The sequence below is a fragment of the Bos mutus genome, chromosome 16 (assembly GCF_027580195.1).
Source record: "Bos mutus isolate GX-2022 chromosome 16, NWIPB_WYAK_1.1, whole genome shotgun sequence".
NCBI classification, from domain to species: Eukaryota; Metazoa; Chordata; class Mammalia; order Artiodactyla; family Bovidae; genus Bos; species Bos mutus.
This window is the reverse complement of record NC_091632.1, coordinates 9683675-9949889: the sequence shown is the minus strand read 5'-3', so window position 1 is coordinate 9949889 and position 266215 is coordinate 9683675. Positions and strand designations below refer to the sequence as shown.

At 42.4% G+C, this 266215-nt stretch overlaps 1 protein-coding gene across 1 annotated transcript; it reads left to right on the top strand.

Annotated features, from left to right (window-relative positions):
- The first annotated feature begins 100216 nt into the window (after positions 1 to 100216).
- Positions 100217 to 261399, top strand: CRB1 (crumbs cell polarity complex component 1). The gene is made up of 12 exons (XM_070384375.1): positions 100217 to 100268; positions 107033 to 107614; positions 126228 to 126423; positions 129250 to 129389; positions 136010 to 136192; positions 198141 to 199100; positions 205510 to 206057; positions 207284 to 207449; positions 214907 to 215816; positions 218259 to 218387; positions 222570 to 222696; positions 260637 to 261399. The coding sequence occupies exons 1-12, from the start codon at positions 100217 to 100219 to the stop codon at positions 260850 to 260852; spliced, it is 4209 nt and encodes a 1402-aa protein (XP_070240476.1). The 3' UTR covers positions 260853 to 261399.
- The last annotated feature ends 4816 nt before the right edge of the window (positions 261400 to 266215 follow it).

The following is a 266215-nucleotide window of genomic DNA, read 5'->3' as shown; positions in this document are numbered from 1 at the left end:
TTCTTGCCTGGGAAATCCCATGGACAGAAGACTGTGACTGGCTGCAGTCCATGGGGTCACAAAAGAATCGGACACAACTTAGCGCCTACACAACAACAACAACAAGCATAGAGTCAATAGCCTAAAGAAAGCTGAGCACCCAAGAATTGATGCTTTTGAGCTGTGGTGTTGGAGAAGACTCTTGAGAGTCTCTTGGACTGCCAGGAGATCAAACCAGGTAATCCTAAAGGAAATGAGTCCTGAATATTCATTGGAAGGACTGATGCTGAAGCTGAAGCTCCATTACTTTGGCCACCTGATGTGAAGAGCCAGCTCATTGGAAAAGACCCTGATGCTGAGAAATATTGAAGGCAGGAGAAGGGAATGACAGAGGATGAGATGGTTGGATAACATCACCAACTGTATGGACATGAGTTTGAGCAAGTTCTGGGAGTTGGTGATGGACAGGGAGGCCTGGCGTGCTGCAGTCCATGGGCTTGCAAAGAATCAGACATGACTGAGCGACTGAACTGAACTGAAACAGCCTAAAGAAAATAATCACAATATAATTTACAACTTATTTCGAACTGGATAATAATAAAAATATATCAAAACAAATGTGATATAGCTAAAATCATATTTAGAAGGCAACTTTAAATGCTCACACTAGAAGAAAAACTGAAAATTCTTGATCTACGCATTAATTCCAAGTATTAGCACCTGCCCCCCACCTCAAAAAAATTTCCAGAGATTATAAGATTGGAAACAACCAAAACCAGATATCAGTAAAATGGAAAGTTATTTTTTTATATTTACTTATTTAGTAGTTGACTGCATTGGGTCTTAGTTGTGGTGTGTGGGAGCTTTCCTCATGGCACGTGGGCTCATCATCATGGCACAGAGCCTTCCCTCTAGTTGGGGCACACAGGCTTTAGAGCGCCTAGGCTCAGTAGTTGGGGCCTAGTTGCCTGGTGGCATGTGGGATCTTAGTTTCCCAACCAGGGATTGAACCCATGTCCCTTGCATTGGAAGATGGATTCTTAACCCCTGGACCATACCACTTATTTTTTTTTTAAACCCTAAAGTTATTTTTGTTGTTGTTAAAAAAAAAAAGCAGTATACAGTTGATAAGGAACTCTTACCTTCCTGTGTGCCATTTGTTAAGTTATTGTGTATTAACTTCAAGTCTCCCCTTCAAAATTCTGCATGTGATGCTGGGCTGGCACTCAGATTTGCAGGCTGGCTCCCTGTTAGTTTCTGAAGGGAAAAATAGAGATTTTTAAAAAGTAAGAAAACCATGGTTGGAAAGTGACAAGCTCTCTGTCTTGTAAAAGTACCAGAAAGAAAGTACTAGAAAGAAAGGACACTATCAGGAAAGTGAAAAGACAACCTAAGGATGGGAGAAAATACTTGCACATGATAAATCTGGTGATCTAGTATCTAGATTCTATTTAAAAATTTTATGAATCAAAAAATAATCCAGTTTTTAAAATGGACATTGGATTTGAATAGACATTTTTCCAAAGAAGATATATAAAGGCCAATAAACACATGAAAAGTTGTTCAATGTCACAGTCTGTATAGAAATGTAAATTGAAACCACAGTTACATACCTACCGCATTCACACCAACTAGGATGGTCATTATTAAAAAGATAGATAACAAACACTGGCAAGGCTGTGGAGAAGTTGAAACCCTCATACACTGCTGGTGGGAACATGAAATGCACCTGCTTTGGAAAATGTTTTGTCAGTTTCTCAAAAAGAGAAACAAGAGTTACAATACAAGAGTTACCATGCTGCTGCTGCTGCTGCTAAGTCGCTTCAGTCGTGTCCGACTCTGTGCGACCCAAGAGACGGCAGCCCACCAGGCTCCCCTGTCCCTGGGATTCTCCAGGCAAGAACACTGGAGTGGGTTGCCATTTTCTTCTCCAATGCATGAAAGTGAAAAGTGAAAGTGAAGCCGCTCAGTCGTGTCCGACTCCTAGTGACCCTATGGACTGCAGCCTACCAGGCTCTTCCATCCATGGGATTTGCCAGGCATGAGTACTGGAGTGGGGTACCATCGCCTTCTCCGAGAGTTACCATGTGACCTAGCAATTCCACTCCTAGGTTTATTCCTGTTCATTCTCAACGTTGTGTCTGACTCTGCAACCCCTTGGACAGCAACATGCCAGGCTTCCCTGTCCTTCCTTCACTGTCTCCTGGAGTTTGCTCAAATTCATGTCCATTGAGTCAGTGATGCTATCTAACCATACTTAAGAAAACTAAAAACCCATTTTCACGCAAAAACTTGTACACAAATGTTTATGGCAGTATTATTCATAATCACCAAAAGGTGGAAGCAACCCAGATGTCCATGCTGATATTAAAATTTGGCTTATTGATAGAATTTAATGTTCTATCAGGAAAGGTATTAAAGTACTGATACATGCTACAACATAGATGAGTCTTGAAAAATTTCTAAGTGAAAAAATGTGAAATGTAAATGACCACGTAGTGTATGATTCTGTTTATATAAAATTAATAGTGAAACTCACAAAAACAAAGTAGATTAGTAGTTGTAAGGGTCTAGGGAAAAGGGGAGTGGAGGAATGACTGCTGATGGGTACAGATTTTCTTTGGGCTAATGAAATTGTTCTAATATTAGATTGTAATTTTACTTGTGCAACTTTGTGAATACGCTAAGTGAAAGTGAAAGTCGCTCAGTTGTGTCCGACTCTTTGCAACCGCTTGGAATTCTCCAGGCCAGAATACTGAGTGGGTAGCCTTGGGTCGCTGAGAGTCGGAGATGACAGAGTGACTTCACTTTCACTTTTCACTCTTATGCATTGGAGAAGAAAATGGCAACCCACTCCAGTGTTCTTGCCTTGAGAATCCCAGGGACAGGGGAGCCTGGTGGGCTGCCGTCTCTGGGGTCGCACAGAGTTGGACACGACTGAAGCGACTTAGCAGCAGCAGCAGCAGCCTTTCCCTTCTCCAGGGGATTTTCCCAACCCAGGGATCAAACCCAGGTCTCCCGCATTGCAGGCAGATTCTTTACCAGCTGAGCCACAAGGGAAGCCCAAGAATACTGGAGTGGGTAACCTATTCCTTCTCCAGTGGATCTTTCCAACCCAGGAATTGAAAAACCACTGAATTGTATGGTTTAAAAGGTTAAATTTTATTTTATATGAATTACATTCAATAAAAATCGTATATTCATTTTGTAATTGTAACAGCATAGAAAATGCTTACATAATTTTTATGTGTAAAAGAGTGCTTTTTGTTCACTTGTAAAAGTTATACTGAGTGAAGTTTGGAAAGCATTGCATCAAAACATTAATAGAAATTTTCTCCAGGTTGTGGGGTGATATAAGATTTTTTTTCTTCAATTAAAACAAAAATTTCAATTCTTGTATTATAAACATGTATTTTTGGCATCATTGACTCAATGGACATGAGTTGGAGCAAACTCTGGGAGACAGGGAAGCCTGGTGTGCTGCCATCCATGGGGTCACAAAGAGTTGGACATGACTGAGCAACTGAACAACAACAACACTTTTTAATAAGGAAAATAAGTTTTTAAAAAAGTACCATAAATAAAATGTGTCAGATAATGTCATAGTGCTTACAGGCTCTTAGACTTCAGACTCCAAAGTTGAAGAGTGTCACATATGCTGAGCAAGGAATAAGAAAGCTTTGTCATTGTCACCTTATGAAAACACAAGGACTATAAAAACTTAACATAGTCTTGGGGACTTCTCTGCTACCTAGAAAAATTTTTTTTCAACTTTATTAAGGTATAATTGACAATAATATTGTAATATATTTAAAGTGTACAATGTGATGACTTGACATACATACACATTATAAGTTAATACACCATCAAGTTAAATAACACATCCATCATGTCACATATTTTTAACACATCCATCACCTCACATTACATTTTTTAGTGAAAACATTTAAGTTCTACTCTTTGAGCAAATTTCAGTCATCTATGTTGTTATCATCACCATGCTGTGTATTAGAGCATCAGACCTTATTAACCTGATAACTGAAAGTCTGTGCCCTTTGTCAGTCTCTCCCTACTTCCCCTACCTCCCAGGCCCTGGCAACTGCTTTTGTACTCTCCATTTCTATGAGTTTGACCTTTTTTTTTTTTTTTTTTCCACACGTAAATGGTAATATATATTGATAGTATTCATATTTGTCTTTGTATATGTGTCTGGCTTATTTCACTTAGCATGATGCCTTTAGGTTGCAAAAGGCAGAATTTCCTTCTTTTACTTAAGGCTGAATAGTATATATAAAGAAATATAAAATTTTCTTTACGCATTCATCTGTTTACAGATACTGAGGTTGTTTCCATAATTTGGCTATTTTGAATATTGCAGTGAACACAGGAGTGCATATATCACTTTGAGATAATGGTTTCACTTTCTATGGATATATTCTCAAAAGTGGGGTTGTTATATCATATGGCACTTCTGTTTTTAATTTCTCGAGGGACCTCCAAGCTGTTTTTGACAGTGGTTGTATCAGTTTATATTTCCGCTAACAGTGTACAAAGATTTCCTTTCCTCCACATCCTCACCAACATTGTTATCTTTTGTCTTTTTGATGATGAGCGTCCTAGTGGATGAGAAGTGACATCTCCTTGTGGTTTTGATTTGCATTTCCCTGAGGATTAGTGATGTTGAGCAACCTTCCATGTACTTGTTGGCCATTTGTATGTCTTTGAAAAACTGTCTGTATAGGTCCTTTGCCTGTTTTTTCCATTGGGTTATTTGTTGTTGAATCGTATGAGTTACTTGTATATTTTGGATATTAACCCCTTATTAGGTAAGTGGTTTGCAAATATTTTCTCCCATCCTGAAGGTTGACTATTCAGTTTCCTGATGGTTTCTTTTGCTATGTAGAAGCTTTTAATTTGATATAGTTCCACATGTTAATTTTTGCTTTTATTAAATCCAAAAAATCATTGCTGATAGCAATGCCAAGGAGTTTGCCAGCTGTTTTCTTCTAAATGTTTTATGGTCTCAGGTCTTACATTTAAGTTTTTAATCTATTTTTGAGTTGATTTTTGTGCATGGTGTAAGAAAAGGGGTCCAGTCTCATTCTTTGGCATGGCGCTGTCCAGCTTTCCCAACACGTTTACTGAAAAGATGTCTTTCCCCCATTGTATATCTTGCTCATTTGTCAGTTAATTGACTATATATGCACAGGATTACTTTGGGCACTTGATTCTATTCCATTGATCAGTGTCATGCCAATACTATGTTGCTTTGAAATCAGGAAGTATGATGCCTCCAGCTTTGTTCTTTTTCAAGATTGCTTTAGGTTTCCTTTAAATGGAAAAGAAGCAAAAATCTATAGGAAAAGGAAAATCCCAACAGAAAGGCAAATACATAGAAGGATTGAAGATCATTTAAATAATCCAGTATGTAGATTTAAAAAAAGAAAACAAAGTTGTGAAAGCAACTATAACTACAATGAACAGTAAAGTGATAAGCTTGAAGATGCAAAATGACATCAAAAACACAAAATGTGGGAGAGGGAAGTAAAAAATAAGAATCTCTTTGGACATTCTCTCACATAATATACAAACATAAACTCAAAATAGTTTAAAGACCTAAATGTAAAACATGAAGCCATGAAACTCTTAGAAGAAAACATAGGGGAAACACTCTGACATAAATCACGGCAATATTTTCCTCTTCATCAGTCTCCTAAGGCAAAAGAAATAAAAAATAAACAAGTGGGACCTATAATGATCGACTTCACAGCTTTTGCACAGCAAAGAAAGAAAACCATCAACGAGGAACAGGAAAAAATATTTGCAAATGATTCAACTCACTGGGGTTAATTTCCACATATACAAACAACTCATACAATTCAGAATCAAAAAACAAATGATCCAATTGAGAAATGGACAGAAGACTTGAATAGACATTTTTCCACAGAAGACATACAGGTGGTTCACAGGCACATGTAAAATGCTCAGCTTCACTAATTATTAGAGAAATGAAAATCAAAACCATAATGAGGTATCATCTCACACCTATCAGATGGCTGTCATCAAAAAGTCTGCAAATAACAAATGTTGGATAGGATACAGAGGAAATGAAATGTTTGTAAATTGTTGTGTGATAGTTGCTCAGTTGTATCCAATTCTTTGCGACCCCATGGACTGTAGCCCACCAGGCTCCTCTGTCCATGGAATTCTCTAGGCAAGAATACTGGAGTGGTTATGGAAATGGTACAGCTACTATGTGAAATAGTATGGAGGTACCCTAATAAACTAAAAATAGAACTACTGTATTATCCAGTGATGGATATATATATATATATCCAGAAAAAAATGAAAACAATAATTGGATAAGATTCATGAACCCCAGTGTTCACAGCAGCACTGTTTATAATAGCCAAAACACGGAAGCAACCCAAATGCTCATCAACAGATGACTGGATTCAGGAGAGGAAGTACACATACAGAATGGAATATTATTCAGCCGTAAAAGGATGAAATACGGCCATTTGCAGCAACGTGAATGGACCTGGAGAATATTATACTTGGTAAAATGTCAGAAAAAAACAACTATTGTATGATACCAGTTATATATGGAATCTGAAAACTCATACAAAACAGAAGCAGCCTCACAGATATAGAAAACAAATCTGTGCTTACTAAAGGGTAAAGGGTGAAAGGAAGGAGAAAAGTGTTAATGGCTCTGCTGCTGCTGCTGCTGCTGCTAAGTTGCTTCAGTCGTGTCCGACTCTGTGCAACCCCATAGACGGCAGCCCATCAGGCTCCCCCGTCCTTGGGATTCTCCAGGCAAGAACACTGGAGTGGGTTGCCATTTCCTTCTCCAATGCATGAAAGTGAAGAGTGAAAGTGAAGTCGCTCAGTCATGTCCGACTTTTATCGACCCCATGGACTGCAGCCTACCAGGCTCCTCCGTCCATGGGATTTTCCAGGCGAGAGTACTGGAGTGGGTCACAATACCCTTCTCCAGGGGATCTCCCCAATGCAGGGATGAACCAGGGTCTTTTGCATTGCAGGAAGATTCTTACAGTCTGAGCCACCAGGAAAGCATCCCGTTTTTCCCCTAAAAGTTTATTTATTTGGCTGAATGGGGTCTTAGTTGCAACAGAGGGATCTTCGCTGTGGTGTGAGAGCTTCTCTAGTTGCCCTGAGGCATATGAGATCTTAGCTTACCAGCCAGGGATCCAACCTGCATTTCCTACACAGGACGGCAGATTCTTCACCCCTGAAGGGACAAATTAGTGGTATGGAATTAACAGATACAAGATACTCTATATAAAGTAGGTAAGCAACAAGGATACACTGTATAGCGCAGAGAATTCTACCCATTATCTTCTAGTGACCTATAAAGGAATATAATATGTAAAAACACTGAATCACTATTCTTTACACCTGAAACTAGCACAGTGTTGTAAATCAACCACCTTTAAGTGAAAAAAAAGTTGAGGGAATGGGGGTTACGTTTTTAAAGGATGAAAGTAAGAACTGAGTAAAATAAAGTAGAAATATTTGTAATAAGTAAAACAAGTGGATTAAACAAAACACTTTGAAGAAGTAGAAATTAAACCTGGAACCTGCAACACACTGAATTAGGTTGAGGAAGGTATTCAAGAGGGGTGAGAACAAAGCATACTTGACAGCTCAGTGCCTACGCTGGTTCTAGAAGGGTTTCTGATATGAGACAAGATGAAAGAAGCAGGGAGGAGATGGAGGGTGTCAGAATTAGGCCCTGTGCTGTAAGAGCCTCAGGTAACAGAGATCGGGTTTGCTTTCTTCTGCCAGAAAGCTTTAAGTTGATTTGTCAAGGACATCAGATGTTTGTTTGGCAAAGTAGTAACGTGGAGTGAAAATTTTATTGCTTAGCATGGCCATCTGCAAGGAAGAGACTTGTAAATCCTCTAGAGTGTGCTGGGATGGAAGGTGGTCAAGTTGGGTTATCAGGCTTTCATTTTGCCTACTGTGTACGGTGTGTAAGGCAAGGCTAGAGAAGGATCGGGAAAATAAAGGAGATTTTTAGAGGTCACATTGCAGCAGAGAGAAGAAAGCAAAGGAGGGAGGCATTTCAAGGAGAGATGACGGTTAAGAAAAAGACCTCAGTTTTAGGTGATCCCTGCTCCTGGTTTTGATAGTGTGCTGTTGATTCATGAGAAGCAAGGGGTCGGTAATCGTGGGAGTGGCATAGAATATCGTGGGATGAGTTCAGTTTTGGAGTCAAAGCATACCTCTTACATCCTGTTGGTGTCAGCTTGTATGCTTTTCAGACTATAGTGAAAATCATAGAGAGTGCTCAGCCTTTCAGTTCTTTCTGAAAAATAATAATTTTATAATCAGTGATTCACATTTTTTCCCATTGAAAAAATCATACATGTTTTGAATAAGAATGAAACATTTGTCTGGTGATGTGGTATAGTATATTTAAATTATTTCTACATTAAATACGGAGTAAGTTCTTGCCTGGAGAATCCCAGGGACGGGGGAGCCTGGTGGGCTGCCGTCTATGGGGTCGCACAGAGTCAGACACGACTGAAGGGTCGCAGAGCAGCAACCACAGAGTAAAGGATATTCTTCTAGAAAACAACCAATATATGAGTGTGTGTGTCCAATTTTATCTTTTACTTTTCTTTTTTTTTATTTTTTAATTTAATTTTATTTTTAAACTTTACATAATTGTATTTTTGCTTTGAAAGTGTTTTACTTTCCCAGAATTTAATGGCCTATTTATGTAATAGATTCTGAAACTCAGAGCAACTTCCTTGGAACCCAGAGGAAATGAATAGATGCTGATATACATTAGTGAAGGTCATAAAACACAGTTACATTAAATTTTTTAGGTGAAAATTCTTTTGAATATATTAAACCTGCACTGCAGAAGCACACTAAATTTTTATGGATAAACATTTTTTTTCCCACTGGAGGGTGCAATTCATCAGTGTATCAATATTTCCACAGTTCCTTTAATGAGTATACTTTATAAAAAATATTAGAGAAATGATTATTTCCATGTGGAATGCAGATTAGATTTTATGAAACTTTAAATAAATGAAATTTCACTAATAGGAATCTGGGCTTTATTCTATAGTATACTTTTGATTTAATTAGGATCAAGTGATTTTTAAGCTAAGTGTATTTTTTTATTCTCTTTTTTGGATACTGCCTATGACTTTCTTGGTTTTTAATACTGCAAAAATGTATGCTAACAATTCATAATAAAGAGAAATACAGCCCTACTTATTGTGAAGTTTTTGCAGTGGTTTTCTTTAGCAGTCTGTATTCATTTAAAATTCTCTATGAAATACAGATTATTAGACTATGTGCAGTAATAATGTGGAGAAGGCAATGGCACCCCACTCCAGTACTTTTGCTAGAAAATCCTATGGACAGAGGAGCCTGGTAGGCTGCAGTCCATGGGGTCGCTAAGAGTCGGACACGACTGAGCGACTTCACTTTCACTTTTCACTTCCATGCATTGGAAAAGGAAATGGCAACGCACTCCAGTGTTCTTGCCTGGAGAATCCCAGGGACAGGGAAGCCTGGTGGGCTGCCGTCTATGAGGTCGCACAGAGTCGGACACGACTGAAGCGACTTAGCAGCAGCAGCAGCAGCAGTAATAATAATGTGTGCTCTAAAATTAAATGTTTATTTAATAAGCATAAAACTAATATGTTCATTTAGTTGAATTTTTTGTTTTCATTATATGCCTTCATGTAGTATGAAGGCTTTTAATGTGTGTCTTAGATATAACATTGGGCTTCCCTGGTGGGTCAGAGGTTAAAGCATCTGCCTGCAATGTGGGAGACCTGGGTTCAATCCCTGGGTCAGGAAGATCCCCTGGAGAAGAAAATGGAAACCCACTCCAGTATTCTTGCCTGGAGAATCCCATGGATGGAGGAGCTTGGTGGGCTACAGTCCACGGGGTCACAGAGTTGGACACAACTGAGCTACTTCACTTCACTTTAGATATAACATTAATAAAATATAGATTTTTAATAACAGCCATATTTATTGATTACCAATCAGTTGTGTCTCAGCAGAATTTTTTACTGATTAACTTTCTGTTTTTAACAGAAAAAACAGAAAGTTATTTAGTTCTCACAGCAACCTCAATAAATAGGTACCATTTTTCCTCACTTCAGAGAAGAGGAATCTGAATTGTCTTGTGACTTACCCAAGTTTATACTTACCACCGTTCAGGCTGGGTGGCCTGACTGCATGGCCCAGACATGATCATTGTTTAATATCTATGTTAGACTTATCTTTGTCAACTCCTGTTACCCAAATAGCAATGTCTTGATTTTTATTTTAGACACTTGAAGGCAGGCAAGTTGCATTGCAGCTAATGTCTCAAATATGTCCATCAACTATTATGGTTTTTCCTTGGCCCAAACTGATAGAACTCCCTTAATCGTGACTTAGAGAAATGGTGACTCAGACTCTTAATTGCCTATCCCAGCAGCTCTTCTCTCCTCCCCTGCCCGTAGCAGAACACCAAGATTGCCACTCAGAGGAAAAGACCACATCGTCTCAGCTCATGTGGCCTCAGAGATGCATGACTTGTCAACAGGTGGGCAAGGAAATGTTAAGTGTAACTGTTGGGTAGGACTTCCAGGGGGACTTCTTAAGATATAAGATCTGTGGTCTGCGACACTTACTCCTGCTTACTCTCTCCTACTGCCTCCAGTGCCTGCATGAAGAGCAGCAAGAGATTAAGCAGCCATTGTAGACCTTCAGGCAAGATGCTGGGATGAAGAGCAAGAGAGGCTCGAGCAAGAGAGGCTTCTAGCTCCTGTAAGCCTCTATTTTGAGGTTTTCTGCTATAGGCCGCTATCTTTGATCATATTAACAATTATGGATTTTTGCAAGGTTTAAAAACCCATGTTGTCAATCCTCAGTCAATACCCAACCACAGCCTTTCTCAGTATGTGTGACCCTGCCATGAGGCCATCAAACTTCCTTTCAGACTATTATATTGATTTTGAATATGTTATTGGGCTAGTGATACACATTTGCTTAATTCTACACCATCATTTCTTTAAAGATTGCTTCTTCCCATAGTTTAAATTAATTGCAAAGCTTGTTCCACTCAGGGTAATAATTTGCAACTTGCTTTTTACCATTGTCAATTTAAAATATTTTAATTCATGCCAAGTGTTACTTCTCTTTCTGTAGCCAGGAAGAGTACTATGGTGTACTCTTCTTGAGATCAAAGAAGTTAAAAGTATTTTTATAAGATTAGCGACATGATTTGTCAGTAAAGAATAATATGACACAGTCATTTTGTATAAAGAAATTCACTAACTTCCTGGATTCCCAGCATTTCCTCTTTGCTCAGACACAAGCCTTGATTTTGCCAACTTCTCTTTAAACTTGCCACCAGCCTCTTATTTTAAGGAAAAGAATAAATGAAGTTTGCTTTAAGGCCCTTTCCTTCAGGTTTAATCAATGTTTGGGAAAAATTACATGAAACTTCCTAGGTGAGAAGATGACCAAAGGTCTGTGGGAATAGACTGTAGAATATCATAAGGTTTTAAGATTCTGCCAACAAAGGTCTGTCTAGTCAAGGCTATAGTTTTTCCAGTAGTCATGTATGGATGTGAGAGCTGGACTCTAAAGAAAGCTGAGTGCCAATGAATTGATGCTTTTGAACTGTGGTGTTGGAGAAGACTCTTGAGAGTCCCTTGGACTGCAAGGAGATCAAACCAGTCAATCCTAAAGGAAATCAGTCCTGAATATTCATTGGAAGGACTGATGCTGAAGCTGAAGCTCCAATACTTGGACCACCTGATGCAAAGAACTGACTCATTGGAAAAGATCCTGATGCTAGGAAAGACTGAAGGCAGCAGGAGAAGGGGATGACAGAGGATAAGATGGTTGGATGGCATCCCTGACTGAGGTTGAGCGATGCTAGGCTTCCCTGTCTACCACCAACTCCTGGAGCTTGCTCAAACTTATGTCCATTGTGTCGGTGATGCCATCCAACCATCCCATCCTCTGTTGTCCCCTTCTCCCCCTGCCCTCAATCTTTCCCAGCATCAGGGTCTTTTCCAATGAGTCAGCTCTTTACATCAGGTGGCCAAAGTATTGGAGTTTCAGATTCAGCGTCAATCCTTCTAGTGAATATTAAGGACTGATTTCCAGTTCTTCCGGGCCAGGGCAGCCAGCCTCACGTCAAAGGGAAGGTGAGCTCAGAGCCTGGGTTTCTGTTTCTAATGCCCTCCCTCACTTCTCCTCTTACAGTCAGAGTCCAGCTCATTCGCAGTCTTGCTTCTACGAGGGAAGAACAAAAGGAAAACCCTCCAGTCGGCTCTTCTGCTTTCTCTCCCACCTTCTCAGATTAACTCCTTTCAGAATGGCTTAAAACTATGTTCTGGGAGAGCACAGAAGTATTGAAAAGACTTAAGTAAAGACATACTGGGAGTGAAAAAATGTTTGAGTGAAATAAAGGTAGGAAGGATGACTTGTATCCTCCTGAGCATTTGCCCTTTCCTTCTTGTTCCTCAGCAACTTCTATCTGATGGTGAGTCCATGTCACCTAAAATCCAGGACTTAAATAAATTAGAGCAACAAGACACTAGGTTTCAGTATATCAATATCTAAAATGAGATGAATTTGATAAGATAATTTTCAGAGAAGAGCTAAGACTAAAGGTGAGGAGGGGAATGGATGGAGCGTTTCATATGGAAAGTAGAACACTGTATGATGATTAAAGACACCTCGGATTCAGGAGAACTGTCGGTTAGGTTTCTTTACAGCATTTAATAAAGTTTACACATACAAACATAAAGTATTACATAAGACACAAGGTTTGCTTCATGTACTCCATCTGCAGTCTTACCTGAATGATAGCACAGGTGGGTAGGATTTAACAAACCCTCAATAATTAGAGTAAAATTTAAGACACTCAGTCCTGTAGTGACAGGATCCTAAGGCTGAGAGCAGATTCACTGAGTTGTCTGTGTTACCTCTAAATCTGTACTCATGAGACAGGGCGGAATGCCCTTGAGGGCTTTATGTGAAGGAAAAAACGCCTTTGCCCAATGCAAGTAGGACAGGACTGTCTCCTCCCCATCTAATTACCAATGCTTTCACAATTTGCATTTAAAATTTGAAGAGTGTCCTCCACCTTGTCTGCTGCCGGACTTGTCTCATACGGTTTTTACCTGCCTATTCAGGAGAATAAGCCTGGAACCGGATTCTGAGGGTGGTGGAACCAAAGAGAGGTGTATCGTAAAGTGGATCAAGTACAATACGGAAACACTCTGAGGATACAGGGTATCACAGCTGAGCAAGGACCCTGGGAAACAGTGCGTCCATACCGAAAGGTCGGCATTAGTACCAGGGAGAAGGCAAGCAGCCATGCAGCCATGACAAGCAAGGTGGAAATGCCAGAACTGACATGGCAGATGGCAAACGGCTAGGCAAAGTGGGCCTGCTAGACTGGACACACCGCTAGGGAAGCCCACTAGGGGCTGGCTCCATGGGGGCCTGAAAGATTCTTGGTCCACAGTGGGGAATGAGTTGGTGAGAGGGGCACCAACCGTGGAAAGAATCTCAGGAGTAGTTCTCCTCCACAGGCCAGAGTAAGAGGCTGTTTGTGGTATGCAGGATAGCATGCGTGTGTGCACGCTCAGTCGTGTCCGACCCCTTTGCGAACCCATGGACTGCAGCCCGCCAGGCTCCTCTGTCCATGGGATTCTCCAGGCAAGAATATGGGGGTGCATTGCCATTCCCTTCTCCAGGGCATCTTCCCAACCCAAGGATCAAACCTGCAGCTCCTGTGTCTCCTGCATTGTGAGGCAGATTCTTTACCACATCTCCACCTGGGAAACCCAGGTAAGCATGATAATGGCCTCCCAAAGATGTTCAGCACCTACTTCCCAGAACCTGTGAAGATGTGACCTTCATGGAAAAATGGACCTTGTAGATTTGATTAAGGATTTTGATATGAGGAGCTGATCCTGTATTAATCGGGTGGGCCTACTCTAGTCACAGGAGTCTTTATGAGAGAGAGAGGGTTGGGGAATGAGGTATGACTTGGGATCAGAGGTTGGAATGAAGTGGTCATGAGCCAAGGATGCAGGTAGCCTGTGGCAGCTGGAGAAGGCAAGTGATTGTGCCCTAGAGCCTTCTGAAGGAATGTAGCTAAGCGAACCCTGATTTTAGCCCAGTGAGACTCGTTTTGGATTTTGACCTCCAGATCTGCAAGAGAATAACTTTGTGTAGCTTTTAGCCACTGTTTTTGGTACTGTTACAATAGCAATAGGAAAAGACTCCACTTTTAAAGAACTGGACTAAGGGATATAACCCCCTAAAACAGTGGAGACCAAATGGCCATGCTTAGCAGTTAGGAATCAGGTGGGTGAAGTTATGGTAAAGAGGAGCAAGGTTTGAGTGGCAGTCAGAACTGACCCACAGAGAGGCTGTGGCTCCCGATATGTGGGGCCCCAAAGAAGCAAGAGAAATGGACAGCCCACATGGACACCACTAAGTCTACATAATGAGGAGAAATCAAGAATGGATGACCAGGAGGCTGAAGCCAGATACTTCAAAAAATACTCATGATTCCTTTTCCAGTTTTTGTATTTGAACCATTTTTCAAACCCATTGAGCCAAGAAGAGTCAGGTTTCCAATGGGAAGGATTCTCAAAATGTATATATGGTAATGATTTATCTAATGCTACCGCAATAGACCCTGTTGTTGCTAAGGGTTAGTCACTAAGTTGTATGTGACTCTTTGTGACCCCATGCCCTGCAGCACACCAGGCTTCCCTATCATTTACTATCTCCCAGAGTTTGCTCAAACTCATGTCTGTTGAGTCAGTGATGTTATCCAACCATCTAATCCTCTGTCATCCCCTTTTTCTCTTGCCTTCAATCTTTCCAAGCATCAAGGTCTTTTCCAGTGAGTCAGTTCTTCGCATCAGGTGGCCAAAGTATTAGAACTTCAGCTTCAGCATCAGTCCTTCCAATGAATATTCAGGATTGATTTCCTTTAGGATTGACTAATTTGATCTCTTAAGAGTCCAAGAGACTCTCGAGAGTGTTCTTCAGCACCACGGTTCAAAAGCATCAGTTCTTCAGTGCTCAGCCATGAAGTTAAAAGACAGCTCCTTGGAAGAAAAGCTATGACAAACCTAGACAACTTATTAAAAAGCAGAGACACACTAACTTTTCTGACAAAGGTCTGTATAGTCAAAGCTATGGTTTTTCCAGTAGTCATGTATCTATTTGAGAGTGGACCATAAAGAAGGCTGAGAGCTGAAAAATTGATGCTTTTGAACTGTGGTGTTGGAGAAACTCTTGAGAGTCCCTTGGACAGCAAGGATATCAAATCAGTCAATCATAAAGGAAAGCAATCCTAAATATTCATTGTAAAGACTGATGGTGACGCTGAAGCTCCAATACTTTGGCCACCTGATGTAAAGAGGTGATACCACTCATTAGTGATACGACCTAAATCCTAGTCTGTGAGAAGTCTGAGCCCTTAGCTCACCAGGCCTTTCTTGGGGGATAGCCATTATACTTGACTATTTGTCATCAACATTGGTCAAGAATGCATGAAGCTGGGAATCAAATTTCTCCTGATGTTAGTACCATATGGTTGGCTGACAACCTGTTTTCTTATTCAATACCTGCCTAACTTTTGCACCAAGTTCATGGTCCTCTCAAGGAAGCCAGTGAGTAAGATGGGGATACATGGGCCTAGCCATTTCTGCCCAGTGTGAGATCTCTCTTATGGACTCTTCTAATGATCTCTGTTGCAGAACTCCCCTTGAGCTCACAGACAGCTTGTCCATCCTGCATCATGATCTGATCAATCCCCTGCCAAGTTCTGTTCCTCCATTTGTCTTTACCTTGTGTTACCTGCCTCCTCCAACAAATAAGTATTTCTCTAACTCCATCTCTGTGTCTGCTTCTTAGAGAACCTGAATGACTTGCACAAAGAAGTGGGATGGGGTATAGACATGTGGATGGCCTATGGGAGTGGACACACTGTCTAAAGATCTTTGTACCACTTGTGGTAATGGTTTTAAGTGTCCCCAAATTCTCTGATACTCTTCTTCAAGAGTTAGATTCTAGTTTTCCTCTTTTTGACTTTGGGATAGGCTTCTTTCTAATGAATAGAATAAAGGGAAAGTAATGATGAGCAGCTTTGGAGACTAGTTGGCAGAAGGCACCATAGCTTCCTGCTCCTCCCTTGTATCCCTTCTTCTGAAGGAAGCCAGGCGCCACATCATGAGGAACAGGGGACCGGAGAGCTCCCTGAGACGGAGAACAGAGGCCTCCCACCAACAGAGGTGAGCAAGCCTGGAAGTGGTTCTGTTAGTCCCCAGACTGCAACCCTGGATGGCAAATTGACTGCAGCCTCTTCAGGACCGGAACCAGAAGCAGCTGTTTCTGAACTCCTGTGTGTGAGCTAATGCAGACAAATGTGTGTTGTTTCAAGCTGCCAGTGTTGGAGGACTTTGTTATGCAACAATAAAGAACCACATATATGTAAAAGACTGTCTGAAAGTATCCACTATTGCAGAAACACTAAACAGATAGAATGCCTCACCCAGCTGTCATCAGTCAGCCTGTTACATTAGCAAAATGGTTTCAAAGGTGGAGAAACCATGGGGACAAGGATGAAAGCTATTTGTGATCCTAACAACTTGGGCTCACATTCATCAAGGCCTATTTAACTACTTAAGTGGCTCCTGGAAGCCTGAACTGATGGCAGTGGTGGATAGCACTGAAACACATGTGAGGACATTCACTTGCCCAGTGTTGGCCACATAGCTTCTTTCTGTGGGGCAGGGGAGGGCATGTGCCCTTGGAATCCACAGGTCATATTAGTTATAATCTCACTGAGCAGCTGCTGGCCGGACAGAAAGATGGGAACGTCTGGCAAAAGCTCCAAAATCACTGCAGATGGTGACTGCAGTCATGAAGCTAGACACTTGCTCCTTGGAAGAAAAGCTATGACCAACCTAGACAGCATATTAAAAAGCAGAGACTTTACTTTGCCAACAAAGGTCCGTCTACTCAAAGCTGTGGTTTTTCCAGTAGTCATGTTTGGATGTGAGAGGGACCATAAAGAAAGCTGAGTGCAGAAGAATTGATGCTTTTGAACTATGGTATTGGGAGAAGACTCTTGAGAGTCCCTTGGACTGCAAGGAGATCCAACCAGTCCATCCTAAAGGAAATCAGTCATGAATACTCATTGGAAGGACTGATGCTAAAGCTGAAGTTCCAATACTTTGACCACCTGATACGAGGAACTGACTTATTGGAAAAGACCCTGATGGTGGGAAAGATTGAAGGCGGGAGGGGAAGGGGACGACAGAGGATGAGATGGCTGGATGGCATCACCGACTCAATGGACATGAGCTTGAGCAAGCTCCGGGAGTTGGTGATGGACAGGGAAGCCTGGTGTGCTACAGTCCATGGAGCAAACAGTCGGACACGACTGAGCGATTGAACTGGACTGAAGAAGTCAGCTCATAAACAATTCAAACGTCATCCTGCAGGAAGTAGCGCTTGTTGCAAATCAGTGAGCACATGTGGCTCTGTGTCCCCATTGGCAAGTATGTGGGAACCGAGAGTGGAAGCAGGAGTGACCCAGCCTGCCCACCTTATGGGGGCCCCGTTGGTGGACTTGTACCTTCTGTCCCTGTAACTTTGAGACACTGAAACATGTTATAGGACCTCATTTCAAAGGGGAAATAATTGCATTTGGGTCCCACTATGGGCTTGCGAAGTGGCTCAGTGATAAAGAATCCACCAGCCGATGCAGGAGATGTAAGAAACGTGGGTTTGATTTCCTTGGTTCGGAAGTTCCCCTGGAGAACGGAGTGGCAACCCACCCTGGTATTACTGACTTAAAATTTTCCATGAATACAGGAGCCTGGTGGGCTACAGTCTGTGAAGTCACGAAGAGGTGGACATGACTGAGCACTCATGCAACTCTCCACTACAGTTGCCACCCAGGCACGTTGGGTTCCTCATGCTGAGGGGCAAGCAGGCGGGAGAGGCATCAGCATCTGGTGGAGGTAATAAGAGCTGATCGCCCAGCAAAGGCAGCTCTTCAGAGGCTTGAAGTATGGAGCGCTCTGTGGCAGGCTCTCCTGCTGCTCCTGGAATCCTGTGAGCACCCTGTGGTTCAGCCTGTGCTAACCTGCTGTGATGACAGACACTAGGCCGGCCCGGGACCTGTGCTGCTCCCATGGGTAATATGCCAAATACTGGTCATATGACTAAGGCTCTCTTAATCACCTACCCACCAGCCAAACCACCAGCCGAGTGCAGTGGGGGCATGAGCAAGCCAGAAGAGACAGCTGAGTGGTTCAGACCTCAGACTCACAACTAGATAAGTGGTCGGCTTTCTAAGTACCTAAGTTCTAGAGTAGTTTGTTACAGAGCCAGAGGGTAGAAACAAGAAATATCTCGCAAGGAGAAGGATTTTAGGAACCAGGATACTGGATCATTTATTCTTCTCAAACACTGCACAGTCCAAAGAGAAAAATGAACATTTATCAATGACTAGACTTCCTGAATTAAATCATTTTCTGGTGACTTGACTGGGGGCCATGAGTGAAACTTGGGGATGTTCTTTCTATTTTGTGTTAGGCTTATCCTGAAGCCATGCCCTTGTGGCTTATCCTCCGGTTCTAGTTTTGGTTCAGGTTGGAATTCTTGACCTTATCACATAGTTCTGCTCCTATGAGCTCTAGTGCAAACGTGTTACAGACAGAAGTAAGGTGGTGTGATTATAGCCTTATGTTTTATGGTATTTACTTGAGAAGTAGCTCTGTACCCATTGTGTAAGTATGATCTGTATGGCTTTTATTTTCTTTTATTGCTTTATTGCACTGACTAGCACTTTCAGCACTATGTTGAAAAGAGAAGTAAGGGTGGACATCCTTGATTTGTTCCTGAGCTTCTGGTGAAAGCATTCCATGTTCCATTATTAGGGGTTAGCTGTGGGGTTTTGGGTAGACGTACTCTATCAAGTTAAAGATGTTTCCCTCAATCTCTGTTTTTCTAAGTGTTTATATCATGCGTGGGAGTTAAATTTTGTCAATAGCCTTTTCTGCATCTAATGATATGCTATATGATTTTTTCTTTAAGCCTTTTAATGTGGCAGATTACATTGATTTTCAAATGTTGAACCAGTCTTGCATGTGTGGAATCAATCCCATTTGGTTATGGTATATAATTCTTTTTACATATTTTTTTGATTCAATTTGTGAGTATTTTACTGAGGATTTTTTGCATCTGTGTTCATGGGATATATTGATCTATAGTTTTCCTTTCTTCTAATACCATTACCTGTTTTAGGCATTAGTTTAATGTTGGCCTCATAGAGTGAATTAGGAAGTAGTCTCTGTTTTCTAGCAGAGGCTGTGGAGAGTTGGTATCATTTTTTCCTTGAATGTTTGGTAGAATTTACCAGTAAAACAGCCTGGGTGTAGCACTTTTATATTTTGAAGATTATTGTGTGAAGATTATTAATTTAATTTCTTTAATAGATATAGGCCTATTCAGATAATTTACTATTTTCTGTGTAGATTTTGTATATTCTGTCTCTAAAGGAAATATTCCATTTTATCTAAGTTACCAAATGGGTGGGCACAGAGTTGTTCATAGTACTTTCTTTAATTGTTCATCTGGTTAGTAGTGACTTGTCTGTCTTACTATGTTGCCTCTTTTCTAATCTTTGGTTAAAGAGAGCAGGCTTTTGCTCAACTTTTATTTGTCTACATCCATCAGCATTTTTGAGTTTGTAACTTCTTCAGATTCAGGTCTGGGATATACAGGGCCAAACCCCCCAGCCCCCCTGCAAAACCTAAAGAGCTTATCATAGTCCCATTTGTAGAGCCTGAAGTCCAGTAGCCAGGCTGGTTTCTTCTGTCTTTCAGAGTCTCCTTATGTTTGCTTTGTATGTATAATGTACACGTTTCTTAGTTGTAATTAGCAGAAGGAATAGGAAAAAATGTCTACTCCATTTTCCTGAAAGAGGTCCCAAGAACATTTTTACATTGTTAAGTGATTGAAAAAAGAGCAAAAGAAGAATAAAATTTAATGACACATGAGAACCATATGAAAGTCCAGCTTTCAGTGTCTGTAAATAAAGTTTTAATTCTACACAGCTGCTTTTGTGCTACAATGACTGGGGGTTAGTAGTTACATCAGAGACTGTTACAGTTCAAAACCCTAAAATATTTATTATCCCATCCTTTATAAAAGCTTGCTGACCCCCGGATCACATAACAGAATGAGTTATTAGAACTTTAGCAACAGAGCTGAGTAGAACACCTGCTCAATCAACATGAAAATAATTAAGGCTGTGTAAATTCAGGTAGGCTTCTTCAGGTTTAGGCCCTGGTTAATGCAGCTTTGGTCGAAATGTTGGTTAGGAAAGAAGATACTTTGACAGAAGGCTATCTGCACTCCTGCTCTTAGTATCCGTATCTTTCATATACTTATCATTGTATGATATTTATTTCAACGGTTCTAAGAAGTATTTTCCTCTATATTTTAACATCTCCGATGTGACTTGCAATCAATACCTTGTCGTAGTTTAATTGGCAGCATTTTTCCTTCTTAGTGATATTTGAAAGAATGATTGTTTACTCGCCAAGTCATGTCTGACACTTGGGACTCTATGGACTGTAGCCTGCCAGGCTCCTCTGTCCATGGAATTCTCCAGGCAAGAATACCAGAGTGGGTAGCCATTCCCTTCTCCAGAGTATCTTTCTGATCCAGGGATCAAACCCACCCATGTCCTCTGCATCAGCAGGTGGATTCTTTAACCACTGAGCCACCAAAAGAAGGATGCACCTTACAAATGATGATGTCTTGGTTTTAATGAGATACATAACTAATCAGGAGCAATCATAAATACAACTTTGTGCAGTTAAGAATGTATACATTTTTGAGGTTAAGTCAAAAGCCACCCAGGTTATATTAACTTTTCCTTAAACATTGACCTCAGGGTCACCCCCTTTTTAAAAAAAAGTTTCTTTTTAGTTAAGTCAAATGGGCCTTAGAAAGCATCACTACGAACAAAGCTAGTGGAGGTGATGGAATTCAGTTGAGCTATTCCAAATCCTGAAAGATGATGCTGTGAAAGTGCTGCACTCAATATCCCAGCAAATTTGGAAAACTCAGCAGTGGACACAGGACTGGAAAAGGTCAGTTTTCATTCCAATCCCAAAGAAAGGCAATGCCAAAGAATGCTCAAACTACCGCACAATTGCACTCATCTCACACGCTAGTAAAGTAATGCTCAAAATTCTCCAAGCCAGGCTTCAGCAATATGTGAACCATGAACTTCCTGATGTTCAAGCTGGTTTTAGAAAAGGCAGAGGAACCAGAGATCAAATTGCCAACATCCACTGGATCATGGAAAAAGCAAGAGAGTTCCAGAAAAACGTCTATTTCTGCTTTATTGACTATGCCAAAGCCTTTGACTATGTGGATCACAATAAACTGTGGAAAATTCTTCAAGAGATGGGAATACCAGACCATCTGATCTGCCTCTTGAGAAATTTGTATGCAGGTAAGGAAGCAACAGTTAGAACTGGACATGGAACAACAGACTGGCTCCAAATAGGAAAAGGAGTATGTCAAGGCTTCATATTGTCACCCTGCTTATTTAACTTCTATGCAGAGTACATCATGAGAAATGCTGGGCTGGGAGAAGCACAAGCTGGAATCAAGATTGCGGGGAGAAATATCAATAACCTCAGATATGCAGATGACACCACCCTTATGGCAGAAAGTGAAGAGGAACTCAAAAGCCTCTTGATGAAAGTGAAAGTGGAGAGTGAAAAAGTTGGCTTAAAGCTCAATATTCAGAAAATGAAGATCATGGCATCCGGTCCCACCACTTCATGGGAAATAGATGGGGAAACAGTGGAAACAGTGTCAGACTTTATTTTTCTGGGCTCCAAAATCACTACAGATGGTGACTGCAGCCATGAAATTAAAAGACGCTTACTCCTTGGAAGGAAAGTTATGACCAACCTAGACAGCATAATGAAAAGCAGAGACATTATTTTGCCAACAAAGGTTCGTCTAGTCCAGGCTATGGTTTTTCCTGTGGTCATGTATGGATGTGAGAGTTGGACTGTGAAGAAGGCTGAGCACCAAAGAATTGATGCTTTTGAACTGTGGTGTTGGAGAAGACTCTTGAGAGTCCCTTGGACTGCAAGGAGATCCAACCAGTCCATTCTGAAGGAGATCAGCCCTGGGATTTCTTTGGAAGGAATGATGCTAAAGCTGAAACTCCAGTACTTTGGCCACCTCATGCGAAGAGTTGACTCATTGGAAAAGACCCTGATGCTGGGAGGGATTGGGGGCAGGAGGAGAAGGGGATGACAGAGGATGAGATGGCTGGATGGCATCACTGACTCGATGGACGTGAGTCTGAGTGAACTCCAGGAGTTGGTCATGGCCAGGGAGGCCTGGTGTGCTGCGATTCATGGGGTCTCAAAGAGTCGGACATGACTGAGCGACTGATCTGATCTGATCTGATCTTTTTAGTGCCAAACCTTTTTCACTCATAATGTTTCCAACTAAATGTTTTTCTAGCAAAGTCTGGTACAAATAGTCTTAAATACTTCTTCTACTGTCAGAATAGTCCCCTCAAAACTTGAATGTTTCCAAAATATTTTCTAGTGATGCTTATAGACAACTGTTGTGTATTGGTAACTTCCATTTGCATATTGGAATTGTATAACCAAGGTTGACACTGTTGAAATGTTGATTGATCCATTCTAATCCTGAGAGTCCTAAACAGCGAGCACCAAATTAATTTTGAAAGGCATATTGCAAGAAGGAAAAAAAAAAACCAAACCCCAAACCAATGTTACTATTTCCCACTTATCTAACCTTTCAAGGGCACTTAGCGGTTAGAAGATGATGATAAGTACAGACAGATTTCCTGATTAGAAGGTTCATTAGTAAGAAGGAACAGAATACTAATCACGAGACTTTCATTTGCACTGACAAGGTCTGACCTAGCTAGCATTCATCAGCGACAGTGGAATTGCTCCCTGGTGGTATCAACCCCAGGCAAAGCAGAGAAAACATGTTCTTCATGGAGGAATTCATCAAAAGTAAGCAGAGCTGTGCCACACACCATTGCTTTCAGGGGCTCCCCAGAGGGTAGCCAGCATCTTCTCTGAATCAGTTTGCTTGGTCTGTAAAATGCAGAATGCTCAGGGGAAGTGTGCGTGTTAAAGAAAAACAGCTTAAACTTTGGAACCTGAGAACAACAATCATCACACAAATCTGCACCTTAAATACTAATAATCTAGTTGACCACGATAGGTGCTTTGGTCAATGCTAAGCCTATAAGCCCAGGAGAATATGCTGCTGCTAACTCCGTGGTAGTTGTAAACGTTATACGTTCTTGTGAGTGTTGCCATTTTTAAATCTTGTGACATGACACCAAAAGGTTACCATCTTAGTAGAAATAAAAAATTGCATGTTTTAAGCCTGGAAAGATATTTGCACATTTTAATTATAAATTTATATTAAAATGCTCTTTTTCCAAACATCACAATTTTCAATAAAATATGCCCTCATCATGTAAAAGCATTTTATGAAGAATAATTAAGTTCCCAGGTTTGGTCTGTGAAGTATAAAACCAAGTACCACCAATTTTCCCATCTGCAGAAAGCTTACTGCTACTTTGTTACAAAATGAGCAAATGAAATAATTAGAAACTAGACAAAATATACCTGAGTGGAAAGCATCCAGGCTCTGGAGTCAGACAAACCTGATTTTGAATTTCGTAAATTAATGACTCTGGGCCTTAGTTTCCTTATCTATAAAGTAGGGCAATACTACTTAACATACATGGTCAGGATAAGTGTTAGATAATTGGTGCTTATTGTAACCAACTCTAAATTGTGTAGTAAATATTTTAAGTAAAAAAAAAAAAAAAAGCCTACCAAAAGAAAAGAGCTGAATGAAACAGGTGAGAGCCTCCTGGAGGTGAGACTTGGGCTAAGCCTTAAAAATTCTCTCTCATAATAGTAACATTTTTATTACATTACATTTTAATGTTTCTGAAGTTGATGTTAAAGTAAATGGTGAAAAACAGCAGGTAAAGGATTAAATTCTGGTATAGTTAGCATTGCCTATGTCTTTGCCAAGTCATGAGATCCCACAGCTAGGTACATTTTAATGTTCATTTGTATCTTTATTATTGATTGAAATGCCTTCATTAAAGACAATTATTAATTAAACAACAAACACAGGATCAAAACAAAATGTTATTTTTTTTAAAGCAAAATGTGATTAAAGGCCACAGATAAAGCTGGTTTCTCAGAATAGATCATGAAATTTTTCGTTAACCTAATTTTTAAATAGGTACTATAATTACAAATTTCAGAATTAAGAAAGATAAGATATACCCTGCTGTATTTAAAATGGATAACCAACAAGGACCTCCTGTACAGCACATGGAACTCTGCTCAATGTCATGCCTAGATGGGAGGAGAATTTGAGAGAGAATGGATACATGTATATGCATGGCTGAGTTATTTATTTTGTGAATGGTGCCTGTACAGAGTTTTGAACATTCCAGAGTGAAGGAGAGCAAGAAATATGATCAGAGAGCAGAGCGATGTAAACTACCAGTTTACATGGACTGATAATTAACAATGTGGTAGAAAATAGTGCTGTTAAAAAAACTGTTAAAAGTAATGAGTAGTATTTATGAAGGTCAACGTTCTGAGTACGAGATCATTTCCTGCACTCTGGAGTGTTGGGAGCTTTCAGAAAGGGCATCACAAGATTTTTCAGATAGAATAAAGCTAGTGATGTGATAGATGTAGGCAGTCGAAACGGTGAGGTCAGAGAAGACCGGTATTTTGGGGAACAGGTAGAAAGCCAGGATCTAAATTCAGGGAGATCAATCAAGGTGAGAAAAGCAGACTCAATGCTCTGGCATTCTAAACAGCAAAGTCCAGACTGGAAGAGCCCATCAAGGGTGGAGCTGGTAAAAGTAGCTGGTGAATGTTAATCCCAGCGAATGAGCTATGAGCTATGAGCTTGTGTGTGTGTACCCTGTACTGAGTTTTTGGAGGCACTGGAAATATTTATGGCTAAGATGTCAAGTTGTGATCAGTATCTACAAGTATAATACTTTGTACTTCCATCTCTGGAGACAAACAAATACCCACTTCTGGGTTTCTTCTCAGCTTGGTACATTTCTAGCATGCTGGTTTTCATAGTCCTTGGAGCAAAGATTTTTAGATAGAGGTTTCTGTGCTCTTAACCACAGTGAACAGGAAATCTCAAGCAGAAAATAAAAGAAAATTAGGAATCTGGTGGAAAAGCAGCCCAGAGGATTGGCTCTAATATTAGTTAATGTTTCATGATTCCTTATTAGAGATCATATAAATACAATGAATACTTTTACATAATTAATATTTACTAATTATAGTAATCATAAATGTGTGTTCACTATTTAAAGATAGTGCAAAACTCCTTCCTTTTTTCTTTCTTTATTCATCCTTTTTTATTTTCCAGGTTTAAAAAAATAGATTTTATCTTTAGGGCAATTTTCGGTTTACAGAAAAGTTGAGCAGATAATACAGGTATATCCCAGCCCTCCCACTTATATACACACCAACACAGTTTCTCCCGTATTAGGTGTTTGTTACAGTTGTTGAGCCAGTATTGCTGTATTAATGACTAAAGTCAATAGTTTGCACCAGAGTTCACTCTTTGTGTTGCAGTTTTGAGAAATGCATATCATGTAGCATTACAGTGCCTGTGTGTGTGTGTGTTCAGTCGCTTCAGCCGTGTCCAACTCTTTGCTGTCTATAAACTGTAGCCCACCAGCCTCCTCAGTCCATGGGAGTATGGACTCCCAGTTCAGTAGGAGTGGGTTGCTGGGCCTTCCTCCAGGGGATCTTCCCAGCCCGAAGATCGAACTCTTGCATTGTCGGCAGATTCTTTACCACTGACGCTCTGGGGAAGCCCCAGAGTGTTACAGTATCACAGAAAATTTCACTGACTTGAAAATCCTTTACTGCACCTATTCATCCCTCTTCTCTGGAAACTACTGATGCTTTTAATATCTTTATAGTTTTTGCCCCTTCTAGAATGTCATATGGTTGGAAACGCCAACCATAGCCTTTTCAGCTATGCCTTTTCAGACTGCCTATGTTCACTAAATGTTTGTTCACTAATATGCATTTAAGGTTCCTCTGTTTTTTCATGACTTGATAGCTCATTTCTTTTTAATTTATTTTTTATTGAAGGATAATTGCTTTACAGATTTTTGTTGTTTTCTGTCAAACCTCAACATGAATCAGCCATAGGTATACATATATCCCCTCCCTTTTGAACCTCCCTCCCACCTCCTTCCCCATACCACCTCTCTAAGTTGATACAGAGCCCCTGTTTGAGTTTCCTGAGCCATACAGCAAATTCCCATTGGCTGTCTATTTTGCATATGGTAATGTAAGTTTCCACGTTACTCTCTCCATGCATCTCCCCTTCTCTTCCCCTCTCCCCATGTCCATATGTCTATTCCTTATGTCTGTTTCTCCATTAGTTCAGTTCAGTTCAGTTGCTCAGTCGTGTCCAACTCCTTGCGACCCCATGAATCACATCACACCAGGCCTCGCTGTCCATCACCAACTCCCGGAATTCACTCAAACTCACATCCGTCAAATCGGTGACGCCATCCAGCCATCTCATCCTCTGTCATGCCCTTCTCCTCCTGCCCCCAATCCCTCCCAGCATCAGAGTCTTTTCCAATGAGTCAACTCTTCGCATGACGTGGCCAAAGTACTGGAGTTTCAGCTTTAGCATCATTCCTTCCAAAGAACACCCAGGGCTGATCTCCTTTAGAATGGACTGGTTGGATCTCCTTGCAGTCCAAGGGACTCTCAAGTCTTCTCCAACACCACAGTTCAAAAGCATCTATTCTTTGGCACTCAGCTTTCTTCACAGTCCAACTGTCACATCCATACATGACCACAGGAAAAACCATAGCCTTGACTAGACAAACCTTTGTTGGCAAAGTAATGTCTCTGCTTTTGAATATGCTATCTAGGTTGGTCATAACTTTCCTTCCAAGGAGTAAGCGTCTTTTAATTTCATGGCTGCAGTCACCATCTGCAGTGATTTTGGAGCCCCCAAAATAAAGTCTGACACTGTTTCCACTGTTTCCCCATCTATTTCCCATGAAGTGATGGGACCAGATGCCATGGTCTTCGTTTTCCAAATGTTGAGCTTTAAGCCAACTTTTTCACTCTCCTCTTTCACTTTCATCAAAAGGCTTTTTAGTTCCTCTTCACTTTTTGCCATGAGGGCTGTGTCATCTGCATATCTGAGGTTATTGATATTTCTCCTGGCAATCTTGATTCCAGCTTGTGCTTCATCCAGCCCAGCATTTCTCATGATGTACTCTGCATATTTTCCATTGCTGCCCTGTAAATAAATTCTTTAGTACCATTTTTTTAGATTCTATATATATGTATTAGAATACTATATTTATCTTTTTCTTCTGACTTACTTCACTCTGTATAATAGGTTCTACGTTCATCCACCTCATTAGAACTGACTCAAATGCATTCCTTTTTATGGCTGAGTAATATTCTGTTGTGTATTTGTACTACAACTTCTTTATCCATTCATCTGTCTGTGGACATCTAGGTTGCTTCCATGTGCTCTCTATTGTAAATAGTGCTGCAGTGCACAAGGGGATACATGTGTCTTTTTCAATTTTGGTTTCCTGAGAGTGTTTGCCTAGGAGTGGGATTGCTGGGTCATATGGTGTTTTTATTCCAAGTTTTTAAGGAGTCTCCATACCACCTTCCATAGTGGCTGTATCAACTTACATTCCCACCAACAGTGCAAGAGCGTTCCCTTTTCTCCACACCCTCTCCAGCATTTATTGTTTGTAGACTTTTTGATGATGGCCATTCTGACCAGTGTGAGAAAAAAAATCATCATAGTTTTGATTTGCATTTCTCTAATAATGAGCGATGTTCAGCATCTTTTCATGTGTTTGTTAGCCATCTGTATGTCTTCTTTGAAGAAATGTCTGTTTAGGTCTTTTCCCCACTTTCTGATAGGGCAAAACTCCTTCCTTTTTTCTTTATTAATCTTTTAATATGAGAAGAGAAACTAGTATTTTCCATAAAACTCCCTGACTTGATGCTTTGTGAACATTCCGTTACTGTCCCCTTTCAGATCTTATTTTGGAGGGTTGGTCAATGTAAGTTATACCAGTTCAGCAATATTAGGGGCATAGAGACAGGGCTGTGTGGTTCTGGCAGAGAAAGATTTTCTCTGTTCATTCCTGTGTTTGGTGATGTTCCATTACTGGACGCTAGCTTTCCTTAGTTGAACGGACTTTTTAAGTTAGTTATGTGTTTTTGGCTGTGCTGGGTCTTCATTGGTTGTGCTTCTCAGGCTTCTCGCGATGGCTTCTCTTGCTGCCCAGCACAGACTCTAGGTGTGCGGGCTTCAGCAGTTGAGGTGCGTGGGCTCAGTGGTTGTGGTTCCTGGGCTCTAGAGCAGAGGCCCGATGGTTGTGACTCATGGGCTTAGTTATTCCATGGCATGTGGAATGTTCCAGGACCGGGGATCGAACCCGTGTCTCCTGAATTGCAGGTGGATTCTTTACCACCAAGCCACTAGGGAAAGCCCCAAACTGACTTTTGTACCAACCTCTGTTAGGGGCACCTCCTTTGTGTGAGGGCAGCTTTTCGCATCAGGGAAGAGCCCCCACTTAGTAAGAAGTGCTTCCTGCCATGTTATTTTCTGTGTGATCAGGTTTTTCTTTCCCTTGATTCTCCTGATTAGCTTCTCTAAGTGCCCCTGATAGAAAGGTCTTCAAGCAGAGTGATTTCCATCTATCCTCCAATCTGTCCGCTTGGTAGCCCTCACCTCTGCACCAGTGATTAAAGAAATTCATAAAATATGTAAATAACCACATTTACTGAACAATCGAAACAGACATTGTGCTGCTCTTCATACTTTATTTGAGCTCTGAAGAAACAGTCCAGTGTTGAGAACACAGACCTTGTGTACAGACTATCTGGTTTCCAGTCACAGCTCTGCACTCACAGCTGTGGAACCTCATATAATTTATTTAACTTCGCTCCCTGTGGTTTCCTTATCTGCAAAATGCTGTTGTGAGGACTTAAATACATGAATATATCAGGTGCTTAGAACAATGCTGAGCACATAGGAAACACTACAGACGTGTTTGTTGTCGTCCTTGTTGCAGAGGGCTGGGACTGGCTGTTATTTGATTTTCACAGCAGATCTGTAAGTATCTGTTTAAAAAGAAACAGGTTCAGAGATGTTAAGCTTGCACAATGTCACGTAATTGCCTGGAACACAGTACTCATTAAATACACATTTAGTAAATGAAGTTATAGAGAACGGAGTTAGAGACAGGACTGGCTGTGCTTTTAATCTCTGTTCCTCAAAATATCTCTTTTAATTATTTCCTGCCAATTAAGATTACTTTCTCCGGAATGGAAGTTGTGTGTTCGAGTCTCCCTGGCTTCTTTTAACATTGTCTTAAAAACATTCTGCTAAAAATTCCTTGTAATTTTTCTCTTAGACCTAGCTTCCTTCCTAAGTCTTCAGTGTAATATGGAGGTTTCCAGTATTTTAACGGTTGTTGTTTTTTTTTTTAAATCATTTTCAATTGGTATTGTGGTGTTAAGAAGAAGGAGGGTTTTAGATTATCTGCTTATTGCCAGTTTACCTGGTTTTCACTCGTGGTGATCTTTTTCTCTATTCTGGATTCTTATCAGTCCCCAGAACTTGAGCTAGGTTAATATCTAGAAACAGAAATATTTTTCAGTGATGATGATTTACTGCTGGTTGAAGAATCTTTCTGAATATAACTCATACTGGACCTAGCCATCCAGTTTGTTCATACCTGAGTTCAGACATTAGCAAACTTTTTTCGGTAAAAAGCTAGGTCATAAATAGTTTCGGTTTTGTGGACCATACAGTCTGTGTTGTAAATGCTCAGTTCTGCATGGTGCTGTGAACGCAATCAGCCATAGACAGCATGTATGTGCCCCAATAAAACTTTTATTTATGGACACAGAAATTTGAAGTTTATATACTTTTTACATTTTATATGTTAGATATTATTCTGTTAAAAATGTTCAACTATTTGAAAATGTAAAAATCCCATGTTAGCTTGTAGGTGACATAAACATAGGCAGCTGTTGAGAATTGCTCTACAGACCATAATTTGTCCCCTTGCCCCTTTTCCTGCTTCAAATTCCCACAGTCCCTTTTATCCAGATGATTCCACTTTATTCATCATGCCACAGCTGGAATTATCATTCTTAAATTTAAACTGCTCATCTGATTATATTTCTCCCTTATGATCCTTCATTGGCCCTCCAGACTCCTTGGCACCATATTCCAGGTCACAGAATCTGCAGCATCTTCTCTTCCAGACATACCTTTCAGTACCCCTTCTGAGCTTAAAACGGCACCTCTTTCTAGGAAGTTGTCTCTGAATTTTCAGGCTGAATTAATCACTTTTGCATTCCTACTTTCACAGTTCTTTGGATATGTTTTAAAATATTTATCTCATTATGTTATAATTCATTGTATTCGTGGTTGTATACACTCGTCTTAATACAGGGTCTTAACGTAAGTAACTGGATGAATTTCTTTGTTTTTCCAAAACCTGGTTTATGCTTGGGACTGACAAATAATTTTGAATGATACAACCAAAGAATTTAGATTTGAGTGCTCACATCTGCCGTATATCACATGAAATGTGTTTTATAAGGAAGGGAAAAAACCTAACAGTTTTGGAAGGAAAATAGTATATGGGGTGTATCTTTTTGCAAAGCAGAGATTCACTTGGTAAAGTAAAACCACTTGGTAAAGTAAAACTTTAACTTAATTTGTTTTGGATTTTTTCTTAGTGGATTTGAATTTTAAAGGCTATAACTACATTTTCTAAAACTATCAAGTTTTAAGAGAATTAACAACTCTTTGTGTTGAGAGCTTCTATTACCACTTGTAGATAAGCCCAGTGAGGTTGCAACTATAAATCTGAGATTTGGGGAATTTTTTTCAGTCCTAAGCACTTGGGTGCAGAAATAATCTTAGAGCTCATTCCAAATGTCCTAGGGATGCAAACGGTGAAAAAGGTTTGGGCAGCTATGGATCCAAACTATGGGCCAGTTCTGGATCTGAACTTCCAGTCTGTTCTCTTCCGCCTCCCCATTCACATATCCCTTCTCTTCTCCATAGAGAAGCATTGGATTGGCCAAAAAGTTCATTTGGGTTTTTCCATGAGATGTTACAGAAAAACCTGAATGAACTTTTTGGCCAACCCAATAAATACATGTATTTATAGATATAAAAATAATTATTGGGAAGAAAGCTGCAGCACATATATTTGATTTAAAAAAAAAAGCTTCCTGGAGACTCTGCAGGCTCAGGAACCTTACAGTTATTCACCTGGGATGGTACCCAGGCCCCTTGAAGACCAGGCTTAGTGAGTGACTCCCTCTGTACGACTTTTCCCTCTCTTCTGAGCAATGCACACAAAAGTCTGTGGAATCACTATTTATAGCAGGATAGAAGAAAGAAATGCTGTAGGGTGCTGAAAGGTTTAGTCCACTAAGGATTTTGGAAATTAATATTGATGTCAGTGGTGAGCGTGTCAGAATCGCTCATGTTCTTTTCTTAGTAGTGTCACAATGATTCATGATGTGAATAGAATTTTTTTTTTTTCATACTGTCTCTTCTACTCAATTCCCAGGCTCTGTTGCTATTTCTGCTTTTCTATGGTGGTGATAATTGAATGAAGACAGGGAGCAAAAGGGCCTCATCTGTTTTAATTTCTGAGTAGGAACTTGGATTAACTAGAATCAGGACTGCAACCTGAACTCAGGAAATCATTTAAAAAATATATATTGAATCATATATTCCAGTATAATCAAAATACACTGAATCACTTGGCTGCACACCAGAAACTAATAATATTATAAATCAATTACAATAAAAAGATGTCTTTATATATCATTATAAAATAATTTCTAAAGGCAATTATAGAATTTTAATAAGGTAAGTTCATATATGCCAATAAATTAAATAATTGCCCTTATCTTATTGTGTGACTTCACAAGTTTATGTTTGTGTTTTCTCCACAGTTCTAGAAAATATCTCTCAATTAAGCTTTGCAGAACTCAGTAACACAAATTTTAATATATCCAGCAATTTCGTGATGGGCCTTCTCTTCAATGGGGAGTAATTTTTTTACATGTGTGACTAGGTACTGGATTTATTCGTTGGATTTTGTGGTAGTTTAAATTTAAAAGCTCTTGAGGATACTCATGAGATGGCTGGATGGCATCACTGACTCGATGGACATGAGTCTGAGTGAACTCCAGGAGTTGGTGATGGACAGGGAGGCCTGGTGTGCTGCGATTCATGGGGTCGCAAAGAGTCGGACACGACTGAGCAACTGAAATGAACTGAAGGATACTCAGCCTTGTCCTGGCTTCTTGATTACTATTTCTCTTTAGGTTTATAATGGGCATCTGCTTCTTTTGGTGGCCTGCATCCATTTCCCCTTCATTTGACAGCAGCATCCTCATCCTGAATTCCTCTGGAGAAGTTGTCAATTTTCCATTTGGGGTAGCTTGGTAGTGCCACATGGCAAATCCAGGTGCACTGCCCAGCTTCAGTTTGGTAGAGCACCTGGTTCTGTCTTCCTTGACTTTGACAGAATGGGGAAATTATTAGAATTCATTTGTGTGAGAGGTATTATCCTGATGAACTTAAGCTGTTCTTATTGTCATGACAAGGCATCACCATGGTTTTACTCAGGTTATTCCAACCTGTTCTCCTAAATTTTCATCTGTCCTTTGAGGGATTAAGTATTCTGCCAATAATTTCCTCTAGGTTACCTGTTACTTATAACATATGTATTCTAAGCTCTTAGATGAGGATCTAGCCAAGGAAAATATTTACCAACTCATTACCCATCACGGTTCAGAGCCTGGTTGTAAATGAGCAATGTAATTGTAAGGAATTGCCCACGTCAAATGGGCCTGGATTCGCAAAGAATTGGACACGACTGAGCAACTGAACTGAACTGAACTGAAGGATCCTTTCACCTGTCAGTCAGTTGCTTTGCTCTGGCCATCTCAGCTATTCACTGGGGAACTTGAAAGTACAGACTCAGGCCCAAGGAGCTGCAGACATTTCTGCCAAAGCATTACAAGTTGGGAACAAGAGTTAGTCTTGTTGCCTTAGAGCGTTTTCTCATATGACTGTGAAGCTTATTCTTTCAGCTTAATTCCTCTCTTTTTAGCACATTTGAGCTTCTGCCTGGTCTTGCTGATTTGTCTCCCTTTTCCGCTTTGTGCCTGAGTCCCTGTTTTGAACAGAGTCCATGGGTTTGGGGCCCTGAATACCCTAAGTAGTTCAGTACAATTACTCAATTGTGTCCGACTCTTTGTGACCCCATGGACTGCAGCATGCCAGGCTTCCCTGTCCATCACCAGCTCCCAGAGCTTGCTCAAACTCATGTCCATTGAGTCGGTAATGCCATCCAACCATCTCATCCTCTGTCATCCCCTTCTCCTCCTGCCTTCAATCTTTCCTAGCATCAGGGTCTTTTCTAATTAGTTCTTTGCATCAGGTGGCCAAAGTATTGGAGTTTCAGCTTCAGTATCAGTCCTTCCAATGAATATTCTGGACTGATTTCTTTTAGGATGGACTGGTTGGATCTCCCTGCAGTCCATGGGACTTTCAAGAGTCTTCTCCAACACCACAGTCCAAAAGCATCAATTCTTTGGTGTTCAGCTTTCTTTATAGCCCAACTCTCACATCCATACATGACTACTGGAAAGACCATAGCTTTGACAAGATGGATCTTTGTTGGCAATGTAATGTCTCTGCTTTTTACCTAAGTAGATCATGTCAGAATTCTCCCCATTGTGGTCTAGTCCAGTGCCTCATGGCTGCTGGCTGAATTTCTGTTCTGAACAGAGCGACTTGGAACATCCTAACTCTGGGCATGAGCCCTTACTTAGCTCCTCTGTTGCACCAGACAATCTGCCATGTAAGCTTGTGAAAGCATAGGTTCTGCTGTGTGCTTTATTTATATCCTATCTGTTTCCTACTGTGTGTATGTGTGTGTGTGCACATATATGTGTGCCCTTGTGTGCTTTTCCTAGCAAGAGTTTTATATGTAAATTTAAAAATTTTTTGGTATTCTTTTAAATTTCAACATTGCCTGCCCTTTAAACTAAAAAATAATTTTACGTTTCTTTGACTCCACTGTCTTCATTAAACATCCGAGTTTGCAAGGCCAGAAACCTGAATCATTCTTCATGCCTCCCTCTCCCACAATCTTCACTCTCAGTCAGTAACTAAGTCCTGCTAGTGTTTCTTTTCTCCCACTTATTCTTTGAAATGTATTCCAACACTTTAAACTACAACACTCCTGCATAGTGAGAGAAAGATTAATACTCATTGTAGATGTACAGACTTCTTAAGATTTGAAAATAAATGACAGGGATTTTTTACTTTGTATTGTTTAATCTCTCTTTTCTCAACCATAAAATGGTGCAATAATATTTTCTAATCTGAGTTGTTATGAAGTTGAGAGTATAAAATGCTTCATATATTGGAAAATAGCTTATAAAATATAATTGTTACCTGGAAATTACGTGGATATACTTAAAAGTCTTCAGCCCCCTGGTTTGGACCCTGTATCCCTTATGGGAAGCTTCTGCTCACCTCCAACTTTGAACTGTCCCCTTGCAAAGCCTTCCTCCTCCCAGAGTTGTTCTCATTTTGTGTGTCATGTTTATATACCACCTGAAATGTATTACTACATATTTATTACCTCAAAGAAAAATAACACCACCAGAACTTAATATCCACTGAGATTTTTTTCTCTCTAAAATTACCCTCATTTCTACCCACTATAGCTAAATTAAGGTTAATTTGTTTGCAAAATAAGTCCAGTTTCAATAAACTTGGTCTGATTATTTAGATAAGTATAATTAATCATATAGATTCTTTTTTTTTTATTCTGCAGTGAGTTTTATTAAATTCAAAGGAGGCACTTCTTTATGAAAAGATAAAAAACCCAGGGTACACAAGCATGCATTGTGAGACAAACCAGAGTTGAGGCCTGCTCAGAGCAGACCCCAGTTCATACAACAGCCTACATGAAGGTGTTTTTATTCAGTACAAACCAACAGCAACAGTAAGTAGCAAAAGAATGAGGCCATAAACACCCTGAAACATGTGCGAGTTCTGGACAGGCTCTGACCTGTATATATCTATACATATATCTATATGATATAATCATACAGATTCTTTTAAATTGAATGCCCTGAACTTCTCATCAGGAACCTGAGATTAAACTTTGAGAGGCCTGTAAAGGCCAGGAAAGCAATGCCAAGGACTTGCCATCAAATTCACCTGTAGTACCTATAGATTTGGGTGAATTCCTCTCTTCTCAATGTCCCCAAAGTATTTTGACATTCCTGTACCTACCAGGAGTGGCCTTCCTTATTTACCTGGTAAGGCTGCTGGGAACCTTGTAGGCAAGGTAGCAGGGTGTTTTTCCAGGGGAATTTATGGCTCCGTATAAAGTCCACTTTAGTTCTTTAAAACTGTCTGGTCATATATGATTCTATGCATAGTCTCAAACATGACATTCCAGTCAAAGTCAGTGTTTCCAGGTGTGTCCTGTTACAAGAAGAACAGATTCTTATGCAAACTTATGCAAATAGTTTGATTGCTATAAAAATAAGAGTACTCACTAAGAGTTTCCAAATTCTGGGAGGATCAGGTAGAAAGAAAAGATCAGTTATTCACTTTGCTTACAAAGGTGTAATTTATCAAATTGCTGTTAAGTCAGAATTAGCTTAAACGAAACGATTAAAGTCAATAATATTTCAGACAAAAAGTCATAAATATTTTTATCTAGCCATGTGACTAATCCTTGTTGATCTTGATCTTTTGTTAACAGTTTGTGAAGCCAGCAGGTTTTTCTTTAGGATTCATTTGTTTGTTACCAAGTTCGTGCATGTGTGAGTGCTAAGTGGTTTCAATTGTGTCCGACTCTTTGCAACCCTATGGACTGTAGCCCACTAGGCTTCTCTATCCCTGGGATTCTCCAGGCAAAAATACTGGAGTGGGTTGCCATGCCCTACTCCAGGTGATCTCCCTGACCCAGGGACTGAACCGGAGTCATATGTGTCTCCTGCGTCAGCAGGCAGGTTCTCTACCACTGTAAAGGTGTGTGTTGTTGTTCAGTCGCCCAGTCGTGTCCAGCTGTTCGTGACACCGTGGACTGCAGCATGCTGACAGTACCAGATTCCAAACTTACTTTAACTCAGTTCATTGGCAAAGAAATACACATAAGGATAGTGAAACAAAACAAGTTCATGTGCAGATGGGAATTTTATACATGATTTCAAATTTGAAATACAAAGGAAATTATTTTGACTATTGGCGATCCATTTAGAAATAAAGTTAGATTTACAAGTTCCACATTCATAAAATTGGATTTTATATAAATACATAAAAAAAGCATTTAATAAATATTTTTAAAATTTAAAATAAATATTGGAATAAGATACCAGTAACATCCTATGTCAGTAATCTTGTAGCCTTTTCTTCTATAAGATAAAAACAAAAGGACATAAAAATAAGATTAATAAATGTATGTAAGGCAGATAAACTTTTAAATAAAAATGTAAAAGTTCATAAAGAAAAAACTATAAACAAACCTAAAAGGAGGAAATACTTTCAATATACAGCAGACTAAGAATTAACATTCAACTTTATAAAGAAATCAACAAAATATATAAAAATTTAAGAAAGTTAATAGAAAACAAGCAAGATGTGGGTTGGCAAATCACTGAAGAGAAAACACAAATGTTCAAAAGATGCTCAGTTTTTTTAAGTACGAAGGATATGAAAATTAAAATTTCAAGTTTTGATTATGAATTTTAAAAATCTATACAAAATTAGAATACATGATATGATGAAACTCCATATACTTAATAACCACTTTCAAAATTTATCAAAAAATATCCAATCTTATTTCATATAGCCACTCCCCTCCCCACTGAGATTTAGATATATGTTTTATCATTTGATGTTGTCAGTGTTGGGGAAATATAAAGAAATAAGTTTCTTCACATACAGCTGAGAAAAGTTGAAGTTGGTCACCTCATTTTGTGAAGCATCTATTGAATTTAAAAATGAAGATACTCTGAAATCTAAAATCACTGCTTTTAAGCCTTTGCCCTAGAGAAACTCTTGTGCATTTGCACAAAAAGTGTGTAAAATGATTATTATTAAATTATTGTTTGCATAGAGAAAATTGGGAACAACATTGATGCCTGGAAAATGAAAAAATTAAACTATGGTACGTCTATCCTGTGGACTGCCTTATGGCATTAAAAAGTGTGAGTCAGAGAGCTGAATGCCGCCTTCTCCTTGCCGCCACCCTCCCTGGCCGGGTCCTGGTCCTTTGTGGACCCTGGCTGCCTTAGGCTGGTGGTGGAGCCGCTGCTCCTGGTCTTGAGCTAGTTGAGATGCAGGAGATTCCAGGTCTGCGTGGATCTGTGCACACAGATGCTGGAGAAGTCCCTTGTATCTAGGCACCAGCTGGATCCTGTAAGCCCTGTGGTTCCTGGTGATAAGGCTGAGGGCTCTGGGGGTGTCCAGAGAGGAGAGCCTGGGGTGGGATTGAGTGTGTGGTCAGCACAGGCACCCAAGACTGAGACCCTCTGCAGACCAAAAAAAAAAAAGTATGAATGAGACAGATTTAATAATGTGCAAAAATATCCAGGACATATTGTTGAATGAGAGGAGGAAGTTGCATAATAATATACATGCTATAATATCATTATTTAAACAAAAAAAAATGAAAAGAAGCCAAATAACTTTTCTATCAATCAATCAATAATCTATATATCTGTCAACCTGTGGCTTAGAATGGTATAAAACAATCTTCACAAACAACAACAATGGTTATTTCTGGAGAAGAGTGTGAGATGGGTACTCATGAAAGATTCTTTAGAGTGTTTTTGTAAGTACATTTATAATTTACTTACATAATTACATACTGTTATAACAAGAATTAAGAACAGTAGGTTAATAGAACTAGGTTTGGATCTGAGCTTAATCACTTATTACATGTTTGACCTGGATCACTCACTTGTCAAATTGGTATAACTTCATATACTTTGTGGAGATTCTGTGAGTTTTAAACAAGCTAGTGTCCAGGAGGGCTTCTCAGGTAGATCAGAAGTAAAGAATCCACCAGTCAATGTAGGAGATGCAGGTTTGATCCCTGGGTGGGGAAGATCCCCTGGGGAAGGAAATGGCAACTCACTCCAGTATTCTTGCCTGGAGAATCCCACGGACGAGGAGCTTGGCAGCTACAGTCCACGGGGTTGCAAAGAGTCGGGCACAACTGAGCAACCGAGCACACAAGCACACAGTGTCCAGGAAAGAATCTGCAATCCGGAGCAGGCAATCAGCTGAAGATAACCAGCGCTGTTTGCACGCTATTAACTCAACTTTAAACCTCAAGTAACTGAGTGATGAAGTATTTTTTCTCACTAGATTGCATCTGTTCCCTAGATTCATAAGGGCAGTGACCCTGATGTTGATTCTGGTGTTTGGTATACAATAGGCACTCAATGATGTTTGTACGTTAATATGGTACCTGTCCTTTCCACCAAAAAGAACCGCTGTCCTGAGTTCCAGAGTTGTATTTCCAGATCCTACCACATATCCTCTTCTTGGTTCTGAATAGGCACCTCAAACTGAACATATTTTAAAACCATACTTATTATGTCTATCTACGCACCTTCATCTTCTCTTATATTCCTTTGATTATGACATCTAGTTTATTGATGAAAAGTCTTCAGTACTTCTTACTGTCATTCCACTGTAGACTTTTTAACTTTGAAGACAAATATTGACCTTTAAGATTTTATTTTCTTCACTTTGTTTCATTTTGCTCATTTTTTATACACTTTAAATACAGTATCTTGTAGGGAATCAGTGGGCTTTTCTAAATTCAAGGAGCCATATTTTTTTCTCATATTTGAAAAATATATACCATGAGTTCTCAGAAATTATATCCTCTCCATTTCATTTTCTTCCTTCTTTCTCCCGGAATAGAACTTTCCACATCTCTTCAGTGTTCACTCCTCGGGACCATCTCTTTATCTCACACTGCTCTATTACGGCTGAGTTCTTCAGGACCATCTATTTAGCTGAGCATAGTGTCATTCTACCATTTAAGCTGTGAGTTGAATTTTTATTTCAAAGACTTTTTCAGTTTTAGAATTTATATTTGACTCACTTTCTAATATGTCTAATTATTTTTTTATGATGTCTTGTTTTTTGAAACTCACACATTCTTTTTCTCTAAAAACTTTTAAATAGACATTTTACAGTGTTATTTTAAAGTCTCTTCTGATAGCTCGCTTCCCTTTTCTTTGAGTCTTCTGAGTGTGAATGTTCCCATTTGTCTTGTCTGCTGTCTCTCATGGCAGCAGGCTTCTAGTTTGATCTGTGGTTTCAGACTGTGAGGTCATCTTCAGTAGAGGCTGCCTTCCATGGCTCAGTGTGAACTGTGAGTTTCAGCTTTCCCACATAATGATTCCTATTCGGCTCTGCTCACGGTGCCATTTTCCTATTTACAAACCAGTACTTCTCTCTTTCCCTTTTATTTTTAATAAGATTTTTGGCTTAAAACGTTGCACCACATGTTCAGTTTCAGCTGAGACCTCCCCCTGGTATAGGTTCACCCCTGGGGCAGGCCTGGGTTCTGTCTCTCACCAGGAGCTCTCTATCCACATTCAAGAGCAGGAGTCCTGCTGCCAGTTTGCATCCCATAGCCAATGGTGGGGGGGGGTGGAATCAGGCCCCCACATGAAGCCAAGAGATTTCTGTCCCAAATGGACATTCCCCTTCCTTTTTAGAGCTCACCTGTATATTTTTACAAAAGCTACTGTTTGTCCAAATGCATATATTTCAGTGTGTTTGACTTGGAAGAGAGTGTTTGCTGCTTATTTGGAAGCCTTGTTTATATTCTTCATTTCTATGGGTGCATTACTATTATCCCAATGCCCAAGCTGGGAAATTTATAGCTTTTCTGGGGCCATAGTCTCTAACACTGGCACTTTAGATCTGTCTGTTTTACCTGGAAAATTTATAGCTTTTCTGTAGCCATAGTCTCTAGACTGGCTCTTTAGATTTGTCTGGTTATCTGTCTGATTTTATTCTTTTTCTTTTATTTGCTATCTCCACTGTCTGATGCAGTTTGGGCCCCCTCAGCTCTCTTGTGTGCTATGACAATGTCCTTTTCACTGGTTTCCATGCTTCTCACCTGCCCTCTTCCAGTCATTGCTACATGACCACTGGAGTTATCTTTCCAAATGCAAATCTCATTATGCTGATTCTATGTTTAAACCTATTGTTTCTTTTCTTCATATTAGAAGTTAAACTACCTTGATTTTACTGAGTTTTATGCACTGACGTTGCCATGTTCACACTCATATTTCTGCAAAGTCAGAATATATTCAGTTTCTAGATCTTCCCATACACTATATGCCCCTATTCCCATGCTGCTGCTGCTGCTGCTAAGTCACTTCAGTCGTGTCTGACTCTGTGCGACTCCATAGACGGCAGCCCAACAGGCTCCCCCATCCCTGGGATTCTCCAGGCAAGAACACTGGAGTGGGTTGCCATTTCCTTCTCCAATGCATGAAAGTGAAAAGTGAAAGGGAAGTCGCTCAGTCGCGTCTGACTCTTCGAGACCCCATGGACTGCAGCCTACCAGGCTCCTCTATCCATGGGATTTTCCAGGCAAGAGTACTGGAGTGGGGTGCCATTGCCTTCTCCCTCTATTCCCATACATATGCCCTTTCCCTGAAATGCCCTTAAAATACTACTTTCCCTCTGTTTATTTGTTGTAATCATACTTGAAAATTCAGCTTAAATATTACTTATTTTGTGAAGATTTCCTAACTAGCCCCAAATCTGATGCATAGTCAGACATCCTTTATGTAATTGTTTCAGATCAGATCAGTTGCTCAGTCATGTCCGACTCTTTGCAACCCCATAAATTGCAGCATGCCAGGCCTCCCTGTCCATCACCAACTCCCAGAGTTCACTCAGACTCACGTCCATCGAGTCAGTGATGCCATCCAGCCATCTCATCCTCTGTTGTCCCCTTATCCTCCTGCCCCCAATCCCTCCCAGCATCAGAGTCTTTTCCAATGAGTCAACTCTTCGCATGAGGTGGCCAAAGTACTGGAGTTTCAGCTTTAGCATCATTCCTTCCAAAGAAATCCCAGGGCTGATCTCCTTCAGAATGGACTGGTTTGATCTCCCTGCAGTCCAAGGGACTCTCAAGAGTCTTCTCCAACACCACAGTTCAAAAGCATCAATTCTTCGGCACTCAGCCTTCTTCACAGTCCAACTCTCACATCCATACATGACCACAGGAAAAACCATAGCCTTGACTAGACGAACCTTTGTTGGCAAAGTAATGTCTCTGCTTTTGAATATGCTATCTAGGTTGGTCATAACTTTCCTTCCAAGGAGTAAGCGTCTTTTACTTTCATGGCTGCAGTCACCATCTGTAGTTATCTTTAATAGTTTTGTCTTTTGAAAAACCCTAATTTTCTCTTTAGTTGTAACACTCATAACACAACTTTATGGAATATTTTCTAGTACTATCAGATTCTATGCCTGGAGCCCTTCACTTCCTCTCCAGTCTATCAGGTGGTCTTATACATTGTCACTCACTTAGCCTTGAGGTCCGTGATATCCATGGTGGAGCCCTTTTTAGAAATGATTGCATTTGTTAGAACAGTTTTAGGCTTACCGTAGAATGGAGAGCAAGGCACAGGGACTTCCTGTATATACCCTGCGTCCCCACATACAGTCTCCCCATTTCAGCATAACTCACTAGATGGTACATTTTTTACCAAAATAAACCTGTATCAACAAATCAGAATCACCCACAGTCTATTAGCTTAGGGCTCACTCCTGGTATTGTACAGGCTATAGGTACAGGCTATGGGTTTGGACAGGAGTATAATGGCATGTATCCATCACTGTACTATCACACAGAGCATCTTTACTGCCCCCAGATGCTCTGTGCTCAGCCTGTTCACCTCTCCCTGGAGGCCATTTGAGGACAGATGGAAGATTTCCCAGAGTCCACATTGCAAAAAGCATAAAGGAGTGCATAAGAATAAAGATGGAAATGGAACCCACAGGGCTTATTGAAGGAATAATGTTCTAGAAATCAGTGGGGAGACTGTAGTCCTAACTGCCATATCTCACTAGATGACTCTGGGCAGACAGTATAATTGCTCTGCATTTTTGTTCTCTACCTAATAAAATACAGGGATTAGAACAGAGGATTAATATTGCCTCTTTAATCTGTAATTACTTTGTTAAATTGCCTAAACTAAATTATTTGCATTGTAGGGGGAATTTTTAAAAAAATAATAACTATCATGAGCTCTGTAAGAAAGAAATAGCTAAAATGGATAAGCCCCACTAGAAAAAGTAAAATCCACTGGGAGTGGGTCAACGTATAATATTAGTAGAAACCATTAAGCTATCAAGATACTATTCCCTGTTTAGATACACAAGCAGGAAATATAGAGGCTTCAAAATATGTAAGCTTTTGACAGAGCCCTCAAGTTTTACACAAAATTTTTCTAATGTAACTTGCATTTTAAGTGTAACAAGTAGACAGTTTTAACAATGGACTGAAACCATGTACTAGTACTGACCTTAGAGAGGAAGGAATCTGACCATGTACTAGTACTGACCTTAGAGAGGAAGGACTCTGACCATGTACTAGTACTGACCTTAGAGAGGAAGGACTCTGACCATGTACTAGTACTGACCTTAGAGAGGAAGGACTCTGACCATGTACTAGTACTGACCTTAGAGAGGAAGGACTCTGACCATGTACTAGTACTGACCTTAGAGAGGAAGGACTCTGACCATGTACTAGTACTGACCTTAGAGAGGAAGGACTCTGACCATGTACTAGTACTGACCTTAGAGAGGAAGGACTCTGACCATGTACTAGTACTGACCTTAGAGAGGAAGGACTCTGACCATGTACTAGTACTGACCTTAGAGAGGAAGGACTCTGACCATGTACTAGTACTGACCTTAGAGAGGAAGGAATCTGACCATGTACTAGTACTGACCTTAGAGAGGAAGGACTCTGACCATGTACTAGTACTGACCTTAGAGAGGAAGGAATCTGACCATGTACTAGTACTGACCTTAGAGAGGAAGGAATCTGACCATGTACTAGTACTGACCGTAGAGGGTAGGGAATCTGACCATGTACTAGTACTAACCTTAGAGAGTAAGGAATCTGACTTAAACTAGCAGACGTCTCCATCAAGTGTCCAAGGATAACGCAGTCTTAAGAACTTGAACGATTTAACCTAAAGGAAAATATTGCAATATTTAGCGTAAGTATATGGGCTTCCCAGATGTCTCGATGGTAGAGAATCCGCCTGCCAATGCAGGAGAGGCACATTCCGTCCTGGGTCAGGACGATTCCCTGGAGAAGGAAATGGCAACCCACTCTGGTATTCTTGCTTGGAGAATCCCATGGACAGAGGAGCCTGGTGGGCTACAGTCCACAGAGTTGCATGTGACTGGACACGAGTCACAAGAAATAGCATCAGTTCAGTTCAGTTGCTCAGTCGTGTCCGACTCTTTGCGACCCTATGAATTGCAGCGCGCCAGGCCTCCCTGTCCATCACCAACTCCCAGAATTCACTCAAACTCATGTCCATCGAGTCGGTGATGCCATCCAGCCATCTCATCCTCTGTCATCCCCTTCTCCTCCTGTCCCCCAATCCCTCCCAGCATCAGAGTCTTTTCCAATGAGTCAACTCTTCGCATGAGGTGGCCAAAGTACTGGAGTTTCAGCTTTAGCATCATTCCTTCCAAAGAACACCCAGGGCTGATCTTCTTTAGAATGGACTGGTTGGATCTCCTTGCAGTCCAAATAGCATAAGTGTATATAAAAAGTAAGTAAACATATTTGCATTTAACCATTATGATAAAGCAAAAGTTCAAGAAATCCCAGCAGATATAAATAGCATGAACAGGATTAGAAGTGGGCCCTAAGTTTATTGTAGAAAGTGATTGAGTGAAAGTTGCTCAGTCATGTCCAACTGTTTGTGACCCCATGGACTATACAGCCCATGGAATTCTCCAGGTCAGAATACTGGAGTGGGTAATCTTCCCTTCTCCAGGGGATCTTCCTAACCCAGGATCGAACCCAGGTCTCCTGCATTGCAGGCAGATTCTTTACCAGCTGAGCCACAAGAGAAGCCCAAGAATAGTGGAGTGGATAGCCTATCCCTTCTCTAGTGGATCTTCCCGACCCAGGAATCGGGGTCTCCTGCATTGCAGGCAGATTCTTTACTAACTGAGATAAAACTGCTCCTAAATAATCTCTAGGACTCTGCCCATTTTATCAGTGATAATAATCTGAGTTGTGAGAGTATGTTTATGAAAAGCTGATGTGTCTGTGAATTGTGTTCTAAAGATGAAGGTAAATATACAGCAATATAAGGTGATCCTTTAACAGTTGCCAGATCATAACGACTGTGTGCCAAGACAGTCATCAGAAACTAAACCCTCTGCTAAGAATGGTTTAGGACACCATTCAACAGGCCCTTGGGAGGCAGAGTTGTTCATGGAAGGAAACTAGCACACACGGTTTGAGGGGGATGACTCCAGTCCAGCATGAAAAAAATCTGCACCAGGTTTGAAAAATCACCCCATCCCCCTGTGCAAGTAAGATGCTAAGAAGTACAACTGCTCTTGGAATCTGAGTCCTTGTGGTGAGGGAGCTGTTGGAGGGGAAGGGGCAGAGATAACATTCAGGTGAGACTCTGAGACGCTGGCTACCCCCTGAGTCAGGCAGGGCTGGGAGCTGGAGCTGGACAGGGACCAGCCCACCAGTAGCAGGTCGGGGCATGTCCTCCAGGACACCATGGCGCTACAGACAGTTAACCACCGTCTTCTCCTCTGCCTCAGTCTCTCACTGCTCATCTCCATAAAAAGTAAGTCTTTTCCATTTATTGAACTTTTGGCACTTTTCCTGACTGACAAATGTTTCATGGGAATAGTGTGTAGTGTTGCACGTTCTGCAAAATACAAGGCTTTTTTAAAAAGTAAAAAGGATTTGGTGTTAGCAAGCATCTCGTGTTGAATCAGTGGGACCAGCCAGTGTGAACAGTTTTCAGATTCTATGATTTCCAATACGTATTTAGATATAGATAATGTTCTTTTTCACCCCTTCGAATGGTGAGCACGAGATTGAAATGGGCACATAGAGAGGTTATTTTGTTGTGTTTATACTTTTATAGAATAAATTTGGCACTTTGATATAGTCTAAAAGGAACTTAATCATAAGCTATACAGCATTTTATCCCCAATGCTGTGTATCTCCACTTTTAAAGAACTTTGTGTTCCAACAGTTTCTCTTATGATGAAGGGGATAGAACCTCAATTTTCCCCAAAGGATAATGGTTCAAAGCATCTATTTTACCAGAGAGGAATGGGCTTCCTTTCTATCATATGTGCTTCTGTTTTATCTATCATAGTCCATCAACTTCCCCAAATGAAAATAAGAGTAATGTTTTCTGGGATAGTCTTGTCAGATATATGGCAGTCTGGAAAATCAGAGGAGACCAACGGCCTCAGCTGTGTGTTTATGCAGGATGGTAGCTATTGAACATTCAAAAGGAAGCAAGCAGAGTGCATGCTCCTCAAAGGGGCCATGTGATTTGTGTCTGCTGAATCTGAATATCAATAAGGCAAAGCATAGAGCAGCTGCTGCTAAACAAGACAGCTTGGCATTAGCACAGTGTTCTGTAATCTGGGTCACCTGCTGTGGCTGTACCAGCGAGATTGTTACTTACATGGCTTACAGCTGAGATTGTTACTTGTATGGCTTATAGCGAGATTGTTACCTGTATGGTTTACATCTGAGATTGTTACTGGTGTGGCTTACAGCAAGGTTGTTACTTTGGTTTACAGCTGAGATTGTTACTTGTATGACTTACAGTGAGATTGTTACTGGTATGGCTTAAAGTGAGATTGTTACTTATATGGCTTACAGTGAGATTGTTACTTGTTTGGCTTACAGTTGAGAATTTTACTTGTATGGCTTACAGTGAGATTGTTACTTGTATGGCTTACAGCTGAGATTGTTACTTGTATGGCTTACAGTTGAGAATTTTACTTGTATGGTTTACAGTGAGATTGTTACTTATATGCCTTACAGCTGAGTGTGTAGCAAAGGCTGGGTGGAAAAACAACTCTCTTCAATAAGTGCTGCTGCTGCTGCTGCGGTCGTGTCCGACTCTGTGCGACCCCATAGACGGCAGCCCACTATGCTATAGCTGAGGCAGCCAAAGGGAGTGGAGAAAAACCAAATGAACAGGAAAGTTGCAACACATACACACACACTCAGGGTTGTTTTTTGCCCAGAGGTGTACTTTCATGCATTGGAGAAGGAAATGGCAACCCACTCCAGTGTCCTTGCCTGGAGAATCCCAGGGATGGCGGAGCCTGGTGGGCTGCCGTCTATGGGGTCACACAGAGTCGGACACGACTGAAGCGACTCAGCAGCAGCAGCAGCAGTACTTATTGAAAAGAGTTGTTTAGTTATTCATCCTCCTTGAAACTTCGAGTGGGCCCCATGCACTGGGAAACGAGACACAGAAGCTTTATGTTGAGAAGTGGGGGGCGGGGGGAGAAATGGAGCAAAAGAAATGCGAAGACAGGTAAAACGTAAAATGAGGTGACCTTATAGTACATTTTATGGCAAAGAACTTTTAATTCCAGTTAGGTATAGTTCCTAGTGTTTGCTGCACGTAGCTTTTAAGGAGATGAGTGTCGACCTTTTACTGTGCCATCTCTGTTTTCAGGGGTGTCACAGCTGTGTAGCTGTAATGACATGCACAGAATTTGTTTTCTGTCTCTGAATTGGCCATTTTATTGATAGACTCTAAATAAATACTTTGGAATTACTTGATACATTCTCTAAAACAACATCTTTTATTAGTTAAAAAAACTTGAAGTCTCACTTTAATTTTTAAGCAGGCAAACTCTCAAAGTCTGTGTTAATATATCTGCTTTCAAGAGGAGATGACACTGCCTTCTTGGTCCTAATGCTTAGTTTAGGCATTTTCTTCCCCCGACTTGAAAACTTTCACAACCTCAGCCTTCTTTTCCACTCTGACTGCTTATGTGACAAATCCTACATTCCATCCATATTAATAAATAATAGTACATTTGCTGACCTTGCTAAATATTTTATATGTGCTATACTTCATTTAATTCTTCCCAGCTCCCCCATAAGATAGCTATGATTATAACCATCCCTATTGTATAGAGTCAGAAGGCTACACCGGGTGTCTCAGCCTTTGGTAGACAACAGAGACCTGGAATGTTTAAGATGCCACCTCTCAAGTGCAGCCCCTGATAATTCATATGTCTGGGTGGGTCCCCATGAATGTATTGTCAACAAGCTCTCTGTTTCAAACACAGGCGATCACAAGTTCTGCAGTATGCAATACATCTTCCTGAGAACTTTAATCAGAGTTGTAAGACATAAGTGTCTCTTTCTCTCCTCGAAGAGATTGTTTAGGAGAAAAAATATAAGTACAATGAGCTTTACGAGCATTTTTTCCTTATGACACACATGACCACATTATCAAGTAGAACCTTTTATTAATTGTCTTACAGCTGAAGCAACCGTGGCACACACAGAGGTTATTTGCTTTTCTGAGGCCACACTGCTGGGAATGCCGGGCCTGGGACTAGGGCCGAGAGGTCTGACTCTGGCTGCTGTGCTCCTAGCTTGTGTACTGACTCTCTTGAAGGATAATGCAGCAGCAGTGTGGGGAGCTGGGGACGGTGCTGGGGGGAAGGTAGGTTAGCACGCTGCTCAGAACATCATAAAAACATAGAGAAAATTTTGGTTATTTGGATCATATGAATTTATTGAATCAATGTTTTTTTCCTCTTGAACTTTAACAAAAAGTTTTTGAAATGAAAAATGAAGTACATTCTTTTAAATGAAGAGGGAAGAGTCACCCTTGGTTCCATACTGTAATTTTTTCATGAAAGTGGTGCCTCCCTCTCCTTCCAGAGTGTGCTGTTTCTGTTGACCATGCACCGTCCTACAATTCCATTTCCTTCTGGATGAGGACATGGACATGTGGAGTCTCAGAGCGGAGTTCAGGAAGGGACATTCCCTTCCTCTTCTGTGCAGAGAGACACTCCCCTTTACTCAGAGCTGTGATGAATTTGCGGTTACACGCTGCCAATTGTTTTCCTATCTGTTCCGTAGTTTTACAAAACTGGTTATTGTACATAACCTACATTGAATTTTAATAATTCAAGAAGAACTATTGTTTTCTGCTTTGATGTGTTAAGAGAGAATTTTAATGTGAAAGTGAAAGTCGCTCAGTCGTGTCTGACTGTGACCAGGCCAGAATACTGGAGCAGGCAGCCTTTGCCTTCTCCAGGGGATCTTCCCAACCCAGGGATCGAACCCAGGTATTCCGCAACCCACAGTGAGCCATCAGGAAGTTTTCTGCTTGTGATGTATTAAGAGTTTTATTTATTTATTTGTTGGCTGCGCTGGTCTCTGTTGCTGTGCAGGCTTTTTCTCTGGTTGTGGTGAGTGGGAAGTTGAGTGATGTGAAAGTCCCTCAGTAGTGTCCAACTCTTTGTGTGTTACCCCTTGGGTACAGTCCATGAAATTCTGCAGACCAGAATACTGGAGTGGATAGCCTTTCCCTTCTCCAGGGCATCTTCCTACCCAAGGATCGAACCTAGGTCTCCCGCATGGCAGGCGGGTTCTTTACCAGCTGAGCCACGAGGGAAGCCCAGTTGCGGTGTGAAGATTTCTCATTGCGGTGGCTTCTTTTGTTGTGGAGCACAGGCTTTCGGGTGCTCCTGGGACCAGTAGTTGCAACTCGGGGGCTCTAGAGTGCAGACTCAGTAGTCGTGGCAGAAGGGCTTAGTTGCCCTGTGGCGTGTGGGACGTCCCTGGACTGGGGATCGAACCCGTGTCTCTATCATTGGCAGGCAGATGGTTTTCCACTGAGCCACCAGGGAAACCCAAGGGAGAACTTTATTGGCATGAGATTTTCATATGGTTCACAGTGTCCATGGGGCTCTTTTAAATAATGACAGCACCTTATAAATGACTCTCTTTGTGACCTTGACACATGAAAGGAAACTACCATATTAGAGCTACTGTGCTTTAGGAAAGTAATTTATAGCTATCTTTCTTGAGTCTTTCATGCATTTGGATCTAAATTGAATATTGTCAATGTAGATTCAACATCTAGTTTAATTTAAAATTGTTTTAACCAGTATTCAAAGTGTGGTCATATTTAACAGTGTATAAGAGAAATGTGCTTTGACAAAACTATTATTAAATTTATTTGAATAACTTCAAAGACTTTGGGATGCCATCCTATCTTCTAGAACCCATCAGGAATGATTAAGTAGATGAATTTGAATTTTTATTTTAAAGAAGTAGCTCAGTTGGTAAAGAATCTGCCTGCAATGTTGGAGACCTGGGTTTGATCCCTGGGTGGGGAAGATCCCCTGGAGAAGGGAAAAAGCATTTTAAAGAATGCTTTCTTTTCAATCTACCTGAAGTATACAGAGCAAATAGAATCTATAAAGATAAAATATGATCAGATGTATTCAATCGTAATAACCCTGGTGGCTGTTATCAAGAAATAATTGAGTTTGCTCAATTGCCTCCTAATGTGGGAGACCCAGGTTTGATCCCTGGGTCAGGAAGATCCCCTGGAGAAGGAAACGGCAACCCACTCCAGTATTCTTGCCTGGAGAATCCCATGCCCAGAGTAGCCTGCTGGGTTAATAGTCCATGGGGTCACAAAGAGTTGGACACGACTGAGGGACACACTACCAATGTCAAAGTTTCAACCCACAATCCTGTTGAAATATCTTTATCAATTTGCATGTACTATTTATGTGACTTTCCTTTTGTTTTTATTCTTTTTTAAAAAACATGTTAATTGGAGGATAATTGCTTTAAAATGAGTTGGTTTCTGTTTGTATTTTGACGCTTGTTTCCCTGTGTGCGTGCTCAGTAGTGTCCAACTCTTTGTAATAATAGACTATAGCCCACCAGGCTCCTCTGTCCATCGGATTTTCCAGGAAAGAATACTGGAGTGAGTTGGCATTTCCTACTCCAGGAGCTCTTCCCAACCCGGGGATCGAACCTGCAGTCACATTCGGCCCCTGCATTGAGAGGCAAATTCTTTCTAACGGAGCCATCAGGGAAGCCCTGCGTGTTTCCTTTGGATAGCACCTTTCCCCCCAGCACCTTCTGTGTGATTGTTTTCTGCATTTCTTTGCTGTCCTGATCAACTTTCCTTCCTGGGATCTTTGTATACAATAGAGTTCTCTCTTCTTTCTCTACAGTTCTCTAGGTTTTTAAAATGCTCTATTACAACATAATACCGAACAGTTTCCCTACTCTGTAAGTCCCCTTTCTAACCCTCTCTTTCTGCTCTCACCCTCTGGACAGTCTCTGATCATTTTATTGTTCCTGTGTGCGTGGCTGCTAAGTTGCTTCAGTCATGTCCTATTCTTTGTGACCCCGTGGACTGTAGCCTGCCAGGCTCCTCTGTCCATGGGATTCTCTAGGCAAGAATACAGGAGTGGGTTGCCATTCCCTTCTCCAGGGGATCTTACTGTCTCTATAGTTTTGTCTTTTACAGGATGGTATATAATTGGAAGCATAAAATGTGTAACCTTTTCAGACTAGTTTCTTTCAAGTAGCTGTATTCATTGAAGGCTTCTCCATGATGTTCTGTGACTTGAATACCTCATTTCTTTTTATCCCTGGATAATATCCCATTATGTTGATGTACCACATTTTGTTTATTCACCTATTAGAGGTCATCTTGGCTGCTTCCAATCTTGGGCTATGGTCTTAGTTTCCTATGTAAGCTGTAGCCAAATGCCAGAAACGGTGCGGGTCACCAGAAATCCATTCTCTCCTGGTTCTAGAGGCTGGAAGTCTCAAGTCAGGGCGTCAGCAGGGCCTCTGCTCCCTCCGAGACTCTGGGTCAAATCCTTCCGTGCCTCTTCCCAGCGTCTGGTGGTGGTGATCTTCAAGCCCTGGCGTTCCTTGTTCCGCAGCTGCATCACTCCACGCTCCGCCTCTGTGATTACACGGTGTGCGCCCTGTGTCTGTCTGTGTCTCTTCTGTCCCTCTTACAAGAACATCAGGCACATTGGGTTCGGGCCCATCCTAATGACCACATCTTAACACGTGTGCATTCCCAAAGACCTTGTAAAGTGCACAGGGCACAAGCACCAGGGGTTAGGACTTCATGATTTTGCTGTAACAGTGAAATCTGAGGAAGGAATGGACTCAGTCATCTAGAACCAGGTCCTATTTGCTGATACTGTTAACACCCTTTATGAGTCTTGTAGAGTTTTCTTCCCAATTTAATAAAAAGCAGTGATTCCTCCAGAGTTTTCCAGCAGTGTGTTAGGCGTGTTGTCATATATTCCCTAGCCTTCTCTTTGTTCTCAGAAAAGTTCTACTGCACGGAGAACGCAAACCAGTGTACTTAGAATAATAACAGGATGGGACCAAAAATAAGAAAAGACATAGCGGTAGAAATGAGCTTGCCTACCCAGAGCTGAAATGTTTTAGCTGAAGCAAAAAGCGTATTAGCTCTATAGGGAAATGAAGGTAAGACTAGTTATCCCTAGCCTGGAGAGGTGTGTGTTAGTCATTCAGTCGTGTCTGACTCTTTGTGACCCCACTGGGCTCCTCAGTCCATGGAATTCTCCAGGCAAGAATACTGGAGTTGGTAACCATTCCCTTCTGCAGGGGATCTTTCCAATCCAGAAATTGAACCTAGGTCTGCTGCATTGCAGGCGGATTCTTTACCGTCTGGGACACCAGAGAACAGGATGATTCAGTTGAGTTCAGTTCAGTTCAGTTGCTCAGTCGTGTCCCACTCCTTGCGACCCCATGGACTGCAGCACGCCAGGCTTCCCTGTCCATCACCAACTCCCAGAGCTTGCTCAAACTCATGTCCATTGAGTTGGTGATGCCATCCAACCATCTCATCCTCTGTCACCCCCTTATCCTCCTGCCCCCAATCCCTCCCAGCATCAGGGTCTTTTCCAATGAGTCAGTTCTTCCCCTTAGGTGGCCAAAGTATTGAAGTTTCAGCTTCAGCATCAGTCCTTCTAATGAATATTCAGGACTGATTTCCTTTAGGATGGACTGGTTGGATCAGTTCTTTGGTGCTCAGCTTTCTTTATGTTCCAACTCTCACATCCATACTGGAAAAACCATAGTTTTGTCTAGCCAGACCGTGGTTGGTTAGGATGATAAATATTTAAATGTTCACTATTCAATCATTTCTTCATTGACTCCTTTATTCAACAGGTATTTAATGTCTATATGTTTGCTACTCCTCATTTTATAGTTGTGAACAAGAAGACCACAATCCTTGCTAATGTGTTTATATTTAAATGGGTTGAGACAGAAAAAACACAAGTACAATATGTAACTTTAAGCTGGCAATAGTGCTTTGGAGAAAAGCAACAGAGCAAGTGAGCCATGAAGCTATGTGGGTGGAAACCATTTTGGCAAATAAAACAGCAGCTCTTAGTCCCACGGGAGGGGCGTGCCCAGAGTTTTTGAGGCATCATGAGGCGAGCTGTGTTGCTGGAGCAGATTAAGCAAGACGAGAGCCAAGTAGAAGAAGTATCATGGGTTTGTTATCCATACCTCAAGTCCTAAAAAGTAGCTATCGTTAAGACACCTGAGATCATGATAGCTTATGTGATATACTTAAAAGGCAACTACAAAGTGACAACTGAGATTTAATCCCAGGTCTGTCAGATTCCAAGCCTCCTACCAACTCACGAAAGCCAAGAGGCAAACACTCAGGGATTTTGCAAGAGAGTTATTAAACTGTTGGCTCCAATGAGCAATGGTGGCAGTAACTGGCATCAGAGAAATTGGCAAACACTACAAATCAGGGTTGTGTTATTTTTTAATGAGTGCTAGATAACTGAGTATCCATTTCGCCTTTAAAAGTTTTCCAAATTAAAACTGTTTATAGTTTCAACTGCTATCCACCCCCATGACTAATATCTGCAGAAATGAGACTCACTCATATGTAACCTAGATTAACCTTCCTGTGGTCTTTTTGGTTCTTCACGTAATTATCCTGATAATTGCCAAATGAATGATTCTTTTCTCTGAATCCAAAATTCTTTGATTCTTAAAATTAGGCAACTTGGTGAGAGCAGAGTGCTAATGAGGATGGGTTTGTGGTCCGATCTGTATGATTCTGTCTGCTTCCCACGGAGACCAAGTGGATACAAGTACTGGTCAGTCTAATCAGCTGGCCTCAAATTTGTTGCTTTGAACACAAAGAGAGAAAACAGAAATAGCACTTAGCAGATAAAGCAGCGCTATTGGAAAACCAGTTGTGAGTTAGCAGCAATAACTTTTTTATACAAGGAATTCATTATTCTGATTTCGTACCTGTCTATAATTTTAGTGATCCTTCCTTTTAATGTAGTTGAAGAACAAATATTTATATATTCAGCATCAATTTTTAAATAAGTAGAGTCAGGATGTTCAAATTTGGGCCCTGGCCAACGTTGGTTAATTGTACATCCGTAAATGCACCATTTACACTCTCTGATTTCTCATTTGTAGAATGAGGGGGCTGGTTATATAATTACCAGATTCCTGTGAGATCTACATTTTTTGATTCCATGATTATTCTAAGTAATGGAATCATAGGCTTGGATCAATAGTGTTTTTATTTTTTTTATTATTATTTTTTATTGGAGTACAGATGATTTACAATGTTGTTAGTTTCTGCTGTACAGCAATGGGAATCAGTTATACCTATACATTATCCACTCTTTTTTAGATTCTGTTCCCACATAGGTAATTACAGAGTATTGAATAAAATTCCCTGTGCTATGTAGTATGTTCTTATTAGTTATCTTTCATATATAGTAGTATGTATATGTCAACCCCAACCCCAAATTTATCTCTCCCCGTCTTTCTCCCCTTGGCATCCATAAGATTTTTTTTTCTACATTTGTGACTCAATTTCTATTTTATGTAAATAGGTTCATTTGTAGCATTCTTTAAATATTCCACCTATAAGCAATATCATTGATATGTGTCTTTCTCTGTCAGACTTACTTCACTCAGTATGACAATCTCTAGGTCTATTCATGTTGCTATAAATGGCATTATTACACTTTTTGTTGTGGCTGAGTAATATTCCACTGTATATATGTACCACATCTTCTTTATCCATTCATCTGTCAATGGATATTTAGGTTGCTTCCATGTCTTGGCTATTGTAAATAGTTCTAAAATGAACACCGGGGTCCACGTGTCCTTTTGAATCATGGTTTTCTGTGGACATGCCCAGGAATGGGATTCCTATATCAAAGGGTAGCTCTGTTTTTAGTTTTTAAAGGAATGTCCATACTGTTCTCCATCATGGCTGTGCCAATTAACATTCCCACTTAGAGTGTAGGAGGGTTCTCTTCTCTCCACACCCTCTCCAGCATTTATTGTTTATAAATTTGTTTGATGATGGCCATTTGATGTGAAGTGACACCTCATTGTAGTTTTGATTTGTGTGTTTTTAGTCGCTCAGTCGTGCCCCACTCTTTGTGACCCCATGGACTGCAGCCCACCAGGCTTGTCTGTCCATGGGATTCTCCAGGCAAGAATCCTGGAGTGATTGCCTTGTCCTCCTCCAGGTAATCTTCCCAAACTGGGGATCGAACCCAGGTCTCTCATGGAGTCAGTAAAGAATCTGCCTGCAATTCGGAAGTTTTAACTTACATTTATACCAGTGAAGTTTTGATTTACATTTCTCTAATAATTAGTGATTTTGAGCATCTTTTAATGTGCTTCTTGGCCAACTATATGTCTTCTTCAGAGAAATGTCTGTTTAGATATTCTGCCAATTGATTGATTGGGCTGTTTGGAGGTTTTTTTTTTTTTTTTTTTAATATGGGGCTGCATAAATTGTTTCTGTATTTGGGGGATTAATGCTATGTCAGTCACCTCATTTGCAAATATTTTCTCCCATTCTATGAGTTGTTCCTTTTGTTAATGATTTCCTTTGCTGTGGGAAAGCTTTTAAGTTTCATTAGGTCCCGTTTGTTTATTTTTGTTTTTATTTTAATTGCTCTTGGAGATAGATCAAAAAAGATCTTGTGATTTGTCAGTATTCTGCCTATGTTTTCCTCTGAGAATTTTTTAGTATCCAGTCGTATGTTTAGGCCTTTAATCCATTTTGAGTTTGTTTTTGTGTTTGGTGTTAGAGAATGTAGTGATTTCACTCTTTTCATGCAGCTGTCCAGTTTTCCCAGCACCACTTATTGAAGAGACTGTCTTTGCTTTGTCGTCGGTTAGGTGACCATAGGTGTGTGGGTTTCTCCCTGAACTTTCTATCCTGTTTTGTAGCATTTTCCACAGAATTTGAACAAAAAATTTTACAATTTGTACAGAAACACAAATTGGGGTCTTTGGAAAAGAGCTGGAGGAATCAGATTCCCTGACTTGAGACGATAATCAAAACAGTATGATACTGGCACAAACACAGAAATATATACCAAGTGTTTTTAGTAGCCTCACCCTATATGAGGCAGCTTTCGTTAGACTATATGGTAACGGTCAAACTCAACATCAGTTTACAACCACGAAAGCTTCTATTTTGTTCCTCATCACGTCTTGGGGCAGGCTCACTGAAGCTCTGCTTCATGTGTCCTCATCTGGGCACAGGCCAGGAAGGGAGTCCCTTTTTAGAACTGGTGTTTTTGCAGCAGAGGGAAAGAGTCGGGCTAGAACCACGTCACAGCTTAAGCACATACATGACCTGTCACTCTGGGTCATATTTAATTCATCAAGCAGGTCATATGACTAAGCCTGATGTTATTGGACTCAGGATATATTAAAGCAGAGAATATTTAAAACAAATAGTGTGGTCTGTTTCACTTTTCCTTTGTTTCCAACTTCCAGAGGGCAATCTCTAAACAAATTTATTTTAATAACTATTGTTGTTGTTTAGCTGCTAAATCATGTCTGACTCTTTTGCAACCCCATGACTGTAGCCCACCAGGCTTTTCTGTTCTTGGGATTTTCCAACCAAGAATACTGGAATAGATAACCATTTCCTTCCCTGGGGGATCTTCCTGACACAGGGATTGAACCCATGTCTCCTGCATTGCAGGCAGATTCTTTATCACCGAGCCACCATTAAGGATGAATATTAAAAATTTGCTGACATTGACAAACATTTCAACAAATATTTATTAAGTAGTTAATACGAGCAAGATATTGACCATGGAAAAGATCATTGTTCTCTAGGCATATCTACATTAATGGTGTAGATATATATATATAGACTGTTTACACATTGTTCTAAGAATCCTTTAGAAGAAATGGAGTAGCCCTCATAGTCAACAAAAGAGTCTAAAATGCAGTGCTTGGGTGCAATCTCAAAAATGACAGAATGATCTCTGTTGGTTTCCAAGACAAGCCATTCATATCACAGTAATCCAAGTTTATGCCCCAATCACTAATGCCAGAGAAGCTGAAGTTGAACCATTCTATGAAGACCTACAAGAACTTCTAGAACAAACACCAAAAAAAGATGTCCTTTTCATCATAGGGGACTGTAATGCAAAAGTAGGAAGTCAAGAGATACCTGGAGTAACAGGCAAATTTGGCCTTGGAGTACAGAATGAAGCAGGGCAAAGGCTAACAGAGTTTTGCCAAGTGAATGCACTGGTCATAACAAACACCGTCTTCCAACAACATAAGAGAAGACTCTACAAGTGGACATCACCAGATGGTCAATATCGAAATCAAGTTGATTTATTCTTTGCAGCCAAAAATGGAGAAGCTCTATACAGTCAGAAAAAACAAGACTGGAAGCTGACTGTGGCTCAGATCATGAACTCCTTATTGCCAAATTCAGACGTAAATTGAAGAAAGTAGGGGAAACCCTGGACCTTTCAGGTATGACCTAAATCAAATCCCTTACAATTATACAGTGGAAGTGAGAAATAAATTCAAGGGATTAGATCTGATAGACAGAGTGCCTGAAGAACTACGGAGGTTCGTGATATCGTACAGGAGGCAGGGATCAAGACCATCCCCAAGAAAAAGAAATGCAAAAAGACAAAAAGGTTGTCTGAGGAGGCCTTACAAATAGCTGAGAAAAGAAGAGATGCTAAAGGCAAAGGAGAAAAGGAAAGATATACCCATATAAATGCAAAGTTCCAAAGAATAGGAAGGAGAGATAAGAAAGCATTCCTCAGTAATAAATGCAAAGAAATAGAGGAAAATAATAGAATGGGAAAGACTAGAGATCTCTTCAAGAAAGTTAGAATTACTAAGGGAATATGTCATGCAAAGATGGGCACTATAAAAGACAGAAATGGTATGGGCCTCACAGAAGCAGAAGATATTAAGAGGTGGCAAGAATACACAGAACTATATAAAAAAGATCTTCATGACCCAGATAACCATGATGGTGTGATCATTCAACTAGAGCCAGACATCCTTGAGTGTGAAGTCAGGTAGGCCTTAGGAAGCATCACTACAAGCAAAGTTAGTGGAGGTGATGGAATTCCAGTTGAGCTATTTCAAATCCTAAAAGATGATGCTATGAAAGTGCTGCACTCAATATGCCAGCAAATTTGGAAAACTCAGCAGTGGACACAGAACTGGAAAAGGACAGTTTTCATTCTAATCCCAAAGAAAGGCAATGCCAAAGAATGCTCAAACTACTGCACAGTTGCACTCATCTCAGATGCTAGCAAAGTAATGCTCAAAATTCTGCAAGCCAGGCTTCAACAGTATGTGAACCATGAACTTCCAGATGTTCAAGCTGGATTTAGAAAAGGCAGAGAACCAGAGATCAAATTGTCAACATCAGCTGGATCATCAAGAAAACAAGAGCATTCCAGAAAAATATCTACTTCTGCTTTATTAACTAGGCCAAAGCCTTTGATTGTGTGGGTTACAATAAACTGTGAAAAATTCTTCAAGAGATGGGAATATCAGACCACCTGACCTGCCTCCTGAGAAATCTGTATTCAGATCAGGAAGCAATAGTTAGAACTGCGTGTGGAACAACAGACTGGTTCCAAATCAGGAAAGGAGTATGTCAAAGCTGTGTGTTGTCACCCTGCTTATTTAACCTATATGCGGAGTACATCTTGAGAAATGCTGGGCTTGATGAAGCATAAGCTGGAAACAAGATTGCCAAGAGAAATACCAATAACCTCAGATATGCAGATGACACCACCCTTATGGCAGAAAGTGAAAAAGAACTAAAAAGCCTTTTGATGAAAGTGAAAGAGGAGAGTGAAAATGTTGGGTTAAAAGTCAACATTCAGAAGACTAAGATCATGGCATCTGGCCCCATCACTTCATGACAAAGAGATGGGGAAACAATGGAAACAGTGAGAGACTTTATTTTTGGGGGGTCCACAATCACTGCAGATGTTGACTGCAGCCATGAAATTAAAAGATGCTTACTCCTTGGGGCTTCCCTGGGGGCTCAGATGGTAAAGTGTCTGCCTGCAATGTGGGAGACCTAGGTCCCATCCCTGGGTCGGGAAGATCCCTGGAGAAGGAAATGGCAACCCACTCCAGTACTCTTGCCTGGAAAATTCCATGGATGGAGGAGCCTAATGGGCTACAGTCCATGGGGTCGAACACGACTGAGCGACTTAACTTTACTACTCCTTGGAAGAAAAGCTATGACCAGCCTAGACAGCACACCATAATAAAAAGCAGAGACACTACTTTGCCAACACAGGTCCATCTAGTCAAGACTATGGTTTTTCCAGTAGTCATGTATGGACGTGAGAGTTGGACTATAAAGAAAGCTGAGTGCAGAAGAATTGATGCTTTTGAACTGTGGTGTTGGAGGAGACTCTTGAGAGTCCCTTGGACAGCAAGGAGATCCAACCAGTCCATCCTAAAAGAGATCAGTTCTAATTATTCATTGGAAGGACAGATGCTGAAGCTGAAGCTCCAATACTTTGGCCCCCTGACTCGAAGAACTGACTCATTTGAAAAGACCCTGATGCTGGGAAAGATTGAAGGTGGGAGGATAAGGGGATGGCAGAGGATAAGATGGTTGGATGGCATCACTGACTAAATGGACATGAGTTTGAGTAAACTCCGGGAATTGGTGATGGACAGGGAGGCCTGACATGCTGCAGTTCATGGGGTTTCAAAGAGTCGATCATGACTGAGTGACTGAACTGAACTGGACTGAACTGATGCATGTACTTGGCTGGTCACATCTCCCCTCGTTGACATAAACTGCCCCCATTCTCCAGGACAGCTCTGTTCCATTAGCTCCAAGTTACTCATTAAGCAGCCTTCATGATGAGTGTAAGTGCTCACTCTGGTACACAGAATTCTCAGTTATCTTGCCTCTGAGTTAGGTAAATTTCTAACTATTCATCATTTGCTGCTTTGCAAGACTAAAGGTCGGATCTTCAGGCCTGTCTTACACAGACTCATAGTAAGCATGGAAAAATCTTAGAATCATTGGATATGTCTTTCAAAAGTGGATGAATCAAGTGTTCATTATAATACTCTAGTTGTTTTTAAAAGAGAACAAGGAAACCCACTGCTCGGTTGGAATATCTTTTCTTCCTTGATGGATTTTTGAAATGATCATTGCTGAACTTAGAGGTTCACCCTATGCTCTGTCACAATCCTTTCACTTCTGGTTAAAATTTAAACCTAGTCTGTCTTTGAAAACATGTTGTGCTGCAGGTCAATGATTACCATGTCACTGAACAATTCCATGTAGTGGGAGTGAGGGATGGCGACAAGTTGTGGTCTTGAGAGTTGGTTGCTGAAATAGGTCAGGGGTGCAGGCTTCTTAAGTGTGAGATGGTTGTTAACCTGAGAAGGACGATTCTGATCAGCACGGCAGTCCCTCTGGTTGGGAAGTGACCTGGAAGGTAGTTGGGATAACTGCTTGGCGGGGGTAGAAAGGTGAGGCTCCACCTCCTCCAAGGGCATGGCTTCTTTGAAGATTGTGCAAGGAAATGATAGCTAAACTGCTTTTAATGATAAATGACCATGAGTTTGGGAGTCAGAGAATAAACAAGGTAGAATTCAGAAAGAAATGGAGGATGGGGAGAGAGATCGGTCAACTTGACAGAGGCCACGACCTCCAGAGAAAAAATAGCCAGTGAAACGTTCCTCTCCGTGGGATGTGCAAAGGACTAGGAATAAGAATGTCAGTCTCAAGTTGAGCTCATCTGTGTTACTGCATTTCAAAGCCTCTGTCTCTCCAAACTTTCTAAGCTCGAGGAGTAGAATGGTGAATAATGGTGATAATAGTGGAATTGAGCTAGTAACAGTATATTGTGACTTATATTTTCTTCTTTGCTGAGGCCAAAGTGGTGGAAATAAGGATTGATGATCACAAGCCAGAAGTTTTGAGAAGCAGTGCATGAGACAGGAGACAAAGCTCCTCCCATTTTCACCAGATGAACATGCCCGGGAAATACACCTGCTAATTAAATAATGAAAAGAATCATCTACATAAAATTAAAACTGTCTCAATAAATCTTAACTTTCAGGAATTACTAATTTAATTTTGTTTAGTCTCTGAATTGGGGCTTCCCTGGCAGCTCAGAAAGTAAAGAATCTGTCTGCAGTGCAACAAATCCAGGTTCAATCCCTGGGTTTGGATCTTCTCCTGGAGAATGGAATGGCAACCTAGCCAACTATTCTTGCCTGGGAAATCCCAAGAAGAGAGGAGCCTGTCAGGCTACAGTCCATGGGATCACAAAGAGTCAGACATGAGACTAAGCGACCAGCACTTTCACTTTCAGTGAATTAGGAAAGAATCTCTTTTTGACAAGTTTCCCTGGGCCTGTGTGATTCCCCTGGACGTCTTAGCCAGCACGATAAAGTCACAGTGTTTTGCTAGAATTAGTCTTCAGTGTGATCACAGGTTCTTGGTACCTGAGGACCCCTGGGTGCTGCGAATGCCTTCCTAATGCATCACCCAACCCCGTGATTTTATAAGTCACTCACACAGTTCTCATTTTTTTTTTTGCATTTTATAAAATTTTTGCTTATGTCTGTAATTAAAACCAAAACCATATGGTCATCAGAAAAAATGAATATTTAACTATTTCACAGGCTCATTTTGTCTCTGGTTCATGGGTAAAAAAAAAACTGGAATTCTGTTAATTTTCTACTTTATCGAGTAATGGACGTTCACAAATTAAAGTTCATAAATATCAGAATTCTCAAATTAAACTTGAGTTGATAGATTCATTTATTGTATAATATTTATATGCTTTTGTAATTCTAAGAATTCACATTGTATCACATATTCAGAGGTCACTGAATATGTGATATTTAACAGGTCAAATAGATTTCTAGATCAAAGAATATATAGGAGTTAAGAAAGAAAGGCAGAACTTGACAACAAAGAGGCTGAATTTGGTAAACCCTAAGTTGGGAAAATTTAACAAAGGTCGTCCCAGTCCTTTGACATATAGAGTGACTTTGACCTACTGTCCCGTATTCTTGCCTGGAGAACCCCATGGACAGAGGAGCCTGCTGGGCTACAGTTTATAGGGTCACAAAGAGTCGGACACGACTGAAGTGACTTAGCATGCACGCAACCAAACCAATATCTTCTCCAAATAGCTTGCTGTGGTATCTGACATTCCTCCTCATTGTTTGTTGCTTTTGTTAATTTAGACTCTCCAGAAGGTTAATTTGTGAAAAGATAATGAAAAAATCAACATATATTTACTTTGTTTCTTAGAGACTTGAAGCTGCTGCTGCTGCTGCTAAGTCGCTTCAGTTGTGTCCGATTCTGTGCAACGCCATAGACAGCAGCCCAACCAGGCTCCCCCGTCCCTGGGATTCTCCAGGCAAGAACACTGGAGTGGGTTGCCATTTCCTTCTCCAATGCATGAAAGTGAAGTCACTCAGTCGTGTCCGACTCTTAGCGACCCCATGGACTGTAGCCCACCAGGCTCCTCCATCCATGGGATTTTCCAGGCAAGAGTACTGGAGTGGGTTGCCATTGTCTTCTCTGAGAGACTTGAAGCAGCAAGACCTAAAGCAGATCACCTGTGGAGAGCTTGGGAAAGATTTGCACTATCGTGACCTCTATAGTGGGGACCCTGAATGACCCCAGTGCAGCATGAGGTTACTGACTTTCCACTGTGAGGAAGAGAGATGCTAAAGAAAGATGCTGGAGGCAGTAACAAGGCAAAGTTCACTTATACTCAATTTATCTGTCTTGTCTGGAAATTCTGTTTTTACTCTACTCATGAAGGAGAAAGAAATACAAATGATCCACCAGGAATTGCCTTCCTTTTCAGTTACGCAAACTTGGATAAAAACAAATAAGAGGGGCAGATTAAGAGATACAAACTTCCAGCTATAAATACGCCATGGGGATGTAATATACAACAGGAGAATATAGCCATGGGGATATAATATACAACAGGAGAATATAGTCAATAACATTGTAATAACTTTGTATGGAGACAGATGGTAACTAGATTTATTATGGTGATCATTTCATAATGTATGAAACTGTTGAATCACGATGTTGTACAACTAATATAAAATTGTAAGTCAGTTAAACTTCAGTAAAAAAGTGCAAAGTTCAGAAATTTATTACATTTAAAGATTACATTGCATTTAAAGGTTATATTCTTAACTTTTCGAGGAATCTCCATACTGTTTCCCATAGTGGTTGTACCAACTTACAGTCTCACCAACAGTGTAGGAGGGTTTCCTTTTCTCCACATGCTCATAGTACTTGTTATTTCTTACCCTTTTGATACAGCCATTGTGATGGGTGTGAGGTGGTATTTCATTGTGGTTTTGACTTGCATTTCCCTGACGATTAGTGATGATGAGCATCTTTTCCCGTGCTTGCTGGCCACTGTATGTCTTCTTTGGTAAAGTGTCTCTTAGGTCCTCTACTCATTTTTAAATTGGGTGGTTGGTTTTTCTGATGTTGACTTGGGTGAGTTCTTTGTATATTTTGCATATTAACCCCTTTTCAGATATACGACCATATGAGCCAGCTATTCTAGTTCTGGGTATTTATTTGAAGAATAATAAAACGTGGATTCAAAAAGGTATGTGCACCACTGTGTTAACCACAGCCTTATTTACAATAGCCAAGATACGGAGACAACCCAAGTGCCTAGTGATGAATGGATGAATGGATAAAGAAGATGTGAGATGTACAATATGCACACACACATATTCACAATGGAGTATTCAGTCAGTTCAGTTGCTCAGTCGTGTCCAACTCTTTGTGACCCCATGCGAACCACAGCATGCCAGGCATCCCTGTCCATCACCAACTCCTGGAGTTTACCCAAACTCATGTCCACTGAGTTGATGAAGCCATCCAACCATCTTATACTCTGTCGTCCCCTTCTCCTCCTGCCCTCAATCTTTCCCAGCATCAGGGTCTTTTCAAATGAGTCAGCTCTTCGCATCAGGTGACCAAAGTATTGGAGTTTCAGCTTCAACATCAGTCCTTCCAATGAACACCCAGGACTGATCTCCTTTAGGATGGACTGGTTGGATCTCCTTACAGTCCAAGGGACTCTCAAGAGTCTTCTCCAACACCACAGTTCAAAAGCATCAATTCTTCCACACTCAGCTTTCTTTATAGTCCAACTCTCAAATCCATACATGACCACAGGAAAAACCATAGCCTTGACTAGACAGACCTTTATTGACAAAGTATTGTCTCTGCTTTTTAATATGCTGTCTAGGTTGGTCATAACGTCCCTTCCAAGGAGTAAGCGTCTTTTAATTTCATGGCTGGAGTTACCATCTTCAGTGATTTTGGAGCCCCAAAAAACAAAGTCTGCCACTGTTTCCCCATCTATTTGTCATGCAGTGATGGGACCAGATGCTATGATTTTAGTTTTCTGAATGTTGAGCTTTAAGCCAACTTCTTCACTCTCCTCTTTCACTTTCACCAAGAGGCTTTTTAGTTCTTCTTCACTTTCTGCCATAAGGGTGGTGTCATCTGCATATCTGACGTTATTGATATTTTTCTCTGCAATCTTGATTCCAGCTCATGCTACATCCAGCCCAGTGTTTCTCACGATGTACTCTGCATATAAGTTAAATAAGCAGGGTGACAATATACAGCCTTGATGTACTCCTTTTCCTATTTGGAACCAGTCTGTTGTTCCATGTCCAATTCTAACTGTTTCTTCCTGACCTGCATACAGATTTCTCAAGAGGCAGGTCAGGTGGTCTGGTATTCCCATCTCTTTCAGAATTTTCCACAGTTTATTGTGATCCACACAGTCAAAGGCTTTGGCATAGTCAATAAAGCAGAAATAAATGGTTTTCTGAAACTCTCTTGTTTTTTCAGTGATCCAGCAGATGTTGGAAATTTGATCTCTGGTTCCTCTGCCTTTTCTAAATCTAGCTTCAACATCTGAAAATTCATGTTTCATGTATTGCTGAAGCCTGGCTTGGAGAATTTTGAGCATTACTTTGCTAGCATGTGAAATGAGTGCAATTGTGTGGTAGTTTGAGTGTTCTTTGGCATTGCCTTTCTTTGGGATTGGAATGAAAACTGACCTTTTCCAGTCCTGTGTCCACTGCTGAGTTTTCCAAATTTGCTGGCATATTGAGTGCAGCACTTTCACAGCATCATATTTTAGGATTTGGAATAGCTAAACTGGAATTCTATCACCTCCACTAGCTTTGTTCATAGTGATGCTTCTTAAGACCCACTTGACTTCACATTCCAGGATGTCTGGCTCTAGGTGAGTGATCACATCACTGTGATTATCTGGGTCATGAAGATCTTTTATGTATAGTTCTTCTATGTATTCTTGCCACCTCTTAGTATCTTCTGCTTTTGTTAGGCCCATACCATTTCTGTCCTTTATAGTGCCCATCTTTGCATGAAATGTTTCCTTGGTATCTCTGATTTTCTTGAAGAGATATCTAATGTTTCCCTTTCTGTTGTTTTCCTCTATTTCTTTGCATTGATTGCTGAGGAAGGCTTTCTTATCTCTCCTTGCTGTTCTTTGGAACTCTGCATTCAGATGCTTGTATCTTTCCTTTTCTCCTTTGTTTTTTGCTTATCTTCTTTTCTCAGCTATTTGTAAGGCCTCCTCAGACAGCCATTTTGCTTTTTTGCATTTCTTTTTCTTGTGGGTGGTCTTGATCCCTGTCTCCTGTACAATGTCATGAACCTCTGTCCATAGTTCATCAGGCACTCTGTCTATCAGATCTAGTCCCTTAAATCTATTTCTCACTTCCACTGTATAATCCACAAAAAGATATGCAATCTTGTGACAACATGGATGGACCCCCAACAGTATTATTCTAAGTGAAATAAGTCCTACAGAGAAAGTCAAGTACCATATGATTTCCCACATATGAGGAATAAATAAGTTAACAAATCACATAGATAAAAGAGCAGTAGTTACCAGAGAGGAAGAGGGATGGAGGGAGGGCAAAATGGTTGAAGGAGGTCAACTGTGCAGTGATGGATGGAAACAGTTTTTCCTGATAAGTATACTCTGGTGGCACTAGTGGTAAAGAACTCACCTGCCAATGCAGGAAACACGAGATGTGGGTTTGATCCCTGGGTTGGGAAGATCAACTAGAGGAAGGCATGACAACCCACTCCAGTATTCTTGCCTGGAGAATCCCATGGTCAGAGGAGCCTGGCGAACTACAGTCCATGGTGTTGCTAAAAGTCAAACACGACTGGAGCGACTTAGTACACGTGCATGCATACTGTGGTGTATATAGAAGCCAAAAATATAATGTTCACATGAAACTTATATAGTGTTATAAACCAAAATTACATCAATATAAATAAATACATATTTTAATTTAAAAATAAATAAAAGTTATATTCTGAAGGGCACTCCCACTTCTGTGCAAGATGGAATAACAAGGACAGAATTACCCTTTTGTCTGAAGCAATTAAAAACTTGACAAAATGTATGAAACAAGGGTTTTTACCTGGGCCATCAGGTAACAAAGGACAGTAATCCCTAAGCAGTGAGAAACAAGCAAGATGAGCCCTATGATTTATTGAGCTTATGACCTTGAGAGAATTTCCAGGAAACAGCATTGGGTGGGGAGACCCAAGCTGAGCCCAGTGAATCACTGAACTGAGGGGCAAAGCTGAATGTTTGAGGAGACTCTGCCAGAAAGAATTCTCAGTACAAAGTTCCTGAGAAGAGATTGCTGCCCAGAGACAGAGGACCAGAGACCTGGAGAGGCTTCCTCTTGCATATTCAGGTGAGTTCTAATCCACTTGTGCATGCGAGGAAACTACTTAAGACTCAGGAAAGAATATGACCTGAAATGATGGAAGATAATAGCACCCAGCACTCAGCAAAGGACTACTATGACCTGCCAGACTAGATAACCTCATGATTGATGGGGCATGGAGTAAACAGAAGGATCTTGCAGTGGTAAATAATTAACTCTGGATTCAGCCTACTCTTGTTCTGCACAACAAATCTTAAATGCAAACCGGAAAGGATTAAACTATTTCCAAATAACTGCATCCCAGGACAAAGTCCAAAAATATTTATAAGACGACAAAAATAATCAGCACCTATCAGGGTAAAGTTGACAAATAAAAGAGGCAAGCAAAGAAACAGGAAAGTAAGATCCCAGTCAATCAAAAATGATCATAAACTGACACAGATGACACAGATCTTAGCAGATAAGAACATTAAAATGGTTATTACTAGTGTATTTCAGATGTTCAAGAAGTTAAGTAGAAATATGGGCAATATAAGAAAAGATTTAAGTCAAACTTAGATTAAAACAAGAACATATGAGATACCATGGATATGTCAGGCGAGTGTATGCTCCTCGGTTCTGTCTCATCACAACAAAGATTTGGAGTGATGGACATTAAAGCCCTCAGCGCGTCACAGCTCTCGGGTCTTGGACAGACCGTGTTATAGCTCTCAGGTCACAAACAGACTGTGTTATAGCTCTTAGACAAATCAGTGTTACAGCTCTGTGTTACAGCTCTATTTTATTTAGAAAATAGCAAGAAAATCCATCCTCGAGGCATGAGGGCATGTTGACCCAAAGACACAAAGAGAAGAGCACTCCAGCACACAGGGGAGAGAGAGAGACCTCTGGCCCTTTGGCTCCTCTTTTAATATATTTCCTCTCCCTGGGCCTGCCCTATGTAAATTGGGCTAGCCAGGAGTGCTGTTTGTTCTATTTGAGGTCCTCTTTCAGGTCCTCAGACCTTCCTTTGTTCTATTTTTGCGGGCTTTTCCCTTCCTTGTCTTTTAGCCACTGCCATTCTGGACTCCTGTTTCCTATTCTAACTACCTAACAGGTGGGATTAGTGGCAAATTAGACATTGAAGGAAAAATTAGTGATGAGGCCACAGAAGCTATCCAAAATTAAACACAGAGAAAGAGGATTTAAAAAGAAAACAAAGCAAAACAAGCAAAACCACACCAAAACAGAGCATCAGTGACCTGTGCTACAACATCAAGGGATCTAGATGAGAGAGAAATGACCATCAACTGGCTGGTAGGCATCCTTAAGATGGCCCGCAGCAATCCCCCCAACAGTACTCATTCTTGTGAAATCCCTTCTTCTTGAGCGTGGACTGAACCTATTTCCTAAGGAATAAAAGAACACAAAAGCGATGAGATGTCACTTTGAGATTAGATTACAAAGAACTGTGACTTCTCCCTTGAGTGCTTAAAAAGGGAGAATTTGACTAAATATTGAAAAGGTTTTCAAATATTGTTGTTCAGCAAAACTTATGTAATAATGTGCATGTCTACTGGCCATCAACATGACTCACTGTTCCTTGTCTAAACACCAAAAAATAAAAACCACATGTGTGCTCTGTGCTCAGCCATTCAGTCGTGTCTGACTCTTTGTGACTCCATGGACTGTAGCCAGAGTAGACTGTAGACAGAATCCTCTGTCCATGAAATTTTTCAGGCAAGAATACTGGAGTAGATCGTCATTTCCTTATACTACATACTACACTTGATCTTAGCCAACAGGCTAATAGAATGAAATTTTTCCTCCTTTAAAGAAAACACCAGAACACTCTTCATTCATATTCTCATCATTCATAGCATTTCCAATTCCAGGATCTTTGAATGAGGTGGTTCCCTGTTGTTGCATAACAAATCAACTCCATGACAACAAACATCTATTCATTTATACTTTCTTTGTGTCAGGAATCTAGACAAGCTTAGCTTTTATAGGAGGAACAATTTCTTTCTTTAAGGTGAGAGTATATGTTTCTTTGTTTTTTGAAGTGTAGACATGAAACAGTGATACATGATGATGACCAGTAGGCATGCATAGTATTACATGAGTTTAGCTGAAGGCTCTTTCTTCTGCTTCACTCTGCTCCACCATGCTTTAGATTAATTTCTTGCACACAAACTATAGTTAAATTTTGTGTTCATTTTAATTTGAAACTTTCTATCATCCAAGTGATGATTTGGTTTCATTTATATGTACTGTAATTATTATTATATTTGGGCTTGTTTATGTCATCTTATTTTGTGCTTTCTGTTTACCATGTTTTCTCAGTCTCATTTTTATCCCCCTCCATTTGTGCACTATTTTGGGTTGATGCAGTTTTATTTATTCCTCCCTCATCCCCACCTTCTGATTTGAAAATATTATTTTGTTTCTATTCTTTTAGTGTTGTCCTCACAATTTAAAAAGCACTATCTGATTTTTTTAAAAGTCTGAAGTGAACATTAATCATCTCTTTATATATATATATATATATATATATATATGGCATTCTCACAGGATATTCAAAACTGGGAACTTCTGTAAGTTTGCATTTAGTAGGACCTAAGTAAAAGCAATAAATTCAGGAACCAGAATGACTCACTATCATAAACCTTAATCAGTAATATTTAAATATCCATGCAAAATAATTTCTTGAACAATATACTCTTTAAAAACATTTGAAAGGGATATTCATAATGGAAAAATTGAAATATGTAAGATGGTAGACATATATGTCTTTTCTTTCCATTATAATGATTGAATTTTACTTTCCTTATCACTGTGGGCTACAAGACATTTTCTAAGCAGTTTAGTCTAACTTGTAATTACATTGAGTGTGTGTACAAAGTTACTTCAGTCATGTCTTACTCTTTGCAACCCTATGGACTGTAGCCTGCCAGGCTCCTCTGTCCATGGGATTCTCCAGGCAGGAATACTGGAGTGGGTCAACATTCCCTTCTCCAGGAGTTCAAACGGGCATCTCTTACATCTGCATTGGCAGGTGGGTTCTTTACCACTAGCACCACCTGGGAAGCCTTGTAATTACATTAGGGGATTTAATATCTTGATATTTCCTTAACTTTCCAATATTATTTGGCTGTATATCTTTTCAAATTAATGTACTTGATTATTATAAATATCTCACGTTCAAAATAGCCTCAAATTGCATGATAAAATTTCATTCAATTGACTTTTATATCAATTCAGTCATCAAAAATTTACGACATTATTGGATATTCATGCTATAGTCTTTCTATAGTAAGAGCAGAATTAGAGATTTAATATCTGTATTGGTCTTTTCTGTTCCCAGAGTTTTTGGTTAGCATGCCAATGGCACCCCACTCCAGTACTCTTGCCTGGAAAATCCCATGGATGGAGGAGCCTGGTGGGCTGCAGTCCATGGGGTCGCTAAGTGTCGGACACGACTGAGCGACTTCACTTTCACTTTTCACTTTCATGCATTGGAGAAGGAAATGGCAACCCACTCCAGTGTTCTTGCCTGGAGGATCCCAGGGACGGGAGCCTGTTGGGCTGCCATCTGTGGGGTCGCACAGAGTCGGACACGACTGAAGCGACTTAGCAGTAGTAGTAGTGCTAACAAGAGGACATTTCCAGACAACTTGCCTTATTCATTAACTTTTGTATTACATAAATGTATATATAATGCACAATATTGTATCTATACACATGTTTTATTACATACCAGTCTTTCCTATCTGTCTTCTTCTGGGACATTTGTGTGTAAGTTCTCTTATTTGTGAGAACTAAGATTGTTTTACTGGAATATTTGGGCAGAAAGTGAAAGTGAAGTCGTGTCCAACTCTTTGTGACCCCATGGACTGTAGCCTACCAGACTCCTCCATCTGTGGGATTTTCCAGGCAAGAGTACTGGAGTGGGGTGCCATTTCCCCTCTAGGGGTCCTCTCAACCCAGGGATCAAACCCAGGTTTCTTGCATTGCAGGCAGACGCTTTACCATCCAAAGGAGTAATTTTTTCCAAAATGGCATGAGTGATATACTCTGAATTCTTGCAAAACCACAAACCTCTTTTAACCTACTGGTGGGGTGTAAGAGTGTTGATTTCAGTCCTTTTCTCAGTATCTGTGGATACTGTTTTGGTCTCCAGTGAGCCCAAGACTTGAGTGAAGGTGGCCCTGGATGGTGTCACTTGGGTTCTGAACGTCTGACTCCCACAGGACTGAAGCAGGAAGCCAAGGAAATGTGTTAAGTCCCATGAGGAAGTCAACAGCAAGGATCAGACACAAAGCAGGGAAGACTGAGAGCAGCTTGGGAAAGCCAGAGGCAAGAGTAACTGAAGCTGGGGTCAAGGGAGCACAGGGGAGTATCTTGTTATAGGACAGAAATGTCAGAGGACACGGAATTTTTGAGCTAAATCATGAGACCAGGTGCTCCAGGACTTTGCAGTCTCGCTGAGTTTGTGCTTCATCATGTTAACTGCTGTTCATTGTGTGAAAAGTGGAAGTATTAGTCACTCAGTCGTGTCTAACTCTTTGTGACCCCAGGGACTGTACGTGGAATTATCCAGCCATTCCCTTCTCCAGGGGATCTTCCCGACCCAGGGCTCAAACCTAGGTCTCCAACATTGCAGGTGGACGCTATACTGTCTGAACCACCCAGGACGCCTGCGGTCCATCGTTCTTTACAATGGCTCAGTTCCAAGCCCCCATATCTTGGCCCTGAAAACATGGAATAGCTGCTCTGTATTTCAGCAGCTTTGTTTTAGTCACCCTCCCTTCTTCCATCCCCAGCATTAAGATTTGTTAATGGGAATATCTGTTGGGTAGATCAAAATTGTGAATTAGATTTTCTGTTAAGTGGAACATACGTCTGAGGTCTAATCTTATTTCTGCTTGAGTCTGGATGTACCTAGAATGATCCTAATAAATACTGTGTTTCATAAAGACAAAGCCAGCCTTACTGTGAAGTGTGGCATCGCACAGCTGGACGGGAGTTTCCTTTTGTTTCTGCTGGCTCTAAGAAAGATGGCACTTAAACTCTTGAGATTTTTTATTTTCTCTCAGATAAGATATAGTCCTCCATACATATGTGGGAGAATGGGGTTTTAAGAGTATGAACACCTGACTGGGGAATCTGAGTTCTAGAAATGCTTAAACTACAACATCAGTTCAGTTCAGTTCAGTTCAGTTCTGTCGCTCAGTCATGTCCGACTCTTTGCAACCCCATGAATCACAGCACGCCAGGCCTCCCTGTCCATCACCAACTCCCGGAGTTCATTCAAACTCGTGTCCATAGAGTTGGTGATGCCATCCAGCCATCTCATCCTCTGTCATCCCCTTCTCCTCCTGCCCCCAATCCCTCCCAGCATCAGGGTCTTTTCCAATGAGTCAACTATAACATACAAATTTCTTAATCTTCTTGGATTGTTTCTCCACATGCTAACTGGCAGCATGAATAACATCCATAGCTAGAGTAAAAAGACACACTTTTTTAAAAAAAATTATGTTTAATTTGGAGGATAATTGCTTTACAGTGTTGTGTTGGTTTCTGCTGTACAATAACAGGAATCAGCCAGAAGTATATGTATATCCCTTCCCTCTAGAATCTTCCTCCCACTGCCCCAGCCTTCCCTTAGGTCATCGAAGAGTACCGGTTTGAGCTCCCTGTGTTATACAGCAGCTTCCCACCAGCCGTCTATTTGAAACATGAGAGTGTACATATGTCAGCGCTACTCTCTCAGTTTGTCTTACCCCTCTCCTTCCCCTGCTGTGTCCGCAAGTCTGTTGTCTATGACAAGGCACACTTTTCATAGAAGGTAATTGCAGCAGGTTTTGAGCCAGAATGCTGGGGCTAATCCTTGTCTCCATCCCTTTCCAGGTGTTTAGTTTGAGAAAATTACTTTCCTAAGCCTCAGTTTCTTCATCTGAGAATAACAATGATACTTATATTAAGTTGTTTACTATGTTTATGAAGTTTAATGGCATCATAAGAGGGAATGATTTAGAATGGTGCCAAAAAATGCTTGGCACATAGCCATCAGTAAATTTTAATTTATGCTTTTGTTATCCAATGAGATCGCTGAATTTCTTTTATATTTTATTCTGTCAAAGCTGTCTTGCCACAGATTCTGAAGTCTCCAGATAAGAGGAAAAGATAGACCTCAGGGACTAAGCAAAGTGGTTTAATTTTGAGGCCCCACTTATCTGACCTTTAAGCACTGGATTTCAGGACCAATTTCTCCCAGTAACCAAGTCTCCCCCTTGACTGACTTTCCTTCTTTCCTCTCCATTCCTAACAGCAGAATTTGGTTCTGTCTGAGCTGGTATCCTCAGTATTTGGATTTTCCAATCTTGTTACATCGATTTTCTCTATGATTGGGTCACTGAATCCTGTGGTTTGATTCTCTACTCTGAACACTGGGGCACCTAAAACCTCACTGATTACTTTCCACGGTCTCAGTTCTGTCCTCTCTTTGGACCTTGTCCAACAGTCTTAATATTCAAACTGTACTTATCTCCCTTCAAACAATTTCTTTAATGTTGCTCATAAGGTCCTAACTGTCCCTTTCCAGACTAAGAGAATACCAGGTGTGATATGAGTGAGGGTCTACAAGATCTGTTGAATCATCGAGTGGGTTGAGTAACAGAGAGGAGTCAGTGATGACCAGGATTCTGGTTTGGTCAATTGTGTGCCCAGTTCTTCCACCAACTTTCTGGCCAAGCTGCAGATATGGCGGGAGGAGAAGTGTTGGATGGGGACTGCAGGGGTGAGTAATGACAAGGGGAGTCTCGTGTTTGTGAAGTTGAGTTAGAATGGAGCAGTTGAATGGAAAATAAGACTTATAATCCTCAAGCTGAGGAAAGAGAGCTGCCAGATAATATAGCAGATAATACAGCAAAACTTATTATTATACTACAACTGAGAAAGTGTAAAATCGGCTCAGGGTGTGAATAAATAGAGCAGAGGCTCAGAAAGATCCATATGGAGACGAAAAGCAGTACATGACAGAAGCAGTCTTGCCAGCACTGGGAATAGAATAAACTGTGTTTAAATGGAATTGCCTGATTATTTATTTACATGGAAGGCTTGGATTTGATTTGTGTCTCATTCATACACAAAAAGCAGCTCCAGATACATAATTAAATTTGAAAACCAATATTTTTAGCTCTAAAAAAAAGCGAAAGAATATTTTCTTACCTCAGTGTAGGAATAAATTTTTAAAGACTAAAAGCTATAATTGTAAAGTAAATTAAGGATTAAATTCAACTACATTAAATTAAAAACTATAATTATCAAAAATACAACAAAGAATGTGAAAAGCAATCAGCAAACTAGAATAAACTTGCAGGTTATATAGTCAACCAAAAATTATTATGTAAAGCACTTCTATAAATCAATAAGAAAATGATAGTCAACCCAATAATAAAATGGGTAAAAGATGTGAAGAGTTGTTTGACAGAAGAGGTACCGTGGATGGCTAAAAACAGAAGAAAATACAGTCGATCTCGCTAATACTCAGGGAAATGCAAGTTAAGTTCACAAAAATTACCATTTTGCTTCTAGATGGGTAAGAATTAGTAAATTTTACAAAGACATCTAGGTGGGACTGTGGGATGACACAAGGACAACCCTTACATGTTATGAAGAGAAGTGTACGTTTGCACAGAAACCCTAGAAAGCAGTGTGACATTATTTTACAAATTTGACCACAAATATTCTCTAAGTCCTAGTAATTCCACTCCTGCAAGCTGGAGGAAAAATATTCAATGCATATATGTGATAGGAAATCTGTACAAAAACGTTCATACAGTGTTGTTCCTCATGGTAAAAACCTGGGGGGGAGGGAATCTGTCTTGACAAGATAGTGAATAAGTAAACTATGATATGTTTATGCAACAGATTAGAGAATATTGAAAATGAATGAGCAACTGCTAATGAAACTACATGCATGAATCTTAAAAATCTAATATTGAATGAAAAGAGCCAAACTCCATAGACTAACCCATGATCTAGTTGTTGTTCGGTCACTCAGTCACGCCCAACTCTTTGAGACCCCATGGACTGCAGCACGCCAGGCCTCCCTGTCCTTTGCCATCTCCCGGAGCTTACTCAAACTCATGCCCATTGAGTCGGTGATGCTATCCAACCATCTCATCCTCTGTTGTCCCCTTCTCCTCCTGCCTTCAATCTTTACCAGCATCAGGGTCTTTTCCAATGAGTCAGCTCTTCACATCAGGTTGGCAAAGAATTGGAGCTTCAGCTTCAGAATCAGTCCTTCCAATGAGTATTCATGGTTGATTTCCTTTAGGATTGACTGGTTTGAGAGCTGTCCAAGGGGCTCTCAGGAGTCTTCAACACCACAGTTCAAAAGCATCAATTCTTTGGTGCTCAGCTTTCTTTATGGTCCAACTGTCACATCCATACATACTATTGGAAAAAACCATAGCTTTAACTATATGGACCTTTGTTGACAAAGTAATTTCTCTGCTTTTTAATATGCTGTCTAGGTTATAGTTATAAAGCTCATAATTAACCCAAAAGTAACCAATATAAAGGCCTAAAAAGGGTCTAAAACACATAAAAGGAGGGTAAAAAAGTGACCAAGTGTGTCAAGAGTGAAGGCGAATCTGCTGGTCCCGACTGATTAAGGATGGAAGGAAGAATAGGAAATCCAGGGTGAGATTGGAGGCCAGGCGGAAAGAATGCAAGACATCTCGGGACAGGTGTAGGGGAATATCAACACCGCACACAAGAGCCTCTTTAGTTCATCTTGAACTATAATCTGTTAGGGTTAGAAGCAACAGCAAATTAAAATTAGAAGAACCAAACACTTGTGAAATTAAACAACTCCTTTGGGCTACAGGAGTCAAGTGGGAAGGGGTGTCAAGTTCTTCCTGATGGTTAAAGATCCATTCTCAAGGCTTACTTAAATCATACACACTTCCAAATGTCCCACTTCCCATAAAGTTTCGCTGATTACAAGCATTTTGTGTGTCTTGGTCTCCAGCATCCAATTTTCTCATTATCATTTGTTTGTTGTTGTTAAAACGAAGCCCAAATGCAAATGATTAGGTCATTTATTTTTGGTCAATTTATTTTTCTGTTTATTTTTACTCTGAGGCAAAAGAGTTATTACTCCTAACAGAAAAAAAGAGTCCCAAAATCTTTTCAGTACAGACCTTGAAAGTGGAATTTCATATACCCTTTTGAATTATATTGAATATAATATATCATTTAATAATTCTTAATAATTTAATAATTCTTTAATAATTACTTTAAAATAATTCAAATTCAATTTGATGCCTGCTCTTTTAATTGACCACAATTAAAAAATATATATCAATGCTAATTTTAAGTGACATTAAACATTTAACCACATGGGAGACATTGATTTGTGAATGGCAGTGGGGTATAGTTAAAAAAGAACACTGGATTTAGTCAATAAAAGAAATTGTGTGATTGGCCACACCATGTTCAGGCTTAACCTCTATGATCCTCATATTTATCGTCTGTAATTTGGAGGAATGCACACAGGTGACCTCTGTGTAGATTCTGTGGCCTGACTCACTCGTCCTTCACCCCACTGTCCTTCTCTGTCCTTTCTGCTTTGTGGGTGCTGGAAAGCTGAAATCTACATTTTCTCAGTTTCCTTGCAGGTGAGGAAGGAATTTCTATGCATGAATTAGCTTCCACCAATTAAAAGCACTTGGAAAGCAGAAGTGAGCCCTCTTCCTCTTTGGGGCTGTGTGTACAGGCTTGCCCAGCCACAAGGCCAGGGTAGCATTCCATCGCCCACCACCTTGTCAAGGTGTCAAGGGGCAGTTGTGGCAAAGCCTGTGGCGATAGTGGCAGGCCTGTGGCAGTGACAGCAGGAAGCCCTGACCCCTGGCTCAGAGTTACGGCCCTGTGTTCTGCACTCGGCAGTGCCAGTGGCCGTCTCAGGGTAGTTCTGTAGTGTTCTGGAAGTCGTTTTAAGCCCACCTTAAGCCCACTCTTCAGCCCTTCCAATGGTGGTGTTTGCATCTAATTGCATATATTAAGTCTGTTTATACTTAAAATATTTTGCTTTATATGTTCTATATATCCCAACCCAGTGATCAAACCCGGGTCTCCTGCACTGTAGGCAGATGCTTTTACATTCTGAGCCACCAGGGAAGCCTCATATGCTCTATACTGAACCCTAATACAGTGCCCGTACTTGCTTTCTGCTCTGATGTTCTTTGAGTCTACTGTCTTCACAGGGGTCCACCAGGGAAGCCTCATATGCTCTATGCTATGCTATGCTAAGTCACTTCAGTCGTGTCCGACTCTGTGCAACCCCATAGACGGCAGCCCACCAGATTCCTCCGTCCCTGGGATTCTCCAGGCAAGAACACTGGAGTGGGTTGCCATTTCCTCCTCCAGTGCATGAAAGGGAAAAGTGAAAGTGAAGTTGCTCAGTCGTGTCGTGAGCCCTAATACAGTGCCCGTACTTGCTTTCTGCTCTGATGTTCTTTGAGCCTACTGTCTTCACAGGGGTACTTTCCTCGTGTGGTTTCTGCTGCACAGTCTTTAATTTTTATGGTTATTTTCTTAAATCATTTCAGCTTCTCTCTGTGGCGTCTATATGTGGTGTAATTTAAATACCACCCAATCATTATCTACTCATTGGTTTTGAGTACGAGAGTCAAGTGTGTAAACATGTTTGTTAATGAATCAGTAAGTCAGAGGATAACTGTGGGGTTGCTATTAAAAATGAAGAGTGGATATATGTGTTTAAAAGCTTTGTGTAACAAATACAGTGGATTAAAACATCTGAAGTAGATTTAAAAATATGTGACTAAGTGTGTTTTCTAAAAGGATTTTTGGAGGTTAGGATGTTGACAAGGTATTTTATATAGGTATAGGTATATAAATATTATAATGTGATAGGAATAATAGTTACATGAATGATCTTTATAATCTACAAGTTTTCACTAGAGTCCTTTTATAATTTTTACCTTGGATAAACTATTATAGAACCTGAAGAATTATCTGACTTTTACAGTCAGCTCCTTAGTGTCTTTGATTATCAGTCTTAACTGCACCTGAATACTTCACAGCTTTCTTGAACTGGACATTCAAACACCTGCAATCCTTGTGAATGTTCCTCCCCACCCAAATTGCAATGTTTGTATTTTAAAGAAAAATCTTTCTAATGCAGGTGATGAACTGTTCATTTTGGAAACTGATTTTGGGAATCTAATTAAAAAACCAAACTAATCAACGGAGTGATCCTCCAGCATTTTCAGACTCAATTCTAGGAATATCTTTGTTACTGAATTTTAGGGAGTGAAACCAAAGAGGATTAGAGGCAAAAAAAGGAGTCCAGGAGTCAACCTCAATAGCTGTGAAGAGTGTCTGATAATGAGCAGCCTTGGGGAACATGAGTAGAGAAGCCTCGCTGACTCAGGAAGCAACCAAGATGGGCACCCAGAAGGTCAAGGTTCAGAGGAGGCCTCCTGCCCTGAGTCTCTGGACAGCGCTAAACAAGGAGATGCATGCTGGTGTGAAGTCCAGGATGCAGAACTCCCAGGGGGCTGAAGGAAGTTAAATGGTCAAAGGACGGAAGTTGTGAAAATATTCCAATCAACAATCAGGAGGAACTAGGAGAAAACAAAGGAACACGTTATGAACTATCAAGAATGGCAACTGGGCAGAGATTCCCCGTCTGAGATTTTGGGTTTTTCTAAACCCTAGAGGAGAGCTTCTGGAAAAGGAAATGGCAACCCACTCCAGTGTTCTTGCCTTGAGAATCCCAGGGATGGGGGAGCCTGGTGGGCTGCCATTCATGGGGTTGCACAGAGTCGGACACGACTGAAGCGACTTAGCAGCAGCAGCAGCAGCAGAGGAGAGCTTATCCCACAGTGGATGGTCCAGCCTGGCCAAGAAATTGAAAGTACTGTCCTGAGGGTTGGAGGCGAAGAGCCTGGCACAGGTGGTGGGTGGTGGGTTAGGTTTGGGTGGGTGCTGTGTGGAACAGTGAGACAGTGGGAAGAGACTCTGCCAGGGGCAGGATTTGGGCACAGAAGACTCCGGGGCTGAGGATCAAAGATGAAAGAGAAATCACTTCATTGCTGAAAATGCATTTGTAGCAGAAAGAAAATGGCACAGAAAGTAACGACGTGAACATCCAAAGTCAAGCACAGGGCGGGCTCCCTCTGGGCTTCCTTGGCATCCAGTCATTTTCACTCCTAATGAAAACTCACAGGGCCTTTTTCTAAAGCAGGGCAGACAGAAACAGCCACCGCAACCAGGCAGAACGTTCTGTGTTCCACTCACTTCACGCCGTCAGTCGTGCCCTTAGCAGGATGCTGGAGAAGAAGCTTGATCTGTGTAGCCAGACAGTTCCCCCAGTTGTAACTGTGAAAATAACTCTTAGGTATAAAATGAAAGTCCATTCACTTTTATTTCTTCCATTATAATTTCTTTTGAATGCATGTGCTACCTAGAGGCCGGTACAACATTTATTAAGCGTGTTTTGTTTGCCTTGCACTTCACCTACAGTATTTTACACAAGCATTCAGAGGACTTAGTAAGTGCCTGTAGAGCTGGGAGGCAGTGAGAGCTTTAGAGCCACCATCAGGATTGCCAGGGTCAAGTTTCAGACCTTTTTCTAAAGCGGCAGAAACCTTCAGCAGATGACTTCCCCAGTCACCAGTTTTCACAAGTGTGAATGAAGATAATAAAGGCTGCTTTACAAGATGGACAGGATTAAGGGGCTTTACATAGGCAACTCAGTTAGTTTAATGGATATTTGTTAACAAAATAACGTGTGCCAAACAGCACGCAAGGCCCTGGGGATGCAAAGGAAAAGATGCCATGGTTCCTACCACTGCGGCCCTGAGTCTAAAAGACGAGAGAGAAATGCACATAAATAACATTAACGGCAGGAACTAAAACGGCAGAGAGAAGCCCAGACCACAGCTGGTACTCTGTAAATGCTGATTTTTTTTTTGTTTAATTATTTTAAAATTTGAAAGTGAACAGAAATATCCATACACTGTCGTTGATGGCTAGACAACTCACACTAGTGGAGCAGTGGGCGACTCGTTAACTTCATGGTGACAGAGCTTTGGTTGTGTGGCTTGGTGGTAAAGAACCTGCCTGCCAATGCGGGAGATGTGGCGAGAGGCGCAGGTTCAATCCCTGGGTTGGGAAGATCCCCCGGAGAAGGAAATGACAACCCACTCCAGTGTTCTTGCCTGAAAATCCCATGGACAGAGGAGCCTGGCAGGCTACAGCCCATGGGGTTGCAAAATGAGGAGGACACGACTTTCTGAATAAGCAATACCAACAACGACTAGAGCTCTCAGGTGCAGTTTGCTGGAGTCCCATGGCCTCCTCAGGCTCTGTCTCATCCCAACTTAGCCCAATCACCTGGGGAGCACTCCTGACCCTCTCTCTACCTGGCCTTTCTACTTACTAGCTACATAAGCTTTTGCAAGTTACTTAAAGGCTGTTTTATTATGGCAATAATAATCAGTTCTAAATCGTAAAATTACTGTGAAGCTAATCTAATTAGCTAATGAGCTGATTTATATAAGGTGCTTGGGAAACCTGGCAAACAATTCAGACTCAACCAAAGTTATCTATTGTTGCTCATGTTGTTTTTACTATGATGCTAGCAATAACGCTTGATGTGTTTCTTTGTACAATAGGGAGAAGAATGAGGTTTATCTCTTAACTGTGTTATGGGGTCTAAATTAAAAAATTCCTGATATATCAAATTCTCAGTACATGTTAACTATTGTGATGATAGTGATTAAGAAAAAGAATTCCTCGTGTATGTTTTGCATTTCACAATATACCAAGTGCTTTTATAAAGATGGAAAAAATATAAACCTAAAAATCCAAAAATGTCTGAATATGTAAATGTGTAAAAATATATGTGTGTATATGTGTGTGCAGTGTGCAAATGTATATTCACTGATGAACAAAGAGCAATAGGACAGATAGTTCTGTTCCAGTGTCACTCACACTTCAGAGTTCATTCTTAGAGTAGTTTGGACTTCCATGAAGATCTTTGAACATCCTGTTGTGTCTTCCTGACACACACACGAAATTTCCTAGTTGGTGTCTAGGCTGGCATAAGGTCTTCTGTTTAATGGATTTTGCAATATTTTCTCCTCTGCTTCTGCCATTTGCTTTTCTACCTCCAAAAGAATAGCGCTGGAATCCAAGTATTTAGAGAAATTTATTTCTTCACTGTAAGGATTCAGGAAGTTTAGAACACAGAGCATGATAGAATTAATGTAATACAAGCACACTTGCTTTACTATAGATTCTTGAATATAGTATACAGCACTTCTAGCAACTGGACGTCTGCTGGTCTAACAACGTATTTAAAAAAGGGAAACTGAAAACAATCCACACTTGCTCACTGGGTGATAAAATGAGAGTAGGTTCAATGAGTGGTTTTTTGTACACAGCTTTCATCTTTTAATTTTTTCATTTGGGGCAGGCAGCGTCTGTCCCATGGTATGGTGTTTATATGTATTTGATTGGTACATTTCCCTGCTCACAGAGTTTGCCCCGCAGTATGGGGTTATAATAAGTCATCTCACAGTTGAAAACAAAATAATTGAAATTTCTTTTAATGAGTCATCCCAGTGCACCAGCCCCAAGCACCCTGTATCATGCATCGAACCTGGACTGGTGATTCGTTTCACATATGATAATTTACATGTTTCAATGCCATTCTCCCATATCATCCCACCCTCACCCTCTCCCACAGAGTCCAAAAGACTGTTCTATACATCTGTGTCTCTTTTGCTGTCTCGCATACAGGGTTATCGTTACCATCTTTCTAAATTCCATACATATGCGTTAGTATACTGTATTGGTGTTTTTCTTTCTGGCTTACTTCACTCTATAATAGGCTCCAGTTTCATCCACCTCACTAGAACTGATTCAGATGTATTCTTTTTAATGGCTGAGTAATATTCCATTGTGTATATGTACCACAGCTTTCTTATCCATTTGTCTGCTGATGGACATCTAGGTTGCTTCCATGTCCTGGTGATTGTAAGCAGTGCTGCGATGAACATTGGGGTACATGTGTCTCTTTCAGTTCTGGTTTCCTCGGTGTGTATGCCCAGCAGTGGGATTGCTGGGTCGTATAGCACTGGGATGACTCAGAGGGAGAGGATGGGGAGGGAGGTGGGAGGGGGGTTCAGGATGGGGAACACATGCACACCCATGGTAGATTCATGTCAATGTATGGCAAAACCAATACAATATTGTAAAATAAAAAAAAAAATTAAACTGAAAAAAAAATTAAAATTTTTTCAAGGAAAGAACCTCTCTGGTGACTCTCCTTGTTGCCTCAAGGAATGACCAAAGCCCTGCTGGTTTGGCAATTTTCAGAATAGAAAACATAAAAGAAAACCTGAGCATTTGGGAGTTAAAGAGAAAATATTCTCTTCCCGTTTCCTTCCCCATCACCAGACCTTAGTAGGAGGTGGTGGTACCTAAATCCTCTATCCTTTACTAAGTTGGAGGCTGGGGGTGTCTCCTCCTGGAAGCTGTTGGACCCTGGACTGCTGCTTTGGTGCCAGACCACAGGCCCCAGGGAAAAGGAATTCCCAAGATAACTCGAAGGGAAATCTCAGCCTACCAGCCATATAATTAGCCTGTTGAGCAGCTCATCTAAAAGAGAATGGATTTATAAATTTTTTAAAATGTGTTTTTACCATATTGAGAGGAACTTTAGAGTTCTGCCGCAAAGCTCCTAGATCAGTTAGAGTTAGATATACAGAAAACTCAGTGAATAAAGTGGAAAATATATACTAATGGATACATAGTTAGAGTGCTCTATGTGAACCTTAGAATCACTAGAGCGTTCACCTGAGAACTGTGTTTGCATAATTACACTAATTATATAATGACTCTTGTTTTAACAAAAACTCAGTGCAAATGTATAAGGCCACGTGGGGTGGTAGGAAGTATAATGTGCTTCTGCAATATATTAATATCTGTTGATGCCCCTTTGGTCAAAGCAAGTCATACCACCAAACCCGACATCCGGGGAGTGGGGTAGTATATGTTCCTCGAGGTGAGGAGAGGAATGAATACTTGCGGGACAGCAATCTCATCCAGAGCACTGGCCTTCTTCCACCGTGCCTAGAAATAAATTTCCGAAAATTAAAACTCTAGACCTGAAGAGCTAAGCTAAAAATAGTTTCTTCACTTTAATATTTTTATTTTGACATAATTTCAGATTTCTATTACCAAGAATATTGAAAGCTGTAAAAGATTTGAATGACATATAAGAGACAATTTTTTTTTAATAATCTTGGAAAGAAAAAGGTTTTCTTAAGCAAGGCAAAAATGTCTGAGTCCATAAAAATAAGACACTAATGAAATAGTAGTTAGGATTCTTTTGCTTATAAGTCACTAAAATGCAACTCAAATGTGCTTTAGCAAAGAAAAAAGGTGGGGGAGAAACGTTGCCTGCTTAATACCAGTAATTCATTCCTGAGAATCAAACATTGAGAGTGAAAATGTTTACTATGTAATATTTTAAATGGAAAAAGTTGCATTTCACATCAACCCAAACGTCCCAGCCAGTTTTCTAGAATCCAAGTTAAACTTCATTCCTAGAATGTAAAATGCTTAAACCATCACAATTACTGTGGCTCTTAACCAAGAGTTCCCTGTTACAGCCGACAGCATCTCCGAGGCACAGCCTCCTTGCGGACATACCATGTGCTTTCAAGTATCGATGTATGACTCTCCACCAGTTACAATCGGCACTTCATTTGAGGCTGTTTCTGTACATTGTTGGATTAAAAATATTGTTTAAAATAAGTATTACAGTCTCTAATGAAAGATACACACATTCTATTAGTTTTAGGTATTAAATACTGAGTCTTTCTAGCAGGGAAATCATGAATTGGAGGAACACTCTGCCTGCTCACTTGTTATTTCATTAAGGAATGTACACTTTCCATTTTTTCATCTGCAAACGAGCAGAAGGCTCAGGGATCACACCCAGGACCCTGTGCTGAGGCAGGAGTTCAAATGCAGAGTTAAGGATTTAACACTCTGTACTATCCAACCTTTGATTATTAGTTGTTTAACTTGGTAAATATCTACAAAATGATAGAATCACGTGATACCCAGTGGAGTGCCTTGGCTGATTTCTGACAAGGAACAAATGTGCCTTTCTTTCTTCTCAAACGGTTATGAAACAAACATTCTTGAGGTGGTTTTTTGGTTCTTTGTATGTTTAGGATATATAGTTAGTTGTAAGAGGTCAGCATTGTGTCTGAACACAGTAACTGGATTACCAAAGTATCTTAATCTCTTACATCAGTTTCAGTGACAGATTATGACATCATATAAAAATAAGTACAAATAGTTGTTTAGAGAAAAAAAAAAGGTGAAGTCACTCAGTCAGTCATGTCTGACTCTTTGTGAACACATGGACTGTAGCCCATGAGGCTCCTTCATCCGTGGGATTCTCCAGGCAAGAATACTGGAGTGGGTGGCCATTCCCTTCTCCAGGGGATTTTCCCAACCCAGGGATTGAACTTGGGTGTCCTGCATTGCAGGCAGACTCTTTCCCATCTGAGCCACCAGGCAATCCCAAATCTTTAAACACTTGGTGTTATTTTAGATAAAGTTGCTGTTATGATTGGAAAACTTAAAGAGATTTTGTTGTCAATTCTGCCATAATGGAGCTTCTTTCCCAGTGATATTTTCTTTCTTTCTTTCTTTTTGTTTTAATCTTCACTTATTTGGCTGTGCTGGGTCTTATTGTGACATGCGGGATCTTTATTTGCAACATGTGAATTCTTAGTTGTGGCTTGTGGGATCTAGTTCCCTGACCAGGGAGCGAAGCTAGGTCCCTGTTTAGGGAGCAGAGTCAGGCACTGGACCACTGAAATTCTCTTAAATTAAAAGTCATCAAGTCTGAGTAAAAGATAAGGGTTTTCTCAAATATTCTTCTTTCTTTTCTGTAAATGATGCTAAATTATCATGCCCTAGATTTCTCATAAATAATATAACTTAGGCAAACTGCTCCACACTAAATAAAATGGAAAAAAATTGAACATTCCTGAAAATAGGAAATATTTAAAAATATGAAAATAAACCTTAGAATGGAAGGATAACTATCAATACATACTAACAGTTGCTATTAGTTGTTATTCAATTGCTAAGTCGATTTAGTTGTGTTCGACTCTGCAACCCCATAGACGACAGCCCACCAGGCTCCCCCGTCCCTGGGATTCTCCAGGCAAGAACACTGGAGTGGGTTGTCATTTCCTTCTCCAATGCATGAAAGCGAAAAGTGAAAGTGAAGTCGCTCAGTTAAGTCCAACTTAGCGACCCCATGGACTGCAGCCTACCAGGATCCTCTATCCATGGGATTTTCCAGGCAAGAGTACTGGAGTGGGGTGCCATTGCCTTCTCCCTGTTATTCAGTAAGACACACAAAAAACCACCATTGAAACCAAATAAGCATACTATTTCACTCATAAAACACCATTAGGGCAGGAAAAACAGACCATGGCTACAGAACAGAGGCCATTATCCATTCAAATAAAAGAAAAGAAAGTACTTTTATACTGTTTCTCCAAAAATTACACATGGCAACATTTAATATTATTCATGTATTTTTCACTGTCTCTAATATATCCAGTACATGAACCCTTTTCCACAATATTTTGTCTGGTCCAATTTCAAGAAGGTGATAGATTCATAAAATAACACAGCTAAAATTAGTGAAAGAAAAGAAAATGCAATTATAAGAAATATTGTGTGTGTATATATATATATCAATGGAAAGTTAGGATCCAATATATCTATAAATTCAGATCAAATTTCAAAACTATTAAAAATCTCAGAAAAGAGATCTTGTAAAACAGACGAATTATGTCTATAAGAACAACTTTTGTGCTTTTATAGAATGAAGCCAAATACATTCTTTACTGACAAAATATTGATATAAACTGACACAAATTCTGGGAGGTTTCTTCTGAAGGAATGACATGTTATCATGTCAACAACAGCAGCAACAGTAGTCCTCTAAATAATCATAATTCCAGAATAAGAAAGATGTAAATGTTCCGGGGTTGGAGCAGAAGCAGCTCTGAGGTTGTTGGTGTTGTCCAGCCGCTAAGTCATGTCTGAATGTCTGCATCCCCGTGGACTGCAGCATGCCGTCTTCCCTGTCCTACACCGTTTCCCGGAGTTTGCGCAAATTCACATCCGTTGAGTGGGTGATGCTATCTAGCCATTGCATTCTCTGTTGCCCCCTTCTCCTTTTGCCCTCAATCTTTCCCAGCATCATGGTCATTTCCAGTGAGTTGGCTCTTCATATCAGAGAGCCAAAGTACTGGAGCTTCAGCTTCAGCGTCAGACCTTACAATGAATATTCGGGACTGATTTCCTTTAGGATTGACTGGTGGGATCTGCTTGCAGTCCAAGCAACTCTCAAGAGTCTTCTCCAATACCACAGTTCAAAAGCATCAGTTCTTTGGTAATCAGCATTCTTCATGGTCCAATTCTCACATCCATACATGACTGCAGGAAAAACCATAGCTTTGATTATATAGACCTTTGTTGGCAAAGTAATGTCTCTGCTTTTTAATATGCTTTCTAGGTTTGCTCATAGCTTTTCTTCCAAGGAGCAAGCATCTTTTAATTTCCTAGCTGCAGTCACCATCTGCAGTGATTTTGGAGCCCAAGGAAATAAAGTCTGTCACTGTTTCCATTGTTTCTCCATCTATTTGCCCTGAAGCAATGGGACCGGACGCCTTGATCTTCAGTTTTTGAATGTTGAGTTTTAAGCCAACTTGTTCACTCTCCTCTTTCACTTTCATCAAGAGGCTCTTTAGTTCCTCTTCACTTTATATCATAAAGGTGGTGTCATCTGCATATCTGGGCATCAGTGTTTACAATGAATATTCAGGGTTGATTTCCTTTAGAATTGACTGATTTGATCTCCTTGCAGTCCAAGGGACTCTCAAGAGTCTTCTCCAGCGCCACATTTTGGAAGCATCAATTCTTTGGTCCTCAACTTTCTTTATGGTCCAGCTCTCCTATCCTGTTGGTGCTTTGGCTTTAGGGAGCCCAGCTGTGGAGCCTGCAGGCCCCTGGGTTGGGCTAGTAGGAGGCCTCCAGGAAGGCTCACACCAGTGAGTACTTGCCAGAACTGCTGCTGCCAGTGTCTTTGTTCCCACAGTGAGCCTCAGCCGCCTCCAGCTCTACAGGAGACCCTCAGGACTAGCAAGCAGGTCTGGGCCAGTCTCTTATGAGGTTGCTGATCTTTTCTCTGGGCCCTGGTACACACAAGGTCTGTTTCCTCCAGTCGTGTGGCATACGTGTACTCAAACCTCTCTTGCCTTCAGAGCCGGATTCTCTGGGGACACCTCCCATTGTCTGACTCCCAGTCTGGGAAGCCTGACACAGGGCTCAGGACTTCCACTTCTGTGGGAGAATCTGTGGTACAATGATATTCCTTTCTGTGGGTCACGCACCTGGCAGGTGTGGGATTTGATTTTGTTGTGATTGCACCCCTCCTACCGTCCCATGGCTTCCTCTTTGTCTTTGGATGTGGGGTATCTTTTTTGGTAGGGTCCAGCATTTTTTTGGTCAATGATTGTTCAGCAGTTAGTTTTGACCTAGATGTTTTTGTAAGAAGATGTGAGCTCATGTCCTGCTCTGCTGTCTTGCCAGCAAACTCCTCCAACCCTTGATATCTCTAAGCTCTTCATGGGGGTGACAGTTTTTAAACATTTAAACCATCATCCTTGTGTCAAAAAATCTGATTCTGAGTTATTTCAGTGTCAGGTTTATGTATATGTCTGCTGAAATTTTAAAACTAAAAGCCATAAAGTCCAAGCAAATTTGTTATTTATTAACAGACAAGGCAATTCAGTATGAAAAGATAAAGTCTGAGGTATGATAAAGGAAGTAAAAAAAAAATTCTGTTGTCTGGTTTAATTTATGTAGGCCATTTTTACACAAAACAGTGCCAAAACTTTAAAATCATATGAGAACTTAAAAACTGATTACAACCTTGGGAAGAAGGAAATGAATTAGATTATGGTTATCAAAGCATGAGTTTTTCACTATGACACCATACTAGAACTTAACAATATCTTATATGAAACTATCATAAGAAAATTGCCTTTTCTTTATTTGTTTTACCTGTTTATTTACATATCTGTTTAAGTTTTAAGTATGTTTATACCCCTGGCCGTGCTCTGCAGCTGGCACAATCTCGTTCCCCAGCCAGGGTCTGGGTCTGGGCCATGGCGGTGGAGCACCCAGGTCCTAACCACTGGGCTGCCAGGGAAGGCCTGGAAAATTGCTTTTTATATTTAATCTGAGTTAGATAGGAAAACATCAGACATAGACACACATTCTAGTGTTAATCTGAGTTAAATAGGAAAAAACGTCAGACATAGACACACATTCTACTGGGAAATTCTTGAAAATGCCCAACGATGGCTTTAAAAATATGAGAATAGCACTTTCTTTATTGCTCACTTTTAATCTGAACAGATGGTCATGAGGCGATTCAGTCACCAGTTTAAAGGCTTGTTTGCTTGTCTAATTATCCTTCTTTTCTCTGTAAAGGAAAACTGAAATACCCCGGGTCTCTTTAGTGCTTGTAATGTGCCCTCCTTTCTCTCTCTGTGTCTTTTCTTTCCCACCAAACTTGTTTACCCTTTTTTTCCCTCTGTTTCTAGCAGCTCAGAAGCATTTAGAAGCAAAACCGTCTTGGAGGAGGGTAGGGGAGTGATGGCTAATGGGTGAAAAACTGGCTTCTGGCCGTCTGGTGGTTTCTATAGCAATAATCATAGAGGGAGATTTTCAGCCCGGAGTAGTTTCTATAACAACATGATAGGGTGCTTTAGAAATAGACCCGAGGTAAACAGATTCTTTCAGGGTCTCTTAACCCCTTTTATACCATAGGATTAGCATCCCCTTGGAAGATAAATATTAATTGGCTTATTTGACGGAAGCCTTTTAATTTGTAAATAAACTAAAATTGCTTTTATTTTGTAAAGCTTAAGCATTTTATTGTTCTCTAGAGACCTGGCTTTAGCTGATAGGATCTTAGCCTCCTTCATTTCAGAAAATTATTGATTGTATCCTTATTCTATCTCTCCATCATGAAATTGGAATAGTCTGTAAAGTGGCTTCTTTCATTGTATTGCGGTAGCATCTATCCGCTCTCTCACAGGTCACTAAAAGGCTGTGCTTTGGGGAAGCCTGGGGCACAGCGTGATGATACCTGCCAGGCTCACTGACAGGAGGTCATCCTTCTGCTCCAACTAATGAAGCTGAGTTCTCATCCTTTGCTATGCCCTTCAGTGTGCTTCAAATTAGACATTGTTTCCATTTGACTTACAGTTTACTGCGTGTTATACTAGGTAAGTTTACTGGATTTGTTCTGAATTTATTGTTTTAGCACAGTTAAAGAAAATGATGTAGAAAAGAATGAAGGCACCCATTTGGGCTTCCCTGGTGGCTCAGATGGTAAAGAAACTGCCTGCAATGTGGGAGACCTGGGTTTGATCCCTGGGTCGGGAAAATATCCCCTGGAGAAGGGAATGGCAGCGCACTCCAGTATTCTTGCCTGGAGAATCCATGGACAGAGGAGCCTGGTGGCCTACAGTCCATGAGGTCGCAAGAGTTGGGACACGGCTGAGCAACTAACACGACGAAGGCTCCCATTTCATACACGTGTGTCATTCAAGAGCTCCTTCTAAGTGAAAGATCAGTGGGAGTATAACCGGGTATATGATGCAGGCATAGTAATAGATCGTGGTGGGCTGCAGACAACTTTTCAAGAGAAAAAAAAAATACAGTAATCCTGGTAGTGGTGTTTTAGTTGCTAAGTCACGTCTGACTCTTTGTGACCCCAGGGACCGTAGCCTACCAGGCTTAGAAAAAACAATTAGTTACATTTCGGGACATAGGGATTAAGCTTGCTTGTTTCAGTTCAGTTATGAATTACCAATTATTGAGTCTATGTTGGAAATGGGTGGTATATGCAATGACGAATAATACATGGGATTTACTTAAAAACCTAATTTCTATCAAGTAAAATGTTTTCTATTACTATGCAAAATATTAATTTACTTAATTTATTAGGAATTAATTATTTGCTTGAGTTCATCCTTCTTTTCCTATCCACCCACCCACCTCCACAACACTTTAAGTGCAAAGGTACAGCCATGCCTTCCTACAGTATGGCGTCTTGTGTCTGCTCATGAAGCTCCCTTCTGTGTCATTTCCACAGTAGAGCTAGCCTTAGACTTTCATTATTTTCTATTCAGTTACGCTGCCAATTCAAATACAAGACATTCTCTTTCAACTTGCAGAAGAACGTCAGCAACCACGCGTCTCCCTCTAGTTTTCTCTCATTTTCCCGACGTTCTGTACTCAGCAAGGAAGGCTCAGCCTTCATCCCGTGCACACTCGCCACAACCTTCGGGGGTAGAGTTTGCCAGATGGGTCCTGGGAGATGGAGACCCATGGTCCATGTGTGTTACAGGGTGTGCCGGGGAGCTGGGGCGGGTCTGAGTGCACTGGGGCCTGCTAGAACAGTGGGTGCCAGGGCGCCCTGGGCAGCAGGCCACCAGAATCTTGCCCACACCAAAGGCACAAGGGCATTGTACTCGCTGCACTCGGTGTCACACGGCTTTTAGCTGGATAAAAAGAAAATGAAATGTATTCACCATTGTTTCCAAGTTATCAAGTAACCACAGTAACCTGGGTTTTCCCCAAATCTGGCTAACGACCTGCAGTGACCAGACTAGAAAACCATTCTCTCTGTCCAAGTGCGGTGAGCCTTAAAGTGAGCAGGACAGATTTCCCCTGGGGAAAACCTATCAATCAGCAAAGCCAGCAGCATGTACTTACTGCACCATGCAGGAGCTAGGGTTCCAAGTGGGGTCACTGCTGAATACACAGAGCCTGTGTACAGACAGACTGAGGTGGGGAATGTTGTTTCCTGAACTTAAAGAGTTCCTTTGCTAACTGGGGAGACAAGTCACCATTTGTGAAACAGAACAATTCAGGAACAACATAAATAAGTGTGATGTCTTAACAGTGATCAGTTCTGTGCCGGCTCAGGCCAGGAGATCAACAAGGACGCAAAGATCTGGGAATGATTCATGGGAACATAGGTTTCTAAGGATGTGCACAATTTGAATATACATGGTAATAAATAAGCTCTAAGAAAGTACCTTGAAGCATCTTTATTCATGCCTAGTACTATATCTCGAGGAGGAAAAGGCAACCCACTCCAATGTTATAGCCTGGAAAATTCTGTGGACAGAGGAGCCTGGTGGGCTATATATAGTCCATGGGGTTGCAAAGAATCAACATGACCGAGCACACACACAGTACTATATGATGCCTAGTACTATAATCATGCCATAAAAGAAGACAATTTAAATACTAGAAGATGAATGTCTTACTCATAACCAAATGTAATTTTTCTAGACATTAGTTCTTTGTGCAGAATTATGACAAAACCCGGAGAAGGCAATGGCACCCCACTCCAGTACTCTTGCTTGGAAAATCCCATGGATGGAGGAGCCTGGTAGACTGCAGTCTATGGGGTCGCTAAGAGTCGGGCACGACTGGGCAACTTCACTTTCACTTTTCACTTTCATGCATTGGAGGAGGAAATGGCAACCCACTCCAGTGTTCTTGCCTGGAGAATCCCAGGGATGGTGGGGCCTGGTGGGCTGCTGTCTATGGGGTCGCACAGAGTCGGACATGACTGAAGCGACTTAGCAGCAGCAGCAGCAGCATGAGAAAACCATTGAGATCTCCACTATTCAACCTAGTAGCCCGAGTCACATGTGGCTCTGAGCACTTAAACTGTTGCTAGCTAGGGCTGTGATGCACTCATTGTAGAGTGCATGTAGGATTTCAGCAACTTAGGATGAAAAGAGATGTAAATATCTCATTAATTTTTAACCCTAATTACATATTGGAATGATAGTTTTAGTTATATGTGGTTAAGCATAATATATTATTAAAGTTAATTGTGCCTGCTTATTTTTACCTCTTAGTTATAATTTAAATTATATTTGTCACTAGAAGACTTAACGTTACATATGTGGCCCACCCACTTCATACCTCTGTTAGACAAGGCAGGGAGAGAGGCCTGGTATTTAAAGTGTGGTCTGGACCCTCAGCATCGGCAGCCCTGGGAGCTCACTAGAAATGCTGACTCAGAAAGTCCACAAGTTCATGAGATCCTGTGGTTTAGATGAGTGACGAAGTGTGGGAATGCTGGTCTCGACACTGCTTCAGTACTTCTTTTTTATGATTCACTTTTTATTTGAATTTTTTCAAATAAATGTTTAAAGTCTTTTTGGCATCGTAATCGAACACATATTAGCTGCATAACTTTGGAGAATTTATTGAACATCCTTGAATCTCAATTCCCTCCTTATAAAATAGCTATAATACCTCCAACCCCATATTTTTTGTGTAGGAATTAATGAGATATTTATCCCTAGGAACCCAGGTATTGGAGGCATTTTGGTAATATCAGTAGTAAAACTGAAACACTAGTTTATCCTAATTTTTTTCATTCTTATATTGTCCATACTATTTTGGGTACAGCAGAATGAGCTAAAATTTGAAAGTCTGCTTTCACTTATTTTACCAGTTTTCTTTAACCTTACTTCTGTATAACATAATTACTTTAAAATCTGATAAAAATCTAGTGGAAAATAATAAAACTTTCAGGTATCATTTTAGAACAAGAGTAGCCATGTAGCTAAATGATTCTGCAGGATGGTTTTATAATTAATATTGAGATTATGTCTGTTGACACCACCCTTATGGCAGAAAGTGAAGAGGAACTCAAAAGCCTCATGATGAAAGTGAAAGTGGAGAGTGAAAAAGTTGGCTAAAAGCTCAGCATTCAGAAAACAAAGATCATGGCATCTGGTCCCATCACTTCATGGGAAATAGATGGGGAAACAGTGGAAACAGTGTCAGACTTTATTTTTCTGGGCTCCAAAATCACTACAGATGGTGACTGTAGCCATGAAATTAAGAGACACTTACTCCTTGGAAGGAAAGTTATGACCAACCTAGATAGCATATTCAAAAGCAGAGACATTACTTTGCCAACAAGGCTATGGTTTTTCCTGTGGTCATGTGTGGATGTGAGAGTTGGACTGTGAAGAAGGCTGAGCGCCGAAGAATTGATGCTTTTGAACTGTGGTGTTGGAGAAGACTCTTGAGAGTCCCTTGGACTGCAAGGAGATCCAACCAGTCCATTCTGAAGGAGATCAGCCCTGGGATTTCTTTGGAAGGAATGATGCTAAAGCTGAAACTCCAGTACTTTGGCCACCTCATGCGAAGAGTTGACTCATTGGAAAAGACTCTGATGCTGGGAGGGATTGGGGGCAAGAGGAGAAGGGGACGACAGAGGATGAGATGGCTGGATGGTATCACTGACTCAATGGACATGAGTCTGAGTGAACTCCAGGAGTTGGTGATGGACAGGGAGGCCTGGTGTGCTGCGATTCATGGGGTCGCAAAGAGTCTGACATAACTGAGTGACTGATCTGATCTGATCTGATCTGATGTCTGTTGATCAACAGACACAATAGTGGTAACAGAAAATAACAGAAAATAGTGGTAAGCTGGAACTCCAATACTTTAGCCACCTGATGCGAAGAGCTAACTCATTTGAAAAGACCCTGATGCTGGGAAAGATTGAGGGCAGGAAGAGAAGGGGACAACAGAGGATGAGATGGCTGGATGGCATCACCAACTCGATGGACATGGGTTTGGGTAAACTCCGGGAGTTGGTGATGGACAGAGAGGCCTGGCGTGCTGTGGTTCATGGGGTCACAAAGAGCCGGACACAACTGAGCTACTGAACTGAACTGAAGGAGTGGGGAAAAAATAACTTTTATTTTTCTCTTCAGTTAGAACATTTTTAGCTTTACTGTGGAATTTCAATTCGCTAGAGGCAAGGACCTAGTAAAATGTAAGTATCCCTTTAAATAAAAGGGGTCATTTACAAGCCTATCCTTATTAAAGTGTACATGGATTATAATAAGGTCAGAGTGCCCAGGCCTGATTAGCTTTAGATGATTTTAATGTCAAAGGGACATAATTAGATTCTCATTGCAATCGTCAGTGATTGACACTTAGTAAAAATGACCTTCACAGTTTCATTCTTTAGTTATGTTTAAGGATGACAAAGGGCAGGGCCCCTTCTCTGGGGTTCGCGTGCGTGATCCATTGGCCCCTCACGCTGACCCCATCCAGACCTGTGCTCAGGTGTGTAGGCTGTGTAGATGAGGACCCAGAGGCTTCTGTTCTCACGGGGAAGCTTTGAGAGCAAAAGAAAGCTTTGGAGAAGCAGGCCCCGATCTCACGTGTGCCAATGTTAACGATCGGAAATCATACGTAAAAGGCACCTAGCAAGATGGCACCCATACCCAGGGGATTTAAAATATCTTTGTGGGAAAAGTCCTTGGTGAGTCCACGGACACTCTAGAGCAGGTGAGATGCAGGTGACGCCAGCAAGCTCTAGCGCAGTCTGCTCAGCAGGGAGTCATGCTGCAGAGTTTGCCCGTGAGCTAAGGGCGCTAAATTTGCAGTTGGTGGGTTGGGTCCCTCCTGATCGCAAGGAAAGGTTCTCAGGGATGTGTGATGACAGTACACTTGTACTTCCCAGAACTCAGAAACTAACAACTCTTTCCAGGATAGACATACACTCTCATTTTCCTTGCACTGACTCATTTATTAAGCATGCAAGCACTTACCAGGCACTCGCCATGTGGTGGCACTGTGCTTGTCAGTAGAAGGGGACCAAGGCATCTGTGCTTTGAACTCTGCACTGAAAGGAAAAACAAATAATACTGAGTAGATAATTACTTTATTATAATTTTTATAAAGAACTTTATTTATGTTATCCTTTTTACCTGTCATGATAATAACAACAATATGAATTGGCTGACAACACTCTCGCTCTTACAAGTACTGCTGGGCATTTTATGTGTATTAACTAAATATCACCAATAAAACTGTGGGGTGGGCATCACTTTTATAAAAATGAGAGCTAAGGCACAGAGGTGTTAAGTGTCTTAATACAACTCATACTGTCTGTAAGTGGCAGCGTCAGGGTTTACACCCAGGTTCCAAAGCCCTTGCTCTGCGGGTCTGTCTCCCTCAGAAATGAGGAGGCAGGCTAATGACACGCATTCTAAGACCACAGGTATGGGAAACAGCAGAACCAAAATTTAAACCTCTGTCTGTCTTACCACACAATTGTGCTCTTGCCATTACAGTCAATTTGCCTCAATTTAGAATTTAAAACCTGTCTATAGAGATAGCTAGGTAGGAGAGAGAGAATGCCTAGTTTTTTAGAGGCTACAGGAATGCAGAGAAAAGAAACGTCTTAAAGGGCACATCTACTTCTTGAACTGTCCCGTGTGATCCTCTCATCATGTATATCAAAGTGAGCAATTTACCCTCTGATTTGCTCCACTTGATTTTATCAAAAGAGGTGAGAGTGAGAGCTTCACAGCCAGGCTTAAACGGGAATCCAGGTTTTCTTGCTCATTCATCCATTATTCAAGATTCCTATTGATTACCCACCACGTGTGGGCCATTTTGGCTACTTCCCGAATAAAGATGCATCTCCTGCCACGTCCCTTCCCCACCCCCCACCGTAGTCCCAACCCTGGAATTAAAGTTCAGTCTCTGCAGAAAGCCAGGCTCAAGAAAATTCAACCAGCCCCTTCCCTGATGTGGAATTCTTTGATCTGGAAATTTCTCCTCTGTCTCTAGCATTGTTTATAACCTATTTCATTCTAAAGGCAAGTTATTGTGGATAATTTGAAACCCCCAAATCCCAAATATTTGCTATTTGAAATACAAACTGTTATTAAAATGAGCTCCCCTGGTGGCCCAGCAGTAGAGAACCTGCCTACAATGCAGGAGACAGGGGTTCGATCCCTGGGTGGGGAAGATCCCCTGGGGAAGGAAATGGCAACCCACTCCAGTATTCTTGCCTGGAGAATCCCATGGACAGAGGAACCTGGTGGGCTACAGTCCATGGGGTTGCAAGAGTCAGATAGGACTGAGCAGCTAAACCACAGCAACATGACTGAAATTGTTAGATGGTTCACCAAAATGACAGGGTCCATCCAATTTACCATATTTCTGAATAAGGAAGAGACAATAAAATCTGAATAAAAATGTTTTCTTTTGACAGCTGAGTTCAGTTCAGTTGCTCAGTCATATCTGACTCTTTGCCACCCCATGGACTGCAGCACGCCAGGCTTCCCTGTCCATCACCAACTCCTGGAGCTTGCTCAAACTCATCCCATCCAACCATCTCATCCTCTGTCATACCCTTCTCTTCTTGCCTTCAGTCTTTCCCAGCATCAGCTGAATTAAGTCCTCTTTATCAAGTCAATGGTTGTTCCAATTATAGAAATCAACAGTGGCTTTTGAGATCTGGTTTAATATAGAAATCTATATTAACTTCTAAAAATACCAAGGATATAAGCAAAATGTCTCTATAAAGACAGTAGACTTTGTTGTTATTTTAATAAAAACAAAAGTACAAATGAAAGCAATTCACTAACAAATGTTTACTTATTCTTCTTAAGAAAAGATCTTTGACATGACAGGGTATCAGAAACTATTCAGTAGATGTTGCTGGGAAAATTGAACTTATGTTCACAATTCCTCAATTCATCTTTCATTTTTATTTAGGTGAAATTAGGTTAAACGTACATTAAAAGTAGAAATAATATATCTTTAAAGCCTGTGCCTGTATCTTTAAAGGGAGGCCTGGCGTGCTGCCATCCATGGAGTTGCAAAGGGTCGGACATGACTTGGGGACTGAACAGCAGCAGCGGCGGCAAAGCCTGTCCCTTAGCGTGTTAAAGAAGCGCCTGTCCGCAGCCGGCACGCCCTTACTCCCATCCCAGGCAGCACTTTCCCCGGGCCCCGGCCAGGTCTCAGTGGCTTGAGGAGAAAACGCAGTGAAGTACCTGCTGCAGGGCAGTGAGCAGAGGACACTTGGTGTGTAATTGTGGGAGTGCACGTGAGTGCCCTCCTTAAAGGTGAGGCCTATTTTGGACTGCTAATTTAACCCAGATATGAGTAATAACACTAGTCCCTCCTACCTTCCTTCCTTCCCTTCTGCTAACAGACTCGATTCTTAGAGTAAATGAAAATGAGGACTCACCTCAAAAATGAGAGTGCTAATGGGGGGAGTTCAGTTAGGAAATCCTAGGAAAAGACCAAGAAGAGCTGTAATAAGAGAGCCTTTAAATAAAAAACAGAAACAAGGGTCAGTTGTTACCCCTACAAATAAATGCAGGTGGACTTGTACACATGCCGAGTTTATACAAGAAGGGACATCTTTAAGGTACGATCTTGGCTTTGACTATGAAAACTCACAGAATAGGCACTGGGAACAAAAGCAGATCCTCTGAACAGAAAACCCTCATCACAGCTCTCAATTTGCGAGCATTTCTCTGAGCCCCAAATTTAAATGGCACTCGAAATATACAGTGAGATAGTGAAGATGTTCTTGTGTGAGAGCAGGTTATTTTCTCAGTCTAAACCTCATTTATCTCAGTTTGATCCTGACCGAGTCCAGGTGCTTTGTTTAATTTTTATTGGAGTGTAGTTTTTCACAACGTGTGTTATTTTCTGCTGTATAGTGAGGTAAATCATCTCTCTCTCTCTCTCTCTGAATATATAGATAGATATTCTCTTGTTTGGATTTCCTTCCCATTTAGGCCCCCACAGAGCACTGAGTGTTTGGCCTCATTGGTTACCTCCTTTATACATAATGTTGCATGTATGTCATGTACTTGATGGGAAAGGTGTCTTTGCGTGTTGGATCAGCCCATTGGTAGTCTCGCTGTGTATGTGTGCACTTGGGTCTCTGTTGTGTGTGTATGTTAGTTGCTTAATTGTGTCCGACTCTGTGCAACCCCACCAGGCCCCTCCGTGCATGGGATTGTCCAGGCAAGAACACTGGAGTGGGTTGCCATTTCCTTCTCCAAAAGGAACTATAGAAAGAAAGAAAGTGAAGTCGCTCAGTCATATCCGACTCTTCGCGACCCCATGGACTGCAGCCCGCTAGGCTCCTCCGTCCCTGGGACTTTTCCAGGCAAGAGTATTGGAGTGGGCTGCCATTTCCTTCTCCGGTCTCTGTTGATGCTGCTGCTGCTGCTGCTGTCGTGTCCGACTCTGTGCGACCCCATAGATGGCAGCCTACCAGGCTCCGCTGTCCCTGGGATTCTCCAGGCAAGAGTACTGGAGTGGGTTGCCATTGCTTTCTCCGGGTCTCTGTTAAGTTTCCTCAAATAAAACTCCTGCAGTGACACTGTGTTAGTAAATGACACTTTTTTGGTTATTATTGTTACTGCTCCATTTTCTATTAATCCAGTAACTTTTTCCCAAACAATCTCTAAGCATCTTATATAACAATAAGAGCTAACATTTACTGACCATTTACTGTGTGTCTGCCAAGCATTTAAATCTAGTGACTTTAGTTATCACAAAAACCCTAAGAAGTGGATTCTACTGTTTCTCCTTCTCTGTAGCTGAGGAAACAGAGGCTGTGCATGCCAGAGCCAGGCCCGACAGACGTGTCTCACTTCACAGGCTTTGCTTGTCATCCAACACACACACACACACACACACACAGGCTCATCTACTATGGTCAGCCAGTCTAAATACTGCCAAAAACATTGCTAATAAAAAGTTGATAAAATTTTTAGATTCTTGACTGATGATTTTTAAATCTGAGAATTACATTTCTGTTTCAGAGATAGGTGTATTAAAGCCATCAAGGACAAAGGAATAAATTGGGAAGATCCCATGGAGGAGGGCATGGCAACCCACTTCAGTATTCTTGCCTGGAGAATCCCATGGATAGAGGAGCCTGGCGGGCTACAGTCTAGGGTCGCCGAGTCGGACATGACTAAAGCGACTTAGCATGCACAAATGCTGAGTAATCTTAGAGATGTTAAAATGCTTTTCCCTGAAATCACCTTGTGGTATGTCATTGCCCAAATAAATATATTCTTATAACTAAGCTAAATTACCCATATGGCTGTTTTCCAAATAAAAAATTATTAGAAAATAAAAACACCCACACATAAGTAAATACTAATGTTTGTGTGCTTATAGTCTTTAAAACTGGTCAAGTTACTTTTTATTTCTTAGCAAATATACATATGTTTGCATATATACTTATATAAATGTATATTTGTATTAAAATATATACATTTATTTTAGCCCTAGCAATACCAAAATAGCAAATACAAAAGAATTACAGAAACTCTCCGAAACAGTTCCTTTTCCCCTGAACAGCGATTTCAGATTGCTCTTCAGCCTCCTGGGCTCCCCGCAGGTGTCCCCAGAAAATCTGGGGGCTGAGTGGCTGGACTTGAGGTCTCCTCCCTTCCTCACTCTGAGCTGCTCCTCGCTGCAGTTCTGTGTGTTGGGATTGCTCACGGCATCTTCCTTGGAGTTCTGCCGCACTTAAGAAAAAAGGAAAAGTCCGAACTCCATTATTCTGGAACTTCTTACAATATCCAGTAGATGGCAAACTTTACTGCAAGAAAACAGCTGGGCAGCCTCTAAAGTGGTCTGAGGATAGCCGTGACACTTCACGTGCAGTAAGGTTTTCACACGGTGACCAAGGCTCACATGAAGGTTGGGAACAGCATCCTCCTCCTGCAAAGTTTTCCTGTGTGTGTCCATTTCACTCTTGTTCTAAAGGTATTATCATTATGAGAATTATTTCATTGTTCACTGAGTGTACACACAGTGTACGTGGTACACTGGAGTAATGTATACACGATGGATTCTTTTCCAATTCAGGTGTACAAAAGTAGAACAATCATAACCCTTACATCGTGACACTCCCATCATTTGTCTCTACATATTCCGCTTTCATTTTCTTAGTTGGCTATTTAATTTGTTGTTTTTACTAAGGCAGTAAATTGCAGTTCCTTTCTATGTTTGAAAAAACTTATTTTCTTTTTGACAGGCTACACTCTTTGCTTGTTTAGTACAGTCAGTACAGTCAGTTTAGTATAGTCAATTAATAACGCCTAGGCTAGTGGTTAAGACTTTGCCTTCCAATTAAGGAGGTCCAGTGGTTTAAATTTTGCCTTCCAATACAGGAGGTACGGGTTCAACCACTGGCCAGGGAGCCAAGATCCCACATGCCTTGTGGTCAAAAAACCAAAAACTATAAAACAGAAGCAATATTGTAACAAGTTCAATAAAGACTTTAAAAATGGTCCATATTAAAAAATCTTAAAAAAAAAAAATGCTTAGGTCACAGTCTGTGGGCTTCCCAGGTAGCTCATTGGTAAAGAACCCAGCTGCCAATGCAGGCGATTTGGGTTCGATCCCTGGGTCGGGAAGATCCCGTGGAGGAGGAAGTGGCAACCCACTCCAGTATTCTTGCCTAGAGAATCCCATGGACCAAGGAGCCTGGTGAGCTACAGTCCCTGGGGTCATGGAGAGTCAGACATGACTGAGAGACTGAGCACACACACTTGCACACACACACACACACACACACACACACACAGGCTGCATTTCTAAGAGGGCCTATTTGCATCTCACCTAGGGCAACCCATAAACCCAGGCAGCAAATGGTGCCAATGACAACGTGACCCCCAGAGAAGACCCAGTAAAGGGATGTGCTTGATGGACCATCTGGTCCTGCAGCAGCACGGAAAACAGAACTCAGAGTGCTCAGGTAAGCAGGCCAATGAGTGTGTGTGTGTGTCTGTGTTATAACTGTTCCTGTTTGGCTTTGAAAAATATTTTTATTACATTTATTCAGCCACACTTTAAAAATCACTAAGGGTTATAAGGGGGACAACAATACACTTCTTACCACCTCCCCTTCAATTCCAGCTTCTCATTCTCAGCATGCAACTGGAAGCAACTACTTGAAACTCTTCTAGATATTTCTTGTAGTTTTCATTTGTATATTTTAAAATAATAGGCTAGGCTTTATTCTTCGGTTTTAGCTGCTCGCACGATCACTTGGAATTCTGCATATCCTGACATAACTTTAAGCTCCATCCTCCTCTTCTCCTTGACCCCTCATGTCCTCCACGTTTTCTCTGGTGTCTCATTTTGAAATTCTTCCTTGACTGTTCCTCTAGGTCCCTTTTTCTTCTACCTCCTGTTTCCAGTCTCTTGGTAAAACTCTTTTGTGGGGGTGAGGTGGGGGAGATTCTTCCAACTTTCAATCACTCAGCTGAATTTTTAAATGTCTGAGACTCACATTTTTAATTTCTTGTTTTCTGGAAGTTTATTTTTATAACCCTTCTACTCATTTCACTGCAGCTATATCCTTTCCGACTCTTTGAAAATAGTAATTCTCAAGTTTACATAAATTTTGCTTATCTGCCTACACTGTCTCTGCCTCTTCCAAGTTACATTTCTTTAAAACAATGTGTGTTTTTGTCTTTGTGTTTGATCTTAGTTGGAGATTTTCCTCAAATGTCTGAAAATCTCATGCAATCTGTTCATACATAAGAAGGAAGTACTATTGTTTCTTAAGCTGATTAATAGAATCAAAAACACTCATTTATCATTGTTTTTTAGAGTATAATTGAAGTATAATTTAAAGTATAATTAAAAAATAACTCTCTACTGAGCACGTATGCATGCCCTATATGCTTACGTACATTCCATATAGTGGTTCTTATTAAAGCTGTTTGAAAGATCTTTCTTTATGTGCTAGGGTTTACAGCTTCTTAGGATTTATTCTAGAGTGGTCCAACTGGGTCATTTCAATAGGTAACATTCCGCATCAGTATCTGAAAGTATTTTCACTCAGGCTTGTCAAGAGAAATAATTCCCTTTCCTGCTTGGAATATACATCTGGCTCCTGGCATTGTTAGAAATGAATTGAAAATGAGGCTGGGGGGTGTCTCAGAATTCTGCATAGACACCCACTTAATTCTTCCACAAACCAGACTCAGCCCCACCCACATCACCCATGCCTCTGAATCTGCCTTCGTGGGGGAAACACCTGCAGTTTCCTAGGGTGAGAGAGAGAACAAGAGCATCTAACTGCTCTCAACCAGTTTCCCAAACAGCCTTCCTTTTCTCAGTTCCACTTGCATGATCATTTCAGAAGTGCGTGACACATGTAATTCCTGAACCTGTTGGGGGTTCTGTGGCATCAGCTGGTTCTGGGGCTCTCCCGCTTTTGGCTTGGTGTCAGCTCTCTTTGGCTTCCTAAGTCTAGTACTTCTCACCCCCTGTAGTCCAGCTTCCAGTGTATATGTGTATTTATGGCTGTCTACTCCCTCAACCTCTGTCCTGGCTCTTGGAAGTTTATGGTGATTTATTCCTTTCTGTATTATTTTAGGATTCGGGGTGGGTCTGATTTATTGAGGTATAATTTACATACAGTATGAGAAAACTCACCACTTTTAAGTGGCAAATGCATACGATTAGTAACTAGAAGCACACTCATGATATAGAATATGTCCATGAATATTTCTTTATGATCCTCTGCATTAAGGCCCTTCACCAGTTCCATTCCCCAGTGACCACTGAACTGTGTCCAGTGATATAATTACTCCTTCTCTAGAACATCAGGAAAGTGGAATCATGCAGCATGCAGTCTTTGGTCTGGCTTCTTTCACTTCGCATAATACTCTGGAGATTCCTTCATGTTGTTCTGTGGATCAGTAATTTGCTGAGTAGTGGTCCAATATATGATATATTAAAATTTATTTACCAGTTGATGAACATTTAGCTCTTTCCGGTGTTGGTCATTATGAATAAAATTGTTTTCTTTTTCAAACAATTTTTTGTATGGGCGTTATGATTTCATTTCTCTTGGGGGAAATGCCTAGGTGTGGGATTGCTGGGTCATATGGTAATATGACCATTTTATAAGACACTTCAAATATGTTTTTAAAAGTTCCTACACTATTTTGAATTTCCACCGGCAATGTATGTGATAAGTAACTGATACAGCAAAGTAGTCTTTTAAGTTACGATGCCTTTCTGAAGACAAAAGAGGATTTTTTGAAAATATATTGGGATCAAACCAACAGCACGATGTAACTATTCTGAATTTCTATGAACATAAGAACATTGCTTCAGAATATAAAAGTGAAAATTGTCAGAACGAAAAGGAGAAATAGAGAAAATTTATAGTCACTATGAAAATGGAAAGAAAGTTAAAGTCACTCAGTCGTATCCGACTCTTCGCAACCCCATGGCCTATACAGTCCATGGAATTCTCCAGGCCACAATACTGGAGTGGGTAGCCTTTCCCTTCTCCAAGGGATCTTCCCAACCTAGACATTGAACTCAGGTCTCCTGCGTTGCAGGCGGATTGTTTACCAGCTGAGGCACCAGGGAAGCCCAATATCTAATCACTATGGGAGGTTTTAATGCATCAACCTCAGCAGAGAGAATAAGTGGAAAATAGTGAATAATGCTATAGAAGATCTAAATAACACAGTTAACAAACTTGATCTAATTAATTCTTACAGATTTTTAATATGGCAAAGAATAACTCACAATGGAAATTAGAAAACATTTTAATATAATAAAAAGCAATTGTGAGAAACACAGCAAAGCTGTATTTTTAAAGAAAAAATTATCTTATTAATAAATTAGAAGAAATCCAAAAAAGTAAATAGCAAGTTAAAAAGAAAGTAAAATTAGGGGGGGGGGAAAGGTAAAAGTAGAAATCTGTAGGACAGAAAACCAAGAAACCAAGATAGTATAAACAAACACTACAAAATCAAAGTTCATTATTTGAAAGATGAATACAATTATTAACACATAGACAAGAAAGATCAGTTATAATAAAGGGGGCGTGAAGGAGAGTTTTGTTTTCTCCAGGTGCCCATTAGCACTTGGTATTGTCAATCTTTGTCATTTAGTCATTTGAGTGGGTGAGCAGCAATGCATGTGCTCAGTCCTGTCCAACTCTTTGAGACCCCATGGACTGTAGCCCGCCAGGCTCCTCTGTCCAGGGAAACTTCCAGGCAAGAACACTGGAGTGGGTTGCTATTTCCTTCTCCATTGAGTTGCCATACTGTTTTAAGCCATACAGGCTTTCCTGATGGCCCAGATGGTAAAGAATCTGCATGCAGGGCAGGAAACCTGGGTTCAATCCTTGGGTCGAGAAGATCCCCTGGAGAAGGGAATGGCAACCCACTCCAGTATTCTTGCCTGGAAGTTTCCACAGACAGAGGAGCCTGGCAGGGTCCCCAGGGCTGTGAAGAATCAGACACGGCTGAGCAACTAACACTTTCACTAGGCTTTTCATGGGGTTTAGATGCAGCAGGAGGAAACACAGGTGGATATCACCATGGTTAAGCAGGAAACTCTACCCAGAAGGATCCTAACTTCTAAAATAATGCAGGAAAAAGAAAGGAACTTTGGAATCAGACAAATCAGAGGTTCAAATCCCCCTTCTCTATGACCCTGTAAAAATAGCTCATTCCCTATAAAACTCAGTTTTCCATCTGTAAAATGCTTTGCACAAATGCTATTAGAAGTTTACTTTTAAAATTGCACCGTAAGGGCCTAAGACATAAATGCTAATTCCCTTTTGCTGTGTGTTTTTCCATACAAATGCTTCAATTAATGGCTTAAATGAAAATACTTCATTTTCAGATGTTTTTTTTGATGTGGACCATTTTTAAAGTCTTTATTGAATTTGTTACAATATTGCTTCTGTTTTTCTTTTTTCTTTTTTTTTAATGTTTTTTGGTTGTGAAGCATGTGGGATCTCAGCTCCCTGACCAGGGATTGAACCCACACCCTCTGCATTAGAAGGCTGTTTTAACTGCTGGACTATCAGGGAAGTTCCAAGATACTTGATTTTTTTGTGCTCCAATTAAACTTTATTTATAAGACAGATGGCAGGTCAGATTTGACTCACAGGCTACACTTTGCTAATGCTTGCCCTAGAGTTTACAATATACATCTTTGACTTATCACAGTATGCCTGTAAATAATACTGTACCTCTTCAAAGTATCTCTTAGGAACTATGCTACAGTTCACTTTCACCTTTTTCCTCTCTTACTTTCCACTGTTATTCCAAGATACCTGATTTCTGAAGGAAGGGGAAAACCATCATTATTACCACTAACAAAATGCAACAAAACAAAGCAAGATTGAAAACGTAATTTCCTCATATGCCTAGGACGGTGAGAGTTCAGAGAGCAGAGTTGCGATATTTATTTCTCCTTTTTTTTTAGTTTGGACACAGGAACTCTAAGTACTATACATGTTAGAACTTTTGAATATCTCTTCATTTTCCTCCCTATCCTCTGCCCTCTGCCCCCTTCTCAGACCTCTGCCTTCCCATACTTTCATGCTTTTCATACGATTGGCAGAGCAATGCCCATACCTCTCATGCTTTTTCTTTTTTTCTTCTGAAAATAATGCCATTCCTTCACTTGCATTCATTTAAAAAGACATCTCAGATATATGTATACTTATGGCAACCCACTCCAGTATTCTTGCCTGGAGAATCCCACGGACAGAGGAGTCTGGCAGGCTATAGTCCATGGGGTCTCAAGAGTCAGACACGACTTAGTGACTAAACCACCACCACCACCATGGTTGATTCACATTATTGCACAGCAAAAGCCAACACAGCATTGCAAACCAACTGTCATCCAATTATTAATAAATTAAAAGACATCTCCAGTACCTTTTCTCCAGTGAGGCTTTCCTGATAGGCTTGCCCTGGACCCTGTGATCACACAGCACCCTTCCTCCCATGTTCTGTTGTGACATTTCTCCACTCTATTCCAGTAGGTATGCACTGAGCAGATACTGTATGACAGGTAATGTTACAAACCCAGAAAACACCAGAGACAAGGTCTTCCCCTTTCCTTAGTGGAGCTGGAACTGCAATGAGGAAAACAGAAAACAAACATGTGCACAGAAGAAATAAGCACACTTCACATATATATAAGAAAGTAAAACATGATAAAGGTTTACAAAAGGGGTTCAGAGAAAGCTTTTCTCAGAAAGTGACATTGTGGCTAAGACATGAACAGCTAGAAGCCAGTCATACATTTGACGATGTGATTGGAAAGCCAGTGCTTGAAAAAAAACAACTATGGGAAAAGGATGATTGGTTGAGTTTTTCCACAGGGACTAGAAAAGGTCTGCTCTCAGATCAACCCTCCTGATAACACATAAGCATATGTTAACCTTCTGTGCACAGGCACTGGAGGGGAACTTTCAGCTGCCAGAAAGACTCCAAGCAAGAGAACTGTGAAAACCCTCACTCTTGTGTGATGAACCAGTCAATCGCTAGCTTTCCATCTTCCCATCACACTCTTGATGACCAGACCACATTAAAGAGAACCAATTCTCCTTTTGCAGGAAGAGATTTACCACTTTTACATATTTCTCAAAGTTTTCATGCTACTTTCTTCTGACAGTAGTTGATTTATGTCTCCTAAGAGCAGACTATTCATTTCATAATTTTTAAAATTATAAGCCTAGACCATTACCCACTGTTATATTAGGAATATTGTGAGACTGGAAGTAAAAATAAGAGAATGGTGTACTAGATAAATCCATACACAAAAGATAGTGTTTTGTGATCTGATGTGGTTGAGTTGCCAAATCAAACAGCTTCTCAATATACATAATTAAGAAGATAACAATGCTGTGATCATAATATGTGTAGATTCAGGGGAAAATTATACACATGTAGATATCCAGTGAATTTGGGAAAAAAATCACAGAAGTATTGCTTTCTTGCTGGTCATCATTCCAATGAGAATTTCAAAAATGTTTCCCTAGAACAGAGAAGCTTTCAGAAATTTGGAAGTCCATACACTTTACATCTGCTTCCTTTCGGTGGGACTTAGCCTGTCATCTGTACGATGCACATAATATTTGTTGCTGGGACGATTATGAATAATATATGGAAACACCTGACGTGCTTGGTACACAGAGTAAACCTTCAGCAAATAGTTGGTGTTTAATTTTATATTTTCATTCTTCTATGCTTTTCTTTTTAGACCACACATGATGATTGTAATAAAGCAGTCATAAGCCAAAGTATTGTGTTCATTCAAATATTAGTTTCAGTTAGACAGTATATTCAGAGACAATTTTGTATCTCATCTCCCAGGATACACCCAAATTCCTCCATGAGAGAATGTGAATTTCAAAATTTAGGGATTATGGGGCAATTTAAAATCCACCCCATCCCTCAACAGCACTTCTACCTGAGAAAAGGAAAATGCAAGAGAAGCAAAGAATCTGAAGCCAGTCATTTTTGTTTCTTACTAGCAGCTATATGAAAAAAAATGACAAATCATCATTATGACAGAGCTCGTTATTAGACATAATTTGACAAATTCATCGCTAGAATGCAGTCAAGTTTGCATTCTCTTAATGAGATCATTTGAGGTGCATGAAGAGTGGAAGTAAGGATGTTCTTTAATTTTATCATCCACCATTTGTTTGCATGCTTCATCTGATGTTTTTCCTTGTAGGTTCCTTTTGCAATAAAAATGACACCAAGTGCCTCTCCGATTCTTGCCAAAAGAATTCTACGTGCAAGGATTTCTCAAAAGACAAGAGTTGCCGTTGTTCAGACACAGCCGTTCACGGGGACAAAGACTGTGGGGAGGAGGAGGACCCCTGCCTCTCCAGCCCCTGTCCTGGACACGCCACGTGCGCCCGCGTCCCGGGGGAGAGGCGCTCTCGGTGCAGATGTCCTCCCGGGCACAGCGGGGCCGGCTGCGACACCGCCGCTGGCCCCTGCGGGCCCCGCTCCTGCCTGCACGGGGGCGTCTGCCACCAGGACCCCGGGCCCCCTGTGTGCGTCTGCCCCGCTGGCTACGCGGGAAGGTTCTGCGAGCTGGACCTCGACGAGTGCGCGTCCAGCCCCTGCCTGCACGGCGCCGTGTGCCAGGACAGAGGCGACGGCTACTCCTGCTTCTGTGTCCCGGGCTATCAAGGCCGGCACTGCGACGTGGAAGTGGACGAGTGTGTGTCGGAGCCCTGCCGGAACGCGGCCACGTGCCTCAACGAGATCGGACGGTACACCTGCCTCTGCCCGCGCGGGTTCTCTGGTAAGTGGGGTCCAGTCCGGGGCGGGGAACCTAGCCCTCTGCTTAATGCGATGGAAGCAGAAGAGACCTTGAATGGCCCATCCAACTGCTTCTGAACATGGCCTTGATAGGAGCTCATCAGCAGATAGGGGGCCTCCTAAACTACTCAAAATCCACTTTGTCACTGTTGTTATTGTAGATGCAGTCTAGACTTAAAGGGCGTCTGGGACCTGGGCTTCGGGGTCAAGGCAGTCCAGTCTCCCCATCAGAGCAGACGCCCTTCCTCCCAGGGCCGTGGGGCGGCCTGGTGGGGCTGGCCACGGATGGACACAGGATGTCAGAGTGTGACAAACACACCAAGGATAGCAAGGCTGACTGAGAATGGCCTTTGAGATAAGTCATGATTTTATTATTTTGAAAAGCCACTTCTTGCTGAATCTCATGGAAACAGCAAATAATAAACCCATTTATCTATTCACAAAGTTTCTGCTGATGTTGATTTAGTAACAGAGTAACAAGTAGCTCATTCATTATAAGGCTCCTGCCTGCTCAGTCACTCAATCCTGTCCAACTATTTGTGACCCCGTGGACTGTAGCCCACCAGGTTCCTCTGTCCGTGGGATTCTCCAGGCAAGAATACTGGAGTGGGTTGCCATTTCCTTCTCCAGGAGATCTTCCCCACCCAGGGATTGAACCCAGGTCTCCTGCATTGTAGGCTGATTCTTTTTCATCTGAGACCCTAGGGAAACACAAGAATACTGCAGTCCCCTTCTGCAGGGGGTCTTCCCCACCCGGGGATGCACCCAGGTGTCCACACTGCAGGTGGCTTCTTCACCATCAGAGCCACCAAGTAACTATGATTAGTTATTACTTCCATAGTAGTTTGCGTCTCTATTAAAGAACTCCCTGTATTCTGTCCTCTTCTTCAGATTATCTGTGCTTTTGTCTCCTCCCACTAAAGTGTTAGTTCTGAAAGAACAGAAGTCATGTTTTCTGTTTATTCTTCAATTCATCAATACTTTGGGAGTATTTATTATACTAAGTTAGTGAATTAAAAAGAGGAGTACTCAGCACAGTGAATCATGGTGAAATAATAAACTGTTAGTGAATTGTTCTAATTAATTCTTCCTTGTTTCTGGGTACTCTTCCTAGTAACAAAACTGGTGTAAATAGATATTAAACTAGATTTTACTTTCTCTATTACTTTATGCATACTTTACGATGGTAGAACACGTGTCCCATGGAAAATTATTTTGTTCAGTATCTTTAAATTATCTAATATGCTAAAAATTACAGGCATACTAAAGTAGCTCATAAAACAGTACTACCTCATGAAAAACCCTTTGTTCATATTCCATATTATCATGTCTATTCTTTTGAGTTACAGCAATTGAATTTCAATTATTAAAATTTTTAATTTTTTATTGAGGTAACTGACTTATAACACTACATGTTTCAGGCACACAGCATTATATTTCCACTTTTGTATACACTACAGTGTGCTCACCATCAAAATCAATTCTATTAGTGTTTGAATAAAAATGAGAAGTAAATTTTTATAGGACTGCTTTTGGGATTGCATCCGTTTATAAAGTCACATTGGAAAACCACTATAGCTTATTAAGATACTATCTCCTGTTTCCTGCTCCTAGTACAATATCATGAATGGTGACTGAAAGGAACAGACATAAAGGCAAATGTTTCAGCCATATAAATTAGTTTTCTACAACAGCCTTATAATTGCAAAAACATAGCTTGAAAAATTATGTTTTACAGTGTATGTGGTTTTTTTTTTTTTTTTTTTACTTTTACATTTTAATTGAATTGTAAGGTTTCCTTTAAGTGGTCTAAATTTGGCATAAAAGATGTCAAGGATGTATCCCAAATGTGAAATGCCTCTTGTGGTCTTCCCTCTGTGCACCTCTGTGTCCTCGTCCCTATTCTTACGGGGACACCAGTCTGACTGGAGTAGGGGCCACCTTAACAGCCTCACCTTAGTGACATGCTCTTAGTTCAAGTGTTTGCAGTGGATCATTCTGAAATTGACATCTTCCTTAGAATTAGCCCGGTTGACTAATAAACTTTTTTCATGTTAAAAATGCCTGCAGTATGAGATAAACAGAGCGATGAGAGGGCAGGGGGAATGCCAGTTGGATGCATGATGAAGCGAAGCAGTATAGGAAAATACCTTGGTTCCTCAAGTGAAATAGATCTTTGATATAAAAATAATCTTTGGGGAAATAAGAAAAAGCACTGTAATAAATGTATTTATTGATTGTAAGATGCATCTCATTTCACAAACAAAAATGTATGAAAATTTATTTTTTTATTCAAGAAAATGTCTTAGTATGTGGAGATTAGTTAATACATGGAGACTAGTTAGTACATGGAGACTAGTTAGAAAGCATTGCAATACCAGGTGTAAGACATTAGGACCAGTCTGGATGAGGGACTAAACGCAGGTAAGGGAAGAACAGGTGTTCACATCATTAGGAAGAAGACTTGCTGATATTATCACAGCCAGAATATTTTCAAACTTATTTTACCCACAAAAAACTTGAAATCTCTAATATGAAAATGAGAATGCATTAAATATTCAATTGCCATTTCCAGCTTAATGAATTTGTAATCTGTTTCAGTGGTTCTCAAATCTTAGCATGTAACAGACTCACCTGGAGAGTTTAATAAAATACAGCTTCCAGCTCAATAGATCCGAGGTGAGGTCTAAGAGCATGCATTTATAACAAGCCCCTACGTGGTGCTGCTGCTGCTGGTTTGGGGACCACACTTTGAGAGAACACTGATGTAAACAGTTAAATGGGTTGTCACATGACATCTTTGATTCTTATTTTGCAAAGCCTGTAAGACAAGGATCAACCCAAAGTAGTTATACATGCATTTGTATATATTTATATTTTATTTTTTATATAGGGCTTCCCTAGTGACTCAGACAGTAAAGAATTGGCCTGCAATGTGGGAGACCCGGGTTTGATCCCTGAGTTGGGGAGATCCCCTGGAGAAGGAAATGGCTACCCACTCCAGTATTCTTGCCTGCAGAATCCCATGGACTGAGGAGCCTGGCGGGCTATAGTCCATGGGGTTGCAAAGAGTTGGACACAGCTAACACACACACACTTATATATTTATTTTTATATGTACTGCATATGTATGTGCATGTATATAGTAATTTTTTTTTACTAGAAAAAGTTCCAGATAAATGATATGGGTAAAAATAAATATTTGAGTTCATTCAATCATTAGTGAGTGACTTTGGAGTTTTTTTAATTTGTGTCAAAGTATAATTTACACTATTGTGTTAGTTTCAGGTGTATAGCAAAGTGATCCGTCTTTTGGATGGATCATTTTCCGATTCTTTTCCATTCATTATAGGTGATTAGAAGATAGTGAATATAGTTCCCTGTTGTATATAGTAGGTCTCGGTTGTTTTTCTCTTTTATATGTAGTTTTGAGCATCTGTTAATCCCAAACTTGTTGCAGAGTTTTGAGCAGAGGACTGAAAATGTTCGACTTGCATTTTAACAAAATCACTCTGCTCCTTGTGCTGAGGATACACTGAAGGGAGAGGTTAGGGTAGGATTAGAGTGCCAATGAAGGGTGATATAATAATCCAAGCAAGTGGACTATTATTTAAGAGGAAAGAGTGAAAGAGAAGTATCACATTTTAACACCACCACCTTGTTTCCTTTAAATTTTAGGACAGAAATGAACACTGAAGGGTCATGAATGATGCAAACAAGAGAGAGCACGCGTTCCCTGGCCTGCTCTCTTCTGCCCTCTGGTGGGAAATCCAGATTATTCGGCACGGGTCTGCCCTTCACAATAGTTGTAGCCACAGGGAAGGCCCCCTTAGAGGCTGGCGGATAAACCGTGTTATCATGCAGCTTCTTTCTGCACACCTGAAACTTACTCTACTTCTCCACATCACATGATATAGATGCTACTTACTTAAAATCTATAAGACTATAAGACCTTCTCTCTCTCTCTTTTTTTTTTTTGATAATTCTTCATGTTCTTCTCTAAGCTTTTTCCAATAGTCCTCAAAAGGTAGCCAGCTCTGACACTGCCATTACAGTAGCATTTATCAAAGGCATAATTTGAATTTCAGTCAATGTGGAGATTCTCACCTAGGCTTGATGTTCCATCTGTTCTTAATGTATTTTTGTTCAGGTAAATCACTTTGAAGCTATGGTGAATCAAATGTGTGATTGAATGGTCATGAAAATAATTTGGGGAACATAAAAGTATTATGTAAAATATGATCTTATTTCATGGAAAATATTTTTATTACCATTACTATTGAAAGTTTTTTGTTGAAAGTGTAATCCTATTTGCAAAATTAAGACATGAAACTTAATGAACTTATATCCATTACCAGGAATAATTTTCATAGATAGTCCATATTTATATAAATATATGAGGCACCAGTTTAAAGAACACTTAAGTATTGATTCTGGAGTACCTACCTAGATACCTCAAATTTTACTCACCATATAATACACCCATAAGAATTATCTTTCAAATTCCAAAGGCAAATAATGTGTAACAGCCTAAAGAGAAATTCTGAATTTCACAGCCTATATCTTTATTTTATCAAAGGAAAATGGTAGTTTTCCTATACGCTCTTAATTGTGAAATTGACGAATTTTTGGTGGGGTCATGCAAAGGCAGTTAAATACTGCTCAGGGCTTTGCTCAGGAACAGAACCATTTGAAATAGTTTTCATGAGAAATGCAGTTTCTTGCTGTTGACAAATGTTTGTTGAATGAGAGCACAAAGTAACAAATGCTATTTGCTCAGAAAATATTCATCACAGTTTTGCAAGCACTGGACACTGTGCCAGACCATGGAGACCTAAAGATGGCTAAGACAGAATTTATCCCTGACAAAATGCTCACAGCCTATTCAGGGAGAAAGCGTGTGAACAAAAATTACAGTCTCTCTCTGAACAGAGTGCTGGGGAAGCAGGAAGAAAGATGCCACTCAGAGTCAGGGAACACTCTGGAGAAGAAGTGGTCCGTGAGCAGAGCAGGGTGCACCAGCTCCAGGATGTGGAGCTGAGACTCTTGTACTCTGGCTGCATTTATTATTGTTTTTGTGTGAGTCACAGCGAGCTGAGAACAAGGGGGAGGGCTGCGGCGGCGTTTTGGAAAGAGGTGGTGTCTCTCCCGTCCTGTTTGCTGCTGGTTGGCCTGTGGTCCAGCTGGCAGTGTGGACGGCGTGCTCCGTCCTGAATGCCTGCCCTCTCTGGCTCTCCTCTCAGTGCCTTGCAGCTGTGCACAGGTGCACGGGTCTGAGAGAGGAGGGTGCGGCCATACGGGTGCCAGTGTGCAACGTGGGGAACGGGACACAGGATTCCAGGCCGGGCTTGGACCTTCTCCAGCAGCGTGATGACGGTAAACAATGAGAGTCCTGAGTTTCCATTTCCTCACTTTAACAAATAAGCATCATGTTAACACCTAATGTCAGGGTCTTGGTGAGAATGAAATAATTTAGGGACAGTATTTCCATAAAATATTTAAGGCTGTGTGTGTGGTGGCTTCACTATTTTAACATCTTCAGTATTGCTGCTGCTACCAAAGCTGTTTACACAACCCTGACCAATGCCTTTTGCATTATATTTGAACTGCTTTCATTTTGAATAGATTAGAATCCTACTCAGGAATTGGTTAACTGAGGCGGTAGGCCCAAGACTCTATGAGTTTAAACTGGAATACTATGATGTGTCTAGGCAAGAATTTAATTTCTGAAACTGCTATATCATAAAATAAAGGAATTAAGGATTTGTTAATATTATTTCAATACTCAGGAATAACAATTATCAAGAAAGATAATTGTTACAATTACAAGATTATCATTACAGAAGGCTGAAATGTATAATGTTGGCATCACTGATTACCCATAAAGCCTTTGACTGTGTGGGTCACAAAAAATTCTGGAAAATTCTTGAAGAGGTGGGAATACCAGACCAGCTTACCTGTCTCCTGAGAAACCTGTATGCAGGTCAAGAAGCAACAGTTAGAACCGAACATGGAACAATGGACTGGTTCAAAATTGGGAAAGGAGTATGTCAAGTTTGTATATTCTCACCTGTTTATTTAACTTCTATGTAGAGTACATCATGCAAAATGCTGGGCTGGATGAAGCACAAGCTGGAGTCAAGATTGCCAGGAGAAATATCAGTAACCTCAGATATGCAGATGACACCACCCTAACGGTGGAAAGTGAGGAACTAAAGAGTCTCTTGATGAAAATGAAAGAGTGAAAAAGCTGGCTTGAAACACAACATTCAAAAAGCTAAGATCATGGCAGATCATGGCATCTGGTCCCATCACTTCATGGCAAATAGATGGGGAAACAGTGGAAACAGTGGTAGACTTTATTTTCTTGGACTCCAAAACCACTGTGGACAGTAACTGCAGCCATGAAATTAAAAGATGCTTGCTCCTTGGAAGAAAAGCTGTGACAAGCCTAGGCAGCATATTAAAAAGCAGAGACACCACTTTATTGTTTTTCTGGTAGTTATTTGTATGGATGTGAAAGTTGGATCATTAAGAAAGCTGAGTGCCAAAGAATTGATGCTTTTGAACTGTGGTGCTGGAGAAGACTCTTGAGAGTCCCTTGGACTGCAAGGAGATCCAACCAGTCAATCCTAAAGGAAATCAGCCCTGAATATTCATTAGAAGGACTGATGCTAAAGCTGAAGCTCCAATACTTTGGCCACCTGATGCAAAGAGCCAACTCAGTGGAAAAGACTCTGATGCCAGGAAAGATTGAGGGCAGGAGGAGAAGGGGGTGACTGGATGAGATGGTTGGATGGTGTCATGGACTCAATAGACAAACTCCAGGAGATACGGAAGGACAGGGAAGCCTGGCATGCTGCAGTCCATGGGGTCACAAAGAGTCGGACATGACTTAACAACTGACAACAGCAACAGATAATAATACATAATAATAATATGTAATAAATAAATATGATTAAAATAATAAAAGAATACATCTATTTTCATGTTTTATCAGGGTTAAATTCATTACTGATAATGACTTTGGTTTCATATAAGATAAGAATGAAAACCTCTGCAACTAAAATAATATACAACACCAAGGCACTGCTTATTGTCCGTGGTGGCTTCTAGAAGTTAAAAATGTGAGGTGGCACAGAGCAGTCTCCAAACTGATGAAACTCAATTGTCTTTCAGAGACAAGTCTTAAGCTTGTAAAGTCTACATTAAGCAAATGCTTTTTTAGAAAGTGTGTTAATACATTTTGGTATCCTTAGAAAAGGTGTGTCTAAATGCACAAGCCAGAAATCTTATTGGATAAAAATTCAAAATGCTCCCATTGAAAATAAAAGTCCCAATTCTAATTTCTCACGTTTGTGTGTGTTAAGTTGCTTCAGTTGTGTCTGACTCTTTGCCATCCTATGCACTGTAGCCCACCAGGCTCCTCTGTCCAAGGGATTCTCCAGGCAATAATACTGGAGTGGGTTACCATGCCCTCCTCCAGGGGATCTTCCTGACCCAAGGATTGAACATGTATCTCTTTATGTCTCCTGCATTGGCAGGTGGGCTCTTTACCACTAGCGCCACCTGGGAAGCCCTTAATCTCTCATAATATCTTGTTAACTGTTATTATGGTAGCTTGACACTTTGAATCAGAGCAGGAAGTCACACAGACTTTTCATTGCTTCAGGAGGTTAAAAGATTATAAGTGACACGTAGAAACCCAGGCCTCTATCGTAAACCCATTGTTGTAATGGAAATGTGTGCTCTGTGCCTCTGCCCCGATACTGGCTGCAGATACGCTCTGATGGCTGTTGTAACTGATGTACTGTACATCACTCCTTCAGGAGTGTATGCCAGGAATGGCATACATGATTCTTACTCAAGAGCAAATTGTGCACAGAGCCCTGTTAGTTATTGAGTATATTGGGTGAGCAGCGGGTTTTACAAGGAAGGAGAACAGCTGTGTGCAGTCGAGAGGTGTGAGAGATGGTGGGCTGCGAGACCATCCTTGCAGGTGGCTCCAACAGTGTCCATATCTTTTATCTTTTAGATATCCATATCTTTTAGAAGCTTCTGTGGCATTCCAAGACAACATGCTTTTTCCTGGAAACAAGGAAGAAACTATTTTTAAAAATTAACATGGACAATGGTAAAAGCAGATCTGTCTTTTATAAAGATCACTCCTAGAAAAGAAATGTAGAGAGAGATTTGGAAGAGAGAAGCCAGCAGTCAGACAGGATGAGAGATGGTGAACAGGGTCTGGGCAAGTTTACAGCGATGCGGATGGCACCTTACATCCATTTCTAGGGGAGGAACGACGGGATTTGATGGCTAATTAGGGCATGGGAAATAGCGAGGAAGATCGTGGTAATTCCTGGAAAACTGGCTTGAGTGACCTGGATGATAACCCTATTCTCCGGCAGGGGTGGAAGAGAGGGTGGACGGAGGAGAGAGAGTTGGTATTTGGAACTGCTGAACGATGCCTGTGAGATAGTTGCTGAGACGTCCTGGAGATGGCTGGATTCAGAAGGGCAATCTGGCTCAAGTTACAGATCAAAATCGAAGAGTTTCTGAGAAGATGTTAAAGGGAAAACCTGCTTCCTGGTTTCCCTGAGAATGGTCACGTGCCCCCATAGTCTTTTCTCAAATGCAAATAAGTAAAACATGTTTTATTTTTTTCCAATGCACCTTTAATTTGTTGGCCTTTGCTAGAACTTGGCATTTTTTGGGTGGAAGCACTTTCCACACAGCCCTTATTAAAGGGTTCCTTCCTCTCTCCTTGAGTCTCGGGGCCAAGAGGGAAGTTGACTTTCTCAGCCCACTGCTCCTGGAAGACCATCATTTAGTTCATGACTCTATTGTCTTCCTCTTAAGCTGTTCCTTTCCTAATCCTGACTCTGCCACTTTGTAGCTTTTTGATCTTGTTTAAATTCTTAACTTCTCTGGGCTGCAGTTTCATCCTTAATAAAATGGGCATCATAGTAGTACCTCACGGATAATTTTTTGACAAACAAAATCAGATCATGCGCATGAAAAGCTTAGCACAGTATCTGGTGTGAAATAAACTCAGTGAATGCCAGCTGTTACCATTAATAACAGGCAAGGATCTTTGTCTTCAAAGCAGTTGTGGGATATAAGCAAGTAACAAGTAAAATATAACAGTGGACGGTCTGTGGAACCCAGGAGGCTGGAAAGAGTAAGGAAAATGAGCAAGACTTCACTAAGGATGGGACATTTAACAGAAGCCTTAAAGGATAACTTCATCAGGTAGATAGGCGGGAAAGAATTTTCCAGAAGAGGGAGACAGAGCAGTGTGTCTAAACTTGAGTGAGGGTAGAGGGACCTAATGGGTTTGAGAAAAAGCAAATGGTTTCATAGGACTAGAACGTAGAGGGGTGATATAATTGTCATGGGAAAAGAACTTGGAAATATTACAAAGATGTTTTGGTACCAGAGTAAGTTTTTGGTTTATCTAAATCCATTTAGCAGCTATTGCAGAATTTTATGGACCAGGCTTTTAGACTTTCTTGAGCTTCTTCTTTTCGGTGACCCCTATCTCTATTCCACTATAACCATACAACAACACAACTTCAGGTCAGAGCCTGCCCTTGTTCAAAAGGTTTTACCACCCAAATTCTCACAACGAAATGGCTCCAAAATCACTGTAGATGGTGACTGCAGCCAGGAAATTAAAAAACACTTACTCATTGGAAGGAAAGTTATGACCAACCTAGATAGCATATTCAAAAGCAGAGACATTACTTTGCCAACAAAGGTCCATCTAGTCAAGGCTATGGTTTTTCCAGTGGTCATGTATGGATGTGAGAGTTGGACTGTGAAGAAAGCTGAGCGCCAAAGAATTGATGGTTTTGAACTGTGGTGTTGGAGAAGACTCTTGGGAGTCCCTTGGACTGCAAGGAGATCCAACCAGTCCATTCTAAAGGAGATCAGTCCTGGGTGTTCTTTGGAGGGAATGATGCTAAAGCTGAAACTCCAGTACTTTGGCCACGTCATGCGAAGAGTTGACACACTGGAAAAGACCCTGATGCTGGGAGGGATTGGGGCAGGAGGAGAAGGGGATGACAGAGGATGAGATGGCTGGATGGCATCACCGACTTGATGGACGTGAGTCTGAGTGAACTCTGGGAGTAGGTGATGGACAGGGAGGCCTGGCATGCTGCAATTCATGGGGTCTCAAAGAGTCGGACATGACTGAGTGATTGAATTGAACTGAACTGAAACTTCTGTTTCCTTGCTTCTATTGAAATCTTACTTCAGCTCTAGCAGAATCTCCGTCTCTGGGCCTCTCTGCATTTGTGCCATCTGTCACTCTTTCCTTGTCTTGATGTCTCCCCAACCAGCCTGGGATTTATGCCATGCTGTGCTGTGCAGTGCTCAGTCGCTCAGTCGTGTCTGACTCTTTGTGACCCCCATGGACTGTAGCCCACCAGGCCCCTCTGTCCATGGGATTCTCCAGGCAAGAATACCGGAGTGGGCTTCCATGCCCTCCTCCAGGGGATCTTCCTGACCCAGAGATCGAATCTGTGTCTCTTACATCTCCTGCATTGGCAGGTGGGCATTGGGCATTGGCAGGTGGGCATTGGCAGGTGGGCATTGGCAGGTGGGTTCCTCACCTCTAGGGCCACCGGGGAAGACTGGGCTTCCCGGGGAGCTGTTTTAATGATGAGCCTCTTTCCTTAACTTTCTTGCCCTTGACCTGCAATTAGTATTTTGCAACTTTCCAGACCTGGGAATCCCCATTGCCTGCTTTCTTTTATCCTGACTTAAGGGCTGTTGTGCCACCTCTGATATTAGCTGACTGTAGTTATGCGTTTAGTATTGTTCTTGGTGCACGCACGTGTGCTCAGGTGTGTCTGACTCTCTATAACCCCATGGACGGCAGCCCACCAGGCTTTTCTGTCCATGGGATTTTTCCAGGCAAGAATACTGAAGTAGGTTGCCATTTCCTACTCCAGGGGATCTTCCCAACCCAGGGATCAAACCCATGTCTCCTCCATTGGCAGGTGGTGCCACCTGGGAAGCCCCTAGTATTGTTCAGCAGGTATTTACATGTCACTTGTAGATTTTTAAAATCATATTTAATACAGTGGCTACTTCATGCTTTTCCAGTTTCTAGCTCCTGTTCTCTCAGCATCACATCTGTATTTAACTGAGTTGGAAGCTATCCCAGATTCCCTGGCAAATTTATCTTTGCTTCCAATTACTTTTCAAAATCTTAAAAAATTCTACCTACTGGGAGAAATCAAGGCAGGAACACTGGAAAGAACAAATGACTGGATCGTCCCTGCCCTACCCTGAGCGTTAGCTGTGTGCAGCCTCACTCGGAGGTGGAGAGTGCGTGCAGTCCTGGGCCGTCTGCCCGCAAACCCACGTTCCTCTACTCGCCTGAGATGAGCGGCAGAGGAAAGGGGGAGAGAAGGAAAGAGAGAGCCACAGGGACATTTGTATAATTCTCTCACCCAGTGTTAGAAAGCAGTGATTATTTCGCTTACCAGAAAAAGCATTGGCAGTTTTTCAGGCTTGCACAAGCATTCTCCATAAAATCATTCACCTCCATATATTCAGGTTTCGTGTAGTTTTCTCTGTTTGCGCATTCTGTGGTGTGGCAGCCTGGGAATTACGGTGGCCTCATATGTCTTCAGAGTTCTAAAAGGAAAAACAGGACACTCACAACCTCTTTCCTGGGTCCCAGCATGTGTCTGGGGTCCCATCCAATCCCCAGGTCACCGAGGATGAGGGTGAGAAGTCTGGGGTTCTCCTCAACCTGCATTTCTGCTGTATGTTTGACCCTCAGTTTCTCTCCTTTAATCTGAAGGTTGGACCAAACCCTGAAGACTTCTGCTTGTTTGAATGTGCTCCTCCAATATTTTCTGTCCTAGGTCTGCATATCAATAGGGATTTGGTTAGGAAAAAAATTCATTTGATGTATTTCAGATATGAGGAGTTTCATACAGGAATTAAAGGCTTGTATGCAGAACAGGCAATGCAATTTGTAAGCCCTTAATTCCTAGATGAGGACAGGGATTGTGGTGATGGTTCCATAAACCAAAGGATGTCAGAGACTGGCAGCCAAGCCCCAGAAACAGGGTGGAGGCCTGGAGTAGAGTCTTCCTCACACCCCTGCAAAGAGCCAGCCAGTCCCGACCACATCTCCATCTCAGATTTGGAAACTATGAGACAACAGATTTCTGCTTTTTAAGCCACTTGATTTCCAGTAGTTTGTTGTTGTTCAGCCACTCAGTCGTCTCCGACTCTGCAAGTCCATAGACTGCAGCACATCGGGCTTCCCCGTCCTTCACCATCTCCCAGAGTTTGCTCAAGCTCCTGTCCTTGGAGTGGGTGATGCCATCCGAACCAGGCCAGAATACTGGAGTGGGTTGCTATTCCCTTCTCCAGGGGATCTTCCCAACCCAGAGGTGGAACCCAGGTCTCCTGCACTGCAGGCAGATTCTTTACCGTCTGAGCCTCCCAGGAAGCCCTGGCAAACTCATACAGGGCCCTTCTAGGCGCAAGGCCCTGAGTGACAGCAAAGGTCACATGCCATGAATTCCAGGAGACTGGCCCTGCTTGTCAGATGGCTGGGGCAGGGGGAGTCACAGAAATTCCTGGGAAAGATCTTCACCAAAGCACTGAAGTGGGGGTTCTTGAAAGCTCCCCAGAAGGTGCTGCAGCTCTGAAGGATCTCTGGGAAGTTCCCAGACACTCCATCCTGCAGCCGTAGGAACGAGTGGTCTCCAGGCTCTCCGGGGAGCTGCTGGGAAGCCCACCTGCCCCCGTGAGTCCTGGCTTCTCTCCCACCTCCCGAATCCCTAAGTGCCTCTCGTCAGCAAACTCAAACCGGGAACTGCCTGGAGAAGGGAATCTGAGGGCACGTGTGTCCCAATGTCTCTCTGTTGCAGGGCAGGTGGTCTTGGGAAGGGGTGACCACAGCGCTGCGCAGACAGCAGACTTCCCAGTGCCCTTGGACTGACACTCTCTGCACTTGAAGTTTGGACGTCACTTTCCTTGGGTTCTAACAAGACCGCCTCCCCACCCCCCACCCCCCACAAGGCAAGGATGTCTTTTCACAAGGTATCCGCGAGGTCGGGCAGAGGCAGGAGCAGCGCTGGCCCTTCTGTTGGCCTTAGGGCTATGAAGTGAGATCTCTCTGAAGTGAACTCTCCTCCGTCCAGGGAATATGACTTTTCCATATAAGGAAAAGGGGGAATTGATGTAGCAAGTAAGCAAGAAGAGGGGAGGAGGAGGACTTGAGAAGGAAAGAGACAATCAAGTCCAGAAGCCTTTGAAGAGACTAAAGGAGAACCCACCGAAAGCATCGCCAGAACCAGGAGGAGATGGAGGGCTTTTTTGCTTTAAATTAATTATAGAAGGAGGAAGGGAGCATCTTTAGACTATTTGCCAGGAACGTTGCTTCTCCACCAAAGCCAGTGCGTCAGCATGGAAATCTCTCATCCTTTTCCTTTTCTGTTACCGCGGCGCAGCCGCTCAGTCATGGCCGGCTCTGCGACCCCATGGGTTGCAGCACGCCAGGTCTCCCTGTCCTCCCCTAAATGCATGTGATTTCAGTCCTTCTTTGAATTTATGTCTTTAAAAATATCTGGTTGTGAGAGAATGTCTGAACTGTCTTTGAGAGCTAATGGAAGTCACGCAGTTCAGAGCGGAACTACCCGTGACTGTCAGGAATCCGTGACGTCACCTTAGTCGTCCGCGTACACGTAGCGATGTCGCTGTGTAAGTTACAGTGCGTCCCCGAACCTAATAAAGTCAGAGGGTTTTTTCCTGTCCTGTACATTTTTCTGTTGACGCAGAGTTCCTTTTATTTGTGTTTTTATCCCAACCTTTCTACTTTTCTTTCATACAGAAAAAAAAAAAAAAAAAGTGAAAGTGAAAGGCACTCAGTCGTGTCTGACTCTTTGTGACCCCATGGACTATACCCGTCCATGGAATTCACAGAACTATAAACCAACTCCAACAGATCGGTTCAGCTCCTGGAGGTGTTTTTGTGAAAGAATTTAACGTTACGAATTTTCCTTTTCTTAGACAATTAGCCATAGAAGGGCTACTCAGTAGCTGCAATCAGTTTCTGTCGCTACATAGGGTTACAATGACCCGGCCCCATACTCAGTGACGCTGTTTACGAAGTGAATGCCTCCAGGCAGACTGGACCGCACTGTTCGGGTGTGTTTTTGAAGGTCAATTCACTATCTATACTTGATGGCTGTATGCGTGAGAACAGTAAACATCCAAATGAAAACTGAAGATCATAGTTTTCCAGATGTTTCATCTATGGAGCCAAGCATCTGGAAATACAAAAGCATCTGGATGACTGACTGCGCTCATCACTTTTCATCCAGCTGTTTTGGCATCACTCAGATGTAGATCAAATCACTTTTTCCTTTTTTTCCCATATCAGTACCTCTGAAAAGCTGTGATAAGAATCACATTGTTAAGCAATATTAACAGTGATAAGACATATCAAATAAATCCAAAGCAAAGAGTTGTTTGTACTGAAATTGAATTTAAGCTTTTGAAACACGTTCTTACACATGCATCAGGATCACTTGAGAGCTTAAGTATTTGAATGACATTGTTATAAATGGAGCTGCAGTGTCTACAATAATGGTTTCTAATTTATTTATCTTATTTCTTAAGCAATAGGAAGTAACCTGAGTGTATAACAGATAGGTATATGAATTTTATTCACATCATGAAATAAAGTTTAGGAAAGTGTTAACAAGTTTTAAACCACTTATTTGGCTTTATATGTTAATGGTGTTTAGTAAATATAGATGACTAAAATACCAAAAGATGTAATCCAAAGCTATTAGGATGTGAGAGTTGAACCATAAAGAAGGTTGAGTGCTGAAGAATTATGCTTTTGAATTGTGCTGGAGAAGACTCTTGAGAGTTCCTTCAACAACAAGGAAATCAAATCCTGCTGCTGCTGCTGCTGCTAAGTCACTTCAGTCATGTCCGGCTCTGTGCGACCCCATAGACAGCTGCCCACCAGGCTCCGCCGTCCCTGGAATTCTCCAGGCAAGAACACTGGAGTGGGTTGCCATTTCCCTCTCCAATGCATGAAAGTGAAAAGTGAAAGTGAAGTCACTCAGTTGTTTCCAACTCTTAGCGACCCCATGGACTGCAGCCTACCAGGCTCCTCCATCTATGGGATTTTCCAGGCAAGAGTACTGGAGTGGGGTGCCATTGCCTTCTAAAGGACGTCAATCAATCCTAAAAGACATCAACACTGAATATTCATTGGAAGGACTGATGCTGAAGCTGAAGCTCCAATACTTTGGCTACCTGATTTCAGAAAAGCTGACTTACTGGAAAAGACCCTGATGCTGGGAAGAATGGAGGGCAGGAGGAGAAGGGGACGACAGAGGATGAGATGGTCAGATGGCATCACTAACTAGGTGGACATGAGTTTGAGTGAACTCTGGGAGATGGTGAAGGACAGGGAAGCCAGCATGCTGCAGTCCGTGGGGTCACAAAGAGTCAGACATGACTTAGCAACTGAATAACAAATATTTAAAAAATAATTATATGAAACATTTCTAAAAGAATTGATCATTTATATCTTTCATAGATTCTTTTTTTTTTTTACTTTAGCTTAGATTTTTTTTAATTTAAATTTATTTTAATTGGAGGCTAGTTACTTTACAATATTGTATTGGTTCTGCCACACATCAACATGAATCTGCCACGGGTGTACACGTGTTCCCCATCATGAACCCCCTCCCACCTCCCTCCCCATTCCATCCCTCTGGGTCATCCCAGTGCACCAGCCCCAAGCATCCTGTATCCTGTATTGAACCTGGACTGGCGATTCATTTCTTATATGATATTATACATGTTTTAATGCCATTCCCCCAAATCATCCGACCCTCACCCTCTCCCACAGAGTCCAAAAGACTGTTCTATACATCAGTGTCTCCTTTGCTGTTGCTTTTGCTGCATACCGGGTTATCGTTACAATCTTTCTAAATTCCATATATATGCGTTAGTATATTGTATTGGTGTTTTTCTTTCTGGCTTACTTCACTCTGTATAATAGGCTCCAGTTTCATCCACCTCATATATTCTTAAAAAATAAAAAATGTATCTGTTATTGTATTATTTTACATGGCAGAAATAAAGATACCAAAGCATTGCTGAAAAACTGCTTCAGAGATAGAACGAGAACACCGGTGTCTACTGGTCAGTTCAGGGGTCTTTCCCTTCACCTTGAGTTCAGTTGCTCAGTCCTGTTCAACTCTTTGCGAGCTCTTGGACTGTAACCCATCAGGCTTCTCTGTGCATTGGATTCTCCAGGTAAGAATAATTGAGTGGGTTGTCATTTCCCCCTCTGGGGGATCTCCCCACCCAGGGGTTGAACCTGCATCTCCTGCCTTGGCATGCGAGTTCTTTACCACTGAGCCACCGACCTTACTAATGCCAAATAAAACTGACAGAGAAATTCCTATTTGCAGGCCGGGTGAGAAATAGCCAGACCTCAAATAGGGATACTTAGGGACTTTGGGGGAGAAGGCAATGGCACCCCACTCCAGTACTCTCGCCTGGAAAATCCCATGGATGGAGAAGGCTGGTAGGCTGCAGTCCATGGGGTCGCTAAGAGTCGGACACGACTGAGCAACTTCACTTTCACTTTTCACTTTCATGCATGGAGAAGGAAATGGCAACCCACTCCAGTGTTCTTGCCTGGAGAATCCCAGGGACGGGGGAGCCTGGTGGGCTGCCGTCTATGGGGTCACACAGAGTCGGACACGACTGAAGCGACTTAGCAGCAGCAGCAGCAGCAGGGACTTTGGGAAGGTCATGTCCACACTGCTATATTTAAAATGGATAGCCAACAGGGACCTACTGTGTAGCACAGGGAACTCCGCTCAGTGTCATGTGGTAGCCTGCATGGGAGGGGGCTTTGGGGGAGAATGGATATGTGTATATGTATGGCTGAATCCCTTTGCCGTCCACCTGAAACTTTCACAACAGTGTTAATTGGCTATATTCTGATATAAAATAAAAAGTTTAAAGTGTGAAAAAAATGGCAAGCCACTTACCTACAACAGATACTATTCCACAACTTTCCATTTTTACTGATGTAAAATTTAAATTCTTTTTCTTCTCAAAAACCATTCAAAGTTAACATGCTGGCGTCTCTTTTTGGGTCGGCATTTGTAGAGTCTAGTCACAGCTGTAAATGGCAGGTGGTGCTGGAATAGCCTATTTCATTTTCTGTCAGAAAAGAGGACAGACAATTGAATAACTACTAAAAACCTCTGAGTTCTTGAGAAATTCCTCTATAATTTTAATTCACAATTTGTTATCCTAGGGAATAGGCCCGGGAATAAAGATGAGCAAATATAGATAGCTCCCTTCTGTATCTTTTAAAACCTATATGCACATTTGATTATTGTGTATCAAATACTATTTCAGCTTCCCAGGTGGCACTAACGGTAAGAACCTGCCTGCTAATGCCGAGATGTAAGAGACACAGGTTGAATCCCTGGGTCAGGAAGATCCTCCAGGGTAGGAAATGGCAACCCACTTCAATATTCTTGCCTGGAGAGTTTCATGGACAGAGGAGCCTGGCAAGCTACAGTCTATGGGGTCACAAAGAGTTGGACATGACTAACCATGAATGCATCATCAAATATTATTTAGACAGATTCAGTAGAATACTTTGTAATCTCAGTGTGACTACTTTTGTAAATCTTAAACTTAGCTTGCTTAGGAAATAATCTTCACCTACTATTTGGGGAGGGGGAAAATACAGATTTTTTAAAATGTAATTTTACCTTAAAATGAAGTAGCTTTTAATAATAGCACTAAATACGTTGAGTTTAAGTCACAAATGGATTTTCTATTTAAAAGCAACATTTTACAGTGGTATAGAAAATGTAAATATTTCTATGCAAAAAGGATACTAGGGAAATAATTGCACATTGTACAATAAATAAATATTTGTGGAAAGAGAAAGTACTTTTTCTCTAGCAAATGTGTAGTATACTCCAGGTATTACGTTAGGCACTTTAGAACGCATTGGAATTGTAATAAGTATCCTGTGGGGTAATTACAACTGTTGGTCCCATTTTTCAGGTTAAGAAACTGAGATTAGGAAAGGTCAAGCAACTTTCCCAAGGTCACACAACTAAAAGAGGCTGTGACAAGATTCCAATCCAGGCCATTTGGCTTTGGAGTCTGAGCTTTTATCCACTGAACAATGTGATGCCTAATTAAACTAAGTGTTTAAAAATAATTTAAAGACATTGGCCAGTCCCTTTCAGGCTTCCAACAAAAGTACAGTAAACAATTACTTTGTTCTAAAAATGATTTGTTTCCACGGACTAAAAAGCCACAAGCTGTTGCAGGCGATGGTTTTTTGTAAGTGACAGCTGCTCTGCTTTGTGAACTTCCCGCAAGCCTGCCAGAAAGTTAATATCAATTACAATTAAGGAGGAAAATTATTTTGGGCAACATCACATTTGACAAGAGCTTTGGCAAACAAAGCGTTGCCAAAGAGCGAAAATATTAACACTTCGCTAAAACTTTTCCTTTTTTTTTCTTCCCGTGCCGACTTTTGCATAAAGGTGTAAACTGTGAACTGGAAGTTGATGAGTGTTGGTCCCAGCCCTGCCTCAATGGTGCCACTTGCCGGGACGCTGTGGGGGCCTACTTCTGTGACTGTGCCCCGGGATTCCTGGGCGACCACTGTGAGCTCAACACGGACGAGTGTGCCAGTGCGCCGTGTCTCCATGGCGGGCTGTGCATGGACGGAGCCAACAGGTACGCTTTCTCCCGAGAAAGCACTCACTGGCCAGGAGCTACTGCACCACCTCTGGCGAATCTGGAGATCTCACAACCCCAGCTTAACGTTTTCAGAGTGCTTTTTATGCTTCAAGTGATTCAAGGTTGTAGCAGTCACGCTTTATTAAAAAATGCATCCTTTGGAGGGCCTCTGTCTCAAGAGAGAGCATTTTCCAAGTCATTCTTGTAACAGTTTAGAATTTCTTCTGTTATAGAAAAGTGCCAGTCTTCCACATCGAAGAAACAAAGGGGAATCTACCTTCCCTATCCATGGTAGATGCGAAAACAAAGCTGGAGTTATTCTGTATGTGAATGTAAGATTGTACTTATGAAATGACAAGCATATAAATCAAGTGGTGAAAAAGAAATCCTTTAGGAATTTTATCTAAACAGTGTTGGCAAGGGCAGTGATATTAAATTAATTATGTCTTGAATTTCTAGTTGTTTAGGGAATTAGGTGAGTACTTTTGAGCCAGCAGAGTGATGTTCCAAATTAGAGTCTAACACTGACTTCTCAGCAAAAACAAAACCAAACAATAAATCGCACCTTAATATAAGGCATATAATAAATTTGGATGACGGTAGTTGAATTCATATAAAATATTTTTTGGAAGAACTTTCTAGCAGTTAAAGCACAGGCATTGAGTTATCAAACACTTGAGTTTTAACTGCTTAGCACTTGGCGGTGTGTTCACAGATCCTCCGGCAGCTCAGTGGAAGGCAAGGTGGGCCTTAAAACTCCCCCTCGACAACAAGGAGTCTAAAGTTTGGAGAAGTCAGGGGACCCCCACAGGTTCATACAGTTAATTCTTTGCAAAGGAGGATTAGAATCCAATTTTATTTAATAATAAGATATAATTTATCCCACATCTGAATTTCAAAATGAGTCAGACTCAAAAGGGGGAGCAATAAAAGTCTTATGTGCTTCAAATATATCCAGGAAAACAACAGATTTTAAGCAGAACAAGGTGGTGGAACACCTCTTTGGTAAACTCTGAGCGTGATCCAGGCTTTGCCTGTGATTTTCAGTTACACCCACTTCGTTCTCCAGTGGTGAGAATCTTCACACCTGGAGACTGGTAACTGGGAAACACATGGGCAGACAGATCAGACAGAGCAGCAGTTCCCACACAAGTGCTCCGGGAAAGAGGAGGCTCTTCCAGCCAGGCCTCACTGTTTCCAGGAGGCGTCAGGACAGAAGTCACACAATGCTTTTGATACCTGCCTGTGTGCGTGCTAAGTAGCTTCAGTCATGTCCAACTCTGTGAAACTGTGGACTGTATAGCCTGTCAGGTTCCTCTGTCCATGGGATTCTCCAGGCAAGAATACTGGAGCGAGTTGCCGTGCCCTCCTCCAGGGGATCTTCCTGACCCAGGGACCGAACCCATGTCTCTTTTGTCTGTTGCGTTGGCAGGAGGGTTCTTTCCCACTAGTGCCACCTGGGAAGCCCTTTGATGCCTTTGGAAACAAACAGAACAAGGCTAAACCTGCTTCCTGCTAGCTTTCCTCTTTCACCGGAGTACGTGCTGTGAATACTTTTTCTACTGTATCCAGAGCTCTCTCAAAATACCTAAATATTGAGATCATCTCAAGTTCAGCAAATATGACCTGACTTTGTTTTCCCACCAAAATAATTAACGCATTTGCTATGAGATTTGTGGGAAAGGCAAAAACTATGCCCCCTGGAAGGTTCCTGCAGACAAAGGAAGATGTAAATGAGACTGAGTCTGTGAACTGAGGTGCGCTAGCCAGGCTTGACCTCAGGGCTCTGGTCTTCAAGGTCTCACACATGGTATTGAGATTTGCAGTAGGCATTTTTAAATCAAAGAAATGAAATAGTGAATAGAGGATTTCTAGCTAGGAAAATTATGTATAAAAATTATAGTCACTTATATTTGCTAGTATTTCATTTTCCTTAGTGAAATCTTAATGTCTGCATTGGTGGTAAACAGACATATAGCCAGGGTGAACAGGACTGTTACTCTTTATTAAATCATAGGTGTCCTCCCCCTAGACACTTATTTTATCTAAGCTGGGTGTGTAAGCCCATGATTTTTCAATACTGGATCCTCAAGGAGAGGCCATATAAAGTGACATAGAGTGAACAACTCTCCCGGTCAGATTCGTATTTTAGGTCTGTCAGATAATCCCATTCAATCGACGAATCATTATAAATAACACGACCAAAATATTCTTGTAATCTAGAAATAAGGAAACATAAGTCACAATTTATATAATGAGAAGCTTTCCTTTTTTCCATAATTTATTATTTCACTAGGGACCTTATTACTGGATTCTTTATATAAAAAAGTGCCTTGATGGTATAAATCATTCTCTGCCGCCTCACAAATATTAACTACTCTATTTCATACAATTCAGTAATTTTATTCAGTATTTTCTGCCCTTTGGCATGCTATGCTCATTCTTCATATACACATTTAATTATCCCAACGACTCTGTGACAAAGGTACTATTACCTTCAATTTATGGGCGAGGAAACAAAAGTATAAACAATCATGGTTTTCAAGTAATTTTGACTGAACACTTGCTTGGGGTAAGTCTCCTTAGCTCTCCAGGGGCTCCTTGGCTCTCCTTAAAACATTTGTGTGGGATAAGCAAGTCTCCTTAGCTGTCCTTAACAGACTTGCTTTCACTAAAACCTTGAGGGATCATCTCTCGAAGCCTGCAAGCATATGCTTCTGGTAGGTATTAAGCCCACGCTGATGGACAGGTGGAGAGACAGGACAAGGATACGTCGTCCCCCATGAGCAAGGGGTGATGTCCTGACTTCATTTTGCTCCCCAGGTACAGCTGTACCTGCGCAGGTAGTGGGTTCACGGGGACACGCTGTGAGACCCTGCTGCCCCCGTGTTGGTCAGAGCCCTGTCACAACAACGCCATCTGCGAGGACAGTGCTGACCGCTACACCTGCCGCTGCCGGCCCGGTGAGTGACAGGACTCCTTCCACTGGTTTTTTGTTTTTCTTTTGCGTAGAATAGAAACAAATAGCTTATGGCAAAAGGAAATTGTTGCTGGAGGTTTAAAACCAACTCTTTCTTCTAGTTATCATTGTTTGATTTAATCGTGTTCTTCGGTGCTCAAACATATCTATTGCTACACTACACATTATCTGAACTAGATTACCAAGTGTCCAATCATCAGAATCTTCTAGAAGAAATGCAGAGGAAAAAAATAATCAATGGAAGGGTTGATTTCAGCATGGTTTTTGTGGAGTAAAATTCACTGGAAGATGCTTCCTTGTCCTCCAAGATGTTTTCTTTGGCACCTAGAACATATTAAAACCCATGAAACTCCGTTAAAATCCTAAGTGCTTGTGTTGTAATTCATGGAGTCAATCAGTGTGATGGCTGATTGTCCCCATAGAGAGTATAGAATGATTTTTCAGAAATGTAAGTATTCTGCTCACCTTTTATAATGTAAAAGACAATATAAGTTACACATACATAAACCCTAATTTAAAATAGCACTTTAAAAGATAATTGGACTTGAGCGTAGAGGTGATGGGAAAGAGTATGTGACACTTGAATCAACAAGCCACTCGTAAATATTAATGTTAATTTTGGCAAAAAATAACCTGCTTGACATACTTCAACCTCTTACTAGGATTTTATTGCTAGAAATGAAAGTGCATTTCTCCTCTCTTCTTTCTTGAGCCATTGGAAAACAACCAATAAGCTTGCGATTATTTAAAATCTAAGCTTACTGACCACGTACCCCACCTCCCCACTCATGTCATTATCTAAGGAAAGGGAGGCCCTGTAAGTTGGGGGGAGGCATGAAGACTGGGGTCAGTCCAGTCAATAGCAGCTTCTGATCAAAAGGCATCTCAGTGCCTGAGGAACATTTTACATGCTTTGGTAAAAACCAGATAAACTTAAAAGTATAAAAGGAAGTTGGGGATTCGCCTGTGGCTCAGAGCTCTGTGTACCTCATGTGTCTCCCCACTTCCAGATAATGAAGAGGACGTATTTGTTTTCCTCTGGCCATTGGTCCTTGTCACTAGGAAACGATTTGTAACACTTGAATCAACAAGTCACCTCCAACACTGAATTTTTTTCCAAAACGTGTTATTCCACGTTCTTGTCATCAGCCAACCCTCAACACTCAGTCAACAGTCTGAACAGGACCTCAGTCCAGAAGCAGGGGGTGGAGTGGACAGCTTGGGAGCAGGACGAGTCCACCATTTGTTAACTGAGTAAACTAGGGCGAATCACCCCTTAATTCTTACATTTCTCATCCACAAATAAAGGATACAAAAGCTATTTATAGTATTGTTGTGAGGGGTAAAATTATAAAAATGGAACCTGGCATGTATTAAGTACTCAAAAAAAAAAAAAAAAAGGCAACAATTATTACTACATTCCAGGTTCTACACCAGGAGGTGAAAATTGTATATGACAGATGGTTTCTGTGCTCTAAAATAGGGGCCCCCAACCTCTGGGATCTAATGCCTGATGATTTGAGGTAAGCTGATGTAATAATAATAGAAATAAAGTGTACACTAAATGTAATGTGCTCGAATCATCCCGAAACCACCTCCTCACCCCTGTCCAGTTCACGGAAAAATTGTCTTCCATGAAAGCAGTCTCTGGTTCCAAAAAAGTTGGGTCCTGCTGTTCTGAAGGGTTTGTAATGGAGTCAGGCAGCAAAGGAGAACTGCCTAAAAAAGACCAGTATGAGCCCCAAAGATTTCACTGCCAACTATATATATGAAGGATTGCTGCTGCTGCTGCTAAGTTGCTTCAGTCGTGTCCAACTCTGTGTGACCCCACAGACGGCAGCCCACCAGGCTCCCCATCCCTGGGATTCTCCAGGCAAGAACAGTGGAGTGGGTTGCCATTTCCTTCTCCAATATGAAGGATTAGGGGATCACAAAGACACAGTTCCTCCTTCCAAGGAGCTTAAATTCTAGCAGGAATACAGTGTGAAAAAACTGTGTACAGTACAATTTTGGGTGGCTCAGACAGTAAAGAATTTGCCTACAATGCAGAGACCCGGGTTCGATCCCTGGGTCGAGAAGATCCCCTGGAGAAGGGAATGACAACTCACTCCAGGATTCTTGCCTGGACAATTCCATGGACAGAGGAGCCTAGCAGGCTACAGTCCATGGGGTTGCAAAGAGTTAGACATGACTGAGCAACTAACACTTTCACAAGATTCTCTAATAAATTCTGTAAAAGGGAAGAAGGGGAGAAAATGTTTAGCAACGGCCTGAGGAGGCAGCATTTTAGAAAACTTGAAAGACCACTAAGCACATCCCAGAAATGTACCCACGATCTGTGTGACTTTGGCCACGTCTCTGCTCTGAGCCTCGGTTTCCTCATTGACAGATAAAGCAGAGATGATAATAATATCCACCTCATGGTGTCATTGTGGAGTGAAGTCCAGCTCATTGAGTGGACTTTGTGTCATTGTACTCCACATAGTGTCATTGTGGAGTGAAGGAACTCCCAGCTCAGCCTAGACCACAGCAAGTCGATAAATGTCAACCCGACACCCTGGAATTAGGAGATGGGCCATTCTAGACCCTAAGGCCGGCAGGTGGTAGCTTGTTGCTTGTTTAAAGATAGAAGAGAGGAAAAAAGAAAAGGGAAAGACGAAAGGGCAGCAGGAGCACAGAGAAAAGAGCCCGTCCAACTGTGGGGCCTGGAGGGAAAATGCTGGGCTATGCAGGGCTGGGGGTAGAGGGGTGGGCTGAGGAGCAAGATGAGGCTGAAGCCAAATCATGATGTCCACCCTGCAAACCGTGGGGCAGTCTGACCTGTTAATTTACAAAGAGCTCCCTGGCACTTCAGTGGAAGAATGATGGAGAGAAATAAGGCTAATCGCAGGGAATCCCGTGAGACTTCTGCAGTGATTTAAATAAGAGCTAAGTCACGGACCGGAACAAAGATGCCAGTGGCGAGGGTGGATGTGAGCGTATGGACGGCCACGGGAGCCCTTTAGGAGGTGGAAAGGACGTGGGGATTGGGAAGGGAGCGCCAGTTTAGGACAGTTCTGCTTCTGAGTTTTTCTCTTGGGTCACTGGATGGATGTCGATTTTGCCTAGAGAGAAAACTCACAATGCCTTGTACCCAGTTCTCACAGTTATATGTAAAGAGAAGGTTTAACACCATAAGCTACTCTTATCTAAGAATCGTAGACCATTCCTTTGGATCATGAGATGCCTGCCACTGAGCGCGATGACAAGAATACAGCGCTGTAATTGCCCAGGGTCCTCGTTTCAGGGGTAATTAATCACAAGTGTCAGTTACCTTAAATGCTTATCTTAAAAGTTTTCCTATTACCCAGAGAAGATTCTTGGTTTTTTTTTTTTTAAAACATGTAATTTAAGAACCCTGGGGTCTTGACTCAGCATCATATTGTTTCTTTGTACAGAGTTTTATAGGAAAACTTGTTAGAACTATTGAATGTAGCCTTGACTGAAAGAATCTATTTATACATCTGGTTAAAAGAAACAGCAAACAGAATCCCCACAGGGCCCAGTGGTAGGGACGGGACCCGTAATACCATAAATCAGAACCTTCCTAATGTTCAGGATAAAAATAAAGACAATGCATGAGCCAGAAAGCAAAAAAGGATTTATGAAAGTACTAAATTACTTCCTAACCTGGGTTGTGCATAAGTCTTCAAACTTAGAATGAGAAGATTGAAAATAGAACTTCAGTAAGTCAACTGTAGCACAAGATGTTTATAAAAACCATTATTTAGTGAATATGTGTAGATCCTTAAGTATGAAATAAAAACGCTTAAAAAGTAAACATTCAGGCTTAAGAGACTAAGGGTTCTATGGGTGGGGAGGGTCATGACAAAGCACTGTGGGACCCTCATCTGACATGAGCTTCCAGTTTCCTTTTCAACTCTCAGTTTCTTCTTGAGAAGGTTGATGAAGACCCCAGGAGTCAAACATGACAAAAGTATTATACGGACGAGCAGCAGAGTTTGTATTGCGGTTATGACTTGACATGGGACCCCATATAGGTTTTTATTAAAATTACAAGATGAGCATTCATATCATGTTCTCATTATTTGCTCATTAAGAGTTCATCAACTCTCTAGTTTATTTGCTAAGCAAGGATTATCATCTAAATTGTTGATTAGTTCTGTTTGAATCTCATCCAGGAGTTGACTGAAGGCCTAGTACTCAGGTGTTGCTCAGTCCTAGCGTGGTGAATTAAAAAATACAGTCTCTGCTTTTATGGAGCTCACAGTCTGTTGAGGGAGACAGCTACATAAATAAGTGAATAAGCTATGTCATCTATTCAGTCGCTCAGTCATGTCCGGCCCTTCTGCGACCCCGTGGACTGCAGCCCACCAGGCTCCTCTGTCCGTGGGATTTCCAGGCAAGAATACCAGAGTGGGTTGTCATTCCCTTCTTCAGGGGATCTTCCTGACCCAGGGCTGGAACCCGAGCCTCCTGCATTGCAAGTAGATTCTTTACTGTCTGAGCAATCAAGTGAAAATTATATGCATAAATGAATTTTAAAAGATACCTCTAAAAATAAGCACATAAGACCAATCTTTGTAAGACAATGAAAGGAAAGAATTGGGTATGTGAGAGAAAAAGTTCTTATTTAGATCTGTCCATGAGGAAATGACATTCTGAGAAAGTAATAAAAGATCGAGTCTGAATACATAAGAGTTATGCAGGCACAGTCGTGGAGGAGGGTTTTCTAGGGGAGGGAACAGTATTCTAAAGGCCCTGGGACAGCAAGCATTCTAGGGACAGGAACAGGTTTGGTAATGGGGCCAGATAATAAAGGGCTAGCCAGGTTAAGGATTTTGAACTTTATTATGTGTGAAAAGTGAAGCCTTTGAATGGTTTCAAAGTAAAGAAAGACCATGATTGGATTTATAACCTTTACCACTTTGGATTGCAATTTTACTTTAAGAACATATTTCTCAGCAGTTAAGTGACATTGCAAAGATCCGTAGGTGAAGTCATTTGTATTATAAGTCAGGTTGTGTTCCTATAGGAACTTCGCACATCTCTTTCATCATCTCACAAAACAGCTGGTGTGATCCTGGACACACTCCTCAGCATTATGTTAGCACTTAACTAGCTTTACGTTTTTGGGCTAGCACTACACACAGTATGTAAATAATCGAAATCGGTAAGAAGAACAACCTAATAGAAAAAGATATGAAATGATTAAAAAATTCAAAAATATTAAGATCAATAATATCTGGGGAAAATGTAAAGCAAACAATGATAAGGTATGATTTTTTATCTAGCCAACTGGTAAAAATTTTTGCTTGGTGTGGCAAGTGTTGACAAGGGTCTGGACCACACACACTCTTATCCTGTGCCAGTAGACACGTAACAACCTCTACAGTTTCTCTAGAGGTCGTTACCAGGATCTATTAAAATTTGAAATGCCCGTAACCTATAACCCAGAAATCCCACTCCTAGCATAGACCTCAGTGTTGCGCTCAGACATTTGCACAAGCCGCATATATGATGTTATTCAATGCAATATTGTAATAGCAAAAATGTATATAAACCCGCTAAGGGAATGGAATGGTCAAATTATACACATCTGTGTTATGGACTACTTGGCAATAGTTAAAAATTATGAGTTAGCTCTATATTTCTAACATGGATAGATTGTGCATGGGAGTAAAGACGCCAGGCCATACTGAAGGATGCGCGCGGTCAGTACAGTTCCGGTTACGTTAACACACACAATAAATAGACACATATGTGGTTTTAACAGGTGCATATGTCAGTAAAACCACAGAAAATAGTTCTGGCAGGGACTTTCTTTTATATTTAATATCCAAATATTTTATAAAATACTAAATAATTCATGTTTTATTGTTTTTATTCTTGTCCCTAGTAAAATGACCCAGCTAAATCCATTCAAGAACAAAATAGTTTTTTCTTCTGTCTCACGGTGTGTAAGGAAATCATTTACCTCTGCTTCGAGGTTTAAGAGAAGAATTTAGGCTTGGCTACGTGCTCTCTGCTGAGTGTGTGGTATGTGCTAAGTTGCTTCAGTCCTGTCTGACTCTGAAGTGCTGAGCCTGCCAGGCTCCTCTGCCCCTGGGATTCTCCAGGCAAGGATCCTGGAGTGGGTTGCCATCTCCTCCTCCAGGGGATCTTCCCAACCCAGGGATTGAACCCACTTCTTTTACATCTCCTGTTTTGGCAGGCAAGTTCTTTATCACAAGCACCCACCTGCGGTCTGCTGACTTTACATCTATACTCTGGAAAAATATATCTTTTTTTTTTCTTGCTTAGCATTCAAACAGTTGGAATGTTTGAAGAACTGGAGTTTAGTTAAAACTTCCAGGTTAAGTCAAGATGACCCTGAAGCCCTTTCTTCGTCCATCTTTGCTAAGAGTCTGGCGGTGCTATGGAAGTGACTCCGCTGTTGCTCTTAGCGTTTGCGGAAGCCCCTTATCAGATCCCCTTGCCGGCTCCTCAGGGGGACCCAGCGCCTGTTACCTGGCGCCACGCGGTGGCCAGCCCCCAGTCAGGCGCGTGCTCCGTGGCTGAGGAGCTCTGAGCCCGCAGCCTCTCTGGCCGTTTATCCTGCAGGATACACGGGCGCGCAGTGTGAGACCGACCTCGACGGATGCGGGAGCGGCCCCTGCCAGGCCGGCGGGCGGTGCGTGGAGCTGTCCTCGGAGACGGGGCGTGAGCGCCTGGCCCGGCTGCTGTCTGCATCCCGCCGCCCCGAAGCCTCCCGTTACGTCTGCATCTGTCCACCCGGACTCACAGGTAAGGCCCGGCGGTGGAGAGACACTTCGCCTTTCTAGCGTTTGCCAGCAGGTCATGCATTCACCCAGAGAGCGGTGCTGTGTAACCTCTGTGCCCTGGTGCAAAGGGTCCCCCTTGTGGGCCTGGAAAATACCTCATTTCACCTATGGTAATTCCTCAAATCATGGGGAAAATGTTAAAAACAGGGGTGGAAGAGGCGTACGAAAGGGGAAATGCTTGTATACTTTATCCTGGGGAATTAGAAGCCAACTCAAGCTCTTCACCTTAGAGACGGAAAATTTTAGAATTTTTGTGTCATTAAATTTTATAATGATGTTACATTTTATGTTATTCAAGTTTGCTTAAGAACTTAGCGTATTTATGTTTACACTGAGAACAATGATCTAGTCTCAAGTAATCAACTATTCTATAGCGAAAGTTGTTCCCCGTTATCAAATTTAAAGGACTCTGTCTTATTCTATAATATCCTTACTCTAAACCCAGTGGAGATTTGCATGAACAGGTGTGTTTTTGTCTGTTCCCGTTTCTGAAACTTTTCAGAAGTTTGGAAACAGTCCTGTGTTTGATGATGAGTAGCAATTACCTGGAGAAGGCCATGGGAACCCACTCCAGTGTTCTTGCCTTGAGAATCCCAGGAACGGGGGAGCCTGGTGGGCTGCCATCTATGGGGTTGCACAGAGTCGGACACGACTGAAGCGACTTAGCAGCAGCAGCAGCAGTTACCTACAGTTGCATAGATACCACTGAGAAAACTAATTGCAACCTAGATTTCTACCTTATTTCTCTCTCAATAGATCCAGTGATATCTGAGGGCAATATTTCAGCTGCTGTTGGGGGTTTCTGAGAAAAGTAAATAAGGAATAAGAAAAATAAGGGGATGGGTCTATTTACACTTAGTATTCCCTTTTAATGTCTCAGTTTTTATGTGCAATGACCTTTGATTCTTGGCAGTGTTTGCTATAAAGTTGCTGTAGAGAATGTCCCGATTCACTGTCCCTTCTGTGAAAACATGTAGGATAAAAGTCTCGCCAGTGTCAATGTCAGGAGCAGGATAGTTCTTCCTGAACAGCTTCTAGCTTGCATGCTTTTCCTCTTAGTAAAAGGTGTGCAAATAAATCTTGATAAATGAAAAAAAGCATGAACTAAATCTTGCAATACATCACATTTCCCAACAATATAAGATGCTGGAAATCTTATAGGTAAAAGTGGGTTCTACAAGCATATAGGTTTTTCTACAATACATTTCTGTATTTACCCCACCCCTGGGATTATTTAAATTTCCTGTTCTGTTTCTTACCGAACAACTTCTTGTTCTGTTTCTTTTCTTAGTTACCTTATTTTCTTGTATTTTCTGAATTGTATGATCTTGGTGTAGTGTAAGTGATTTTGTTAACCACTGTAAGTTCCTCTTGAAACAAGGTAAGGGAGTTATAAATGTTTTTTCTTGGGTGTAAGGTTACAAGGAGGTCTATCAAAGTCAGAGGCCTCTGCTAATGTTGCCTCATCAGATGAAAGAACATGGCTGACCAATGTATTTGTGGATCCGAACAAGAGAGGCAATAAAATGCCCCAGGAAAGTGTGTTGGTCTTGATTTTTGAGGAGCAGCTGAGAATGACTTCATGAGTTAAGAAGTCCTGGGCTGCCCCAAGTATGGCTTCATGAAATTGCTCATTTTCCACTCATGTGACTTCCAAAGAGGGTTCTCAGAATCAGTTGTCCTTCAGATGGTGATTCAGGGTCACATGCATGTTTAGTCACTCAGTCCTATCTGATTCTTTGCGACCCCACAGACTATAGCCTGCCAGGCTTCCCTGTCCATGACATTTCCCAGGCAAGAACACTGGAGTGGGTTGCCATTTCCCTTCTCCAGGGGATCTTCCCAACCCAGGGATCAAGCTCTCCTCGCCTGCATTAGCAGGCAGATTCCTTACCACTGAGCCACCTGGGAAGCCCCTTTGTAGGCTGACTCTTATCAGTCTTATACATAATTTGTTAAATGTATCTTATACATATTTTTTTAGATATATACCTAAGTATTTCATTTTTGGAGTGCCCCTATAAATGGTACTGTGTTGTTAATTTCAAGTTCCATGTGTTCACTACTGTTATGTAGGAAAGCAATTGACTTTTGACTTTTATATATTAACCTTGTGCTCAGATACTGTGCTATAATCATTTATTAGTTCTAGGATTTTTTTTTCCAGTTCTTTCATATTTTATACATGAACAATCATGCTCCTGCCTTTTAAAAATATTAATGTTTATACAATATGCCTTTTTCCATCCTTATACTTTCAACTCTTCGTTGTTTAATTTGAAGTGAGTTTCTTTTAAATGTCATAATAAAAAAGCATATTATTGCATCATGCTTTTTAAAAACTGTTTGTCAATCTCTGCTTTTTAGTTGATATATTTAGACTATCTGTACATAATTATTGATGTGGTTGGGGTAAACTCTGCCATTTTATTATTTGTTTTCTCTTTGATTTCTTTGTTTCTCTTTTCTTACCTTTCTATGGGATACTTGACCATTTTTTAAGGTTTTCATCTTGATTTAGTTCTAGTATTTTGGATGTATTGTGTATTTTTTCATATGCACAATATGGTTCTTCTGCCTATTACAATGTACACATGTAATTCATAGCCTATTGGTATTAACATTTTACAATTTTGGGTGAAGCAGAGTAAAGCTCTTTTTCCATTTAGGTCTCTTTATCTTCCCCGCTTTAAAGTATCATTGTCTTGAGGATAAGATGGTATCCTAAATCTTATTTTAGTCATTCCATATAATTTAGAAAGTTTATGAAAAGGAGGGTGTTCTGTTCTGTTTACCTGCCCTCTCCATTGTTCTTTCTTTCTGCCTTTTGCCTCAAGATTCTTATGCTACTGGTTCCATCCTGTTCAAAGAACTTCCTTTAGCTTTTCTTTAAGAGTTGGTGTGTTAGTGACAATTCTTTTAGTTTTTATTTGAGAAAGTCTTTATTGCCCATTTATTCCTGAAAGACAGTTTGTTGAATATAGAAGTCATGGTTGACAATTCTTTTCTTTAAGCATTTGAAAAAATATACATCTCTTCCTTCTGCACTCTATTTTTCAAGTAAGAAATCCACTCTCATTGAAATTCATGGTCCCCTGTAGGTAGCGCATCTTTTCTCTGACTCCTTGCAGAGAAAAAGTATGGAGTGATAACACCTTCAACTCTATCTTTCATTTTCAAAATTTTATTTATGAATGTATCTCTGCATCTATTTTTTTTTCCAATTTGAAATTCACTCAACTTTTCAAATGTGTGGATTTATGTCTTTTGCCAAATTTAGGATGTCTTTAGCCAAGTTTTTCTTTTATTGCTCTTTCAGCCCTAGTCTCTTTTTCTTCTCCTGCAACTCTGATAATGTAAACTTTGTGTCTTTTCCTATTTTTCCACAGATTCCTGAGTTCTGTTAATTTTTCCCTCTTTTTTGTTTAGAATGGGTAAATTTTATTGATCTGTCCTTAAAATTCACAGATTTTATTCTCTTTCATCTCCTCTCCACTATTGTGCCCATCCAGAGAACTGATTGTTTCTCCTATTTTATTTTCCAGTTTTATAATTTCCATATTTTATCATCTAATTCTTTGCTGATATTGTCTATTTTTCCTTTTACTCAAGAGAATTTGTAATTGCTTATTAAATCATTTTATGATGGTACTTTAAATCTTTGTCAGTTTAAAAATATGATTCAGCTCAGATTGAGTTGATGACATCAGTTCACTTTCTTTTCTCACTCAAGTTGTGGTTTTCCTGATTCTTGGTATGATGGGTGATTTCTCAATTGTATCTAGGACATTTTGGACATTATGTTAGGAAACTATTAGTCTTATTTGAATTTTTAAAACTTTATCAGGCAGTCAGCTTTTTCGTTTTGACAAACAGGTCATAGTCTACTTCGGTGGGCTCTGCAAGCCCAATGCCCAGTTAAATTTCAGAGTCATGGCAGTGTTATTTTGGTCTGCTTGGTACATCCAGTGCCACTGGGGCTCCCATTGATCTCTGCTGATGATATATCTGTATGCAGGTCAGGAATCAACAGTTAGAACTGGACATGGAACAACAGACTGGTTCCAAATAGGAAAAGGAGTACGTCAAGGCTGTATATGTATCACCCTGCCTATTTAACTTATATGCAGAATACATCATGAGAAACGCTGGACTGGAAGAAACACAAGCTGAAATCAAGATTGCCGGGAGAAATATCAATAACCTCAGATATGCAGATGACACCACCCTCATGGCAGAAAGTGAAGAGGAACTCAAAAGCCTCTTGATGAAAGTGAAAGTGGAGAGTGAAAAAGTTGGCTTAAAGCTCAACATTCAGAAAATGAAGATCACGGCATCTGGTCCCATCACTTCATGGGAAATAGATGGGGAAACAGTGGAAACAGTGTCAGACTTTATTTTTCTGGGCTCCAAAATCACTGCAGATGGTGACTGCAGCCATGAAATTAAAAGACGCTTACTCCTTGGAAGGAAAGTTATGACCAACCTAGATAGCATATTCAAAAGCAGAGACATTACTTTGCCAACAAAGGCTAGTCAAGGCTATGGTTTTTCCTGTGGTCATGTATGGATGTGAGAGTTGGACTGTGAAGAAGGCTGAGTGCTGAAGAATTGATGCTTTTGAACTGTGGTGTTGGAGAAGACTCTTGAGAGTCCCTTGGACTGCAAGGAGATCCAACCAGTCCATTCTGAAAGAGATCAGCCCTGGGATTTCTTTGGAGAGAATGATGCTGAAGCTGAAACTCCAGTACTTTGGCCACCACATGTGAAGAGTTGACTCACTGGAAAAGACTCTGATGCTGGGAGGGATTGGGGGCAGGAGGAGAAGGGGACGACAGAGGATGAGATGGCTGGATGGCATCACCGACTCGATGGGCGTGAGTCTGAGTGAACTCCAGGAGTTGGTGATGGACAGGGAGGCCTGGCGTGCTGCGATTCATGGGGTCACAAAGAGTCGGACACGACTGAGCGACTGAACTGAACTGAACTGAACTGATGATATAAATGACACAGTTTACTTTTTGCAAGCTATACACGTTTGCAGTTCTATCACTTGTTAGATTAAAATAAATTTCCATCATGATGAAAAGTGTAATTGTGAATAATACGTTTAATGACAGACCTCCATTCAAAGAAACCATCAGAGTTGTTAAATATAGCTACAAGCTTTTTCCGGTTTTACAATTATAATTAAGGATGTATCTCTTGCTGTTTACTCCATGTACAGTTACGTCCCACGTTGAAAATAGTTGTGGTTGCATATTTAATGCAATTTCTAACTTTCTATAATGAAAAAAGTGAAATATATCAGAGTAGAAATTAACTGAGATTCCCAGAGAGATAGAAATAAAGAGAGCTCCAAGCCATGGGAATGGGAAATAGAGAAGGCACAGGCAAAAGGGGCGTGCTTGGCGCTTAGTCGTCAGTCGTGTCTGACTCTGTGCGACCCAATGGACTATAACCCGCCAGGCGCCTCTGTCCCTGGGATTCTCCAGGCAAGCATACTGGAGTAGGTAGCTATCCCCTTCTCCAGGGAATCTTCCCAACCCAGGGATTGAACCTGGATCTCCTGCATTGCAGGCAGAGTCTTTCCTCTTCCCTAATTATCTCAAAACCATTAATCATATTCTTTGGCAAAATTTCCTCACATACCACCGTAGCCATTTAGTGCCTCTAGCGGCAATGCTCAACTTGTAATGAGAATGGTGGATAAAGACTTGATATAAAGTCTGTTTACTTAAACCCACATAGATAATTTTAATGGTAAACTAAATCAATCTATAATTGGGGCAGGCCTGTTGTTGAAAAACACTGTTCAGTTTAGTCCAAAACTATAAATTATCTTTATTTTGTATGACCATCCTTGACCGCTGCTAGAAGGAATGTTGGCTGCTTCTTTCTGTCATGTTTTAACTTTTGACTTTGGGGCACTAGACTCAGTTCTAGGGATATAATGATGAAAATACGTGGTCTCCTCCCAAAAGAAAGTGAAAGAGCAGGAGGAAAAAGAGGCACAAGAATATAAGACAATACAGTAATTGCCACAATGAAGCCATAAAAAGGTGTAGCCAGAGAAATCAGGGAAGAAGACCTATGTCTGCTATTTATGTCAGATAGAAGTTAGTGGAAATTCCAAGAATGCAGATGACTTGGTAGTATTTTAATACAAATGATCGCGTTACTTCTAAACATTAAGAAAGGATGTTGTGACCCCGTGCTTACCCTTGAAGCACCGTGTTCTAAGCTAAATTGGAAACAATTGACTCATGTTTTTAATGTGAACATTTTGTTTCTGTTTATCAAAACGTGGTGATAAAACCTCTAACAAGTTTCCCAACTGCTCATAAGCCAAGTCCAATTTTCAGCTCTAACTTTCACTCGCCACCTCCAATTAGCGTTTCCTCCGTCGCTGGTCTCTGGAATGCTTCCTTGGTGCCTCCGAGGTGGGGCTCTTCTTCTGCCTCACCCATCTGCTCTGTGCATGGGAAGAACTGAGCCGTGCAGCAGGGAATCCTGCAAAGTCCTGGCTTCAAACCTCAGGCAAAAATAGTGGGGTTCTCAACAATGAACACCCCGATGAGAGCCACCTGGCAGAGTGGCTGCACATGGGGCCCCTCGTGATCAGGTTCATCCGCCTCTAACACAGTGTTGCTAAAAATGCAGTGTTCACTTCTCCTTAAAAGTTAAATCCTGTCATCCTACCCAAATCCAACTAAAATAGACACGTAGGGCTGAACATGTAACACAGAAAGCTTCCTATATTCGTGAAGCGATGAAGCAAGCATATGGGGCCATCAGCAGCTCCTGCCCACTGAGAAATCGCCCAGAGTTCGTTCCTTTGTTGTTTCAGGCTCGCTGTTCTTAGAGGTGTACTTCCCCCCTTAATAATTTCAAGTTTGAGACTGTAAGTCCTAAATAACTTGAACAGCTATTAGATGCACATGTAAAGCTGTAACCCTAGAAGAGAAAAGCTTGCTTTTATCCTTATTTACTTAATGAAGTGTTTATTAATATTTTCAATAGATTCATCCAGTTCACTTACCTTTACTTTTACTATGAATTTTAACATCTATAAACAAAGCCCTCCTTAGTACAGGTATGAGCACAGTTCTGCATGTACTGCTCTTGATTTAGCTGTCTCAGCTCTAACAGTTAGGAAAGCTGTGTCACCACTTATATATCCATTGATTTTAAAATCATCTTCATTATGCTTACTACCTACTCTCTACGAAGGTATCTTGTAGGGAAAATTAACGGTCATGATTTAGACGGTCGAATTCAGGCCAGATACAGAGATGGCCGCATCTGTGAGACCCTGAGGACAGAGAGAGATAATAACAGCTTCTCGGGCTGTGGCTTTATTGCTTTACTGTCATCATTGTTTAGTCGTTCAGTTGTGTCCAATTCTTTTGTGACTCCATGGACTTTGTAGCCCACCAGGCTCCTTGTCCATGGGATTTCCATGGCGAGAATACTGGAGTAGATTGCCATTTTCTTCTTCAGATGACCTTCACCACCCAGGGATCGAACCTGCGCCTCCTGCATTTGTCGGTGGATTCTTTACCACCTGGGAAGCCCGTGGCTGCTTTATTAGGTTAGCATTATTTTGTTGACATAACGTGAAACAAGCTAAGGAAAGCTCTCAAATGGATAATCAGCAGATAGATGTCACTTCTCCAAGTATTCTGGCCAACATGTATTAGGAAAAGAAAGCTTTCTAAAACAGAAGAATAAAACCATGGCAAATCCTTCACCTTGAAGTTCATAATTAAATTCTCCATAATCCACATTGTCATGCCACTGGTGCAACTTGGATTCTATTTTTGTGTGAGAGATGTGGGCCATAAGACCTGTAAGGGAAGTAACACTCCCCAATAATAGCCAGGTGTTGTTAGAGCAAGAACTAGAAGTGGATGTTCAGAGACGAGGTCGAAGATACTAGGAGCTGAGCTTATGGGAGTCCGCACTGCACGCCTGCACACGGCCTGGCAGCAGTTGGTTTGCTGCTGGTGAGGACAGCTATTCATTCATTCCCTGCTGCTCAGGTTCCCCCAGCGTTTCTTTAAGCACGCTAATCTTAAGAGGAGAAGGGGATGACAGAGGATGACATGGGTGGCTGGCATCATCGACTCAATGGACATGAGTTTGAACAAACTCCAGGAGGTGGTGAAGGGCAGGGAAGCCTGGCGTGCTGCCTTCCATGGGGTCTCAAAGAGTCAGACGTAACTTAGCAACTGAACAGCAACAACAACAGTGTTAAGAAAGAACAGTATTAGTGACCTCCCCCGACCTCATCAAAGACTGCAGCTCTTTCACCAAAGGCCACTGCTGCGTTCTGTATTGAGAGGCTGTCTCTGGACAGGCACGTGGAAGATACTTCAGAAGCACCTTTTCCTCCGTCAGGCACCCCTCCCTAACCACGTACACACACACACGTTTGTCTGGAGCTTTACTCCAGCCCTGAGCAGCTCAGGTCCCAGGACAGCATTAGAACCTTAGATCAACCAAGTTTACTAAGGAGTTAGGTCTGTTTTTACAGTAAAAGGTTCTATTATACCTGCTCTTGGTGAAAACCAGCCCTCCTTCCGCAGTAGCCCTCTTCCGCCTCTCCCTCCTCAGTCACTGAGCAAATACTCCTGGAAAGGCTGGAGTCAGCGTTGGCTGTAAGTTTGTTTAAAGCTCCGCACATGACTTGCAAGTCCGCTTACCTCGGCACTCACAGGCATCCAGCACCCCGGGTGCTTTCACCCAGGCCAGGCGAGCCCTGGTCTCTGAAGCCAAAACGCTCTGTACTTTGCCTAATTTCACCTGATTCCCACCCTCTTCTGACCTACCTCCTATATGCTAAAGGTCTCAACATTTATTATAAACTCCATTATCGCTCTCCTTACCTCCTTTTTATTTTTCTTTTGTAGTGTAATTGACTTACAGTGTCATGCTAGTTTCAGGTGTACAGTGAAGTGATTCTGGGATGTGTATATACATGTGTGTGTGTGTGTGTATACCTATATACACACGTGTATTTCAGATTATTTTCCATTATAGGTTATTATAAGACATTGAATACAGTTCCCTGTGCTTTATAGTAAATCTGCTGCTTATTTATTTTATGGATAGCAGATTTGTATCTGACAATCCCAAATTTCTAATTTATCTCTTTTTGGATAGATTACCAAATCTATCCCTTTGGTAATCATAAGCTTGATTTCTATGTCTGCTGCTGCTGCTGCTAAGTCACTTCAGTCGTGTCCGACCCTGTGTGACCCCATAGATGGCAGCCCACCAGGCTCCCCCGTCCCTGGGATTCTCCAGGCAAGAACACTGGAGTGGGTTGCCATTTCCTTCTCCAATGCATGAAAATGGAAAGTGGAAAGTGAAAGTCAAGTTGCTCAGTTGTGTCCAACTCTTCGCGACCCCATGGACTTCAGCCTACCAGGCTCCTCTGTCCATGGGATTTTCCAGGCAAGAGTACTGGAGTGGGGTGCCATTGCCTTCTCCGATTTCTATGTCTATGAGTCTGTTTCTTCTTTTTTCTTGTTCATTAAAAATAGTTTTTGTTTTTTTTTAGAATATAGTTGATTTACAATGTTGAATTAGTTTCAGGTATACATCAAAAAGAATAAAATGCTCAGGAATAAACCTGTCCAAGGAGGCAAAAGACCTATACTCAGAAAATTGTAAGGTACTTATGAAAGAAATAAAAGATGACACAAACATATGGAAAGACATACCATGTTCTTGGACTGGAAGAACCAATACTGTGAAAATGACTCTACTACCCAAAGCAATCTATAGATTCAGTGCAATCCCTATCAAATTGCCAATGGCATTTTTCACAGAATGAGAACAAAAAATTTTACAGTTTGTATGGAAACACAGAAGGCCATACATAGACAAAGAGATATTGAGAAAGAAAAATGGAGTTGGAGGAATCAGGCTCTGATTTCAGACTATACTACGGAGCGACAGTAATAAAAACAGTATGATAATGGCACAAAAACGGAAATTTAGATTGATGGAGCAGGATTAAAGTCCAGAGATAAACCCGTGCAACTATGGTCACCTAATCTACTACGAAGGAGGCGGGAGTATACAATGGAGAAAGACAATCTCTTCAATAAGTGGTATTGGGAACTGGACAGCTACATGGAAAAGAGTGAAATTAGAACACTCCCTAATACCATACACAAAGATAAATTAAAAATGGACTAAAGACCTAAATGTAAGGCCAGATACTATGAAACTTTTAGAGGAAAATATAGGCAGAACACTCTTTGACGTAATTTTGAGCTGTCTCTTAGAGTAATGAAAATAAAAACAAGCAAAAGGCACCTAACTAAACTTAAAAGATTTTACACAACAAAGGAAACAATAAACAAAACAAAAGACACTCTCAGAATGGAAGAAAATATTTGCAAATAAAGTAACAGATAAGGGATTAATCTCCAAAATACACAAACTCATGTTGTATATATAATATTGAGTTCTTAAAGCTCAATATTAAAACAAAAATGATTAAAAAATGAGCTGAAGATCTAAATAGAGATTTTTCCAGAGAAGTCATACTGAAAAAGTAAAGCACATGCTAAAAGGCTAAAAAGCACATGAGAAGATGCACAGCTTCACTAATTATTCAGTTCAGTTGAGTTCAGTTCAGTCGCTCAGTCATGTCTGACTCTTTGTGACCCCATGAATCGCAGCACGCCAGGCCTCCCTGTCCATCACCAACTCCTGGAGTCTACCCAAACCCGTATCTATCGAGTTGGTGATGCCATCCAGCTGTCTCATCCTCTGTCGTCCCCTTTTCCTCCTGCCTCCAATCCCTCCCAGCATCAGAGTCTTTTCCAATGAGTCAGCTCTTCACATGAGGTGGCCAAAGTACTGGAGGTTCAGCTTCAGCATTATTCAGTTCAGTTCAGTTCAGTTCAGTTGCTCAGTTGTGTCCTACTCTTTGCGACCCCATGAATCGCAGCACGCCAGGCCTCCCTGTCCATCACCAACTCCCGGAGTTCAATCAGACTCACGTCCATCGAGTCAGTGATGCCATCCAGCCATCTCATCCTCTGTCGTCCCCTTCTACTCCTGCCCCCAATCCCTCCCAGCATCAGAGTCTTTTCCAATGAGTCAATTATTAGAGAAATGCAGATCCAAACTACAGTGAGGTATCACCTCACATGGTCAGAATGGCCATTATCAAAAGTCTACAACCAGTAAATGCTGGAGAGGGTGTGGAGAGGAGAGGACCCTTCTACACTATTGGTGGGGATATAAGCTGGTACTGCCACTGAGGACAACAGTATAGAAGCTCCTTAAAAAACTTGAAATAGAGCTACCCTATGACCCAGCAACCTCCCGCCATAATCTCCTTTTCAAACATTTCTTTCACCTACATGCTTTAGCTACAATCTAGCTATATTCTCAGAATGCTATTTTTCTGCAATCCTTGAAAATGGTGGTGGTTTTTTATTCTTCTCCAAAATCCCATCTTTGACTGGTTCCCAAAGTCAACTCAACATCCTTTCCACTTTATTTCTACCTCTAGGCAATTGTTCCTTCCTTTTCATTCAAAACCCCACTCATTTGAAAGAATGTGTCTTCATATACGGGCTGGTGTCCGATGTCTCAGATGGTGAGGAATCTGCCTGCAATGCAGGATGATGCCACCTACATGCAGCCTCTTCTTATTGTGGTTTTCCTCTCATCCCCTGTACCTTTCCATCAGCCATTGAAAAGTTTACTATCTCACTCCTCTCCTCATTCTTGGAGACACCCGTATAGAATACCCCTGCAAGCATCATTTCCCAGTTGTTCGACCTCCTTATTTCCAAATGACTCTGACTGCTGCCTGGCTACTTCCATCACTTCTGTGGTCATGATCTAGACCTTGTTGTCACCAGTAACTCATGGAAAACCTCACTTTCCATTCTTCTGCTTTCTGACTACAGCCTCCACTCTTCCAGTTCATTTACATGCCAACACTTTTTCACTGCACCTCGTCAATTGTTCCAACCAATTTTCTACTCATTGCCTCACCTTCTGTCTCAGCTAAGACTTCACCGTCTAACCCTACAACTATTTCCTTGCGGGTAACCTCAGCTCCCCTGATCCTGTCTCTCTCCATTGTACTTACCTGGCAAAAGTACACTGGTGATTAAACTTCACACTTCATCTTCTCCACTCCTACAAGCAATTTGAGCTTGGTTGGAGAAAAACTCACAACTCAAACACTTAACTCACGAATATTGCTTTAAATTTATGACCAAAAATTTTGAGGAGACTCCTAGCCCTTAGACAATACTCCTTTCAGAGTTCTACTTCCCAAGATGACCTTTTTATACTTTCTCTTTCTCCAAACTTCGATTAACTCCTCCCTCGTTGTTACCCTCCATTGATTATCAGGTGTCTAATTTCATTCAGAGAAGAACCACCTCATCTTCCCTCAACTAAATCTATTGTTGGATCTGAGATTTGATTTTATCCTACTTGTAAGGTAGCTCATAATTTAGCATGTTACTGCTTCGTGGATGCTGGCAGAAGATATAAGAGTTTTGAGTAAGGGGGAGAAAGGCACACACAGCAGTCGGCATGGACAGTGTTCACACTGTTTTCTCTTGCACTCAGTCCTTGCAGGGTTGACACACTGTGGGCCCAGGTGAGAATTACACAGATGCAAATCAGGAACACGGAGTTGACAACTCACTGTTTCTATAGCAAGCAGTGTGAAGCCTGCTCTTTGTCCTAGAGGGAGATTTTCCGTGACTTTATCCTCAGAGTTGTTTCCTGCCATCAAATCCTGAGAAATGGCCTGGGTGAAGGGAAGTCAGAGCCTTTCATTCTTGGCTTTCCCAGCCAGGGCCTGCAAGGATGCACAAGGTCCAGGAATCCATCCCATGGTCTGATACTTTCAAGGGTGAGTGCAAACTTTTGGCTGAATATGCCACTCCACTAGCCAACTTGATTGATCTGACTGGGGTCAAATCTGATCTAGTTCCCTCATTTAGCATTTGGTTAAGGATATTATCATCAGGACTCTGGGAAACAGGATGAGGTCAATTTGCAGTATTGACTTCAATTCCACTCCTCAAGGTCCAGGACTCAGCAAACTGGGAATAAATCCTAAGGTCATCAATGGGCCTTATTTCAGTCAAGATGTAGTCCAAAGCCAGTCAGTGACCCACACAAAGAGTTTAGACTGACCTGCAGATCTTTGATGTTTTTACAGGGGCAGTAGATGAGTAACACTTGCCCCCAAAGGACAGACATTCTCCCACATACGAATCCATAATATCAAGGACCACAGTTTTCTCTGGTTTGGAATTTGTTGTTAAACTTGTTTTAGATCATTGCTACACTGGTTTAGCTAACTGGTACATTGGAGAGCATCACTGAATAGTTTCAGCCTCGACTACTGTATAGGACAGTCCAGAGCTTCTTGGGCATCAGGAGAGGCATGTGAATTTTTGCCATTAAGATCAAAACAAGATTGTAGGGGTCCTTCCCTGGTGACTCAGTGGTAAAGACCTTACCCACCAATGCAGGAGACATAGGAGATGCAGATTCGATCCTTGAGTCAAGAAGATTCCCTGGAGGAGGAAGTGGCAACCCACTCCAGTATTCCTGCCTGGAGAATTCCATGGACAGAGGAGCCTGGTGGGCTACAGTCTGCAAGGCTTCAAAGAGTTGGCCATGACCAAGCACCTATGCATGCATTCCTTTGTCTATACAGATACAAGGTTGAGAGGGGGTGGGTTCAGGACCTGCCTTTGGTGGTGTCAGGCATGCAGAATAGTTTAGGACCAGCTGGCTGTGTCCAAGGAGCTTTTCTGTTTTTACAGCATGTAGACAGGGATGACGAACCCAGTAGCAAGTTAAATGGTCAGCTGCATCTGCTGCTAGATTCACCTTGACCTGCTAGACTCAACAACCAATCAAACACCTTGATTGTTTGGCCAGCTAGTGGTACTGAGTCCAAGGGACAAGCATAGTGAGCTCAAAGTGCCCATCCCCAAACCTCCTGGGGTCTGAAGTGTTTGGTCCTCAGATGCTGGGGTGGTGGTTCTCCCTCCATGGCCCCAAGACTGGAGTGTATCCCCAGGAGCTGTAACTCTACCTTGTCTCCAACCATCTACATACAACATCTTTCGGGGAGTGGTTCAGTTCAGTTCAGTCAGGTTCAATCACTCAGTCGTGTCCAACTCTTTGTGACCCCATGGACTGCAGCACACCAGAATTGGTGATGGACAGGATAATTCTCTGAGCTTCCTCAAACTCCTGTCCATCAAGTCAGGGATGCCATCCAACCATCTCATCCTCTGCCATCACCTTCTCCTTCTGTCTTCAATCTTTCCCAGCATCAGGGTCTTTTCCAGTGAGTCAGCTCTTCACATCAGGTGGTGAAAGCATCAGCACCAGTCCTTCCAAAGAATATTTAGGGCTGACTTCCTTGAGAATTAACTGGCTTGATTTCCTTGCAGGGAATGGGGTTGGATGTAAATAGGAAAAGGTCATTTAAAAAACCTGCAGAGGCCCACTATACTTGCCAATATGGTCCAAGCAGGCTACTACTACAGGAGGAATCTGTGGCAGTATTTTCAACCAGCATCATTGTCATTATGATCTAGGACAATCTTATTTCAGGAAAAGAATCAGAATTCAGTTTGAGTCCCTTAGCATCTCCTTTGGGGTGGGGGAGCTCCACTCAGAGTGGGTGCAAAACAAGCTGGTCATTAGGGGAAAGAAAGACGCTTCAGGTGCATTAATGGTAAAGGCAGAATCATGAATTTTCAAACTAGGTTTATATAACCCCTCACCTCTTTGATCTTGATCATTACCCAAGAGGTAGCCTACAAGGGGTTAATATTTTCATGCCCAAACTGCCTTAATAAGGTGTGTGGACCAGGAAGAGGTGACGGAGATAAAGTCAGGAATCATTTGGGGTTGGTTTGCAGTTACACTCCTGGGCATGTATCTGAAAAAAAGACAAAAGGTCTAGTTTGAAAAGGTATGTGCACCCCGATGTTTATAGCAGGATTGTTCACAATTTCCAAGATATGGAAGCAACCTAAGTGTCCATCAACACAGACGAATGGCTACACACACACACACACACACACACACACCGGTGGACTACTGCTCAGCTATAACAGAAGAAGGAAATTTTGCCATTTGTAGCAACATGGATGGCCTTAGAGGGTGTGATGCTAAGTGAAATAAGTATGGATTCAATACGTGGGATCCAAAATACAGCAAACTGGATATAACAAAAAAGGATTCAGAGAACAAAGGACAAAGGACTGCTACCAGTGGGGACAAACATTGGGATTCCATACAATACAATACAAAAACTAATGGATATAACAAAAAAGAAACAGACCCACAGATACAGAGAACAAAGGACTGCTTACCAGTGGGGAGACAGAAGGGGAAATACAGGGATAGGGGATAAATAGGTCAAACGATTAGGTATGAAATAAAGTACAAGGATATATTTACAACACAGGGAATGAAGTCAATGTTTTATAACAACTAAAAAGGGAGTATAACCCTTAAATATTGTGAATCGCTATGCTCTATACCTGTAACTTAAATAATGTCGATGAAACTTTTAAAAAGTCTATATCACTTCTCAGTGGTGTAAGCAGCCTTATCAGAGAATGAAGAAGTGTGGAATGTCCATTGTTGATGTTGACTAGCTGTCCCTTATTGGGTGCCTCTACAAAAAAAAAAAAAAAAAGCTTCTGTAAGATTGCAGATGTTCTGGAAAGCTGAAAATAAGAGTCAGCTGACCAGACTGGAACAGCCACAGCGTAACCTGAAAATGTCTAAGTGACAAGGTGCCAACATCAGTCCCCAAGGAGGGTCAGAGAGCCAGTGGTCAGTTTTGTAGGAGGAGACAGGGAAGATGCTCCTCTGTGAAATGTGGTCTCCTTCACTGCAGAACCACTGGACCTATTTTGGCAGGAGTCAGACTCTGCCATGCAGTGGTCCTTCCAGCTCACAATCGTGTCTTCCACGGGGGTTGAACCTATTCTTTCGTCTGGTGTGAGAATGGATCCAGACAGTGGTAACAGTGACCTGAGTGGTTCAGGCTTGATGAGCATTTTGATTCAGTCTCATTAGACATCGTGGGCCCTTCCCTTGGTGATCCGTGTGATTGGACCAAGCTGTCTCATTGGTGGTTGAAATTTCTCTCCATGATTCAAGGCCCTAAATAGGAGCATCTATAACTGGCCAGCCTGTGGTCTTCCAAGTAGCAGATCATTAAGTGTAGCCCAAGAGGTAGTAATGAAAACAAAATGCCTGGTCCTTAGAATATTGATTGTCCAAGGCAAGGAGGACCAGCTCCCATGAGGTCACTGTGCTGACCAGTCCGTACCTCAGTCAGCCTTCTGTAGTTGCTGGGACTGGATGACCGATGCTTTCCCAGAAACACCATCAGCCCCAAGCATCAGAGGATCCTGGTGTCTGTGGGCAGAGGGCCCCACTGAGTAAGCAGTTATAGTCAAGGTAATTGAATGGGAAATAAAGTGTTTTTCGCCCCCAAAGGGATACCTGCCATGTGCATTCATGTGTGCTAAGTCACTTCAGTCGTGTCCGACTCTGCAACCCCATGGACTGTAACCCGCCAGGCTCCTCTGTCCATGGGATTCTCCAGGCAAGAATACTGGGGTGGGTAGCCTTTCCCTTCTCCAGGGGATATTCCCAACTCAGGGATTGAACCCAGGTCTGCACTGCAGGTGGATTCTTTACCAGCTGAGCCACCAGCGAAGCCCAACAACACTGGCCTGGGTAGCCTATCCCTTCTCCAGCGGATCTTCCTGACCCAGGAATTGAACCAGGGTCTCCTGCATTGCAGGCAGATTCTTTACCAGCTGAGCTATCAGGGAAGCCGTGGTGAGTTAGGAATAAAGCCAACAGCCACCAAAAAACCACACAGGTCCCAACTGGAGGGCAGGCGGGCTGGGCAGGGGCAGGTTTGCTCTTGAGGCAGAGCGGGGAGGGTTGCCCGAAACCTGTTCACCCCACTGGGTCCTCACCCCAGAGATGCAGCCCAAGTGTCAGAGTTCCTTCCTCCCCTGGATCTCCTGATGGCTGCTGAGCCCCTGGACCAGGAGGCCCCTCCGTTTCTACCCTCTGCGCTCTGCCCTGTCAAAGGGGTCTCACCAGGCAAGAGCAGCTCCGCCTCTGGGTGAGGTGGTGACTCGAGGTCCTGTGTGGGTGGGCGTGTTTGTCCTTCAAGGCACTGAGGTCATGGGGCAGAGGGAGGGAGGCACCCAGGGCCGTGGAGGGAGACAGCAGGTCCTCACCAGCCAGTGTGGTTTCGAATCATTCGATTTCAGTTTCACGTGACGGTTTGTGACTCACCCGAACCAACCTATAACATTTCATCTATCTGAAACCCTGTGACGAATAGCCAGGTCCTCTCTGTTGACAGAATCTATGTCAGCTTCCAGTTCTTCTTGACTCAGCAGCACAGACACGTTGCCCCTTGGCTGGAGTTGTGCTGCTTGTTGCTCTGTTGCCAGGACGACACCCCTTCCTCCTCCCGCCTGAGAGAGAGCTGGCACCCAGCAGGGCTGTTTATTTCAATGCTACCCCTGCTGCTCAACTTTAGGAAGGATGGTGTGGGCCGGTGAGTGAGACAGGGAAGCAGGAGACCCACACCATCGGCAGTAAGCCAGGCTGATTTTTGTCCTAAAGGGAGATGTCATCTCATTCTTCAAAGCTGCTTGCTGCAACACCCAACCCTAAGTATTGACCCAGGAGAAGAATGCTTGGGTCCTGCATTCTTGGTTTACACATCAAGAACGTGCAGTGGTGCTCAGTCCCCAGGGCAGACTGAATCTCTGCCGCTGACCTGTTTGCCTGTTACTCGCAACTCACCACTTCCCAGCATCTGCCCATGTTTGGCATTCTGCCCCCTGCCCCCATTACAGTGCTCCCACTCAAGGCTCTCCACCTGTATGTTCCATACAGGTGTTCCTGTATGTTCCTTCTCAATGACTCAGGGACTTGCCTTTAGCAATTATTTCTTCCAAATCTTACATCACTGATGTCCTGCTGCTGTTGCTGCTGCTGCTGCTGCAAGTCATTTCAGTCGTGTCCAACTCTGTGCAACCCCATAGACGGCAGCCCACCGGCTCCCCCGTCCCTGGGATTCTCCGGGCAAGAACACTGGAGTGGGTTGCCATTTCCTTCTCCACATTGATGTCCCTTCTATTCTAAGTCATCATCAACTTGACTATCCTCCATCTGGGAAAGACATGGTCTCCAGAATGCCTGACACCCTCCAGGTGTCACCCCACTTCTCTATATCAGCCTTCTCCAAAGAGACGTCTACTCTTAACCTACTCTCTCACTAGCTGTTAACTCTGTCTGATCAGACTGTTCCTACTGCTTCAGAGGAAACTTTCTCATCAACAGTTTTGCCAAATCAACCATTTCACTAAGTCAAAGCTTAGTTTTTTGTCCTCATCTTGCTTGACTTCTCGGTGCCATTTTATAGCTGCTCTCTTTCATTTTCTGGATACAATTTCTTTTTTTGACGTCTGCCGCCTGTTCTTCCTGCTCGCTGTCTTTCTATTGCTAGTGTGTTCTCTATTTTCTAATCTCTAAGGCTGTCCTTAGATATCTTTTTTCTGTTCACACTCACTGTCTAGGAAATTTCACATACTTTCTTGACTTTAAATGTTATATAGATGTATATGTTGTCAAAATTTTATCTCTTGCCCAGACTCATAATCTTCCTTTAACTTTTACACTTAGATAACTAAAATGATTTTTAAAGATAGTATATACCAAATTAAACCTGTTGTTTTCCCCTCTTCATGAATTCCAAAATTAAAAAAAAAAAAAAAAACTAACTAAAGCAAACCCAACAAGCAATGAGCAGCCACCAGAATGATAATAACAAAGATATTCTTCCTTCTCCATCTCAGTGATGTTAATAACATATTCACCTAGTTTGGCCAAAAGGTGAAAAGTCATATTTGATTTTTCTCTTTCTTTAATCTCACATTCAGTTCATCTACAAGTTTCATAGGTTTCTCTTTCAAAATATATCCCAAGCATGACCAAGTCTTATCATCTCTACTGTTCCTATGCTTCTCCAAGACACTTAACGTGACTCACTTTGACCACTGTGACAGTCTTCTAGCTTTTTGGGTGCTTCTTCCTTGAATCCCTAAATCAGATCCCCCTGAAACTTTTAATGTCCACCTAATCATAAAAATCATCCACTCACACATTTTAATGGCTCCTTGACACTTTTTACAACCCCTTACATAACCTGGCCTTGGACTTGCTCTGTAGACTTCTCACTCTTTATTTAGCTACACTGGGTTCTTGATATTGATTAGGCCAAACTTATTCCTGCCTTGAAGGCTCTGCATTTCCTTTACCTTTCCCTGAAAGATTCCAAGTCTTTGCACAGCTCCCCATTTACCTCTTTTAGGTCTTTGTTCAAATGTCACTTCCCCAGAGAGAGATTTCTGGACCTCTCTAAATAAGATGCTCCTCTCTCTCTGTCCCAACACATACATATGAAAGTGAAAAGTGAAAGTCACTCAGGTGTGTCCGACTCTGCGACTCCGTGGACTATACAGTCCATGGAATTCTCTAGGCCAGAATACCAGAGTGGGTAGCCTATTTCTCCAGGGGATCTTCACATACATATACATACTCTATTTCCTTACCTTAATTTCTTCATCTTGTTTATTGCTATCTGATTGTAAGCATGTGTGCACACCCTCTTCTGTTTATTTTTCCCTTTTCCACTCCAGGGATCTTCCAGCTCTTTGACCCCTGTGCACACCAGGCTTCTCTGTCCATGGGTTCTTGGGCCAATGTTTGCTGCTAAGTTTCACATACATACACTTTGAAAAATAAAGTCACGGGCCTTGTTCACCGAAACTTGGTCTCACCATGTCGTTCTTTCTCTTACCTTCTGGCTGAATTCTTCAGCCTCTTTTCTCCACTGAATTTCCTCACTGAGCTATCCTCATTCTATTACTCTTTATATCCTTAATTAACATTTAATTAAGCAGTTGTTTCCTGATCTTCGCCTACGCCGTCTCTCCTTCGAATACCCTGGATCAGCCGGGGCTGGTATTTTAAATGTCCCATCTTTATAGGAAGACATCCCTATCTTTAAGTTTATCAATAATTTAAAGATTTACAGGTGATAGATACATGTACATGTATAACTGGATCACTTTGCTCTACACCTGAACTAAAGCAGTATTGCAGTTGCTTTTTCCAATTTGAGTTTCCTGATTTATCTTCCTAATTGTGGGGGAGGGGGAAGGGGATAGGGTAAAGCTGTGTATTAGGCCCTTTCTGACACATGAAGTCTTCAATCCTTTCCAAGTATCATACAATCATGCATATGATAGCCATTGTTTAAAATTTCTTAAACCTATCCAAGCAAAATTGCTAGCTCGCCACAAAGTCAACTTTTTATTTAAATTGGATTCAAACTTTAGATCAAGATCAACTTATTAATTGAATTTTTCCAGGTAGTTACAATAGCTTTTTAAAAAATCATACCATCTTTTTCTTGAAATATAGTTTATGTACAATATTATCCAGATGTACTGTGATTTGATTTTGCTACATTATATAACTGGTAACCATCTGAAAGTAGTTATTGACCATATTTTTTTACGCTGTGTCTATATCCCTGTGACTTATCTATTATATAACTGGAGATGTGCACCTCTTAATCCCCTTCACATGTTTTGCCCAGCCCTGAGCCACCCCCACACCTTGCCTTTTGATTTTGGCAGTTATCCATTTGTTCTCTGTGTCTATACGTCTGTTTTCATTTTGTTTTGTTTTTTTAGATTCCACTAATAAATGAGATCATGCAGTATTTGTCTTCTCTGTCTAACTTATTCTACTTAGCATAATACCTTTTAGATTTATCCATATTGCCACAAATGTCTTAAAATGCCACTAAAAATGTCATTTTTTGTGGCTGAATAATAGTTCTTTGTATATTACAAATCTTCTTTATCTATTTGTCAGTCGATGGATACTGAGGTTGCTTCCATTTCTTGGCTATTGTAAATAGTGCTGCTATGAACATAGGGGTGCATATATCTTTTTGAAGTTGCGTTCTGAGGGACTTTTTGGGAAAGTTTTGCTGGATAGATTTTTAGAGCAGCCTCCACACCGCGGTGGTTGCAGCAGCATCTCTGGAGAATCCCCTTTTCTCCGCCCTCACCAACACTGGTACTTGCTGTCTTTCGGATGACAGCCACTCTGACAGGTTTGGGTGATAGCTCAGTTTGGGTTTGATTTGCATTTCCTTGACGATTAGTGATGTTGAGCGTCTTTTCTCATGCCTTTAGGCCATCTGTATCTCTTTAGAAAAATGTCTGTTCAGATCTTCTTCCCATTTTTATTTACTTATATTTTGGTGTTCAGTGGTGTGAGTTCTTTGTACATTTTGGGTATCAATGCCTCGTCACATATTATTTGTAAATACCTTTTCCCTATCAGTAGTAGCCTCTGCATTTAGTTGATGGTTTCTTTGCGTGAAAAGTGTTTTATTTAGATGTAGTTCCATTTGTTTATTTTTGCGTTTGTGACCTTTGCTTGAGGAGACATAGCGCCAAAAATATTTTTTAAGGTTGATAAGGCTGATGTCAAGGAATTTACTCCCAGTGTTTTCTTCTAGTTTTATGGTTCCGGGTCTTACGTTTACATTTTTAATCCATTTTACTCTTGTGTATGGTATGAGAAAGTGGTGCAGTTTCATTAGCTGTTCAGTTTTCCCAACACAATTTATGGAAGAGATTGTCTTTTCTCATGGTACATTCTTGCCTCCTTAGATCAATTTACCATAAATGTGCGCATTTATTTCTAGGCTCTCTATTCTGTTCCACTGATGGCTGTGTCTGTTTCTGTGCCAGAACCACTCGTTTTGATGCCTGTAGCTTTGTCGGATGGTTTGAAATCAGGGAGCCTGATGCCTCCAGTTCTGTTCTTCTGTCTCAAGAGCGTTCACAGCTGTTTTACTGTGTAGGGTAGCCTGGTTTACTGCCATCTTTCTTCATTCTTAATCTCTCTCTCTCTCTGTCTTGCTTTTGCTCATCTCTCTCTTTTTCTCTCTTATTTTAATAGTTCTTAATAAATTCATTAAAATTTTGGATTCCCTAATCCAAAACTCTGTCAACCTTTCTTGACAGAAGAGGAACTAGACTCATTTTTAATGGCTCTGAGATGAAGTTGTGTAAGGAAGTTATTTCAGGCTAATTTTCACTTCCTCTCGTGGTGGTCTGACCCTGACAAGGAAAGTCTGAATGAAACATTTCATAGATGTCACAGATACTCTGCTGCTATAGCTGTACACACACACACACACACACACACACACACACACATATAAATTCTCTTCTTCATGGGTTTTCTTTAGAAGCCTCCCTCCCAAAATTATAGTTTACCTTATCCTAAAGAACCACACTAATCCAGATACCATTATTCCTCTTCCTTTTTTTGTTTTTGCATCTTGTAAACATTTTATCAAAGTATAACATACATGCAGAAAAGTGCACATGTCACACATTTATAGCTTCATAAGTTTGTTGTACAGGGAGCATACTCATGTATCCAGAATCCAGGTCAAGATAATGATTAAATATATGCTACTTTCTTTTGAAGGAGGCAGCTAGAATCAGCATAGGTAGCAACAAAGGCAAAATTCAGTTCAATCAAAGGAATGACTTTCAAGCAATTAAAACCCTCTTACAAATGGCACAAGCATCTCAGGAAGAAGAAAGGGTCCACGGGATTGGAGTTGCTCCTGGGTGGGAAGGATGACGTCCTTCACTGAGTGGTTGGTTGAACTGGATGACTTCTTTGATTCTTTCCAACTCTAAAAATGTATGTAAAAATGAACTAATGATCAGCATCATAGCAGTAGCACAAGGCAATTATAAATGTGCACAATGGCATTCCATTTTCTAATAATAAAGATGATATTTCAAATACCCTTTAAAATGACTTTTCAATTTCATAGAATAGTAGGATGAGATTTTTGTTTCCCATATTTATAAAATATTTTATTCTACATTAAGAATTCTATCCACTGACATCTTGCTAGAGGTTAGAATAAGTTTCAAAAGAATAAGTTTCATTTGATAGTTTATATCTAATCCCATTTTTGGCCCAGTTCTGCTGCATAGTGAAATTTTTATATCCATTTTTATTGAAACTATGTGAAGAAAGCTGAGCACCGAAGAACTGATGCTTTTGAACTGTGGTGTTGGAGAAGACTCTTGAGAGTCCCTTGGACTGCAAGGAGATCCAACCAGTCCATTCTGAAGGAGATAAGTCCTGGATGTTCATTGGAAGGACTGATACTGAGGCTGAAACTCCAGTACTTTGGCCATCTCATGTGAAGAGTTGACTCATTGGAAAAGACTCTGATGCTGGGAGGGATTGAGGGCAGGAGGAGAAGGGGACGACAGAGGATGAGATGGCTGGATGGCATCACCGACTTGATAGACGTGAGTTTGAGTGAACTCCGGGAGTTGGTGATGGACAGGGAGGCCTGGCGTGCTGTGATTCAAGGGGTTGCAAAGAATCGGATCTGACTGAGCGACTGAACTGAACTGAACATAATTTTATTTTAACACAAAGACGCTGCCTAGATGATGACTGTAAAACTTTTTCTTTCTATAACTCCACACCCAGTGGTCAGCAGTAGAATTAAGATTTCATTTTTCTGTATCTTTTCATAATGTAGAACTTTGTTTCTTTAACATTCTTCCATATGTGGCTACTTCATTTTGTGATTTAAATGTTTTAGCATGTTACTTCGTCAGGTATTTAGTAAGTAGGAAGAAAAAGACAAATAAAGATAGAAGCTGTCTAATTTTCTACTTCACACCTGGGTTCTGCAGAGCCTAAGGTGATTAAACTGAAGGCAGCATTCCTTTTGAGTTACCTATTAAACAAATATTCTGGAATATCATCAAAAGTTTTGGCAAAGGAGAATCATTTTTTGGATGGGAGGTTAAACAAAGGCCAGGGCCTCAAATTTATCTATTTCTTTGAATGAGTTTTAACACCATTGACCTGGCCAAACTCCAGTACCATTCATTATCTCTTGCCCGTCTCAATTGCCCTTGAAATGTTACTAAGACCCTATATTTCTTCTCTTAACCCACTTTCCTACTATTTCTTGGGGCAGCCATCCAGCTGTGGTCTTTCACTTAAGTAGCTAGATTTATCTGGCAGAAAAGGGCATCCTTGTATCTCTTATTCCCCCACAGAAGCAGGAGGAAGCTCAGAGAATTTGTTCCAGTGAAAAGATTTAAACAGCTTAGACAAATCGGTGAGAGAATCCAAGTAAGATAATCCAATTTCTCGTAGTGCATTCATTAGGAAAAATGATAGAAGCAAGCACCCAGCTGCGCACTTAACTTCAACCACAGTTAAATTCTGCAAAGCCCCAAAGGCAAAACGCTACGAGAAATTAAAACACTGGGAAGCTTTGCACGAAGACACCTTCCAGATCATCTGAGGCCGTCTTTGCCTTTGAATTCTCGCAGTTGGCGCTTGGGCACTTTGATCCATGCCGGCTGAACACGTCACCACCACAGCAGGCTGTGCAAAGCAGCCCAGCGGGATGGAGGGGTCCAGGAGGCAGCACGCTGTGTGCCTGGCACATCTCGTCTTGCTGAACTGTCCTTGTGGGTGAGAGATTTCAGCATCCAATCATGCCTCCCACAGCAGCAGAAAAAAGCAGAGATTCCTCCGTGCCTCCCTGTTTCCACGGAGGATATATGTCTCTTCTCGACCCCATTATCTCATCTGACAGCCATTCCTGTTCAAATTCCTCCTCTTAGATCCTGACAGATGGTTAATTACTATCAGCTTCAAGACTCTTCCTTTAAGCAGTACCTCACCAGCACCTTCAGCCACTTCTGTTACTCGGGTCCCCCATTCTGAGTTTCCTCTCCCCGTAGCCTGTTCAGGCAGTGGTCATTGTGTCATAAGAGAATTTTTCAGTGACTTTAAGGAATATTTTGTAATAGAGACATGAGAGGAAAATGTTGTTGTTGTTGAGTCACTGAGCTGGGTCCAGCTCTTTGCGACCCCGTGGACTGTAGTCTGTCAGGCTCCTCTGTCCGTGGGATTTCCCAGGCAAGAGTACTGGAGTGGGGTGCTATTTCCTACTCCAGCGGATCTTCCCAACCAGGGGTCAGACTTGCATCTCTTGCATTGGTGGGTGGATTCTTTACCACTGAGCCCCCAGGGAAGCCCCGACAGGAGACTAGGTTATGACTCTCCTTGGCTCACTCAGACTGTCTGCTGAATCCCCGTGTACTACATATTTCACAAGCAAATTTGGATCATAGCAAGCATGCTAAGAAAATAAATATATTCTTTCAGATGCACAAAATAATTATTTCTCTAGGGCCTTGCAGTGATATCTTACGAAAGTTTTCTCTGTGGAGAGTTAGGACATCAATTTCATTTGTGTATGTGTGACTAAAAGGGCTCCCTCAATACACATAATTAATTTTGTCCTTTGTAATAAATTCTCTAGCTATAATGTGTATAATTGATTTGGTCAAACCACAGATCTATAGAAAATCGTTAAAGACACAAGAGGTGATGCATATAACCTTCAATTTGTCAGATGACAGCATAACTCATTACAGTAGCAATAATGAGCATCATTCCTGCCTTAAATTAACGTAAGAACTGTCCACAACCTCTTTACTCTCGTGAAAAATTTTGGAAATTTACACAGATTGGCAAAATCAAGTGCATACCAACCAGTGAGATGCTTGAACTCCTTAAAAGTGTTCTGCACTCTTTAATGTGAGGCAGCTGAATAATTTATGGGCTTCGGGGAGTAAACTCTTCACCATGGATGGGTTTGAGGCTTTCCAAATGGCCTCTCCTCCTTTAGGCTGTAAGAAGTTTGGCTCAGTGTGTAATTTTCAAATACATATGACATGCCTGGCCCTGCGCTAGGCGTTTCTTTACCAAGCCGAGTGAAACGAAACTGTGATGGTGATCGGAAGCGTGGACCGTGGGGCCAGACTTCCTCAGCGTGAAGACAAAGTAGTCTACGTGTCTGTCTAGTTGCTCACTTATGAGTTAATATGTGCAGAATGCCTAGAACACTTCCTGGTGCAGAGAAAGCCCAGTGTACCTAGTTTCTATCATCATGTGTCCCCCTTGAGGACAGTGACAGTGAGACCCCCTATTTCCTTTCAAATGCCCAGCACTGCGCCTGATGCAGACTTGATGACTGGTGAAGCATGTGATAGACTCTGGTTGACGAGTGAATGAAATCACTGACAGCGTCACACTGCTTTTAGTGATACATAGACATCGCAAGGGCTTCCCAGGCGGCGTCAGTGGTAAAAAATCTGCCTCCAATGCAGGAGACGAATTTGATCCCTGGGTCAGGAAAATCCCCTGGAGGAGGGCATAGCAACCCACTCCAGTATTCTTGCCTGGAGAATCCCTTGGACAGAGGAGCCTGGTGGGCTACAGTCCATGGGGTGGCAAAGAGTTAGACATGACTGAAGTGACTTAGCTTGCATGAAAGACATTGCAAATTAATTAATTCATTTAATAATTTGCTTATTCACTGGCATAAGAAAGCAAATCTCAGAGAAGATGCTACAATAATCATTCTAAGATGGAAAGGCATTTTCCAGAGGACCATCTGTGTTATAAAGCAGCCTGCTTTAAGTGTCAAAGGAACCTATTTATCAGTTATATCCAGCAGAAGCTGCAAAACAAAAACTAGGCCCAAGCCAGAACTGTCACTGAATAAACTATCACACATGTATGTATCTGGATGTACAACAACAGTTATGATCCTGCACTTGACAAATAGTTATTAAGAGCAGACTCTGCGCCAGCTACTGTTGCACGTCCTGGAAACACGAAACCGACTATAATCTCTGCCTTTGTGCAAATTACCTTCTAAGGAGGGAAGAAGGAAATAAAGGTGCACACAGAACTTATTTCAGGAAACTTTTGTGCTTTTTAAGCTTCCTTGACCTCCCAGGCTGTGGTCCTGCAGGAGTCAGATTTACGTTCTTTCATAGCTGGAGTAGAAAATCGATGACCTCCCTGAAAAATCTCTCAGGCTAAAGTTATTTGTCCACTCTTTTTGGTGCAGAATTCTGGAGCTGTTTCAGAGTCGTTCAAGGACTTGAATGGGCCCCAAGTTACCTTCTGAGAATTCTCGGCCCCCACCCCTGTGTTCTTCTCCCTCTCACTGCTTACCCCTCCCCCAGCCTCACACCTCCTTGGTTTGTGCAGAGTGGACCTGCTTTCAGTCAACACATAAGATACCTATCTCACCATGAGTGTCCATATGAACCGCAACTAAAATTGCTGACATCTGGGAAAGGTAAAATAGAGATCATAGTGACGGTTCTTTCCTTGAGCTTTTCTAAGCCTTGTCTCTGAATTGTCAGATAACCACTGACAGATGCATCTGAATCAGCTACCCTCTTCCTTTTCTGCTTCTTGCAAATACCATTCCAGGACCAGGTGCCTAGGGTTGGCCCTGAGGACCGAGTAATGATCGCAGGCACGTAGAAATTCTACTTTTTCAACAGAACTGCTAGTTAAGTTACTCCTTGCTAAATGGTTGCATGTCTTTGTCAAATTGTCCCTTATACAAAGACACTTCTAAGAAATTTTAGATTTTGAAGTTGAACCTTCTGTGGGACATCGTGACTTCAGAAAGGGACTTCAGATGTCGTGATTTCTCTTTTATCTCAGCTGCTACAAAGCTCAAGTTCATTTTTTTTCTCTTCTCAAAACTCCTATCTTTGTCATCATTCAAATTTCACAAATTAGGAAATTAAGGCCTAGAGAGGTTCAGTAACTCATCTTCCAGGGTCACACGGAAGGCACAGGGCACAGAGGACCCGGGCCCAGACCGCAGGCGCCAAGCACTCCCAGGTGGGCCGTGCTCTGCCCTGCAAGGGGAAATGCAAAGTCCTGGCATCAGGAGCTGGCCCTGGAAACAGCCCTGCCACTGCAGATGGCCACCTGGTGTGAGTGGGCATCTCAGTTTAGGACCCTTGCCTTGATTCCAAGTTCAGAGCATATTGTCTTGAGAGGGGAGTTGCATCTTAAATGTATTTTCCACATTCTGTAGGTGTAGCCTTTTCGTGAAGTCAGTTAACATTCATGAGTCCCCCAGGCCTCCGGAGCTTCCTTGAAGTCCTCAAAACGGAACAATAAAATGGTCAAATGAGCACAGACTACGCTGTGGTACTTGCAGCGCATAAATGCAGTTTTACCTAAATTATCCCCCCAAAGCATTTCACGCTTAATTGTTTAGCATTTGCAGGTAATGGGGATGTGAATGGCCTCATTTGCATATTGATACTGCGCCTCTGCCGTGGGCAGCAGTCTCTGCCTTGGAGAGGTGTGGGCACCACCTGTCTCAGTCAGTTGTCTTTTCTCTCTGGTAAAGATTCTTGGATAGAAAAAAGTAAAAGGAAAGCTAATCTCCTTCATCAAAGGAGGAGAGACTTGTAATAAAACGGGACTTGGTCTGCACTTCAGAGGATCAGCAGAAACCTTTGAAGGATTTTCTGTCTGAGGAGTTTGCAGGGAGGGAGGGCTGTGATTTAGTCAGCTAAGCTCATTAATTCAGGTTTCTAAAATGGGAATTTTCCTCTGAAATGTTGCTATTGCAGACCTTTTTCTTCCCCCCACCCCGTATCACAAATTCTACCCTCTGCGATGAACTGCTGTTGTGAATTTGTTGAATTAGATGTACAGGTTGTACATTATCAGTTATGCGTTATTATTATTAAAGTTGTGTTAATGATTCCCAAATTGTAATTTAAATAAACAAGCAGTGGAGGATTGCTTTTTCCAAAAAAATGTCTTTTTAAAAATGTAAATAGATAAATGAGGGTTTTTTGGAAACTGCGCTCTGTAATTCTCTTTGATATTCTATCAGAAAAGTATATGTATATAATGTGAGACATAAAATTATGAAATAGGAAATAAGTTTTCAGGTTTCTCTTCTTTCTTGAGTCTTTTTTCTCATATCACTCCAACTCTTCAGGGTGCCAGTTTCAACAGGTTATTTTTAATAGTAATAATAAAAGTATATTAGAATACATTATAATAATAATGCATACTCTATATATAATATTAATGTTAATAGAATGTATTAATATGTTGACAGCAATATATATATATAATATTAGTGTTAATAGAATGTATTAATATGTTGACAGCAATATATATGTATTCATTAATATTAACCATGATGTTATGAAATGAAAGAAAATGAAAGTGAAAATCACATCCGGCTCTGTGACCCCGATGGTCTGGAGTGCACCAGGCCCCTCTGTCCCTGGGATTTCCCAGGCAAGAATCCTGGAATGGTTACTGTTATTTCCTTCTACAGGTATCAAACCCACGTTCCCTGCATCAGCAGGCAGATTTTTTTTTACCACTGAGCCACCAGGAAAGACTAAAGTTTTTGGAAGGGTCAATCTTAAAAGTTCTCACCATACCCAAACACACACACGAGTATGAGAGGTGTTAGAAGTGTTAACTAACCTTCTTGTGGTGACCATTCCCCAGTATATACAAAAATCAGGTCATCACTTTGTGCACCTTAGACCTACACAACCTTGTATATCATTTCAGTTCAGTTCAGCTGCTCAGTCATGTCTGACTCTTTGCCACACCATGGACTGCAGCACGCCAGCCTCCCTGTCCATCACCAACTCCCCGACCTTGCTCAAACTCATGTCCACTGAGTCAGTGATGCCATCCAACCATCTCATTCTCTGTCATCCCCTTCTCTCCTACCCTCAACCTTTTCCAGCTTCAGGGTCTTTTCCAATGAGTCAGCTCTTCGCATCAGGTGGCCCAAGTCTTGGAGTTTCAGCTTCAACATCAGTCCTTCCAATGAATATTCAGGACTGATTTCCTTAAGGATGGACTGATTGGATCTCCTTGCACTCCAAGGGATTCTAAAGAGTCTTCTCCAACACCACAGTTCAAAAGCACCAATTCTTCCGCTCTCAGCTTTCTTTATAGTCCAACTCTCACATCCATACATGACTACTAGAAAAACCATAGCCTTGACTAGACAGATCTTTGTTGGCAAAGTAATTGCTTTTTAATATGCTGTCTAGGTTGGTCATAACTTTTCTTCTAAGGAGTAAGTGTCTTTTAATTTCATGGCTGCAGTCACCATCTGCAGTGGTTTTGGAGCCCCCCAAAATAAAGTCTGCCACTGTTTCCACCGTTTCTCCATCTATTTGCCATGAAGTGATGAGGTTGGATGCCATGATATTTGTTTTCTGAATGTTGAGCTTTAAGCCAACTTTTTCACTCTTGCCTTTCACTTTCACCAAGAGGCTTTTTAGTTCCTCTTCACTTTCTGCCATAAGGGTGGTGTCATCTGCATATCTGAGGTTATTGATATTTCTCCCTGCAATCTTGATTCCAGCTTGTGCTTCTCCCAGCCCAGCATTTCTCATGATGTACTCCGCATAGAAGTTAAATAAGCAGGGTGACAATATGAAGCCTTGACATACTCCTTTTCCTATTTGGATCCAGTCTGTTGTTCCATGTCCAGTTCTAACTGTTGCTTCCTGATCTGCATACAAATTTCTCAAGAGGCAGGTCAGGTGGTCTGGTATTTCCATCTCTTTCAGAATTTTCCACAGTTTATTGTGATCCACACAGTCAAAGGCTTTGGCATAGTCAATAAAGCAGAAATAGATGTTTTTCTGGAACTCTCTTGCTTTTTCGATGATCCAGTGGATGTTGGCAATTTGATCTCTGGTTCCTCTGCCTTTTCTAAAACCAGCTTGAACATCTGGAAGTTCACGGTTCACGTATTGCTGAAGCCTGGCTTGGAGAATTTTGGACATTACTTTACTAGCGTGTGAGATGAGTGCAATTGTGTGGTAGTTTGAGCATTCTTTGGCATTGCCTTTCTTTGGGACTGGAATGAAAACTGACCTTTTCCAGTCCTGTGGCCACTGCTGAGTTTTCCAAATTTGCTGGCATATTGAGTGCAGCACTTTCACAGCATCATCTTTCAGGATTTGAAAGAGCTCAACTGGAATTCCATCACCTCCACTAGCTTTGTTCGTAGTGATGCTCCCTAAGGCGCACTTGACTTCACATTCCAGGATGTCTGGTTCTAGGTGAGTGATCACACCATTGTGATTATCTGGGTTGTGAAGATCTTTTTTGTACAGTTCTTCAGTGTATTCTTGCCACCTCTTCTGAATATCTTCTCCTTCTGTTAGGTCCATACCATTTCTGTCCTTTATCGAGCCCATCTTTGCATGAAATGTTCCCTTGGTATCTCTAATTTTCTTGAAGAGATCTCTAGTTTTTCCCATTCTGTTGTTTTCCTCTATTTGCACTGATCACTGAGGAAAGCTTTCTTATTTCTCCTTGTTATTCTTTGGAACTCTGCATTCAAATGGGTATATCTGTCCTTTTCTCCTTTGCTTTTTGCTTCTCTTCTTTTCACAGCTATTTGTAAGGCCTCCCCAGACAGCCATTTTGCTTTTTTGCATTTCCTTTTCTTGGGGATGGTCTTGCTCCCTGTCTCCTGTACAATGTCTTGAATCTCCCTCTGTCCATAGTTCTTCAGGCACTGTGCCTATCAGATCTAGTCCCTTAAATCTATTTCTCACTTCTACTGTATAATCATTAGGGATTTGATTTAGGTCATACCTGAATGGTCTAGTGGTTTTCCCTACTTTCTTCAATTTAAGTCTGAATTTGGCAATAAGGAGTTCATGATTTGAGCCACAGTCAGCTCCCAGGAGCACTGAGTGGTAGAGAGGAGATATCGTTTAAATCTCAATAAATCTGGGGGAAAAAAAACAGCTTAATTAAAATATTTAAATTCCCTTCCTTTCTCACAAAAATAACAACTGAAGAGTCTCTTCTTGATTTTTGGTGTCTTTTCAGATAAAGACACTTCCTATTAAAAGTATTTTCTAGCCCAAGGCCTTTAAGAATATGCTGACAGGACTCAACAATAAGCTTATGCAGGCATAGTTTCTTATCCTTTGCAGATTCATATATACTGGAGCAAAAAAAAATCTTTTTAATTCCTAGGAATTGTCAAAGTACTTTCCCAAGAAACTATTTCCCCAGGCAAGAGTTGAAGGCCGGACTGGTTTCTGAGCAGACAGCAGGAGCGATTACATGCCGATTGCAATTAGAACAAGCAAGAGAATTCACCTAGAGACCAGAAACACAATTCCTTTTATGGCTTATTAGAAGCCTCCCAGTCTCTCTCGATAGTGGTATTCATCAAACAGCTAACATTCTGAAACTCCCTTAGAGGTTGTTGGAGTGAAAACAGATTTGTTTTTAGTGTGGTCTCCTCAGGAAAGAAACCTTATGAAATCATTTGCCTTGTTGGCCTGTCCACCTGCTATGATAACTATTGATCCTGCAGGCCAGGTTCACCCAACTCTGATGGAGGGGCAGAGGGTCTACAGTCGCACAGAGTCTCATAAATTTCTCGTGATTTCTTCTGATCCCTTCAGAAGAGTTGTTTAATGGTATCATTTCGAAGAGTACAGAAAAGCAAACCCAGTTTCTGCTGTGAAGTTGTCACTGTAATGGAAGATGATTGCATTGGAAAGAGTTCAAACGCAAAAGGATGCTTGAAGTTGCTCGTTGTTTTCTGTTGACAAGCAAAGTGAGCTCCACATATAACTCCACAGACCAGCAGGCATCTTTGCTTCTGATAGTTGCGTCCCAAAACTTTATAATTAATTCCACTCTTGGGTTTTGCACAACCAAGCTGCTGACGTTCTTATTCATGGCTGTTGAATGTAACCAGTTCCCAGAAGTGTACTGCCAGGATGTACAGGCTTTCTAAGAGTTGCTAATGGGTCAGATTGTGGGTGCAACAAGCAAGAATTAAGAAAAATGTCAAGAAGGAAGGGAAAGACCTTCCCACAGTAATAAACACCAGGAGGACAAGTCACATTCAATCTTGGATAAAGTCAGTATCTGAGAGGGTCCTGGGCTGAGTGTGATGGGGCATCTGTCTGCTTATAGAATTTGCAGCTGAAACTTGGGGGTCTCCCTGCAAAGACACCTAAAGGCACCTTTTATTCCCAGGGATGTATTCAAGAAGCTACAAGAAACTAGGGGTGAGGCCATGGAGGGCTTTGAAGGCTGATACAGGTGAAAGAGTAGAGTGAAAAAGCTGGCTGAAAACTCATATTCAAAAAACTAAGATCCTTACTTCTGGGCCCATCACTTTATGGCAAGTAGCAGGGGAAAAAGTGGACGCAGTGACAGATTTTATTTTCTTGGGCTTCAAAATCACTGCAGATGGTAACTTCAGCCACACAATTAAAAGATGCTTGCTTCTTGGAGGGAAAGCTATGACAAACTTAGACAGCATGTTAAAAACCAGAGACATCACTTTGCTGACAAAGATCTGTCTAGTCAAAGCTGTGATCTTTCTAGTAGTCCCGTACAGATGGATGTGAGAGATGGACCATAAAGAAGGCTGAACACTGAAGAACTGATGCTTTCAAATTGTGGTGCTAGAGAAGACTCTTGAGAGTCCTTTGAACTGCAAGGAGATCAAACCAGTCAATCCTAAAGGAAATCAGTCCTGAATATTCATTGGAAGGACTGATGCTGAAGCTGAAGCTCCAATCCTTTGGCCACCTGATGCGAAGAGCCGACTCATTGGAAAAGGCCCTGATGCCAGGAAAGATTGAGGGCAGGAGAAGAAGGGGGTGACAGAGGATGAGATGGTTAGGTGGCATCATCAAATCAATGGACATGAATTTGAGCAAACTCTGGGAGATAGTGACGGTCAGGGAAGCCTGGTGTGCCACAGTCCACGGGGTCACAAAGAGTCAGACACGACTGAGCACCTGAACAACAATAGGATCAGCATTCTGTGGGGCCCACATCCCAGGGAGAAGGGAGCTCAGATATCAGAGCAGCTTTGGAAGGGGCAAGGATGGTGTGGCCAACACCTGAGGCCACCTTCTACTCTTGTTCCACACCTGAAGTTCCAATTTTTCTCTCTAATGACAAGGCAAAACAACCAAAATCACTTATGTACAATTATATATTATATATATGTATGTATATATGTATATATATATAATTTGAATATAAAATATATTTTGGTTTTTATATTAAAAAATATATATGTATATCATTTTCCCACTTGCAAGTGAGAAAACTAGCTCCTCTTACTTTATTCTAGCTAAGACCACAGAGACTGCATCACAGGACGAGAAAACCAGCAGGATAACTGGATCATAATTGCAGATGGTTCGGAACTGGTGCTGAGCTTCCCTAGTGCCTCAGATGGTAAAGAACCTGCCTTCAATGCAGGAGACCTGGGATCACTGGGTTGGGAAGATCCCCTGGAGAAAGGAATGGCTACCCACTCCAGTCTTCTTGCCTGGAGAATTCCATGGACAGAGGAGCTTGGCAGGCTACAGTCCATGGCGTCACAAAGAGTTGGACACGACTGAGTGACTAACGCTACACTAGAGGGACTGGAGCTATGATGAAACACAAATAATTTACTTCCATAATTTCCATATTGCCACCCTTTCTACCAGAAAATAAAGAGGGTGCATTAAAAATAACAGAATCATTGCTTAAGCACAATGTGAAAATCAGACCAACTTGGGAGTTGGCTAGATTGGAAAAGGCATATATTAAATTTTGGGGGAAAATAGTCCAAATGGAAATAAATACATTTCCTAGTGACTCTTGGAATGTTAGCTCCTCTTAGTCAGGTATAATAATTATTTCTCCTGGTGCTATTACTGGATGCCCGTTTTCCAGTCTCTGCGGCCATACTGTCGAATGCCAAGAAAGAACCCAAAGACTGAAAAGGAGAAGGGGATGGATTGTTTCTGTGAAACTACTGTTTCATAAAACATGGAACGTAGAACAACAGAGCTCTAAAGCCTCGCTTAAATGAAGCAATATGACTACAGAGAAACTGTAATAAAATATAACTTTAAAAAATACCACGGATCAAATATAAGATGTGCAACTGGATAAAATTTCGACAGATCTCAGTGGACCAGCAAGACTGCCCTCGTGAGGAAATTAAGTCCTGTTGGAAATGAGCAAGTGGAGCTGAAGAGCTGGGAATTTCATTTTCTGAGCTGCCACCCCCGTAACCAAGTAGGGAATCAGGTTACAAATGCAGGTTGTCTTTAAACTTGGAGCCTGGTGAAATGATGGGGGGGAAAGGGGGTGGCGTTGCCTGCTGCCCTGAAAGTGAAAAGTGAAAGTTGCTCAGTCATGTCCGACTCTTTGTTACCCCATGGACTATACAGTCCATGGAATTCTCCAGGCCAGAATGCTGGAGTGGGTAGCCGGTCCCTTCTCCAGGGGATCTTCCCAACCCAGGAATCGAACCGGGGTCTCCTGCATTGCAGGTGGATTCTTTACCAACTGAGCATAAATTTATATACTCTGTAGTTGCTTCCAAACACATACTGGCTGAGTACGTTGAGTGTGTCTCTCACAACATAAATATAATTAAGACTCTAGATCAACTTTTCCCCATAGTGTTAACAACACAGGTTTAAAAGTAGATTGAAATTAAAAAGCACACGCAAAAGAGACACAGGAGTGAACACACAGCGAAAAGTAGAATTGTTTGCTCCATGTTTCATCTGCCTTTCTAGACGCAGTCGTGGGAACTAATACAAACTACCGTTTCTTAGAGCTGGGTTTGCTGCTGCTGAACGACTAGCTTCAGGAGCCCAGCCCTCACGAAGTGCTGGGGAGAGGCCCGCAGGTGAAGATCCAGCAGTAGCAGAGCAGGCGGAGGGGGGCCGCGGTGACTCAGGAGCTAACACGTGCGGTTAAATAGCTGAGCTGGTTTCGATTTCCCCTGGCAGATCTAGATGAATACACCAGGTACTGTCAGCACTCCTGATCGCTTAGAAAGTGGTCATTTTTTCAAAGGAGAAAAATTCATTACTTAAGAGGTAAAACCATTGTGGAGGGGCGGGGGGGGGCGTGGAAAAAACTATTATTTTACTGAAAAGGTCTTAGGCTTTAAAGGATTTAAGTAATCAAACTTTTACAAAAAAATATTACCCAAATGGTTCAAACTTTTACTCCAGATCATGTTTCAGCCAATGAAATCTCAGATGTTTGCGTTATAACATATTATTACAACCCTGGCCCTTTACAAACTCTGTTTCCATTAGTAAGAATGGAATTTTTATGAATATTAAGTCACTTTGGTCTGTTCTTTTACTTTATTTTTTCCAAAATGCTTACCTCTACAAAATGCATTTAAATAAGCATTAGGAAAACAGAATAAAGTGAAGTGAATATATAGTAAGAAAAGGTGCTTTTGAAATAGTTTTTCTTTCTTCGTTTAAAACTACAATAGTCTCAAGACCAATTTTTAAATCTTACTATGTATATAAATAGTATATAGTCAGCCTTTTAAAAAATTCCCATAAAATTTAGGAAGTTTTAGGTATACATACTAGAATTTATATATATAACTGCATTTATATGTATAGATATTATGAAATTACTTATTTTGTACCAATTAATAAAAAGAATTCTACATGAATTTCTATAATTCTTAATTATAACTTAGTTTATTTAAAAAATCCTAATGACTTTAACCTTCAATTTACTTCTTGTGTCAAGGAATCCTGTTGATTCAGTTTTTATTGAAGTCAGTTTCAAGGCACCATTTCTGGTCAGTGACAGGATTAGCTGTCCATCTCTATTTCTCCAAAGGTGGTGATAACATTTTAATTCGGTAGGTTGTCTAAACCATGCACAGAAATCCCATTTTCCATCACAAGAGCATAGGCTGTGCTCCAGTGAGATGGGATTTCTCCAAGTCGTATCTCTGTTTCATGCCTTAGTTAGTTCCTAAGGCAACCAGAGAAATAAACAGCTGACTCACGAGCCGGCCGAGGAGTATTGTTTACACCATTCAGTTTTCATCCTAACCCTGGGGTGCAGTTATTATTATCAGCCTTGTCGAGAGAAGGAGGGTTGGGCCTCAGACCGTAAGTAACTTGCCTGAAGTTACAGTTTCCACATGAAGGTTGAATCTGAACAGAACCACCAGAGGTTGTCTACAGAGCAAATGCAGCACAGACATGACTGAAAAACAAATTACTCTCCCAACTCCAGCAATGAAAATCATCTCATAAACTTGATATGCTTCAACGTTGTTCCAAGTGATAATGAAGTGAAATAACTTTCTAGAGGTGTTTCTTCTGACCCCAAGTAATGTATGTTATATCTGAAACTAGTTGAAACTCTGAAAATTTCTGTAAATGGAGGCAGGAAACACATGTTTCATAAGCCAGAAATATTTTCCCACCTCATGTGCGTACTTTGAGTTGTTTGGGAGATTGCATATTATTACTTGTTGTTGTTTAGTTGCTAAATTATGTTGGATTCCCTTGTGACCCCGTGGACTGTAGCCCACTAGGTTCCGCCATCTATGGGATTTTTCCAAGCAAGAATACTGGAGTAGGTTGCCATGCCCTCCTCCAGGGGATCTTCCTGACCCAGAGATTGAACCCACATCTCCTGAATTGCAGGCAGATTCCTTACCTCTGAGCCACCAGAGAAACCCATATTATTCACCAAAGGAATATAAAAATTAACAGAAGAGATTATCTTGAAATAAAGCCCCACTGGAAGCAGGGCCACAGACCAGAGAGCTGCCTTCTTTCTGGGTTCAGGCTGCAGGAAGAGGTCAGTCTCCACTGCAGGAAAAGGAGGAAAGCTCTACCCTCAGCCTCTCTTATGGACTGAATTCCTGAGCCACAGGGGGAGAGACAGCAAATCTGGTCCTTCCGGGGCACAGCAAAGAGCAGAAGTAAACCTTCTTATCTTAAAGGAGAGGAAGGAGAGAATCCTGTGGCCAGTACCAAACACCAACACCGTGGGAGACCTCCCACCACAGGAAGAGACTGAAACTGTCCTGCACAGGATCAGCGGCGGACACGAGGCGGGATTCAGCTGCTGGGGGGAGGAGGGACAGGAGCCCTAAAAAGCCCCAATCCCAAGATCTAAGACTCAGACTCTACCCAAGACTGAGGCTCCCCCAGGACAACAGAGAAGGCTCCTGCCCCCAGCACCAGTCTAGCCAGCACCTGACAAGCAACAGCTCATCACCAGGAAGGCAGGAGCACACAGAGATGACTTCCGTACTGGAAGAGCAAAAGACCTGAGGGTGACACAGACGCTGGGAGCAGCGGGCAGGGCTTTCGGATGACTTTGGTCAGCGTGTTGAAAGGCCTAATGGAAAATAGGGATAATACACAGATTGCTAATTTCAGCCATGAGGTGGAAATTCCAATAAGCATCGCATATAACTGGAATGCATTTTTTAAAAAATACGACATCAGAAAGGAAGAGTTTTGCCCACAACCTCCTCAGTAAACTCAACACTATTGAGGAAAGAGTCAGTGAACTTGAAGGTAAGTAAAGAGAAATTATTCAAAATAACATAAACAGAAAATAGAGTGAAAATTGAAGGAAAAAAAGACAGTACATATGGGAGCTTTGGGACAATATCAGTTTAACATTCCTATAATTGATGCAAAAGCAAGAAAGGAGATGGAACAAACAAAATATTTTAAAAGAAAGTGGCTAAAAATTCTTTAAAAATAATAATAAAGATACTAAATCCCAAGATTAAAGAATTAAAGAATCTCAGGGAAACCTAGGAAGAAATCACACACACACACACACACACACACACACACAGACTCCTAGATACATCATTTTCAAACTGCTGAAAACTAAACAGAAAGAGAAAATCTTGTGGTCAGGCAAAGAAAAGAGATGTTACCTACAAAGGAGAAAAGAGAGGAATTTTAGTGGACTTTCAGCCTTTCTGTGACATCTTTATAATATTAAAACTTAATCTCAGAAATTGATAGCAAAGTTAGAAAACTGTAGCAATGAAATTCATACCACTGCCTGTTTTTATAAATGAAGTTTTCTTGGAAATCTTCTGTAAATTTATCGTCTTCCACTGCGGAGTTGAGTGGTTGTAAGAAGGGCCTCCCAAGTGGTGCAAATGGTAAGGAATCTGCCTGCCAATGCAGGAGACATGAGAAACACGGGTCTGGAAGAGCTCCTGGAGGAGAAGATGGCAACCCACTCCGGTATTCTTGCCTGGAGAATCCCATGGACAGAGGAGCCTGGCAGGCTATAGTCCAGGGGGTCGCAAAGAGTAGGCCACAACTGAAGCGACTCAGCATGCACGCACAAGAGGGCATATAGATCACAAAGAAAAAGTTTGCCCATTCCTAATTTATATCATTACTTGCTTACAGTAGGAAGTTTGAAAAATCTCAAATAATAATCTAAGCTTCTAAGACACCGGAAAAAGAAGCTAATTAAACCCAAAGCAAAAAGAAAGGACATAAAATAGATAACATAGAATCCAGCAGAAATCAACTGGGATATAATCTACTTCCAACCCACTCATGGAGTTGTCAGCTGGAGTCCTTTCCTTGAGGGAGGTTGGACCGAGGGTCTCAGTTCTCACTGATGGTCTCAGTTCTCACTGATGGTCAGCTTTCTAACAATGGCAATTTGATCAAAGTCATCAACAGAGCAAGTCATCTTGGAAGTCACAGTGTTTTCAACATAATCATGGAAGTGAATCCCATCACCTCTGCCATATTCTAGTATTTAGAAGCAAGTCACCGGTTCCAACTCAGACTCAAGGGAAAGAGATTACATGAGAGTATAGATACCAGGAATGGGGATCTTAGAGGCACGTTAGAAGTCTACCATGTGTGAGAATCAAATCAATGAAAACAAAAGGTTTAGCAAAGTATCTTACACTCAAGCCACCATTTGTATCCTGTGAGTCAGTGAACTAATGAAGGAAATCAATGGTTCTGCAGTTAGCGGGAGGTACCACTAGATGGCGCTGCACCCTTCATAGCTGGTGTCGTCAAAGCGGGTCAGAGATTTTGAACACAGGAGCCGCCAAGAGAAACCGAAAGTATTATGAAAGAGCATTTAAAAGTGATAAAATAAACTAGGGTACATCTTAAAAACAGAAACATTAAGCACCTTACGGGACTCCTGCATCTCTAGTGGCCTTACAAACCCTGTCTTGCTTTTTTCTTCCAGAATAAACCGTAAACCATGCAAACACATAAGAGCACCTTTTAGCCTCACCTTGATGTACGCAGTTTCTCACTCAAATATTCACTCAGCCCTGATTTAAGTTATTTTAAAAAAATTTTGGCTCCCAGAGACTTGGATGCTTTAGCGAAGACGTATTTGCTTTCTGAAATATGTCTGTTATATTTTCTAAATCAAAGCAAAGTAGAATATGATCATTGTAGAAAATGTTGGAAAATACCGAAAAGAATGAGGAAACCTGAAAACAATCCTAACCCCTCTTTCAGGAATGTTTGGTACATTTCTTCTACTTTTCCCTCGTCTTCCTCTCTCCTCACAAGTATTTCCTCAAAACATAATTCAGGTAGACTGAATCTCTGCTCTGGTAAATCAGAGATGCCGGAGTTCACGTCAAACAGGGGAATGAAAGAAGCAAAGTAACTCTGAGGTTTCTGTGGGCAGAGATTCCAGTGAGAACTGTGTGAACTTAACCTTTCTGAGGCTCAGTTTCCCATACGTAAACATTTCCGGTACTTCATGGAGTCACAAAGAATCGGACACGACTGAATGACTAACACTTTCGCTTTTTTTTCCCAAAAGGACGAACCGAGCTAATGCTCAGGGCCCAGTAGAGTGACGCAGTTTTATTTTGTTTGCAAATAACTCTTCTTTTCAATACCTACAGTTTTTCTCGTCTCTTATTAAAATGACCAAATCGATGACAAATCTCAAAAGGTATATTTTAAATGTAATTATGGGTTTACATGAACTAACCTGGTGGACGTGAGTTTGAGCAGCCTCTGGGAGCTGGTGGTGGACAGGGAAGCCTGGAGCGCTGCAATCCATGGGTCGCAAAGAGCTGTATACGACTGAACGACTGAACTGAAGAGTGTGTGGTTGGGCTTCCCAGGTGGCTCTAGTGATGAAGAACACGCCTGCCAATGCAGGAGACACAAGAGGCACAGGCAGATCCCCGGGTCAGGAAGATTCCCTGGAGGAGGGCATAGCAACCCACGGCAGGACTCTTGTCCACGGACAGAGGAGTCTGGGGGGCTACAGCCCATGGAATCGCAAAGAGTCAGACATGACTGAACTCACTTAGCTTGCAAGTACTCGATGTATAATTAATTACAACTGAGTGCTAACTCACGTTGGGCTCCTGATTTTATACCTTAGTCTTACCGTTCCACGCATATCTGGTGAAAGAGAGAGATGCTTACCATGTTGATCTTGGATGCCTCCATCTCACTATTCTGACAGCATCTTATTTTGTAGAAATGGCGTTGGACTTTATTGAACTGATGTTTATCACCTGTTAAAAGAATAATGGTTTTTGTTATTATACCTATTAATGTAAACTATTGGCAGATTTTCTAGTATTGAATTGTATCTGTATTTCAGGAGTGAACAGAAGTTTGAGTTGCATCCTTCAGTAAACTTTTTTAAAAAGTTTCCCTCATTCTTATCTTTTATTACTTTTGTCTTTAATTGTGATAAGATACACATAACAAAACGTATCTTCTTAGCCATTTTTAAGTGTACAGTTCAGTAATATTAAGTACATTCACATTATTGTATACCCAATCTTTGGAACGCTTTTCATCTTGCAAAATTAAAATTATACACCCATTAAGCAACTCCCCTAGGGCCCCCGTCCCCAAGTCCTGGAAACCAGCATTCTACTTTCTGTCTTTATGCATTTGACTAATCTAGAAATCTCACACAATTCAAATTATTCAGTATTTCTCTTGTGACTGGCTTGATTCACTTAGCATAATGCAGACAAGGTTCAAACATCAGCAGGCTGTCAGAGTTCTTTCCCATTTAAAGGTTAAATAGTATTCTGTTGTGTTATATATTAGTACATGTGTCTGTCCAGTTATCCATGGACAGACACTTGCATTCAGTTCAGTGGCTCAGTCGTGTCTGACTCTTTGTGACCCCATGGACGGTAGCAAACCAGGCCTCCCTGTCCATCACCAACTCCCCAATCTTGCTCAAACTCATGTCCATTGAGTCGGTGATTCCATCTAACCATCTCATCTGTTGTCCCCTTCTCTCCTGCCTTCAATCCCTCCCAGCACCAGGGTCTTTTACAATGAGTCAGCTCTTCACATCAGGTGGCCAAAGTGTTGGAGCTTCAGTTTCAGCATCAGTCCTTCTAATGAACATTCAGTCCTTCCAATGATTTCCTTTAGGACTGATTGGTTCGATCTCCTTGCAGTCCATCAATATGGCTAATTATAATGATGTTAGCTTTGATCATATCTTAAAAGTAGTGTTTGAAAAAAAATTCTTTTTAATTAAAAAAAAATTGGGGGTTATCTTATTCACAATAGTACTATTGTATCAATATGCATGAATAAGGTTGGTTTGCATGCTTTTTTGGGGGGGGATAATCTAACAGTTAGATGTTGATTTTATGATAGGAAAATATCGTGCTTTGAACACCTTTCCATCTTTTTGTAGGATATTGTCTAGCATCAGGGTTATTACTACTTTATAAAAACTGTTTAGCGCCTAAGCCTTTTGTGGTAAAAAGCTCTCGAACTATTTCTCCTAGCTGTTATCTCCTTCTATGCTTCCTTTAGTTGTTTGATCATTTTTACTTCCCAGAAAATTATGCCCGCTTGTTTTCAAATGTATTACTGTGTATTATAAATGGTATTCTTTTGTACATCTTTTCTATTTGTTTTACAATATATTTGTATTTGCTGTTAATTTAAAATTTTTTTCTTGAGTAAATCTACTGTGTCATTTATCTTCTTCCCTCTCTGGAGATAAACACCTATGGGTCTCAAATGGTCTTAAATCTTTCACTTCTGCTGTGTATTATGCTTTTTCCTCCCGTATTCACCACTTCTGTTCCTCTATTATTTCCTACTTCCAAAACTTAAAATTTGAACAGCAGTTATTTTTCCTCTATTTTTATGACTCGCTTTTTGTTTTATAAGATTCTATTTTTATCTTTTAGTTATAAATTAAATCAGGAATAAATCATTATGCTCAATGACTTGCTTTTGAACACAGCTTTAGCCATTTTAGATGTCTTCATGTATTTACTATTTACGTTTTTTATTGTAGTAAGAACATTTAACATGAGATCTAACCTCTTAAAATTTTTAAAAATTTTGTTAAAGCATTGAACATAAGATCTGCTATTAGCAGATTTTACATACAAAGTACAGTGTGACTATCGACACTCTGCCGCACAGTAGGTTTCTAGAACTTGTTCCCTTTTCATAACTGAAGCTCTGTCCTGATAACCTTCAATTTCTGCCTCGCTCCTGTCCCTGCCAGCCCCCGCTCTCTGCTCTTTGCTTCCATGAATTTGATTATTCTAGGTTCCACATGTAAGTGAGATTTGCCACATTTGTCTTTCTGTGTGTGCTAAGTCACTCAGGCGTGTCTGACTCTTTGCGACCGCATGGATTGTAGCCCACCAGGCTCCTCTGTCTATGGGATTCTCCAGCAAGAGCACTGGAGGGGGTTACCATGCCCTCCTCCAGGAGATCTTCCTGACTCAGGGCTGGAACCACGCCTCCTCGTACGTCTCCTGCATTGGCAGGTGGGTTCTTTTCCACTGGTGCCACCTGAGAAGCCCCATTGTCTTTCTGCTGCTGGCTTATTTTGCTCAGCATATTGTCCTCCAGGTTCATCCACACTGTCACATGTACTGCTGCTGCTGCTGCTAAGTCGCTTCAGTCGTGTCCGACTCTGTGCGACCCCATAGACAGCAGCCCATCAGGCTCTGCCGTCCCTGGGATTCTCCAGGCAAGAACACTAGAGTGGGTTGCCTTCTCCTTCTCCAATGAATGAAAGTGAAAAGTGAAAGTAAAGTCGCTCAGTCGTGTCCGACCCTTAGTGACCCCATGGACTGCAGCCTACCAGGCTCCTCCGTCCATGGGATTTTCCAGGCAAGAGTACTGGAGGGGGTGCCATTGCCTTCTCCGTGTCACATGTACAGACCCTTTCTGTAGTGGGCAGTGGAAAGGAATGCTGGGCTTGGGGGTGGGGTGGAGGGGACGGTAAATAGAAGCCAGATTGTCGAGGGCCCTGAACGTCAGCTCAGTCATTTCCTCAGCCTCGGACATTACTTGGTGGCCCTGCAGAACCAAATATTGACGAACCTGTGAGAGGACGATTGTCACTCCCAGCGAAAGGAAAGGCGCTTCCCGCCGTGGCAGACAGAAGGCAAACACCACTGGAAAAGCAGCGTGTGGAGCCCAGCACAGGTCAGCTTCCTGTAATTCCCCATAACCGGTGTTTGACCACGCGCTTTTGACAAGAAGCGGGGAGAGGGACTCAGCAAGGGCAGCGTCGTCTCTGATGGTTTACTGATCGGAGCCAATTAGGAGAGCTCCGGTCGAACTGGATTGAGTTTCTCTGAAATTACTTTTCAAAGTAAAGACAACAGGAGTGAACGTGTGCAATGCTCCATTTTCTACTTGGTAATCCATAAAATAACTAAAAATCACTCCCCCCATCCCACCGGGCTTCAAAGTGGGACTTTTGAAGTGCAAAAATCAAGTGCATCATAGGCCTGAAATGCAAAGCTTTTGTGCAGCTATTTCGTCTTCCATTTGAAGATCTCCCCATACTCTTCACACATGGACTGAATCGAATCTTCCTCTGGGCTCAGTATTTTTATCTGAGTGGCTGTACGGTTCTGAACAAATGTCACATCTAGAGAGTGTGTGTATGTATCTCTTGAATCAAACTTTAGTGCAATAATGAAATAGATCAAAGGAAAATGGATGGTGAAGAAACAGCCCTGTGCTCAATGCTGTACACATACACATCTTAATAAAAAAGATAATCACCAGCGATAACATCCAGCTTTTTTGATGTCACTAAGGTTGGGGGTAAAACATTTGTATGATTCTTGTGGGAAAATATGTTTTTTTTCACCATTTTATGTTAAAATATTTCAGAAATATACTACACTCTTTTGCATTTCTGGGTGGAAAAGGTTGCATGCACTTATGCATTCTATTGATGACTTATGTTATTGGTTTATTGAATGTCATTGTCCTATGGAGTGCAGCCTTAAAATAGATATTGATTTTGCTCCTATTTTTAATATTTCCTGACTGGTTTACTTTCACATATTATTTTATGCCATATCATTGCAGTGTTGTCCTTGGAAGCAAGTTGATTTAGAAGAGAAGGAATAGGCTCATCTCAGGAGTCATGCAGACGGGGGCCCCGGTCGCACCCGCCAGGAGTCACTTCCATCATTTCTGAAATGACAGCAGCAGCACACTCTGTCACTGTGGAAACTGTAAACTATCCACATAGCTGGGACCCTTCACAGTTCTTAGAATCCATCTACTCAAGCTCACTGTCCAGCTCTCAAATATTATTTCTTGATGCTGAAAATATATATGGTACAATCCTCTTTTCTCTTTCTGGATACCAGGTAATCCAGGTATTGAAAAAAGTAAAGAAGTTTAACCCAGAGAAAAGCAGGTACTGGGCACATCAGAAGGTGTGTGTATAAAATAATAATTGTGTCTAAAATAATGGCGCTAGTGGTAAAGAACCCACCTGCCAACGCAGGAGACGTAAGAGACACGGGTTTGATCCCTGGGTCGGGTAGACCCCCTGGAGAAGGGCTTGGCAATCTACTCCAGTATTCTTGCCTGGAGAATCCCTCAGACAGAGGAGCCTGGTCGGCTATAGTTCATGTGGCCGCAAAGAGTCAGACATGACTGAGCAACTAACACAAAATAATAATAACTGGTGAACAAGGGTCTGAGGATATAGTTAACTTTGCAATCTCTGTTTTTTAAACATAGACACTTTTAGAATATATCTTCATGATTATGTTCTGGCTGGTTGAGATTGCTTCTGGTGACCTCTGGAAAACTGTAATTTAACTATAATCAACATAGAATAAATTATGGATATATATTTTTAAAATCTTAATTGTTCTCTTAAGCAAGTAAAAATGGAGGTAGGAGGTTTTGGCAAGATAAACAGTGTTGGATAAGCCCCCAGTAGAAGCTGGACCTATAGACTCAGAATAACTATCTCACTGATTCTGGTAGAAACCTTCTAAGGAACCTACTACTCTTTCCTTTTAAACATATTCTAAAAACCGTGACAAGGTTATGAAGATGTTAAGTTTATTGTATTCAGCATGCTCTGCTGATGAAATCTCTTCTTATATTATTTACTTAGCAGTGATGCATACAACACATCTTTTACTTCTAAATGATGATAGAATCTCGGGGCTGGAAGATTATAGGGTCACTGGACTCTATAACCCATCTTTTCTTTAATTTTCTGTGTAGCATTCACCCTGCATGGTGATCCTTTCTAAATGTGCACATCTTCAAGGTCAGGAAACTTCCTGTATTTCAAGACAACTGATTCTATGAACCTCAGCATCGATGTCCATGAGATTCTGCATAGTGAGCATAAATACAGCATCCTAGGGCACCTTACTGTTGGTGCCACTTTTCCGTGGTAGCACCAAACAAAAAAGACAGTTTTACAGGCTGGACTTCCAGCTCCTTGCAGACCTTCTGATGTTCCCTAGTACCTGCTTTTCTCTGGGTTAAACTTCCCTATTTTTTTCAAGAATTTCTCTAACAACATGGTTTCAAAGAATTGATTTATAGATTTCCTTATGAAGTGTACTTCTTATAGCAATTCCTATTAAAGAATTCAAGGGCTTCCCTAGTGGCTCAGCTGGTAAAGAACACATCTGCAATGCGGGAGACCTGGGTTTGATCCCTGAGTTGGGAAGATTCCCTGGAGAAGGGAAAGGCTACCCACTCACCTAGAGCCAGACATCCTGGAATGCAAAGTCAAGTGGGCCTTAGGAAACATCACTACAAACAAAGCTAGTGGAGGTGATGGAATTCCAGTTGAGCTATTTCATATCCTAAAAGATAATGCTTTGAAAGTGCTGCACTTAACATGCCAGCAAATTTGGAAAACTCAGCCATGGCCACAGGACTGGAAAAGGTCAGTTTTCTTTCTAGTCCCAAAGAAAGGCAATGCCGAAGAATGTTCAAACTACTGCACACTTACACTCATCTCACATGCTAGTAAAGTAATGCTCAAAATTCTTCAAGGCTTCAACAGTACATGAACCATGAACTTCCAGATGTTCAAGCTGGATTTAGAAAAGACAGAGGAACCAGAGATCAAATTGCCAACAGTCGCTGGATCATCGAAAAAGCAAGAGAGTTTCAGAAAAACATCTACTTCTGCTTTATTGACTATGCCAAAACCTTTGACTGTGTGGATCACAACAAACTGTGGAAAATTCTGAAAGAGATGGAAATACCAGACCACCTGACCTGCCTCCTGAGAAATGTGTATGCCAGTTAAGAAGCAACAGTTAGAACTGACATGGAACAACAGACTGGTTCCAAATGAGGAAGGGAGTTCGTCAAGGCTGTATATTGTCACCATGCTTATTTAACTTACATGCAGAGTACATCAGCTGAAATGCCGGGCTGTATGAAGCACAAGCTTGAATCAAGTTTGCCGGGAGAAATATCAATCACCTCAGATATACAGATGACACCACCCTTATGGCAGAAAGTGAAGAACTAAAGAGCCTCTTGATGAAAGTGAAAGAGGAGAGTGAAAAAGTTGGCTTAAAGCTCAACATTCAGAAAACTAAGATCATGGCATCTGTTCCCATCACTTCATGCAAATAGATGGGGAGACAATGGAAACAGGGACAGACTTTATATTCTTGGGCTCCCAAATCACTGCAGATGGTGACTGCAGCCATGAAATTAAAAGACACTTGCTCCTTGGAAGAACAGCTATGACCAACCTAGACAGCATATTAAAAAGCAGAGACATTACTTTGTCAACAAAGGTCCATCTATGGTTTTTCCAGTAGTCATGTATGGATGTGAGAGTTGGACTGTGAAGAAAGCTAAGGGCTGAAGAATTGATGCTTTTGAAGTGTGGTGTTGGAGAAGACTCTTGAGAGTCCCTTGGACTGCAAGGAGATCCAACCAGTCCATTCTAAAGGAAATCAGTCTTGAATATTCATTGGAAGGACTGATGTTGAAGCTCAAGCTCCAATACTTTGGCCCCCTGATGCAAAGAAGTGACTCGTTGGAAAAAACCCTGATGCTGGGAAAGATTGAAGGTGGGAAGAGAAAGGGACCACAGAGGATAAGATGGTCGGGATGGCATCCCTGACTCGATGGACATGAGTTTGAGCAAGCTCCAGGAGTTGGTGATGGACAGGGAAGCCTGGGGTGCTGCCGTCCACGGGACTGCAAAGAGTTGGACATGACTGAGTGGCTGAACTGAACTGAAGGGATTAAAAGCATTAGAAATCTGGAGTTTCAGAAGGATTATCATTTCCATTGCCCTAGATAGTATCTTCCACTGTGACAGCCGCAGGACATATCTACAAGACAATATCAGAGGACGGCCGCATATCTTTTCATGTTAGGAAGGAAAGCCCTTTGCAGAGGCCCCCTAGCAGAGCCTCCTCAGGTTCCGTTGCCTGGGACTAGGTCACGTGCCCGTGGCCCAGCTATCAAGGAGGATGTGAGAGTCTGTCATCGGCATCCATTATGGTGGAGGTGTGCTCTGGCCGTAAGGAAGGGGGCGAGACGTGCAGGGGAAACAACTGTTGGGTTGGCCCGTCATTTCTGGTTCAGAGGAGTCCTTATCCTGAACAAGTTCACGTTGCCTGCAGATTTGGTCAGCGTGCCTTCTACATTTTAGTTCTAGTCATTTATATTCAAGTTTACTTATCCATTACACACACACACAAATTATTGAAGTTCTTTTGAAATATTACTATGCCCCAAGCATTTATAGTTCTCATTTTGCTCACACAGAAATAACTGCTTAATAGGCTTTATTATGTCCACTTCATACATTAGTGTTAGCTTAAAAAATAGCTACTCGCCTGAGTTCCCCTGAGCTCCCCTGCGTGCATGCATGTGCATGCTCAGTCGCGTTCAACTCTTTTGCGACCCCGTGGCCTGCAGCCCACCAGGCTCCTCTGTCCACGGGATTCTCCAGGCAACAATGGTGGAGCAGGTTGCCATTTCTTCTCCAGGGGATCTTCCTGAGTCACAGATCAGACCCGTCACTGTGTCTCCTGCATTGGCAGGTGAGTCTTTACCACGGCGCCACCTGGGAAGCCTGCCGAGTTCTCATAGCCTAGAAAATATCAAAGTTGGCTTTTGAAAATCAGTTTTCAAGGCTCCTACTCTTTGTTTATTCTATTTCATTATTCTGGCTCCCTGATGGTCGCTAGAAACTTCTCTCTGAGCTGATCCATTGGTCAGAACTCTGAACATGTTGCTTCTCCCCTGCACCGCACCCTCTCCTCTAGTCCCCACGGGCTGACTTGGTCCTATGGTCCCCGAGACCCCCATCTGCCCAGCCTTCCCCAGGGCTGTAAACCTGGGTAACCCATGTTCCCTCCCGTGAAGCAGAGCCAAGGCTCCTTTTGCTCACATCCTATTTCCAGCACCTGTTAAAAGGATGAGTGAATAATGAGTGATGTTCATTCATCCAGCACAGTTAAAAGGGTGAAGAAATAATCAGTGAGTGGAGGAACATACTATTGCAATGACTTTTTCCTTATCACCTGGTTTCCATCACAGCCTCTCTGACTCAGATCCACGGCAGACTTTTAAAAAATAACTTTTTAAATTTGTTTTTGGCTTTGCCGGGTCTTCGCGGCTCTGCAGGCTTTTCTCTGGCTGTGGCAAGGGGTGGGGCTACCCTCTAGTGGCCTGTGGGCTTCTCATCGCAGCGGCTTCTCTCTTGCGGAGAGCAGACTCCAGGCGCGAGGCCTCGGGGGTAGCGGCTCCCGGGCTCTGGAGCACAGGCTCAGTAGTTGTGGCACGCGGACTTTGTCGCTCCGTGGCACGTGGGAACCTCCCAGAGCAGGCACTGAAGCCCTGTCTCCTGCACTGACGAGTCACCGGAGAAGCCCCCTGGCAGATGTTGAGGCTTATATACTGACCCATGAGAAGGCACTGATCCTGCCTCATGACACAGCTACCACCCTTCTCAGGTAATATTTTCATCTTTTCAAGACTTCTAGGAGACCAGACCTCAGCCTACAGAAATTGCTCCAGTGGTAAGGATTTCAGGCCCCGAGGCAGTTCGGTGCTGCTTGGTGAGGTCTCTGCCTGTTTTGCCCGAGTGAAACCTCTGCAGATCCTCAGGTCTGTTAAAAAAGAGCAAAACAAAACCATCAAGCACCAGCTCCTCAAGTATGTCCCAAACACCTCACCTATTCAAATTGTCCTATTGCACAGCATCAAATGCCATTATATTTAAGACGAACAGAGCATAGTCATTTTTTTTTTTTCACAGAGAAGTGGAATTGAAGCCTGGGAGCATCACACAAATAACTGGCCACAATCTGTGGATGAAAACCCCCGCTGTCTCCTTAGTTTCTCTTTGCCAGTGCCCTACATGGACATTCAATAGATTCAAAGCTGCCATAAATTTCCTAACTGCTGTTCGAAAGCAAAATAGGGGAAAAATTAAAACAGAAACCATTTTCATTGTTGTGAAGAAAAAATAAAATCGATCTCTAATGGTCCATGATAGAAGTTACCAAAAATTCCAGTCTGTCTGTCAAACCCCGCAAACGCCTCCTTCTGGGATAGAGGTGGCCGTGTTCCTGTTAACATTTGCTCTTGGGACTTAGAAGGGGGAGGCGCCAGAACTAAGGAGAGACTAAGGCTGTAACAAGTCTGCTTGGTAAGCAGCGCAAATGGGTCTTACACTAAGCCCCACTGATCCGGCACCCAGACCAAGTCCCACAGCCTCTGCCTGAAGGAAGAAGGTGACACACTTTTGGAAAATGGTAGAAAAGCATCAGAAACTGGTCCTGTCAACCTAGTAGGTGTTTGGATGGATATCCCCTTTTCTACAGGAAAATGTTTGGAGCCAGGACCCAAGGTTTTCACATTTTAATGGCAATGCTCATAGGTAACTCATGCTTTTCTTAATACTTGTATAGGTGATTGGTACCATTGTTACAGTGTTCAAGATGGTTATTTAGCAACTGGTGTTGATGCTATATTAGAGATGACTATCAACTGAAAATGATGAGTTTTGAGTAACAGAAAGTCATGAGTACAGGCAATGTTTAGGCAACGAGTCCTTGGACTTTAATTTTTTCTTGATTTCTATTTATTAAAATAAAGAAAACACCTGAGTCATTTAAAATAAAGAAAGATGAAACTTACTTGTATATAAGTTTTTGTAGAAATAATTTTCTATTAGATATTTCATTAGCTATGATTTTCTAAGTGGGAATATAGCAAAGGGTCATTTAACAGTTCATGATATTTATATTAAACATAAAGTCTATGTCCTTTTTATCCATGAATATAATTTATTCTTATGTAAATATGGGATGGAGAAGGCAATGGCACCCCACTCCAGTACTCTTGCCTGGAAAATCCCATGGATGGAGGAGCCTGGTGGGCTGCAGTCCATGGGGTCGCTAAGAGTCCAGCACGACTGAGCGACTTCACTTTCACTTTTCACTTTCATGCATTGGAGAAGGAAATGGCAACCCACTCCAGTGTTATTGCCTGGAGAATCCCAGGGACAGAGGAGCCTAGTGGGCTGCCCTCTATGGGGTTGCACAGAGTCAGACACGACTGAGGTGACTTAGCAGCAGCAGCAGCAGCAGGAAATATGGGGTTTTCCAGATAATATGAATTTTCCCTATCTTGATTATTTTTTAAATACAATCTTATCATAGAATCAGATCTTCAAATAAAAGAATTTTAGAAAAATAAAAGGAAGTGACCTTTTTGAATTAAATGAATAGACTTCATATAAACAACATAACAGCTTTAAGCAATCCACCTCGTTCTATAAATAGAAGGACCTAAATAACCAACTCATTGTCAACTAAAATACCCATTAAGAAGACTGAATGACACAGATAATCCCACAAATATTCCTTAATCCTTTTATCTTGATTGACAGCAGACATTCTTTGCCAAGCTAGTCAAATAGCCAAGAAAAGAAGCTTCAGTCTCTCTTCCCATTTTAATTTTCTAAGTTCGTGAAATAAATATATCTAACCTTATTTTATGTTGGAGATGTCAATAGAATAGATTTTAAGCAAAGTGAAAGCATAAATTACCTTTCTACTTTTAATATCTAATTCTTCTTACTTTCTTCAGACTATTGACCTAAATATTGACCTTTCTTCAGACCTATTGACCTAGACTAGACTCTCTTTTTTCCCCATGATGGTAGTAAAATCTAAAACTAGTTTTTCTTGTTTATATTTAAAGGAAACACATACTAATAATCAAGTGATTGGTAGTTATTTTGTGAAAGATTAAATCTATAAATTTTAGGAGTTGCAAGATAAAATGCAGTAAGCAACCATAAAGAAATATCACTCTCTGTACTTATTTGCTGACCAAAGATAAATGAAAGGAGACCATAATGATGAAGAAGTAAGTGTCTGATTTCAGGCCCTCCTAACCTTAGGTGTGGATGATCCTCACAGCTGCCTCGCATCTTCCTGTCTCTGGTTTCTTCCCATTTCATCTGGTACAGATCCCGTGGGATGGGTCCTTAGGCGAAAGCAGCTCTGCCTTCCATTCAGCAACTACCAGCTTAATCCCCATTGCCTTCCAAAACTTAATTAATGAATTGAAACAAAACGCCCTCAATGCCAGACCTTCTCCAATCTGGCTACATTTAATCTTTCTAACTTGCTTTTCCTGCATAAATCCTCCATGCCAACTAGATTGCCAAGCGCACTGTCACCTCTAAATGTCTAATGGTTTTCCAGGGAACAGTTTTTGTTGATTCGGCTAAGTGTGCATGTGTCTTTGCCAATCTGATCCATACTTGAAAACCTGTCTTAAATTCTACCTACAAAATCTTCCCAATCCAGCCCATCCTGAAGATCGCTGTCTCTCCAGAGCAGCCGTTGTTCATACGATTCACTTAGAACCCATTATACCCTGTTTAGTGTTATCTCTAATGTTGTCTTAATATACACTTTCATTTAATTTTTCACACATTTGTCTTATTTTTCCATTAAACTAGTGAGGATGGGGGTCAGTTTTTATTCCATGTTATCCACAGTGTTTTTATATGCAGTAGATATGTAGTCAATATTTATTGATTGATTTGATTTAAAATTTTTAGTTTACACAACTAAAGATTTACAACAATCTCTCATTCAATGCTTTTCCTTAAAACCTGGCTTGTTGGTCAGTCACTCAGTCGTGTTCAACTCTTTCCAATCCTGTGGACTACAATACCCCAGGCGTCCCTGACCTTCACTGTCTCCTGGAGTTTGCTTAAATTTATGTTCATTGAGTCGATGATGCCATCCAACCTTCTCATCCTCTGTCGTCCCCCCTTCTCCTCCTGCCCTCAAGCTTTCTCAGCATCTGGGTCTTTTCCAATGAGTTGGCTCTTTGCATCAGGTGGCCAAAGTATTGGAGCTTCAATTTCAGCATCAGTCCTTCCAATGAATATTCAGGGTTGATTTCCTTTAGGACTGACAGGTTTGATCTCCTTGCAGTCCAAGGGACTCTCAAGAATCTTTTCCATCACCACAATTCAAAAGCATCAATTCTTTGGTGTTCAGTCTTCTTTATGGTCCAACTCTCACATCTGCACATGACTCCTGGGAAAACCATAGCTTTGACTATATGGACCTTTGTTAGTAAAGTGATGTCTCTGCTTTTTAATACACTGTCTAGGTTTGTCATAGCTTTTTTCCCAAGGAGGAAGTATCTTTTAATTTTATGGCTGCAGTCACCATCTACAGTGACTTTGGAACCCAAGAAAATAAAGTCTGTCTTGGCTCAGTTCAGTTCAGTCGCTCAGTCGTGTCCAACTCTTTGTGAAGAGTTCCTCTTCACTGTCTGCCATAAGGGTGGTGTCATCTGCATATCTGAGGTTATTGGTATTTCTTCCAGCAAACTTGATTCCAGCTTGTGCTTCTTCCAGCCCAGCGTTTCTCGTGATGTACTCTGCATATAAGTTAAATAAGCAGGGTGACAATATACAGCCTTGATGAACTCCTTTTCCTATTTGGAACCAGTCTGTTGTTCCATGTCCAGTTCTAACTGTTGCTTCCTGACCTGCATATAGATTTCTTAAGAGGCAATTCAGGTGGTCTGGTATTCCCATCTCTTTCAGAATTTTCCACAGTTTATTGTGATCCACACAGTCAAAGGCTTTGGCATAGTCAATAAAGCGGAAATAGATGTTTTTCTGTAACTCTCTTGCTTTTTCCATGATCCAGCAGATGTTGGCAATTTGATCTCTGGTTCTTCTGCCTTTTCTAAAATCAGCTTGAACATCTGGAGGTTCACAGTTCACATATTGCTGAAGCCTGGCTTGGAGAATTTTGAGCATTACTTTAGTAGCGTGTGAGATGAGTGCAATTGTGTGGTAGCTAAATCTTCTCAAGTGTCCCCCTAGTTTGATCCTCACTTATTATCCATACATTCTTTGAGAACCTGCTATACGCAATGCATTTTCTGTATTTGCATAAACACAAGTTTTCTTATTCCATCATGCCCTAAGCATACTGAGGCCTGGCCTGTGTCCTCTGCTTTGTGTCTCTCACAATCCTCTGTGAGGCTCAGAATAGGTATCTTATACATTTAAGAAAACGGTAAATTAAAACTTCAACTAAGGGGTCAAAAAAGACTTCCCAGGTGTCACTAGTGGTAAAGCACCCATCTGCCAATGCAGGAGACATAAGAGACTTGGGTTTGATCCCTGGGTTGGGAAGATCCCCTGGAGGAGGGCATGGAAGCCCACTCCAGTGTTCTTGTCTGAAGAATCCCATGGATGGAGGAGCCTGCTGGGCTACAGTCTTAGCCTTGCAAAGAGTAGGACACAACTTAGCAGCCTGTCACTCCTCAGAGTAGGAGTGACTTAGCCCAGCACATCACAACGGGTCAAAATACGGTTGCTTCAGGAACCAGCGTGAGTTTTGAGAGACTATAGTACAGAATGTCAAAATCAAGACAGATGACAGACTTAGGCTCATTTCAAAGTTCTATGAAAGCTCCCAGGAGGCAGCCTGAAGGAGCGAGTTTGTGCAGAGATTTCTCTGGAGAAACTGGCTGCTATGCCAAGCTGGAGCCCAGCCCTCACGTGCCAGGCTGGGGGTTACATTCTCACTACAACCCACCAGAGTGGCTCCAAGGAGACTGCAGTCTCACATAATTTGTGGGAAGAGCAGGAGCGGCAACTTAGCCTAGATTCTTCACCTACCTGAGGAACCTAGAGGCAAAAGGGCGTGCCTGGGGCCGCAGGAGAAGGAGAGGAGGCTGAGGGGGATGCTGCTGGGCTGGGCTGGGCAGCGACCTGCTTCCCCTCCACTTGTGAAGCAGAGCCCATGGACCTGGGGTTCTTGGGGAATCAAGGGAGGGGTGGCAGCCAGTGGCCAGTGTGAAACGGGTCCTGGTCCCTCTTAGAAGTTTCAGGAATGACAACGGACAGACCGAGTTGGTGAAGTGGAGCAAACCTCAGGAAATCCATGGGGAAGGGGCTGGTGGAGGGGCAACTTGAGAGCAAGGCCTGCTGGCAGCTCTCTGGGGTCTTTACTGGAGCAACGGAGACCAAGGACCCAGAAAAGAGCCCCCAGAATAAGTCCCCCTGAAGCACCCGCCAGTCTCAGGGAGTGTGGAGCATCCACCACCAGCACCCGCAGGGAATACCTTCTGAACCCTTCTGACACTCAAGGCAGAAGTCTAGAAGGGTAGGGGGGCAGAGTGGAGGGAAAAAGAAGGGGGAGCTCCTTAAGTCATTTCCAAGGCAGCCTGAAGTCCACCTGGCAGAGAAAGAAGATTCAATTCTGAAATGTACTAAAACTTGATGGTTCTTATGACTATTTAGCATCGGTGTTTAAAATATGCCCTTAAGACTATTATTACTCAAGGCTCTGCAGAAAAGACTTGAAGTCTGCTGGAGATTTTATCCAAGCTTTTACCCCCTACTCCATTAAACATGTTGAAAAGCACAATGGGTGGGGACAAGGTGTTTCACTTTGATTATAACTCATGAGTTGTTCAGTATTCCTCTTAATTAAATGCTTGCAGATTAATTTTTTCTGTGCTTAAAATCCTATGAAAATCAAATCTAAGTAAAATATCTTCTAACAAAGTTTTAGAAGAACTTGTTGTAAGTTCAATTAGATGAAACTTGCATTAGAACTCTCCTTTAGAATATAGCCTGTAATTCCTATGTCAGCTCTCTATTACCTATAAGGATGATTATTTTTTGATTGTTCAGTCACCAAGTTATGATTGACTCTTTGTGACCCCATGGACTGCAGCATGCCAGGATTCCTTGTCCTTCACTATCTCCAAGAGTTTGTCCAAGATTTTGTCCATCAAATCGATGATGCCATCCAACCATCTCATCCTCTGCCACCCCCTTCTCCTGCCCTCAATCTTTCCCCGCATCAGGGTCCTTTCCAGTGAGCCAGCTCTTTGCATCAGGTGGCCAAAGTATTAGAGCTTCAGCTTCAGCATCAGTCCTTCCAATGAATATTCAGGGTTAATTTCCTTTAGGGTTGGCCTCTTTGATCTCCTTGCTATTGAAAGACTCTCAAGAGTCTTCTCCAGCATCGCAATGCAAAAGCATCAGTTCTTCAGTGTTCTGCTTTCTTTCTGGTCCAGCTCTGACATCCATACATGACTACTGGAAAGACCATGGCCTTGACTATCATGGACCTTTGTTGGCAAAGTGATGTCTTTGTATTTTAATATGCTGTCTAGGCTTGTCATAGTTTTCCTGCCAAGAAGCAATCGCCTTGATTTCATGGCTGCAGTCACCATCTGCAGGGATTTTAGAGCCCAAGAAGAGGAAATCTAGGATGATTCATTATTATAAAGAACAAATCCATTTGATTTCATTTTACTTTGTCTACTCATCCAGTTTCTTTTATAACACATACCTGCTCAGCCCTGTGCAGGGACTGTTGGAGACTCTAAGATTGTGATATGCTCCCTCTTTTCATGGAGCTTGAAGTACTTTTGGATTAACAAACTTGTATGAAAGCAATCCAAGTAGAGTGAGATGTAAGTACAGTAGGGTTCAGTCGAGAGTCTAAACATATGGTGCTTCGGGTAAATTTACCTGAAAATACACACAAAAAGAGCACTTTGGGCTTTGGATTAGATCAGTATAAGTTCAGTATGAACATTTTAGTCAGCTTACAATGGTCATCATTAATCAATTCATTAAAAAATTAATTTCTAAGCGCCAGGCAGGCATCGTGCTGTGGTTTAGACACGCACTGTCGAATAAAACAGTTTCCCTTCTCTCATGAGGAGTAAGACTCCAGCCTAACATGCTGTCCCAGTAAATCTCTCATTACGGAGAGTTGTACAATTTGTCAGTCACTCCATATGCCTACACTTTCTAAGTAATTTCTCTCAATGATGATAGTGCTACTCGATTTTGGCATGAGAGAATAATTCCTTTTGTTACTATGTTTTAATTACAGCCAACACTTATGGAGTAGTTATTTATATATCAAGCAATGTTATGAACATCCGATGTGTCTTAACTCAATCTTTAAAAAGCCCTGTGCTGCAGGTCTGGTATTCCCATCTCTTTCAGAATTTTCCACAGTTTATTGTGATCCACACAGTCAAAGGCTTTGGCATAGTCAATAAAGCAGAAATACATGTTTTTCTGGAACTCTCTTGCTTTTTCCATGATCCAGTGGATGTTGGCAATTTGATCTCTGGTTCTTCTGCCTTTTCTAAAACCAGCTTGAACATCAGGAAGTTCACGGTTCACATATTGCTGAAGCCTGGCTTGGAGAATTTTGAGCTTTTTTTACTAGCTTGTGAGATGAGTGCAATTGTGCAGTAGTTTGAGCATTCTTTGGCATTGCCTTTCTTTGGGATTGGAATGAAAACTGACCTTTTCCAGTCCTATGGCCACTGCTGAGTTTTCCAAATTTGCTGGCATATTGAGTGCAGCACTTTCACAGCATCATCTTTCAGGATTTGGAATAGCTCAACTGGAATTCCATCACCTCCACTAGCTTTGTTCGTAGTGATGCTTTCTAAGGCCCACTTGACTTCACATTCCAGGATGTCTGGCTCTAGGTCAGTGATCACACCATTGTGATTATCTGGGGCATGAAGATCTTCTTTGTATACTTCTTCTGTATATTCTTGCCATCTCTTAATATCTTCTCCTTCTGTTAGGTCCATACCATTTCTGTCCTTTATTGAGCCCATCTTTGCATGAAATGTTCCCTTGGTATCTCTAATTTTCTTGAAGAGATCTCTAGTCTTTCCCATTCTGTTGTTTTCCTCTATTTCTTTGCATTGATTGCTGAAGAAGGCTTTCTTATCTCTTCTTGCTGTTCTTTGGAACTCTGCATTCAGATGCTTATATCTTTCCTTTGCTCCTTTGCTTTTCACTTCTCTTCTTTTCACAGCTATTTGTAAGGCCTCCCCAGACAGCCATTTTGCTTTTTGCATTTCTTTTCCATGGGGATGGTCTTGATCCCTGTCTCCTGTACAATGTCACGAACCTCATTCCATAGTTCATCAGGCACTCTATCTATCAGATCTAGTCCCTTAAATCTATTTCTCACTTCCACTGTATAATCATAAGGGATTTGATTTAGGTCATACCTGTATGGTCTATTGGTTTTCCCTACTTTCTTCAATTTAACTCTGAATTTGACAATAAGGAGTTCATGATCTGAACCACAGTCAACTCCTGGTCTTCTCCTGACTGTATAGAGCTTCTCCATCTTTGGCTGCAAAGAATATAATCAATCTGATTTTGGTGTTGACCATTTGATGATGTCCATGTATAGAGTCTTCTCTTGTGTTGTTGGAAGTGGGTGTTTGTTATGACCAGTGCATTTTCTTGGCAAAACTCTATTAGTCTTTGCCCTGCTTCATTCTGTATTCCAAGGCCAAATTTGCCTGTTACTCCAGGTGTTTCTTGACTTCCTACTTTGGCATTCCAGTCCCCTATAATGAAAAGGACATCTTTTTTGGGTGTTAGTTCTAAAAGGTCTTGTAGGTCTTCATAGAACCGTTCAACTTCAGCTTCTTCAGCGTTACTGGTTGGGGCATAGACTTGGATTACTGTGATGTTGAATGGTTTGCCTTGGAAACGAACAGAGATCATTCTGTCATTTTTGAGATTGCATCCAAGTACTGCATTTCGGACTCTTTTGTTGACCATGATGGCCACTCCATTTCTTCTGAGGGATTCCTGCCCACAGTAGTAGATATAATGGTCATCTGAGTTAATTTCACCCATTCCAGTCCATTTCAGTTCGCTGATTCCTAGAATGTCGACATTCACTCTTGCCATCTCTTGTTTGACCGCTTCCAATTTGCCTTGATTCATGGACCTGACATTTCAGGTTCCTATGCAATATTGCTCTTTACAGCATCGGACCTTGCTTCTATCACCAGTCACATCCACAGCTGGGTATTGTTTTTGCTTTGGCTCCATCCCTTCATTCTTTCTGGAGTTATTTCTCCACTGATCTCCAGTAGCATATTGGGCACCTACTGACCTGGGGAGTTCCTCTTTCAGTATCCTATCATTTTGCCTTTTCGTACTGTTCATGAAATTTGTATGCAGGTTAGGAAGCAACAGTTAGAACTGGACATGGAACAACAGACTGGTTCCAAATAGGAAAAGGAGTACGTCAAGGCTGTATATTGTCACCCTGCTTATTTAACTTATATGTAGAGTACATCATGAGAAACACTGGACTGGAAGAAACACAAGCTGGAATCAAGATTGCCGGAAGAAATATCAATAACCTCAGATATGCAGATGACACCACCCTCATGGCAGAAAGTGAAGAGGAACTCAAAAGCCTCTTGATGAAAGTGAAAGTGGAGAGTGAAAAAGTTGGCTTAAAGCTCAACATTCAGAAAACGAAGATCATGGCATCTGGTTCCATCACTTCATGGCAAATAGATGGGGAAACAGTGGAACCAGTGTCAGACTTTATTTTGGGGGGGCTCCAAAATCACTGCAGATGGTGAATGCAGCCCTGAAGTTAAAAGACACTTACTCCTTGGAAGGAAAGTTATGACCAACCTAGATAGCATATTCAAAAGCAGAGACATTACTTTGCCAACAAAGGTCCTTCTAGTCAAGGCTATGGTTTTTCCAGGGGTCATGTATGGATGTGAGAGTTGGACTGTGAAGAAAGCTGAGTGCTGAAGAATTGATGCTTTTGAACTGTGGTGTTGGAGAAGACTCTTGAGAGTCCCTTGCCTGCAGGGAGATCCAACCAGTCTATTCTGAAGGAGATCAGCCCTGGGATTTCTTTGGAAGGAATGATGCTGAAGCTGAAACTCCAGTACTTTGGCCACCACATGCAGAAGAGTTGACTCATTGGCAAAGACTCTGATGCTGGGAGGGATTGGGGGCAGGAGGAGAAGGGGACGACAGAGGATGAGATGGCTGGATGGCATCACTGACTTGATGGATGTGAGTCTGAGTGAACTCCGGGTGTTGGTGATGGACAGGAGGCCTGGCGTGCTGCGATTCATGGGGTTGCAAAGAGTCGGACACGACTGAGCAACTGAACTGAACTGAACTATGCTGCAGGTACTATTATTAACCCTGTTTTGTAGGTCAGAAGACCTAGACACAAAAAGTAAATGTAACCTGCTCACTACCTCAGCTGGACCTTTCAGTAAGTACAGACGCACAATGTGGGTCACGGTGTTGGCAAAACTGTGTAAGTGCTACACACATGTCAGTTTCTGTTAGCAGCATTTGTGCATTGGAACTTCTGTAAAAAGCCGCAACCATCACTCTCACAAAGTGTTATGTTTCTTTTTGTTACTTGGATTAAATGAATTCTAATAGAATTCATTTAATGAGTTCTCTAATTAGGTATCAAAATTTTTTTTGACTTGAGAGTCAGGAAGAAGAGTAAAAGAAAGTGAAGAAGCTAGAAGCCAGGGCTTGTTGTTGGATAGTTTTCACAGTTTATGTTAGAATCCTGGTGAGCAGGAGAGGGGATCCTCTATTCTCCTCAGAAGCCTCTGCAGAGAGAGGCGTCTGCACTGTCTGTTGGTCTAGGGATTATGTTCTTGTTCTTTAGTTGCTGAGTCGTGTCCAGCTCTTTGCGAGCCTGTGGATTGTAGCTGGCTAGGCTCCTCTGTCCATGGGATTTCCCAGGCAACAATACTGGAGTGGGTTGCCATGCACTCCTCCAGGGCACCTTCCTGACCCAGGGATCAAACTCGCATCTCCTGCATTGGCAGGCAGATTCTTTACCATCTGAGCCACTGGGGAAGCTGCTAGGGATTATGGGGAGTTGCCAAAAATGGAGAAGGCAGATTGCTGTTCCCAAGTAGAACAGAGTGAAATTAGCAGCCCATGGCAGCATAAACCATATCTGGGAATTAAGTCCCCAAACAAATAGTTTGTGTCTAGATTTGATCCCAATAGCAGTCTCTCTCTTTAAAAAAAATTCAGTGTCACATATGTGTCTGTCGGTGATAATTTGAGTCAGCCACTCTACATGGCAAGGAGCCGATTTCTAGAGGAAGAATTCCAGGCTTGCTGTGACGGCACTTCCACGCAACTCACAGGCAGAATGATCATACCCTTGATCATGATTCACACTTCTCTCTGTTACAGCCCTAAAAGTGAGCCCGTCTGCCCCTCCGCAAGATTCCACATGAGGATGATGTGAGGTGTCTGTGTTCGATCTGACTGTATGTAACTCAGGTCTGTTCTCTGTCCTTGAACAGGAGTCCACTGTGAAGAGGACGTGGATGAGTGCTCGTCCAGCCCTTGCCGCAATGGGGGCACTTGTGAGAACTCGCCTGAGGGTTACACTTGCCATTGCCCATTTGATCCCCATTCTGGAGTCTTCTTTGGAGGCAGGGACTGCTCTGATATTCTCCTGGGCTGTGCTGATCATCCGTGTCTAAACAACGGGACGTGCGTCCCCCACGTCCACGACGGCCAGCATGGATTCGACTGCCTGTGCCCCCCTGGCTACACCGGGTCACGGTGTGGAACCGTCACCACGCTGTCCTTTTTGGGCAGTGGCTTCCTGTGGGTCTCAAGTGGCTCAGCTCTGGCCCAGGACTCAGGCTGTACCGTAGCCCTCAGGTTCCAGACCGTCCAGCCGGCGGCCCTGCTGCTCTTCCGGGGTGACTGGGACGCGTTTGTGATGCTGGAGGTGCTGGCTGGCTTTGTCCACTTGACCGTTCAAGTCAGCGATCAGCCGAAGGTGGTCCTGCTCATCCCCCACGACACCAGCGACGGAGGGTGGCATGCGGTGGAGGCGACGTTTGCAGAGGCTGTGACCCTGGCCCTGCGTGACGACTCTTGCATGGGGACATGCGTTGCTAGGGCTCCTTCTCCATTTGAAAGTGATGGGTCATCAGCGTGTGCTCTCCAGAACTCCTTTTTGGGGGGTTTGCCAGAAGGAAGAGCCCACAGTGGTGATGCTCTGCTTAACGTCTATAGGATACCATCCGCACCTTCGCTCGTAGGCTGCCTCCAAGACGTGCACCTGGACTTGAATGCCATCACCGCAGAGAATGTCTCATCTGACCAGTCTCTGAACGTCAAGGCAGGCTGCGCCCGAAAGGACTGGTGTGAGAGCCAGCCTTGTCGCAACAGAGGACGCTGCCTCAACCTGTGGCTCGGTCACCGGTGTGAGTGCTACAGGCCCTACCGCGGCCGCAGCTGTCATGGAGGTGAGGGGGCTGGGGGCTGGGTGGGCCGGGGGCTTAATGGCCAGGCTGCTGCTGGCGGTGATGACCCCAAAGGACGCTGTTGCTGGCTGCCCGCCGACGGGAAACAGAAGAGGCTGGGGTGTGCACTAGTTCCGTCTCAGTGAATGCGTCCCACGCCAGGGTTTCAGCCACGCAGAGAAGCGAAAACTAAGCCCACAGCTCCCATCCAAGCGGGTTTCCTTCTTGGTGTTTACAAAATGCTGCTACAATCTTATCATTTGTGGTATATCAGAAATTTATTGTATATTTTACTTGAAAGGGAAGCAGTCTTTTTGAAGAATAGGCCATGAAACTAGTCAATACCAAGTCCTAGCTCAATGGCTCGTGCGTATAGCTCAGTGGCTCGTGCGTAGTAGGAGTTTCTTTCCTAAGAAACAGTTACTTTCTTGCCCTCCTTTCTATGCAGTTCACACTTGCTCCAAAATCGTGCCTCAGTTTAGCACTTTTATAAACCACCAATTTTATTCAAAGGTGTATTTTTAAGAGTTGCATTGGAGAAAACAGGTATTCTACTTACGTGTCCAAGAAAGAAAATATTTTTAAAAAGTAACAACATGGAAACTGGGTAGATGCCATAAGCTAATTGATGTAATTTCTCCAGCAGATGAGTTTGAAATGCACTTCAAAGGCCTTACTTCCGACATCGTTCCAAAGATCGCTGTTGATAGTGATCAATATATACCTGTTTCTTTTTATTATGATTCTTTTGCACTGAAAATGTCGGAAAGGTAATTGCAACAGACTGCTTTGAAGTGAGCTGTAATTCACCCCAAGATTTGAGAGTTATTTGAAAAGGGACGACATCTGGTAAATAGTCTTCTGTGCTTTATATGAAGTGAAATTGAAACCAGCCTTGGTCTATACCCTACTCCATGTATGAAGGGCTGAGAATTATTAGACACTATTCATGGGTCTCCCCCTGACCACAATATTCATTACAAATCACGGACCTGCTTGACAATGAGGTCTGGCATCTACTAGCTCTAAGTAATATTTTAAATGGAATGGCAAGTTGTTTTGAGATTTTTTTTAAAGGAGAAAGGGAGAAATTATACTGCAGCAATGTTCAGTTTTTGAAGAAAAATCTAATTGACCCAAGGCAATATTTTTCCTACATATACAAAATAACAAACAGATGCTGAGTCATTTTGACCAGCTTCCAAGTGCAGTGACCCACGAGGTTACTACTGACTGCAGTGATGCTAACTGTCCTGGTAAATAGATTCAAGAGATGCCAGTCTCGTGGGTTCTGGTTTGCTTTATTTTTTTCCAACTTGGAAAACTCACAGTCTTGAAACCCAGTTCCTGAGTTGGGTACCTGTCCCCTGTCTTCCTCCAAGTTCCTTCTCCCCCACCCTGCTGCCCCCACCCCTCCACTATTTGAAACTGGTTAATCCTCATGAAAAAACTTCAGAAGATGTCTCCTTAGGGAGTAAATTCTGTAAAGTCTTCTCTTTCTGAAATTCTTGGTATAAGTTTAAGAAAAGTTATATTTCGGATATCACCTCTTAGTCATAAATCCAAAGCATCCTTGTGTGCATTCTGCCGCTCAGTCGTGTCTCACTCTTTGTGACCCCATGGACTGTAGCCCGCAAGGCTCTTCTGTCCATGGGATTCTCCAGGCAAGAACACCAGAGTGGGTTGCCATGCCCTCCTCTAGGGGACCTTCCCGACCCAGGGATCAAACCCGCATCTCTTAAGTCTCCTACATTGGAAAGCAGATTCTTCACTACTAGTGCAACCTGGGAAGCCCCAAAATGCCCTGTATTTGCTGTCATCTTTGAGGAATGTCTGCTGGGGAGTTTATCCCATCACAGAAGATGCTTGCAAGCTATATGGGGCAACCTGGAACCTTTCTGTCATTGTGCACAGACGTTCAGGAGTGGGGAGATGTGCTAAAAAGTACAAGGGGAACTTCACCCAGGTCTTGATCCCAGCTCAGTGTTTCCCAAACATGGTACCCATTGCAAGGAACAGACAGACTGGAGGGAGAATTTAGCTGGCTGAATACACAGGGAAGACAGAGGGGCTTCCTGTATTGTAAAGCTGATCATTTAAAAATAATCAAATGTCTCACAATAAGAGTTCAGAGAAAATTTTCTCAAAACTTGTCTGCAAGTGTCTACGCTTAGACACTTAGAAGCATAGACATGATTCCTTTGGCATCATTTTTTAATGCTCCTTATCAGTGTTATCTTGTCATCCTGGCTGTGTCCAGGAACGGGGAGCTTCCAAGATACTGTTCAGTATAACGTGTCACTGATCTCATTCCTTCTAGAGGATGTTTCATTAACAGAGGCAATTGACATATGTTTTATCTTCAGTTATACACCTAAACTTTGAGACTCTTACCCTCTTGGAATTAGAGCTTCTTAGGCATAGGATGTCCTTCACTCCATGACTGAGTTTCTTACAGCTGTGCGTGCCAAGTGTAGTGGCCCAGAACTCTGCTTATGCACCACCAGGCGTGAGAACCCTTTCATCCTCCATCTTCCCAGAAATCCCCTAAAAGTTGTTTCTTGGTCCTGAAATAATGTAGGATGACCTCCCCTTCCATTCATTGGCTGCATTGTAACTCTTGAAGCCAATGCCAATCTTGCTTACATGTGTTCTCCATGAGAACTCAAATATTTGGAGACAAGTCTTGTACTGTCGAGGCCATCATGCCTATCATGCTGAACACACCCAGGTTCTTCCAATGCTTTCCTCAGGGGCTCGTTTTCAGCCCCTCCGTCGGCTGCTTGCTTGCTTGGGAATAAATGTGCTTATCTGGCTCCTAGATGAGTCGGAGAATGCAGAGTGCCATGGGACTGTGACCTTCTCATTCTGGAGAACGTTCTTCTATTCTGCAGCCTAAGACCACATTGACCTTTGGGCAGCCGCATTCTGTGATTGGCTCACTTTGAGCTGTTCTCACCGATGGTGTTGCAGAGTTCTGCTTCTTCCACCCTAAACCAGTGAAGGGCGTTTAGACCCAAGTGGCTTTTATTTATTCTCAATACATTTCTCCTTGTTGCAGTCCATCAATCATTAAGACTTGAAGTTACTTTTCAGCCGTATTTGTCACCCCTCTCCGGGACACGTCAACAACACATACGAGAATCATTCTTCCCGTGTCCCCAGACGAGTCACGTGTGGCGTCAGGTGCTTCTAAAATCATGTACTGAATCACGTGCTCTGACTATGTGCTTGTGACTTCTGAAGAGAACAGGACTGCTGAAGAGTCAAGCTTCTGAGAGAAAGCAACCGCTCTGTGTTCTGTGCTTTTAATCTGGATCCACAAAGTGATGCCGTAGGCGTCCCAGGATGACCAGCGGGGACCACCCCTGAGCTGAGCGATTCTGTGCATTTTCCCAAACCTCGGGAACTTCAAGAGCCAGCTTTCCTTATTAAACATTTTATCTCACATGAAAGCGCTGCTGTGTGTTCAGAGATGTTAGCCTCTTCAAACGGACTGTTACATCTAACGGCGCGCTTTGAAAGCCACCTGTAGCTCGCTGGAGCGGGTGGTCTCCAAATGCAGATTCCAGCTGTAATGATCCTGTAAGAAATCGAGATGAAATTTTGAAAATGAAGCCTTTTATGCAGGAGGTCTTCAAACACAGTGGTTGCCGGAGCAAGTTTCACTGTAGTTCAGCTAAACTAAAATATGTCTCACCTTTGTTCAAGCTTTAATGGAACCATATGACATCATTTAAATGTGGTAGAATATGCCATTTTTCTGGTAGGATGGGGATGTGAAGACTTGAAGATGGCAATATCTTTAAGGTGATGCCCTTGTCTAGTGCATCAGTGATTTCCAGGTTGCCAAATTCAGCAGTCAATTTTCAGTCCTCACCTGCCTTGACTGCTCAGCAACCATTACCACAGTTGAATACCCCCTCTTCCTGAAAGGCTTCCCTGGTGGCTCAGCTAGTAAAGAATCCACCTGCAATGCAGGAGACCCCCAGTTCAACTCCTGTTATAGGGAGATTGGCTGGAGAAGGGATAGGCTACCCACTCCAGTATTCTTGGGCTTCCCTGGTGGCTCAGCTGAGAAAGAATCCACCTGCAATGTGGGAGACCTGGGTTCAATCCCTGGGTTAGAAAGATCCCCTGGAGATTGGAAAGGCTACCCACTCTAGTATTCTGGCCTGGAGAATTCCTGGACTGTATAGTCCATGGGGTCGCAAAGAGTCAGACATGACTGAGTGGCTTTCACTTTCGCTTTACTTTTCTTTTACTTTCCTCCTGAAAACCCTTCCTTCCCTAGGCTTGGGGGTATCACTCTCTGGGTTTTCTTTCTATCTTATTAATTTATCCAGAGAAGGCAATGGCACCCCACTCCAGTACTCTTGCCTGGAAAATCCCATGGATGGAGGACCCTGGGAGGCTGCAGTCCATGGGGTCACTAAGAGTCGGACATGACTGAGCGATTTCACTTTAACTTTTCACTTTCATGCATTGGAGAAGGAAATGGCAACCCACTCCAGTGTTCTTGCCTGGAGAATCCCAGGGACGGGGGAGCCTGGTGGGCTGCCATCTATGGGGTCGCACGGAGTTGGACACGACTGAAGTGAATTAGCAGCAGTAGCAGCAGTATTCATTTATCGGCTCCTTTACGTCCACATGTCTGATGCTTGAGGGCTCAGTTCTTGGACCTCTTCTCTCTCTAGATTCATGTTCTTGGTGATCACATCTAGTCTCATGGCTTTAAAAGCCATGTGTACACTGGAAAATCCAAAATTACTATGGCTCACGCCAAATGTCTTCCCTGAACCTCTGTATCTAACTGCTGACTAGACACTTCCACCTGGATATCTAATAGGACATCTTAAATTTAATATGGAATCCCATTCCCTCCAACCCAAACCCATTCCTCCTGTTTTCTCCTCCATCTCTGCAAATGGAGATTCAATGCTTCTAGTTACTTAGACCAAACACCTTGGAGATGAACTTGCCCCAGAAGATCCTGTTGGTCCTACCAAAACATTTCCAGAATCTGATCACTTCTCCCCATCTCCACCATGACCACTGATCTAAGCCAGTGTCATTTCTTTCCTGTATTTCTGCAATAATATCTCTCCTTTCTTTGGGGTTTTGCTCAAATAGTACCTTCTCAGAGCTCTTCCCTGACGATTCCATTTAAAATGCTGGCTCCACTCCCACCCCCAGCTCTCTCTAATCCCGTTGTCTGCTTGACTTATTTTATACCGAAGAACCTGTCACCACCTGACATACCGCATCACCTCTACCCAGCTGGAACATAAGCTTTAGGAGTACGAAAACTTTTGTTTCTACTGTATCATCGATGCTTCTGAAGGTCCGCGTCCATTCATTTTCATGCTCCTCAAGGGTTTTCTTGTGGTGAGGCACATCCATAGTGTCGCCACGTCCGTGCATTAGAGACCTCTCTGTCCACAGGAAATGTTGGGTGAGTTCAAAACTCAGCTTTCGGATTGAGTCCAACTTCTGTGAGCTCCACACCTTTCTTTACCCACCAAGGACGACAGGAGGAAGAGTCCTCCTCTTTGTTCAACTGCCTCATCTCCTATTATTGTCAGGGCTATCTTCCCAAGCGAGGATTTGCCAGTCTAATTCTTGATTTCCGTCCTTTGCAAGGAATAATTAGGTTTAATGCCACTTGCTTGAGGATGCTCCCCATATAGCAAAGACAATGATTGCTCAAATAGCCTGCTTACATGTCCTGGAGGAAGAGCTCTTTCCCCCCAGACTTCTCAGAGCCAAGCTGGAGCAGGGTACTGTCTGGTCTCCCTTCTTTTAGTCCCACCTCTTCAGGGCAGTGAGGAGGAGGCGTGGAGATTCATCAGTGCAGAAATCTTCTCTTCCTCCTTGTGATCAGTGGACCTCAACTATAAACTATACACTGAAATCTAATTTTCAGAATAAAGTAAACCCACAAGTTCAGAAAGTCAGGTTAAATTGTCATTCTATTGAATAAATCTGTCATGAACTTTAAAAAATATGGCTGTATTTGTGTGTGTGTGTGTGTGTGTGTGTGTGTGTTTCATTATGGGTGTCCCTGGTGGCTCAGTGGCAAAGAATCCACCAGACAATGCAGGAAATATGGGTTCGATCCCTGTGTCATGAAGATCCCCTGGAGAAAGAAAAGATAACCCACTCCAGTATTCTTGCCTGCCTGAGAAATCCCATGGACAGAGGAACCTGGCGGGCTACAGTCCATGGTGTTGCAAAGGAGTTGAACACGACTGAGTGAAGAAACAACAACATATATGCATTGCAATATATATGTGTGTGTGTGTGTGTGTGTGTGTGTGTGTGTGTGTGTGTATAATCTTTTGCTGCTTTTTTACTTGTGAATCTTAAGATGTTTCTTCTTGGTTTTTCCTCCTCTGTCTTGATATTAAAGAGTATGTGGCAGGCAGATTTGGCCAAGATGACTCTCCTGGATATGCTGTTTTTCATCTCAACAAGGATTACGAAGAGGACCTCACACTCTCCATGTTTGTTCGAACACGCCGTCCGACCGGCTTGCTCCTAGCTCTAGGAAACGGCACTTACCAGTACCTCCGTGTCTGGCTAGAGCATGGCAGGCTAGCGATGCTGACTCCAGGTTCCCCCAAATTACTAGTAACATTTGTTCTCAGCGACGGAAATGTCCGCTTGGTATCTTTGAAAATCAAGCCAAATAAAATTGAACTGTATGAGTCGTCACAAAATCTAGGATTTCTTTCTGCTCCTACGTGGAAACTCCAAAGAGGAGATGTCCTCTACGTTGGTGGACTGCCTGACAGGCGAGAGACTGAGGTTAGTGGTGGATTCTTCAAAGGCTGTATCCAAGATATGAGGCTAAACAACGAGAACCTGGAATTCTTCCCAAATCCAACGAGCAGCGCAGCCCACAGTGCCGTTCTTGTCAATGTGACCGAAGGCTGCCCCGGAGACAACCTGTGTGAGGTAGGATTACTCACACGGACCCTGTCCTCGCTGTGTCCCCTCCCTCCTGAACCCCTTCCCACCCCACCCCTCCCGCCCCTCCAGGCTGTCCCAGAGCACCAGCTTTGGGTTCCCTGCGTCATGCATCCAGCTGTCACTGTTTTACATATGGTGATATGTATGCTTCAGTGCTATTCTCTCAAATCATCCCACCCTCTCCTTAATGTCTCTTAAGATTGTTTTTGACGTGGGCCATTTTTAAAGTCTTTATTGAATTTGTTACAATATTGCTTCTGTTTTATACTCTGGTTTCTTGGCCTCAAGGCATGTGGAATCTTGATCCCCTGACCAGGGATTGAACCCACACCACATGTTTTAGAAGGTGAAGTCTTGACCACTGGACCACCACGGACCAGGGAAGTCCCCAGATGACATGTTAATAGAGTGATGGACATAAGTGCAGATGGAGCTCTCAGAGATTCCTTTGTCAGTGCTTCTGTTTTGATTACTTTGTGAGCAACCTTGTGAGGACTCAGATGATAACAGTATGTTTCTGATTCAGAGGTGGGGCTCCTGGAGGGCAGAGGTGTCGCTCTATGGGGACCCAGAGGATCTAAGTACCAGCTTCACCGTTTGGCTTTTGATAGGATCTTGGAAGGGCTTCCCAGGTGGCTCCCTGGTAAAGAACCCACCTGCCAATGCAGGAGACATAAGAGACCCAGGTTCAATCCCTGGGATGGGAAGATACCCTGGAGGAGGGCATGGCAACCCACTCCAGCATTCTTGCCTGGAGAACCCCATAGACAGAGGAGCATGGTGGGCTCCAGTTCATGGGGTGGCAAAGCGTCAGACACAACTGAAGCAGGCACAAAAGCACACACAGGATCTTGGACAATGAAAGGGACCTCAGTTTCCTCACCAGGAGAAACGAGAGGTAAAGTCTCTAACTCAAAAGATCATTAGTGTCATTGAAAGTGTTTGGTAATTTGTAAATTATAGAGACTATTATTACACCTTTGAAAATCTCCCTTGTGCTACAGGAGATCAACATTATATATTTTTATTTATTTCCCTTTTCCTTTTGATGGTAGCAGTAAGTTTTATTCTACTTACCAGCCAACAGATATAAAAATGTTCGATACGTAAATAAGTAGGAAGTTAACATGAACAGATTCGGGGTCTCGCTTGGCTCCTTTCCGCATTTAGCTGCCAGAGCTCCTTACGCCTGTGATTTACTGTCTACTCAGCCCAACCCCTGTCACCACGGAGGCATCTGCTACCCGCTGTGGGACGACTTCTCCTGCTCCTGCCCTGTGAACACAGCCGGGAAGGCCTGCCAGGAGCTGCGCTGGTGTGAACTCGGCCCGTGTCCTCCCGGCGCCCAGTGCCTGCGGCTGCCTCGAGGCTTCGAATGTAGGTGCAGTTTAACTTCTCACCATCCAGTCCAGTTGGGCGTTTCAGTTGGTCGATGAGTCAGCCCAGAAGAAGAGCATAGATACACCCAGCTCAGCAGAGAAGCTTGTGGTTGCTTCCCCCAGCATGAGGGGTGGTGTAACCAGCCTAACACGAGTGTAGTCAACCAGGGTAACCTCATGACATATCCCGCCCCTGGGTTTCGGGGGGGTGGGGAGATGGTGGCCATAGCAACTCCAGACCTACATCCTGGATCGTGTAAGGCTGATTTCTAGAGAAAGATAAGGCTGATATTTGGCTTTTCTTTCCTCCTTGCTGATTATGCAGAGCAAAAGCACCAGAGTGAGCCTGTTGCCATCGGTTAGCTATGAGGCCTCCAGTGGCTCTCCTGCCTCCATAATCCAAGGCTTCCTCTGTAAAACAAGGATAAAGCGTCTGCTGGAAGAGCAGATAAATCTGTGTGTGTGTGTGTGATCGTTGTACGACCTTGTGTGTAGACAGCCGAACACGTTAAGCACTCAGTTCCTGTGTGCAGTGAGTATTTCCCTCAGTCGGAGCAGTTCTCCTGCCCAAATGCAGCACCACTCAGCAGTTTCCCAAGTGTCAGCAAGCTGAATGCTCTCCTCACAATTCTGACATGTCTACGTGCTGGCGACACAGTGATCATGGTCTGCCTTTTCTTTTACTTGAGACAATGTGCAGTTCAGTCTGTAGCCACCCTTCACGTTTGGACTCAACTCTCGTCTCTTTGCCTCGTTCAGTGATTTTGCTTCTGAAATTTTTCTCTCGCCCGCCAGCAGCATCATCAGTTCTCCCACCAGCATATAAACATACTGTCAAATCCTCGTCACAAACTATTTCCCCTGATTCCCTTGGGGGATGATCCCTGCCCCCCGCCATCCCCACCAGCTGCCTCCCATGTTCCCCCCTTTCCTGGTGGGAGAACCCCTCTGGGAGCTGGCCTCCACGTGCTCCTCACGTCTTACTGTCCAGTGTTCTTGCCTTCACCCCATCAGTCAGGCTCCCCCCACCACCACCTCTACCCTGAACCCTCCCAGCCCACAGCTCCACAGGCTGCCTCTTCTCTTCATCCCCTTTCCTACCCAAACGCCCCCTTCTGCGGCTTCATTTTTCTTCGTGGCTCTTATCATCCTTGGGTGTTTCGTTTTATAGGTATTTGTTCACTTGCTCGTCATCTTTTCCTCAGTGGAATATATGCTTCGAAAGAGAAGGAGGCATTCTCTCTGGTTTCTACTTTACTCCTAGCGTTTAGAATACTGCCAAACACATGGGAGGCTGTCAGCAAATACTTGTTTAATGAATATCTGTTTTCTTCAATTTAAGTCAATAGTTTCACTTAACTGCTCTAGACTTAAAGCACATTGCCTGCATACAAGTTTAAAAATATATAAAATACCTTGTAAAACAATGAACTAAAATAGTAGTCTGGAGCTAGAGGGTAGATGGCCCTCAGGCCTGTTAACAACAACTGAGCCTCAAAGTGACTGAGGACAAGTTTATATTTACTTTTGATGTTTATGTATTTTAAGATGATATATCAACTTATCAGGTGATGTGTGAAATGTATTGCATTGTGTATATAATTGGGGAGCTTTTCTTGAAGAATACACATACCCTCATGTTTCAGATTTAAGAAATAATGTGCTACACGTGGGGCTTTCCAGGGGGCGCTAGTGGGAAAGAACCCATGTGCCAATGAGACATAAGAGGCCCAGGTTCAGTCCCTGGGGTGGAAAGATCCCCGGAGGAGGGCATGGCAACCCACGCCAGTATTCTTGCCTCAAGAACCCCATAGACAGAGGAGCCTGGTGGGCTACAGTCCATGGGGTTGCACAGAGTGGGACACGACTGAAGCGACTTAGCACACACGTACATGAACGCATGCTACACACATGAATAAAGCATGATGAATTTGCATAAAGAATGAGGTCAGGCCTCAGATATGACGCAGAATTTTAATGCCACCTTTTGCCTTGCTCGACACTCTGAATTGCTTGCTTAAAATAGTTTACTACTTATTCATTTCATTATTACTCTTTTGATGGAAGTACTAAAGTTGTTTGTCCCAGTTATGTTCTACAAAAGGGTTTAAATCATTCTGAATGCCTTCATAGGGAAACAAGAAAAGGGTTTCTAAAAACAGTGGCGGTGTGAGAACCACACCCCGGGTGAGTGTTGTTGCCTCTGTCTTCACGTGAAGGACTTGGACGCCTCGGAAAGGCATGGAGGGCTCTTCATTGCTAGGTGTTGCCTCTGCGGAGAGAGGAGAAAGTTTGCCTCTGATCTTTCACAGAGTCTCATAAACATTTTTGACATATGATCTATCTTAATAGAGGAGGGGGGGAGGGAAATCAGTAGGAGGGGGAACTTTTCCTATCCAACAGATATCACCCCTAGATCACTTTCTCTCTGTTGTATGTGATCTCGTGACCATATGGTATGTTTTTTTGAGTGAGATGTGCTGAGAAGATAATTCTGCTAGAGTAACTACCCAAATTTGCCTTTAGTACCTAATTGTTTCTATCTGTGTGTCCTATCAAAAAAGAGAGACTTAAAAATTACAACCCACCTTAGATAGAGACGTGTTTATTATGATAAAGTTCCCTGAAGGAAGGGCAGAGTATAAATAGTACCTGCACGGCGGTTCTAACTCAGACAACAAGGACTGACTTCTGCACGGTCAGCATGTCCGTGAGACAAGTTACGCAGCATGACACGCCACCCTTCCTTCAGGAGCTGGAGGAATAATGAGGTTTGTCATGTTAACCTGTATGTTAACATGTTACATGTTAAAGCATGTAATGAGACACTTCTTGCTCTTTTCCTCCCTAATCGCAACCTGGCTGGGAAAAAAAAAAAAAAAAATCCACCACAGTCAAAAGCAATAAAATCAAGAGCAATGTTAATCCCGTCAAATAATCCACTTGAATTTACTCATGCTGAGGTTTCTAATCATTATCTCACTTTTCGGAATTAAGGACTGAGTTACTTTCATATATTATTCATTTAATAATATTTACTGAGCACCTACTGTATGCCAGGCAGTGTTCCAGGCACAAGGCTTAGTGAGAACCTAGACAGAGAATGTCCAAGATCTCGTAAAAGTTCACGTTCTAGTGAGGAAAGACCAGGAACAAGTAGGAAACTTTTTACTTATTTTATTATTATTATGTATTATATATAAAATATGAGCATTTTATATATTATTATATAAAATGTATATTTTATATATTATATAAAAAGTCTGCCCATAACGCGGAGACCCAGGTTTGATCCCTGGGTTGGGAAGACTCCCTGGAGTAGGGCATGGCAACCCACTCCAGTATTCTGGCCTGGAGAATCCCATGGACAAAGGAGCCTGGTGGGCTACAGTCCAGAGGGTCGCACAGAGTCAGACATGACTGAGCAACTAACACTTTCACTACTATTACATTATTATATTTTTTATTTTGTTTATTTTTAATTGGATTGTTAAAGAAAATTTAACAATTTCAAATAGTTAGAAGATGCTATGGAGAAAATCAAGCAGAATAATTGAAAGGAGAGTGGATTTGGGACGGAAACACTTGGATAGGCTGGGAAACCCTCTCAGAGGAGGTGACATTTGAGCACACATTATGTTGAGAAAGAGGTGGGTGTGGGACCAGCAGGGGCCAATATCCTGTCTAAGTAACAGCAAGGGTAAAAGACACGCTTTGTGAACAAGCGCGTTGTCTTCAAGAAACAGCAGGAAGCTTTTGTGGCTGTAGCACGTGAACGAGGAAGAATGGCCGGAAATGGCACTGGAGAGTCGGTCAGGGGCTGGGCCACAGAAAATTCTGTCCGCCGTGTGTGGGACTTGGGGCATCTTTCTAGACGTGATGGTAAGCAGTGGGGTCTCAGGCTCAGGAATGGTTGGTACGTTGCTCTGCAGAGCAGTAGAAACCAGAACACTGAGGAATAGCTGGAAGAGTCTGTATATGAAGTGTTCGAGGTTGGGTGTGGTGCTGCACGTGTGAGCAAAAGACAGTGCTGTGAGGTTCATTTCTACTGAAAGCTGGAAGACAATGAGCATAGAGAGTTGCCTGTTGGATCGGGTCATGCTGATGCCTCCATGACCTTGACAAGAGTGCTTTCAGTGACAAGACAGGAACCAAAGGCTCAGTGGAAGATGTTAAAAAACAAAATGGGAGATGAGAAAGTGGAGACAAGGTGAATATAAAACTATTCAGAAAAAGCTTTGCCAGAGAAGGAACTAGAGAAATAAAAATGCAAGAGGGTAGGGGGACGTCAGGGTAGGACTCAGGTTTTCGTGTGCAATTGCAGCCTATTTGTGCACTGCTGGGAAATGAAGGAAGGGGAGGGAAAATGATGATGCAGTGCAGGGGGAGGTTCCATGAAGAAGATGGAGATGAAGGGGACCCGAGGCATGGCCGTGAGAGCTGAGCTTGGGTGTGTGCGGGAAAACCTACAGTTTCCCACCCGATTAGGGAAAGCCCAGCAGTCCCCCTCCTGTGTGATTCCCCTTGACTTTGACATTAGGACCCCACTGACAACATTTCTGAAGCCTGATGTGTGCAGGTTCCCCCTGACCAGGCAATTCTGCAGCACCAGCTGGGTGTCCTCAAGTTATCACAGTTCAGTGCAACTCTGACTCTGTCTATCCGGACATAGTGTGAGGTCTCACGGGCCGAGGGCTTGGTCCTGCTAGAAGACCCCCACCCCGTTTCCGATGCCATCCGGACATAATGTGAGGACCCCCATCCCGCTTCTGATCCATCCGGACACATAGGTGAGGTCTCACGGGCCGAGGGCTTGGTCCTGCTAGAAGACCCCCACCCCGTTTCCGATGCCATCCGGACATAGTGTGAGGTCTCACGGGCCGAGGGCTTGGTCCTGCTAGAAGACCCCCACCCCGTTTCCGATGCCATCCGGACATAGTGTGAGGTCTCACGGGCCGAGGGCTTGGTCCTGCTAGAAGACCCCCACCCCGTTTCCGATGCCAACCACAAGTCCAGGTTGTCACTCGTGCTTCTGACCAATCAGCTGTAAATCTGGGATTTCCGCAATCCCCACCTCGGTTCAGTTAATTTGCGAGAGCAGCTCACGGAACTCGGGGAAACACTTACTGGCTTACCAGCTTATTGAAAGATCTGCAAAGGCCCCAGATGGACATCTGGATGAGGAGATACACAGGGCGAGGTCTGGGAGGGTCCCCAGTGTAGGAGCTTCTGTCCCGAGGAGATGGGGTGCGTGGCCGTCCCAGTGTACCTGTGTTGAACAGCTTGGAACCTCTCTGAACGCCATACTTAGGGTTTTGTGGAGGCTTCTTTATGTAGGCATGACTAATTATTAACCCCACTTTCCAACCTCATCCTTCTGTAGAGGATGGGCTGGGGCTGAGAGTTTCAAGCTTCTAGTCATGGCTCGGTCTTCCTGATGACCAGCCTGCAGCCAGGCTCCATTCAGGAACCCAGGCAGAGTTGTCTCATTACAACACACATGCTCCCAGTGCCATGCTCTCATCATTTAGGAATTCACCAGGATTTTTGGAGCCTTGGGTCAGGAGCCAGGGGCAGAGAATAGTAGATGTATTTTCTGTTATTATGCAGATGAGAAGAAGGGCGATGCATCCATTATAACATCCATATACATCCAATGCATCCATACAAGCTCCAGTACTTGGGCCACCTGATAGGAAGAGCTGACTCCTAGGAAAAGCCCCTGATGCTGGGAAAGATTGAGGGCAGGAGGAGAACAGGATGACAGAGGACGAGATGGTTGGATGGCATCACCTACTCAATGGACATGAGTTTGAGCAAGCTCTGGGAGATGGTGAAGGACAGGGAAGCCTGGTGTGCTGCAGTTCATGGGGTCACAAAGAGTTGGACTTAACTGAGCAACTCAACAACAGTCTATTATAACAGAATAGAAAGCAGAGTGGATCCAAATTTGCCAGGTTTACAGGTTAGGTGGAAAGCTGAAGCAGTTCTTCTTTCTCTTGTTTTCTCAAGAATGTATTAAAGGAGATCATAAACTGACTTAAGAGATAAAACACTTCAATAGAAAAACCCAATAAGATTGCTCCAAAGTGCTATGGTCATATGTGATCGTGTATACATGCCATGCAGTGGAGCAGATGGTATGGTTGTATGATTTTGCCCATTTCACAGAATACTACTCTTAGTTAGGCACAGATTGGTAACTGGACACTTAATTGGAGTTTGCAGATAGTGAATTAGTCATTTAGACTGCTACTTTTAAGTGTCTCATGGTCAGCTTCCCAGGTGGTACTAGTGGTAAAGAATCTGCCTGCCAGTACAGGAGACACAAGAGATGTGGGTGAGATCTCTGGGTCAGGAAGATCCCCTGGAGAAGTAAAGGGCAGCCCCTCCAGTATCCTTGCCTGGAAAATTCAAGGGACAGAGGAGCGCAGGGGGCTACAGCCCATAGGGTTGCAAAGAGTCGGACATGACTGAGCACACAGTCGGCTAACTCAGAAGCCAGTCTTCACTGTTAATTTACTGTGTAACCGTAGCTAGACTTGAGACTGCTTTGTGCTTAGTTTCTTGATGTATAAAATGGGTAATCAATGCTTTATTGGTGGGAACCAAAGTAAAATAATATTGGAATGTATTAGCGTTTCAATGGAAAAGAAATATATGATTTGGGTTTTGGTGTCAGACCATCCAGGTTTGACACTGTCTTCATTAACTATTAGCCATTTGACCATGAAAAAATTACTTAGCTTCTATGAATCTCAATTTCTTATTCTATAAAATAGAAATGATATTCGACTGAAGTCGTTCAGTGTGTCCAACTCTTTGTGACCCTATGGACTATAGCCTACTGGGCTCCTCCGTCCATGGGATTTTCCAGGCAAGAATACTGGAGTGGGTTGTCATTTCCTTCTCCAGGGGAACTTCCCGACCCAGGGATCAAATTCGTGTCTACTTATGTCTCCTGCATTGGAGGCAGATGCTTTACCATCTGAGCCACAAGGGAAGTCCCTTTCAATGGAAAAGAAATATATGATTCGGGTTTTGGTGTCAGACCATCCAGGTTTGACACTGTCTTCATTAACTGTTAGCCATTTGACCACTAAAAAATTACTTAACTTCTATGAATCTCAATTTCTTATTCTATAAAATAGAAATGATATTAATAATAAACCTGTATTTAAGAACTTTGTATTAAAAGTAATATAAAGACAACTAACAGAGTGCCTATCCCATATCAATCAATACATGACGGTAATAATGTCTTGATCATTCATGTTAATAAAGGTAATTAAGCAAAAGAGTTTGAGCAAGCTTCAGGAGTTGGTGATAGACAGGGAAGCCTGGCATGCTGCAGTCCATGGGGTCACAAAGAGTCGGACACAGCTGAGCAACTGAACTGAAGCAAATGTTACAGGTTTAGTCAAGTTGCTGACTGACACTGCCTTCTCTCTTTAGGTATCGCAAATGCTGTTTTTAATGGACAAAGCCGTGAGATAATATTCAGGAGCAACGGGAACATCACCAGAGAGCTCACCAATGTCACCTTCGGTTTCAGAACGAGGGATGCCCACGCGATCATACTGCACGCAGAGAAGGAGCCTGAATTCCTTCGTATTCACATTCAGGATTCCCGATTGTTATTTCAACTGCGAAGCGGCAACAGCTTTTACACGCTGAGTCTGACGAGTCTGCAGCCCGTGAGCGACGGCGTGTGGTACCAGGTGACCATCTCCATGACAGACCCGGGGGCCCAGGCCTCCAGGTGGCAGATGGAGGTGGACGGACAAACGCCTCCTGTGACCAGCGCAGTTGCTGCTGGGAGCCTCAGCTTCCTGAAGGATGACACAGACGTCTATGTGGGTGACCGAGCTAGCGACAGCACGCGGGCCCTGCGAGGGTGTCTAAGCACGATAGCAATCAGCGGCCTCTATCTCTCTTACTTTGAAAACGTCCGTGGCTTGATGAACAGACCTCAGGAGGAGCGGTTTCTCAAAGTCTCCGGGCCTCCGGTGGAGACAGGCTGCCTGCAGCTCGACGCCTGCCGCTCCGGGCCCTGCCTGCACGGAGGACGCTGTGAGGACACCTACAGCTCCCACCGCTGCACCTGTCCCGCGGGGCGGTCGGGGCCGCACTGCGAGCTCCACGTGGATGAATGCCTTTCAAGCCCCTGTATCCACGGCAACTGCTCCGCCCCCGGCGGGACAGCCTATCACTGCAGGTGTGAGCCTGGCTTCACCGGTGTGAACTGCGAGTCGGAGGTGGACCACTGCCAGCATCACCAGTGTGCAAACGGGGCTACCTGCGTGAGTGACGCCAACGGCTACTCTTGTCGCTGTCCCGGAAATTTCACGGGAAGGTTCTGCAGGTGAGCATTAAGCGTTAATCGCGTCCAACTCTGCGACCCCGTGAACTGTCGCCCGCTGGGCTCCTCCGTCCATGGGATTTCCCGCGCAAGAATACTGGAGCGGGTTAGTCATTCCCTTCTCCAGGGGGTCTTCCCGACCCAGAGATCGAACCGCGTCTCCTCGTTGCAGGCAGATTCTTTATCTTCTGAGCGGCCAGGTGAGCATTACATCCACATAAAGCGTGTCTGGAGGTGTGCTCACGTGCACAGGTACACTCAGTACGCTGTGCTGAGCAGGGGCTCATGGTCACGGCCATGACAGTTCAGTCCCGTGCAGACAGGATCGCATCTGCCAGCACTTTCTACAGGATTTGGACCACATACTTCAAACAAAATGTCTTCTCAGTCACCTCAGTCAGAGTATGTCTCGGGAACTATAGGCCCCGGAGTCCGAGGCTTAAGGCCGCAGGAAATAAATACAGTGACAACCAATACAAGAGCTGAATTCTGGTTTTGCAGGAGGAAGCATGACTCCTACCCCTGAAAGAATGCCCTGGGTCACTTCAGGCAGGTCAACTTTACAAAATTCTGAAAAGCCTATGTTAAAGTATAGTTTTCAAAATGGGAATTCATGACTCTCAGAATGAGCATGTTTTGATGACTTTGTCATGAATTAATGAGGGAACCAGTAAGATAAAAATCAAAATGTCAAAGGACAATACAATTATATACATAAATATGTACATGTAATATATATGTATATAGGCTTTGGCTCAGTGGTAAAGAATTCGCCTGCCAATGCAGGAGACATGAAAGATGTGGGTTTGATCCCTGGGTTGGGAAGACCCCCTGGAGAAGGGCATGGCAACCCACTCCAGTATTCTTGCCTGGAGAATCCCATAGACAGAGGAGCCTGGAGGGCTACAGTCCACGGGGTCATGAAGAGTCAGACACAACTGAAGTGACTAAGCACGCACGTAGGAACATGAGACTATTATTTCCAGCAAGTAATAGTTTCCAGGATGTTGACAAGAATGCCCGGAGTGGGCTGGCAGCCTGGAGACATTACAGTAGTTCAGAGGTGGTGCCTTCACTGGATAAATCTCCTGGTAGACACACACGTAGTCACAGCTACAAGGAGATGTATTTTTGTCTCCATAATATTGTTGTTCAGAGCCTATGAAGGCAAGACACAAGGTTGACTGCTGAGTACTGACATTCCAATAAAACATGACTTTTCATAAGTTAACCTACTCATTTGTCAACAGGTAAACTGAATGCTTAACAGCAAGAGACATTCAGGATCAAAATTAATAGTACTGCTGTGGTGACTTTGGAAAAGTAAAAGACACATATATGCCTAGGAACCAGTGCTCCAGTGTTTTTTTCTGCCTAATTCATCAAAGCCAAGTTTTCAAAGAGTAAAGTTTTGATTCAAAAGTACTTTTTAACGAGATTCAAAAATTGTTTATTAAACGTTAAGATGTATACAAAGCTTCCTATTTGCATTGCTAATTGACCTCTTCCAAAGCTGGTTGACATTTTTGGCTCTTTTGAAAAATCCTTATGGTATTTTCTTTTTAAAGGCAAATTGATTAGCTCTTGTGGGAAGAGACATACTTACTACATACACTGCTTTCTCCATATTAGCTGCAGTCTGCTGAGCAGAACAAAATAAAACTCATTTTATCTTTCTTGAATATTAACTATTTATCTGATCGAATGCACAACACGCACAGTGTAGTTAAGGACCTAGGCACTTTAAAGTCTTTTTAACCAGCCCCGTCACAGCCCTGGATTTTATCTGGTAGTAAAGTTCTGCTTAGCATCTAACAATTTGTACTGGCTTTTATAGGCATTCCTTAATATATAAAAAGTTGTGCTATTAAACAAAAGAGCCACACTCTGAATTCACATGTACTTTCCACTGAGTGCTGTATATAAACCTCCTGGACAGCATTTGGCTTGCCTTCTGCCAAGTCATGAATTACTGGATGAGGGCAGCAAGTGTTGGCGGGCAACCGGAGTTCGGCTGTGAGAGGCAGCGGAGAAATCACACGAATGCTTGGGTACTACAGTCCTGGCCTTTCTTTCCTGACGATTATAGAGATGCAATTTTCCTATGGCCTGATGTGATTTATTAGCCAAGCAGCAGCTAATCTAGCCATAGCGAGTTTCTACACTAAATTTATTGCCAACCCCCCGGCACAGATCTTATCTCATGAATGAGCACTGGGTAGAAATGGAAGATGGATAGCCACGCTCCTTACAGCGCCCTCCAGCAGGACCTGTGGACCAAAGAGTGATCGGTGTACAAAACAGCACAGTTAAGCATCTGTAGCTCAGTCCGCCTGAGTACCTCATTAGTTTGGCAAGGACAAGATACGCGGACTTTTCTAAAAAAGTGTTCTTGAACGGAATGAACAAGATGAACCGCAGTGACTGTTGCTTTTTTCTCCCTAGATACCTCCGATTACCCTCCACCGTCTGTGGGAATGAGAAGGCCAACCTCACTTGCTACAACGGGGGCAACTGCACGGCGTTCCAGGGAGAAATGAAATGTGCCTGCGGGCCAGGTTTTACGGGGGAACGGTGAGTCGCAGCAGAGCTTTACGGGAGGCCCTTCCGGGCCGGACAACAGTGAGACGATGCGAAGTGTGTTTCTTGTCCGCTTTCTCGTCTCAGTTCCCAGAGGAAAATCTGTGCTTTAGTATAGGTCTGGCCAGAGTCAAAATAAAAAAGAAAAATTACCCTTGAGGTCAAAGTCAAGGACACTTTATGAGCCAAGACTTTAACTAGGGAAATATGTCTCTGAAAAATGTGAAATGTGATATTTTTCTTTCTTAGAAATACTTCTGGATTCATGTTTCTCTCCCACTAACTCTAACACATGATGCAAATGTGGGTGTTGTTGAGGTCAAAAAAAATATACCTTAAAGACTGCCCCGTGGACTTACCTAGAACACAAAAAGTATACATACCTTATCCAGATGACTCCACTGTTCCCAGAGAAACCCTCTGTCTCCTCTGCACCTAATGCTGGGATTGTTGACGTGGAATTGATTACTGCTTTCAATCTACGACTTGCTGAAAATGCAGGCATGTTTGTATATGCATGTGACTTGCTGAGGTGAGTTCAAGGGCAAAGATGTGCAGGTGTGTGTGCTAAGCCACTTCAGTCACGTCTGACTCTGTGCAACCCCACAGACTGTAGCCTGCCAGGCTCCTCCTGTCCATGGGATTCTCCAGGCAAGAATACTGGAGTGGACGGCGATTTCCTACTCAAGGATATGTCCCTGACACGGGGATCCAACCTGCGTTTCTTACGTCTCCTGCCTTGGCGGGCGGGATCTTTACCCACTAGTGCCCCCTGAAAAGTGCACACCCGGTAGCTTTCGTCAGATTCCCGAGGGGTCAGTGTCCCCAGAATGGTGCCAAACCGAGACTCTACAAGACGCACTGTAACAGCAGAGAGCAAACACTTGGCCATTTGTCTAGCGCTCTGCCAGGCACCCTACAAATACTGTCTCTAATTGTCTTTATATCCCTTCTGCATTTGTGTAAACTGAAGCTGAGAGGTTAAGGGAGAGGTCAGCTGTCGATTCAGATTGTCCTGCAGCCAGGTCAGGCCACCTTCAGAGCCTCTGCCCATCTCCAGGGTGTTTCTGGCATAAACATGTGACCAAATCTTTACTTGCAACAACTAAAAGAAAAGGGAAAGAGTCCTCCTCCATCTCTTACACCGTCCAGGGCTAGATAAACTGTTCTCGGATCAGGCTTCCTCCGTTGAACAAAGTAGATCAATCCAACACCTTGGACAAAACGGTTTTGACCGAATTAACTTTCCCCAGAAGAGCAGTTAGTGAAATAATGGGTGCGTTTTTGCCCCGTGACAACTGCAGTTTGGATTAACTGGAATTTCTCTTTTTCAGCTAGTGCTTCGGGCACCACACAGACACAGCTCTTACAGACACAGCTCTTTGGCCATGTTGGCAAACAGCAGGCAGGGTGGCCACGCCTGCATTTCTCCCTCCAGCGTTCAGTGACAAGGCTGGCCCTTGCTTTCTTGGTCTGCTCTCAGTGGCTGGCTCTAAGCGGCACGGGCAGTCAGAGAATCTGTGTGTATGGAGGGGTGTGACCTCAAGCCACATTCTGCTTTTCATGGCACCGGTTTTTTCCACGCATGCACCATAATAATATTATGAACCCAGAGACCATTCGGTTGGCCTCCGATTCCATCTCCAAAATACTGCAAAGATTTTCTTGTCCAGAACTTTGAACAATGCTTGAACTGTGTATTTAAGTGCTGGTTCCTTTCTGCCTCGATGGCGCAGTTTAGTGCTCACTGTTATTATTCCGTTGATTAACTGATGTTTAATGACGACAGCACAGACCTCATCCAAAGCCTTGGATTATTTTTCTCTGCTGCCTGCACGTTGTGCCTGTTGATAGTAAATGTCTCCCTTTCCTCCAACATTGTTTGTTTTTTTAAAAAAAAGAGTATCTGACATTTAACCTCCAAATTGTTGATTTCAAATATGGTAAGAAAAGCAAGCTCAACGTTCTCCTTCTTCTCCCAGGAATCATTTCACCGAGATAAACTTCTCCACTGAAAATGAATTTCTAAAATAGTCCCCAGGTGTTCCATGGATTCCATGCTTTCAAAGTCCTTCTCTGTCTTTAGTTATTTCACTAGATGGCAATGGATTTATTTTTTTTAATTCCCTGCCCATTAATCACTTCTAACGAAAGCTCCAGTAATGTTTATAATGATCGTTGTGTGTATACTGTGTGCTGTTCAGTTCGAAAGAGAAGTAGATAAGCAACGGAGAAAGAATAACTAGGGGAAAAGCGGAAAGCACTGGGCAGCCTCCCAAGGACCAGGAGGTGAGGCTCCCACGAAGCCCAGAGACGTTGGAAAGCTGTCACCTAACAGACCGCCTCCTCTGCCGTGGGGTTTGACCTCCAGCTCTGTGCCGTCACCCCGGCAGGCTGTGCGTGGTGGATGCTCTGAATGCTCCGGCCCACCCAGGGCAGGGAGGACTTGGCAGGCTCCCTCCGGCCGTCGAGCTCTGCTCTGCTCCAACCAGAGAGGCCTCCTCGAGCCCGGGAGCCTGAGCCAAAGCAAGGAAACAGAATGTCCCAGCTATGCTTGGTATCCAGCGGGATAAGGAGCTGTTTTTCTGGGACGAAATCTTTTTTCCTGTATGCCTTGGGGAGGCCCTGCCCCACCCACCGCCTCCTCTCTTCATTTCTTGAGCCTGGGGATTAGTGGATGACCCAGGCGCACATGCTTACCTCTTCAGAGGTGGGGAATGAAAAACTGCTTGGCGTGAACTTCACCTCTATGAGCTGCTCTGCAGAGACTCTTGAAGCTATGATTTTGTATGAATTTCCCAAAGTCAGAGAGGTGCCTCAGTTACCGCTCTATCCCCAGGCCCAGTAGAGGTTTTAGCATGTGGCATGTGCTCAATATCTACTCAGTAAGGGACTGGGGAGTTAATCAGTGAATGCACAGAAAAGCAATTTCGGTGGATGGAAATCAGGTGAAAAGTGACAGTGCTCCAGGGAAGAGGGAAGTTTCAGTTACCTTAGAATTGGCATCACTTGTTTTTGGAAAATTTTGGCTTTTGAAAATCGTTCTACCTGGACTTGGAAAGATTACAACCTAGCTATGAAACCAATTTATTAGCAAGTGCAATCTTCTGATTATCTACTTTGGCTTTTTGTTAAAAATGGAATCTCCAGGACTTCCCTGGTGGTCCAGTCACTAGGACTCCGTACTCCCAATGCAGGGCGCCTGGGGTTGGATCCCTGGTCAGGGAACTAGATCCCATGTGCTGCAGCGAGGAGTTCACCGGCGGCAACTAAGGATCCCGCTAGCCACAGCGAAGAAGCCACGTGCCGCAGCTGGGATCTGGTGCAGCCAAATGAATGAGTGGTAAAGAGCCTGCCTGCAATGCAGGAGATGCAAGAGACGCAGGTTCGATCCCTGGGTGGGAAAGGTCCCTTGGAGGAGGAGGGCATGGCAACCTACTCCAGTATTCTTGCCTGGAGAGTCCCATGGAGAGAGGAGCCTGGTGGGCTATGGTCCACAGGGTCGCAAAAAGTTGGACATGACTGTTTAGCACTCATGCATTTTATATATATATATATATATATATATATATATATATATATATAGTGTGTGTGTGTGTGTGTGTGTGTGTATATATTGTGTGTGTAAAATGGAATTCCCAAGGAAAATAATCCCAAAGCCCCCAGAATACACCGAATACCTTCTTCTGCTTCTCACGGGCTTCCCCCGCGCCTGGCACACTGACGCTTTAGAACCCTCACAGCCCCAGGGAGGTCTGCTCTGTAGACGCTGAGTTGAAAAAACACAGCTCCCTCTCTTGGTTCCCATGTACCCCAATAAACCGAACGTTTTACAAGGTGGCAGCCACACTAACTCTTGAGAGGGAAACTGAAATTGACTCATGCATGGCTCCGTTTTGCTTTAGTTTCTAAAGATCTGCACCAGTTTTCTCATTCTAATTAACAGTGTGTGTGTGTGTGTGTGTGTGTGTGCGCACATTATTTTCATTAAAATCAAAATCCGTGAAAGGCATTTGGAGGGCTGCCTCCCAGCTGTCGGGCTCGCAGGAAGGGCGTGGGGATTGGCCGGTCCCACTGCGCTGGTCTGGGTGGGTGAGGCCTAAGCTCTCCCTCTCTGTTCGTGTCACGGCCCGTGTACTGAGCCAGGGCCCGGTCTCTGCTGTTTCTGTCTTGAAGGTGTGACAAGGACATCGACGAGTGCGCGTCCGACCCCTGCCTGCACGGCGGCCGGTGTCACGACCTGCTGAACGGGTTCCGGTGCGTGTGCGCGCTGGCCTTCGCCGGGCCGCGCTGCGAGCTGGACGTAAGCGGCCTCTCCTTCTACGTCTCGCTGCTGCTCTGGCAAAACCTCTTCCAGCTCCTGTCCTACCTCATCCTGCGCCTGAATGATGAGCCCGTGGTCGAGTGGGGAGACCAGGACGATTACTGACTGCGTCTGAGCGCTCCCAAACCTGAAACCACGACTTTGAGGATATGCCTTGAAATTTAATCATCTTGAAAACTAAATTCAAGGCCTATTTTAAGCATATTGCAAAGCACTTTACAAGTGTAGCAAATATTTACTTATTTTGGCTCCAAATGCAAAGCAATATTGTTCTCAATACAAGCAGAAACGTCTCCTTGTCGAGAATATTGAGTACAAATATGCCATCATTCTAAGCGCATCTGTATCTGAAGGACCCTTGTGGTGAGAGAGTGCTTTCTCCCACACCCGCTCTCATGGGCACCTTTACAGAGTAAGTCAGCCTCCCTCACCCTCATCCTCAGTCAGTCTTGTCCTTTCATTCCCATATATTATTAAGGACACAACAGTTTGAAAATTAGATTTTTTAAAAAATTTTTATCCATCTATGCTGTGTTGCCAGTTCTCCGGTAAGTTAAAAATATGTATAAAGTGGAGAATCCCATGAAGTCCCTCCAAATGTAGAAGGAAACTTTTCTGTTATAATTGGTATCAGTTCTCAAGTTACTCCTTACCAGTGTAATTTATAATTCCATAAAACCTTTCTTCCTCAGAAAAAATGACAGATAAAACTTTTTTTCGTTTCTTTTTTCCTGCAATACTTTCTATACAAATAACTTTTTGTTAATTGCTTGTAAATTTATGAGCTTATTGACTTTCCTATCGAATGAACTAATCACAATTGCTTTTCAATACATATTTTAAAAAGAGAAATGCTATTCTATAGGTATATACTAAAAATAGAATTTATAAAACTTGAATTTCCTGGAGGCCTATTTTTCTAAAATTTGCAAGTAAATTTATCCTCTCACTATATTTCTGAAGAGAAAACATACTGCTGCTGCTAAGTCACGTCAGTTGTGTCCGACTCTGTGCGATCCCATAGACCTATATTATAATCAAAATATATTTGGCACTATGATTTTTTAATAAGTACATGAAGTGATGTATTTACCAAGTAAATTAATAAGGTATGCAAAGATTAATATATATTCTTGCTTAGCTTTTGTACAGTATATAATATATTAATTAGAAAGTAACTTTATTTACTAGTATTTTTATTGCTTCCGCTGACTTGCCATCATTTATGCTAAGTGTATGAGTGTGGACATACCTTCCCAAGGAGCCATGATTAGTGTTCATTTAAAGGGAAAATAGGTTGATCTTATGAATTAATTCGGAAAGCAACTATAATAACAAAGGTCCGCCAAATATCATTTTGTAAATGCATTTGTGTCTTTAAGAGTTGCCCTGGTTGGAAAATGTGAGGGTGTTTTATCCATTGGGTGGTATCCAATACTCATTTAGTTCCTTCTTTTTTTTTTTGTTAAGAAAATTGTTTTCCTGTGGAAATTACAAGCTAAATTTAAATATAGCATGACATCAAAACTACAATTAGTATACTATAAAAGCAAAGGAAGTAAACTCAGTCTCATTTTTCAATAGTTACAGAGGATTTTATGCAGCAAATTTCTATGCTGTGGAGTGCTGGCAGGCACTAAACTGGAGAAACTCATGTTGAAGTTTTCTTTCCTTTGTACTCCCCACCCCCTCACCCCCAGATAGCATGTGCTAACCCACCATCTCAGCTGATCTGCTGCAAAGTTAGATTTCCTGACAAGAGACCTGGAGAAACCCTTCCTATCAATATTTGCTTTCCCAAATTATCTGAAGTAACCATAAAATTGATTATAGCCGAAGACCACACATACAGTTTTCACATCTGCTCCCTCCTGGGCGTATCTGTAATTATGTACTTACAGGTCATTCCAAATATAACACGTTTCCTTCCAGATATATTTCTGAGTCACTCACCATTTCTTTCTCCATACAATTCTAGTGCCTCTGTCGTCGCTGTAATTGTCAGCTGCTTTTCCATTTCCCCAGTCTTGTCATATCTGACCTAAAACCCTGTCCTCTTCTCTGTCTTCTTCTGTGTTTTCAGTTGCATTGTGTGTGACTACAGCTTTTGCACATTTGCACGGAAAAATAAAACCATTGTTTCTGTGTCTCTACTCCTCATCTTGTGATATCTGTCTTCATTTGCTTTGACTGTGTCTTGCACGCTAAGATGGTCACAAGTCTGGTGCGTGCGCAGGTACACACACACACACACACACACACACACACACGGCAAACACAGAAGAACCTGTGCTGATCTCCGTGAATGTGGTCTCTTCCCCCAGACATGTTCCTGCAGGTAGACACCTGTGCCCGTCTAGGTCAGAGTTCCATGTACATTCCCCCTATGTCCAGATATTCCTCTAGTTGGGATTCTCAAGTTGATGACATCCTTAATTGTTCTTACTGGGGACGTGCAGTGTCCCCAGTTAACCTGGCTCTTGAGAAGGGGCCATCTCACCTGAGTGACAGAAATCTACACAGGCTCCTCTAGACCCTGCCTCTGAAACATAACCTTAGTGGTTGAGTTAGAAATGCTTCATTTTGCTCGTTTTTAAGGTTCAGCATTTGAACTAAACAAGGCTATGTGTCTATTTTGGGCCATGCCACTTCCTCCTGTGTGTGGATGTGGTTTTTATCACCCTTCTTTTTGGAGAACAGGGAAAATTGAGAAAATAGGGAGGTTTGGAGAAATCAGTGTTTTGACAGCACAGAAAGATGAATTTAACACTTCAGAGAAACTTCTCAGTACCAGGGATTGTGATAAGCCTTTCATAAATACATATTTTTCACTGTAAGGGCAACCAATATCTCTCACCTTCCTAATTCTTCACTGAATTATGTTTAAAGATCCCTTTGCCATATCTGAGTATTACAGCAGAAGTTGTTCAGCTTTAATTTTACAAAATTTAAATGGAGTCTTTTCTGGGAATGGTGATACATAAAATTTGAGTTTAGTGATTTAGGAAGAATATCAGTGAAGAAACTATGAAAATTATTCTCAACCACCAAAATCATTAGTAATATGGACTACTTCATTTCTCAACTTTATTTTTTGATTTATTCAACAAATGCTGATAAAGACTTTCTATGTACTGTGCCCTGGACTAGAGAATTCAACAGTGGATTAGATGAAGCACATGCCCACAAGCTGAGGGTCTCATTGAGGATGCAGATTGGCAGGGGAGAAGAATTCCTGGGTCAGTGTTAGGATGGAACTCACTGCCAGCTCTACAGGAGGACAGAAGAGGGGCATTTTCACCTGATCTTTAAGGCAGAAGTAGAAGCAGTGACAGATTTTACTTTCTTGGGCTCCAAAATCACTGCACACGGTGACTGCAGCCACACACTATGCTTGCTCCTTGGAAGGAAAAGCTGTGACAAACCTAGATAGCATTTTTAAAAGGAGAGGCATCACTTTACTGACAAAGATCTGCATAGTCAAAGCTTTTGTTTTTCCAGTAGTTATGTACGGATATGAGAGTTGGACCATAAAGAAGGTTAAATGATGAAGAATCGAGCCTTTTGAACTGTGGCATTAGAGAAGACTCTTGAGAGTCCCTTGGACTGCAAGGAGATCCAACCAGTCCATCCTAAAGGAAATCAGTCCTGAATATTCATTGAAAGAACTGGTGCTGAAGCTGAAGTTTCAATACTTTGGCCACCTGATGCGAAGAACTGACTCACTGGAAAAGACCCTGATGCTGGGAAAGATTGAAGGTGGGAGGAGAAGGGGATGACAGAGGATGAGATGGTTGGATGGCATCACTGACTCAATGGACGTGAATTTGAGCAACTCTGGGAGACAGTGAAGGAAAGGGAGCCTGGTGTGCTGCAGTCCATGGGGTCTCAGAGAGTCGGACACGACTGAGCGACTGAACAACAACAACAGCAACAACGCCCTCAAAGTCCATCCACACTGTTGCAAATAGCAGGATTGCCTTCATTCTCTTGACTAAGTTGTTGTTATTGCACATGGGATCTTCTTGGCTTGTGTGAGATCTCTTGCCGAGGTGCATGGACTCTAGTTGTGGGGCACAGGCTTAGTAGCTGCTCGGCATGTGGGATCTTAGTTCCCTGAGCAGGAATTGAACCTGCACTCCCTGCATCTCCAGGCGATTTTCAACCACTGGGAAGTCCTCACAGATCATATTAGAAAGCAAGTCTCTGTGGTACAATCCAGTTAACTTAACAAAAGACTCAAGATGAATAATGAAGCTGATCACACCACGTTAACGATTATTTTCTTGTTATTCCTGTTGGTTTTTACTCAAGAAGAACTTTTAACATTGGTTCATCTATTAAAAATAGAGTCGTGATTAATGAAACAAAAGAGTTAGTATGCAAGTGAATATCATGATGTTGTCTAGTTGAACATAACATGAATTTAGTTTCTCCCAATTTTTTTCAAGAATTGAATGTATAGATTCTTATATGGACCTTCTTCTTGACTGACTTACACTGGGTTTGGGAAAAGAGTGTGCAGCTCATTGAATCCATTGCTGATCTTTTTTGTGAAAGTAAATGTAGAAAACTGGGCACACTTTGGGGATTTTGTATTTGAACAAATTTAAATATCAAGAAAACTGACTTGAAATTGGTACTGGTTTTTAACATTTTTCTACTTGAAACTTTCCTGATTCATATATGTATTACATGAATATTATTTTCCTAAGCAACAGACTGGTTCCAAATAGGAAAAGGAGTACGTCAAGGCTGTATATTGTCACCCTGCTTATTTAACTTATATGCAGAGTACATCACGAGAAACGCTGGGCTGGAAGAAGCACAAGCTGGAATCAAGATTGCCGGGAGAAATATCAATAACCTCAGATATGCAGATGACACCATCCTTATGGCAGAAAGTGAAGAGGAACTCAAAAGCCTCTTGATGAAAGTGAAAGTGGAGAGTGAAAAAGTTGGCTTAAAGCTCAACATTCAGAAAACGAAGATCATGGCATCTGGTCCCATCACTTCATGGGAAATAGATGGGGAAACAGTGGAAACAGTGTCAGACTTTATCTTTTGGGGCTCCAAAATCACTGCAGATGGTGACTGCAGCCATGAAATTAAAAGACGCTTACTCCTTGGAAGAAAAGTTATGACCAACCTAGATAGCATATTCAAAAGCAGAGATATTACTTTGCCAACAAAGGTTCGTCTAGTCCAGGCTATGGTTTTTCCAGTGGTCATGTATGGATGGGACAGTTGGACTGTGAAGAAGGCTGAACGCCGAAGAATTGATGCTTTTAAACTGTGGTGTTGGAGAAGACTCTTGAGAGTCCCTTGGACTGCAAGGAGATCCAACCAGTCCATCCTAAAGGAAATCAGTCCTGAATATTCATTGAAAGAACTGGTGCTGAAGCTGAAGTTTCAATACTTTGGCCACCTGATGCGAAGAACTGACTCACTGGAAAAGACCCTGATGCTGGGAAAGATTGAAGGTGGGAGGAGAAGGGGATGACAGAGGATGAGATGGTTGGATGGCATCACTGACTCAATGGACGTGAATTTGAGCAACTCTGGGAGACAGTGAAGGAAAGGGAGCCTGGTGTGCTGCAGTCCATGGGGTCTCAGAGAGTCGGACACGACTGAGCGACTGAACAACAACAACAGCAACAACGCCCTCAAAGTCCATCCACACTGTTGCAAATAGCAGGATTGCCTTCATTCTCTTGACTAAGTTGTTGTTATTGCACATGGGATCTTCTTGGCTTGTGTGAGATCTCTTGCCGAGGTGCATGGACTCTAGTTGTGGGGCACAGGCTTAGTAGCTGCTCGGCATGTGGGATCTTAGTTCCCTGAGCAGGAATTGAACCTGCACTCCCTGCATCACCAGGCGATTTTCAACCACTGGAAAGTCCTCACAGATCATATTAGAAAGCAAGTCTCTGTGGTACAATCCAGTTAACTTAACAAAAGACTCAAGATGAATAATGAAGCTGATCACACCACGTTAACGATTATTTTCTTGTTATTCCTGTTGGTTTTTACTCAAGAAGAACTTTTAACATTGGTTCATCTATTAAAAATAGAGTCGTGATTAATGAAACAAAAGAGTTAGTATGCAAGTGAATATCATGATGTTGTCTAGTTGAACATAACATGAATTTAGTTTCTCCCAATTTTTTTCAAGAATTGAATGTATAGATTCTTATATGGACCTTCTTCTTGACTGACTTACACTGGGTTTGGGAAAAGAGTGTGCAGCTCATTGAATCCATTGCTGATCTTTTTTGTGAAAGTAAATGTAGAAAACTGGGCACACTTTGGGGATTTTGTATTTGAACAAATTTAAATATCAAGAAAACTGACTTGAAATTGGTACTGGTTTTTAACATTTTTCTACTTGAAACTTTCCTGATTCATATATGTATTACATGAATATTATTTTCCTAAGCAACAGACTGGTTCCAAATAGGAAAAGGAGTACGTCAAGGCTGTATATTGTCACCCTGCTTATTTAACTTATATGCAGAGTACATCACGAGAAACGCTGGGCTGGAAGAAGCACAAGCTGGAATCAAGATTGCCGGGAGAAATATCAATAACCTCAGATATGCAGATGACACCATCCTTATGGCAGAAAGTGAAGAGGAACTAAAAAGCCTCTTGATGAAAGTGAAAGTGGAGAGTGAAAAAGTTGGCTTAAAGCTCAACATTCAGAAAACGAAGATCATGGCATCTGGTCCCATCACTTCATGGGAAATAGATGGGGAAACAGTGGAAACAGTGTCAGACTTTATCTTTTGGGGCTCCAAAATCACTGCAGATGGTGACTGCAGCCATGAAATTAAAAGACGCTTACTCCTTGGAAGAAAAGTTATGACCAACCTAGATAGCATATTCAAAAGCAGAGATATTACTTTGCCAACAAAGGTTCGTCTAGTCCAGGCTATGGTTTTTCCAGTGGTCATGTATGGATGGGACAGTTGGACTGTGAAGAAGGCTGAACGCCGAAGAATTGATGCTTTTAAACTGTGGTGTTGGAGAAGACTCTTGAGAGTCCCTTGGACTGCAAGGAGATCCAACCAGTCCATCCTAAAGGAAATCAGTCCTGAATATTCATTGAAAGAACTGGTGCTGAAGCTGAAGTTTCAATACTTTGGCCACCTGATTCGAAGAACTGACTCACTGGAAAAGACCCTGATGCTGGGAAAGATTGAAGGTGGGAGGAGAAGGGGATGACAGAGGATGAGATGGTTGGATGGCATCACTGACTCAATGGACGTGAATTTGAGCAACTCTGGGAGACAGTGAAGGAAAGGGAGCCTGGTGTGCTGCAGTCCATGGGGTCTCAGAGAGTCGGACACGACTGAGCGACTGAACAACAACAACAGCAACAACGCCCTCAAAGTCCATCCACACTGTTGCAAATAGCAGGATTGCCTTCATTCTCTTGACTAAGTTGTTGTTATTGCACATGGGATCTTCTTGGCTTGTGTGAGATCTCTTGCCGAGGTGCATGGACTCTAGTTGTGGGGCACAGGCTTAGTAGCTGCTCGGCATGTGGGATCTTAGTTCCCTGAGCAGGAATTGAACCTGCACTCCCTGCATCTCCAGGCGATTTTCAACCACTGGGAAGTCCTCACAGATCATATTAGAAAGCAAGTCTCTGTGGTACAATCCAGTTAACTTAACAAAAGACTCAAGATGAATAATGAAGCTGATCACACCACGTTAACGATTATTTTCTTGTTATTCCTGTTGGTTTTTACTCAAGAAGAACTTTTAACATTGGTTCATCTATTAAAAATAGAGTCGTGATTAATGAAACAAAAGAGTTAGTATGCAAGTGAATATCATGATGTTGTCTAGTTGAACATAACATGAATTTAGTTTCTCCCAATTTTTTTCAAGAATTGAATGTATAGATTCTTATATGGACCTTCTTCTTGACTGACTTACACTGGGTTTGGGAAAAGAGTGTGCAGCTCATTGAATCCATTGCTGATCTTTTTTGTGAAAGTAAATGTAGAAAACTGGGCACACTTTGGGGATTTTGTATTTGAACAAATTTAAATATCAAGAAAACTGACTTGAAATTGGTACTGGTTTTTAACATTTTTCTACTTGAAACTTTCCTGATTCATATATGTATTACATGAATATTATTTTCCTAAGCAACAGACTGGTTCCAAATAGGAAAAGGAGTACGTCAAGGCTGTATATTGTCACCCTGCTTATTTAACTTATATGCAGAGTACATCACGAGAAACGCTGGGCTGGAAGAAGCACAAGCTGGAATCAAGATTGCCGGGAGAAATATCAATAACCTCAGATATGCAGATGACACCATCCTTATGGCAGAAAGTGAAGAGGAACTAAAAAGCCTCTTGATGAAAGTGAAAGTGGAGAGTGAAAAAGTTGGCTTAAAGCTCAACATTCAGAAAACGAAGATCATGGCATCTGGTCCCATCACTTCATGGGAAATAGATGGGGAAACAGTGGAAACAGTGTCAGACTTTATCTTTTGGGGCTCCAGAATCACTGCAGATGGTGACTGCAGCCATGAAATTAAAAGACGCTTACTCCTTGGAAGAAAAGTTATGACCAACCTAGATAGCATATTCAAAAGCAGAGATATTACTTTGCCAACAAAGGTTCGTCTAGTCCAGGCTATGGTTTTTCCAGTGGTCATGTATGGATGGGACAGTTGGACTGTGAAGAAGGCTGAACGCCGAAGAATTGATGCTTTTGAACTGTGGTGTTGGAGAAGACTCTTGAGAGTCCCTTGGACTGCAAGGAGATCCAACCAGTTCATTCTAAATGAGATCAGCCCTGGGATTTCTTTGGAAGGAATGATGCTGAAGCTGAAACTCCAGTACTTTGGCCACCTCATGGGAAGAGTTGACTCATTGGAAAAGACTCTGATGCTGGGAGGGATCGGGGACAGGAGGAAAAGGGGATGACAGAGGATGAGATGGCTGGATGGCATCACTGACTTGATGGACGTGAGTTTGAGTGAACTCCAGGAGATGGTGATGGACAGGGGGGCCTGGCATGCTGTGGTTCATGGGGTCCCAAGGAGTCAGACACGACTGAGCGACTGAACTGACTGACTGACTGAAGCTTGATAGAAATAGAAAGAATTCTTTCCTTCTAAAAGGACAAAAGATATCATGGGTCTTATCTTCTTCTCACATTGTAATCACTGAGTCACAGATTGTTTCGTGTAGTATGGAAATCTGTTGGAAACTAATTGTATAGAGGAAAGAAGTAACATACTAAATATAGCTCCTCTGAAAACAAATAGGCTATTTGCAATGAAACATATTTAATCATTTGGAATATGATCATTTTATTGTCTGCCTGACTTTAGTTGCACATAAAACTCTGAATAATGTTATTTTCACTCAATTCCCCTAACATTTTTTGATAATCCTATGAATAGCAAGACTGTGTTATGAAGGAGATTTGAGATATCCATATACTTGTTATTCGAAGTGGTAAATTACGTATTAATTTTTGATGAATGAGTGAAATAACTCTAGTTCCATGCATGCTCAGTCATGTACAACTCTGTGCAACCCCATGGACTGTAGCCCACCAGGCTCCTCTTTCCATGGGATTCTCCAGGCAAGAATATTGGAGTGGGTTGCCATTTCCTCCTCCAGGGGACCTTCCCAACCCAGGGATTGAACCCCATCTCTTGAGTCTCCTGCATTGACAGGCAAGTTCTTTACCAACTGTGCCACCTAGGAAGCTGAAAAAAAACCTCAAGAAAACATTTTTTTTAAAGCTCATATATTCCTTTGAGGTTTTCAATAGGCAGCATTATATATATCATGTATAGTAGGTAATGAATATTAAAGAACCTACTGATATAACGAATGAAGTGTTTTTAAGATGAGTTCAGAGTGGCATTTTCTAACTTTGAGAACCGTGTGTGTGTGTGTGTGTGTGTGTGTTAAGCCTGTCCCACAGTTATTAAGATATAAATGATGGCACATATTATGTACTGAAAATCTGTCCAGTTTTCCTACCAAATTCACAGAATGAAAAAGTCTAGTCTTGGTCGTTAGTAACCTCTTTGGTGATGGTAGGATCTTGAGGATCAATGATCCACACTTTCCACTGTGCTCAGTCACTTCAGTTGAATCTGACTCTTTGCGACCCCATGGACTGTAGCCTGGTGTCTGTCCAGGCTCCTCTGTCCATGGGATTTCCCAGACAAGATTGCTGGAGTGTGTGCCATGGTCTCCTCCAGGGGGTGTTCCTGAGCCAGGGATCAAACCTGAGTCTCCCACATCTCCTGAATTGCCAGCAGATTATTTACCATTGAGCCACTGGGGAAGCCCACATTCTCCCACAGAGGAACATTATTTCCATCCAAGAACCAAATGCAAAGAAACCCTATTATTCATGTTGAAGTGAAATTTGATATAAATTGGCTCTTTCCTGAACCATTTTCCCAGAGGAAGCTTAGCTTCACAGAGACATGGGCGCTCACCTGTAACATAGTCACGTGGACACCCGGGGACAGCCTCAGGGCAGCCCTCCAGGATGTATCTAATTTGACTTCCTCTTTGCTTTTAGGAGGCTTCCCTGGTGGCTCAGACGGTAAAGTGTCTGCCTGCAATTCAGGAGACCCAGGTACGATCCCTGGGTCAGGAAGATCACCTGGAGAAGGCAATGGCAACCCACTCCAGTACTCTTGCCTGGAAAATTCCATGGACTGAGGAGCCTGGTAGGCTACAGTCCATGGAGTTGCAAAGAGTTGAACATGACTGAGCAACTTCACTCACTCACTTGCTTTTAGGAAAGCATTTCATTTACAGCAGGATGGACAGGGCCCCTCAAAACCAATGATTCTGGAGAGGAGTTTAAGTTCTCTTCTCTTCAAATATGAGTGTGTTGAATTGTTAAAATCCATGCCTTCACCTCTTCTAAACCCAGAACAAGCTGACCACAGTTGCAACTTTGAAAAAAGACATTTTAAAGAAAATGTAATTCTTTGCTCTTTGAATTCTCATTTTATCCTTCTTTGCCAGGTCCAGTATGAATATTCTCAAAGTTGCCACTGAAGCCTTCCTTTCTTTTCTGCCTTCCCCCATCAACACTAGGGGGCCTTCAAGCTCCCACATCTTCCCAAATACACCTCCGTTGTAACATATAATGATAACACTGATGAAGGTTATTAATTATAGAGTCCTTCCTGGGAGCCAGCCACTATGCCTAAGGTCCTCTCACACATTATCTTTATTATTTGTCACAAATGTCCCAAGACTTAGATGATATTAATTTTCCCATGTTACTGATGAGAACACAAAGTCCGAGGTTAAGTGCCTTTCTCAAGCAGATCCAGTTCGGAAGGTGCAGGACCCGTGTTCAGGCTCTGGGGCTTGTGCCCCACATATGTGGGAGCAGCAGTGCAGACAGCTTGATGTGTCCGCCGAGTCCTCCGGCCCATGAGCTCCTAGAAGGCTGTTTAACTCTGTAAGGTCTGGGCCTGGATGCCCTGCCTGTCAGAGCTGGTGCTTCAGTCCTTACTGAAGGGATGAATGGATGGACAAAGGAATGGTGGGTGGCACATGGTATGCACAGAGGAGGGGAGGGCAGGGAAAGTTTCTCCCAGAAGATCATTGACCCAGGTCTTACAGAATGAGCAGGAATTTTCTTAACAACACAAAAAGCACATTTTCCCGACGTCTTTTTTGTTTTGTTTGATTGTTTGTTGCCAAAGGGCTGAATAAATTGGTTCTCATAGAAGAAATTGTCACAAGTAAAGTTGTGTGCTGTTAGCAGAGAGCTCAGAATCCCAGGTTTTCACTGAGTTCTTCAGTGAGATGTGCTGCAATGCATTCATAATTACACGTGGCCTCGATGGTAAGGTGTTTGTGTAACGGCGTCTTGATATTTGCAAGAATCTGAGAAAGGAACCCTGAAGACCAAGTGTAAGAGCATCGAGTTCCTTCGGGGTTATGGGAGGAGGGTTAGAGGTCTGAGAGAGACAAGGAGATTTATGGCACTGACCCTACAAGATGATAAACAGTGGACAGATTGTTGAGGAGCCCCAAGCAGTGAAAGAGGAAAAGGTGCTAATGAAATTCAGGCGGTTCCAGGAGACCAGGAGGACCCAGCAAAGTTAGAGCTGTTCCCAAGGGGAAGGGTGCCTGACGGCTGCCCCAGGAGACCACGGACATGGATGAAATGGCCTGTATTTGCCCCAAGAACACCATTAGCACGACCAACGCTTATCATTTTTTCACAGCACTGGTTGTAAGAAAAGCCTCTCGAAGAGATTTCCACTTGTTCCCGCTTTCCGAGTTCAGCTGAGCCTGAGGGGCTAAGCCGTCCACCAGCTTCTCCTCCCCGCTAGGTCACCCTGCCTCTGAGCCACCTCTGTCTTCCAAGACTGCTCCCGTGGGCTGAGCTGACCGGCTGGGCCTCCCAGCAGGAAGCCCAGAGTCCTGTCCTTTCACAAGTCCCACCTTGAGGCCGAAAACAGCTGAGTGGCTGCTGTCCCTGCCCGCTGAGAGTCAAGGAGGTGACCACAGCGTCAAACAGGCGTTTCTGCCCCGTGTCTGAGAGTGGACAGGACACAGGGAGGGAAGGAGGGGGACAGGGAATCAGGGAGATGCATAATCCCTACTCCGAGAATGTCAATAAAACAGCAATCTGGTTCTGGAAGAGAAAGAGAAGCCACAAGACATATGGAAAACAGCCCCTGATTTATGGGGCTGAGTGAAAGCACAGGATGAATTACAGAAGTTTGGTCACAGCGAGTTATTCCAAGAGGGGGAGTTTTCAAGGAGGTTATGGGAATTCGACTAGGCCATAAAACACGAGGAAGATTATTTGCAGAACAGAAAACGGGAGAGCGTTCAAGAGAGAAGAAAGGTCAGGAGTAAAGATGTGATGGTGGGAACCGAATTTGGACGATGTGAGGTACAAAGAGGGACCAGCCCTGGCCGGGATGCCGAAGGATGCTGGAAGTGGTGGGGTGTAAAATCAGATAAATTCAAGCGAGGGCTAGATTACAGATTAGATCGTCCGGCTTCTGTCTGAAACCCAGCCGGAGCAGGAAAGAGTCATTTCATAATAACCCAATTTGGGCTGGCACCACGCCGTCCTCTAAATTATTTTCAATAGGTTGTGATTTCCCACGGGCTGCCCCTCACTCTGATTAAAGGGTTCCCTCCCACCAAAACCAGTAGCACCTTTCTTTAATGATGGTTGTATTTGACTGATGGAAACACCTTAGTGATATTCTCAGACTTATTCTTTCCTATTGGAACTCAAACTAATACAATTTGCTCCTTGTTCTAGATATTCTTTTTTTTTTCTTTAAATTATGCTGTTTGGACAGGAAATTTTGTTGAATAGGCCTGGTTGGGGAGTTGGTTTTTCTCTAACTTATTAAAGGCACATATTCTTTAACCTGATTTCTGATTTCTGCTAATTAAAGATGTCTCTAGGCATAGTTCTGGGTTACTAAGTTTTGCTTTAAGCATCTTCCCCCAAAAAAAAAAAAAACCCTTCATTTGAATCTTTCTAAAGTTCTTTTTCATTAATTGAGGATTTTTCAGGCCTGTGATGCTCTCCCCCTTTTTTCTCAAATGACCGAAGGCATGTTTTGGTCTGAGGAGGTTCAAGTTTAATCAGATTAAGTCTCCCTTCTCTAAAAACTGAGCAAATTCCCTGGATCAGCACCACGAAAAAGATTCTTTGAGGCAATAGACTAATAAAGCTATCATTCATCATCTTGAAGTATGTAAAATTAGAAAGGCATTTGCTCACTTTTTAAAATGTCCCAGTTATGCAAATCATTATAAAATAGACCAAGATGAAGATGAAAAGTGTTAGTTGCTCAGTTTCAGTTCAGTTCAGTTGCTCAGTCATGTCCAACTCTTCGCGACCCCAAGAACCACAGCACACCAGGCCTCCCTGTCCATCACCAACTCCTGCAGTCCACCCAAACCCATGTCTGTTGAGTCGGTGATGCCATCCAACCATCTCATCCTCTGTCGTCCCCTTCTACTCCTGCCTCAATCTTTCCCAGCATCAGGGTCTTTTCAAATGAGTCAGCTCTTCGCATCAGGTGGCCTAAGTATTGGAGTTTCGGCTTCAAAATCAGTCCTACCAATGAACACCCAGGACTGATCTCCTTTAGGATGGACTGGTTGGATCTCCTTGCCATCCAAGGGACTTTCAAGAGTCTTCTCCAACATCACAGTTCAAAAGCATCAGTTCTTCGGTGCTCAGCTTGCTTTATAGTCCAACTCTCACATCCATACATGACCGGAAGAACCATAGCCTTGACTAGATGGACCTTTGTTGACAAAGTAATGTCTCTGCTTTTTAATATGCTGTCTAGGTTGGTCATAACTTTCCTTCCAAGGAGTAAGCATCTTTTAATTTCATGGCTGCAGTCACCATCTGCAGTGATTTTGGAGCCCAGAAAAATAAAGTCAGCCACTGTTTCCACTATTTCCCCATCTATTTGCCATGAAGTGATGGGACTGGATGCCATGATCTTAGTTTTCTGAATGTTGAGCTTTAAGCCAATGTTTTCACCCTCCTCTTTCACTTTCATCAAGAGGCTCGTTAATTCTTCTTCACTTTCTGCCATAAGGGTGGTGTCATCTGCATATCTGAGGTTATTGATATTTCTCCCAGCAATCTTGATTCCAGCTTGTGCTTCCTCCAGCCCAGCATTTCTCATGATGTACTCTGCATAATAAGTTAAATAAGCAGGATGACAATATACAGCCTTGACGTACTCCTTTTCCTATTTGGAATCAGTCTGTTGTTCCTTGTCCAGTTCTAACTGTTGCTTCCTGACCTGCATACAGGTTTCTCAAGAGGCAGGTAAGGTGGTCTGGTATTCCCATCTCTCCGTCATGCCCGACTCTTTGTGAGCCCATGGGCTATGGCCCGCCAGGCTTCTCTGTCCATGGGATTCTCCAGGCAAGAATACTGGAGTGGTTTGCCTTTCCCTTCTCCAGGGGATCTTCCTGACCCAGGGATCAAACCCAGGTCTTGTGTGTTGCAGATGGACTCTTTACCATGTGAGCCACCAGGGAAGCCCCAAGATAGAGGTGGTTCGAGAGTTTCTTTGGTTAGTGTAATTTGTTTTCAGAGCAAGGGAAGCCTAGAGTTTCTGAAAGAGGACCATTAACTGCCCAGGGAGAGTTACCAGTTCGGGACATGGGCAGCCCACTGGCTCAGGTGCCTGCTGACCAGAGCCCTCTCGTATCTCTTTCACCAAGATCTGGGCCTTCTCTGATGTTGAGCTATCTTGATGACCACAGGTGTGCCATGAGCAGTACCTCATTTAATCCTAATATCAGTAGGAAGGTTACTGACACTTGACAGATGCAAAAACTAAGGCCCAAACGGTTAAATGATTTACTCAGACTCATCACTGGTTTTCCTTCAAAACACTGTCTTGGGTTTCAGTGTCCTATTTATAAACACAACACCTGGAGATTGTTTTTCAGACTACCCTACCTGAACAGTTTAGAGATATTAGCGTTTCTTAATTATAAAATAGGGGTTTGAAACAGACATCATTATATATAGACCCTCTCCAGTATTCTTGCCTGGAGAATCCCATGGACAGAGGAGCCTAGAGGGCTACAGTCCATGGGGTCACAAAGAGTCGGACACGACTGAGCGACTTAGCACACGCACATGGACATATATAACTTACAGAAATACAAGTTTTTCACGAGACAGACGATATCCAGGTAACTCTGGAATTTTTTGAACATTTCCAGAGAGAATATGAAAAATGTAAATTTTGTAAACAAAGATTGTAGTATCTGCTCTGGGGCCCCCATGGAATCCAGAATAACCTATTTGTTTTTACCATTAGGTCATGTGAATGCTAAAGATATTCACAGAGGGCAGTATGTAAATTATTCTAATTTGCAGCTTCCTGAGGGTAATGGTCCTATATGTTTGAATTGAGATAATTCCATCGCTACTTAAATTACCAAAATAAATGTCCTTGAATTATAGTAACCAATATAAGCATCTTGCCTGGAGAATCCCATGGAGAGAGGAGCCTGGCGGGCTATAGCCTATGGGTTGCAAAGAGTGAGACATGACTAAAGAAACTTAGCACGCACGGATGCACATTAAATCACCACTTAAATTACCAAAATAGATGCTCTTGAATCGTAGTGACCAATGTAAGCCTCCCATTTAACACTGTATTTGCGGAGCCCTAAGTGATGACTTTCAGCTTCCCCGTCACCTCGCGGGCTGAGCTCAGGAGGTCCAGGCTCTGTGTCCTCGTGTGCCATTTATCTTCTGCCTTGGGACAGTAACGGTGAGTGCTTGGCCGGCAGGGGGCGGGCTCCTGCCATGAGCGCCTTTGTACAAAGGCGTTCCGGGATGCAAGGAGCCTGGGAGGCCCTTTGTGAGCATCACACAGGCATGTGCCTTTCCAGAGGGCAAAGCATTTGAGTGGCTCCCTGTTCAAGTAAAATATTGGGGGAGGAAGAGCTGGCTGGGTCCTGTGTGTTGACTCACACAGCCCTGTGGGCTGAAGCGGATTTGACAAGAGCACCATCCTTGGTCCAGTTCCGTTTTCAGGATTTGCTCACTGATGTCCTCATCAAACCAGCCCACCCTGAAGGAAATCAACCCTGACTCTTCGTTGGAAGGACTGATGCTGAAGCTGAAGCTCCAATACTTTAGCCACCTGATGTAAAGAGCCGACTCATTGGAAAAGACCCAGATGCTGGCAGAGATTGAAGGCGGGAGGAGAAGGGAGCGACAGAGGATGAGATGGTTGGATGGCATCACCAACTCCATGGACATAACTTTGAGCAAGCTCCGGGAGTTGGTGATGGACAGGGAAGCCTGGCATGTTGCAGTCCATGGGTGGCAAAGAGTTGGACGTGACTGAGCGACTGAACTGAACTGTCCACATCCCAGTGGTCCTGGATTGCAGTCACAATGACCAGCTCCTGCTGAGTTCTCCGAGTTCAAAGTGAGGTCCAGGTCAGTCTTGATGCACAGACCAACCAGGCCATGCTCTCTTCCTGAGAAGTAAGCCGAGTGTCACCTGGATAGATCAGGCACTACCCGTCATCTGTCGAGTTCGCTTCTGCATTTGTTTTACAGTGCTATCTAATTTGTCGACTCAGCCAGAAAGAATTTGAGCAAATATGATGTGTTATGAACTTTGAAGTTGACAGAAAAGAAGAAGATGCTATATTCTGTTTGAATACAGCTTTCTAAATATAGAAGAGTATAGATCTTGAAACCACACATTAAGACATTAGTGTGTGATGAACCATAGGATTCCATAGCCAAGAATATGCTGATTAGAATTTTTGCCACACAAATTCAGAGTATGTTCTTACAAACAAAAGCAGGTAGACTTTATAACATTTGGGCAATGTTGGGCAAGGATGGGCAGTGCTGCCATCCTTGATTTTGTACATGGCGCTGTAGGACAAGCTTCCCAGGTGGCTCAGTGCTGCAGAATCTGCCTGCCAGCACAGGGGATGTAGGAGACTCTGGTTCCATCCGTGAATTGGGAAGATCCCCTGGAGGAGGAAATGGGAACCCACTCCAGTATTCTTGCCTGGAGAATCCCATGGACAGAGGAGCCTGGAGGGCTACAGTCCATGGAGCTGCAAAGAGACATATCTGGACACATTTTGTGTCAGATTTTTATGGGTATGCCATTGCAGTGAGACAGCTTAAGTGCATTTGAGGGACTCTGGGATCACCATCCTCATCAGCTGGCATTTATTGAATGCAGGAACTGTAAATCATGCTTATATACTTTATATAGAGAAAAGGATGCAAGCATGTTTTCATGTAAACAATGCTGAGGCCATTTTTTAAAAACCTACAAGAAAATAAGAGCTCCTATATAATAGTTTTGAAACTTAGTGTCTCAAAAATGTTAGTCACTCAGTCGTGTCCGACTCTTTGCGGCACTGTGGACTGTAGCCCTCCAGGCTCCTCTGCCCATAGGATTCTCCAGGCAAGAATACTGGAGTGGGTCACCATGCCCTTCTCCAGGGGATCTTCCCAACCCAGGGGTTGAACCCACATCTCCTGCATTGCAGGCAGATTCTTTACCAGCATCTCAAAAGGAGTATGAAAACCACTCTGTCATTCACCCAAACTATGAAGACCTTAAATCCTTTGGCAGTGGGTGAAACGTGAGAGGCCTCCTTCCACTTGCCCCTAAGCGTTACCCAGTGTCTTAAAACATCACAGACTCTTTCAGTCAAGCATCCTAAAAACATCACGGACTCCTTCATTCAAGCAGAGGCAGAAGAAATAATATGTTCTGGCAAACTAGGTATAAATGCTTCCAGAAGGCTTAACTCCTTTTACTTGGAAACTAGTAAATGGACGTGCAATTTTTAATTACAAATTTTAAACTTTCCATCAGAGTCAATTGTGCTGATGTTAGTCAAACCTAATCCAGGCATTGATTCAAGAACCTGCTGATGGAGTTAAAAAAAAAAAAATACATGGAAACTCGTTAACAAGAAGCTCAATTATCTGCATCTCAGCAAATCAGGCCGGAGTGTCACGTTAATCTGCTGAGCTCAGGCAGCCCAGAGCCAGAGGAGATCGCCTCCTCTCCTTCGCTGTTAATATTTACACTTGGAAGCGATACCTGGCTGCGATCTGAGTGCTGCACCTCCAAAGGCAGTTGTTGGCTTGATACCTTATTTTCTGACACTGCAAAGCGAGGAAACAGCTACCTTCTTAATCATCGCCTGATAACATTGTGTTAAAACCAGAGGGTAGCACAAGGGCTGTTTCATACAAGCAACAACCCTGGGAGATTTTCCTGCGTTGCTTTGTTTCTTGGTAGACATGCTGGGCTGTTAAAAGCATAGGACTGAAAGTTGTGAATTAGGGGTCCCTTTCTTTGTTCTGCTGAATTTTTCAGCATCTATGCAGGCACTGTTTAGAGAGACAGCTTTGCTCCCAGATAGCTGCTGTGTGCCAGGCACCTGCCTAGAACTCACAGAAAAAACGCTTCCACCCATCAGCCTACTTTTGTCGGAGCTTATTCTGTCGTGCTGGAGAAGGCAATGGTATCCCACTCCAGTACTCTTGCCTGGAAAATCCCATGGACGGAGGAGCCTGGTAGTCTGCAGTCCATGGGGTCACTAAGAGTCAGACACGACTGAGTGTCTTCACTTTCACTTTTCACTTTCATGCATTGGAGAAGGAAATGGCAACCCACTCCACTGTTCTTGCCTGGAGAATCCCAGGGACTGGGGAGCCTGGTGGGCTGCCGTCTCTGGGGTCGCGCAGAGTCAGACACGACTGAAGAAACTTAGCAGCAGCAGCAGCAGCATTTTGTTGTGCAAAGCAGCAGCATTTTGTTGTGCAAAGTCCTAAAAAATTAGAGCAACACCGGTAAACAGAAGCACTGCTGATTATGTAAACACTGTCCATAGCAAGAGATCTGAATATAAAATAACTATTATTACTCATCTCTCAGTGGGTAAATATGTCAAATAAGGGGAACTTGGTTGAAATTCAGGGTAAACTTAGGGTTATATCTACCTAGTGCTCTACCCAGGATGCATCTGTGTATAAGTGAACAAACCCGGATGATTTGGATACCAGATCTGCTGCTTAAGCAATTCATTACTTGGGACAAATTGCTTAAAAGATCTTTTAATTAAGGGCAACAATCTCTGTATCCTTAGACAATCATGAAGATTAAACTGAGATGGCATGGCAGAGGCCAGGGACATATTAAATCCTCAGGTTTTAATTACTTTTCCTTTTTTCCCCTGTTCACCACCTTTTAGCTGGAGAAGGAAATGGCAACCCACTCCAGTATTCTTGCTGGAGAATCCCATGGACAGAGGAGCCTGGCCCGCTACAGTCCATAGGGTCGCAAAGAGTCAGATGTGACTGAGCGACTGAGCACACACACCCCACCTTTTCGTTCTGAAGTATCAATATTTTACAGCTGATCTCATTGTAGAAAATGGGCTGGATATCGAACAGATGAATTGCCTGGGTGGAATGCACAAATAATCAACAACCTGCTTGTCACCTTTATGTTAGAAATAGATTTATTCCAGGTTCCTAAGACCAGGGAAAGAGCCCTACAAAACTGTAGCAAAGAACCATTAATAAAAGAGAACAATGAAACCATTGGGTAGAGGGCCAACCTCTGAGAACCTCTCAGGATGAAAATGACTCCTAACAGGGAGGCAATTCCTCCCCAGGTCTGCCTCACAGAAGAGCCCTGGGCTGAGGTGAGCCGTGCTGTGACTTTTTCTCATCTCGGAGTCGTAGTTACTCCTGAAGTCATTAAATCAGAGCAGATGGCTTCCTTTTACACCCTGTGCTGTCAGTGGAATGTAAATGTTTCTCCTCACAGCAACGAGAGTCCCGAGGCTGCGTGTTTAATCTGCGCTCTGCAAGCAGAGTGACCCTGAAAAGAACACGGGTGCGGAGCCAGCCTTTGGAGGGTTGGCAGCCGTCCTCGTAAACAGAACGGGGGAGGATTTCGCAAGCCTGGCGACTAATCACGGCTTGCTTCCTGGGGCTCTTAACAGAGCCACGTCCCTGAGGACAAGTCATCTAAATGGTGGTGGAACAGAAAAGTTATAGACTCAAGGGAAATAGTCTTTACAGGAAGGGAGAGGAGTGTTAGTCTAGGGTCTGGGAAAAAGAAGCAAGGAGACTGAAGAGGCTTAGTTTACAGTCCGAATTCTCAGTTCTCAGTCTCTTTGGGGGTTTAGCAAACAAGATTTCCGTATGTTTCAGATTATTCAAGTTAGTAAGGGGGATATTCTTTGGGCAATTACTCTAAACTTCAGGGCGGGGGGGGGGGCGGGTGGAAATGAATGTAAATAATTAAAATTTCAATATGACATAGAATATGAGACAGTACAGTGATCAGCAAAGACAATACAGAGAAAAGCTTTACACTCTTAGAATATTAACAGCAAATTATTAAACCAGAATGGAATTAAATAAATTAGCTGGGTTATCTTATTTCTTCTTTAAAAGGTCTCTGAACTGGGTAGGCAGCAGAGAACCTGATCTCCATTTTATTAAAACATCACTAGAAATTAGTCAGTGGCCACAGGAGGGGAGGGTGTGACCTGTCCTTTGAGCCCTCTGTAGGGAAGGCAGAGAGCTTCTCAGGCAAGGGTCTCCTCGATCGTTCTTTCAAAAGGTGGCGCAGGCTGGTTGAACACCATAATTACTGTGTCCAGACACTTTGCTGCTGTTGTTCAGTTGCTCAGTCGTGTCCACCCCTTTGTGACCCCATGGACTGCAGCACGCCAGGCTTCCCTGTCCTTCACCATCTCCTGAAGTTTGCTCAAACTCATGTCCATTGAGTCGGTGATGCTATCTAACCACCTTGTCCTCTGCCACCCCCTTTTCCTCCTGCTTTCAATCTTTCCCAGCATCAGGGTCTTTTCCAATGAGTTGGCTCTTTGCATCAGGTGTCCAGACACTTAGAGCTTCAAAAATGTAAAGTAACCATCACAGCTAGAGTCTGATCTCATTTTATACTGGGCTCTTAAATTCTATACTATATTAGTACGTAGAGATAGGGTGCTGTAGTTCAGCACGGTTTTAGTTATTGTTTAGTTGCTCACTCATGTCTGACTGTGACCTCACAGACTATAGCCCACCAGATTCCTCTGTCCATGGTATTCCCCAGGCAATGATACTAGAGTGGGTTGCCATGCCCTACTCCAGGGGATCTTCCCAACTCAGGGATCAAACTTGGGTCTCTTGCATTGACAGGTCGATTCTTTACCACTGAGCCACCGAGGAAGCCAGGGTTTTTAGACTAAGAGTTAAATGCTGTTAGACTTTATTTTTGTCTCTCCAAGAAGGAAAACTGTCCATGCCTCAATACTAATGTAAACAGATCATTATCCCCAGATAGGAGAATCTGATGGACTGAGGAGCCTGGTGGGCTACAGTCCATGGGGTTGCTAAGAGTCGGACATGACTGAGCAACTTCACTTTCACTTTTCACTTTCATGCATTGGAGAAGGAAATGGCAACCCACTCCAGTGTTCTTGCCTGGAGAATCCCAGGGACGGGGGAGCCTGATGGGCTGCCGTCTATGGGGTTGCACAGAGTTGGACACGACTGAAGCAACTTAGCAGCAGCAGCAGGCAGACTATTAGCAACATCAGACATAAGATTCTTGTGTTCATGTTTGTGTTTTAATTGTGCCAGCAGTAAAACCTATAGAACTTTACCAAAAGGCTTATTTGGAATTTGAATGCTTGACTTCTGAAAGAACTCTGTGTTCTGAAACGAAATACTACTTGAACCAGCCTTCCCAATATGAAGATTTCTAACTTTGCTGGTGGTAAGACACCCTGGTGGTTTTTTTTTTTTTTTTTTTTTTTTTATATAATCGAATTTATTTTATTTTTTTGTTGTTGTTGTTTTTTTTCAATTTAATTTTATTTTTAACCTTTACATAATTGTATTAGTTTTGCCAAATATCAAAATGAATCCATCACAGGTATACATGTGCTCCCCATCCTGAACCCTCCTCCCTCCTCCCTCCCCATACCCTCCGTCTGGGTCGTCCCAGTGCACTAGCCCCAAGCATCCAGTATTGTGCATTGAACCTGGACTGGCATCTCGTTTCATACATGATATTTTACATGTTTCAATGCCATTCTCCCAAATCTTCCCACCCTCTCCCTCTCCCACAGAGTCCATAAGACTGTTCCATACATCAGCATCACTTTTGCTGTCTCAGTACAGGGTTATTGTTATCATCTTTCTAAATTCCATATATATGCGTTAGTATACTGTATTGGTGTTTTTCCTTCTGGCTTACTTCACTGTGTATAATAGGCTCCAGTTTCATCCACCTCATTAGAACTGATTCAAATGTATTCTTTTTAATGGCTGAGTAATACTCCATTGTGTACATGTACCACAGCTTTCTTATCCATTCATCTGCCGATGGACATCTAGGTTGCTTCCATGTCCTGGCTATTATAAACAGTGCTGTGATGAACATTGGGGTACACGTGTCTCTTTCCCTTCTGGTTTCCTCAGTGTGTATGCCCAGCAGTGGGATTGCTGGATCATAAGGCAGTTCTATTTCCAGTTTTTTAAGGAATCTCCACACTGTTCTCCATAGTGGCTGGACTAGTTTGCATTCCCACCAACAGTGTAAGAGGGTTCCCTTTCCTCCACACCCTCTCCAACATTTATTATTTGTAGACTTTTGGATCGCAGCCATTCTGACTGGTGTGAAATGGTACCTCATAGTGGTCTTGATTTGCATTTCTCTGATAATGAGTGATGTCGAGCATCTTTTCATGTGTTTGTTAGCCATCTGTATGTCTTCTTTGGAGAAATGTCTATTTAGTTCTTTGGCCCATTTTTTGATTGGGTCATTTATTTTTCTGGAGTTGAGCTGGAGGAGTTGCTTGTATATTTTTGAGATTAGTTGTTTGTCAGTTGCTTCATTTGCTATTATTTTCTCCCATTCTGAAGGCTGTCTTTTCACCTTGCTGATAGTTTCCTTTGATGTGCAGAAGCTTTTAAGGTTAATTAGGTCCCATTTGTTTATTTTTGCTTTTATTTCCAATATTCTGGGAGGTGGGTCATAGAGGATCCTGCTGTGATGTATGTCAGAGAGTGTTTTGCCTATGTTCTCCTCTAGGAATTTTATAGTTTCTGGTCTTATGTTTAGATCTTTAATCCATTTTGAGTTTATTTTTGTGTATGGTGTTAGAAAGTGTTCTAGTTTCATTCTTTTACAAGTGGTTGACCAGTTTTCCCAGCACCACTTGTCAAAGAGATTGTCTTTAATCCATTGTATATTCTTGCCTCCTTTGTCAAAGATAAGGTGTTCATATGTGCGTGGATTTATCTCTGGGCTTTCTATTTTGTTCCATTGATCTATATTTCTGTCTTTGTGCCAGTACCATACTGTCTTGATAACTGTGGCTTTGTAGTAGAGCCTGAAGTCAGGTAGGTTGATTCCTCCAGTTCCATTCTTCTTTCTCAAGATCGCTTTGGCTATTTGAGGTTTTTTGTATTTCCATACAAATTGTGAAATTATTTGTTCTAGCTCTGTGAAGAATACTGTTGGTAGCTTGATAGGGATTGCATTGAATCTATAGATTGCTTTGGGTAGTATACTCATTTTCACTATATTGATTCTTCCAATCCATGAACATGGTATGTTTCTCCATCTATTAGTGTCCTCTTTGATTTCTTTCACCAGTGTTTTATAGTTTTCTATATATAGGTCTTTAGTTTCTTTAGGTAGATATATTCCTAAGTATTTTATTCTTTCCATTGCAATGGTGAATGGAATTGTTTCCTTAATTTCTCTTTCTGTTTTCTCATTATTAATGTATAGGAATGCAAGGGATTTCTGTGTGTTGATTTTATATCCTGCAACTTTACTATAGTCATTGATTAGTTCTAGTAATTTTCTGGTGGAGTCTTTAGGGTTTTCTGTGTAGAGGATCGTGTCATCTGCAAATAGTGAGAGTTTTACTTCTTCTTTTCCAATTTGGATTCCTTTTATTTCTTTTTCTGCTCTGATTGCTGTGGCCAAAACTTCCAAAACTATGTTGAATAGTAATGGTGAAAGTGGGCACCCTTGTCTTGTTCCTGACTTTAGAGGAAATGCTTTCAATTTTTCACCATTGAGGATAATGTTTGCTGTGGGTTTGTCATATATAGCTTTTATTATGTTGAGGTATGTTCCTTCTATTCCTGCTTTCTGGAGAGTTTTTATCAGAAATGGGTGTTGAATTTTGTCAAAGGCTTTCTCTGCATCTGTTGAGATAATCATATGGTTTTTATTTTTCAATTTGTTGATGTGGTATATTACATTGATTGATTTGCAGATATTGAAGAATCCTTGCATCCCTGGGATAAAGCCCACTTGATCATGGTGTATGATCTTTTTAATGTGTTGCTGGATTCTGGTTGCTAGAATTTTGTTAAGGATTTTTGCATCTATGTTCATCAGTGATATTGGCCTGTAGTTTTCTTTTTTTGTGGGATCTTTGTCAGGTTTTGGTATTAGGGTGATGGTGGCCTCATAGAATGAGTTTGGAAGTTTACCTTCCTCTGCAATTTTCTGGAAGAGTTTGAGCAGGATAGGTGTTAGCTCTTCTCTAAATTTTTGGTAGAATTCAGCTGTGAAGCCATCTGGATCTGGGCTTTTGTTTGCTGGAAGATTTTTGATTACAGTTTCAATTTCCGTGCTTGTGATGGGTCTGTTAAAATTTTCTATTTCTTCCTGGTCGAGTTTTGGAAAGTTGTACTTTTCTAAGAATTTGTCCATTTCTTTCACGTTGTCCATTTTATTGGCATATAATTGTTGATAGTAGTCTCTTATGATCCTTTGTATTTCTGTGTTGTCTGTTGTGATCTCTCCATTTTCATTTCTAATTTTATTGATTTGATTTTTCTCCCTTTGTTTCTTGATGAGTCTGGCTAATGGTTTGTCAATTTTATTTATCCTTTCAAAGAACCAGCTTTTGGTTTTGTTGATTTTTGCTATGGTCTCCTTTGTTTCTTTTGCATTTATTTCTGCTCTAATTTTTAAGATTTCTTTCCTTCTACTAACCCTGGGGTTCTTCCTTTCTTCCTTTTCTAGTTGCTTTAGGTGTAGAGTTAGGTTATTTATTTGACTTTTTTCTTGTTTCTTGAGGTTAGTGGTAAGACACCCTGGTGTTTTAAGTGGCAACAAGCTCACAGATTTAAGAATGCTTGCTTCAGATCTGGCCAACCTCAGCATGGCAGGCTTCTTACCTGTTTAGACATAGCAATTCTCAAACGATTTCGAAGGGAGAAGCTATGCCCTGAAAGACTTCTCATTAAAGCGCACAATCCAGCTTTCATCTTCTGCGAGGCCAACTCTGAAACTGAAAGTCTGATCAGTTGATGTAAACTGACAGTGACAATAGAAATAGCTACTTCTGAGATTATTTAAGAGAAGGTACAGGACATCCATCCACGAAACACTGGAAGGTAGGGTTTTTATTTCTATGTTTGCTTTTTAAAATAAGAATAGAGTAAATGGCACAATAGATTATATAAACAAGGCCTTCAATGACAAGCTGTCAGAGTTAAAGTGATGTGTTTCACACGGGTGACTTGATGCCACTCTTTATCACCTACACAAGGGGAAGCCAACTAGAGTCTGGTCAATAAAATACAGCCTCCAGGGCTGGGCCCGGGGCACAGCTGACCTCGTGTGGCAGAGCCCAGTGACTTGGCACCCACTTCTGCCGGGACCCCGCAGGCCCTGGCTCCAGTGCCATCTGAGGGAGGTCGGACATTTAAGCTCCATTTGATGAATAAACGCGGATGTGGGTATGTCAGAGGAGGCGTGGCAGTCCGTCTCCGCACTCCATTAATTTATTGCAGGTCTGAGCCATCAGTGGAGCCGGTTATTCCAAAGCTGGGTTTACTGCCATCTCACAACTGTTGAAAATTAAACTCCATGTGCTGCAAGTTAGGGGTTTCCAGGGTATCTCATTATAGAGGCTGCTTTTTTTTTTTTTTTTTTCGGAGGCTGGAATCTTTGCTGAATTACAGAGGGAGCGATTTGAATGTCGACTTGGACCAAATAGTTTTCTGATAAGTTGGCCATAAATCCTCAGCAAAATAAGCTTGGTGTTCTCAGCATATCTGTTAGCTTTTTGATCATTTTTATGGCTTTCCTTTTGCTGGTCAAATTATCCTTATACGCCCCTAAAGCCCCCCTGACATGGATTAAGCCGACACAAACCAATAGACCTTCATTACTCTAGCAACTGGTTTTGATTTTCGGGCAATAAATATGGTGACATAGACTAGATTACCTCTGGCGAAAAAGAAAGGACATGTGATAAGCCATAAGCATGTAGGGGATTCAGCACTCTCTTTTCCTGCCTAATGTGAGAATGAATCAATAGCAGCTTTTCACCAACTGAGGAAAGTTGGTAAGAAGGACATAATCTGAGTGAGGAAAGGGCCAAGGTATAGCTTTTAGATAGCATCACCAACTCCATGGACATGTACCTGAGCAAACTCTGCGAGATAGTGGAGGACAGGGAAGCCTGGTATGCTGTGGTCCATGGGGTCGTAAAGAGTCAAACATGACTTAGAACAACAACAACAGCTTTCAGGTCAAGAAGGATGGTGCCAGGAGATGGTGAGAAAGACCATGAATGCCTACCATGTGCCTGGCACCGTGTTAGGTTCCGGCAGGGGGTGGTTAAGGCCAATTCCGTGATGAAACTGGGTGTGTGATGTGATCCATGAATGTCTCAGTGTCTGGCAGGGGAGATAAAACCATTGACGGGAACAAGATTTACTGGGCAGTAAAATTATAGCAGAGAGAGAAATCACAAGACCTGAAGTAGCAGAGGAACAAACAGTGAAAGAAGCAAGATCTGGAAACTGGGGGTTTAGGGGAATTACTTTCACCATAACCAGGAGCTGACTGTGGCTCAGACCATGAACTCCTTATTGCCAAATTCAGACTTAAATTGAAGAAAGTAGGCAAAACCAATAGACCATTCAGGTATGACCTAAATCAAATCCCTTATGATTATACAGTGGAAGTGAGAAATAGATTTAAGGGCCTAGATCAGATAGATAGAGTGCCTGATGAACTATGGAATGAGGTTTGTGACATTGTACAGGAGACAGGGATCAAGACCATCCCCATGGAAAAGAAATGCAAAAAAGCAAAATGGCTGTCTGGGGAGGCCTTACAAATAGCTGTGAAAAGAAGAGAAGCAAAAAGCAAAGGAGAAAAGGAACGATATAAACATCTGAATGCAGAGTTCCAAAGAATAGCAAGAAGAGATAAGAAAGCCTTCTTCAGCGATCAATGCAAAGAAATAGAGGAAAACAACAGAATGGGAAGAACTAGAGATCTCTTCAAGAAAATCAGAGATACCAAAGGAACATTTCATGCAAAGATGAGCTCTATAAAGGACAGAAATGGTATGGACCTAACAGAAGCAGAAGATATTAAGAAGAGATGGCAAGAATACACAGAAGAACTGTACAAAAAAGATCTTCACAACCCAGATAATCACGCTGGTGTGATCACTAACCTAGAGCCAGACATCCTGGAATGTGAAGTCAAGTGGGCCTTAGAAAGCATCACTATGAACAAAGCTAGTAGAGGTGATGGAATTCCAGTTGAGCTATTCCAAATCCTGAAAGATGATGCTGTGAAAGTGCTGCCCTCAATATGCCAGCAAGTTTGGAAAACTCAGCAATGGCCACAGGACTGGAAAAGGTCAGTTTTCATTCCAATCCCAAAGAAAGGCAATGCCAAGGACTGCTCAAACTACCGCACAATTGCACTCATCTCACACGCTAGTAAAGTAATGTTCAAAATTCTCCAAGCCAGGCTTCAGCAATATGTGAACCGTGAACTTCCTGATGTTCTAACTGGTTTTAGAAAAGGCAGAGGAACCAGAGATCAAATTGCCAACATCCGCTGGATCATGGAAAAAGCAAGAGAGTTCCAGAAAAACATCTATTTCTGCTTTATTGACTATGCCAAAGCCTTTGTGTGGATCACAATAAACTGTGGAAAATTCTGAAAGAGATGGGAATACCAGACCACCTGACCTGCCTCTTGAGAAATTTGTATGCAGGTCAGGAAGCAACAGTTAGAACTGGACATGGAACAACAGACTGGTTCCAAATAGGAAAAGGAGTTCGTCAAGGCTGTATATTGTCACCCTGTTTATTTAACTTACATGCAGAGTACATTATGAGAAATGCTGGACTGGAAGAAATACAAGCTGGAATCAAGATTGCTGGGAGAAATATCAATAACCTCAGATATGCAGATGACACCACCCTTATGGCAGAAAGTGAAGAGGAACTAAAAAGCCTCTTGACGAAGGCAAAAGTGGAGAGTGAATAAGTTGGCTTAAAGCTCAACATTCAGAAAACAAAGATCATGGCATCCGGTCCCATCACTTCATGGGAAATAGATGGGGAAACAGTGGAAACAGTGTCAGACTTTATTTTTCTGGGCTCCAAAATAACTACAGATGGTGACTGCAGCCATGAAATTAAAAGACGCTTACTCCTTGGAAGGAAAGTTATGACCAACCTAGATAGCATATTCAAAAGCAGAGACATTACTTTGCCAACAAAGGTTCGTCTAGTCAAGGCTATGGTTTTTCCTGTGGTTATGTGTGGATGTGAGAGTTGGACTGTGAAGAAGGCTGAGCGCCAAAGAATTGATGCTTTTGAACTGTGGTGTTGGAGAAGACTCTTGAGAGTCCCTTGGACTGCAAGGAGATCCAACCAGTCCATTCTGAAGGAGATCAGCCCTGGGATTTCTTTGGAAGGAATGATGCTAAAGCTGAAACTTTGGCCACCTCATGCGAAGAGTTGACTCATTGGAAAAGACTCTGATGCTGGGAGGGATTGGGGGCAGGAGGAGAAGGGGACGACAGAGGATGAGAAGGCTGGATGGCATCACTGACTCGATGGATGTGAGTTTGAGTGAACTCTGGGAGTTGGTAATGGACAGGGAGGCCTGGCGTGCTGCGATTCATGGGGTCACAAAGAGTCAGACACAACTGAGCGACTTATCTGATCTGATCTGAACCATCATTTTTTAAAACATTGCTTTTCCATGATTTGGGGGGGTGGGAAATGAAAGTTAAAGAAAATCAGAAAAAAAAAATAATAATGCAGTGAACACATGCATGCCCTTCACCCAGTTACAGCAACTTTTTTAGTATTTTGTTCCCTTTCTTACCTCTGGATACATATGTTTTTGCCCCTTCTTTAGAATGTAGGGTGCAGAAGTTATAACATTTTGCTTGCATGCTAAGTCATTTCAGTCATGTCCAACTCTTTGTGACCCTATGTTTGCCACTAAATATTTCAGCAAATGTCTCCAAAGAAATACGACTTCCTTCTGCTGCAATCCACGGGGTCTCTAAGAGTCGGACACGACTGAGCGACTTCACTTTCACTTTTCACTTTACTGCATTGGAGAAGGAAATGACAACCCACTCCAGTGTTCTTGCCTGGAGAATCCCAGGGACAGGGGAGCCTGGTGGGCTGCCGTCTATGGGGTCGCACAGAGTCGGACACGACGGAAGCGACTTAGCAGCAGCAGCAACAGCTGGAACTGCATGCTAATGTGAGTGCTCTGTCGCTCAGTCGTGTCTGACTCTTTGCGACCCCATGGGCTGTAGCCCGCCAGGCTCCTCAGTCCATGGAACTTTTTAGGCAAAAACACTGGAGTGGGTTGCCATTTCTTCCTCCAGCGTATCTTCCTGACACAGGGGTTGAACCCGAATCTCTTGAGTCTCCTGCATTGGCAGGTGGATTCTTTACCACTGCACCATCTGAGAAGCCCATATACTAGTAAGCGTTCATGAAATTGACCATCTCATATACTACCCATGTTCAGATTTCTCTAATTGGCCCCAGTTGTCCTTTAGATTTATTTATTTACTTTGATTCAGGATACAGTCCATTGCATTTAGATGTTAGTTGTCATTTTAGTATCAATTAATCTCAAAAGTCCCCAGGCCCTTTTAACTTGTTTGCTGGATATTCTCTTGCTTTTGAAATGCTGTGTAAAATCAACTGGCATTCTTATCAGTCACCTTCTAAAAATCTATACACCATAGCAAAAAAGAAAGGGTAGAAAGAAATTTAAGTCCTTCTGGGTCCTACAAAACCCTGGTCAGTAGAGGACTCCTGGCATGCGAGGCTGATGCCATTCTGATAAGAGGTGTAGGTCAGACGTGCTGGGAAAAAACCCACAGAGAATATATAGAAATTGCTCTTGAGATTCTGGCTTCCGCTTCGCTGAGGGAGGGGAGAGAAGCTTCCTGGAGCAGACTCGGGTTGGGTTCCACGCCCAGGCTGGGTGACATCTTCCTGCCACGTGACTGCTGCTTCTCTCACGCGGGGCTCTACAGAAGCAAGAAGCACGCTCCCCAGCAGCCTCCCAGGCAAGCTGGAGAGGCTGCCACCTGCTCCCCCTCTCTGGAAGGATCTCTCTTTCCTTCTGCTTTCAGCGCCTTTCCTTACCTTGCTCTCCTCGCAGCCCCCCTTAAGAAAACTGGGAGATGTCAGGAAGTCCCCTTTCTCCCCCTTTTCCCTTTCCTTGGTGCTGGCCTCCACCAGAGCCCCCCTCACGTGAACTGCGGTGGTCTGTGTAGCCGCCCCCGCCCAGTACCGTCACTCCACGGTCAGCTCTAGCAAGACGGCACCCGCACCTTTGGGTTCTGTGTGTCCAGGACCCAGTGAACCGCCTGAGACGGGGAAAGCGTTCAGTAACCACACAGGATCCAGGACCCAGTGAACTGCCTGAGACGGGGAAAGCGTTCAGTAACCACACAGGATCCAGGACCCAGTGAACCGCCGGAGACGGGGAAAGCGTTCAGTAACCACACAGGAGTGCTTGGGTGAGTGCATGAACAGCTGCGTGCACGCAGGTCCCCACCAGCAGAGCTCCTGGCTGTAAAGAAGTCTTCCCACCACTGGAAAGGATGGAATCGATGCGTGAAATAGAGCCATGAACACTTCAAGTGGGTGAGTAGGGAACGATTGATCGGCCAGTCTGTGCAAAGCCTGCACTTTGCCTGTTGGAAAGTTCCAGAGGAAACGGATTCCTATCCTTGCAGTTCTGAGGGGCGGGGGTGGGGGTGGGGGGGTGGAAGGGGCCTAATCCTTCGTGATCAGGGCAGCACGTTCAAGTGCCCGGGGCAGGTCATGCCGGGCAGGTGGGGTCACAGGTCTTCTCATCGCTGCTGAAGCCCCGGGCTCTGCTGACAGAGACACAGACCCCAGGAGGGGGATCACGAAGGGTCCTCAGGGGCAATGCAGAGGGCAGCCAAGCCCAAGCGTGCTCTGAATAGAGGAGGGGTCTGCAGAAGGGGTCGGGGAGGAGGTTCCTATTCACAAAAGGGCTGGTCAAGAAGGTCACTTTGCTGGAGAGCAAGGTGCTAGTGAGGCTGCAGCTGATGATGACCTTGACCAGGAAATGGAAGCAAATAAAAAAAAAAAATGAGGTTTATAAAAAACATTTATTTATTTATTTTTGGCTGGGCTGGGCCTTCACTGTTGCACGTGGGCTTCCTCCAGTTGCAAGGAGCGGAGGCTCCTCTTCCTCGCGGTGTGAGGGTGTCCCATTGCGGTGGCCGCTCTCGTCATGGAACACGGGCTCCAGGGCACAGCTCAGTAGTTGTGGTGGCTGGGCTTAGTAGCTCCGCCTGATGGGCTCCAGGGACAGGAGAAGCTGGAAGCAGACGAGTTGTTTGTGGTTGATTCCGCAGAAAGGAAGAGTCAGCAAGTGTCTTCATGGCCCCTTCGCCCCTTGACCACGTGGTTCCCGATCTGCCCCCTCGGGTCTGCCCGCAGCCCCTCCGAGGTGCGCCTGCCCTTCAGCAGAGTCAGAGAGTGGCCGCCTCATCCTCCGCTGGACGCAGGCTGAGGGTGTCCCCCTGCAGGAATCCTGGGAGGGGAGCTCTGTGTGCTGGGCAAACCCTTATGCCCAGTGGTACTCGCCATGGGGTCCCTGGGGGCACCCAGGCCAGTCCAGGTGCTGGGAGGCAGAAGGGTGGGGCTGCCCCTTGATGGAGCTTCCACACTTGGAGGACAGACACTCCTGACCTGTGTAGGTGTCACGGGGCACGATGTGCCAGGGAGAGATGAGGCTGGCAGCAGTCAACGAGGGCGACCAGCGGAGGCGACAGGAAGCGACGATCCCCACCTACCAGCTAGACGTTTCCTTGCCTACAGCATCTGGTGACCCCTTTCCCCGACCCAAGAAAGGGCTGCAATTATCTGCACACAGCAAGTTTGCAGCAACATCATGAAACCCGAGTTGGGGCCACTGGGATTTGGTTCTTGTATGAGGCGAAGAGAGAGAGAAGTTTTATTCACTAGGCCTTGCGTTCCAAGGAAAACAATTATATCACTGAGACCACCTGCTCAAGGAGAGAGAAATGTGAAAGCAAAGGTCTCCAGACTCCTAGCTGCGTCAGTCCTTCTGCAGAAAACCTGGCGTCCTCACCGGAATGAGCCTGTGGGACATCAGGAGGATTCCAGACCCAGTCCTGGATGGACGGGGCGGGGCCTGCCGGCTCCCCACCAAACTCTAGGTGCCGCTGGGCTCATTCAGAGGATGTGTGCAAGGACCATTTGCTGAAGGCAGGAATTACCGTGTCCCTTTAGGCCCACTGTAGCACCCCTCAGCTCAGCATAAGGATGTGCTGTGCTGTGCTTAGACGCTCAGTCGTGTCCGACTCTTTGTGACCCTGTGGACTGTAGCCAGCCAGGCTTCTCTGTCCCTGGGATTCTCCAGACAAGGATACTGGAGTGGGTTGCCATGCCCTCCTCCAAGGGGATCTTCCCCACCCAGGGACTGAACTTGCGTCTCTTCTGTCTCCTGCCTTGGCAGGCATGTTCTTTACCACCAACGCTGACAGGAAGCCCCCTGTCAGCCGTGAACCCACACCAAACTTCCACAGGAGCTATCCCAGCATCTTCAACAGGGCCTGATGTGGAAGTCACGTCTGAAGTTCCCCAGGGCAGCTCCCCCAGGGCAGTGGTGCCCTGAACCCCCTCATGTAGCTCTGTGTGTCTGTCCCAGGCTGTCAAGAGGCCGCCCCACCCCACCCCATGGAGGTGTGAGGGACTGTAATTACTTGGTGAGAATTGGTTTGAAAGACTATTGATTCCTCAGACAGCCTGTGTGTTTTCTGGGAGAAGCAGTGGATGAAGATGGGGGTGCCAAGGAGAAGATGCCCTTGGGCTTCAGCTCAGGTGCCTCCGAGAGTCCCCTGGAGCCAGTGGCCGGGGGCTGCCTGGAGGGGGTCCCCCCACCGCGTGGCCGCCACCCTCCCCAGTCCTGAGCCTTCTACGAGGTGACTGGAGCCCTGCTGGGTGGTCCACTCCCTGGGGCTGGACACTGCCCAGGCCCCTCTTTCGGCCCCTTGGTCCCCTGTTCCCCCTGCCCTTATAACTGTAAAGTGGACAGTGTATTTGTGGTTGAAAATTGGCCACTGCAGCAATATTCATTTTAAAAACAGAGTTCTGGCACATATTCAATATTACTATGGAAACGGCTGTTTCTAGCAATTCACTGATAAGAGATAGTTCAAGGACCCAGGTCTGTGTGGGAGGGTTTTACAATCCACCAAATAGAAGACCTACTTGTTACAACAGTAATTTACAAGGACTGCACTCTCTCTTCATTTTTTTAAAAAATTTGAACTGTGAGAATTAGATTTCGTTGTTTCACTTTAGATACAAAGATGGAAGGTAAATATTATAACTGGCTTTGTAAAAAACATAACATCCTTAAAGTGTTTTTCCCATTAATTAATAACAGTCATAATAGCACCTGATGTATCATTATATACTTGTGTAACACTACACACACACACACACACATTTCAGAAACTCAGACAAGGAAGCTGGAATATGACCCATAAGCAACTGCACATCTGAATATTTTTACTCTTCATTTTCAACTGTTTCCACATATTTCCACACAACTGACATATAGACTGAATTCTAAGAAGGATTTGGGGAGTTCACTCTCCCCTAGTGTTTCTCAGGAGCCAATTTCTAAGTCCCATCATTTCTACTTTTTTCAACCACAGACGTACTTGAGAAGAACTTGCACCTAGGTGGGTAACCCCAACCTTGGTCCTAGAATTTCCTCGCTTCAGGTCAGAGCTCTACATCCTCACCACCTTTCCTGGAAATAGGAGGTCAAGTCTCTAAAAATGTCCCGTTTTTCCAGCTCCGCCCGCTGTGTTTGTAGTTTTCACAGTTTTCTGTGTTGGCCCTAAATACTGTGCCAGGCGGATTCTGGGGCTGAGGACACAAGGGGTCTTGTTGCTCTTCCTTTCCAGACAAGCCAGTTCATCCTGTGTTTCCAGAGTCAGATGAACTGTCCAGCACTCAGCTAGCCAGGGGGCGGTGGGCCCCACTGGCCAGACGGCTCGGGTCCTGGCCAGCTCCAGGGCAGTGCCCGCCCCCCACCACCCCGGCTCCTAGGCTGGGCACTGCGTCCTGACACGGCACCAGAGTGGGAGGCATCTGATGGGTGATCCGGCACCCAGGCAGGACCTGGGTGATCAGCCGGGAAGGTTCAGTCTGGGGAGTGAGAAACGGGTGACCACGGGACTGAGCTCCCTTCTGGGCCTGCCCTCGGAGAAGCTCTGCACACCTGGATGTTTTCTATGCCACGGAGCGAGTCTCAGACACACAGCTGTCGCCCCTGCTTCACAGGCGGGCAGACAGCAGAGACGCGCGGAGGATACAGTGGCAAAACCGGATTCAAACCCACTTCTGCTTGTTTAGCGAGCACATTCTGTTTGCAGCCTCCCCTCAGAAGAATCACAGTTAGAATTCCTCTTTGGGAATTGCAGGGAAAAAGCTTCTGATGTTTCCAGTGTGTTTCAGCCTAGCCCCAGGCGAGACGGTTCAAAGGAAGTTTTGGCCGTTTCTCTCAGAACGCCAGCGTGCACCCTTCCTTGGGTCTCATTCAGCCACAACCAGTCAGGGATTCAGAACGAATCTTCTACAGGGGAAAAAAATGAAACACTGATTTATTTTATTCTGCAGATAGGAAGTTCAGCTCGTCACCGTTTAATTTGATCACATATAAAATGTACATTTCATATAAAGATGTACATTTCATACATTTCATAAAGAGGGTGTACATTTCATAAACAGGACGTTAGCATAACAGTACAGGTTGCGGCATAAGCCGTGTAAAAAGTAATTTTACATGAAAGTTTTAGTTAGCTTGGAATCTGTCTTTTCTGAGAAAGGTTATTCAAAAGCTCAGCATTAGAAGCACAACCCACCGAAACAGGCCTGGCCTGGCACTCCCGCTGCTTTCCAGGACGGTCCGCACTTGGCGGCCTTGTCGGTTCCTGTATCCCAGCAGTTTCCATTATCAAAGGATCCATTCCGGGGCTGTGTATTTTAAGCCCAGCTGAAGAATAGCAGAGCTAATAAGGCCTTTCCACCATGGGAATTCAAAAGCAAAGGGCCTCCCAGAGGTGGTTTCAAACCCCGACGCCCTCAGCTCCCCTCCAGAGTTTAGTGAGAATCTTATCTGATTTGGTTAGGCCAGCTGTTTCAGCCCCTGCTTTATCTGGAGCTCGGAATTGCAATCTTAGGTATGTAGGTCGGCTCCCGGGTCGCACCCCGAGGCATCGAGGGAGTTCCCCTTCATCTTTCACAGTGAAGTAAAGTCAGGGAGGGGGCACACCACGCCTTCACTGCGGTTCACGTCCTCATGTGCTGAGCACCTCCTCAGGGAAATATTTGAATGCTCATTTATCCTTCAAAAGGTCATCACAGGCATCCCTCCACTGTTACTCTACCTACACCCGTGTAGATCATGTATGACGTTACCGTAACACGTGTTTAAGATATGATTATCTGTGTGTGTGTGCGTGTGTGTGTCCTCCATTTGCCCATGTCCACAATCTCAGCTCCAGATATCAAATTTTGGCTTACCTTTGATTTGTATTTCCTAGCTCAGTTCAATGTTTATAGCAGACAGTCAATAAATATTGTTGATTGAAGAAACTAATGAACCACATTTGAACAAGTGAATACAAGACATAGTGAATACAAGACAGTGTTATGAAGAGATACAGTATCATAGGAATATATTGACCGTATAATGATTTAAACCAAAGCACAGTGAAGAACAACAACACACACACACACACGCACACACGCACGCACAAAGGGAAGCCAAAGTGTTACAGATTCCCTAGGATATTAGAGTAACAGAGATTACGTTTATAATAGTAACTCGGTTAGGGAACAGGGGATGGGTCCTAGGGAAAGCTAAACGAGAAGGTGGTCTACTTCTGCTTTGTTGACCCTGACAGAAATATTTCTTTGCAAGCCCGTTAAAAATTCAAATAGCAACTGTGTCTTGTCTTTAATATTTCTGTGCAACCCGATCAGTGTCTTTTACCCAACGACAAAAAGTGCTTGGCAAACACGTTGCGGTCAGCATCAGAGACACCCCTCTGTCCAAGGCCCGCCCTCGAGAGTCCCGGACCCAGCTCCTCCAAGAGGGGCTCTTCCTCCAGTTTCCTGTTTCGTGAGGTCTGGCTCCACACGGAGCACGAGTGTGTTCACAACCGTTCAGTTGTCACATCAAATCCAAATCAAAGTGGTGAGTGTGCAAACCAGAGCCTTGCAGACCATCCTTTGTCTTGGATTTTTCCCATGAGGCCCAACTGATTTAATTTGCTTCATTTCCTGAGAAAGGCTGTAAAACAACCATTCTTTCAGTGCAGAATCAGAACTTCTTGCACGGGAGTCAAAAGACTGTGAGCAGCCGGATCCTATGGTTGGAAACGATTTTACAATCACACTGTGGGTTGGGCTTCCCAGGTGCTGCAGGGGTAAAGAATCTGCCTGCAACGCAGGAGACCCAGCAGACACAGCTTTGATCCCTGAGTCAGGAAGATCTCCTGGAGGAGGAAATGGCAACGCACTCCAGTCTCCTTGCCTGGGAAATCCCATGGACAGAGGAGTCTGGAGGGCTACCGTCCATGACGTAGCAAAGAGTCGGACAAGACTGAGTGACTGAGCATGCGTGCATGGCTATGTGTGGGTTCATCCTTTGGCCTTGATGTCAGATGAATGATCTCAGTCACTGAGACTAAGACACACGGTAAACTCAGTAGATGTTGTGCCTCACTTCCTGACTCCAGACCTTAACCACTAGAGACATGGTCCCATTCTCATGCTCTGGGAATAAGAAGCCCTGAATGTCCCTCCGTATCTAGTCTTTCTCGGGCACAAGGTGGTACCTGTGCTCTGCTTGACTTTCATTCCAGAATAGTTGCTTGTCCTGGCCATTCTCCTTTGCTCTGTAACTCACGTCACAATTATCTCCATCCTCACAGTTGGCAGATGACTTGCTGTCGGACGTCTTCACCGCCATCGGTTCAGTGACATTAGCCTTGTTGCTGATCCTCTTTCTGGCAGTGGTGGCTTCTGTTCTCGCCTCCAACAAAAGGGCAACCCAGGGCTCCTACAGCCCGAGCCGTCAGGAAAAGGACGGCTCTCGTGTGGAGATGTGGAGCGTGATGGACGCCCCTGCAGCAGAGAGGCTGATCTAGGACCACCCTGCCTCTGGAGGAGGAGACCCGTGCACTGTGAACGAGATGCTTGCCCTGAGTGCCCCTGATGTACCTGGAAACATCAGTTCACGACCAGGACCACGTTGAAACTGAAGGAAGAACTCCCTTGACCACTGTACGGATGTTCATAGTGGTTCAAGTTGAAATCATTGTTTTGTTGTATTATATTAGCCAATCACAGAATGATGTTTCTTGTGCCAATAGTTTCAGCCTCATAATTTAGCAAAAATGCCTGCCAAAGGACGTGTCTTCTGGGAAAAGCTCCAGTGCCTGATGTCTACAATCTTTACTCTTTGCAACCTGGGGACGTGTTTTTAGTTTGCCCGTTCACTGGAAACTGCATCATTTCACACAGAAACTGCAGAAAAAGTAGTTACATTCCTCTTCCTATCAGGTGGTGAAAGGTTTTAGTTTGTACCAATGCAAAGATGCCCATGGTTTGTCCTTCAGCAATGGATTTGAGAAAGTCATGGGAATAACCTGTGGTTAAAAAGCAACCCAATGTCCACAAATAAAAATTGAAATGTGGCTGTTACTCTTTCTGAGTATTTTTTGCTTATGTGACATTACATGTAACAAAGGTAACCTCCAGGAGCATTTGAAGAACCTTTGAACTAATTTACCTCTAGCATTACATTTAAAGTCCTTGCTCTTTATAAGGTGCTGCTTAAGGTCAAAACACTTCCTGAGACAGAAAAGCAAGATAAAAGGAACACTGGGATTCTCTGACCTAAAAGACCAAGCTCTTTCCTTTCAACTGCTTTTTGATAAATCACTGTCAGACGTGACCTTGTCTGAAGGTGAGAACCTTCAAGTACAGTACACACACTTCAAGGAGCGTAGGTGGTAAGTTTGTGTGCATAGTATAGAAAGATACATTTTAAATAAACTTGAGAATGGATGGGGGAAATGTCAGTGAGAATGAAATTAGGTTAAGTAGTTTTAAAATGGCTATGTGGAACAAAATGGAATATAAATCCACAAGTAAGGTATATAAATACATGAAATAAAAGAATTTAAGAACATTTTAAAAAGGAGCATGCGTGGAAGACTGTCTGTGGGGTATGGAGAGAAAATAGCCTTATATTTATGTATTTTTTTCCTCTGAAGATTTAATTAGAATTTTACATGTTGTGAAATGTAAATATGCTAGAGAGGATGTGGAGAAAAGGGAACTCTCTTGCCCTGTTGGTGGAAATGTAAATTGATACAGACACTATGGAGAACAGTATGGAGATTTCTTTAAAAACTAGGAATAAAACTACCATAATCCCACTACTGGGCACATACCCTGAGGAAACCATAATTGAAAAAGACACATGTACCCCAATGTTCATTGCAGCACTAGCTTATGATAGCCAGGACATGGAAGCAACCTAGATGCCCACTGACAGATGAAGGGATAAAGAAGCTGTGATACATATACACAGTGGACTATTACTCAGCCATAAAAGGAATGAATTTGAGTCAGTTCTAGTGAGGTGGATGGACCTAAAGCCTTACAGATTGAAGTAAGTCAGAAAGAGACAAGTATATATTAATGCACATACACGGAATCTAGAAACATGGTACTGAAGAACCTATCTACAGGGCAGGAATAGAGGCTCAGACATAGAGAACAGACTTACGGACACAACAGGGGAAGGAGAGGGTGGGACAAATTGAGAGAGTAGCATTAAAACACATATGTTACCATATGCAAAACAGACAGCCAGCAGAAACTTCCTGTATGATGCAAGGAGCTCAACCTGGAGCTCAACCTAGAGGGGTGGAACGGGGTTGCGGGGGGAGGAGGGAGGTTCAAGAGGGAGGAGACATACCTATAATCGATTCATGTTGATGTATGGCAGAAACCAATGCAACATTGTAAAGCAATTATCCTCCAATTAAATAAATAAATCTTTTGTATAATGTAAAAAAAAAATAGCATATAAATACAAATTTTAAATATATGCTTATATATTTGGATATATGCTCAAAAATTGATAACATGACTTCTTATATATGTTTGGTAGCAAGCCATGCTCCCCAGAGGTTCAAGGCCATCACTTCCCTCCCGCTTGAGCTCCATCAACTTTCCCCCTGTGCCAGATCTTCTCCAACAGCACCAAACGTGTTGCCATATTTCTATCATATAGAATTACCCGCTGTGGCCCCATCTCCCTCTAATTACCATCCCATTCCTTAGTACACCTTTCAGCAACACACCCATAAAGGGTTTAATATTCTCTTCCTCTCATTCCTCTCTTCCCATTCCTTTGAAATCAAACTGATCTGGCTTTTCCCTGCCCCACCCCACGGATGAGCTCATATCAGGGCCACCAGTGACCACACTGCCAAATACAACGGCCCATCCTCAGACTTCACTGCCTCTGAAATGACTGTCACTCCTTTCTCGAAACCCTCGCGACCCAGTGGCACAGCTTCCCGTCTTGACTTCCCTCTCATCCTACCGTTTCAGCCCATCGCCGTCTCTTTGCTATCTTCCCCTCATCTTCCTGGCTTCCGCTTTGTGTTTTCCGTACCATTTATCCTTCCTGGACAAGTCACATGGTCTCTGAAGACGTGGGACAAGATCTTTGCTCTCTTTTTTATTTCACTGAAAAATCTCTCACCTAGAACAGGCCTGGCGTACAATAAAATCACAATATTTTCTGCATAAGTGAACAAATAATGAATGAGTATTGTCTGTACTTGCCACCAGCAAAACCCAAAGTGCCCAAGATTTATGTGAGTTGTCATTGGACATCCCAGCTACTAAACTGTCATAGCTCTGTAGCTATTAATGTCTTAATCTTTGGCTTTCCCTCTGTTTTTAATATTGTTTTAAGTGTTTGTCCAAGAAGATGGTGTCTCTGGGTATCTGCGTTTGGAGTTTTCCAGAAGATATTCTCTTTATATTTACATGCCATCAGAGTTACAACTTCTCAACAGAGGCTTATGTGGGAAGGACAGAAAGAGCTCTTGCTTAAAGGAAAAAATGTAGCTGACTTTAAAGTGCTACAGTCTTCCCTGGTGGCTCAAATGGTAAAGAATCCACCTACAAGGCAGAATACTTGGGTTTGATCCCTGGGTAGGGAAGATCCCCTGGAAAACGGGATGACTGCTCACTCCAGTATTCCCGCCTGGAGAATCCCAGGGACAGAGGAGGCTGGCGGGCTACAGTCCATAGCGTCACAAGGAGTCAGACACACAGAGCAACTTTCACTTTCACTTTAAAAAACTACAAACTGAAAAAAATCACAGAGGAGAAGTTGGACAGGTAAGAAGAAAATGGTGACCATTGATGGTAATATTTCAAGTTTGGAAAAGACGTCTAAGTAATCTGGCTGTTCACTCTCTTCCAGAGCCTAGCTCAGGGCTTTCCATTGGAATACGCTCTCATATATATACATATATGTGAATGCAGGCATGCAGGCATGAATAAAGAAAGAATTCCATGTGGATGCACCAAACACACAGGAAGTCACTTACTGACCAGCCCAGCAAGCCAGATCTGCATCTTTGAACAAGCTGCACATGCAGGGTCTTATGTGAGAATGCCGCCGTGTTAGCCCTGTGGAGTATCTGTACTGAACTCTCTTTAACAAGATATATCCCATCATTTTTTTTGCCTTTTTATGTTTTTAAAAAATTTATTTATTTTTAATTGAAGGATAATTGCTGTATAATATTGGTTTGATTTCTGTCATACCTCAGCAAAACCCCATCTTAAGTAGAAAAGTCTAGCATTTGCATCACCAATGTTGATGCAACTTTTTAATTAACCTTTTTTAATAGAAGTATAGTTAATTTACAGTGTTGTTTCAGGTATACAGCAAAGTGATTCAGATATTATGTATACATACATACATAATATATATATATATGCATGTGTGTGCATGTATATATTGCTGTTGTTTAGTCACTAAGTCATGTCTGACTCTTTTGTGACCCCACGGACTATAGCCCACCAGGCTCTTCTGTCCATGGGATTCTCCAGACAAGAATACTGGAGTGGGTTGCCATTTCCTTCTCCAAGACCCAGGGATCAAACCCACATCTCCTGCATTAGCAGGCAGATTTCTTAACTGCTGAGCCACTATATATATATATATTTTTTTTTTTTTCAGATTCTTATCCACTTGGGTTATTATAAGATTAAATATAGTTCCCAGTGCTATACAATATGTCCTATTGTTTATTCTATATATAATAATGTGTATATGTTAATCCCAGTCTCCTAGTTTATCTTTCCCCCAGCTCTATCTCCTTTGGTAACCACAGATTTGGTTTCTATGTAGGTGGGCCTATTTCTGCTTTGTAAATAAGTTAATTTGTATGATTGTTTTTACGATTCCTCACATAAGCGACGTCATATGATGTTGCTCCTCCTCTGCCTGGCCTCACTTGCTGTGATAGTTTCTGGGTCCATCCATGTTGCTGCAAATGGTATTGTTTCCTTGTTTTTATAGCTGAGTAGTATTTCATTATATATATGCAGCATATTTTCTTTATCCATTCATCTGTCAATGGGCATTTACGTTGCTTCCATGTCTTGGTTATTGTAAATAGTGCTGTAATGAACATTGGTGTGCATGTATCTTTTTGAATTAGAGTTTTCTCCAGATATATGCCCAGGAGTGGGATTTCTGGATCATATGGCAACTCTATTTTTAGCTTTTGAATTAACCTCTATACTGTTCTCCACAGCAACTGCACCAATTTACAGTCCTACCAACAGTGTATGAGGGCTCCCTTTGTTCCACACCCTATCCGGGATTTGCTATCTGTAAACTTTGTAATGATGGTCATTCTGACTGATGTGAAGTGATACTTCATTGTCATTTTAGTTTGCATCTCTCTAATTATTAGCAGCATTGAGCATCTTTTCATGTGCCTGTGGACCATCTGTGTGTCTTCTTTGGAGGAATGTCTGTTTAGATCTTCTGTCCACTTTTTTAATTGAGTTGCTTGTTTTTTTTTTTTTTTTTAATTAAGTTATATGAGCAATTTTTTCTTTTGTAAATTAATCCCAGAACTAGAACAAATAATTTAAAAATTTTTATGGAAACAGAAAAACCCCTGAATAGTCAAAACAATCTTGAGAAAGAAGAACAGCTGGAGCAATCACACTCCCTGACTTCAGACTATACTACAAAGCTACAGGCATCAAAACAGTATGGTGCTGCCACAAAAACAGAACCACAGATCAATGCAACAGACTAGAAAGCCCAGAAATAAACCCACACAGCTATGGTCAATTAATCTACAACAAAGAAGGCGAGGATATACAGTGGAGAAAAGACAGTCCATAGTGGTGCCGGGAAAACTGGACAGCTACGTGTAAAAGAATAAAATTA

Coding starts and splice junctions, on each gene's coding strand:
- CRB1 (XM_070384375.1), top strand. CDS start 100,217: ATGGACCATCTGGTCCTGCAGCAGCACGGAAAACAGAACTCAGAGTGC. Junction 126,424..129,249: donor TGCATGGACGGAGCCAACAG/GTACGCTTTCTC, acceptor TTTGCTCCCCAG/GTACAGCTGTACCTGCGCAG. Junction 215,817..218,258: donor TTCACGGGAAGGTTCTGCAG/GTGAGCATTAAG, acceptor TTTTCTCCCTAG/ATACCTCCGATTACCCTCCA.